The sequence below is a fragment of the Leiobunum rupestre genome, chromosome 9 (assembly GCF_980474605.1).
Source record: "Leiobunum rupestre chromosome 9, qqLeiRupe1.1.hap1, whole genome shotgun sequence".
In the NCBI taxonomy this organism is placed as follows: Eukaryota; Metazoa; Arthropoda; class Arachnida; order Opiliones; family Sclerosomatidae; genus Leiobunum; species Leiobunum rupestre.
Genome location: NC_143392.1, coordinates 13764073 through 14052430, shown reverse-complemented (window position 1 = coordinate 14052430; position 288358 = coordinate 13764073). Strand labels below are relative to the sequence as shown.

General features: G+C 35.5%; 4 protein-coding genes across 6 annotated transcripts; 3 read left to right on the top strand and 1 right to left on the bottom strand.

The window, feature by feature from the left end:
- Positions 1 to 95811: 95811 nt before the first annotated feature.
- Positions 95812 to 231159, bottom strand: LOC149926617 (uncharacterized). The gene is made up of 55 exons (XM_090159542.1): positions 230818 to 231159; positions 229457 to 230159; positions 217896 to 218037; positions 203150 to 203281; positions 199485 to 199605; positions 198044 to 198198; positions 195956 to 196069; positions 192956 to 193090; positions 192824 to 192889; positions 192041 to 192118; positions 190340 to 190494; positions 188714 to 188793; positions 188152 to 188279; positions 181176 to 181379; positions 175193 to 175266; positions 171956 to 172057; positions 169086 to 169262; positions 168877 to 169017; positions 168731 to 168812; positions 167213 to 167745; positions 161074 to 161215; positions 159206 to 159340; positions 157114 to 157234; positions 155970 to 156124; positions 155790 to 155903; positions 152954 to 153154; positions 152802 to 152885; positions 148510 to 148679; positions 147431 to 147507; positions 147060 to 147193; positions 146773 to 146979; positions 144684 to 144757; positions 144452 to 144553; positions 142905 to 143075; positions 140694 to 140834; positions 136042 to 136123; positions 134392 to 134927; positions 132622 to 132763; positions 130303 to 130434; positions 128560 to 128680; positions 123202 to 123356; positions 119804 to 119917; positions 118575 to 118709; positions 118378 to 118443; positions 118212 to 118286; positions 113950 to 114131; positions 107288 to 107361; positions 106999 to 107138; positions 102044 to 102250; positions 100407 to 100486; positions 99691 to 99795; positions 99381 to 99545; positions 97253 to 97387; positions 96953 to 97034; positions 95812 to 96862 (listed from the first exon to the last, which is right to left on the bottom strand). Exons 2-55 carry the CDS (start codon positions 230059 to 230061, stop codon positions 96713 to 96715), a joined length of 8130 nt encoding a protein of 2709 aa, XP_090015668.1. The 5' UTR covers positions 230062 to 230159; positions 230818 to 231159; the 3' UTR covers positions 95812 to 96712.
- Positions 231160 to 245443: 14284 nt separating this feature from the next.
- Positions 245444 to 249866, top strand: LOC149926616 (uncharacterized). The gene is made up of 9 exons (XM_090158954.1): positions 245444 to 245604; positions 246085 to 246683; positions 246798 to 247149; positions 247279 to 247767; positions 247831 to 248419; positions 248477 to 248612; positions 249302 to 249482; positions 249552 to 249649; positions 249724 to 249866. Exons 1-9 carry the CDS (start codon positions 245535 to 245537, stop codon positions 249790 to 249792), a joined length of 2583 nt encoding a protein of 860 aa, XP_090015080.1. The 5' UTR covers positions 245444 to 245534; the 3' UTR covers positions 249793 to 249866.
- Positions 249867 to 267999: 18133 nt separating this feature from the next.
- LOC149926615 (protein VAC14 homolog) lies at positions 268000 to 272638 on the top strand. Its single transcript, XM_090159083.1, has 14 exons — positions 268000 to 268169; positions 268252 to 268402; positions 268465 to 268632; positions 268699 to 268869; positions 268935 to 269044; positions 269108 to 269214; positions 269278 to 269415; positions 269482 to 269741; positions 269811 to 269876; positions 271346 to 271723; positions 271787 to 271905; positions 271963 to 272042; positions 272111 to 272273; positions 272348 to 272638. The coding sequence occupies exons 1-14, from the start codon at positions 268069 to 268071 to the stop codon at positions 272490 to 272492; spliced, it is 2157 nt and encodes a 718-aa protein (XP_090015209.1). The 5' UTR covers positions 268000 to 268068; the 3' UTR covers positions 272493 to 272638.
- Positions 272639 to 272821: 183 nt separating this feature from the next.
- LOC149926614 (F-box/LRR-repeat protein 20) lies at positions 272822 to 278912 on the top strand. 3 transcript variants are annotated; one of them, XM_090158165.1, is made up of 16 exons: positions 272822 to 273034; positions 273099 to 273256; positions 273845 to 273927; positions 274116 to 274180; positions 274448 to 274502; positions 274565 to 274639; positions 274701 to 274795; positions 274859 to 274927; positions 274998 to 275093; positions 275719 to 275920; positions 275982 to 276112; positions 276172 to 276232; positions 276294 to 276338; positions 276490 to 276546; positions 276604 to 276816; positions 276897 to 278912. In XM_090158165.1, the coding sequence occupies exons 3-16, from the start codon at positions 273850 to 273852 to the stop codon at positions 277002 to 277004; spliced, it is 1350 nt and encodes a 449-aa protein (XP_090014291.1). In that variant the 5' UTR covers positions 272822 to 273034; positions 273099 to 273256; positions 273845 to 273849; the 3' UTR covers positions 277005 to 278912. The 3 variants fall into 3 exon arrangements, with proteins under 3 accessions (XP_090014291.1, XP_090014290.1, XP_090014292.1); XM_090158164.1 differs by having other exon boundaries at positions 272822 to 273256; XM_090158166.1 differs by lacking the exon at positions 273845 to 273927 and having other exon boundaries at positions 272823 to 273256; positions 276897 to 278910.
- Positions 278913 to 288358: the final 9446 nt, after the last annotated feature.

Sequence of the window (288358 nt, the reverse complement as noted above, 5' to 3'; positions counted from 1 at the left end):
TTTCGCCTATAGCTACTAAATGGGTATCAATTTTGTTGGTTATCTCATTGAAGCGACAAAACTGACGAAAATTAGATTTATACGCTTGAAAGTTTTTAAAATAATATCGTTATGGGCCTTAAGCGAAACCAGATAAGATATTAAACCAGGCTTATTTAAGTAAATAGCAAATGACGACAGGAATATCTACGAAAAGAGGTTGGCCAAGTTGATCAAATTAGGCCTTTGTGGTGATCCCTTGTACATTACAATTACCTTCGGGCTTCGGTATCGAATGAAAGGACCATATTTGGTCTCTCTTTCTAATTGAACTAATCGAACAATTTTTAACAAGGCAGGTAACCATTTTTAACGAGAAACTAAATTCTTAATCATTTGAAAATAATTAAAATCCGCAAACAGACGATTGAAACTGTTAACCCTCGCGTATTAGTAAGAAATCTACACCAGCAAAATGGCGTTATTGTACGGTTCATTCTTGCTCAAATTATAAATATTACATATTTATTCTTGGTGCATATATCTATACTTGGAACTGCGTTATTGATGACGTAGGGATGCAAACTATGTATAAATATAAACGATCATAGAATTAATTAACGGTTTTTAATGTAGACACTTAAATAATAAATGAAACTGACATTTTTGCGAATCAATATGATATGAACAAAACATGTTTTGTAAGGAATGAGCTGTATTGTAAACAAAAGTTGGAACAGGTATATGGTACAGATCCGACCTTTATGGGCAATGCCCCGTAAAAAGCAATGGCCTCCTAGTGCAAAGTGGTTTTTTCATGACCTCGTATCTTATTTAAAAATATACCATTTTCCACCGAACCAAATTTATTTTATGTTTTCGAGTAAGCTCAATTACTTTCTCATTGAAAATGATTTTCTAGCCCCTTCCGTTGACAAAATAATTTTTTTTAAATCGTTAAAAGTTTTTCATATCTACCGAATAAGGATACAATTAAAGTTTCAAAATTCCAGCTAAACACTTTTTAAGATCAAATCAATTTCAAACACCCTGAATACCTAAGGTAACCTTCATGAAGAGTTTATATTTCCATTTATAGCAATATTGTATTAGCTAATAGGTGCTTAAACAAAACATCTTGAAGGAAATCACCAAGAAGTAATACTTCCGAGAGCCAGGACCCACGAGTTACTGTTGATATATTGGAAACTTATAACCTGTACGGTATGCAACAAGTTTTTCCATTTAACCTGGTTTTTTTTTGACATATTAAGCCTAAGCAAAAACGCTATGTTCTATTTACAGGTGAAAAGTTTCCATTATTTCAACGAGCACTATACAAACAGTAACTTGCTGGTCCTAGCTCTCCGAAATATTACTCCTTGGTGATTTTCTTGAAGATGTTTTATTTAAGCGCCTGTTGGAAAAAGAATGTTTTCAAAAGTGGTAGTCATTTTCTAGCTCACGATCACCAGTGGCGTAGACAAGGGGGGTTTCCGGGTCCAAACGCCACCCTTGGGCCTACCTTCAACTGTACTAAGTTTCCACCCCTTCTCGAACCAGCTCTTAACATTCACATACTTCGAATTTCTAGCTACACTACTGACGATCACACTGAGTAAGTGAAGCTCCCATTAATTCTCACTCGTGAGATTCTAGAAAAAAATAAACCTGACTATGACTAGTGTTGTATAACGCCATCTTCATTTAAAAATATAAGATTTCTATTAAATACAGAATCAATTTTGAAATCTCTTGATTTCTAGGAAAAGTCCCCTTTACCCTTAGACCAGATTTTCTGACAAAACTAATCGCGGTAACGAACCAATTTCTTATTATTACTGTGTCTCCCGTTTGATTCCCTGTGAAACCTTTGAGAAACGCTAGTTTATTTTTTCATTTAACGTGAAAATGACAAGAAACAAGTTGGGAAGCCAAATTATACCTCTCCTCGGAAGAATGATCCCTAGTGGTATTAATTTCTCGACACGACCCCCAAAAATATCTCAGAGTTATTTACGAAAAACGTATTCTCGGTTCAAACCCTGCCCGGTATAAAATTTTAATTTTAATTTAAATAATTGAGACGAAACAATCGAGTTTAATTTATTCAGAATATTATAAATTAAGTAGTTACAACAGCGAGTTAGACTTACTAAAACAATGCACAATTGAATTTAACCCTTTTTACAGTACATGTTTATCAGTTGAATATAATACTAAGCAAATTTTAATGAAAGAAATATCTACAGATGGTAATTGTATTTTTCTCGCTTACGAAATACTTGCCGCATCTTTAACGCTCATTTTATTTCAACACTCGTAGACTTCCAGTTGACGTTGTGACACATACCGCATGGAAAAGACCAATGCCGTCCAATTTCCAATATCATATAATGACTCGCACACCCAGGAAATCATTGACTGCGTTAGAAATCGTAGATATCCAAATATCCACACCAAATATATTTACAAGAAGCAAAACCTTACCATCAACAAAGCACAGAGAGCCACTTGACTAACCGCCAGCTCTTAAAGCAATAAACGTTAAATTATCGTCTTTGAATTAACACAACTATATATAGGTCGTTAATAATACCCGTAAATAAATAACAAAAAACTAACACAGGGTCTACCCTTTAACTCTCTTATCTCGGCTGACTGCGCTAAAACAAGATTTAACCTTTAAAATTTCATTCGTAAAAAAACCAGATTAGGCCTTCATAAATTCATTAATAAAAAAAGACTTTATTACCTATTATGCTTACGATGTGTGTCTTAATTTCAGTGGTGGTTCTGTGGTAGAGCGCTCGACTGCCAAGCCGAATGGTCTGGGTTCGAAACCTGGGTGGCGCATTTGTTTTTAATCAATAGAGAAACGCTAAATTAGAATTTCTTCGATGCAATAATTTCAATTTCAGTTCTATTTCAATTAAACCAAAATTTCGTACTCTATTAAATACGCTTCCGATAAAGCTGAAGGTCTAATTTTCAATAAGTCGTAACAAGTGTTGGTGGTTCTGTGGTAGAACGTCCGCCTGTCAAGCAGGAGGTCTCGGGTTCAAATCCCGCCCTATGCGATCGCAATTTGATACTAAGACAAATACCGTGTACAACTGGTGGAAACCCTGCCATTGGACGTTTAGAGGTAGCATTGCACTCGGTTCGTCCCAAAGTCATTAAGAAGAAGTTGGAGAGAAAACACAACAGACTCAACATGCACAACCATCAGAACACAAACACAACAAATTCAACACTCACAACCTACGCGTAAACATTACAAAAACGTAATCCACCAAACCGTCACGACGGTGAGCGAAAAAACACCATCCAAACCAAACCGCAAATGCATCCGTTAACGCTCACCGTCACACGGTGGTTTTGCCAACCCTTCGAGAAACTGCGTACGCAGTGATTACACCGTTCTACTAACGTTTTTAACAAAAAGACTGAGGTACTGAACTTATCTTTTATACGTGCATTTTCATTATATTTTCGTTTTATTTTTATTATATTTTCATTATATTTTCGTTTTATTTTCGTTTTATTTTTATTATATTTTCGTTATATTTTCGTTTTATTTTCGTTATATTTTCATTATATTTTCATTATATTTTCGTTTTTTATCATATTTTTATTATATTTTCGTTATATTTTCATTATATTATCATCTTATTTTCATTTTATTTTCGTTTAATTTTCATTGTTTTCGTTATATTTTCGTTTTATTTTCATTATATTTGTATCATATTTTTATCATATTTTCGTTATATTTTCGTTTTATTTTCATTATATTTTCGTTATATTTTCGTTTTATTTTCGTTATATTTTCATTATATTTCATTATATTTTCGTTTTATTTTCGTTTTATTTTTATTATATTTCCATTCTATTTTCTTTTTATTTTCGTTATATTTTCATTGTATATATTCATCCTTTAACTGTATCGTTAAAGTGTTGGTTGCACGAAATTTTAGCTATGGCTAATTAATGATTCATTAGAAAGAGCAAAAATTTTATAGCAAGAACAAAAATTTCATCAAAATCGGTTAAGTGGTTTTTTGAATTATTATAAAATGAAGTCGAAATGGTGGAAATCGAGTTTTTCGGCGAATTTCCAGACTTCTAAAATTCTTCTCGGCACCCATGACGTCAGAAAATGCGAAGCGTATCATTGGCTAATTGTCTGTAATACATTTCTTTACACCTGGGATTAAAAGCAGGTTCATTTAACACCCAGGAAAAAGTCCTACGCAGTAGTAATTGAAATAGGCATACACAAGCCTACGTAGTAGGAAACCGAAGGCTCCTCGTAAATTTTTATGTTAAACGTCGGGTCGCGCGCGCGTAAAAAAATATTTTTTATTTCGATAATAAGCCTAATATTATGATTAAAAACCTCTGGTTTGAAAACTTCTACAAGTAAACAGAATCATTCCCAAGGGCGTAGTTAAGGGGGTGGGTAAATTGAGCTGTATATTTTACATATTCTTCACGAGAATAAACCTAACTTACTGTACAATCAACACTAATCTTAACTGTATATTTAACATATTCTTCAATATAATAAACATAACTACCCGTAAAATCCACAATACTACAGACTGTATATTTCCCATACTCTTCAATACAATAAACATAACTTACGGTCAAATATACTGGGGGCTGATCTGTAGTTTACACGTTTTTAACTCGAAACTTTTCTAGAGTTTATGTAAAATGTACAGAGTTACCTACTGTAATTTTTTTATATTTTCCTGTGAAAATAATATCATCTACCGTAAACTTTTTACTGTAATATTTACATATTTTTCGACGTACATAGATTTCACGAAAGGCCAGGTACAATCTTCGTAAAGACATGGACACTCTTGGGGCCTTGATTTTCCTGTAAAATCGACCGAATATTTTTCTCTCGGTGTATAGGGACTCAGCGTAGACAACTGTACTATAATTATAGTACATTTCTATAATATTACCGGACGCAGTGGCGTACCCAATGCAACGCAGCGGCGCCCATCTATTTTATAGGGCCCCGCAAGATTAGCCGTCCACCACGATGGGTGAACTGTCACTGGCGTAAATATAGACGGGGCCCATTTTGCATTGGGGCCCAATTTTACTAGTTATGCCACTGACCTGACGATTTTCTCCGTACTATAATTTCAATGGCGTACTATATAGTACGCTTTTTGCGATAAATTCACAATATTTCCGATATTTGTGCGATATTTAAAGAAATTTTAGAAAGTACCTCTCTGTTAACTTAAAGGCGAACTACATAGTTATTCGGTTTACTCTGTCTTTCACTGGAAGCTGGCTCGCTGCAAGACACATATGTAATGCAAGCAGCCGACTACCAGTGTGAAACAGAGTAAACCGAATAAATATGTAGTCGGCCTTTAAGAACGCTGTTTCCAGTCTGTTATATTACTCCTAGTAGGCTAAGAATGTAAATATTATACTCCTTGGAGTGTTTGGTGTTTACCTTCTTAAACCCGCAAATACGGCGGACTAATCAAGCGTGTTGTAGGAACGAAATAGGCCGTGGAACTTGGAAGTGGGTGACACAATAAATATGTGAGTACCGGCAACTATGATCAAGAGCTACCATGGTATAGCGAGTAATCAAAGTTGGCCGTACTTATGTACTATAATTTTCTAGAAAATTCGATAATTTTTGGCCTTCGATACTATAATTTCAGTTTTGGGACCTGGCAACGCTGCCAGAGAGTGACTGAGAGTCTTTTTTCCTAGTATTTTGCACTTTGGGCTGGGTGCTATAAGAGCGGGTTTCCAAAACCAAAGGGTTTTATAGTTCGCAAATTATGACCCTTGTGATCAAGCCAGCAGAGCGCTTACTCTCCAAACATTTTTCAGGTGAAATAATTTTACATATCGATGCGAATATTTTCTGAGTCGTATTCGTTCCCAATTAGTTCAGCTCCCTACACTATTTCCGTTAACCTTAAGAACTTTTTATCGAGAGGAAAAACCCGTTTCAATATTCAGTGATTGGGCCCCGCTCCACTTGCCTTTTTGTTTGTAAACTTTCGTACTGCCTTTTCTCAGATCTCCAGCCACTCCTTTTCAATAAAAAGCGCTATGGAACACGTTATTAGAATATTATGCTAATTATAATATTGTAAATATACAACCAAGAACGTATATATGTATCAGAACGTTGAACAAAAGGCAATCGGTTTTAGTATAACTACGCCCTAAAATCAGCGTGCAGCGCGCGCTTGAACTGCTTGATTCGGGTTTAACCATAGATATAAGAAATGTATATAAAGGTCTAGATAAATTTCGGGGTGTCTAAGCCTAACATAAAATACGGAATTGACACCTAGCAGATACCGAGGAAGGCACGTGACCAAGAGCGCGAGGTCTCTTAGCATTTGAGTACTAAGTGCTTGACCTTTCCGCAGGCCGTATTCTTTAGACACCATCTGTTGGTGACTTTTAGTATAATTTTTAAGCAGGAGACAATGGCTCTCGCGACGATAGCACGAGCTTTCTTACCGATAGATAGCGCCTTATAAGGATAGCCTGCAGAAATTACGCGTTTCTGCTAGCTGTCACCTCCGTATTCACTCCCTTTGAAATATTTTATCTATACCTTTATATAATTTTCCTATATCTATGGTTTTAACCTTTAGCGCGCGTCGCACGCGGTTTTTTGGACGGAGTTATTCTGTAACCGATTGAATCATGGCACCAGGCGCCAATTTCATCGTTCAACGTCTTTATATACGTTCTTGATACAACCAATATTTAATCATGTGAATTAGCATCTTTTCGAATTGCTTCGAATATTATAATCCATTTTCTTTCTTTCATCACACGATTTTTAAATTGCTTGTGTTTTGTGTCGTACTAAACTACATACTTTTTACCTCTTCTACAATACAATCTTCTTGCATAGGTTCTTCTACAATTTAAAAATTATCCCTTTCCAATCCTTTACCTAAGCCTTGGCAGATTTCGTTCAGTATCAAAATAAAAATTAGGTTAAAAACAAGGCCTATTTTAAATAGAACAAAAAATAAAAACAACCATAAGCTCCAAGGAAATTAGAAAGAATGACAAGTTGACAAGTGCAGCTCAACAATAGCCGAGAGCAAAACAGTTATCAATTGATAATTACCAGCCAATGAGATCATTTCGACTCCTCCGTCAAAGAAAAAAAGAAGAAACCATCAAACTTGCTAGCTTCTTAAAGTTTCGAAAGGGCTTCGGCCTTTTCCGTTACTACTTCGGAAAGCCGTGGGCGATTTCCCTTCGGAGATGGTACGGATACGAAACGGAGACGTTACGAATACGAAAGGGGCAGTGGGCGCCTTGCTTCCCACATAATCAAGCGACTGCACTTGGTTTATAGTCATGGCAATGGCTAATACTATTGGGAATGGCCGACTGCGAAGTTGGAATGTTATGTCAGCATCCCCAGGAGCCAAGTCAATCCTATAGGGATGACACTTGCCGCCGCCAAAGATTTCCGCATCAATGATTTGATAATCAGGCGAGTGCCATTACATAAACAACGATTCTTGTTTACGATTTTTAGAAGTGTAAAAGTAGCCCCAACTTTCAGTTTCAATGTATTAAGGTTTTATTGAATTGAGAAACTCTATACTGGGCAATCCTCAGTACTCCCACTTTCATTCGCAACGACAAAGTCATTTCTTTTTATACGTAACGGTTTCGCCTATTGAGCGTTTTAAATTGAAGGACTTAATGTTAAACCTGTTTTTACCCGTACCGAAAACGGATGAACCCTGACCTATAGAGTAATTTCACCTGGTAGCTTTGGCTATGGCCGCCATTTTGTGCGGATTTTTTTCTATGCGAAAAAGCGTGGATGACGTTGTGTCACGTGAGACTGACATCACCAGTAGCGCCGCCAGCCGTAGGCATAAGTAGGCACGTGCCTACGTTGAAAATATTTGTGCCTACTTCGGGAGCCTCCAATTTGGGAAAAAGCAAATATAATTTAACAATTTTGGTTTTCTGAAATTCTGATATTTTTCATCGTTTCTCTTAAAAAGTTTGTATTCCAGAATTGTGGGCTTAAAATTACAAAAAAAATCGCGGGTTTTTCGGAAACATTTGGCTTTCAGTAGACACTGGTTTCAACTTTAGATTGTAGCAGAGAGATGTTGGGGAAAAAAGACTGCACTTAAGGTGTAGAATTATTTGGCGAAACCATTTGTCGTTGCCCCTTTTGAGTACGGTTGTTGAAATTTTTCGACCGAGGCTTGTGGGAATTCCTAATAATTCCTTGACCTTTCTCACTGCTTTAGTCCCATTCGACCGAAGGCGGTTTTTGAGTTGTCCCATTCGACCGAACGCTTTTATGTGTCCCATTCGACCGAACGCTGCTATATAAATTGGCTTTTGGAATGAGCATGAATTATATTTTTATCTTCACCTAGTCAAGAAAAGTAACTGAACCAAAACTGAAATAGTAAACTTAACCAACTCTAACCTAACCTAACCGAACCTAACCTAAACATGGATCTTCGATAGTACATACCTTATAAATAAAATACCAAATCACCCCGCCAATTGGGCTACATTTTAAAATTCTTTCGGTCGAATGGGATTCGGTCGAATGGGATTTCGGTCGAATGGGAATAAACGTTCTCACTGCCTTGTCTAGAGCAAATTATCCTCTTTCCTGGGAACTGTTAGTGACCACCAAAATTTCCACCACGCTTGTGACGTTTGGCACCTGTTAAGAGGGAAAATGTGTCACGCTTGTGACGTTTGGTACCTGTTAAGAAGGAAAATGTGTCACGCTTGTGACGTTTGGCATCTGTTAAGAGGGAAAATGTGTCACGCTTGTGACGTTTGGCACCTGTTAAGAGGGAAAATGTGTCACGCTGGTGACGTTTGGCACCTGTTAAGAGGGAAAATGTGTCACGCTTGTGACGTTTGGCACCTGTTAAGAGGGAAAATGTGTCACGCTTGTGACGTTTGGCACCTGTTAAGAGGGAAAATGTGTCACGCTTGTGACGTTTGGCACCTGTTAAAAGGGGAAATGTGGGACAGTGGGAAGGGGGGAAAATAAACCAGCCATGGGCATGGAGAGCAAAGGTGAATTTCTCAGAATTCCGACGAACGGCCAATAACTGTTCGGGGAGAAGGGTACGGGTTGTACTTATACATACTGGTTTTGGATAGCAACATGGAGCGAAAGTGACTTCCTTGAATCCTCGGACCTCTATCGTAGTTTTTCTCTCAAGTCTTCATTTCTATTTTTTCACGAGGATGAAACAGTTCTCTATTTCAAGTCTCTCAGTCAGTAGTTAGTTTAATTTTTCAAACAGCCTTTTTCATGGCTATTAGTATTTATTATTTTCAGCCTTTTAAAGACTATTAGTATTTACTATTTATAAAAAGCCTTTTTCAAGACTATTAGTATTTACTCTTTATAAAAAGCCTTTTTCAAGACTATTAGTATTTACTCTTAATAAAAAGCCTTTTTCAAGACTATTAGTATTTACTCTTTATAAAAAGCTTTTTTCAAGACTATTAGTATTTACTCTTTATAAAAAGCCTTTTTCAAGACTATTAGTATTTAGTCTTTATAAAAAGCCTTTTTCAAGACCATTAGTATTTATGATTTTCAGCCTTTTAAAGGCTATTAGTATTAACTCTTTTAAAACGTCCTTTTCAAGGCTATTAGTAGATACTTTTCAAATGGCCTTATTAAAGGCTATTAGTAGATAATTTTCAAATGGCCTTATTAAAGGCTATTAGTAGATAATTTTCAAATGGCCTTATTAAAGGCTATTAGTAGATAATTTTCAAATGGCCTTATTAAAGGCTATTAGTAGATACTTTTCAAATGGCCTTATTAAAGGCTATTAGTATTTACTCTTTTTTAAAAGTCATTTTCAAGGCTAGTAGTAGATACTATTTTAAACAGCCTTTTTAAAGGCTATTAGTATTTACTCTTTTTTAAAAGGCTTTTTAAGGCTATTAGTATTTACTCTTTTCAAAAAGCCCTTTTTAAGGCTATTAGTAGGTACTTTTTTAAACAGCCTTTTTCAGGGCAATCCATTTTTAAACAGCCTTTTTCCGGGCTATAAGCTATTAGCTGATTTTAAAAATTAGTTTGGCTTTTTATCGAAAACGGGTATTTGAAGTGATTCAAATGAACACCAGAAAGTCTATATCGGGGGCTCAAAACGGAAGAGAGAAGATAGCTTAGTTCGTAATGGAACTTTTTCTGCAATCGTCGGTCAAAAAAAAGAACGTTTTTTTCCGATGAGAACTAGTACAGTCGTTCTAGCGAAAAAAGGGGGTGTACCCGGAACTCTTTGCAACAGAAATTATTTTTGAATTTTTAGGTAGATAAAGTATAGTTAGTAAACACATAAATTATTTACGTGCGTAACTTTATGCAAATTTTTTTTACGCGCGAAAAACGATTCGCTGTTTTCCCTCTTTTTAGGCATATCTGGGATTGCGGTTTTTCAACTATTGCGGTGAATCTACTTGCCGTATTGACGAAATATTTTGAACTGACATAGAATACAGTATGTCGGACATGCGTGACATGAAACACGCGTAAGAATATAACGATGACGTCATAGATTCAAGATGGCGGACCACAAAAGTACCAATTTCATGTTTTTTTCCGCTAAATTTCATGTTTACTGTTACACGGCGATACGTATATAAAACTAAATATTTTTTAACGAAAAAAAATTGAAACTACAATGATTATTAGTTTGGAACCTTTTTTATTTTTATTTAAATTTTTTACAGACCAATTAAAAAGTCTTCACTTTCTACCGCGTCACTTTTGGTACTGTTAGAACCATCAACACCAGAACAGTTTTTACAAATTGTTGAACATTCCACTCCGAATTTTCTACAAGAACATCTTAATCCACATGGTTCTTCAACAGAAACCTTGCACGAGCACCTTATCATATTTAATAATTTTTCAGGAGCTGGCCCAATATCTGTGGCAATAGGTAGCAGTTCTTCGTTGTTTTTTGTCCAACCCCACAAAACGGGGTCAAGCGCTCCTTCATTCAGCGTTTTCCACGTGACACATTGCCATTGCACACGTAATAAATGAAAAATGGCGGCGTTTTCTGTGGGCGGCAACCGAGCCATGTCCAACTCGTTTTTCGCAGTTGCAATTTTCTTCATGTAAATTTCGTAACGTAAGGTATTCAAACTTTGTGTTTCGTGATTACCACCGTAAATCAAAATTAAAGCTTTCAGACCGAGGTTTTTCAATATTTCCAAGTCGCTGCTTTCGTATCCGAACGTGGATATAAAAGCGTCTAACAGGTCGGAGTTAGCAAGTAGTTTAAAAACCGCGGATTTACTTCTTCCGTATAAAGCGCTAGTTGAATCGCACCCGGTCAAAACATGGGCAAATAAAAGTAATTTGCACGATTTATCCCCTACTTCTTTTTTCATGCATTTAATATCACGAACGTTATCATGATTTATAAACGATTGTAAAAATATGTTTTCCATGGTGTGGTAAAGAAGGATAACCAAAATATCTGTGTCATCGGCCACCACAGTGACACTCATTGTTTCAGCCATTTCTAAGGCCTTTTTTACAATAACCGTGTAAGCGTCAGAAGGAGCGTGTATGACCGTATGGCCACTGTTTTTCAGATGGTTACCAAGATAGTGTAGAAATCTTTCTTTGTTGATTTTGTTGGACAAAAAGGGTGCTTTACTAATTTGTAACTGAGAATTATCGTTAAAAATAACAGTAACAGAGGACTGTTTCGATCTTCTGTTATGTTCCATATCTTTTGTATTGGACTGACTATACCCATCGAAAACTACTGTGACATTGCCGAAATACTTTTTTACGTAACTATCGTAGAGTTTAAATATCTCTTCGAAACGACAGCATTTGGGCCATGGTACTTTATGAAGTAGAGCACCGCCATCCAGAATGTAATTAGTACATTCATTTGTCTCCGAATTTTGAGTTCCAGCAATATTATCCAATGTCTTTGCCAAAGTAGACTTGTCGGCTTTGCGCATAAATTGACTTGATGGGTCAAATAATGAAGTAGGCAAAGTACTTAATTCGAACTTAAAGCTCTCCTTACATTCATTAACATTAGTGTCAACGGACAAACACACTATCATGCGTTGCGTCATTAGACGGGGGTCAACATGGTGAGTTACCCCACCTACGACAATTCCTTTTTTAAGAACTTTCATTGTGATAGCTTGGTTGGACTAAGATAGCACGACATCTTTAAACGATTTCCCTGTTAGACCATCTTGAATTTTCTTGCCTATTAATTCGGACTCTTCAACGTTGACTTTATTTTGACTGTCGGTAATTCCAGTTATTACGTTGCAAAGTCCATTTATCGAGGGTTCGAAAGGGTTGTGACATAAAAAAAAATTCAAAACTTTGAAAAAGTCTTTAAAGTCTCTCGATATTCTAGAATCTGACAAATCAACATGCTGCTCAGATCCACCGCGTGAAACACCAGTAAGATTGCTTAAAGCAAAATAAAGTTCGCTACAGGCAGGGTGGCTCATAATCCAAGTCGCTCGTTGACTTTCAGTCATTCCGCCACCATGTGTCAATCCCGACTTACTTTTCGAATTTTTCATCAAAGTTTGTTCTATGAACATATCAGTCCAAATACCGGCCCACATTTTATTTTGTCTTCTTAGTGTAAAGTGTCCTTCTTCAAAAATTCTGTATAAGTCAGGTTGCACTGTTTTAAGTTGTCTCATTTGCTGTAGGTATAATCTAGCACACTTAGCGTAGTTATTATGACCGGAACTTTCGAAAAACGGTAACATGAGTTCGACCGCATCGAGGTGCATTTTAAAGTTGGCAGTTCGTTCCGCCCAAATAAACTGTTTCGCAATGTCTATCATGCGCAAATACATGAGCCATAATTTCGCCGTCCTGCTTTGAACGTTTAAAACAGTTTCCTTTTCTTCAATTAACTTTGTAAGCTCGATTAGTTCATCGGATCTCTGAGCTTCTTCAGTTGTAATTTCATTATCAAATAGTAAATCGAAAACGTTTTGTAGTTTGAGTATGATCGGTGGTAGTTCTTCAGTTACATTGTCGTGCGTTTCTGCTGTATTCAAGTCTTCTTTAAGCTGGTAATCCAAGGCATTTGCAATGACAATGACTTTCAATGCCGTAGATACTAGAAGATGACCTCGGATTGCGCGGGAAAATGCCTTTCCGGTTAGCATTGGGAGCGTAGATGACCTCTAACATGTCTTCAATGCCCGACCCACTCATTAACCCGCCAACGCTTCCAAGGTACGACATTAGAGTGTGGAACCCACCTAAACAAATTACTAAATTTGAAAACTCTTCCGGTTTCGCGTTGACAACTTCAATCGCTTTTATCCATAAACACTGATCAAACGTTACAACTGGTACTTTAATTCGGAGTCTGTACGCTTCGCCAACAATAAATTTCAAAGTGCTGTAAACACAACTAAGGGACGTTGGGTTTAGATCTATCATTGGTAGGAATGTTGTTGTACAGATTCCAGCGTGGTCGCCTGTAACTGCTTTCTCCATGTACCCAGACCAACCAGCGGATGGTTTTTTAAACATCTTTGACGTTATCCAAAGCAGATCAATGGGGTTCTTTTGAAGATTTTTAAATTCAATTCCCTCGTAACGAATATTTTTAAGCGCCGATCCTACAGCATTGTACGCTAGAATTGGTATTCTCGCTTTAGATGAAATGTTAACTGACGATAAACGGTTTGAAATTCTTTGGATCTTTTTTTTTTCTTAGTAGGGGTGGGTTGTTGGATTCTAGCCCGGAAGTGCATAAGATTATCCCCATACCATGAAATGTGTCATGACCATCAATCGTGACAATATTGTGGTCAACATTATCCGCAACCCACTGAGAAAATCGACCTTCTGGTAGAGAGAAGTTCAAATTCTGATCGACCACTGCGGATTGAAGATATTTTTGAACTTCAACATAAGAAACGCTAAAACCCATATTATACAATTCGTCAACGAGAATGCGAGATCCAAATTCACGGTTAATTTTAACTCCGATACTTAAGGGTATAGGACAAATGCATGACCTTGGTCTGGCTGCTTGAACTATGGCTTGTCCTAAAGAAATCAACTTTACTTCCGAATTGTGAAACGGAATTAGAACTCGTAAGAAGCTTAATAATGTTTCAGGTATATACTCGGCGTTCTTTAAGGTGGAACTTATTTCGCAAGCTGAAGGGTAATAATCTTGTACCTTTCTTAGCATTTGTATATCCGTTTTTATTCATTTAGCAGCTGTCTCAATAATACGACGTTTCTCCCCTTCAGTATCTTCTACTCGTTTTTGTTTGTGATATTCTCGTATTATGCTCGAAACATTTTTCCCAATAGTAATCATATTAGGTAAACCTTTTTTTGTGGAAATAACGATATTTTCTCCAAAGTGGCGCTGTAGTTTCGTCTGAAGATACTTTGGAACATATGGCTCCGCATCATCGGGCATGAAAGATCGCCACTTTTCCCTAACCTCATTGAGAGGTATTGGTTCCTGGTTTTCCTCTTCAAGCCATTTACAGACTCTTAAAAATGGCGAATTCGAGTCTTCACCGTCGTCATCTCGCAGGCAATCTTGTGTTGCATGTCGTTGATGTTTTTTGGGTATTTCGCGCCCAGTTCGAAAGTTTGTACTGCACGTTTGGTGGTAAAGAGCGTCTGCAGCTGGTAGATCAATAGCTGAAGTTATTCGATCCTTAACATTTTTTGCCCAATCATCGGTTCTCGTTTTGCATGTTTTAAGAACATTTTCTTGATATTTTAAAGTTCGCACGTAAAATATTTCGCCCTTTCCACGCTTTTCATTTTCGCTAATGAAATTTCCGCAGAATAAACAACAGTCTTTGAAACTAAACAAGGGTATTTCAGATCTTAAAGTTCCGCTGCTAGATGGTTCCAAAGACAGTTGAGCTTCCTTGGTACGATTTTTTTTCACGTATTTAGAGCGACAGGAAATATGCACTTTTTTTCTTTCAGCTTGTTGACCAAGCACCTCATATAGTTTGTCTCCTCGGTCATGACTAGCCTTTAAGATTGTTTTTAAGCCTTTGTCTGTCAAATTTACCCAGGTGTTTGCTGAATCTAAAACGTTTGAACAAAGGCAACAGCTGTCCATCTCCAGCAGTACTAATGTAGCAGAAGGTAATTACAATATACGACCATTTGTTAGGTTATCTTAATAATGCTCGTTGTCGCAGCATGGTTTCTTGAAACAAACTAAAACTAGAACTACCTACAGAGATGATTTATTTAGTTTGCTGGTGCCATCTAGAGAGACTCGTATTTTAAAGTTTATAATATCAAAATATTTAAAAATATATAATTAACAGCCTAAATAGTAATAGTTTCGACTGTAAAAAATTAGAATAACAATTTTGTAATTTATCTTGAAAGTTAAAAACCCGATAGATGGGGTGTTATTCAATTTGGAATAACACCGCGGTTTTTTAAAAACGGTTTATGCTGTTCTATAAAAAATATATTTAATTTATATTTATGTATATTCTATAAATTTTATATACGTATCGCCTTGTAACAATAAACATGAAATTTAACTGAAAAAAACATGAAATTGGTACTTTTGTGGTCCGCCATCTTGAATCTATGACGTCATTGTTATATTTTTACGCGTGTTTCATGTCCCGCATGTCCAACATACTGTATACTATGTCAGTTCAAAATATTTCGTCAATACGGCAAGTAGATTCACCGCAATAGTTGAAAAACCGTAATCCCAGATATGACTAAAAAGAGGGAAAACAGCGAATCATTTTTCGCGCGTAAAAAAATTGCATAAAGTTACGCACGTAAATAATTTATGTGATAACTAACTATACTATATCTACCTAAAAATCCAAAAATAATTTATGTTGCAAAGAGTTCCGGGTCAAACCCTAGAACGACTGTACTAAACCTTGAAAGTTCAAAATAGCGTTGAAGTTATACCAAACGACAGTATGGCTACGGAAATCGATCCAACTGCTGGCGAGATTTTGGAAATACCAATTAATATCGAGTCTAATGTTACAGATTTATTTGAAAACCCCAAAAGCAACTCTGACATTGAAGAAGCCGAAAACCTCAACGAATTGTCTAATTTAACTATTATACCATTCAACATTTTAGATGTTAGTTTGGATACAGATTGTTTGCCCGTTCAACCTACGCTCACATCCTTTCCCAAAACTTTGATTGGTGGTAAAAATCGAGGCTTTAATTCCTTGTGGTACGCCAAGTACCCAATGCTTGAGTACTCTCTAGCGAAAGATAAAGTTTATTGTTTTTGTTGCCGGCATTTTATCAGCGGCAGAAATACAGCTTTTATTGATGGATATATGGATTGGAAAAATATGACAAAAAAATTCGAAGAACATTTTACTTCGACAAAATCGCTGCACCAACAATCCTACAAAAAGCACCTAAACTATTTCGAATCGAAATCCCGAGGCACAATAGCGTCTCAGGTTAATGACCACCAAAAACTGGACGTTATTCGAAATAGAGAGGTGCTAGCTACTCACGTGGAAATTGTTTTATTATGCGCCCAACAAGATCTCGCGCTTCGGGGACATAGGCCAACGACCAAAATGAAAATAGAGGGAATTTCGTTGAAATTTTAGAACTACTGAAAAGGAAATGTCCTGATTTATAGATCAAGTGCGAGAATATGCCAAATAATGCCCAATATATGCATAGTACTATTCAAAACGAACTGATTAATATTAGTGCTAGTATTGCTAGGAAAACCCATTGTCGGCCGCCACTGATTGCTGCTCTAATATATTGGCAGTGAGGGAATTGCTTGGCCTAGTTCAAGCAATCTACAATTTCCAAACCAATTCGGTTATTAGAAACGAATGTTTTGAGGAATCCCAGAAAGAGCTGGGCTATGACGCCGTCCTTAAAATGCCTCAAAGTTGCGAGACAAGATGGTGGAGCAATAATAATAATAATAATAATAATAATAATCAGTTTGGCTAATACCCAAGGCACCACCTTAGGCCTAAGTCATCAAGCGACTTTGAAGCCATTAATTCAGGTGGCCGGGTTACAATGCGTAGGAGGGTGGTGGCCAGCCCTTCAAGCCACGAGAGTCAACAGCTCCCTGCACTAACTTCTACCGTTAACCTCAACAAGTTTTTATGGAAGGGGAAACCGAAGAGCTCGAGGGAAAACCCCTTAAACCAGCGGGGAGAGAACTTGCAAACTCAACGCGGAAGGAGTTGTTCCGAGTTTTCACCCAGTGCCACAAGCTGGGTTCGAACCCGGCTCCTCTTGCTGCGAGGCGAAAGTGCTAATCACTCCGCCGCCACACCCCGCAAAAAGAAGGGAATTCATTATTTTAGAAATAGGTTCAATTATGTTGTTCTAGCATTAGAAAATTTGGTTGAGAAAGGTACAACTGAGGTAGCAGCTGAATGTCGAGGATATATTTCTCAATTACAGAATTTTAACAACTTAATTTTGATTGTTGAGTTAGATGAAGTTTTAGGTGTTACAAATTCACTGTCGGAATACTTATAAAGTTCGAAAGTTGTTTATATGAAAGTCGTTGCCATTAGCTCACCAATTGTAACTTCCTTGGAGGAAATGAGGAACTCTGAACGATTCGACTCAATAAAATCGCCACCAAAAGGCTAAGACCTAGTGTGATTCACATGCATGACGGTAGAGGTTGGCAGTCGATTAATTTTTATCCATGAATAAAATAAGCTCAGCTATATTTAAATAATATTTATTTAAATAACCAATAGTTGAATAAAATGTTTAAATAATCGAAAGTGAATAAGCCTATTATTTAAATAAAACAAACAATTATTTAAATAAATACCACTTTTATTCAAATAAATGCTTGGTTGCGTAAAAAACATAATTAAATAAGTTAAAATGATATTCTTTTGACCAACGTTTTTTAAATAAATCGGAAAATTTGTGGATAATGAATAAACAATTCCGAACACTACATGACGGGAAGTAGAGAAACGGAAGCAAATACCCGAAATAATCAGTTGAGATCCACCTATTACCTATTAATAGATAAATTTCTATCGGAAATGGAGACGCGACTACTCGAAAACAGTGGGTTATTGAAGAATGAAATTGCTTCTGATCCCGAGTCAGAAAACTTTCTTAAGAAAACGACGTCCTAGCCCATTGCCAAACATACAGCCGTTTTATCTTTGATTCCTTAAAGGGTCAAATTTGGTTAAATCAAAAAATGTAAACAGCGTAACAGAGTGCACTCTTAGAAAAAAGGATCCAATGTTGGTCCAAAATTGTACGAAACAGTCCGACTTTGGATCATACGAGTAAATGAAATCCAAGTTTGCCTTCTTAAAGCCAAATATGGACTTTTAGAAAAATGAATCCAATGTTTGTCCAAAATTGTACGAAACAGTCCGACTTTGGATCATACGAGTAAATGAAATCCAAGTTTGCCTTCTTAAAGCCAAATATGGACTTTTAGAAAAATGAATCCAATGTTTGTCCAAAATTGTACGAAATATTCCAACTTTGGATCATAGGAGTAAATGAGCTCCCTGTTTGCCCTCTTAAAGCCAAATGTGGATCCTTTAAAAAAAACGTGTAAATTTCAAACATTATAAATTTTATTTCAAAAACCAGATCGTTTTTGAACGGCGGCAGGGTCAGCAACGATAAAGGGGAAAAAACAGATGCATTAAAAAACGCTGTTGTTTTTTTTACGATGGTCACCGCATACTCTATCTCTCTGATCTTATTCGAGAGATAGCGCGTTCAACCAGCACTTTATTGGAAACGAGCGTCCGCGTGGCTAGAGATCGGTTTTTGAATAAGAAATTATCCAATTAATTTTTATTTATAACCGCAAATTATTCAAAAATATACGAAAAAACCGAATATTTTTGCATGTTAAATCGTTGTTTATTCGTATAAAATGTTCATAAAAAACAATTAACCCAACTTTTATGGTTAATCGAAATTTTGCCGGTTAATTTATTCGTTCCGCCGACCTCTACGCGTGGCTTTGTTCGAAATTTGGTTTCGGAACTTGGAAAAATCACTACGACCTATATCTTTAAGGTAAGTGTTTTTATACTTAAACTTAAGAATTCTGGGTTACAGCACAGTATAAATTTTAAGCTGAAAACTATGTTTCTGACAAAAAAATTGAAAATGCTTCCATTTTGTAACAATATTCATCAAAGACAGGTCCAAGAAACCTGTTTAGTTTATGATGGACATAGCGAGAAAGTTTGTTCGTGGCTGCTCAAGTTTCCCCCTTTTTCGTGAAGGTTGTGAAGGGGGGAATTCCATTGGTCATTGTACAGGTAGTCTGCACGCGGAGGCCATCGCGTCGAGAACATACCACCCCCTAATTGAGAGCGTGGCGCGCAGCTAGTTGCGCGCATACTGTCATATCTGACTGAAACCTAAATGCTCCTAGAACTACGTAAACGGAAATCGTCAATGCGTGTCGTACACACCGGGAATGAGCAGTTATATCATTGCGATATTAGTACTAGAACTTATATTCTTCGAAGGCTGCAACTAAGTATAGATTGGCTAAAGAACCATAATCTCATATATGAAACATTTATTTTTCCGAATTAATTTATATATTTTTATTATTTTTATTTAGAGTCCAAAAACTGTCACTCCAAATCTGTTTAGGAAATGAAGACTTCACCACATGTAAAGGCGGCGTCGAAATTGAAAAAGAAAAATTTTAAGTTTCTATAATCGAGCGGCTCTATTTGCAGGTGTTCACGCTTTCCAAAAAGACTCGTCGCGGAACATTATAATATTTTCAAAAAACTAGGTTTAAAATTAGTGTAGATAATTACTTTTGTAAATCAAATGTCTAAATAAAAAAATTTATATTTTGTAAAATTATTGCAGTTTTATTTCAACAATTTATATATTTAAAACACTAAAATTTTTGGAATTCCGAAGATTTTTTTTATTCGAATCCTACAATGCCAAAGGGCGACTCTTGCCCGTCCATAAGGGGAGTTTTGCCCGTCCAAAAGGGGAGTCTTGCCCGTCCAAAAGGGGAGTCTTGCCCGTCCAAAAGGGGAGTCTTGCCCGTCCAAAAGGGGAGTCTTGCCCGTCCAAAAGGGGAGTGTTGCCCGTCCAAAAGGGGAGTCTTGCCCGTCCAAAAGGGGAGTCTTGCCCGTCCATAAGGGGAGTCTTGCCCGTCCAAAAGGGGACTCTTGCCACTCCAATGGGGGATTAAATAGAGCTCAAATCTGAACCTTTTTTTGTCCAAATCTGAACCAATACCTCCCAAAATGCAAGACAACTCGTCTAATTTTGGTTAAATTTAAAGCCATAAAGGGATTGATAACTCTTTAAATTTGGATAGCTAGATCCACATTCGCAAATTTGGACCGAAATATGTGCTCTCACAGAGTCAGTCATTTGGATCCTGTTTCATCCAAAATTGGACAACATTTTTTAAGAGTGTGCCTTAATTATTTGATGAGGATGGACAATGGATTTCCGGACCTAGCCAGGTACTATAAAGTAGTTTTGTGCATTCCCGTGGCCAATACCATTTCAGAAAGGAGTTTCGGTTCCCTCAAAAGAATTGAAACTCGTCTACGCTCAACAATGAGATTATTATTAGCTGATTATTATTAATCGTGATATATCCAATTATTTGAAAGCTAACCCAATGTTAGTGGTTGATAAAGTTGGAGAACGGTCAAATCGAAGAGTTTCCTTCTCGTTTAGATTTCAAACTTCTATTACAGTTCTCTGGATGTTTAGATAATTTTCTTTATTTATTTAGAAAGTGTAGAATTTTTGCGTTTTCCAGGGTCTACAAAACTGGGAGAGCGGTTTGTTTTGCTCGCTATTAGACTGATTGGGAATTATTAATTATCGGTCGCAATCTATTTCTATAACTAAATTAAACTGGATTCGTCAATTTAACAAAAAAACAACATTTTATTTATTTACTACTATTTGGCTGTTTTCGTCAGCCACTACACTTTCGTTACCAATTTCGCTGGTTTCTAATCTTGTTCTGTAGAATATTTCGAGGGTCTACTCAGTGGGGACTCCCCGGATAGTTCCCCAACTCTTTTCTTAGTATTCGGGGCTTACAAAAGGCCTCGACCTTGGGGGGAATTCCTAGAAAATGACCAGAGAAATACTCGCCTATGCAGGTTTCGAATTTCCTCTCTGAAGGATATCTTCCAGAAACGTCCCAAGGCCGTTACAATTTTATTTTCAAATCAGGGGTTTTTACGTTGGTTTCGTTTACAAAGTATTTTTTTTACACACTCAATACAATACAAAAAAAAGGAATGAAAATCGATTATACATTAAATATACAATATACAGTTATACAATTATACAAATTTGCAATTTTCTACAGAAAGTATAATTATTTTAAACGGTCGGTCATACATAAGAATTCGCGAACTCTTAAAAAAATCATGTAATTTAATTTAAAAATATATAGCGGGGGGTCTCAAAATGAAATAGTGCCTATACTGACGACCACGTGTATTATTTTTGAAAACAGTCTGTCACTAAGATTTTTCCCCTAAAATGACATAGGTCCGCGATCGCGCGTTTTTCCCAATACGGTGCAATAATAGTTGGGTGTTAGCGCTATTTTTTAACACATAGTCATGTCCTGGATTTATCATTATTTGGCCCATGCGTTAATTAATTTTAAGTGGCTAGCGGTAGTGGGTGGAAACTCAGGAAACCACTTCTCCGTTCAGTTTACAAGTTTTCCCCCTCCGAGTTCTTCAGTTTACCCTTTCCTTGAGGTGAGTGTAAGGAGCTGTTAGATCGAGTAACTTGAATAGATGTCCACTACACACTTCGCTTTGTAGTCTATTTTTTCCAATTGCTCTGTCAAATTCAATATCAACCAATTCCCATTATAGTCGGAAAGTGTATTCGATTTTGAATATTTGATTTCGGAAAGAAATAAAATATTAATTTCATATGTATATAATATTATAGGAAATATTTTATACTAATCTCGGAATATAAGTGTATTTTTTCACTAAGATTCCCTCTGAGCAATGCTGAGTTGCTAAGGAAATGGGTTTCAGCAGTGAATCGCGAAAATTGTACCCCATCTTCATATGAATTTGTATGTAGTCAACATTTTGCGGAAGGAATTTTACATTCAAAGTGGAGGGCACTATTTGAAAGCAAATGTTGTACCTACACTAGTAAAAATTACACTATCAATTCGGAAATAATAAACAAACAGAAATATTTATAATTTCTTTATTATAACAAGAATTTTAAAGACCTCTCAAACATTTCTATTCCTAAACATTACCAAAGCATATTTCAAATTTATTTATTTTAGAAATAGTTATTTAGTTTGCTTATTAAACAGATACTATTTCAGAAAAAGTACGGAACCATTCAAGTTGACTTAACTAACACTGATGATAAGTTAAAACATGGTGAATCCCAGATTGCGGAATCTCGAGTATATATAATTTTTTCCACAGTGAAATGATTAAATTGTCATGATTTGTGGAATTTCAGACTTACAATTATTCCGCAAAGTCAACGGATGACTTAAAGGGTAACACGGTAGATTCCTAAGTCTTAAAACCGCCAACACTCAAGAAAAAAAATCAATATGATTATACGGTACTACAAAATTTTTATTCATATTTAAAATTCAAAACATTTTCCGCGATCTTCAAGACCATATGTTTGACTTTGAGTTGAGGATGGGCAATACTTTAATTAGAAAATTAGAAAACTAATTATGTTATATGCCAAAGTTCACCTGAATAAAATTTCCAGAGACAAAAACCTGGAAATGAAAGGGAAAGCAATTAAACATAAGCTTTCTAATTAAATTACGCGAAAAGAATATATATATATATATATATATATATATATATATATATATATATATATATATATATATATATATATATATATATATATATATATATATATATATATATTCTTTTATATATATATAATGTTATAATATTATAGCGTTTTCAAACTTAATTTCCATAAATCGAAATGATACTTTCAGCGTTACAAATAATAAATATTTGAACGAAAATATTTAATCGATTTTACTTACGGTGGTAAAGTAGGGTATACGAAAACAGTTGATGGAGAAATATTTTCGAGGCAAATAGAAATTCCTTTGAGGAGGGATTTATTAAGAAGGAACTGCTCTTCTTTCCCCCAGTGCTGAGATAGTAAAAGGATTAGGAAATCCATAACTCGACGGAAATTGAATAGCCGTTGTGATTTTTTCCCCGACCAATCATACTCGGAAAGTGTAGGCGCTTGTTAGATCTCAAATTCAGTAAATATTAAATTCTGGAGTTGAAAGAAGTTCTAGTTTTCATTTTGAAAGTGTATCAATTTCCGCTACGGAGATTTCATTACCGGAAGTACAGTTCACGAAGTCGCAACCGGGTGGCGCCCCTTTTCTTTGTCCGTCTAGTTTACGGTTATCATATTGCCAAGAAGGTATTTATTTGTCCTTAAACGATTTATAGAGATATTTCAGTGGGGGAAAAAAGGGTATAAAATTTATCGGCTGCTTATATATGGCCAGCTTCTATCTTATAAAGGTTGGCAGTACTTGACATATAAAAAAATCTGTTTACGGTCGCCATTTTGTGCTTGTTATCTCGCTCGTGTTTATGTATTAACTTAGTCGTTTTAGCAGGTTTTAGTAGTTAATTTTTGTTAAGGGGGAAGACTACAGTGGCCATTTTCTACTTTTGCGCTATTTCAAGCTGAACTCTTTTAATTTTGTATTTTAACTTATAAAATTAATATTTAAGCGTAGACCAGCCTCTTGTTTAATGACTAAAATAATTTTGACAATTTAAAATTTAAAAGTAATTAAGTTATTACTTTTTAATTCAGACCCCCAGAGCTAAACAAGTTGGGCAAGCGGACAAACTACCCTTTAGTTAGGAGTCCCTTATATCTCCTTAACTTTTAATTTTAGAATTATCAAAATTATTTTAAGCACTAGAGCCTAATAAGGAAAATATAATTCAATTGTGTAATTGTTAAAACAGAAACGTTCAGCTTGAACGAAAAAGAGGCTTTTACTGTATTCTTCCCCCTTAAAATCCAAATAGGGCAAAACAGTTATCATCTTACTTTGAAAATTTAATTCATGATAACTACAAACATACCTGAGCAAAAATTTCCCGAACATATTTTTACTTTGTTAATATCATCAAAGGAGCTAAACCTTAGCTTTATTAACCAGAGCCTTAGCTTCTCGGAAGAAAATTCTGTCGTTTTTCCGTCTTGGAGTTTTATAACGGATGGTATTTCAAAAATACCTAAAACGTCACGATTTTTAGCACCTTATCTTTCGCCCTCGCAATTTATAACATAACACCTTAAATGTTTACTCATTTTTAATAGTAAAATGTTGAGAGCACCCGCACAATATGGCGGCACCAAAAGAAATTTTATTAATTCCCTAGATCGCAGCAGTATAGAGATTTTTACCCCCTTAAATATTTTCAACCCCTTCCCCAATATCACGTTTCAAAAATTTGCGTTGAAATCAACTCAGCCATACTTTACAAAGCAACAATCTCAATTAAATAATAAATGTTTTTGATTATTTATCTGAGTATTTCTGTGGAATTTTGATTTATGGCTAATAATAAAGAAAATTCCGCAGAAATACTCAGAAATATAATCAAAAAATCTTATTATTTAATTGCGACTGTTGCTTTGTTAAGTACCTACGTCTCGCATAATAATTTTAATATTTGTCCCTTGATAGCAGTACTATTTAAAAGAATAAACACCGGTTTTTTTTTTCAGTTCGCAGAACTGGTTTTTGTATAATATTTGTCCCTTTAGCCACGTTCACACATACCTTCCACAACGTTGCGAGTGCTCCCGCAACGTTTGTATCCCGTCGTGTGAACAGTTACCGTTGCGCGTCCCAGCGTTTCATATCGCTTCGGCTGAACAGCGTCGTTGACCATTTTGGCAGCGATTCGTGACGTTATCGACTCGGTTTTTGCGAACCATGAACCTTTCTTTTACAAAAATCGTCAATCGTTAATTTTTTTGCGTCTAATAAAATTTTTATGCCTTTTTTAGAAGAAAATGTCTCGCAATCTTTTTGTCTATTTGTTTAAAAAATCCAACAAATTTCTTCTGGGTGCATTCATTTTTAATTAGAAAGTTTTGAATCGTCACTCAAATACGTGAGCAGACGAACTCCTAATTATATGGCTATACTATGCGTGTCCAATTTTCTTCAAAACTCACTGGAAATCGAACGTGTGAACAAAAAGATTTCCAAACGCTAAGAACCGCAGCGAGATCGAAACGAGGCAAAACGTTTCCGAGGGTATACGTGTGAACGTGGCTTTTTTAAAACTGGGGTTACGATACGTTTCCGAGTCATTCGATCGATATAATGTTATAAATAACATTTGAATGAAATCTATCGAAATAAGTTTTTTTTACGTGATGTGATATTTGGGTGTCTTGCGAAAACACATTTTGGTATATAATAGTCAGAGTCAGTTTAATAGACTTTCATTTTCCGTTTCCCGAAAATCCGAACTTTGGCAACCCGCATTGCCAAGTGTAAGTGTGCTGCAGCACAGGTCCTCGCCACTTCTAGGCGTCCACTCTCCTTCGAAAGGTAACTGATTTTCTGAGTTATTGCACTATCAAGGTTCGCTTTGGTCCCATTCGACCGAAATCCCATTCGTTCGAAAACGATTTTACATTGAGTCCCAATCGATCGAAAATACCCCAATTGTGCGGTTAACAGCCCAATTTTGCACGTTTATATTATTTTTTATAGTACATCAAATTTCGTTTTTATGAGACGTTTTTTAAATAGGTTTACTTCTTACTTGCAAATATATATTTGTAATTCAACGAAAGCTACGGATTTGCAATTAAAAACTATCACGAAGAACAAAAAAATCCGAAAAAATCGAATGAAGAAGTCGCGTTAGCCTTACTCGACGCAATTGATACAAACTTAACCATTCACATTAAAAAATGAAATTGTTCGAATTATTGTATTCTTGATATAAATAAAAAGTTCAAAGCATAAATATATTTATAAAAGCGCGCCACCCTAGGGAAGTGAGAGACTAACCTAACCTAACCTAACCTAACCTAACCTAACCTAACCTAACCTAACCTTACCGTTAGTACACCTGTAGCAATTTTGTTTAGGTATAACGTTTTTTGCGTACCCTGCTATATCTCGGGGCAGAAGTAAAAAACAAAACAAAAGGTCCCAATGAACCGAATCCGCCTTTTGGGCTATATTTCGGAAACATATTGAATTCGGTCGAATGGGATTTCGATATACCCAAGGTTTAGTTAGCGCATGGCTCCCCCGAGTCCCCCCCCCCCCCTACCTAACTTCGGTAAGTTCGGTTAGGTATCCCTCAAGGGGGGCGCATTCAATATACGCGTTTTGGACGATTTTCCGAAACGGCTCAGAGAGAGAGATAGTGACCTCATACGTGGGCGACTCACATTTATGGGGTAGCCTATTTTTTTATAAGAGTGTCTGTCAAAAGCCAAATAATCAGGTAGAGGCTCAAGCACATTATTATTAGGAACAACTGTTATACTATTTATTTATTGTAAATTATAACTACGTTTTTATTTTTAACCTAATATATAATATGAAATGTATTATAGTTATCCTTAGCATTTATATTATTATTTAATATAAATCTGTAATAGCATATGTAACATAATCACACGTAACAATTATATATATACTATGTACTATTTATGTATATTATTTACTTTTTATTATATATTATATACTATTTATTTTTATTTTTAATTTTTCCTATACCGTCCTAAATAATTTTAAAATATGTAATGGTTTTTATTAGATAGTTTATGGTATGGTTACATATGAAGCTTGAGTTCAATATATTTTGGTTTAATATCCTTTTAATCAAGAGTACATTTTAATATAAAAACATAATGGTTGTGCTCATCACAATAATCATAATATTAAATCTTTAGCAATTTTAAGAGTACGTTTCAATCAAAGAAGATGTTAAAAACACTTAACAAAACATGTCCTATAGGATTAAAAATGTACTAATTTCCAATTACAATCATTTACACAATTACAGTTCTTAATTAAAAATACATGTGATAGAGTTGAGAACATTTGATTCAGTTATCAGTCATTTTTATTAATACTTGACTTTAAGGTACATTTTTTTCATAAGTATTATTCCAGTAAACCTTCTTTTTCCCCATATGCTGCTTTATTTGGCAAAAAAATTTGTGTAAAACGGCTTTCATAATACAGCTTCTCATATTTAGTCGTATCACATCTTTTATTGATTTGGAACTAGAGATTCTTTCGAGTGATAGCCGTGTCATTAAAATTTTGTTTTTGAACTTATTTAGTGGTTTTCTTACTTTTTGCCGCGCATCAGAACTTTGTTTTTCCAGAGATGCTTTTGTAAAAACATTCATTTTTTTCCATCTTTCACTATCTCCATCACCCGTTGAATTCATAAGGTTGAGTGAAAAATAAAATTCAATAGTTGAAACACTCAGGTTGGATAAAAGCTAGACGAGTTATTTTGACTGAATGAAAAACTAGTCAATATTTCAACTGTTTAAATTGGAAGAAAAACTAGCGGCAGAAGTTTTACTATTTAACTTCATATGTAACATTGTTGGTTTCAGAAATTCTAGGAACTTTGATAAGATTCACCGAGATTCACAATATCAGGAACATCTTAAGTTACAGTAATATAGCTATAATTTAAAATTCCCGAAAATCTGATAGGATTTGATTGAAGATTTCTTAGTTTCGTGGCATTGTTTGTATTTATAAGATAATCCGTTATTGTTTTAAATTGCCCGCGTGACATCCTGTTGTCTGAATTATTTTCTAATAACGTTTCACAACCTAACAGATTCAGAATAGGAACTTATGTTTTTTTGCAAATAATTGCGGGTTTTTAGTGTTGAGTAGTTCTGATTTTAGATTATTTTCGTATTCATCAGCTGTGAAATGAGCTGAACAGTTTCTTGCGGTTTTCACATTTCTAATTAAAGCTGAAGTTCTTGTAAGCCAAAGAGATTTTCAATTTTTATCCTTGCGAAAACAGTAATATGAGACTTCATTTTTGGATTTCCCAACACCATTTTTACACCCCAACCAGGGCCGGCGGATCGTGTTAATCTCGGGTGGGTAGTCAGAAGAAGGAGGGGGCGGATTTATTGGGTTATCCTACATAAAAAGATAGGCCTATGTAATACTAATTAAGAGAAATTGATAGAGGTAAAAACTACAAAAATTTAGTTTTATTCAAATTTATTATTACATAGTATTAATTGCGCAATGCAAAAACTGTACTGCGCTTTGCATTTTCGGAAATGAACTGATTCAACAATTTTTCCAAATATTTTGACGCGCGATTTCATGTAGCTATTAAAATTCATATGGCTACGTGTAACGATGTTTGAAGGATCTGAGTATTAATATTTAAACTCAATTATATAGAAAGGTAGAGACAACGTTATAAAACGTAGTACTGACAACTGTGGGTACTTTTACTACCTCAATTTGTGGTAGAAGACTTCGTTCCTTAAAATTAGGCACCGATTATTTAAATTACAATTATTTAAAAAATAAATGGAGACTTTATGGCTTTGGTGTCAAATAAGCAGTTTAGGGGGAATCAGTTATTAATTTTTTTAACACTTACATTAGAGCCCACTACTAACCAAATAATCAACTCAATATCATATATGTAATATACATTTAGTATCGTTTACCTTCTAAAATGTATAGTGTATGCATATGCACTTATAATTCCTACTTCACAACGGGAGGTAGCTAATAACTATTTGATATAAATGTTTGATACAAAGAGACTAATGACGACAAACATTAACGTTTAAATACACTTATGAAAATTATGCTTTTGTCATTTTATGTATTTTTAAATTTTGATTTTGATGATTTACTTTAATCTATTTCAATCGGGGCAGTGCCGCGTGCATAGTTTTCAACAGCACCGATATTTAAAGCATGAGATAAAGATAGTGTTGTATTTAACTTCCGCATCACTTCCCGATAGAAGTCAGTCTTTACCGTATTTTCAGAAATAGAAAGGGGATGGACGCGAAGGAAATGAAAAGACTTGTCAAAGGTCTATGCTTAAGTTGTGATTTGCCCTTTTGGGAAGACTGCATTTTACTATTCACGCTTGTCTCATTAGAATTAAAAACTAATATTTAATAACCTATTTTACAAATTTACTTCTGCAGTTTTTATACTGAATGAATTAACTTAATCAAGGAGGGGATAGGAAAAATACGTAGTCCCTGGAAAATTGTTTCTGTGACAATGGCCGTGGCTCTATCCCCATAGTACCGACTTTGATGACATCAATTCCGGGTGGGTAAAATACCCACCCGGAATTTCCCGGGTGGGTACTTCTACCCACCATACCCACATTATCCGCCGGCCCTGACCCCAACACATTCCTGGCATGTTGTAGTTATATCACAGAAACCCTAAAAGAAATACAAATATTATATTAAATGAAATGAAATGAAATAAAATAAAATAAATATATTAATTAACGTTATAAATAAATCTACTTTGCGAATTTAAGAAAAGTGATAGGAAAAATTATCAACACTATTAGGTAACAGCTGAGCTGATATAAACATTTTCATGCCGGGTAAAAGCTTAAGAGAAGCACTAAAATATCATGTAAACCTTACAACATACTATACTAAAATATAAACCGTAAAAAATAGCCAAAAATATAAATAAATGGCCAGATGTACTTACTATTGACGAATGTAGAAGAAAAGCGAAATGTTGTTCAACTTCAAAAACAACCCCAAGAAATCTCAGGATACGAGCTGCTAATTTCGAGCGTCGGAAAAAACCGCGACTCCCGTTTATCGCCCACGTATGACGTCTCTCTACCCCCCGACTACAAAAACCGGCTTTCGACGATTTTAGCGAAGCGGGAATGCTCCGACCTAATGGTGTATTTTTCTCGACGAACCTTGAGGCCTACCTAACCTTACGCGCGCGAGCCGCGACACGTTTCAAAAGTCAAATGAAAGTGACGAAACCGGCAGGCTGACAACAAACTTCGAAAATTCTAGGAGCTAGTTATTACTTTTGACCAATCAGAAAAAGCCTGGCTTAAATTACTTTATCCGAAATAGTCAATTACGTTAATTCAGTATACTATCCTCCCAGTAGGCCAGCGCTCTCTTCAAGAGCGACACGGTCAACTGTGAGTCTGCGATCACGCGCTGTTGGCAGCCAATCATGACAGAGGCCACCCAAGGGATATTCGGAATCCCCAGATGTAAACAAAGTCTTACAGGCCTTTAATGACAATCAGTAGACTAGCACACGTCGTGCTGTAACACGTTTATTCGGATTCAATAATTTTTCTGCTTCGTGTGCTCTTCACAGCACCCTTATCATCGGCAAAAGGTGCAAGATCTTACAGCGACCGATTTCCCATTGGGTGTGGATTTTTGCACGATGGTTTGCAGAACGTTCCGTCCAAGATTCCGTTTTTCCAACCACTGCGCTTTTCAGTGACGAAGACACATTTTACAGGGAGGGTGTTTTTAACATTCATAAGTCACAACCAGCTCGAATGGGCTCATGTAAATCATTATGCGACGTTTACAAGTGGTTATCAGGAAAGATTTTCTGTTAACTTCTGGGCTGGAATAATGGATAAGTTTTGATTGGCCGCCAAAAGTCAATGGGACGACGTACAGTGCTTTTCTGCGTGATGACTTACCTGACCTTCTTGATGATGCCCCGTTAGCAATTTTACGATAAATGTGGTTATATACACCAAAAGGTACGATAACGTACCTAAATGAAGCAAATAGGGTGCGTGTTATTTTAAAATACAATATTTTCGAACAGTTGCGTGTTAAAATCCGCAAGTGTTGCTACGGTTGCGCAGTGGACCATCCGTCACAGACTCTAGAAGACTGGGAAATAAATGTTGCTATGAACTATGACACTGCGATAAGAAATCTTGATTACATTGAGATTTATAAAACTTTTATTTTAAAACGTTTTTTAAATGATGAATTATGTAAAATGCATGGTCGCCAGAATAGTCTGTAACGCGAAACAACTTTTGTAAATAAAAACTAGTTGATTTTGGAAAAATGTGTCATTCTTTAAAATGGATTTCAGGTTGCAACATCCTTTTAACGGCGTGATCGATGGTGCGACTTAGTCTGGGAAATCGTTTTTCGTGGCTAGTCTTATAAAATATAAAGATACGTGTATTTCGCCCCCATTAGAGAGAATTATATGGTGTTATACGGAATATCATCCCGAACTGTTTAATTTGGTATTAGATGATACACCCACAGTTGAATTTCACGAAGGATTATTAGACGTGAAAATTTTAGACCCAAATGTCAAGAATTGTGTTATTCTTGATGATTCATTTGTGAAATATCAAATAACAAGGATGTAACGAATTTGTTTATAAGAGGTTCTCATCATAAAAACACGTCAGATTTTGTACTTATGCAAAATTTGTATTATCCTGGGAAGGAAATTAGAACATGAAATTTAAACGCGCTATCTGATCATTTTCAAGACACCACGTGACAAATCGTCGATTTTTCATGTGGCTAAAAAGATTTCCCCGACTAACAGTAAGTAAGTCATCGACGCCTTTCATCAAGCAATTGCTAGAGACTTTGGGTATTTATGGGTTGATTTGAAACCAACTACGTCAGATGATCACAGACTGCGAACCGGAGTTATACCAGGAGAAGAAGCTGCTTTTTTTATCCCAAAATGAAGAGAATTCATAATCATAAGGAGTTTTTAAAATATCTGTCTAAGTGTAATTCGTGTCAAAGAAATGCCGCCATCAAATATGCTAATAACGTCGCGATTAAAGCTATTGTGGAATGTTGTATAAATGTTCTGCGTGGCAATGTAAAACGGTCAGATGATCATAAGAAGCGATTGAAGCGACATTGTCAAATTTTGCGGAAGATATCTAAACCCAATACCATCGCAAAACGGAAAAAGATTATAATACCAAAAGGAGGATTTTTACCGTTACTCTTAGCACCACTTCTTTCAATTTTAAGCAGTGCAGCAGGCGCGGCTATAAGTAGAGCTATGAAAATGGCTAGAAAGATGATCCTAGTACCCGAAGACGTTTATCGACGACTCAATTCGCAACCGAAACTTGACGAAATCTTGGATACGAAAATTGTTTTAAATAATCAGAATCTTAATCAGTGACAAAAAGTGGAGTTGTGCAACCATTTCTTACTAAAGCCCAGTTCGCACTATACAATTAAATGGGACACTTAATTGTATCTCACTAAGTGTAAGCAAGAAAATTGTATAGTGTGAACAGAATAATTGTAATAATAACTCCCACTTTTTCTGTTCACAATATACAATTTTCTTGCTTAAAATTAGTTGGATACCATTAAGTGGTCCAATTAAATGTAATGTGTGAACTGGGCTTAAGAAGGCAAAAATCGTTGAAGAACCGAAAAGAAAGAAAGATTGTTAGTCCGAAATAACTATAGCGATACCAGATTCTCATCTTAAACCCGTCATTGCTTTGTGCGAGTGGATTAAAAGAAACAGTAAAATTGAGTAATCTACCAGTGGTGAACTTATTTATAAAGGACGCCCTATAGTTAGATCTAATATCATGGACATTTTACATAAATCAGTTAGGATACAAAACCAAACCAAAACACGAAATTGTTGGATTAGATAAATTTTATGAATTGCTGACAAAGGGAAATGTACCAAAATCATTTCTAAAAAATAAATTCCCCTCTGAATCCCCTATTGATAATGTTCCTATTATTTCTAACGATTGACCAGAGAAGGTGTACGATAATTTAGATTATTTTCCCCCAAGTCCCGAATCTATGTATGGCAATGGATTATTGAGTTGGATAAATTTGAAATAAAGAATATTCACACATTACACCTCATCATGGAAGGAAGCGACGACCCTACTCCCTCCGGGTTGCTAACCTCTTTATCGTTATCATATTTAAAATCACCCAAAGTTATTACGGCGTTTTTGATATTATTTATTATTATCGTTTTTGAACTATTTGATTTCGCGTACTGGTATCACGAACGTAAAATGAACTGTACGAGGAATGGATAAGCTATAAGAAATATACTTCAATGTAAGGGACGCCGGTAGTTACGGAGGCATTCGCGGTCTTTATCGGGCTGCCCGGACGAAGGCTATTAAAGAGACCATAAACGACGTGAGATAATTTTTAAAACGACAAACACGTACACGTTACACAAACCAGTGAGACGCAATTTCCCAAGAAACAAGACGATAGCGTATGGGATAGACGAACAATGGCAACTTGATCTGGCAGACATGCAAGATATTAAAAACCACAATAGCGGATACCGATATATCTTATGTTGCATTGATGTATTTAGCAAATACGCATTCGCTGTGGCTACTATGGATAAGAAAGGATCAACTATGGTAAAGTCATTCAAATCTATTTTAGAATCTGGTCGACAGCCGAAGATTGTACAGACTGATCATGGTAATGAGTTTCTATGCAAAGAAGTTCAAAGTGAATTAAAACGTAGAGGAATCAAGTTTTTCGCAATGCACTCCGAAGTAAAATCCAGTATTATTGAACGATTCAATCGAACATTGAAATCTCGAATGTATCGGTATTTTACGGAAAAAGATACGCACCAATATATCGACGTTTTACCAGATTTTATTGGAAGCATAGAACAACAACTACCACAAATCTATTGAACGTAAGCCCGTTGAAGTGACGAATGAAAATTCTAAACAAGTGTGGCAGAACTTATACGGGAAAGTTAATTTTTCACCCACAGTCTCGTTTCCTTTTGAAATAGGTGAGGATCTGAAGACTGAGCCCATTTCGGGTGTGTTCTACAAAGAGGAAATACAGAAAATCTGGAAAGACCTCAACAACTGTTTATTTAAAATTGGTCGTCCTATCTGCTAGCCAGTTCTTCGCTGTACAATTGAACATTTTAATTCGACTGCTTTAGCGTTCGAGTCATGTCTAAATAACCTTACAGTATAGAATTTACATTTACTAACTCGTGTCGCTATGCGGTTACAAGCTTTTACAGTATTTCCTTTTTTGAAAAGTTTATTCCGAGTCACATTTGATATAAATATTTATTGATTAATTAATTATTTAACAATAGTAATATTAATAGTGATTATCATTTTCATTTGTGGTCACGTAATTGGAATGGTTCACGATGAAATTATGACTTCAAATTCGGTTGGCTGATTTAAATCAATTTTGAAATCAAATGATTTTTTTTAAATAAAATTATTGATTGAAATAACCCTAATTGTATTTCATTAGAGCTAAAAATGAAAAAAAATGGCTGAAATACAATCACACTTAACCAAATCTGAGAAAACTAAAATATTCAATTTAAACTTATTTTAATTAAAATTTAATTTAATTTTCAATGAAACAACCGATAGAAGCGAAGGAAAGTTCTGTTCCCAAGTGCTGCTGCATTTCATTTGGATTAGAACTACAACTTCTACAAGCGATTTCTATGGAAATAACCCGGGCTTATCTGACCATTGTTAGTATTTTGAGAGAAAGAGGTGAGGCTGTATCCATGCGGGGTAAAGTATTCGATGGTCCCTAGGTCGTTTTTAAACGGAGAAAACCGTGGTGTACAGCTACAGACAATCCAGCAGCAGTATTCATTCTTTGATTTTCTTCGTAAAACGTTTGAAAATCAGTCTTTGTAATTTAAATCATTTGTAGCTCGTACCTCTATACTGTATTTATTGAAAAGTTGTACAACTGGGATTCGATATCAAAAGGTCGACAAGCCTAAAAGAACGACAGCTCAAAAGGTCCACTGTTGACCTCTTGATTACGATTTTTCAGATTGTACATCAAATTAACGTTACCTTGAGATTGAAGGCTAAGTAGTGCGAAGATCGATTTGCTTTGGGCAGTGGGAACAGGTAAGTTACCAAGATCGACTGTCGAACTTTTCAATAGCCCAAAAGGTCAACATAGATTCGTTTATGTGGGTATGGAAAAGGAAAGTAAAATCAGATAGGCTAATACCCAAGGCACCACTTAGGCCTAAGTCATAAAGCGCCTTCAAAGCCATTAATTCAATGCCATTACAATGCGTAGGTGGGTGGTGGCAAACCCTTCACGCCACGCGAGCCAACATGAGATTTTTCGGCGAGGGAAGGGGTAGGACGAAAACCTACTGTCGCAAACGAAATGTTTCTTCGACTTTATCACAGATGGCGTCTATGAACTGGTGCGTAGAATAATTTTTATTTATGTTTATTTGGAAATATTTACTTAAAATTACTAAAGTATTTCAAATAGAAAATTGCATCAAACCCAAAAGAAACTAAGCCTAAACGTGTTGCGTAGCAACGGAAAGTCGAATAGGGGGGGGGGAGGGGAGTGGTGGAGAATTGACGGCTTTTAAAATTCATTTTGCGCGTGAAAATACCTCTACATGTTATGGTCAAAAAAAGCACGCAAAGAAGGCTGTGTGCCCAAGACATGTACCTGTAGTGCCGCGCGCTAAAACGTCATTTCAAAATCCGTCAATAGTCGCAAGTAGTTTTCCCGCACGGTACTGACGAGTCCCAAATAGGATGAAACCGGCCTGCCGTTGGAATTTCTGGCCATTTAATTTACTCTAGTTTTTCACTCGAAGATCTATTTGGTCCGAGTTTCACGTCCTTTTGTTTGCTCGAAGACCTATCGGTACGAGCTATTAGTAAGTTTTTAAATTTCTTCAAATTTGTTTAAGGTTTAGCTTTTTTATCCCTTCCTGATTTATCCATACTGGATTTTTAAATTTAAAAAAAGCCGGATTTTGGCCAACCAGATTAAAAAGTCTTTATTAATATTTGCTTAGTTGATTTTGTCCGATCTAAACGCCTATATTAAAAAGTTGGAAAAATTTTACCTACCCGGCAAAATTGGAATTTATATGGAGATTAATTTCCTGTCTTGCGGAGTTTCGTGTTTTCAGTTTAAAATCGTCCGCGTTTTAGACGACGTGTAACGAAATAACAGTTTCTTATTGGCCTTTCATATAAATTCCAATTTTGCTGGGTGGGTCAGCATTTATACCCACCTTTTAATATAGGTGTATCGAGGAATTCCTACTACCGTTGTCGACCTTTTCGGATACCCAAAAGATTAACAGTCACCTTTTCGGATAGTGACAATACTAAAAACATTCTTACCGGCTATTACTGTCAAAGGTTACAAGACCCTACTACTTTAAGGCGTATGAATTTCAGGTGATATTTAATTTAGGAAAATATGTCGTTGTTTAAATATTTTGAAAAAAATCCAAAATCCAAGAATTTCTCTCCCATAGACTTTGTATGACAAATCCACAATAAAAAATACTGGATTTTTAAAAATTCCAAAATCCCGTACACAGAACAGGCAAATGGCTGACCCCTCGTTTTGGAACATAACTGTCGTCCTTTAAAAATACAACTTGTCAATAAATAGCGCGTATAGAGCACCAGCTATAAAGGATTTCAAATACAAGAACAGATTTTACGGAGAAAATCAAAGAGGGAGTTCTGCTTTTCGGTTCTCCTTTATTCACTGTGTAACAGCTGTCACTGGGTTGTACAGCTTGAGGAAACCCTTTCGAAATTGTGCAGAAAGACTTGTAATTATACGGTTTGGTCCCGTTTCGGCGCTTTTCATTTCACCGTCTCATCAATCCGCCGCCAAAAATTTGTTCGATTCGCCGCCTTTCCATTTTGTCGAATTCCATTTCACCGCCTGTAATATTAATAAGTTTTTAAAAGAGTAAAAAATGAATAACGCATTTTTTTCGGGTGGGTTTGAAATTCCGGACGATACATAATTATAATTCAATAAAATATAATTTAAAAAATAAACTATTTTTATTATTGTTATATAAGAACTGATGAGTTGTTTGCGACATCGCAGTTTAAGAAATGAGTTCCGATCCGAGGTAGGAGAACTACCAACAATATGGAAGGGTGGCACCATGCACTTAATAATAAAGTCGGTCGCACACATCCTAACGGGACCACTTGACGGCGAAATGAAAAGCGGCGAAACGGGACCAGACCCATTATACTGACTATTGTAACCTCGATAGTGAAGGTAGAAATTTTTAGTCAGATGTGACTAGTGACACCAGTTGGTAAATGTAAAATCAAAACTGTAGTTATTTAGACGTAACTCTAACGCTAAGGAAGTCGTATTGCAATGGTCAATTGTCCGGCCTGGAAGGACGTCCTTCCAGCAGAAACTGAGTCGGTCGCGGGGCAGGCGGGCCATTCGATCCAGCTCGACCTTCTCCAAAAACATTCACAGCATTTGAAAACCCTCATATTAAATGATATTATTATAAAACATTGCTAGTGTAAAATTAAAAAATAAATAAAACACTTCATGTAATTAAAAGCTTAAACTAAATACAAAAATGTTAAATATAAATTTAAAGCTATATAAGATTGTATAAAGTTAAATGAAAATGCGTGTAATTATTCAAATACGGTAAAGCTCTTTCAGTGCATAAAATAAAACGGTAAAACCGCCGTTGAAATTGTAAAGAGAGAACGCTGGCGACGAGCCGACGGCGAAAGGGATTATCTTAATTCCAAAGGCCGTGCCCCTGGTCACATTCCTTGACCCGAGGGGTCCCAAGCCGGACAGTCCGTCGCCAACTTTATCTCTCTATACCCATATATGGAGCGAAACTGGGCACGGAGGAGGCTGATTGGTCAAGTCTTCAAGACTATTTCACCATCTTTTGAAATTTGTATCGTCAATCCTGTCGAAGAAACTTTGAATGGGGTTTCTCGGCAGTTACTCCTTGGTTTCCAAACGAAACACAAGTCAAGAAAAGAACTCGACAAAATAAAATAAATTTGTGGAGCAACGATAGTTTTCTTCAATTTTAAAATGAGTTAATACTAGCATTTTTCAGTCGGTGTTAGTACGGAAAAATTAAGGACTCTCCCCAATAAAAACGCGAACCCAAAAATAAAAATAAAATAAAGAAGTAGGGTAGGTTTCCTCATGGTACCGATGAGCCGAGGGTCAGGGAGATACTCCCTAAAATGCATAGGTGGTATAGTTGGCATAGTTCCGGCATAGGTCAATTTCCTAACGTAAACATTGCTACTATAGCAAGTAAACCAAGGAGCGGAATCACTATTTATAGGGCATTGTTGTTTGTATCAGGCATAGCTCTTTTTGCAGATCGGCATTGCTCTGACATCTCTTTTCGTATTATATATCTTTATATATGTATTCTCTGACATAGCTCCCTAAAATCGACGGACGCGACATCGGCCCACGAGAAACGTGGCGGTTGGGATTCGCCGGACTTAGCACGCGATTCCGAGGTGGGATCGAAGTCTTCGCCGAATAATGTCGACTGACGGCGACGCGCACTCCCTTCGCTCGAGCTATAGGCCATCTATAACTCAACCTAGAGGACAGCACCAAGCCATACGCACCAGGTAAAGTCGGGCGTGGAATCTATTCTATCCCTACGAATCTCGACAAAAAGAGCTATGCCTGATTCAAAACAACAATGCCTTATAAATAGTGATTCCGCTCTTTGGTTTACTTGCTATAGTAGCAACGTTTACGGTCGGAAATCGACCTATGCCGGAACTATTCCAACTATGCCACCTATGCATTTTAGGGCGCAGGGGACATTTTCTGGCTGAAAGGCAGAAGAAAATAGTGAAAATTAAAATCAACTCTAAAATTACGAAATTGTAGCGGTAATCAATAGCGTAAAAATGCAATCAAAATGAACATCGTTTTCGAAAATCTCAATCTTTTTTGTCGTCTTCTGGAGAACCGAATGTTTCCCGTATGCAACACTGTTAAAAATTACTGTAGCTTCCTGTTAAATTCCTGTTAAATTTTAACAGGTAAATTCCAGTACCAACTTTTACCGTTAGAGTTACTAGATAGTTGCTGTACACAACAGCTATAATCCTGTTCGTCAATTAACCGTTATTTTAACAGTAAAGTTTCGGTAATACCGTGTAACCGACGGCTTGAGCCCGCCATCTTGTGGAGGTTACCGTTTTCACTAGTTTCTTTCAAAGAGTAACGGCTTTGCCGTCGTGCGATTGTAGAAAATCGTAAATTATCATCAAATACAAAATAGTGAGTAGAATTTTAAATTTCATTATTTTAAAGTAATAATTAAGTTAAAAATGGGGCCATTTTAGTTAAGTAGATATTTGTATTGTATATTTGGTCCAGAATGTACTTATTTATTCGTGATTTGGTATAAACAAATCGCCTAGGCTTAACTCAATAACGCGTCAATTTTTAAATTATCCAGTTAAAACTTAAACGCGATAATTTTAAACTTTTGCACCTAATAGTAATTAAAGTATCGCCACTTGGTATCACTTCAAAACAACCTTCCCCAAGTCTGAATAGCCGTCTGTGGTAAAAATAGAGTGTAAAATATTTTTGGGTTCAATAATTATGATCATAATTTGTTTATATTATAGTTATCAATTTGATTAGCAGGAAATTAGCAGGTAAAAAGAAACACCTAGCCAACTTAATATTGTAACAGATACAAATATTTCACCCAGAATTTCAATTATTGAAACTAAAAATATTTAGCATATCTATTTTATTATTACCCTAGTCAGACTTAGGGAAGGTTCTTTTAAGTTGTGATTCAAATGTATTTGTAAAAAAAATGCTTGAGCTTTTAAATATATGATACAGGGTGGGTCACATTTAATGTGATGATTCTCAGTGAAAAATTTGCATAAGTTCAAGTTATTGTATTGCAGGAAACTTTATTGTTTTCAGGGTGAAATTTAAGGGAAGTTGCCTTTAAATATAGTTGAAAATTATCTTTTGAAGTCTGTGTTCACTCATTGAAAATGTTATGAAGTTAAAAAATTTCATTTGGCAAGCTTTTATTAAATTGTATTTTGAAATTTTGGTATTCACCCTGTACTGTATCATATATTTAATAGGTCAAGCATTTTTTTTTCCAAATTCAATTTAATCACATCTTAAAACTAGCTTCCCTAAGTCTGACTAGCTTTGTTGGATAATAATAAAATACCTAAATATTTTTTGGGTTTAATAGTTGTGATTATGAGTGAAAAATTTGCATATATTACAGAATTAGGCTGGTTAATTTTTTTCACCTGCTACCATACTCAATGGGTGAACATAGAATAACAAACGTAATTTTCCACTATATTTAAAGCCAAATTCCCTTACATTTCACTATGAAAACACTGAAGCGCCTTTCAATGCGATAACTTAATTACACGAATTTTTTTCCCAGAATTACAATTATTGAATATAAAAAATATATAACCACCTTAGAATTACCCAAACACAGCTTATCAGACTTGGGCAAGGTTAATTATTGTTTTTAAGTGATGGTGTTCAATTTAAAAAAATTACTTCAGCTTTTAAATAAGATTTTGTTTGGATCCACCCTTTATCATTTACATAAAACCAGAAATATTTTTTTTTTAATTATAATTGAACCATCACTTTAAAAACCGTTGAGAATGGTAGCAGGTGAAAAAAAAATAATTAGCCAACCTAATACTGTAATATATGCAAATTTTTCACTAAGAATCACAATTATTAAACCCAAAAAATATTTAGCAATTTTATTATTACTCTACAAAGCAAGTCAGACTAAGGGAAGCTTGTATAAGATTTGGTTAAAATGAATTTGGAAAAAAAAATGCTTCAGCTTTTAAATGATACAGGGTGGATACCAAAATTTATAAATAAAATTTAATAAAAGCTTGCTAAATGAAATTTTTTCACTTACTAACATATTCAATGTTTAAACACAGACTTCAAAAGATAACTTTCAACTATATTGAAAGGCAACTTTCCTTAATTTTCACCCTGAAAACACTGAAGTTTCCTTCAATCCAATAACTTTACCATATGCAAATATTTCACTCGAATCATCACATTAACTGAACCAATAAATATTTATCTCTGTTATTATTACTCTACACAGCTATTGCGATAACTTTAATATATTCTATTTGTTTTGCCCAGAATCACAATTATTGAATCCAAAAATATTTAACCACCGGGGAAGAGGCAAAGGACTAAAGCCGAAAAGCAGCGGGGTTTCCACGAACTTGCAGAATGCGTACCGTTCACAAAGCAGTCAGGTCACTCGACCTTCTCCAAAAACATTCATTTCGGTAAGCGTAAATGCAAGGCGAAGCATCGAGGGTAAGAAAATTTCAAGGGTGACAAGCGGAAGAAAAACCAGACCTTTAAGCTCTCAACGCCGAATCGATCGTCGAAATGGCTAAGGCTAGGCTGAGGTAGGTTAACGTCTTCCTGGAATTTTCAAAAGGGTCACACACATTTAAGAAAAAGGTTCCACATTTTGTTGAAATGTACATATATTAAAAGTACCGTACGTTTGTTATGTAATTTCGCGTAACTTTAAATCAAAAGCTAATCTTAGTATGAAAGAAAAATAAGAATAAAAAGTTCGCCAAGAAGGCGATAATATATTTCATTGCCAATTTAAATGTGTTTTTTGAATAGTCGAATAGAGTAATGGCAGTGTGACGTCACGGCACGTCGCCCACGCTTTTTCCTATATATAAAAAATCGCGACCAAAATGGCGACCATGGTCAAAGCTACGGAGTGCCATTACTCTATACAAAAAACTTTGGTATGTCTATCAGAACGTCGGATTTCAACGAAAGATCGATCATACAAGTTGTTTGATGAATATCAAAGCGCTATGCAACATTATTTTATATTTGTAGATGTGTACATTAAAATTAGGTTCAGTTGAATATTTATGAACCAGCTTTTTCGAAGGTGGATTCCAAATGACAATATGACTCTTAGTTTGGAATGACGGTTTTACTGGTACAAGTAACGTAATAACTTTAAACATTAGCAAAAGTTATAACCGAACTGATTTCAGAGTTCGTTATTCTCTGGTCATTTGAAAAACGGAATGAACCTTAACTGAAACAAATTCATTCGTGAAAATACGGATACACTGTTATGATTGCGCCGATAGCAAAATTGTTTTTTTCGCAAAGCTCTTGGCAAATTTTAAATAACGTTATCTTTAATGTGTAACAATTTTCTCATCTTTTTGGGGTTCTTAACGTAAAGGTGACATGTAAACAATCAAGAGGGGTGTAATTCTTTTAACTATGTCACACTCAATATGCATTTGGTTTATTTTGGCTACGGCTAGTTTTGAGCCAGGTGAGGAGGTTTTATGATAGGTTTCTACGTAACGGTTGAACTTCATACTCCTTATAGCGTTCTTGGGTTTCTCTCTGGATAATATGATGCTAGAACAACTTTAATATCGCAAATGACTTTTGGCGAGTTGAGTTTGATACATCACCGACACCATCTTTATTTGAAGATTTTTGGGATCACACAGCGACACGATGTGTAAAAAGCATCTTGAGGACTATTTATTTCCGCACATTGCATCTTTTCATATAACTTTGGGGGAAAATCACGAACTAGGTTTTCTTCTGGGCTCTTGTCTTGGGGTTTCTTTTGATCTAAACCTAATGATTCTCGAGATAATTTTAGTATGACCTTGAAAACATGGTTCTAGGTCATACAATTTTCCAAATTTTAAAATATCCTACCATGATGCGATTGTCTAGCAAATTTCGATAATGTAGCACGACTTGTTTTGGAGTTATTAGCGCTGTCTAGCAATTTTCCCTTTAACGACCTTTGTGATTTTGGTAAAATTTTTCTCGACTTACTATTGGTCGAATTCGATCATGTTCACGCTATGTGGGCATAAAACGTGACGGGGAACACTTTTCTAATTGAAACCAACTTTCTAACACTTACGGTTCTCGAGATAGTTTTTGGATGACCTTGAAGACAGTTCAAGGTCATCGAGGTTATCATTCTTCTTGGGCCCCCTGCACGAGCTACGTAACATAAAAATGTTAAATTCCTAGAGAAAACGGTTTCTGAGATATTCACCCTGGATCGTTTTTTAGTGGACACCCTGTATAGGAAGGTTATAGATGGAGTAAAGTTTTAACGAGGGGGTAAGGGGGTCGTCTTTCATCTCTTGACCGGGTATCCAAACTCGCTGTGGTTGAGTTTGGTGGTGCAATTGGCCTTCAGTTAAATGAAATTAAATTGACAAAGACCTTCGTGTTGAAAGCTCAGTGTGTAAAGTATTGGGTTCTATACACCCCAATAAATTTAATTAGATCCACGCGAGTCTCTCTTAATTTTCAAATACAAATTTTAGTTAGTTATTTATTCCATGGATATTTTTAAAAAAAATTCTCAATTTATAGTGAAATTTAAAGTAATCAGGCAATCCAATATTAAAAAATTAAAAACATATTTTCCAGAGTATCGCTGACTGGGGTAACTAGGCTTATTAATAGAAACAGACGCATAAAATCAATAGCCTAAATGTTTAATTTAAACATTCATATTATTTCTCTTTTCTCACATTGTTAAATTTACGACTCTGGGTATCTTCCTAGAGTCATTTCAAAATTCTCAGAATTATATCTCCAAAGCCCTTCCCTGCCTAGACGCTGGCCGCCTAGCTGACAAGTTAATGGGGTACCCCTTTTTAGATCCCCTCTCTATAGAAAGTCGTTCTGGGACCTCTGGCCACGGTTCCCCTTTCGCTTTCTTCTTGCCGTCCCGCGGCACCGTCTTTATTGGGCTTAGCGACTCTCCCTCTCTTACCTATTGTTATTTTCTTTAAAGTAAGGACCATTTCCATCAATTCCTGTTCACACGGAGAGGCTAGGGTAACCTAGGAGGGTCAAATCATCGACAAATAACTACAGGACTGGCAATACAAGCTTATAAAACTTCGCTTCCAAACGGTCGCGGCAAAAATTCGCGCGACGTGCAGCGCCACCCCGTGCGGTTCATTGTAGTTAAAAAACCGTACAAAATGGCAGCCTCCGTAGAGGGCGAGATTAGACTTTTAAAAGGTAAATATTAAGTGAAATTTTACATATTCATTGGTAATTAATGATTAATTAAGTAATATTATGATATTTTGTTTTGTTACAGATATTATTGAAAATAGATTTCAATCAATTCTTTGTGAATCTATTGAGAAACTGGAAGATACATTAAATACTCCACGTAATGAAGAATCAAAGAGTCTGCTTAAATTTTTAATTTCAACCGGCTATGCATTAGAGTACTTGGAACTAAAAGATACTGTAAAAGAAGTGATATTGACTGTGATAATTGCGGGAAAAAATAAATTTTCGCTTAAAACAGGCTTAATCTTACCAAACCACTCTCTTAAAAAAAACCCAAGACATTATAAGAATAATTAGTAAGAAATCCAGAGTAAGTTTCAATGTAATGTTTTTAATTCAAAAATAAATATTAATAACAAAGTATAATATTGTTTCAGATTTCACTGAATTTGTGCGATGGTACAATCAACGTTGTAGCGGCTGCTTTTCTTAGAAGGTTGCTGATAGTAATTAATTACTACCTTGTTTCTGAAAGAAACAAAGTTGTTGTAGCAGCTGAAAATTCAACGGGGTATAAAGAAAATCTATCCGAAGAAGGCATACATTATGTGGGTGGATTCGTACTACAGTCTGAAGAAAAAGATGACAAAAATACGAAGCTACGCAACAAGCGATGTGCAACAATTAATGAACAACATGACCACTAGTTTTGAAAAAGAAAGTCGCGATTACGCTGATTTGAGCTGCTCATTGAACCGCGGAGGATTGTTTAACCTAAACGAGCAGGCATTTCAAATGTTTAAAATAATAGCAAAAATATCATCAAAACACTACGATTCAACGAGTTCTGAGCTGGTGTTAAATAGGAAAATTAAGGCAGAAGAAGAGATAAGAAAAGATAAAACAGTGCAGGAAAGCTGGGAAATAATGTGCAATAATCTTCCTAACAATTTCAAGGTCAAAGGACTAAACATTGTTATTGCAACATATTTAAATACCCACGGCAAAGCATTCACCAACTTTTGAACAGAGAAATACCAACGCGATAGCTTTAAAAGTATTAAGTCAGTTCCTAGCCTACGAAGAGTTTTAAGCTCTTGCGAAAGCAATAACATGAAGTACTAGTCGGAGTCTATTCTGTGATGGAAATAAAAATGTTTTACCTCTGAAGATGTGTTTCCTCCCTCTGCGTTTGGGACAATTCCTTTTAATAAACGTAATTTTCCAACATTTTGCTCATATTGGCTAACAGTTGGATTGGTGTTAGATCCGCAAAGGCTCCTGTGTTTGCCAAACTCCTGTTCTAAAGGATCTTGGTTTAATTTTCTTGTGGAAACATATTTCGCTCCTTTCGATAACATGTATCGAATAACTTTTATTACCGACAAAGCTATAAAGAGAGTGAATTTCAATAAGTTGAGTTTAATGACCTATTACTAATACTATAGTTTTACGCACTGGTTATTTTTAGCCCTTCTGATGTTTCGGTGCTTAACAACATGCTTTTTTTCTGGGCATTGGTAAATTCTTCGGCACTTGCAACTTCATTTTCCCATTCTTGAAAATAGCCCAGAAAGTTTGTATTTTTTAGGGTATTCTTGGACCAATTTGGCATTGGGTTATATATCTTACCGTTAAACGGATATCATCGGGAGACTGGAATGGTTCCAAATTTGGATTTATTTTACAACTTGATTTTGAGAAACTCGACGCATTCATTATGTCAAAATATTGGTTCATCAAGGAACAAAACTTTGCGGTTTCCCTGCCCTCTTCTCCAACCTCCTTTCTAACTCCTACGGCAACTTTCGCAGACAATACCTGAACCGCATATTTAACCCTCATTTTAGCTCGTGATTTTAAATTGATGTGAGACAGTTTCAATTTTGGATACAATCTTGGAATTCGTTGCGCGTCTTTGTAGTACACGGTCTTGATATGGTCCCAAAGAATATGTTGTTTATTTTTCATTAGAAGTCTCGTAGGTATTTCTTCTTTGGGTTTCTTTGATGACTTTTTTGTTATTTTATTACTTTTCCTTTTAACTTTCGGTTTTTTATTCAAAGAACTGCTTTCCACGTTATTTCTACTAGTTTTCAAAAGATGCGGATTGTCAAATAAGATAAACAATGGTCTTGGGTTTTCTTCTGCAGCGAAGTAATTTAGGGAATAATGAGATAAACTACCATCATCGAGAGAAATCATGTTGTTTTTAAAAAAAGACCGGTTTGTATTAGCACCATCTCCAATAATTGTCAGGACTCGGCAATCTATGGCTTCTAGTCTCTCGATAGCTTCCCATAGTAGCGCGTTCAAATCTTCTGCATGGAGACAACTACACGGAAAAAAGGCCAGTGAAAACTGCAATTTGGTAGTGATGCCTTTGACCATTATTTGAAGAACATTAGTCGCTAGATCGAGTTTGTTTTTCTTCTCACTATTTTCATTACTTAAGCGCCTAATTTCGTTTAAATTTTCTCCCATGTCTACGAAACCAACAAGATCTCCAGACGAGCGCTTGTAAACCAACTCTTCTTTAATTTTCATTTCGTCGATCAAGATGGAGACGTACTTAGTGTGCTCTTCTTCAAAGCAATTTAATTCTTCCATTTGTTTTTTTAACAACGAAAACGATTCTGCTTGGAAGCCTGGCTTGGTTGTTAAAGGCAAAGAATAGTTGTATAAAGTTTTCCGGCATGGTAGGTTAAGCGCGTTAGTTTTCCTTAAGCATTCGTATGCGCTCGGGGATTTACTATGAAGTAGTAAACACCACTTTATAATGCTCGGGTGCTATCTACGTGCACGATTACTCGATGCTTTTAGAGTTGATAACTGCTGCTTTAAAAAGGTCTTTGAGAAGTCTTTTACAGTATCCATGTTTGTCTGTACAATGTCTTTCAAAATATCGCTGTCTTGCTTTGATATAAAATGTCCCTCTTCGCGAATCAACTTAGTATATTTCTGTCTAACAAGTTTAATTTGCTTAGAGAAATACTTCGCTCTTCTTTTCCCATTCTTTACGCTAGTAATCAACTGTTTTTTAGACATAAAACTGAGTCTCTTCTTTTATGTTAGCGATTTATTCCTAGAGGCCAATTTTCGCAAAATATTGCGATGCTGCTTGCAATTTTTACAACGTTTAACTCTTCCATCTCTTTTAAACAACAGTAAACAGTTTTTGGAGTGAAAGGAGTTCAAAAGGTTACAATAAACACCACTTCCGTACGAGTCAAGATTAGGAAAATCATTCTTCGCATTTCCCTGACAAACAACACTTTTCAAAGTTTTCCAGGTTCTTCACAACGTCTGTGATGTCATCTATCTTTCTTTTAACATTTTCCATGATGAAATGTGAAGATGATAGTTCTTTCCTCAAAACAGTAACACGTGTAGTTTGGTCTTTGAAAATGTAAAATGACCATTCCAGTATCTCGTCTTTAGCCATTGAATACTTGGCGTAGTCCTCTCCGTAGAAAGTAGTCCAATTTTTGGGACAACCAAGCTTCTGACTAAGCATGTCAATTGAAAAAAAAAGGCTTATCTTCGAATGAAGTTGTCCCATTTTCATTTAGAAGGGCAAAAGCTGCTAAGTAAGAATTTTGTTTCGTCCGTTTAATTCTATTTACATCTTCTTCATAGGAAATACTTCTTTTTCCAGACACAGAAATATTGGGAGTACTCGTTAACTGAACAGTAAATCAAAAATGTCAGTAACAAGGTTACGCGGTTGGGTAAAAACTTTCAAAAGATTACCTGGCAACTTGCATAAACTGATATGTCATCAATGGAAACATCTGGTGTCGAAAGGTTATTTCCGGAATTGCTTTCCGAGTTAAAATCATTTTTGTTATTCACATTTGATTGTGGATTATGCAGCTCTTTCGTAAGGTCTCTGCAATCACTTGAATGAACTATCTAGAAGGAAGCAATTAATTTAGATGTAAAAATGTAAAAAAATAATAACATACAGTACTTACTTTTTCATTCGAGCTGTCATTTGAACTCAGATTAAGCTTCATGCAGTCATTCGAAATTGTTGTCTAGAAGTGAAAGCCAAAATAAAAATATAATGTAAGTGCACATTTTAAAATCGGATTTTCATACTTTCCTTTTCATTAAGTTGCTTCGGATTTGGATTTAATTTTGACGGCCCATTCTCGACAAAATGTGTTGAGCAAATGTAGCGGGGAGTTTTTAAATAAGAAATTTTTTCTGATGAAGCCAAGTCCCACCCACTAGTTTTTAACCATTGCTCAAATTTAATTGGTTGTTTTTGAGGGTTTGGATAACGATATAATTTAATTTCCAAAGAATTATTACCGTTGAGTTTTCTACTGTTGTTTTTACAATCACTGTAATAGCACCTTTTCGGTCCCATGATCAAAAAACCGTTGATAAAAACTATAAACCCACGAACGTCGCGATAATATCCGCCATTTTATTTTACCCAGATTTTGAATTCCAGTGAATGACGCGTGGTGGCGTTTCAATCGAACAGCGCGACAGTTAAAAGATAGATCTCCTATGGGGACTTAGCATAGGGGGGGGGAGGTACCAAGAATTTTCTTCGGTGCGAACAATTGCCGGATTACGGGAAGTCCAGTTCCGAGAACATATGCACGTGCGAATGCTTTATGGTACCTTCTTTGAGTAAATCTGATTTAATCATGATTAAAGATTAGATCGTGATTAAAATGATTGAAATGTTTAGAATACATTAATCGTGATTATTTTGATTATATCTTGATCTTGATAGAATGATTAAATCGTGATTATTTTGATTAGATCTTGATCTTGATGGAATGATTAAATCGTGATTATTTTGATTAGATCTTGATCTTGATGGAAGGATTAAATCGTGATTATTTTGATTAGATCTTGATCTTAATTGAATGATTAAATCGTGATTATCTTGATTAATCAGTTTACTTTGATTATATAACGCATCCAAACCAGTAGTGGCCTTCCCGTTGTAATTATAATGAAATGGTAATAACTAATACATTATTATCTTTCAATAGTGAATCTATTGACATAAGCAATGATATTGATCAAGAAGAAATCAATGTGGACGAAGAAAAAGAACGTGCGAACGGTTTCCGGAGTGACAAAATTCTGAGAAAACGGAGAGAAAAATTCCTCGTCCGAACGGTCGCCACTATTCACCTGGAGGGTGAGCTAACCCCCCTAGGTTACCCTAGCTTCTCCGTGTGAACAGGGTCTTCGTTGAGGTTTGCCTATCTAGTTGCCAATACTTTCTTTTTGTGTGTTTTATTATATTTGCGAGAATTCGTGGGAATTCCGCTATTCATTTAACAGGGTGATTGACCTAATTGGGATCGCCCTGCCAATACTTTGGCGTTCATATATGGTGAACCTTTTATAATTTATGGTGGCCGCCACCCTGGCGCCACTTTTGACGTTAATACGGACAAGTGATGCGTGGGTCAAACCTTTGATGACGCCGGACATCGTGGCTGATCCCACGGTCAGGGATTGGTAGACACTCTTTCCCGGGCTTTTCACAGAGGTCATGATTGGCCCGAATTACGGACGATTTCCAAGACCACGTTGCGATCTGGTTTAAAAACTCGGACTTAGACATTTTTCAAGATATAGAACTCTGTCAACCGGAGCAGAAGACCACCAGATACAAGGGTCGGAAAGTCGCCAAACTAAAATTGGGACATATATAGTCCCAGTACGGGTCGCGCAGACCGCTCTTAATAAAACGCGTGAACCTGAGTTCGTGCGCGAAATTTCGCTGGCAAATCGCGTCGCATACCCCTAGACATTAACTTTACTTCAAATCCCCTAGACAATTTTATTTGTCTCGCTCAGCCCTAGTATGAAAGCGACGCGGGAGCCCGGGCTATTGTCTTAGTTTGACCAATGTAGTGAGGATATAGTTTTAATTAGGATTAGCCAACCTCTTAGTCTCTCCTCATGGTAATGGAAACGTTCATGCTAAATATATTTTCGCCACCCATGGTAGAATTATCCTCCCCCGCTCAAAGGTTGAAGGGGAATTTATGCATCCTTCCTTCATTGCAGCATGTCCCCGCTTTTCACTGTCCCCCCTCTACCATATTCTCATTGCAATTACAAAGACGAAATAATTCGCCTAAAATGGAGTCCAGCTGTACTTTTTTCTAAACAGCGAAGTGCGTCGACGTCGACTCTGCTTCACTCAGAAATGAAACAAAAGCCAACTGAGGGCATACAAGAGTTTCGCTATTATAGATGCAGCTGTTTAGAGTCAGAAAAGAACATCCTTTACGTTCCAAATCTAACGGTTTTGTTCATTTTGGAACAATAATTTTCTATTTGGAAGCCTCTAATTACAACGCCCCTTTGAGACCGAGCTGAGGTATTTTTAAATAAATATCGTGAGCCTGAGGCGAGACCGATAAGTTTTCACGTTAAAACCGAGCCCGAGCTGAGGTATTGTGGAACGAATTTTGTAACTAGTGAGCCCGAGCTTGAGCCCCTGTTAAAATACAAATTACTTCTAGCTTGAGCTTGAACCCATTTCATGATTCACATTACTCGGAGCTCGAGCCCAAGCCCGTATTAAAATTTAACGTACTAAGAGCTCAATCTTGAGCTCGACAAAATACTTGAGCCCGAGCTCGAGACTGATTTTGGTAGTTTTCATATCTGAGGTGAGTTCGAGATCTACTCACGATTACGATTGAGCCCGAGCCCGAGAGTACTATTTTCGTATCTGAGAATGAGCTTTATCTCCTTCCAATTCGCGATATTGTTTAGCCCTAAGCCCACGATCAAAATTTATTTTGGCAAAAAAGCGTTAGAAGCTAGCGCGGCCTAGTGCCGTCTGGATTCCTGGGCTGCCTGAATGCGTTCGACTGTATCCAGGTGTGCCAGTGATGCCGGAATGGAGCTCGAAAACACTAATTGGGCTATTTGATAAATTAATTGTGTGTCGAAAAATCGGGTTGAGCAACTTGAGCAACTCTAGAGTACAGAGCTGTCATGTTGAGCAGAGCTACAATATAGTGATTCCGAGCTTGAACTCGTCTGAGTATTTTGAAACCTCGAGCTTGAGCCTTTCGTAGTTTTCAAACATAGTGAGACCAAATGAAAATATGACGCTTAGTTTGGAATTACGGTTTTATTGGTGCCAACTGGACATTTGATTTCTAGAGGAACTCGTCATTGTGTGTGTAACACAATTGGTCGAAGGGCTAGCCACTTCCTAAAACTCTGTACATAGATTACAGTACAGCCTTGGGCAATGTTAAATCTGTAATCAGTTAAGTAATCACTTTAGAACAGCCAAAGCTACAGGCTACCTCGCCATAGGTAGGATAAAAATATTAACTGATATTGAAGTATAAAACCTAATTATGAAAATGGTGTTCTTATGAGCAACACTAGCGGAAACCTTTTATTAAAACTTTCTTTACACTACGCAAAAAACGAAGCAACTGCCACCGTTGACGCTTAAAATTGTATTATACTCGTTAGGCCTAAGGTAGATATTTTGCGTCAACGCTCTCAACCACAGCCTTTTTGTTATAGTGAAAATCAGCCCTTAAGATTCAAAACTAGTAGGAAACGTCAACAGACTTCAAGATGAGGGAAAGTCGGTGTAATCCGAGTATGTTCTATCACCATGGCAGGGCTTTATGTGACAAATACGTTTATGACAGTTGACACGAATGGAACATTGATACGCGATAAAATTCGAAAAGAGACATTCAAACGAGGGCTTCGTCACTTCAAAGAATCTTGTACAGGCCGTGATTCCCCTGTTCCGAATCACACGAATCTGGCCGGGAATCTGAAATTTTTCCGGAATCAAAGAATCATCTTCGGATCTGGAATCATAACCGAATCATGGAATCACTTCGGGTATCAAACTCTAGTAATGAAAGCTTTTTCGGTTAATCATGGAGGATATTAACCAATCGCGCCACGGAATCTTGGCTTCTTCGTCTAATTTTTCTTTTGTTTGCTTCAAATCCATAACGAGGTCGGTTTGGGGATGGGGCGCGAGGGGCTAACCACTCTTAGAAAATCTGTACACCGGATTACGCTTAGATTAGCACTGCCAAAGGCAGGGACTTCAAAGGTACGGCTCTGACACCGATTACGCGGAGTGATCAGCCCCTCGATGGGGCGTTAGCCTTCCCAGGCCGGTGGGGATGGTGGGGGCGCGTATGTCTTCCGAGAGAGTTGAAGTTTGACCCCACGTTTTATATTAGGTAGTATCATTTTAAAGGGACGTGCAACCTAATTTGCAGAAAAATAGTAAGAGTTGGGTGTAGTGGTTGTATTCCCACTACACCGAACTTTTACCATTTTTCCGCAAATTAGGTTGCACATCCCTTTAAAATAATGCTGGTGCATGGAGGGATACAAAACATCAGACTGATAAATTCAAAGGCTGCAACGTAGGTTGCGGATTTCTTGAAATGCAAAATATTTCATTTCATGTACCCTTTAAATATAAACAAAGAAATAACCTTAATCAGGATCAACTAAGAGTATTTTGTATTTTATACGAGTAAATCGAGACTTTTAACGCACAAAAACAACGAATTTAATCAAACTCAACAATTCAAATTTTAAGAATTACAACGGATACAGGTTTTAGCGCGAATTGCGACTCTCTTCTCTTACAAAATTTGGTCCCCTTCCCTCTCCAACGTCCCTTTCGGTAATTGGGCCGGGAAGGGCCATAAAATCGCGTGACTCGCAAAAGGGGACTTCTAAGAAAAAACTCTCACCACGGGTGGTCAGAGGTCGTAAATTAAGGGTTCGGCACACAACAAGATATAATGTTATAATATAAAGTTCATAGTTTAGTTTTAATTCTTCTTAAGTTTAGAAAATGTTAGAGTTCATAATTAAATATTAAATTTGAAATTAAGTTTAAAATTAAATGCTTCTTTAAGTTGAAAGTCGTAACAGAGTATGAGGGATCAATTAGGAAAAACGGAATTTATGTAAAATTGTGATTTTTTGGAATGTTAGCAGAATCTTGAAATAAAGGAGAATCAACGGTTTTTTGAAGGAATCCACGGAATCGAAGGTGAAATCAGAAAAATAAATTTGGATTACGAAAGAATCAGAATGGAATCAAGAAATCAAGGCGGAATCACGGAATCAAATGGAATAAATGATTTTTGTCTCCCATACGACCAAAATCTACAATTTTGGCGGATTTCAAATAAATGTTTCCACACCCCGCCAACTTTGTGCAATTTTCAAATGGGAATTCGGTCGTATGGGAAAACTCATACATGCTAATTCCCATTCGGTCGAATCCTACACAAGCCAAAACAAGTAGGGACAATTCTAACCCAACCCAACCTAATTTAACCTAACCTAACATCACCTAACCTAACTTAATTTAACCTAACCTAACCTCAAACTACACATAATCCTAATCTAATCCAACTCTAATTATACATAATTATAATCTTATCTAACCTAACCCTAATTATACATAATTCTAATCTAATATAACCTAACCCTAATTATACATAACTATAAACTAACCCAACCCTAATTATACATAATTCTAATCTAATCCAACTCTAATTATACATAATTCTAATCTAATCTAACCTAACGCTAATTATACATAATTCTAATCTAATCTAACCCAACCCTAATTATACATAATTCTAATCTAATCCAACCCTAATTATACATAATTCTAATATAACCCTAATTATACATAATTCTAATATAACCCAACCCTAACTCATATGGATAAATTAGGACCCCGCTACATAAGGCCAACCTAGTCTATATTGTCTATAATTTAAACTCACGCCCAATATTTATTTGTTATGTACACTATTATTATTATTATTATTATCCGGTTGAAGGGGACCCCGCCAACTTGGTGTTATTTTTATAAATATATTCGGTCGAATGGGAATTCGCTTGTATGGGATAACACCCTTTATTTATACGATACATTTCGAGTAATATTAAGTCCGTAATAAGTTTTAAAGTAAATAGAAAATATGGATACTTATATCCATTTGGAAAGGGCTTAAGGAAAGTTTAAATTTAAAGCTGAAAATGTATTTTAATAAAAATATCTGCAAGTTGAAAAGTCCTTAGAAGAGCTCTGAAGTAAAGTATAAAATAAAGATTTTAAATACCAAAAATGGTTTACTTCAAGTCTCAATTATGGAATCGTAGTTCTGAAACATTAAACTTTTATGTATAAGATTAAAATATGTTTTGAACATAGTTTATAAATAAAGCTTAGGTCTTACGAAAATAGTTTTATTTTACGATGGAACTAGGATAATTAATAATTAAGTCTTAGAGTAGACTGCAATAAACAGATACGTTCGTAACATCAAAGTATAACAATTGTAAGACTAAACCCAACCTCACGCTAGAGATGAGTCTTGAATTCGGTTTAAGAATGGAACGAGGATAATTAAGGATTAAGTGTTAGATTAGACTGTAATAAAAAAAATCGAAACATCAAAATATTACTCATTTTTAAGACTAATCCAAACCTAACGGGTGTTAATTTTCTCAAAATAAATATATATTTCAAATCAAAGTTGACTTAGCCCTACTCCAAATGTATCTAAACTCTGTTAACTCCAATAACTTGAAATTTAGAAGTCTAATTAATATCTGAAATGCGTCATTATTTCTACGTTGCTTTTGAAATAAGTTTGAAACAAAATTTTTGAAAAATCAAGGAAACATATCAAGTTCGATCGTCATAAATTTCAAAAACATTTAGTGTTCTGTGGGTCACATGAGGAATGTATTTAATTATACCTAGGGAAGTAAACGTCAGTTGTGAAGCCTGGAAATTGTCGGCTTATGTTTAAAACATGTACGAGAGTCGAACTGTATAATAATCTTTATTATTAATAATATATATATAATTACCAAAGTTTACAAGGCATGGCAGTTAAGTAAAGTTCTCTAGAAGAGAGAATATAAAAGATTCGACTGGTTAGGTCGCACCCCGGAACCAAAGAGGATGAGTCCAGTGTCCCGACGTCCCTTATATAGTGAGCCCCTCGGATGACGCTACCGGTCTCCAACCTAATTGGCTGGAGAAGAAAGCCCGCCAAGAAATCTTTGCGGACTCACTGTGGTGCAATAGTAAGCATCTCCGGTAACTTTACCCGCAGTCAGTATTAGATAATAATAATAATAATAATAATAATAATAAGCTAAGCTAAATATCCGAGGCACCACTAGCGACTTGTAAAGTCAATTACCAGTGGCAAGGTTAGAATGCGTAGGAGTGTGATGGTAAGCCCTTCGTGCCACGCGAGCCAACAGCTCCCGACACTTACTATTACCGTTTACCTCAGAAAGTATTTATGGAAAGGAGAAACCGAAGATTACAATGTACAGCTCACATATAGAGCATGCTAGTTTTATTAGTTTTACTGATATCAGCAGCTCTCTGACAATACCTGTAATCCCTGCACTATATTAATAAACCTTAAAGGTCCCAAAAGGTGTACTGTAGGAATCTCTCACTGAAATTTTTATTTCTGGTGTTCGAAAGCTAATTTATGTGAAAACAAATCTCGTATTATCCTTTTAGAATGAGGTTCGAATAATATAGAATAAATCAAATCTCCTATTTTTAAACTAAATTGAGACTAATATAACTCTAATTTGTTCTACTGCGAGGTAGACTAAACAAATCTCGTATTATCAAAAGTAAATATTGAGATAAAGTCTAATAGCGCCTTCAGATTTTACCTTCCACCATGCTTAACATCCTTTTTAAAGAGCTATCGATCACGTGTTTTTTTCCACCAATAGAAAAGCACTTTATTCAACATATTTTCCCGCGAAAAGTAGTGCATTCCGGGGAATTTTGGGATACATTGTTTCAGTCCTCGCTTTCGACGTCTCGAATCGTCCGCTTCTGTTACAGAAACGTTAGCCTAGTATTTTACTTCGCGCTCGGTTTTGTTTGGACCTCGTTTAAAGATTTTAATTAAGTGATTAGTTTAATACAGTGAATAAAAATACCACGTAAGCAACCTTTGCCGCCGATTGCAGTTTTAAAGGAACCGAAAGTTCAATCTACACAGAGTAATTTTTATTTGAGGGATGAATTTGAAATGAGAGCAAACAAACCGAAATTTTAGGTGTTATGTTTCCATCCTCTGTTGTAGTTTAAGCATAGTTTATCTAGTATTTGCTGAAGACTTCCATCCATCAACAACGACTCGCAAATAGCTTTATAGGTTACATCCAGTTCGAAAAAATCATCTTCATAATTCTTCAACAATGCTTCAATACTTAACCCTTGGCTAGTCATTTTTTATGAAACCAATTAATATGTTCCTTTCTGGCTATAGAATTGAATGTCAACTAATTAAAAAGCACGAAAAAAGTCTAATTTTAAAATTCTTACCTTTTTAAGTTTTAAATCCGTTTAAATATTCGTTTTCTTGTAATATACTCCACATGACATAAATTTGTGGCTAGAGCGATATCACGTCATATTAGGCTTACTAAAAACACTGATTTAAGTTACATGTGTATCTATTTTAAAAAGCCGTATTATTGTTTTTAAAATTTCGTATTTTAGGTTCAATCATATATCTACTTTATACACTTTATTTTGGAAAATAAATTATCAAATTATCGCGAGCGAAAGTTTAATATCCGCGTATTTTAAAGCGAACTATTTTTACCGCGGCGGAGTACATCGATACACTTAATGTTCCTGAAAAGTGGCGAGTTGGAAGGCATCACCAAAGCCAAGAATTTTTTACCCCTCAAATAAGATGTCGCAGGTCGAGGCGATAGTATTAGACTTTATCTCAATATTTACTTTTGGTACTATCATAGACAAGAACAAATATATTCTACTTAAACGTAGGCTAAAAGAAGAATCTATAATGCAGCTTCAAATAAGTCTTAAACAAAGACTCACCCAAGTCTCTTGATTACAAGTTATTTAAAACTTTTGGGTTGATAAATCACTTGTTTCATTAATCTGCAATTTTGAGTCCTAAATCAGGCGTTTTAATTAGATCTGGTATAAAGATGAATATGTGATTGAGACAGTTTAAAAAAACACTTTTTTTGGCTTATTTTGTTTGGGCGTGTTTAAAAGTTGTCTTTGGCCAGTTAGATCTATCTTGCACCGTTTATGGTCAAGAAATAAAAAATTGACCAAATGGTGGCCATTTTTAGATATTTTCCATTTAACTAAAATAAGTAAACTTTTTTGCCCTAAAACCGTTGCAGTAGTAGAAAGATTCCTAACCTTCAATCACGACTACCGTCATTTACTATTCTTACACGACATACAGTAGTAGCGCTAAAGCTATTTGATTGGATACTATTACAAACATATACAAGGCCAAATTATTTATGTTTGTTGTGGAAGATTACGTAAACGCGGAAGTAATTGAACCAAAGTTATCGGATAACGATATAGCTATAATATATACGGAATTTTCCCGCGCGTCTCCCTGTTGCCCGCATTCACCCTTTCCCCCTTCCAGTGATATCTTGGAAATATCTTGGAATTTACGTTGACTACAAACTGAACTGGAATATCGGTGTTGGTCCATTTGATCGAAAAATATGTGATCGACAGTCGATCATTATACGTTGCAATTTATCGAAATTCCATTTGATCGAATCCCATTTGTCCTTTGTTTCATAAGATCGAACCTTCAAATGATCGAATACTATTTGATCGAATTCAAAAGTATTTATAGTACCAGTTGGTATGTTTTTATTTTACCGAATGTCAATATGAAGTGCAGGAGGAATAATGATGGAATAATTCATTGCTTTAACTGTATTAAGCCACAAAGATGAAGAGATTTTTACTTTATACACTAAATGATGGAATTTTTTATGACATCGACGATAACGGCCCGTTGTTTTTTATATATATAAATAGGGTCAGGTTAGGTTAGGTTAGGTTGATGTACGCGTGCCGTAGGCGCGTATGCACCGTTGCCTTTTAGATTTACTCCCAAAAACTAGTAGTTTTACCCTACAGTAGCTTTCGATCAAATTTCGTTCGATCAAATGCCATTCGATCAAATGCAATTCGATCAAATGGGACCCGAGAAGGAAAGTGAGGGTGTGGCGTCAAACCCGGGTTCGGGTTTGGGTTCGGGATCGAAATCCGGGATTTAAGGGATGAAATGGGGGTAAAATCATCAAAAAGTCAATGTATTTATGATATTTCTCGCGACGATTTGTTTTCTCATATATCAACATATTATGTCCAGGCCAACTTGTTCATTTATCTACGCTTATCTCGAAAGATACTTGAACGTATATCTTATCAAGTTTTATCGTACGGAATAAGTTGAAATGATGTAAAAATTGATAACCTAGGCGACGCGTGCGCAGATTACCCTGGGGGACGCGGTTAATTTGAATTGAAGTGTTTTGACGTCATGGAATATTCGTTGTTAAAGTAGAATGGAAATATTTTTAAACTTCATTTTAATATCATTGTAGTACGCTTGACACTTGAACCAATCTCACGAGTATTTCTTAAAACGAATATCTCGATCGCGTTTTATCGTACGAAATAAGTGGAAATTATGTAAGTTGTATGATTGATAACCTAGGCAGGAAGATAGCACGCGCGTGCGCGGTTTACCTGGGAGGCGCGGATTGCCCGGGCGCGCGGTTAATTTGAATTTAAAACATGGATTCTCTCTCCGAAATAATTCATGTACCCAAAATTGGACCGCAAGTTTTTTTTCTTTTTAGGGGAATCTCTATGGGAGTTTAACATTACAATAAAGCTAATAGGTCCAGTTTGGGGTACTTTTGGTCCGAAATGGGGTACATAGGGCCGAAAATGGTGACTTTGGTCGTTTTAAGGGTACTTTTGGTCTATTTTGGTCCATTTTTGGGTACATCAGAAAAGCAGTTGGAAAAACGAAGAGCCTTATTTTTCCACCCATCTCCAAACTCCAAAAATTGCTTTAATTTATTTATCGCTTCCGTAGGTATAAAATAAGATAAAAACCACTTACCTATATTTTAATTACGGTAAATTAAAAATACTTAATTAGTGTACTAAGTTACGTTTAAAAGAACCTTTTGTAACAATTCCAATATGTAAATATAGGTAAAAGGATTGAAAAAATACTTAAAGTGGTTTTACTGATAAACTCTAAAGGAATTTAACTTTAAAGGGTATCTTAGATTATTGTTTTTAATTTTATTCAAGTTGAAAACGTATTAAGAGTCCTTCAATAAAAGGATTTTATTTACGAACTTAATTCATATTTTCTTCAAACTTTCAATTCGCTTTTATTACTATTTAAATACGGTAAAATATAATTCTTATACACAAATATAGTCAGAAAGATACTATAAAACACTAAAATTAAAATTAAATTAAATTTGTGTGGATAAGATTTGTAAATATCATTTTGAAACTAATAACTTTCACGCTTTAAGTCAAGCCAATAAAAACAATTACCTATATTTTAAATACGGTAAAATATAAATACATTTCCGATATGTAAATAGGTAGAATAACACTATGAAAAGTTCCTTTTTCTTCTTTTAATACGACAACACACAACTCTGATACGCAAATATATAAAGAAAATATTAAAAAAATTTACTCTACGTTCGATACGTTAAAATACATTTCCGATACACAAATAGAGATAAAGAAATACTATAAAATGTAAAAAGGTAGAAAAATACTACACATTAACCATTATGAATTTAAGCTTACAACATCCTTCACGTATAGAGCATAACATATATGTTCAGAGTTAACTTGTTTCCTCGTTATCTTTATCGCATGTGTTTTAAATAGCGTATGGAATAAGTTAAGAATGTACTGAAATGGTGTATGTTTAAACCTCGTAGAATAAAGAGTAAAACATATGTTCAGAGTCGGCTTGATTACTAAAGCGAATAACACAGAGACGTTTCCGGTGTAGTCACGTAGGAAGAAAAATACTACAACACTCTCTATACTCTACATTCAACACGTTAAAATATACTTCCGAAATGCCAATATAGGTAGTAAAATACTACAAAATCTCTATACTTTACCTTCAATACGTTAAATTACATTCCAATATGTAAATATAGGAGGAAAAATACTACAAAAGCCTCTTTTCTTGGCGTTCAATATGTTAAAATAGATTTCTGAAATGCAAATGTAGGTAGTAAATACTACAAAATCTCTATACTCTACCTTCAATACGTTAAATTACATTCCAATATGTAAATATAGGTAGTAAATACTACAAAAGCCTCTTTTCTTGGCGTTCAATATGTTAAAATAGATTTCTGAAATGCAAATATAGGTAGTAAATACTACAAAAGCCTCTTTTCTTGGCGTTCAATATGTTAAAATAGATTTCTGAAATGCAAATATAGGTAGTAATTACTACAAAAGCCTCTTACTCTACGTTCAATACGTTAAATTAATGATATGCCTCCGATCGAATCGTTAATTTTTTCCTATTTCAATATACGCGTTTAAATTAGAATTGCTTCTAGTGTTCGGCAGTCGATTAATGTTTATCCACAAATTTTCCGATTTATTTAAAAAACGTTGGTAAAAAGAATATCATTTTAAGTTATTTAATTGTGTTTTTTACCCAACCAAGCATTTATTTGAATAAAAGTGGTATTTATTTAAATAACCAATAGTTAAATAAAAATTGTTAAATGTTTAAATAATCGAAAGTGAACAAGCCTATTTTTTAAATAAAACAAACAGACTTTAGAGTTGATAAGATTTGTAAATATCATTTGAAACTAATAATTTTCACGCTTTAGTTAAGTCAAGCAATTACATTTTTAAAAATGAAAGAAGTTAAACAATATAAAAATTTGTAAATATTGTAAATATTTTTAGGTAATAAAGAAATTAAGAAATGTTTTAATTAAAATATCTTTCATTTTCTACTACATTTTTAAAAATGAAAGAAGTTTAACAATATAATTATTCTAATATAATTTCAAAATCAGGTATTATTTAAAGTACAAATGCATAATTTAGTGAAGCAATTCTTATTTAAATTCTTCTATTTAATTAATTTGTGTATCTGAAAAGTATTTATTGAAAAATAAGTGGGTTTTACTATTTATCACGGTTTTTTATATATATATATATAAATATATATATATATATATAAAAATATATATATATATATAAAAATATATATATATATATAAAAATATATATATATATATATATATATATATATATATATATTGGAATTGTTACAAAAGGTTCTTTTAAACGTAACTTAGTACATTAATTTATTTTGGAAGTTCAAAACGTATTAAGAGCCCTTCAGAGTACTATAAAAGGATTTCATTTACAAACTAAATTAATATTTTCTTCAAACTTTCAATTCGTTATAATTTGAATTTAAATGAAAACATCATGGATTATAGGTACGTAATCTACTATTAGACCGAACGGATTAAAAAATACTTAAAGTAAGTGGTTTTACTGATAAACTAAAGGAATTTAACTTTAAAGGGTATCTTAGATTATTGTTTTTAATATTATTCAAGTTCAAAACGTATAAAGAGTCCTTCAAAGTAATTTAAAAGAGTTTTATTTACGAACTAAATCCATATTTTAGAAGTTAGTTTGTATGAAATACTTACTAATACCTGAAAAATGGACTTTAGAGTTGATAAGATTTGTAAATATCATTTGAAACTAATAATTTTCACGCTTTATTTTCTACTACATTTTTAAAAATGAAAGAAGTTTAACAATATAATTATTCTAATATAATTTCAAAATCAGGTATTATTTAAAGTACAAATGCATAATTTAGTGAAGCAATTCTTATTTAAATACTTCTATTTAATTAATTTGTGTATCTGAAAAGTATTTATTGAAAAATAAGTGGGTTTTACTATTTATCACGGTTTTATATATATATATATATATATATATATATATATATATATATATATATATATATATATATATATATATATATATATATATATTAGAATTGTTACAAAAGGTTCTTTTAAACGTAACTTAGTACATTAATTTATTTTGGAAGTTCAAAACGTATTAAGTATTTCGAATACCAAATAATTCGACGTATTTGTTTTTGAAATAACTAAATAGTTTGCATATTTTTCAAAAAAAAAACTAAAAAAGTAATTGAAATTACTATTAATTTTACTTGCAATAGTAAAATACTAAACCAAATGTATAATTTATATTTTATTTTATTTCATAAATTTAAACTATAATACTAAACTTTTTCAAAAAAAAACTTTTACAAACAAAATTTAAAATACACATTTTTAAAATTTAACTACACCAGCTCCAAGTCAGCTAGCGACTTTTTTTTTTAAGTAACTACTAACTACAATTAAAATCAAAGGATCTGCTATATTTTTCATGCTTTGAAAACAATTCATTAAAATCTCGAGTTTTTAAATATATGTAAAACACGAAGGAGCAGATCTTTTATCACAAATTTTCAAAAATTATATTTAATTTAGTTTATAATAATATAGGGAACTCAAAAATTAAAAAACGAAAAATCAAAAAAATTACTTACTTCAACCTTTCTCCCAGTTATTAGTTTCGTTTTAAACTTGGTTTACGTTTTAGTTTTACTTTGCTATTCTAGAAAATTCCAAAATTCCTTTAGAGTTTATCAGTAAAACCACTTACTTTAAGTATTTTTTTTAATTAGTTCGGTCTAATAGTAGATTACGCACCTATAATCCATGATGTTTTCATTTAAATTCAAATTATAACGAATTGAAAGTTTGAAGAAAATATTAATTTAGTTTGTAAATGAAATCCTTTTATAGTACTCTGAAGGGCTCTTAATACGTTTTGAACTTCCAAAATAAATTAATGTACTAAGTTACGTTTAAAAGAACCTTTTGTAACAATTCCAATATATATATATATATATAAAAAACCGTGATAAATAGTAAAACCCACTTATTTTTCAATTAATACATTTCAGATACACAAAGTAATTAAATAAAAGTATTTAAATAAGAATTGCTTCACTAAATTATGCATTTGTACTTTAAATAATACCTGATTTTGAAATTATATTAGAATAATTATATTGTTAAACTTCTTTCATTTTTGAAAATGTAGTAGAAAATGAAACATATTTTAATTAAAACATTTCTTAATTTCTTTATTACCTAAAAATATTTACAATATTTAAAAAATTTTATATTGTTTAACTTCTTTCATTTTTAAAAATGTAATTGCTTGACTTAAATAAAGCGTGAAAATTATTAGTTTCAAATGATATTTACAAATCTTATCAACTCTAAAGTCCATTTTTCAGGTATTAGTAAGTATTTCTTACAAACTAACTTCTAAAATATGGATTTAGTTCGTAAATAAAATTCTTTTAAATTACTTTGAAGGACTCTTTATACGTTTTGAACTTGAATAATATTAAAAACAATAATCTAAGATACCCTTTAAAGTTAAATTCCTTTAGTTTATCAGTAAAACGACTTACTTTAAGTATTTTTTAATCCGTTCGGTCTAATAGTAGATTACGTACCTATAATCCATGATGTTTTCATTTAAATTCAAATTATAACGAATTGAAAGTTTGAAGAAAATATTAATTTAGTTTGTAAATGAAATCCTTTTATAGTACTCTGAAGGGCTCTTAATACGTTTTGAACTTCCAAAATAAATTAATGTACTAAGTTACGTTTAAAAGAACCTTTTGTAACAATTCCAATATATATATATATATATATAAATATATATATATATTTATATATATATATATATATATATATATATATATATATATATATATATATATATAAAAACGTGATAAATAGTAAAACCCACTTATTTTTCAATAAATACTTTTCAGATACACAAATTAATTAAATAAAAGTATTTAAATAAGAATTGCTTCACTAAATTATGCATTTGTACTTTAAATAATACCTGATTTTGAAATTATATTAGAATAATTATATTGTTAAACTTCTTTCATTTTTAAAAATGTAGTAGAAAATGAAAGATATTTTAATTAAAACATTTCTTAATTTCTTTATTACCTAAAGATATTTACAATATTTACAAATTTTTATATTGTTTAACTTCTTTCATTTTTAAAAATGTAATTGCTTGACTTAACTAAAGCGTGAAAATTATTAGTTTCAAATGATATTTACAAATCTTATCAACTCTAAAGTCTGTTTGTTTTATTTAAAAAATAGGCTTGTTCACTTTCAATTATTTAAACATTTAACAATTTTTATTTAACTATTGGTTATTTAAATAAATACCACTTTTATTCAAATAAATGCTTGGTTGGGTAAAAAACACAATTAAATAAGTTAAAATGATATTCTTTTTACCAACGTTTTTTAAATAATTTGGAAAATTTGTGGATAAAATTAATCGACTGCCGAACACTAGAAGCAATTCTAATTTAAACGCGTATATTTAAATAGGAAAAAATTAACGATTCGATCGGAGGCATATCATTAATTTAACGTATTGAACGTAGAGTAAGAGGCTTTTGTAGTAATTACTACCTATATTTGCATTTCAGAAATCTATTTTAACATATTGAACGCCAAGAAAAGAGGCTTTTGTAGTATTTACTACCTATATTTACATATTGGAATGTAATTTAACGTATTGAAGGTAGAGTATAGAGATTTTGTAGTATTTACTACCTACATTTGCATTTCAGAAATCTATTTTAACATATTGAACGCCAAGAAAAGAGGCTTTTGTAGTATTTTTCCTCCTATATTTACATATTGGAATGTAATTTAAGGTATTGAAGGTAAAGTATAGAGATTTTGTAGTATTTTACTACCTATATTGGCATTTCGGAAGTATATTTTAACGTGTTGAATGTAGAGTATAGAGAGTGTTGTAGTATTTTTCTTCCTACGTGACTACACCGGAAACGTCTCTGTGTTATTCGCTTTAGTAATCAAGCCGACTCTGAACATATGTTTTACTCTTTATTCTACGAGGTTTAAACATACACCATTTCAGTACATTCTTAACTTATTCCATACGCTATTTAAAACACATGCGATAAAGATAACGAGGAAACAAGTTAACTCTGAACATATATGTTATGCTCTATACGTGAAGGATGTTGTAAGCTTAAATTCATAATGGTTAATGTGTAGTATTTTTCTACCTTTTTACATTTTATAGTATTTCTTTATCTATATTTGTGTATCGGAAATGTATTTTAACGTATCGAACGTAGAGTAAATTTTTTTTATATTTTCTTTATATATTTGCGTATCAGAGTTGTGTGTTGTCGTATTAAAAGAAGAAAAAGGAACTTTTCATAGTGTTATTCTACCTATTTACATATCGGAAATGTATTTTACCGTATTTAAAATATAGGTAATTGTTTTTATTGGCTTGACTTTAATAAAGCGTGAAAGTTATTAGTTTCAAAATGATATTTACAAATCTTATCCACACAAATTTAATTTAATTTTAATTTTAGTGTTTTATAGTATCTTTCTGACTATATTTGTGTATAAGAATTATATTTTACCGTATTTAAATAGTAATAAAAGCGAATTGAAAGTTTGAAGAAAATATGAATTAAGTTCGTAAATAAAATCCTTTTATAGTACTTTGAAGGACTCTTAATACGTTTTCAACTTGAATAAAATTAAAAACAATAATCTAAGATACCCTTTAAAGTTAAATTCCTTTAGAGTTTATCATTAAAACCACTTTAAGTATTTTTTCAATCCTTTTACCTATATTTACATATTGGAATTGTTACAAAGGGTTCTTTTAAACGTAACTTAGTACACTAATTAAGTATTTTTAATTTACCGTAATTAAAATATAGGTAAGTGGTTTTTATCTTATTTTATACCTACGGAAGCGATAAATAAATTAAAGCAATTTTTGGAGTTTGGAGATGGGTGGAAAAATAAGGCTCTTCGTTTTTCCAACTGCTTTTCTGATGTACCCAAAAATGGACCAAAATAGACCAAAAGTACCCTTAAAACGACCAAAGTCACCATTTTCGGCCCTATGTACCCCATTTCGGACCAAAAGTACCCCAAACTGGACCTATTAGCTTTATTGTAATGTTAAACTCCCATAGAGATTCCCCTAAAAAGAAAAAAAACTTGCGGTCCAATTTTGGGTACATGAATTATTTCGGAGAGGGAATCCATGTTTTAAATTCAAATTAACCGCGCGCCCGGCAATCCGCGCCTCCCAGGTAATCCACGCACGCGCGCGCTATCTTCCTGCCTAGGTTATCAATCATACAACTTACATAATTTCCACTTATTTCGTACGATAAAACGCGATCGAGATATTCGTTTTAAGAAATACTCGTGAGATTGGTTCAAGTGCCAAGCGTACTACAATGATATTAAAATGAAGTTTAAAAATATTTCCATTCTACTTTAACAACGAATATTCCATGACGTCAAAACACTTCAATTCAAATTAACCGCGTCCCCCGGGGTAATCTGCGCACGCGTCGCCTAGGTTATCAATTTTTACATCATTTCAACTTATTCCGTACGATAAAACTTGATAAGATATACGTTCAAGTATCTTTCGAGATAAGCGTAGATAAATGAACAAGTTGGCCTGGACATAATATGTTGATATATGAGAAAACAAATCGTCGCGAGAAATATCATAAATACATTGACTTTTTGACGATTTTACCCCCATTTCATCCCTTAAATCCCGGATTTCGATCCCGAACCCAAACCCGAACCCGGGTTTGACGCCACACCCTCACTTTCCTTCTACTGACCCGTTCGATCATTTGGGAATCGATCAAATAGACTCAAACCGGAATATCCATATAAATTATTTAATAGGGACATTGAGATGTTGTCTGTTTAAATGGTTGTTTCTAAGACGTATCCTGAGTAATACGATGTTGAAAACGGTATATTATGCACTGGTTCAGTCGCTATTGTCTTATGGTATTTTAGGATGGGGAAACGCCACAAATACAGTTTTAAATCCACTAAAGCTATTACAATTATACACGAAGTTTCAAGTATTAAACGTACAACAAATATATATAGTAAATGTGTTAACAAATATCTATAAATATAAGTCAATACCAAACTTAATTTATAAACACGTGCATGACACAAGATCCTTAGATGCTTTTACATTTAAAATACCTAAATTTAATAAATCTAAAAGTCAAAAGCACGCGATGTACTATGGCCCATTAATATTTAACCAACTGAGTCTCGATTTGCGAAATGAGGTAATATTATGTATCTTTTAGTTACGTCTAAAGTAATTTGACTCATCGCCACATCGCGCATCATACGGTACCAACAATTTCTAAAACCTAACAGCATATGTAACATAATTACTCATAAGTATGCCACTGTACCTTATTCCATTCAAAAATCTTCACTAACGGTTTGTTTCACCACGAACCAGTAAAAAGGTGGACTAAGTTAGATTTTAACCTTTTAATTCATCCTAGTAATTTTGGAAGTCACACTATTGGCTACTAACATATTTATTTCAGCCAATGGAAAACCTCTAAATTGAGAAGGAATTTTTCGGGTTGGAATTTAAGTCAGCCCAAACCAGCCTTTTTAAAACCCATACCGAGCCTAGAAGAGTTAGGCCTAGGTTCAAAATAATCTGCAAAGACTCCAACCTTGTAGATGCGCCAGAAAAGCTCAACCTGATTTTCAACTATTTTTTCCAATAAACTTGCTTCTTATATTTGACAAAGCAAATTTATTTTAGAACGTAAGTCTCCGAGAATTTCATTAATTTGCAAATTAATTACATTAACAGAACTTTACACTATATTATAGTTCATTTTAGCTCCTAAGCCTTGGTTGTTCAAACTGGTTTTTTACTAAAATAATGGCCGTCGGTTTATCAGACGTAGAGCTAATTATACGACGGCATTATTGGCATTTGAGATTCGATGACGTCAAATAATACTTAGGGTACGGATGACGCAATATCTGTGAAACAAACCGTTAGTGAAGAAATAGAGCTAGTGGCATACTTATGATAAATTATGTTACATATGCTAACAGCGAGTTACTGTCAGTAAAAATCTTATTTTCAGTAGGACTATGTTATACTTTTGAAATTAAAAGCTTTGGTTTGATTATTGTGTAGTTGAATTTAGACCGTTGGGGATCGCAATTAAAGGTCTTAAGAAATAATTTAGCCCATGGTCCCAAAAGGTCTTAAGATTGTGCCCACCACATACAAGCTTTGCTTTTGTAGAAGGGCAAGTGTACGGAAATATGAAGTATGTCTGTTTATTTATGAAACCGTGAAATATTCCCTGCCGAGACAGATAGCTTCTCTCGCAATTGCAGGGCGCGGGGAAGCGCACGTGCAGGGGCCGTAACACCGGAGGATGAATGGGGTGTGACGACTGCGCTCTTAATCTGGACCCTTCCAGACCGCGTTAGGGAAAATGCCACTACAAAGTTTTAAATCTGAGTCATAACTTCGGGTTAAAGTTATATATTTTTAAATAAAAAAATGTCTAATTTAAAATACATTTATTTATATTTAAATAGGATCCTGCTTTTCCGAACATATATTACAAATCCTTGGATAACTTAGTTATTTGTAAGCATAGAGAAAATGAAAATGGAGTTATTAAGAAGAATTCTTAAAACACATTCTCACAAATTTTCAACTTTCTAAGTTAGCAAAATTTTAAATAAACCCAATTTTGGCAAAGGTGGTTTTGCTGGCTAACTCCGAACAAAATAAGGTAATAATACTGCAATATATCACAAGGATGAACTGGCGCACCTGTGGTATGAAAATAACATTTGGAATGTCTTATTTCATAAGAATTTAACAAAAGACTAAAAACTTTTAAACAAATTCAACTCCTTGGTCGCTAAACAAGAGCAAATTAGAAGGGATCTACAACTGACACCAGAAAAACTAACTTTACTAAATAACAGAAAAGTAGTTCATAAATCAAAACGAAAATCTCAGACTGACAATTAAGCGTCCTGAACTTAGGTTTTAATTTTTCAATTATTCCAAAAACTTTAGTTAAAAAAAACTTAATCATGGAAATAGAAGGTCACATCAAAAATGTCGTGGACAGTGATAAAAGTAGAAAAAAGCAAAATTGTAAAGATTTACTAAACAGTAAAAAACCTATAGTACGAAATTTAACAAGGGAACAAAAATTACTTAAAAGAGATAAAATCTAATGAAAATATAATTATAACGCTTGCAGGCGTGCGGATAAAGGAGGCTGTACGGTAATTTTAGAAAAAGCCGATTACGAAATCGGGCTTAATAAAATTGTGTCGGATAATGATACTTATGCCCTACTTAAAAAGACCCCACAAACATATTTCATAACCAAGTAAAAGATATCCTAAAAGAGCGCGTAAACTTAACACTAGATGAAATTAAAAATCTTATCCCAGTGCATTTCTCGGCCCCTAGGATGTACATCCTACCAAAAATACACAAACCGACACTTCTGTCCAATTCGTCTGCCCAACCGACAACAAAACACCTGGTCAAAAAACTTATCTTTTCTGACAAAAAACACTAACATACGATTAAAAACTCTACCGAATTAATAACGGAACTTAAAGATTTCTTGGGATCTTTTGATATTGTATTCCTTTTCACCAAATTTCCAGTCCAGAGCGCTTTAATTGTCTTACAAGATAGACCCATAGTGAGTAACTTAAACCCGATTGAAATAGACGAAATGATCAAACTAGTAAAATTGTGTGTACAAAATCCATTCTTTAAAATTAATGATAAGTTTTACACCCAAAAAGAAGGGTTGGCAATGGGTCTTCTCTACCCCCCCCCCCCCCCCCTCCTGTGTGATTTATTTATATATAAACAAATTAGAAAACCTAGAACTTAAAAATTTCCCTTTTATTCTAAATTTCTGGAAAAGGTATGTCGATGACATCCTAGCTCTTCAGAAACATGGAAGCGAAACGAGGGGTCGGACATTTGCCTGTTTTGTGTACGGGATTTCGGATTTTTAAAAAATGCAGGATTTTTTATTGTGGATTTGTCATACAAAGTCTATGGGAGCAAAATTCTTGGATTTTGGATTTTTTTCCAAATTTTGTACGGGATTTGGCCAAATGTCCGACCCCTCGAAGCGAAAACTTCTTAATATTTTTAAATTACCTCAATAACTTAGATATCTCTACACAGTTTACACACGAAGTTGAGTTAAATAACAAAATCTCTACTTCGGTTTTTAGAAAGCCTTTTTCCGTCTCTACCTCCGCATGCTAAATCTAACCAGCCCTATTGCCAGAAAGTAACCGCGTTTCATTCTTCCATATTCCGTGCCCACAAAGTAAGCTCAGATAAAAATTCGTTAAAAAACGAAATGAACCTAATTAAAGCCATTGCGAAAGACAAAGTATCACTTCAAAAGTAAGAAGTAGACACCTAATTAACAGTAATACAAATATCCCATTCGTGAAAGAGAAGAGCCCATTTGCAATAATCCCATGTGTCAAAAATGCATCTGAGAAACCTCCTAAGTAATTATAAAATCAAACAAGTATTCAAACCTGTAAACAAACTTAACAACGAATTAGGACCAAAAAAAAAGATAAAATACCCATTACAGATAAATTTGTCGTATGTAAAATATCATGTACATGAAAGGGTGTATATGTCAGTCCAACAAAACTGAATTTTAAATGCGCTTTAACGAACCATGGACAGTAAATTAAGAGGACAGGTTTTCGATAGCCTTCCACAGTGCATTTTATTTTTCCCCGCGTATCAATCAGCTCGAGAGACTCCGAGGGAGTCTTGCAAGGTCGTTGGTACCACGTGATCTTAAAATTTCAAAATGGCAATCTAATGCGGTTGATATTGTTACGTCATTTTTTGCGCTTTATATTTTAGTATATTTAATTTTGGTTTTTTAATTCAATAAAAACTATCAACTGATATTTAGTATATCATATTTAATCTATAAAAACGTGAAAAAATACCTTTTCTCGTAAAAATGTACTTCGTGTTTATCTTTTTTCTTTTTTCGAACAGTATCGTCCACTCTTAGCGATACTTGTTTTTTTTTCAAATAACCTTGGATGACTCCCTTAGTGTGATTGGTTTACGGAAGCTAAAAACCAGGCTTTTTACCGATCCTCTAAAATCTACTACCCATGAACGAACACAAAAATGATGTAAAAAACAATAAATATTACTCTTCACGTTTAGCAGAGCACGCATAAAGTAATAATAATCACAAAATTCCATTTGAAAAAAGGAAAATTATTTGTCAGACCGATAACAATGTAAAATTAAAACTAAGAGAATATTTGGAAATTGTAGACCTTAAAAAAACCAATGTAATTTTTAACCATGACGATGGCCCGAGTTCTTAACTGGCCAATATTTGGATTACGTAATCAAACGTGAGTTCAAAGTTTGTAAACGCGCCCTCACGTTCAGTACGCACTATATGATGTTACCGAATGACAACGAAACTAGCTAGTTGTGTCAATATTTTAAAATAAATGTTTCATTCACTATGCAAAAGTGGTTTTTAGAAAATTATTTATAGTATTTTAATACATAGGGTAATAATAATAATAATAATCAGCTAGTCTAATACCCAAGCAAAGACTTTGTAACGCTTCGCTTACTAGACAGGCGTGTTCTATGGCTCAACTTGCATACCGATTGTGGCTCCATCTCGACGCTGGCCCAAAATTTCCCCTAGCTTGAGCTGTGTTACTAGTGGCGCCTCTAGCCGCGGGTCCAAATATTACCCCAGCTTTTACAGTGCTACAGAGGTGTTAACAGGTTTTTCCTAGGAACATGCCTGTCTATTAAGCGAAGCGTTATATAGTCTTGGTACCCAAGGCACCGCCTTAGACCTAAGTCATCAAGCGACTTCTTAAAGACATTAATTCAGGTGGCCGGGTTACAATGCGTAAGGTATCTCCGAAATCCCACTCTCTAACTCCAAACACCTAAGAATGAGTATACCAGTTATGCCTAAGTAGGTATATAAATATCAGTTTTGGATATTTGTAGAGGTCGGGGACGGTTAATCATGTTTAAATTTATTTTTTTCGGGAAAAAAATGTAAACAAAGAAATTTACCGGTTAATATTTCGGAAAATGATTAAAAAACCTGTATTATTCGTAAAATTTAAGCTTTTTATCGAAAAAAACGCCGTTTTTCCGATTAATTTTACAAATTTATCAAAAAATTAATCGGATAATACAGAAATATAAATTACTTGATCAAAACATTTTACGAATAATTTTGAGAGCTTTATCTATTGAATAAAAGTTAACCATCCCCGACCTCTAGATATTTGTACCTATGACCTATGTCTAGGCATAGTTCCTACTTTTCGAATAGTCGAAGCTTTAAAAGGTTCTTTTATAGGTTAAAATATTAACAAACCTGAGCTGTAGGGGTCCATTGTCATTCTGTATTTTCCCGCTGAATCATTCATCCGAAGCAAAAACTGGCCGCCAGGCCTAAAGTATTTTTTGCCCACTTCTAGGAAATTCTTCTCTTAGCAAAGAATTTCATTTCAGAACGCCCAAGCTGAGACGTTTGAGGTTGTCAGTATATAAAGTTTGGAAATTGCCAGTGGCTATTAAATCCAAGCTTAACATTCGCATTTGAAGTCAATTTTATGTAAAGGAAATGCCTAATGGCGTCATACCTAAAGTATCTTTCCTCTAAAATCTAGAGAAGTGTGTGATTATAATATATAAAACGTAAGTTTTTGACAGGAAAAATTTACATAATCCCTTAAAAAATCATGCATGCTATTTAGCGTAGCATAAAATAGTGTTATTGATTCAAAATGCAATATCTTAGCAAAGGAAAATCAGTTTTTGAATGAAAAATCTACAGAATGGCATAGAAAATTTTATTTTAAAATACTAAATTATATAGTATAACACAGCATAGAAATTAGGGATTGTGGTAGCAAAACATAGATAACGGTAAATTACAGGCAGATAAACTCACCTTCAATTTTTGCCAAAAACCAAATTTTAGCTTTAAACATAATTATTTTCAAAAGTAATAAAGGTATCCGAATAAAAATTATATCAAATCAAACATTGAATTGTTTTGAGAAAAATGCCATTTTTCAAAACCCGATCAGTTTGATAATTTTATAAATTTGTAAGTTGAAATGGTGTCATGTGGGGTAAAACCTTAATTAATTATAGTTATAATGATCCTGATGTCCGAGATGAACGAATCTTTCAGCAATATATAGAGGGCACATCTTTCCATCATATTTGTAAGGCCGGCATTTCTAACTTTAATAAATAAGGAAATACATTGATTTAACGATGGCATAGAAACGGCGTTTTAGGGGTAGAGGTGAAGAAATAACGTACTAAAAACTAAGAATAAACCTAACGTTTCTTATCTCGTTGGGAGAGCTAATTTTATCATAAGCAAAACGACTGAAAAATTTGCTTAAGGTTGTATACTAAAATTTCGTTAACTTTCAAAACTAAAACTAAATGAAGAACTATTTTTCATTAAGTTTTCCAAAATATTTATTTATTGAGCTAAGTTTCGGCCGACGCTCTCTTAGAGAGTTGTATGTCTAGTCTAATATCCTGATAAAATACGCGAAAAAGTAAGTAAGTCCATAATTAAAAGGGATAATATAGCTAAATCCTAAACAAATTTGAAGAAATTTAAAAACTTACTAATAACTCGTACCGATAGGTCTTCGAACAACGCGAAACTCGGATCAAATAGATCTTCGAGTAATAAACTAAATTAAAAATAAATAAAATAGTTATTAGTAAGTTTTTAAATTTCTTCAAATTTGTTTAGGATTTAGCTATATTATCCCTTTTTATTATGGACTTACCTACTTTTTCGCGTATTTTATCATCCTTCTCACAGTCCATAGGTGGTTTCTTCTAACTTAGTCTAATATCCTGTCTATCCTGTTTCCCGCGTTCCACCTTACTAATATCGCTCTGTTTCTGCAGATGTCTAATCCTCTTTCTTGGTATGTCGAAATATCCTTTTAAAGGATTAGGGTATTTACAAATCGGTTAAAACGGTCAATTTAGTTAACTTCTGGGAAAACCCACAACGACTGTATTTTCGACGTGATTTTAGGTCTTCTTATTTACAGAAGTAAATAAAATTGAATTAAATTTTTCCCTATATCTTGAAATATATTTCAGCAAGAGGAGCCTTAAATATCATTTTCGATAGTAAAGCGTAACAAACGGCAATTTTGATCGTCAAATGATATCGAACAGTATATCAAATTCCCTCTTTAAACGTATATTTATTATGTTTATGTTATTGATCTCTTCCTTGTTTTCTACTATAGAGGTTAAGCAGAGCACTCTAGAAGTTTGAACAACAACGTCGGGCATCAAGTGTACTTTAAAGACTCTTTAGTTTTAGTTTGCCCTTTTGTACTTAGGAGTTAGGAGTCGAATATTTAGCAACTTCAAGACATGCCAGTGGCGGATACATGTGTCAGATTTGTAGGCTGGTGTACCACAAAGAGAGTGCACACCACCGGAGGTCCAGTGTGTCAGAATTTATAGCCCGGTGTACCTAGCAACAGGGGCCATACCACCGAAGGTCTTTCATCGTAGTGCCCTACGCCAGCGTCCCCAAGTCCGGACAGGTGACAAATTGAGCATGGGTAGTAGTACCCTACTAGGCTACTACTGATGGTCGCACCTTTGACGCAAGCCACTCAACCCAGCAGAAGGTGCAGCAACGGGTGGACCAATCCCCATTTCGCACACAGCAGTGGGAGTAACAGTGGATGCTATAGCAACTCCAGCCGACACCCTACTTACGTAGGTAACGAGTCATAACGTTTGGAGAGAGCTCCTAAAGGGGAACGACGGGCACACAGCGGTCCACATAACCCGGCCCAGTTGGCCCCAGTTATCCCGGTGGGCTCCAAAAGGCCGGAAACAGGACCACCGTGCCCTCATACGGAGGCCCGCCGAGGCGGCCAGTTTGCACGGACCCTCTCCATTAGCCTGAGCCGATGCTCAGTTTCCAGCCCAAACCTGACCGAAGTCGGAGGTGGATATAGGATCATTTGATCAGAGCTAACTTCTCCCAGTGCGCCACCGTCCTTATGGTTTACAAAAGCCAGACCCCGACTCCCCGGTAAAGCTACCAGAAAAATATAGCAGATCATTTGATTTTAATTGTAGTTAGTAGTTACTTAAAAATAAAAGTCGCTAGCTGACTTGGACCTGGGGTAGTTAAACTTTAAAAATGTGTATTTTAAATTTTGTTTGTAAAAGTTTTCTTTGAAAAAGTTTAGTAGTATAGTTTAAATTTATTAAATAAAATAAAATATAAATTATACATTTGGTTTAGTATTTTACTATTGCAAGTAAAATGAACAGTGATTTAAATTACTTTTTTTTTTGACAAATGTGCAAACTACTTGGTTATTTCAAAACCAAATACGTTGAATTATTTGGTATTCGAAATACTATTTGGTATTTGATCAGTTAACTGGCTTAAAATTTTGGTCTCTATAGCCAATTTGGCCAAGCTAAGTTTGGAGTTCCGACTCGCTACGTACGGCATCTCGCGGCTTTTTAAGAGGACACCAGGTATCGACACTTGTTCGGCAATGTATCCAAAGACATATCACCCGCAACGTCGGACTCAAGCAAGGTTGCCCTTTATCACCGCTATTATTTACCTGTATCTGGAACCCCTAGATCATCGTTTAATTTCAACGAGTAAACGATTTCACAGGGTTGCCACACGTCAGTGAAATCAGGGAATTTAGAAATGGGCACAAAACGTCAGGGAATTTTAAGAATTTGTTAGAAGTCAGGGAAAACCACGGAATTCAATTTTTTTTGACACTTTTTGAAGTTAATTTTACTCTATTTATCTGGAAAATCCTATGATTTGTTTTGCTAATTTTTTAACGTTGCAATAATACTTTTCTACTGAACTGTTGGTTGATTACCATAATAAAATTTTGATAAAAGTAAAATATAAAGCTAAAAATTTACTAATTTTGGTTTTAAAAAGTCAGGGAAAATCTCTTAAAATTATCAGAGAAAACAAGGAATTGGAATCTGAAATTATTGTGGCAACCCTGTTTCACCTACACCACCTACAGCCAAATCGATTTTCGGGTACCTATAGTTTTCTTCGCCGATGACCTAGCGGGGATTGCTGAAAATAGGGACGAACTCCAAGGAATTCTCACGATTTACCATTCAAGTATGTACAGTTGAAGTGGTCACGCAGACGCCTCGGAGTTACGTTCTGTTCAGATAAGGAATACTTGGCAAGCTAGGAGCGCCTTATGTCCGCGAAAGCTAGTCGCCTCCAGGGAGCCATAAAACTTAAGGCTTGCCACTCTTACAACAAATATTCGCTGATTAGAACCTTGTGGAAATCAGTGGCGGTGCCAAGCTTGACTAGGGCTCGGCGATCGGAGTGATTAATTATTTAATACCACATTTTAGTTCAGATATATTTACCAATTTTATCCATGAAAGTTTAATCGGCAAAGAAAATTTCCTTTTTTATTTGCCACTATTGTTGTGTTGTAATTAAACAATTTGGAGAACTTTTACTGTTTAATTATCGGGGAAAACGAACCTCATTCCTGACAAACCACAGTCAAATAATTCGATCGTCTTTAGTCTGATTTTTTATGTAAAATATTAATTTCAATTATTATTCTTTTTAAACAGATTTTATCAGACATAATCGGCTTAGCTATCTTTCATATAATTTTAAATCAGATAATTATCCGTTGGCGAGCTTGTCAAGTAAACACGGGTGAAACAAACGTTTTATCCGTAATTATCCATTCGTTCGGACGAAGTGTAACGGTTCACCTTCACCCCAACGACAAATCCTGAATTTCTGCCAAGAAATCATCCCATTGAGATTGACGCACCAGCAGTTTCTCGCCTTTTTCCAGTTCTTCTGTTGTCAAGGGACCACGTAGTCTTAACTCAGTCTTTATGGAGTACCCTTTAAATCGCACAACCCAGGAGTCTATTCTTTTAGCTTTGGAGAATGAACTGTAGCGGTTCAGGTCAACAACAATACACTGCTCTGGAGTTACTGAAACGCAGTAAAATATTGTAAAACTGTATACTGTTTAACTATCGGAAGAAACAAGCTCGTGGAGCAATGATCACGAAAGCCGAAGACTTTTCGAATAGAGTGTACTGTATTTGCCATAACTTCGAGTGTATTATGGTTACATGCGATATCACTTTTGACGGATCATGATTTTTTCCTAATTTTTTATGTTTACAGTATAGCCTCTCTGAGACTAGTGTGGGAAACAAGTTCATCCAAACCATGGTGGTTTCCTTTAACTCTGAACCGTTAATGGGCCGGATTAAGCATTTAACAGTCCGTCCATGGGCAATATCTACATTAGCCCCCACCCCGCCGCTCGGTACGCTATTGCATAGGAGCACCTATAAATTCAGAGAGGGGGGCTTATATCAGCCCCTGTTTGGCTGGCGACCGGTGGTAATTTCCCTCTGTCCCCCGCTGACAGTTGATATTTGTTGTTTATAAAGTTTAGTTGTCTAAGTGAAAAAACAAGTTTGCCCGGGACGTCCAAATGTTTGAACTGCTCAATGGAGTCAAAAAATAAGTTAAATTATTGAAATATAAAAAGCTAGTTTTAATAACCGCACAGCCATCTATCGACTTTAAATATTACTAATAGGATGTTACATTTCACAACAAAAGGGAACCTATGCTTACGTCATAGGTCATAGAGGTTGCGTGAAGTCAAAGTACCATCCTGCCATCATGGTCTGCTTTTTCGCTTAACATTATTAAAACTCACTAATTTCTTATGACATTTCAAAACCATATTTTTATGTAATAATAGGTTCAAATAGATTATAATAGAGATAAAAAAATGCATTGTATATTTTACGATTATTATTTCCGAATCAAATTGTAACGAAATTACTTTTATAGCCAATTATCTGTTCAATAAACATAACGGTAAACATAAAGATAAAAAACAACATTATATGTTTAACGATAATTTTTTAAATCAAATTATAGTTAAATTATTTATAAAAAAATTATCTGTTCTCTAAACATAACGGTAAATATTGTGTTAAAAAATCGCATACTATCTGTAACGATTATTTTTATCAATAAAATTTTTATGAAATTATTTATTAAAACAATTATGGGCCGCGTTCAGTGACGCTCAACGGAGGGGTAATTGTGAATTAAGCGTTGCGATCGTGACGCCACGTCTGTTGAACGCTTTTTTACGATTGTTGCAAATTTTATAAAATATCGTCTGTCGTGTCGTCTGCAACTAGCCTTCCCGCGTGCTGTGACGTCACGATTGCGTTTATCAACAAAATAACCGGCTCTTCCCGCCACTTATTTCGTTGACTCTCCGTTTGCAAACGTGACGTCAATCGCGGAAGTGAAAAAAGTCGTACAGTAGCGAATGCGCATTCAACGGTCCAACCGTTTGCTGTTACTGAACGCGGCCATATTTTCCCTAAACGAAACGGTTAAAATTAAGATAAGAAATCGGTGACGAGCGGAATTCGGTTGGTAGATGACTTGGGCCTAAGGTGGTACCTTAGGTATTAGCTGATTATTATTTTTGATTATTACTTATAGAGTGCTTGCTTAATCTCTCTATATGTAGCATATTCTCCGTCGTATATCTTATTCTGTAGTATGTTTTGTTTCTGTTGTAAACACAGGATAAGTGTGCACCACTTTCTCAACTTGTTAATAAGCATATTACCAAAAGTAGCGTAAGACCCAAAAGTGTGTCAGCTGTACCTTCAGGCCTATTAAAATTTCTAGTGACACCTAGTCGCACTATAGACTACATAACGTACTAGTTGGAATAGTACTAGCAACGCTATATTTAGTCTATAGTCTGGCGCGATTTTCTCGCCCGTAGACATACGTTCTAAAACGCTTCACTCGGCGCCGCTGAAGTACCTCGAGTTTGATGACGTATTTTCCGAACCCCCTCGTTTCCCCTTTTTACTTTGCGACAAACTCTCATTAACTACTATACCGTTCTGACACACTTTTAGGTCTTATGCTACTTTTGATATTAATTTTAGAACGAAAGATGCTGTAACAATGGCTGCGTTCAACAACTCTAAAAAAGCTCAGCTCTGAACTCAATGGTCAGCGGTTTTTTGCTGAACGGGTTTTTTGACTTCCGGTTTTGACGTCACGTTGATCCTCGGAGACTCAGCGGAAAAATCGGCTGAGCGAGATGGTTTTTCCGTTGCTCATCGGTGTCGTGACGTCATTCGACAAAGTTAAAGGAGGGGTAGCAGACGATATTTTGTTCGTTAAGTCAGCGAACTAGAAATCGTACAACAGCTTTTAAATTTTTGCGACGTTGATAGTTGTTGAACGCAGCCATGGTATAGCAAACGCGATTTTATAGTGAATATGTTACGCTTGGAAATGCTACGCGAGCGCAAGATACAATTGTTTTTCTTTCTCTTAAATTAAAGTGGGTGAAAGGTGGACTAGCTTCTTGGGCAGCTGGTCAAAGAGCCACGGGGCAACAACCCAGATTTGATTTGGCGGCGGTCGATACCTCGTACTAAGAATACGCGTAGTGAATCAGTCTGTGCGCCATAAGACTACGTATTCCATCCCATACGTCCTCCGTACACCTATCCCAAGTAACAAAATACCGGATATATAACTTATTTTTAAAACGTGTAACTACAAGTTCTGAAAACGGCGATCATGTCACTTCTTTCAACGTGTTTGAACACGTTGAAATTTAGGGAATATCACGTGTTATACACATAACTCTTCCATTATTACTGCCAATTTTGGCTGTGTTCAACAACCTTCTGATTCATTCCCGATTATGTATCAGAAAAACCATAACAGTTGCTAAACAATTTCTGCTTCTTGCGACGTTATGGTAGATATCGGAAAACTATCTAATTAACCAATTATACTTAACAGGTTTTTCTGATATGTATCATAAAGGTCACGCGCAGACCGAACGGTAATGCAATCAAAAGTATCGGATTATCTTACGATTTACAGTTGTTGAACGCAGCTCTCATGGCATTGATATTATATTGGCAATTATCATTTATCGCTTGTTAGTTAAGACAAATCTCGGGTATTTGCTATTGTTATACGGAAATATAACCGTTTTTATTATATGTAAAATAGTATTATATCATGTTTGTAAAGCTTTGTTTCTGTATAATATCGATATATATTCCGCGTTAAAGAAAAAAAATATATCTAACATGTACTATATCAAATTCCCGTTTAAAACGCTTAAAATTATGAAAGGCTGATCCAGAATATAACGTTCAGTAAACTATATTAACATATTATTTTCTTATACTCTAGATTATCCTCTGGGTGATACTATAAATCCACCCTCATTAATCGATGTTTATATTCAATATGTACAATTCAAAATTGAGAAACTTGTTTGAAAATAAATATTATTGTGTTATTTATAATTAGCTAGGGTACCCGGTAATTTCCGAGAAAATATGAATATTTTTATTATAAGGTGTAGTAGTTCTTATGAAAATTTTATCAACTTTTACGATGATTATTTAACTATTTGGATTTTTTGGGATATTTAAATGGCTATGAATTAATGGGGGCAGTAATAAAAACTAAAACGGCAGTAAAAAATGGAAATAAATAAATGAAATAAGCAGTGGGTAAACTAGATTTAAAAAAAAATAAATTGGCAGTTTATTCCAAAGCACTTAAAAAATTAATTTGGAAACTATCAGTAATACTTTTAAGCATTTTTTTAAAATTTTCTATTTATCACATTTTATCAATTTAGTAGTTAATAAGAATGTGTACTGTGTCACAGCTAGAATATGTTTCCGAGTCAGACGATTCTGACGAGAAAGGTTTAAAAAAAGCATTGATTGTCGAACAAAGACTTTTTATTTTTAACAGACCGTTTAATTTTTTTAAATTACGTATTAATTTTTTTAACTGCTTTGCGTCCAACTGCCAAATTTCTTTTTTTCCCCTGGTGTTTAGGCTACTGCTGTTGTCATTTATTAATTTACTACTCATTTAATTTTTTAACTAATTTAACTATTTAATTAAATATAAGCGTATTTAATTTACAATTTAACATTTCTTGCACAAGAAAATACCTAAACGCTGCCATAACTGTCTCCACCCATGGCACCGTACCCAATATAAGCAACTGGTTAATGACAATTTTAACCAATTATACGTTGATTACATAATAATTTCCCTTTCATTATAGGCCTAGGGTCTATAGAAGAATGTTTTTAAAAAAAATTCAATAATTTAAGCTTTATTTCGTGTGTATGACTAAAGAATTAAGAAACTCGGTCTTTTGGCTAAGACCAAAGTGCATTATCTTGTATATAGCGGATATACGGAATTATTAAATTAATTCAATGAATGAAAGTGGTTTTTCCGACCGTGACCATCGTGGTACCATGAGATAGTATACCAAATGTGGTCGACCTAAGTTGAAAACTGTAGATTCCTATAGCGGACAAACATATATATATATATATATATATATATATATATATGCAAATACTCATCTTTATATTAGAAGATTCATCTATGAACCATCCATTTTTCTATTTTGTTTTAATTATTCGGTTAATTCAATAAAAAGAAAATGAAATCCCTTCAGAAGACAATTCTGAACTTCTTTTCTTTCCCGTTTATTTTTGTTTAATTAAAGAAGAATGCACTGCGGTGATAAATTAATATTTTCTTGAACAAAGTGCCTTTTCGAGTGTATTTTGTATGACAAATTGGTATTTATTTTATCTGTATCTTACTATGTATGTTTAAGGTATGTATATATGTATATATATATATATATATATATATATCTTTTAATTAGTGAGGAATTCTTTTGAATTTTAATGGAAATTGTACGATGGAGCCAACCTGTTCCAAAAGGGCAAAATAAAAACCTTTAAACCTTTATTGCTCCTGCCTGTTTGTAACTGAGAATTCTAGACTTTCCTAAGTCAAAATATTTCCATCCACAATTCCGCGGTCGTTTCGAACTTCTGTTTCTGGGTGCTGGTAGCTTAGAAGCGGTAGTTCTGGGAAATTGTCCAGGAGGTGCCATTTCTCCGCTCGGCCGCGGCATATTTCCATCTAATTAGGGTTTTCACGAATTCTATTTTACCTCCCTTTAGCCAAAGATAATTTAAACTCGTACCCTAGATTCGAATACTGAGAGCTTTCCCATTGACGGTTTTGTTACAAAGCGTTTACCCTTTTACGGCACGTGACCTCAGAAAAATTGGGCTCCATCGGTTGCGGTACGGCCAACTTTGATCTTTCGCGCTACAGCGGCCATCTCATTCGTTGACGTTTTTGTGTTAACCTATGAGCAAAAGATGTGTATGACGTGAGCGCCCCTAGCGGATTATTATTTTTAGAATAGTTTTTACATTGATGTCAATATAACAACCGAGCGTGGCGCTGAACTCCTTCACGTTATAGTACAGTTTATAGGGGGAAAATCCTTGCTCGCGGAATTTCGACGAATTAGTTGGCCGCTGTAGCGCGAACAGCGCGTAATCAAAGTTGGCCGTAGTTGCGGTAAGCCGCAAACCATGGAGCGAATTTTTTCTGAGTTCCAACGGGAATTGGGTAAATGCTATCGTAAACGCGCGAGAGAGTGATTTCGAATCTGAGGTACGAGTTTAAATTATCTTTGCTTTAGCCCACCTTCGTATTTTAGTTTGACTGTAAAATCATGATAATTTTCATGGTGTACGATATCGTACCATTATTTAGATAATTCTGCCTCAACGTACGATAATGTACGATATTTTTTAGGTTTTTATAAACCTACGAACGATTTAAATTTTATATAACTTCTACTTTAAAAAGAATGATTTGCATTTCATGCCGAACGTGCTACGTAGTCCTGAGTGTGAGTTTATTACTCCTAGCTATTACTGCATTTTTTATACATTTTAAAACAAATTAAGTTAAGATAATAATGATAATAGGCATTTTGTTTATTTCCCTGAAATAAAACTCCTTTAGTGCTTTCAAGAAAATAATCTAAATTCAAGTTATTTATGTATGATTTCAAATTTAGCGCCAAAAATAAATGTGCGATAAATTTCCAGGAAAATCTATAATATTTTGGCCTAGATACGATAATCTCCAATTTTCGATCTGTCAACGCTGCCTAGTGGGAAAAATCACAATTCGGGGTGCCTGTTTCTAAGTGGACAAATCAACGATGGATAGTTTAAAGCCATCAATTAATGATGAATCATTAATTAATGATGAAGCATTAATGAAGTCAAAGGATTTCAGGAGGTTTGGAACGCCACATTGCAAAATTTACAAAAACAACAGAAATAAGGAGGTTACGTGGATTCGTATATCCAAAAGATTGGGATACCAAGGTAAGCTTAGCCATTGCTTAAAATATTTTTTTACAGCTCAATCATAAGGTGGTTTCTTTTCGCTTGTTCCGGGATTTCGGAGTAGGGTAAGAAGAGTAAGGCTATGACGTCATTTTACTCCGATTCCGTGGTGGCGAATAGTTGAGTCGGAGTAAAAACGTTTTTCCAAAATCCGATTTACTCTCTTTACACCTCCTTTTCAGAAGGAGTAAAAAGAGTAGCTCTAATATTCCGGAACAATCAAATAGTTTATGGGGTGGATTAATTCTCTTCCCCGGAACAGGCGAATAAAACGTTTTAGGGTAAAAAGAGTACACTTTTTGTCCGAGAACAGGCGAAAAGAAATCACCTATTGCAGAAAGTTATATTGGTTATATTTGTTTCAGTTGATGAATTAAAAGCTCGCTGGAAAGTAATTTTATAATGACGATCTTATTTTGTACTGTAAACTAATATCATTTGTTTTGGCATTTATAGATCATTAAGTAATATGTCAACTATAGGTCAATCATCATCTACAAAGAAATTGGAAGGTGAAAATATTTCATAATCCTTCCTAAATACCTGTATATTCGTCAAAAACACGTGTGGCATAGGGAATACCGGACATTTGAGAGACAAGCTGAAAATCGGCCCATAGGTAGTTTTTAACGTAAAAAAATATATATTCTAAAAGTCCCGAAGTCTAGGACGCTTGCGTCGTCGCCATTTTCCAAGATGGCCGCCGTATACAATAAACTTTAAAAAAAATTATATCTCTGTAACGGAAACCGATAAAATAAAAATTCAAACGGCCAATATATTCCTATAAGGAGCTCTGTCAAGAAAAAAATGACACGCGCGCCTATCGCCGGCAATTTTCCAAGATGGCCGCCGTTTACTAAACTAAAAAAAAAATTATATATCTGTAACGGAAATCGATAAAGTAAAAATTCAAATGGAAAATATATTCTTATAAAGAACTCTATCAAGAAAAAATAACGCCCGCGCCTATATCCGCCATTTTCCAAGATGGCCGCTGATTCATATGCCTTTAAAAAGTATCTCTTCAACGGGGGCATCCACCGTCGCATTGTAGGAATTTAACATTTTAACAACTGTACTGATGACTTCTATAGTAAGTTGCAGGCTAAGAAAGACAAAATATATAGTACAATCGGCACAAGGATACCTCAGATCATTTCCGGTCATTCCACCGCGCGAAATTTGAATTTGGCCATTTTACGGTCAAATTCGAATTTTGCTCTTTTCGTCGTCTTTTAGCGCCATCTAAAAAACAAAATTGGAATCGTTATTTTTAAATTTCATAATTGTGGTGGCGAGCAAATTTAAAAGATAAGGCATTCCTATCATTCTTAAATTTAAAATAGTATGTATAATTATTTAATTTTGTAAATTTATTTCTACGTCTTACCAGTTAAATTGGCAGTTTCTTTAAAGAAGTTACCACGCTTTCTTGGGGCTAACGTTGTCTTAGTGAGCTATACACGTTTAAAATTATGTTTTTCTCTTTACTTGTTAACAATAAACCTTTATCGTGCTTTCTTTAGCAAAATAATTCGACTGTATTCAGTAATTAAACTCATGACAACAAGAAATTAAAAATTGATTCCAATTTCGGTTCCTAGATGGCGCGAAAAGACGATGAAAATCACGAAATTTGAAATTGACCGTAAAGTGGTCAAATTCAAATTTCGCGCGGTCGACTGGCCAGAAATGGTCTGAGGTATCCTTGCGCCGATTGTACTATATATTTTGTCTTTCTTAGCCTGCAACTGACTATATCTATTACTCGTTAGATCTTATCTGTTTAAGTCCAGAATAGGTACGTTCCAAAACGATATCGGCTTATAAAAATCGAAGCGAACCATGCAAACTGGGGTTTCAATATCACGAACAAGTGACACTGATGAGAAAGTTTATTCGAGCTGAAAGAACAGGTGATTGGGAGCTTCACCTTCATTCCGTTCGTCAAATGCTCCCTTTGTTTCATGCTAAATCTGCCCAAATATACTTCCAGCAGATGGAAAATCTGGTACAACTTTTGCCAGCTCCAGAGTTCCAAAACCTCGTCAAAGACGGTTTCTTCGCTATTCGACACTCGGATCGATTTTGGAGTGGTAATTGGACAGATATGACCATAGAACAGGTTTTAATGAGGCAGATGAAAGTCAGAGGCGGTCTTATTCAAGGAAGAGGCTTAAAAGAAAGTACACTGACAACATGGATACAGGCTATGGCAGCTTGTATTGAAATATCTGAAGCAGTGGAGCAGTTATAAGTGTTGTGTCAAATAAGACTTCTGAACAGCACGTGGAACTTCGGGACAGTAGACAGTCACGGGATAAAGATGACACTAATAAGCTTGTGGCTTGGCTTAAAGATCACAATCCCTTCAAACGACAGTCCAAATATTTAGTATCTCTATAGCCACGTTCACACTAGACACTTTGGAAACGTTTCAAAACGGTTTCGAAGGTGGAATTGTAAAATTTTGGTGTCAAATGTATTTATTGTATGCCTATTAATACAGTTGACATCGAAAATGTTTAATTTTATCTTTCGAAACCGTTTTAAAACGTTTCCAAAGTGTCTAGTGTGAACGCGTCTTATTTAGTGGCATGGTAGCTGACGAATCTGTAAACCGTCAGCGAGCTAAAGAAATCGGAATGCTTTCAATGACATCCGCGTGAACTTTGCGGACCTGAAATTAAAGCGCAGTAACAAAGTAAAAACGCTAGCTTCGATGGTGAATGGAATTCAAATCAGAGACGAGATTGTCGACGTAAATTCGCAGTTGCTGTTTAATAGAATTACGTGTGTGATTGACTCCAGTGAAAACATGAAAAATTATCTGACCTACGAGTTTGCTCCTCGCTCACCATCTCTTTTTGACGATGTTTTTATGAGGAAAGGAACCAAAGCCTCTCTCGAAAAGCATTTGCTTACTATCGCCAATGACGATTCCGATGTCGATGATAATATGGGAACTCTTTATATTGTTGATGGTGGCTATCTCATGCATAAAGTAGTTTGGCCGAAGCCAGCTACGTATGTACAAGGATCTTCTGGAGTTATATCAGTCGTAATTGATTTCTCACTACGGTACCCAAGTAGTGGTAGTATTTGATGGGTATAACACCAGTAATTCTATCAAAGTTATGGAACAGATGAGACGAGCTTCGAAAAATTCTTCAGTTAACTTAGAAGTAAAATAAAACACATATGTCTCCACTACATAAGCAGCTAAATAATTTCTAAATAATTCGCGCAACAAAAGTCAATTTATTGACCTTTTACGTAAAAAACTATCTCAATCTGGAATTAAGACCTACCAAGCAGAAGAGGACGTCGACAGGCTTATTGTCACAACTGCAATTACAGAAGCCGAAAAATAATAAGATACCGACGTGCTCGTAATACTAGTTTCTCTTGCTAATTTGAATTTGAATTTGTTCTTTTTGAAGCCGGGGATTAAGAAATCTCCCGCTACTCTAGTCAAACTTTCTTTCCTTCGGAGCCAATTAGGGGAACTTAAAGACCATCTTCTTTTTACGCATGCTGTAACTGGTTGCAACACTACGTCAGCCTTGTATGGAAAGGGCAAGAAATCGGCTTTAAAGGGGAACGGCCAAGCTTTTCCAAATATGCCCTTATTTCCGTATCAAAAGATTAACAAGACGTTCAATATACTAACACGTACCTTTTTTTGTCTTGAAAAAATAGCTTTTGGCCCAAAAAGTTGAAACGAAAAATAACGCCAGGTGTTTGGGTTTGAATTTTCGCCGCCATCTTAGGGGCTGCCGCCAGCGCCCCTAACCGCTGCCTACGTTAATCAAGGCCCGTGCGCTGCCCCATTTTTTATTTTTTAATTGGAAATATAATGCGCCACATTCTCTCACCACGAGCGCTGTTCTCTAGACCTGTGTGACGTCACCCAGTGTTTGAAATCGTAGTTTCCCGCCGTTTTGAGTTGGTGGTCACTAGTCCCACCGCTGCCTACGCAGTCGGACTGCGGCAGTCGTTGCTAATCTTATAGATATTTAGTATTATTAAAATAGGTAATGTAATATTTACTAATTTATTTTATTTATTGATCTACTCTTATTATATATTCATCTTTTACAGCTAAAAAGCTATTACAATAGCATTATGATAAGCAATTAGGCAAGACTACACGATGGTGGTATGCATTGTACCAGGCTGTAATGCAAGTGAAAAGAGGAGAAAGAGCAGAAACCAATTGGAAAATCAGAAGAACTGTATTAGTTTTCACATTATACCAAAAAACAAGGAGCTGCAAAGAAAATGGATTTGCAGTATATTTAATAAACGTGAGAATGATGACATCAGTGAGAATATTAATCAAATTGCTGCCAATGAATCAAAAGTATGTTCCCAGCATTTTAAAAAAGATGATTTTAGTGCATCTTGCACAATGAAACGTCTCCTACCTCATGCAGTACCGACTGTTATAAGTGACTGTGATATTTCAAATTTATGTGATATAAGCTCCAAGCAAGTCTTGATAAATGAAGTCTGTGATACTTTTACTTCCCAGACCTTTTCCCAAAATGAATATCAATCTATTCCCTTTTCAACACATCGAATAACTCTCTCACCTATAACGAATCTAATTGGCGAACGCAAAGGAATTCGTACTCTTGAAGAAAAAAGACCAGCACTCGTTCAATATGAACCCTACAGTAGTCCTTTTAAAAAATTTCAAAATTACCAAACTTCTACAGCTAAAACTGGGTTATTTTTAAATAGTGATAGCAACAGATTAGATCAGACAAGAGAGAGATTGAAAAGATCTCTTAATCGTCTTGAGACACCAAAAATTTTAGAAATAAGCCCAACACATCCAAGAAAGAGACGTTTTACCTTAAACCAACAAAATAACGTTGAGATATCAATTAACGAAGCAATAAATGAAAATAGAAGTTTGGGAAGGTTTCCTAAAAAACGCCTTTTTGGAAATGAAGAAGAATTAATTGAAATTTCAAGTATTGATATTCCTTATATAATTAAACATGTACCTGATGACTTTATGCAAACCAATAAAAATTTTCCTAATCTGGATGACCTCTCACAAACCAAAGAAAATGTTCCTAATGATGATGACCTGGTGCAAACCGAAGAAAATGTTCCTAATGATGATGACCTGGTACAAACCAAAGAAAATGTTCCTAATGATGATGACCTGGTACAAACCAAAGAAAATGTTCCTAATGATGATGACCTGGTACAAACCGAAGAAAATGTCAATACAAATACATCCAAGGAAGTGAACACTTCAAAGGATGCCACAACGCAAGCTTCATTATGTGTTCGGAAGAGACCTTTTAAATATTCAACAAGAAAACTTAGCCGGAATGTATACAAATTGAAAAAGAAAATTGAAAAAATGCGTAAACAAATTACCACCCTTAGCATAACCTCCAAAAGATTAAAAGAAGAAAACAACAAGAAAGAAGTAATTCAAATTAAGCGAATTATGGAAGATGCCAATAACTGTGATGATGTGAAAGCTAAGTTTATTGCTGAGCAGGTATTGGCTTATGGGAAAAAAACTATACCATATCAAGAATCGACTCTGAGGATTTGCTGTTTAATTTTTAAGAAATCTCCAGCTGCATGCAGCTACATAAGAGACTTAGAAATTTTACATTTGCCCCATAGGACTACGCTAAAAATATTCATTGGACATTCGACCGGCGAAGATGGCATCACACTGTTGGTAAAGGAACGACTCGCAAGCGAGTATCAGAAAATGACAAATAAAAATGAAGTGCTTGGATCTCTTATGTTTGATGAAATGAAAATTAAACCAAAATTAATTTACGATCGCAACTTAGATAAATTTTACGGCGAACCTAGCTCTTGCATCCCTAAGAAAAACACCAATGGTGCTAATGAAGAGAAATTAGCATCGCACTTGCTCTGTTTCATATTCCAAGGACTTAGTACAAATTTGAAACTCACAGTTGCCTATTTCTTTACCGCAAACCTAGATGGCGAACAGTTACACCAACTGATTCTAAAGGTTATAAAAGCCGTTGAAGATGCTGGATTCAGAGTAATCAGGCTAGTTTCGGATAATGCGAAGACTAACACGAAGACTAACACATTAGCTTTTAAAAAATTAGGAAATGGAACATTATCTCATGAAATTACTCATCCACTGTACGCAGATAGGAAACTTTTTATAACCTTTGACCAGAGTCACCTCATAAAAAACATTCGCTCTCAATTTCTATCAAGATACATGATTTTCATGGGTATTCTAATTACTTCAGATTACCTTAATCAGCTCTACTATAAACAAAAAGGGATGATTGTTAAAGCTGTTAGGTGTTTAACACGAAAGGTCTTATTTCCTACGTCATTTGAAAAGATGAATGTTCTCAGAGCTATACAAGTGTTCCCGCAGCCAGTCACTGCCGCTTTGAAAACCATGCTTCAGTTGAACCAAATTAAGGTAGAAGATAGAGAGTCTACAAGTTACCATTTATTTCATGGAAACCATAAGAAAATGGTTTGAAATACACGATGTGTGCAATTTAACTCATGGTTTTCGTACCAGAAACCAAAATAAGCTCCCTTTTGAAAGTATTAATGATGAAAGATTAGATTGGCTTCAAAATGAATTCCTCCCGTTTATTGAGGTCATCCAAAGTAATGCAACTTTAAAGGAGGAAAGATTTACAGATGAAACATATGAAGCTATGATAATAACCACAAATTCGACCGTATCGTTAACCAAGTATTTATTAGAAAATGGATTTCTTTTTGTTTTAACAAGGAAGCTTTCTAGTGATGCAATCGAAGAAAGTTTTAGCAGCCTTAGAAGGAGTGGAGGTTTCAATGACCAAATGGATACACGATTCTGCTCTTTGGGGCTAGAACACGCTCTTAAAATAGGCATTTTAAAAGCTTCCACATATTCTAATGCAAACCGTGGGCAGAATAGTACTGAAATTTCACAAACCTTATGGAAGAGTGTTCGGAAGAGTCTAGAAGCTTCTAAAGAAGACAAACAAGTATTAATTCTGACACAGTTGGAGGAAACAAAAGCCCTTCTTACACCATATCATTGGAAACTTTTGTATTCTATGGAAAAAATATCTCAAAATGGTAGTACTGCATCAAATATCCAATGAAAGGTTTCCACTAAAATTGTAATTCTTTTCAATTCCAGATACTTACTATGCAACTATTAGACACTGCACAATTGCTCTAATTGGTGGTTATCTAGTAAAGGTCGCAGAGGAACATTCCGAATGCTACGACTGTTTGGAAAAACTTATTCAGCCAGTTTCAAACGCACCTTTGCTGAAGTTGATAAAAGAACAGGACAATGGAGGTCTTAAGTATCCAAGCAAGCTTTTAATTTCATTACTGATAGTCGTAACAGACTTTGCTGAATTTTCAATTAATATTTTCCCTAAAAACCTCGTACTTTCAACTTACTGTCAAATTGTTTTACCACATTTTTCTCAACCACTTAAATGCCACTGTTCTGGGCATTTAGAGCTTGCTAAATTATTATTAGATAAATATATAAGACCGCTAATGTACAACCACGCTCGTGATGCTTCAGATGTATATGAAACTAAGAAAAAAATTTATTATAAACCTTTATCCAGGAAGGTTTTGAAGGTGTAAATAAAATTTTTGTTTATCAAAATAAACAATTTTTTAAACTCTTTTAATACCAAATTCGTATTGGTTTATTTGGTCTTCTGTCATAATTTTCTTCTTATAATTATTAATAAAATCAAGAACTAACTTATTCATAAATTAGTTCTGTATAAAATAAATGAATACATGACCCCTTTTACCGCCTTATCAAATGCAAATGAAAGGAAGATCCCTTATGTTGGGTTGCGAAAAGGGACATCTAACGGTATAGTAAAGAGAAAAACAAGAAGTCGCGTTCCCTAACCGTCGCCCCTCTACGCGAAAGCGCGCACGGGCCTTGATTAACGTAGGCAGCGCCCTAACCCCGTATGAGCGATTCGCGAACTATCCTAACTTTTAAAATCGCGCAATTTAGGCTTAGGTCTCTTATAACTGGAACGCGCCGCGCGTGAAAAACAATTTTTTTGCGTCTTCTGTTTTTCTGTCTCACCGACTGCTCACCAGGTGTCGCGGCGGACGGGCGCTTTTCGATTTCCCGAAATTTCTTTATTTTATTAAAATTTAACCACTCAATATTTTTTTATGCGGTTTTCCCCATAAATTTTAGTTTTTAATGGGCTATAGCGCTATCTAACTGGTTAAAGCTTGACCGTTCCCCTTTAAAAGTACTTGAAGCCAACAAAGAATTGCGAAATTTAGGGTCGGTTTTTAATTATCCTTATCAGTCGCACGACGATATAGCCACAGCTGGAGAAAAGTTTCTAGTTTCATTGTACGGTGGTCAAAAGACAGATACCCTAGACTTCTGTATAGAAATTACTCCTATAATCGGTCTGTGTCACGTTTGTCTCTAAAATCGGCATTTGAACTGGCAAAATTACCCCAACAAGTGCAGCGGCAAGGCAGCATTCCTATAGGGGTTATCTCCAAGTACAAAAATGGAAAGGTGTTGACTTAAACGCGGAAGAATGGGGATGGAAACGGAATTCAAACGGTGATTTAAGCCCAGTAGTAACTACACTCCCGCCAGCACCAGATAACCTTTTAGAGCTTGTTAGCTGCGCTTGCAAAGTTCCATGCAAAAGGAAATGCGAGTGCAAAAAAGCTGGACTCGTATGCACTGCCATGTCGAGGAAACAGCTGTGATAATGCGGGCTCAATTTCCTTAAATGCCGAAGATGAAAAGAATGAGTTCGAACCCTTAATTTAATTCTGTTAAATGTTCAAAAAAGTGTTCAATCAAATTTTTAACCTATACGTTTTGTAGACATGTCTTAAATAAAAAATGGCTTTATTATGAATTAAGAAAAATTTGGTTATCAATTTATTTATTAGTCGGCGGCCATCTTGGAAAATGGTGACGATAGGTGCGCGTTATTTTTTTCTTAATACAGTTCCTCATAAGAATATATTTGTCGTAAGTTCTTTTATTTTATCGATTTCCGTTGCAAAGGTATGATTTTTTGAAAATTTGTAGTAAACGGCTGCCATCTTAGAAAATGGCGGCGATAGGTGACAGCTTTATTTTTTCTTGATAGAGTTCTTTATTAAGTTTTAGGAATAATAAAAGACGTCGTTACATTTGCATATATATATTTTAAAAGGTTTTTTTATTTATAAAATCTTTTTTACAATATTTACATAGTCTGACCGATTTCGGAGACAAAATCTTCCACGTTAGTTACAACTGGTTATATACAGCCCGATGTGTGATAATTTTGCAAGAATGTATTTATTTATACTCAGGTAGAATGAATATGTCGAGACTATCGACGGACACGTTGAGGCCCTAACCCCGTCACGCTAAGGGGGGGGGGGAGCAGCGTTAATCGCGTCGAAAAAGGTAATTTTTAAGAACCAATGAGATTGCAGTATTATTTGATTTTATTAAAGTGGAGGAGCATACCGGGGGCCCCAACGGGTGGAATTGGAGAAACGCTAAAAATAATCTCGACATATTCATTCTCCCGGAGTATAAATAAATACATTCTTGGTGCCTGTACTATTATTAAAAGTCTGTATTTATGTGTCGTGGTGGAGTGGCTAACACTTTCGCCTAGCAGCAAGAGGAGCCGGATTCGATCCCAGCTCGTGGCACTGACGAGGAGTGTACCCGAGGTGTAAATCACCGATTTTGATGAAACTCGGGGGGTATGTAGACCTTGGGGTAACATGAATTTTTACCAAGGGAAATGTTACGCTGGGCTTCCGTTTTGCTATGGCAACCGAAAATGTTTTTGACAACTTAAAATGAAAAAATCTACATTTAAAAAAGCATGGGATTTTCACGGTTTCAAAATGTTTGAAAACCCAAAGTTAAAATTAAAATTAAAATTTCAACTAAAATGCTAAATTTTAACAATTTTGGGTGAAATCCATCAAGTAGCCCCCCTGTGAAACCGAGAAAATCCCATGCTTTTTTAAATGTAGATTTTTTCATTTTATGTTGTCAAAAACATTTTCGGTTGCCATAGCAAAACGGAAGCCCAGCGTAACATTTCCCTTGGTAAAAATTCATGTTACCCCAAGGTCTACATACCCCCCGAGTTTCATCAAAATCGGTGATTTACACCTCGGGTACACTCCTCGTGAGTGAAAACTCGGAACCATTCTTTCTGCGTTGAGTTTGCAAACTCTCCCCACTGGTTTAAGGGGTTTCCCCCGAGTTCTTCGGTTTCTACTTCCCTAAAAACTTGTTGAGGTTAACGGTAATAGTTAGTGTAGGGAGCTGTTGGCTCGCGTAGCTTGCGGGTCTTGCCACCACCCTCCTACGCATTGTAACCCGGCCACCTGAATTAATGGCTTTAAAAGTCGCTTGATGACTTAGGCCTAAGGTGGTGCCGTGGGTATTAGCCTAGTTGGCTAGTTGATAAAATTAAAATATTTCGCGTTTCTGCTACGATAGGGGGAGACACCACTTTCTCAGATGACAGTTATCTGAACTAAACAAATAATTTTGAAGGATCAGATATCAGGTTATCTGTATTTATGTTAAAAATGCAAATCAGATAGTTTGAACTCCAAACTAATCTGAATTCATTGTAAACCGATCAACAGATTGGGAATAGAATGCCTTATAGTTATCGATTTGACATATTCCGTCGATTAAATTCCTTTATCTGGCAACAAATCTTTGACATGGTATGCTATATTTTCTTGAAATTAAACTTATCAAATTTGATTTGAAATAAGACAATAACACTTAAAAAAAAACTTTTATTTTTAGAAAAAATATAAAACAGGCATATTATAAATTTTACATCGTAGTATTTTTGGCACCGTGATAAAAATAGCCAATTTCAGGATGAATTAATCCGAAACAATAATAATTTTAACGAAAATCATAAATATAATAACTACATCTATTTACACGCGCTTGAAAAAGATATCAACAACTAGACAATCTCATAAATGTGTAAAAAATATAACTATTAATTACACTCTTATTTAATAATTCTTGACTACGTACAATGATAAACTAGTTTTTTTTTAAATATAAATTTTCAGTCATATTTACAAAATGATCATATATTTTGCTTTGGCCTAAATGATGCAAATATGTGTTTATACTTAAGCGTAAACTCAGGAACACAGTCAATTGTGGAAACCACAAAAGTTTTAAGAAACGTATTAAATTACATTTTAATGTCCATGAAATTAATTGTAATTATTAAAATTAAATAATTAATTATAATAATTATACTAATTAATTATTGTAACTATTAATTAAATATTCATAATTAATTATACTAATTAATTATTGTAACTATTAATTAAATAATCATAATTAATTATACTAATTAATTATTGTAACTATTAATTAAATAATAATTGATTGTACTAATTAATTATTGTAACTATTAATTAAATAATAATTAATTATTATAATTGTAATTATTATTAATTATTAATTAATTAATTATTTATAAAGAATTATTGTAATTATTAATTAATTAATTAATTAATTAATTATAAATAATTATTGTAATTATTATTAATTATTAATTAAATAATTAATTATAATTATGAATTAATGTAATTATTAATTAATTGATGCGTGTCTCATTGGGTCATAATTATAATAATAATTATTATTAAAATTCGTTGATGCGTATTAATTACTTAATTATTATTAATAATAATTATTATTATAATTGAAATTAATATTATTTATAATTTTATAGTTAATTAATGGTAATACTCCAATAAAGATTGATTGTAAAACGAAAATTCCTTAAAACCTACCAAGGACCTCCACCAAATTAATATCTCTGGAATAAACGCGGTTGGTTTTCAAAAGTGAATTCCTTCGATTTGCTATAAATTTTAAACAATGCTTGAAAGCGAAATTGCCAGGACTACTTGGGGAACCCTTACTCGTAAAATCATTATAACCAGACAGAAATACAGTTTCCAGGTAATTAAAATCATATATTCTCAAAATCCCCAAACTCAAAATTTGTGGAAGTATCTTATTAAAGCTTTTATTGACGGATTTTGAAATTACGTTTTAGCGCGCGACACTACAGCTACATGTCTTGGGCAAACAGCCTTCTTTGCGTGCTTTTATGACCATAACATGTAGAGGTATTTTCACGCGCAAAATGAATTTTAAAAGCCGTCAATTCACTTTGAAGCGTTAAGCCTTTGAGTTACTACCGACGTGTTAGTGGCGAATAAAAGCAACGTATCCATGAGTAATAAATTTTCATTTACCCTGGATTCTAACACACTTAAGACCTATTCACACGATGCAACAATTGTTGGCCAACAAGAGCCCCTAAACCGAATCGCTACTTGTCGTAAAAACGTCCACAATGTCTTAGGCAGACAAAAGCTATTGTTGTCCACGTTTTGAAGAATGACCGGTTTTACGGCCAAATCGTAGCTACAGATATTTAACACTAATAACTTTCGAACACAATTTATTATAAAAATATGATTCTTGATCACTTTTATTAAATTAAGTTGATATAATTTGTAGTTCTGAAGCTTATGTAGTAAGCAATGGCGAATCAATAATAGAGACTTGGCACTCCGCAGCTTTGGCCATGGCCGCCATTGTGGTAACATTTTTCTCCCCACAATAAAAACTATTGCAAAAAAAAACTTTGACGTAGTACTGCCAAGTCCCTATTGTGTTATAAGGCCCTTTAGGTAAATGTGATTTTTATGTTGCGTAATTTTGGGGGCTAATCAAAAACTGCGCTCACCAACAAAGTTGTCTAAAAATGTTGGTTCGTGCGAACAGACCTTTAAAAGGCCATCGTCAACTTTAATTACGACACCGGTAGACTGTCTAAGTTTTAGTCAGCTTCGGATAAGAATTGTTTCTCGAGATTGTTTTCTTTACGTGGGACCAATTTCAAAGAAATTGTCGGCTTTCATCGCTCCCCCTCGAAAGCAAAGAAGAATGTTAACTTCACCTTCTTTCTTGGACAAAAGGAATGTCTTGGAACAAGCGCGGTACATTATATAAGGTCGTTTGAAGTGGGTTTTTTTATACACAGCGCGCACTTGGAAACTTAGGAGTGGAAATTATTCTTGAGCCATTCTCGGACGATGGGTAAGTAGGAGGTAACCCATTTGATGTTACCCTGAACGACTTCCAAGGCCTCTTCTCTGGCGGACTTGCCGGCGCCCGCGTCGGGGTACTTTCCGAAGAAAACGTTCATCTGGGGAGAGTTATTAAGTTAAATCGAAATTAATTCCGCCGTCCTCTTAACTCTTAGCTCCCTGTAAAAGAATTCTAAACGGTTCTTTACCTCGTTAAGTCGTTCTTGCGTTTTGAAATGATTGCAAATGGATAAGACTGAAGAACCCAGAGATCGGTCGTTGATTGTGTATCTGCGATTTCACGAATTTAACGAAGGAATCAGTTGTAGTTTAAGAAAAGATGACGAGTGTACTTAAAGGCCGACTACATAGATCTTCGGTTTACTCTGTTTTTCATTGGAAGTAGGGTTACTGCAATACACGTGTGCCATGCAGTCAGCCTACTTCCAGTGAAAGACAGAGTAAACCGAAGATTTATGTAGTCGGCCTTTAAAATGAAGATGACGTACTTATTGACTAAATAATCCCATTCGTCGCGGACGAAATCCCAGGAGATTTGCAATCCTTTCGGGTTATTGGCGATGTTGTTGACCACCGTTAGGAAATCTTGGCTTCTAACGTGTTCTTTGGCTAATTCTATGTAACTGAAGGAAACCAAGGTCATATCAATTATTTTCAATCAACAAAGAATATGTGAACAGCGCGTAACACCAATACGCGTATAAGAAGGGAGAAGACCCTTTTACAGGAGTACCGCCATTGTGTGTACATTTTTAATAATCTACTTGTTACTAGATGGCGCCATCTGTTTACAATCAGAAATATCAAAAATGATAAAACCCGTGAAAGTCTAATTTAAATTGTGGTTATTTAAAAGCTGAAATTTTGTACAACTATATTTTCTAAAATATTTTATATAAACTTTCAGCTTGAAATAGCACTTAAATTATATAATAAATATAATAATTTTTTCCAAATTTTGCGCCAAAATATCCAAGCTGGCGTAATCTAGTGTAGAAATACAAAATTAAAATTTTATACTCGATGGCGGTTTCTAAAGGTTTGTTCCCTGTATGTAATATGTGAATTGGGGCACCGTGTAAAATAGAAAAATTGGGCCCCAAGAGAGCCGTTGCTACTGGAGATAACTATCCTTTTTCCTAAGCTGCACCGGCCCCGGTAATTTGTAACGGCTTCCCCGCTCTCTTGTCGGGCCTGTGTTCACGCGGTGATTCCCTGGAAGAAAAACCACGCCCCTACGCCTTTCTGCAGGTAATTGAGCCTAAATTTTATTTTGATAAAACGTTCCTCATAAGGAAAACGTTTCCATTAAATTAAGCATTCTTAGTCCTCTTAAAAAGATTACATTAGTGCAACTATAACTCTACAATTATGAAAAGAGACTTAAAACGGTTTTAAAATTCACAATTTATTTATTTAAAAATCCAACGTTTCGGAGGAACTCTTCCTCCTTCTTCAGGGATTTTTAAATAAATAAATTGTGAATTTTAAAACCGTTTTAAGTCTCTTTTAATTTAGTTTTTCACAATGTGCTTCTCTTCACTTCTACAATTATGTATAAAAACTGTCAAATTGGGTTCTTAGAAATCAAGTGACACGACTTTAGGTAATACCATAAGTAAATAATTATGTTCCCTAAGAGTGACCAGCGCCTCTAACGGTAAAACATCCCAACTTTAAAAGCAAATGATCATAATAGGTGTTTTTTCCGCCTGTTCTGGGTTTTTTGAGCAGGTTAAAAAGTGTAGCCCTATGACGTCATTTTACTCCAATTCTATCTTGACGAAAAAAACGAGTTGGAGTAAGAAGGGAGTAGTTACAGGTTAAAGGTTATTTATTTGCCGTAGCAACCGTAGTTTTGTTTTAAGATGGCGACCAGTGGTGAGGTCATCAATTATATGACTCATTTTTCTAATTTATTTAATAATAATAATCAGCTAGGCTAATACCCAAGGCCCCACCTAAGGCCTAAGTCAACAAGTGACTTTTAAAGTCATTAAATAGCATTTATCTTAACTTAACTTTTCGTTATTAAAAGCTTGCCACGTGTGAAGATGTTGTTCAAAACCAGTCATGTTTCCGTGAATCAAAATTTAAGCAGAAGAATTTTCTATATAAGCTAGATTACTCCCTCTACACCTCCTTTCGAAGAGGAGTAAAAAGTGTAACCTTAGAGCTTTGGAACCAGCGAACAAAATTCGGGACAGGGTAAATCTTACCCCGAGGACACGCGAATAAAACGTTTTAGGGTAAAAAGTTTACACTTTTTGTCCTCGGACAGGCGAAAAAAAAAACCACCTACTGCCGATTCTCGATTAGACTCCCTTCACGCGCTCAAACACAAGGCAAAGAGCGCTTATAAGGCCAAGTCTTTGTTTGAAGTCCATCAATAATTTTATAAATGGTTCTCGGTAAAAATGAAACAAGTCGGAAGATATTGAACTGACACACTTACGTGAAACATAATTATAAAGGCAAGCGATAGATCTGGCGGCCTGTTCTAACACCCCATTACCGTTAGCAATAACTCGCCAAACCCAATTGTATTTATCGCGTTTCCGGGTTCCGATATCTAAGCTCGTACGTTCCCGTAAAAAAATCCAGTTAGCCACTTACTTTTTGAGCTGATCTTTGTTTTGAGTGTAGGCGAGACCGTAAATAAGATCTCTTTGAGCTTGCGAAGAAGTTTCGGTCAAGTAGAGTTTCCACAAAGGGTCCCAGAGTGAGTCGTTGTGGGAGAGACCGTATCGGAACACCAAGGATCTGAGGGCTGACGGGAGCCTTTCGAAGAGGACCAAGAAGAGGAAAAACCTCGTTAACTTAGTGGCCGAGTTCGTTGTCGCGTACTTTCCCCTTCCCGCTCTTTACTTATTGGCCTAAACTGGTACGCCAAAAGCCAAAATTGATTGATGGTGAAATTACTTACGGCGTGCTGTCGCGGATAAATTCCTCCAGTTTCTGAGACGCCTCCTTCAGGCACTTCTCGTTGCCCGATTTGCAAGCTAGATCGACCACGCCACTTCGAAGTCGCCTAAGATCATTAATCGATTAATTCAAATGGTGTTTAGTTTTTCGATTTTAGAATTCAATAGGATTTTGTTTTTAATAATAATCAGTTAGGCTAATACCCAAGGCACCACCTTAGGCCTAAGTCATCAAGCGACTTTTGAAGCCATTAATTCAGGTGGCCGAGTTACAAGGAGGGTGGTGGCCAGCCACGCGAGCCAACAGCTCCCTACACTCACTATATATGTTCTTAATTTTCGCCAAATTTATTTATCGGAAAATTCGTCAATAATGAATAATCAATTCCGAGTACTAATTTTAATATTCCTGACTATTGAATTTAGTCGCTTTATCCAATTTAATTCGTTTTCATTAATATCGTAAGCTAATAATTTTAATAAGTTAGACTCTCCCATAGAACTAATGTATTCAGCGATTTCTTCCACGACCAATTCACGGTTCGGTATATAGTAATTCGAGTATAACTTAGGTCTACGTTACAATGCGTAGGAGGGTGGTGGCAAGCCCATCATGCCACGCGAGCCAACAGCTCCCTACACTAACTATTACCGTTAACCTCAACAAAATTTTATTTCGGTTCATTAACACCTCCTTTAATTGAGGAATTACAATTACCTTTTAAGATATACTTGACCATAGGCGTCGTCCCACCCGAGTTCGTCGTAGATATCCTCAGTCAAATCGTGCAAATATTTCTGAAAATAATGATTCGATTCAATACAATATCTCAGATCAATTAACGGTATTCCAAACGATCGAAAGAGGATCCCTTTGATCGAAAGAGGATCCCTTTGATCGAAAGGGAAGTTCATTTGATCGAAACGTTTTTTAAGCGTGATCATTTGAGCGACCAACGTGACAGAAACCGTAAGTTAAGTTAGAAGAAACCGCCTATGGACTAGGCAAAGGATGATAAAATACGCGAAAAAGTAGATTAGTCCATAATTAAAAGGGATAATATAGCTAAACCCTATAAACAAATTTGAAGGAATTAAAAAAACTTACTAATAACTCGTACCGATAGGCCTTCGAGCAAACAAAAAGACGCGAATCTCGGATCAAATTGATCTTCAAGTGATAAACTACATAAAAACTAAATAAAATAGCCAGAAATTCCAACGGTAGACCGTTATCGTTCTATTTGGAACTCATCAGTACCGTGCGGGAAATCTGGCTGGCGATTTGCAACGCGTCTTGAATTTCTAATGTTAAAGGCCCAAACACACATACGGTTCGCAAGCGATTTCGCCTGCGAATTTTTGCGCACGCGCCCATGCGCCATGACTTCCATTCTATTTAAGTCACGCGACGCGACGCGATTTGCCAGCGAAATTTCGCGCGCGAAGGCTATGTGTGCATCCACCTTTAAGGCTTAGTTTCTCTTTTAGATATAACAGTCGCCAGCCAGATTTCCCGCACGGTACTGATGAGTCCCAAATAGGACGAAACCGGTCTACCGTTGGAATTTCTGGCTATTTTATTAAATTTTTATGTAGTTTATTACTCGAAGATCTATTTGATCCGAGATTCGCGTCTCTTTGTTTGCTCGAAGACCTATTAGTACGAGTTATTAGTAATTTTTTTAATTTCTTCAAATTTGTTAAGAGTTTAGCTATGTTATCCCTTTTAATTATGGGCTAATCTACTGTCGCGTATTTTATCAACAGAAACCGTAGTTTTAATTACTGCACTGTTTGACAAAACTTCAAACGTTGCGGGCTATGTTAGATTATAGAGAATTATATAAGTTCTTTGAACAACCAAAGAGTTAAGATAAGTGTTTTGGTTTAAAAATTTTAAACACAACATATTGTATTGATTTGTCGATCTTTAGAACTTGGTTTTCTTTTTCTTTTTTTCATTTTGATCATATAGGAACCGCTTTTAAATCTCGATCAAGTGCACTTTCATCAAAAGGACCCAAATCAAATTTATCTTCCATTAAATATAAAGCTTAAAGCTTAAAGAAATTTTAATCTAATGAGGAGGTTTAAGAATTGAATTTACATTATTCCCAATATCCAACATTTTATTTTACAAAAAAAAAACAAAAGTTTTGAAACAATGGAGAAGAGTGTCAAAGGTGAAAATGATCGGCGACCTTTGTTCCGAAGATAGTCGGGGCGGAAACAGAACGTAAAGTAGGTCTATGGACAAAGGATTTCAGTTTCCCATTCATTGGTTCGATCGTACGTCATTAGGAAAAGTTGAAAACGCGGCAACTTAGAACGAAGCGAAAAGTGTAATCTCACCGTCATTTGATCGTGAGTTTCGGGGTCAGAGTCGATTAAATTGCTGACGAAAGTCAGTTCTCCTTTGGCGGTGGTCCACGGTATGAAGTCGTTCTCCTTTTTCAGATATTTCGACAACTCGAGGGCGACGGAGTAGTTCAGGTGGCCGGCGCGAGACAACAAGAAGGCGTCCGATAAAAGGTTCGACCGATCGTTTCCCGATACCATCTGCGTCAAAAACGAATTAAACAACCCAATTAAAACAACATTTCTATGGAAAAAAGAACACCACGCAAATAACGTATTTAATTATACTTTTAAGGAGACCTCACTAGGTTTTTCTCCACGATTTTTATTCAAACTCGGTGGTTAAGTAGACCTTCATGTACCTTGAAAGCTCCTAAAGTGAAAAGTTTCAATAGCCATTCGTTTTCCCATAACAACAAAAAACGTTTTTTCATAACTCAAGTTCAAACTTTCTTTACGTAAAATGGCATGGGGAAAATCACGATTTTCAAAAAATTAAAAAACTAAAATTTAGGCGAAATAATTGGGCAAAATTGATAAAATTGGGTAATAGGCCTTTCTATAAAGTAACATTGGCCTTCTTGTTTTGATGTTGCTGCTGCGTCACGGGTGACGTATCGATGAAGTTTTACTAAGAAAAACCCTGGACATAAGAGTAAATTTGACGAGACACCCTGTTTTTAAGCATAAACTGAACTGAACTTCTACGTATTTCGTGACGAATGAGCTACATAAAAACAAGTTCAGCAAGCGTAGCTTATTTTATGGAAAGGCCTATTGGTTTTACCGATTTTTATCGATTTTACCGAATTTTATCGTTTTTGGCAAACCGTGATTTTCCCATACTATTTTACGTAGAGGCTCAAACTTGAGTTGTGAAAAAACGTTTTTTGTTGTTATGGGAAAACGAATGGCCATTGAAGCTTTTCCCTTTAAGAGCTATCAAGGTACATGAAGGTCTACTTAACCCCAGAGTTTGAAAAAAATCGGGGAGAAACACTTCGGGATGTCTCCTTGTCAGAGAGAATGACCATTTCAATTTTCATTATGAAGGCTTCGTAATTAACCTTGATCAAGAATGTATTTACTTCTACCAAAAATTAATATAAACCTCGTGCCCTAGATTCGGAATAACGGCCTCACGCGTAGCCTATAGCGTTTACCCACTTCCCGCCGGAACTCCGAACAAATTAGCTCCGTAGTTACCATGGTAACCAACTGTAGATAAGACCAACTTTGATGACGCGCTGCCATGAATCTATCAGATTCTTCGAAAAAAACGACTTTACTGGAGAGCGTGGTGCCATCTATTTATGGAAAAGGAAGCTAATATTTAAAATAGCCAAATGATACCGTCGTCAGTTAGCCATTGTAGAGAACTATATTTAATTTTCAATTTTCAATTTTATTTATAAACAAAGGGTATTTTACATAGAGGTAAGGGACTAAATTGAGACGATTTGTGCCCTTAGACCTCTTATACTCTATTAAGTGGACTTTAACCTAAACTATATATGCCATATAAAATATATGGTTTAAATTACTTTAATTTATGCTATTGATCAATTTACAAACGAGCCAATCAACGCGAGGGGTACCTATAAGTACCCGCCTTTTGGGTTAAAATGTAGCTTAACTATCTTGTTTTTATTTCGATGCTAGTGACATCTGTTGAAAAAAGAGCTACTTCACGTCGAGCCGACACTTGCTTTAAATATAAACCCAATTTTTCCGTGAATAAATCGAACATTCATCTAGTGTTTAAAGTATTTTGGAAGAGTTTTAATTATTTAGGTAATGAGACTTAATGTTACAAATTAAAAGTTTTAAATATTACCTGAATAACACGAAATTCTATCAGTTTTTAAATATGAATATTTTTAAATTTTAAACATTCTACAAAATAAATACAGTTATTTTAAAACTTTTTAATATGTTATTTTACGCGCAAGTAGCCACAGGTTTAGTCCAAATACACCTTATTTAGCTCCAGGGATTGAATAAATACTTACCTACTTATTGCAGTACCATTTTAATCAATGTTTTATATAAAAACAATAAACAAAAATTCATAAAAAGAAACTTGAAATAAAATATGTATTAGAATGTTTCGGTAATTTAGAATTTCTACGTTTCAAACTATTAGGTTCCGCATAAAAAAAAAACACAAAATAAATATTTTTTTTGGGAATGTTTCAATAATTTAAAATTTCCAGCTCTTATTGCCATCTGGTAAGACTTTGGTAATTTAAAAATCAACCTTTAATGGCATGAAATGATCTTTTCCTTGTCAAACATTGTCTATTGTATTAAAATGTTGAAAACTATTTTAACGACTAGATGGGTGTGTAGAATACACACGAGCGTAAATAAAAAACTTAAGAGAGTTACTGGAACTAAAATCCTTCTCCATTAAGGAACAAAATAGAGATAAGACCTTTCTTTACTTCCGCGAAAATTCTTTCATCCCTTATTTGTGATTTTTAAGCCTTGTCGAGTCTTTAGAACTGTACGTTCTTACTTTTTCTGTCCACTATTTGCTCTAAAAACTTAAACAAGTGGAAGAAAGCAATTTTATTTTATTTCTTTATTTCATCGGGAAGATAATTTTATAGTGCAATCATATAAAAGTAGAGACACAGTTTTATATTTTATGATGTGAAATAATTTATCATTATTCATCTTAATAATAATTAATCGAAAATTCATTGCAAAAATATTTCAATATTGGACTAAGACTCCTGTAAAAGTGTTCAATCCGCAGCACTCCGGTGTTCAGGGAGAAGTTTGTTTATAGGGGAAGAGGATGTGAAGGAACCAGATTAATGGAAAGACGAAGCTTGTGGGTTTAATTGTGCGGCGGATGAAGATTTTCATATTGATTTTTAGCGAAAATTCGTTGAAACTAAAAGCATGGTTATTCAACTTTAGCAGGTTAGATTAAGTCAGACTCACTTTCACAAAATTTATCATTATTTCGCAGGAGGGCCATCTAGGTTATTTACATTGAGTAAAGATTTACATTTTAAGTTATAAAAGTAAATAAATTGTATTAAATTATTTTAATAAATAAATCGACCTCACCATTTTTTTCTCATTTTTTCACGAGCTTCTATTTATTTGCAATAGAGGGAGTGGTTAATAATTTCACATAAAATCCCCTTCCTTTCACTCAGGCTGGGCAAAGAAAGTCTGACATTTTGTAGGATTACTGGTATAGCGTCGTATTCGAACCTCTTAAAGTTAAATAAAACTGCCAAGAGAAAACTCAAAGAACTAAGCTATTTTATAACGCAGAAATTTCAATTAAAGTGACCAAAATGAGGTACGATGGATGGTGTGGATTCAGTCTATTATTTCTGGCGTATGACGCGGTGGGAGGGATCTTAAGATTTGGAATTTCGCTGAATTATCAAAATATCAAGAGAATATCCGAAGTTTTCGTTCCTTTTTAAAAGTATTCGACTTTAGCAATATAAATCCTCTTATTTTAAGACTTTGGGAGTTATTTTCCGCTTTACATCTATTTTACAATCAAAAGAAACTAAAATATTTTTAAAAAAGATCAAAGAGATGATTTCACTGAAAGTTTAAAATTAAAAAGGCGAGTCTTTACAGGACGAAAATCCTAATTTGGTTTCTTTTAAAGCAAGTGTCGGCTCCTATTTTAAGGTTAGTATCATTGGCGAACGAGAAATGTCACTAACGTAGAGTTGAGTCGAAATTGAAACAAGTTGAGCAAGCAAATTATTCCCTCAAAAGTAGGTGCCTCGACGTACCCCTTCCTTTGATTGGCTTTGCGTAATCACGTGCGCAGTCAACTTAGCTTGGATTGGCGTAATCGTTGACTTTCAAATAAATTACAATACGTTTTTGAAAGTTGATAATAGATGGAAGCACCTTCCCGGCGATCTAAGCAATCATAGCCATCTTCGTTGCATAAACCCAATCAAAACTACAGAGGGCAACGATAGAGTCGACACTTGCTTTAAGTACAAGAAAAATATCGAGGATAAATCTAAAATTGGGTCTTCCTATTTCCGGGTTTTAGGCGCGGTTTTGGGACTACAGGATTCTGATTCCCATCCTCGCAGCCTTTGTTAAAAGATCTTCTACACAAGCTCGCGCCACTCTTAACTTTAATACTCTGTCTTATTCTTATAAACAAGCCCTACTTATTTTTATGTTTAGAGTGAAAACTCTACGAACCATTGACTATATACTGGAGTGGTTTTCATGTCCCTCTATTTTGAATACTACCAGGGGTGCTGATAATAATTTTTACGTTGAAACCTTTCAAACATCTCTTAGAGATAAAAGCACTAAATTTAACGGCATTAAGCTATGGAATAGTATCAATTATAAATATAAAACTCTTGATAGTATAAATAAGTTCAAGGCAGCCATCTCTGATATATTGACTTAAATTACTTTTTTGTGACTAATTATTAAATTCTTATAAGTGTATTTTAATTTAAAATTTGTGGACCCTTTTGTAAACAAATCTTGTGATTTAAAAGGATATCCAATAAAAAGAATTTTATTATTATTATTATTTTTGTAGCTTAAATTCGTCCGCTTTCCCATTCAAGTTTGCTATATGGTATGTCTTTGAATGCCCCTTAAATGCAGACGAACTTTCTCCGCAAAAGCTGCGAGGATGGTACCAGGGGTTAATGCTATGCTGAAATATTCTTAGTAACTTCAATACATTCTTGCTAATACTCGCTAGAAATGACTATAAAAACTTACAACTAAATCAACTAGTCTTTTCAACGCTAAGGCCATTAAAATAAAAAATATACTAAGATTGATCGTTAACAGAGCACGCTTTTGTATATTTTGATTTTCGGCACTTTCAAATATATTTCTAGCCCAACCGTAAAAGTCAATTTTGAAATAAAAGAATCAAAGTTTGCTTAGATAGTCCTAAGAAGGGAATAACTTACGGTTGAATTGTCGAGTAATGCCTTGGCCCAGTTGTCCCAGACGGATTCTTCGTAGTTGACCAGATAGTATCCGGATTGTCCCGAATTCAGTTTAATACCGGTGAGCGAAGAAGCGCTTAGCTGGTCCAAATCAAGTTCGCCTTCGTCGGAAAAAGAAACATTAGAGAGACGTAAAAAGTGAAAAATCTTTTTCGAAGGAAATGAGGCCGAATCGAAATTGATTTTTCCGAATCAGAGAAAAGACAGTCTAGGGAGTCGGAAAGAGTTACTAGTGAAAAAGAACCCTTACCTTCTTTATCATCCAACATATACTCAAACTCTTTTCCTTTGTAACCAATTTGAATTGGAACCTTCCACGTATAACTGCGAAGGGGAAAAAAATATTTTAAGTTTGTAAAATAAATTGTCCGTACTAATATAAAAGTGATGAAGTTAAATTTTCATTCATTTTTCAGTGGGTAGATTTTTTCTAGCGACTTTTATAAATTTCGTACGGGCCTAATTAGACGTTTCTCATTACGTTTCGTCAGAAGTAAATTAACCGAAGTTATCAGACTGCTATACTCCCCGTGTTGGAGGCGTTTTCCTTATGAAGTTAAATTTTAAACTCGAATTGCAAAATTTGCGCGCTTCTAAGCCGAAAAAAAAATTGTTTTTATGAAACCATTTTTTATACATAGAAATAGCTTTACCCACAATTCCGAAAGACGGGAATGGAAATTAGCTTTTATTGGACACGATTTTCTCATCATTTTCATCAGGAAAACGCCCTCCGATTCTGAGCGATATTTCATAATTTACTTCTGGTTTAGTCGGAGCAATTTAAATTATTTGAATGGCGGGTACGTGTCGGTGAATTAAAAGAATATTTTACAGCCTTTTAAAGAAGGCTTTGAAGATTTTTATACGGTTAAACGCGTTCCAAGATAGTAATCTTTTAAATCGTGAATGAAAAGCTACATCAAAGAAGAGAAAAACCCAAACAAAAGCGTGCTCGAACGATAAAGGCTCGTCTAATTTCTAATAAAACGTGTCGCAAAAACCCGCTCGTACTTAAGAAAGCAAAGCCGATAGTTTTCTTAATACCCGGAACAAAGTGGACTTAAGCCTAGCTCAAAACTGAAGTCAAGAGTACTTATTTCTCCTAAGGGATAATGACTATTTTTAGCGTTCCTCCCAATCCCCATCACGCTCGAAGAGTAAACTCCGTCCCCATAAACCAAATCTAATCAGAACAGAATCTGATTGGTTCCCTAAAACTGACGCGAGGGGTCGGACATTCCCAAAAAAAGCGTACGGGATTTCGAAATCTGTGATTTCGCGATTTCGTTAAATATTTCGCGATTTCGTCAAAGATTTCGCGATTTCGTCAGAGATTTCGCGATTTCGTCAAAGATTTCGCGATTTCGTCAGAGATTTCGCGATTTCGTCAAATATTTCGGGATTTCATCAAAGATTTCGCGGTTTCGTCGGAGATTTCGCGATTTCGTCGGAGATTTCGCGATTTCATCAGATTTCGCGATTTCGTCAAAGATTTCGCGATTTCGTCTGAGATTTCGCGATTTCGTCTGAGATTTCGCGATTTCGTCAAAGATTTCGCGATTTCGTCAGAGATTTCGCGATTTCGTCAAAGATTTCGCGATTTCGTCAGAGATTTCGCGATTTCGTCAAATATTTCGGGATTTCGTCAAATATTTCGGGATTTCATCAAAGATTTCGCGGTTTCGTCGGAGATTTCGCGATTTCATCAGATTTCGCGATTTCGTCAAAGATTTCGCGATTTCGTCTGAGATTTCGCGATTTCGTCAAAGATTTCGCGATTTCGTCTGAGATTTCGCGATTTCGTCAAAGATTTCGCGATTTCGTCTGAGATTTCGCGATTTCGTCTGAGATTTCGCGATTTCGTCAAAGATTTCGCGATTTCGTCAGAGATTTCGCGATTTCGTCAAAGATTTCGGGATTTCATCAAAGATTTCGCGATTTCGTCGGAGATTTCGCGATTTCGTCGAAGATTTCGCGATTTCATCAGATTTCGCGATTTCGTCAAAGATTTCGCGATTTCGTCGAAGATTTCGCGATTTCGTCTGAGATTTCGCGATTTCGTCTGAGATTTCGCGATTTCGTCAAAGATTTCGGGATTTCATCAAAGATTTCGCGATTTCGTCGGAGATTTCGCGGTTTCGTCGGAGATTTCGCGATTTCGTCGAAGATTTCGGGATTTCATCAAAGATTTCGCGATTTCGTCGGAGATTTCGCGATTTCGTCAGAGATTTCGCGATTTCGTCAAATATTTCGGGATTTCATCAAAGATTTCGCGATTTCGTCGGAGATTTCGCGGTTTCGTCGGAGATTTCGCGATTTCGTCGAAGATTTCGGGATTTCATCAAAGATTTCGCGATTTCGTCGGAGATTTCGCGATTTCGTCAGAGATTTCGCGATTTCGTCAAATATTTCGGGATTTCATCAAAGATTTCGCGGTTTCGTCGGAGATTTCGCGATTTCGTCGGAGATTTCGCGATTTCATCAGATTTCGCGATTTCGTCAAAGATTTCGCGATTTCGTCTGAGATTTCGCGATTTCGTCTGAGATTTCGCGATTTCGTCAAAGATTTCGGGATTTCATCAAAGATTTCGCGATTTCGTCGGAGATTTCGCGATTTCGTCAGAGATTTCGCGATTTCGTCAAATATTTCGGGATTTCATCAAAGATTTCGCGGTTTCGTCGGAGATTTCGCGATTTCGTCGGAGATTTCGCGATTTCATCAGATTTCGCGATTTCGTCAAAGATTTCGCGATTTCGTCTGAGATTTCGCGATTTCGTCTGAGATTTCGCGATTTCGTCAAAGATTTCGCGATTTCGTCTGAGATTTCGCGATTTCGTCTGAGATTTCGCGATTTCGTCAAAGATTTCGCGATTTCGTCAAATATTTCGGGATTTCATCAAAGATTTCGCGGTTTCGTCGGAGATTTCGCGATTTCATCAGATTTCGCGATTTCGTCAAAGATTTCGCGATTTCGTCTGAGATTTCGCGATTTCGTCTGAGATTTCGCGATTTCGTCAAAGATTTCGCGATTTCGTCTGAGATTTCGCGATTTCGTCTGAGATTTCGCGATTTCGTCAAAGATTTCGCGATTTCGTCTGAGATTTCGCGATTTCGTCTGAGATTTCGCGATTTCGTCAAAGATTTCGCGATTTCGTCTGAGATTTCGCGATTTCGTCTGAGATTTCGCGATTTCGTCAAAGATTTCGCGATTTCGTCAGAGATTTCGCGATTTCGTCAAAGATTTCGGGATTTCATCAAAGATTTCGCGATTTCGTCGGAGATTTCGCGATTTCGTCGAAGATTTCGCGATTTCATCAGATTTCGCGATTTCGTCAAAGATTTCGCGATTTCGTCGAAGATTTCGCGATTTCGTCTGAGATTTCGCGATTTCGTCTGAGATTTCGCGATTTCGTCAAAGATTTCGGGATTTCATCAAAGATTTCGCGATTTCGTCGGAGATTTCGCGGTTTCGTCGGAGATTTCGCGATTTCGTCGAAGATTTCGGGATTTCATCAAAGATTTCGCGATTTCGTCGGAGATTTCGCGATTTCGTCAGAGATTTCGCGATTTCGTCAAATATTTCGGGATTTCATCAAAGATTTCGCGATTTCGTCGGAGATTTCGCGGTTTCGTCGGAGATTTCGCGATTTCGTCGAAGATTTCGGGATTTCATCAAAGATTTCGCGATTTCGTCGGAGATTTCGCGATTTCGTCAGAGATTTCGCGATTTCGTCAAATATTTCGGGATTTCATCAAAGATTTCGCGGTTTCGTCGGAGATTTCGCGATTTCGTCGGAGATTTCGCGATTTCATCAGATTTCGCGATTTCGTCAAAGATTTCGCGATTTCGTCTGAGATTTCGCGATTTCGTCTGAGATTTCGCGATTTCGTCAAAGATTTCGGGATTTCATCAAAGATTTCGCGATTTCGTCGGAGATTTCGCGATTTCGTCAGAGATTTCGCGATTTCGTCAAATATTTCGGGATTTCATCAAAGATTTCGCGGTTTCGTCGGAGATTTCGCGATTTCGTCGGAGATTTCGCGATTTCATCAGATTTCGCGATTTCGTCAAAGATTTCGCGATTTCGTCTGAGATTTCGCGATTTCGTCTGAGATTTCGCGATTTCGTCAAAGATTTCGCGATTTCGTCTGAGATTTCGCGATTTCGTCTGAGATTTCGCGATTTCGTCAAAGATTTCGCGATTTCGTCTGAGATTTCGCGATTTCGTCTGAGATTTCGCGATTTCGTCAAAGATTTCGCGATTTCGTCAGAGATTTCGCGATTTCGTCAGAGATTTCGCGATTTCGTCAAAGATTTCGGGATTTCATCAAAGATTTCGCGATTTCGTCGGAGATTTCGCGATTTCGTCGAAGATTTCGCGATTTCATCAGATTTCGCGATTTCGTCAAAGATTTCGCGATTTCGTCGAAGATTTCGCGATTTCGTCTGAGATTTCGCGATTTCGTCTGAGATTTCGCGATTTCGTCAAAGATTTCGGGATTTCATCAAAGATTTCGCGATTTCGTCGGAGATTTCGCGGTTTCGTCGGAGATTTCGCGATTTCGTCGAAGATTTCGGGATTTCATCAAAGATTTCGCGATTTCGTCGGAGATTTCGCGATTTCGTCAGAGATTTCGCGATTTCGTCAAATATTTCGGGATTTCATCAAAGATTTCGCGATTTCGTCGGAGATTTCGCGGTTTCGTCGGAGATTTCGCGATTTCGTCGAAGATTTCGGGATTTCATCAAAGATTTCGCGATTTCGTCGGAGATTTCGCGATTTCGTCAGAGATTTCGCGATTTCGTCAAATATTTCGGGATTTCATCAAAGATTTCGCGGTTTCGTCGGAGATTTCGCGATTTCGTCGGAGATTTCGCGATTTCATCAGATTTCGCGATTTCGTCAAAGATTTCGCGATTTCGTCTGAGATTTCGCGATTTCGTCTGAGATTTCGCGATTTCGTCAAAGATTTCGGGATTTCATCAAAGATTTCGCGATTTCGTCGGAGATTTCGCGATTTCGTCAGAGATTTCGCGATTTCGTCAAATATTTCGGGATTTCATCAAAGATTTCGCGGTTTCGTCGGAGATTTCGCGATTTCGTCGGAGATTTCGCGATTTCATCAGATTTCGCGATTTCGTCAAAGATTTCGCGATTTCGTCTGAGATTTCGCGATTTCGTCTGAGATTTCGCGATTTCGTCAAAGATTTCGCGATTTCGTCAGAGATTTCGCGATTTCGTCAAAGATTTCGCGATTTCGTCAGAGATTTCGCGATTTCGTCAAATATTTCGGGATTTCATCAAAGATTTCGCGGTTTCGTCGGAGATTTCGCGATTTCATCAGATTTCGCGATTTCGTCAAAGATTTCGCGATTTCGTCTGAGATTTCGCGATTTCGTCTGAGATTTCGCGATTTCGTCAAAGATTTCGCGATTTCGTCTGAGATTTCGCGATTTCGTCTGAGATTTCGCGATTTCGTCAAAGATTTCGCGATTTCGTCTGAGATTTCGCGATTTCGTCAAAGATTTCGCGATTTCGTCTGAGATTTCGCGATTTCGTCTGAGATTTCGCGATTTCGTCAAAGATTTCGCGATTTCGTCAGAGATTTCGCGATTTCGTCAAAGATTTCGGGATTTCATCAAAGATTTCGCGATTTCGTCGGAGATTTCGCGATTTCGTCGAAGATTTCGCGATTTCATCAGATTTCGCGATTTCGTCAAAGATTTCGCGATTTCGTCGAAGATTTCGCGATTTCGTCAAAGATTTCGCGATTTCGTCGAAGATTTCGCGATTTCGTCAAAGATTTCGCGATTTCGTCGAAGATTTCGCGATTTCGTCTGAGATTTCGCGATTTCGTCTGAGATTTCGCGATTTCGTCAAAGATTTCGGGATTTCATCAAAGATTTCGCGATTTCGTCGGAGATTTCGCGGTTTCGTCGGAGATTTCGCGATTTCGTCGAAGATTTCGCGATTTCGTCGGAGATTTCGCGCTTTCGTCGGAGATTTCGCGGTTTCGTCGGAGATTTCGCGATTTCGTCGAAGATTTCGCGATTTCGTCGGAGATTTCGCGATTTCGTCGGAGATTTCGCGATTTCGTCAGCGATTTCGCGATTTCGTCGGAGATTTCTTGCGAAGTGTACGGGATTTTGTACAAATGTCCGACCCCTCGAACTGACGTCTCCCTAGTGTTGATGGAAAATTCGACCATGATGCCCCAGATCGTTTCAAACATAGTAATTCTCCCTAATTATATATAAATGCATTCTTGCTAGGCCCGTATATGGGGAGTGCGCCAGGGGATGCTTAGGGCCCCCAAATGATTACTTGAGCATCCCCAATAAAAATCGATTGCTCAACTACAAATACCAAAAGAAATTATCTCAAATATTTTAGAGGTGTTTATTGCCGATTTTGTTCAAAGTCGGGCGTAATGTAGACCTATATGAGATATGAAATTTCCCAAAAGGAGACGTTGCACTACCCATTCGATTTGCCATGGCCACCGAAAATGTTTTTGACCACTAAAACAAAAAATCTCCATTTAAAATAGCATGGGATTTTCTCGGTTTCACGAATTTATTTTTAAATTTGAAAATCACGAAATGGGAAATTTGGACCACATTTAGGTAAATTTCATCAAGTTTGAGTAAATTGGAACATTTTTCGGGGTAAATTTGTAACACTTTTTGGGTAAAATAAGGAAAAAATCCTATTTTTGTTTTAAGTGAGCCAAAACATTTTCGGTGGCCATGGCAAATCGAATGGGTAGTACAACGTCTCCTTTTGCGAAATTTCATATAGGTCTACATTACGCCTGACTTTGAACAAAATCGTCAATAAACACTTCGGGTACTCTCCTTGTTAGTGAAAGGTTTCCTTTCGAGAAGGAGTTATCAGGCTTCTTACTTGTAAGGGGAAGTGTTGGTTTCTGAAGAGGAGCTGTCGGGGTTCAGCAAGAAGCGCTCTTGGCTGACTTTGGCCTTTTTGAGGTCAGTGTCGAACTTAACGCTGAGATACGGGTATCCCATCTGTTTCGTCCACGTGTCCATGACCTCTTTGACCGTTTTATTCTGAGGCGGATCCCACGACTGCGAAGAAAACAGAACAATCTATTCCACTTTAGTTTTAGAGAGATCGCGAAACTAAAACTCAGTGACCTCGATCGAAAAACGTCGATTAATCATCAACCCCGCTCAAAACTATTTCACTGCTTTTTTTCGTATTCTAAATATATTGTAGGTATTCTAAATATATTGATAGGTATTCTAAATATATTGATAGGTATTCTAAATATATTGATAGGTATTCTCAATATATTTATAGGTATTTTAAATAAATTGATAGGTATTTCAAATAGATTAATAAGTATTTTAAATATATGTATAGGTATTTTAATTATATTTATAGGTATTTTAATTATATTTATAGGTATTTTAATTATATTTATAGGTATTTTAAATATATTGATAGGTATTTTAATTATTATTATTATTATATATTGATAGGTATTTTAAATATATTGATAGGTATTTTAATTATTATTATTATTATATATTGATAGGTATTTTAAATATATTGATAGGTATTTTAAATATATTGATAGGTATTTTAAATATATTGATAGGTATTTTAAATATATTGATAGGTATTTTAAATATATTGATAGGTATTTTAAATATATTGATAGGTATTTTAAATATATTGATAGGTATTTTAAATATATTGATAGGTATTTTAAATATATTGATAGGTATTTTAAATATATTGATAGGTATTTTAAATATATTGATAGGTATTTTAAATATATTGATAGGTATTTTAAATATATTGATAGGTATTTTAAATATATTGATAGGTATTTTAAATATATTGATAGGTATTTTAAATATATTGATAGGTATTTTAAATATATTGATAGGTATTTTAAATATATTGATAGGTATTTTAAATATATTGATAGGTATTTTAAATATATTGATAGGTGTTTTAAATATATTGATAGGTATTTTAAATATATTGATAGGTATTTTAAATATATTGATAGGTATTTTAAATATATTGATAGGTATTTTAAATATATTGATAGGTATTTTAAATATATTTATAGGTATTTTAATTAAATTTATAGGTATTTTAAATAGATTTATAGGTATTTTAAATATATTTATAGGTTTTTTATAAATATTTATAGGTATTTTAAATATATTTATAGGCATTTTAAATATATGTATAGGTATTTTAATTATATTGATAGGTATTTTAAATATATGTATAGAAATTTTAAATATATTGATAGGTATTTTAAATATATTGATAGGTATTTTAAATATATTGATAGGTATTTTAAATATATTGATAGGTATTTTAAATATATTGATAGGTATTTTAAATATATTGATAGGTATTTTAAATATATTGATAGGTGTTTTAAATATATTGATAGGTATTTTAAATATATTGATAGGTATTTTAAATATATTGATAGGTATTTTAAATATATTGATAGGTATTTTAAATATATTTATAGGTATTTTAAATATATTTATAGGTATTTTAATTAAATTTATAGGTATTTTAAATAGATTTATAGGTATTTTAAATATATTTATAGGTTTTTTATAAATATTTATAGGTATTTTAAATATATTTATAGGCATTTTAAATATATGTATAGGTATTTTAATTATATTGATAGGTATTTTAAATATATGTATAGAAATTTTAAATATATTGATAGGTATTTTAAATATATTGATAGGTATTTTAAATATATTGATAGGTATTTTAAATATATTGATAGGTATTTTAAATATATTGATAGGTATTTTAAATATATTGATAGGTATTTTAAATATATTTATAGGTATTTAATTATATTTATAGGTATGTGAATTATATTTATATGTATTTTAATTAAATTTATAGGTATTTTAAATAGATTTATAGGTATTTTAAATATATTTATAGGTTTTTTATAAATATTTATAGGTATTTTAAATATATTTATAGGCATTTTAAATATATGTATAGGTATTTTAATTATATTGATAGGTATTTTAAATATATGTATAGAAATTTTAAATATATTGATAGGTATTTTAAATATATGTATAGAAATTTTAAATATATGTATAGAAATTTTAAATATATGTATAGGTATTTTAAATATATTTATAGGTATTTTAAATATATTTATAGGTATTTTAAATATATTTATAGGTATTTTAAATATATTTATAGGTATTTTAAATATATTTATAGGTATTTTAAATATATTTATAGGTATTTTAATTATATTTATAGGTATTTTAAATATATTTATAGGTATTTTAAATATATTTATACGTATTTTAAATAACTTTATAGGCATTTTATATATTTTTATAGGCACAATTCGACTTTCAAGTACATGTTTATTAAACAAAAATAAACTTTCAAAAACTTTTAAATGTGGTTGTTTAGAAATAGTATTATGACGTTAGGTAATGCCATAAGTTTATAATTATGTTCCTTAAGTGTTTCAGCTATTCGATACCAAAGAATTCTTTGTTCGATACTATGGGTAGAATTGAGGTTATACTCAAAAAGATAAGAAAATTATTCAAACGAATAATGATACAAGGATATTGCTATGACGTTGAAGCAAAAAGCACGTATTAGGCCCTGATGCCTAAAGGCTGGTTCACACGGGCAGTGTTATCCTCATTTTCTCGTTTTACCGCCTTTTCCCTGTGTTCTGGCGCACGGGAAAACGACTGTACACACGGACAAAATTTGCGGGTTTTCACCGCCACCAGCGCTGCCAGTGAACGAAAAAACGGATAAAACTATGTTACAATACCTTTTTGAAGCACTTTGAGCTCGACCAATCAGCGAGCGTTACGCTATCACGTGATATAAGGAGCGAATTTGAAAGTTGTACGCTTACGAATTTTAGCGTCTATCACGTGATGGCATAACACTCGCTGATTGGTCGAGCCCAACGCGCCTCAAAAATAGGTCCTCAGTTTTTTCGTTTACCAGCAGCGCTCGCGGCGATAAAACCCGACAAATTATATCCGTGTGTACAGTCTATTTCGTGTGTGGCAGAACAACTGGAAAAGACGGTAAATAGCGAAAACCAGGAAAACACTGCCCGTGTGAACCCGTCTTAAGACGGAAGTCAAGATAAAATGCGTAGAAATGTAGAAATGGCTCTTAGTAAAGATTTAAAGGGGAACGGCCAAGCTTTTCCAAATATCGCCTTATTTGCGTATCAAAAGATCAACAAGACGTTCAATATACTAACACGTACCTGGTTTTGTCTTGAAAAAATAGTTTTTGGCCTAAAAATTTGAAACGCAAAATAACGCCAAGTATTTGGGTTTGAATTTTCGCCGCCATCTTAAGGTGTATCGCCAGCGCCAGCAGCACCTTAGTGAGCGATTTGCGAACTATCCTAACTTTTAAAATCACGCAATTTAGGCTTAGGTCTCGTATAACTGGAACGCGCCGCGCGTGCAAAACATATTTTTCACGTTTCAGCAGCGCGCGCTTTTACGTTGTTTTTCTGTCTCACCGATTTCTCACCAGGTGTCGCGGCGGACGCGCGCTTTACAATTACCCGAAATTTCTTTATTTTATTAAAAAACTATATTAATAATCAGCTAGGCTAATACCCAAGGCCCCACCTTAGGCCTAAGTCACCTAGCGACTTTTAAATTAACCACTTAATATTTTTTACGCGGTTTTCGCCATAAATTTTAGATTTTAACGGGCTATAGGGCTATCTTTTTTTTTTTGAGATACACACACATCGGTGTCCACCCGAGGCCTTAGACACCAGCACACACACAATAACTGATTAATCAGGGCGAGATATGTGTAACGGCCACGCCAACGGGGGGATACGCGGGGACAGGGGTGGGGACACCCTTGGCGGAAGTATTCCGACCACCCGTTAGGGGATTGGTGGTCATCCTCACACGGCCATCCACAAACTCTGCCTCCCGGACGCCTGGGATTACAGGAGTGAGCCACTACTCCCGGCCTATAGGGCTATCTAACTGGTTAAAGCTTGACCGTTCCCCTTTAACACGCGGAAGATGCGGTATTGATAAGATTAAAGTAAATATTGTTAACCTTACGCTAACGAGAGACATAGGAAAATAATGAAATTTGCAACTTACATCCGCTTCCTCTTGTAAGGCCTTCCACAGGTCATCGGTTACGGCGTTTCCGTACTTGTACTTATTCAAATATCGCTGTTATTCGACAAACAAAACGTAAATTAGTGATAGAATTATGGGCATCCGGGAGAACGGGAAGAGACGGGGTTGAAACGATATAACTCACGGAAATTCCCGCCTGGAACACGGGGGGCGTTAAATACGTTTCCAATTTCCGAAGCACCGACGAACCCTGCCGGAATAGACGCGAAGGGAATTATAATTAGCGGCAATTTGGCAATTATTATCGCCCTGGTAGGCGTTGGCCAACAGCGACGTGCGGCCGTTAGAATTGGATAAACGCTTAAACGGGTAAATATTTACCTTGCTGTACGAAATAGCGTCGAAGATGGCCGAAATTTCGTCCGGATGATTGACCGCTTGCACGATCGGGTGCGAGCTGAGGGTCGCGTCCGGTTCCAGGACATCGGCTGTTTCGCCCAGCAGGAATAGCCCAATCTGCGCGAATTGTAATTGAGCGTGTAAATATTAATTCAAACTTAATAAGTCCTCTAAAAGCTTAAATCTTTGGGGACTTAGTCGCGGGGATTCAATATTTTATATGTCACCAACGTTGCCAGGTCCCAAAACTGAAATTATAGTATCAAAGCCCAAAAATAATAGAATTTTCTGGAAAATTCAATAATAATAATCAGCTAGGCTAATACCCAAGGCACCACCTTAGGCCTAATTCATCCAGCGACTTTTAAAGCCATTAATTCAGGTGGTCGGGTTACAATGCGTAGGAGGGTGGTGGCAAGCCCTTCAAGCCACGTGAGCCAACAGCTCCCTACACTAACCATTACCGTTAACCTCAATAAGTTTTTATGGAAGGGGAAACCGAAGATCTCTGAGAAAAACCCATAAAACCAGGGAGAAGAGAACTTGCAAACTCTACGAGGAAGGAGTTGTTCCGAGTTTTCACCCACTGCCACAAGCTGGGATCGAACCCGGCTGCTCTTGCTGCGAGGCGAAAGTGCTAACCACTCCGACACCCCACTTATACTACACAAGTATGGCCAACTTTGATTACTCGCTATACCATGGTAGCACTTGATTATAGTTGGACGGTACTCGCGTATTTATTGTGTCACCCACTTCCACGGCCTATTTCATTCCTACAACACGCTGGATTAGTTGCCTGTATTTAATTGCGTGTCTAAGAAGGTATAAACCAAACACTCCAAGGAGTATAATATTTACATTCTTAGCCTAATAGGAATATTATAACAGACTGGAAACAGCTTTCTTAAGTTAATAGAGAAGTAATTTCTAAAATATCTTTAATTATCGCACTAATATCGGAAATATTGTAAATTTATCGCAGAAAGCGTACTATATACAGGGTCTTTCAAAAGTTAACCCGTATCAAGTGATTTGATTATATCTGAGAGCAAATGCGGATAATTTGATATCTGATACATCGCAAATATTTTCTCCGTTCAAATATCGTGATCTGAGCAACGGGGACTTTAAAAAGTAGCTTTGCACATCCTGGCTCTTTGAGGATTGCTGAATAGATGATATTGAAGCGCCCGTGAAAAGAGACTTACCGCGTTCATATCCTTCCTGATGGCGTCGACGCATTTGTAGGACATGAAAGTGGCAAAACCTTCGTTGAGCCACAAGTCATCCCACCACTTCATCGTCACCAAGTTGCCGAACCACTAAAAAAATAAACGGATATTATCCATTGTAATTTGTTTACGATTTGAGGAGCATTAACCGGGGAATTAAATTATTACTACGAGTCTACTACGTAAACACCCGGAATGCGATCTAATTAAGTTTTCGACGACCTCAGGGATTCCGTTTGTTTAAGCCTTGGCTGAATCTCAACTATTTCGTGAAGAAGGTATTCAATTTTATAAGATTCTTGGTGGGAGATTAATATTTATATTCTATACTATAATGGTGGTATGTTCCCATTTATCCCAATTTTACCTTCTCCCAAAGTTATCAGTTCTCCCCAAAACATGGTGTCCCATTTGTCTCAATTCCATTTCTCCGAACCGGAGTTCATTTAACCCAAAAATATGTATTCCCATTTTTCCCAACGATCAAGTTTCCCAAACAAATTGATTCCCATTTCTCCCAACGATCAATATTCCCAAAAATATGGATTCCCCTTTCTCCCAATCATTATTTTCCAAATATATGGTAATTGCGCGGTTTTAGATCTCATCGGTACGAGTCGATATGTCGAAAAAAATACAGCGTAACATTTTGACGGCATTATATTTTTTGACGACATTGTCTAATAAAATAGGAAGGGGCCCATATGCGAATTGACTTGGCGTTAGGTTAGGTTAGGTTAGGTTAGGTTAGGTTTACCATATTCATATGGGCAAAATTTGATGTACTTGCATATTAAATAAAACTTAGATTCATGTTTATACCAAGTGTAATTTTGGGACAAATGGGATTTGGGATAACTATTTTGGGACAAATGGGATTTGGGATAACTATTTTGGGACAAATGGGATTGGGACGAATAGGATTGGGGGAAATGGGATTGGGAGAAATTGGAATTGGGAGAACTATTTTGGGCGAAATGGGGTAAACCATAATGGTAACTCTATATAAATTATAATTGTAGACTTTTGTCATACAAACTACACAATGAAGTATACAATTTCCAAGCGAAAATTGATCGTCCCCAAAGTTAGGAGAGTAGTCGCGACCGAAAACTGTCGGCCAATGAAACCTAGATAGGTAGCGGCTAAAGCAGACGCTATTAGTTTTTCCTCATCGTGTTTCGTAAATTTGACTTCATAAATAATGATACTTGCATTTTGATTTAATTTTTGCATCGTTTGCTTTTATTTTGATAAGTTTATTTAAGAAAAAACGTTCTTATGACTTTTAATTTGTCTGTAGCAGATGCTAGATCGTAGGCGTTACCACGGAGAAGCTAGCGCCGTTACGCCATCTAGACTCGTTGTGGTCGCGAATACTTAGGTTTCACGACAAACAACTGTTACTATTGCGTCTCTTAAAGGGAATTCTTTCAAATTACTTTGTAACTATTTAATTTAACGAAACCAAAAATATTTTTAATAACCTTTTCGTTAAAGGCCGTAGCGCAAAACACATGTACTCGCAATAGGCGCTTAATTAAAACATCTTCAAGGAAATCGCCATAAAGGAATACATCTGAGATCAAGGACCTACAAGCTACTGTTTGTTGAAATAATGAAAACTTTTCACCTGTAAACAGAACGTCGTGTTTTCGCTAAGGTTTGAAAAGTGAAAAAGGTACCTAGTTAAAAGCACTATATAAACAGTAACTTTCAGCTCCTGGTTCTCTAAAATATTACTTTTTGTCGATTTCCTTGAAGATGTTTCATTGAAGCATCTATTTAAATATTTTAACCTTTACACGAGTTATTGGTTGCTGAGGGGGGCAAGACACACTATCTAAAAGTGTTGGAAATGGTTGTTACAATTTAGGCAACTTCTAGCTAACTAGCAATTTAATAACTCCCCTGTAATTAATCCGTTGAGAGGTAGCGACACTTAACAACGCTCCCAATCTAAAAGCCTCCTTCGGTAGTTGTAGCTCGCAACATTAAGGCTGAACCATTTCAACCGGTAAGTGGACGATGTAGCCGCTTCGTCGCTAAGTGTCTCTACTATCGGCTTCATTTCAAACACGGCACTGAGACTAAATAGTTGACCGTAAAAAATATACTGGAGGAATTGACAAGGCTTGAAATGATATGTCGAGATTCTGAAGCTATGGACTTCCGGGTAATATATATTTCAACCGTCGACGCTTAAGCCGTAACATAACGGAAGCTAATATAACTTAAGTCTTCGGTGCTTCCTCGTAGCGTCGTGAGGCCCTCTTCCAAACAGCCACTTTGAAATTATTCCACGTCACAGATCACGAAGTGAAACCCCACTCGATTCAATTTAGGAAATAATTTACGGGACCATAGGGGCTATCTTAATGTCGGGACAGACATAAACTGGTTACTGTGGCAATCCGCGAATCCAACCGTGTTGTTATTTATCTTCTACATCTGTGTATTCTATGAGACGACTAACCCAAAACAAAGGATGTAAGATCGAATTTCAGTAGACTTTCCGTGAAATTTTATCATTTTATAAAATATTTTTTTATATTCTACAGGGTGTTCCAGAAGTCAGTGGAATAAATTTGAGGTGTTATAGGGGTTGAGTAAAGATGTTTGACTATCTTTGTCGCGATCCTCCGCGACGAATAGGAAAAGCGCTAGAGAGCGTTAAAGTTTGGCCTAAAAACGCCTAAATGTAAACTTTCAACGAACATAAGAACCCAGATAGAAAACCGGTTTTAAAGGGGTAGTAGGAAATTTTACGGTTTAAGGTTTTCTAAAAACTATACCATAAATATTTCTAAAGTTTTTTAACGGACGGGTAAGCGCGCACAGCCGCTCACCTATTTATGTTTCTTATAATGGTGGAAATATCAGTGTATCGTCACGCCATCTAATAAACTCCAGTGGAATTAATATAAGTTTTAGCTCGGAAAATTATGGTATACTTAAAGGGAATATTAACTAAATAAAAGAATCGTCTGTTTTTAACGTAACTAGCGCCAATCACCAATAGCTTTTGTTAAACCTGGTGACAGAAATTGTTCGAATTTTACTAAATTTTGAAATACCCCTAGCAAAATAGCAAAATGTGATTGGTCGGATATGCTTCTGAATTTTGACCCTTGAAATTTATATTATTTAATGACCATGGAAAAATGACAAAAAATTTCTTAGAATTGCATCGTAACTGGGTTAAGAACCCTATCAGCCCCAAAAGGTCCCACCCCTTGATTGAACTTAAGATTAAGGTATATAGAAGTTTAAATTCAGCAGGTGATTTAGGAGGATAAATAACGGTCGTATACTAATGGAAGAAGAGTTATAGGCTTATGGTAATAGCGAAAGAAATTGCGAGTAGTACTTACCATATGGGCGATCTCGTGAGCCACGATCATAACGATGCTGAATTCGTTGGCGGGGGACGTAGTGTTCTCGTTGAATAATAGATACGCCTCCCTGTAAGTGATGAGTCCCCAGTTCTCCATCGCGCCGGCTCGGAAATCGGGAATGGCTATCATATCTGGTCGGGGAAAAAACAATTCATTTATTGATGACACTTTCTCACGTCAAATTGACGCTACACTTAATAAGAAGTACCGTGATAAGGCCTCAATTAAAAATAGATGGCGCCACTAAAACTAAATTTCGCTTTTAATTACGGTCACGGCATGCCTCTAAAAAAGTGCTCCGTTCAGCCATGAAATGGCCATTAATCACTGGATGATGAAAGGTACTTCACAAATTATGTAATGTGGGTCAGGGAGTTGACGGGGGTATTTGAATAAGTAACATAATAATGCTAAGTATAACAATTATCAAATATTAACATCGAATTCCGTATGTCAATAAGCAAAAATTATCATCGAACTCAGTATGTCAATAAGCAAAAATTATCATCGAACTCAGTATGACAATTCGACAAAAATATCATCGAACTCAGTATGACAATTAGAAAAAATTATCATCTAATTCAGTATGACAATTAGCAAAAATTACCATCGAGCTCAGTATGACAATTAGCAAAAATTATCATCAAACTCATTCTGACAATTAGACAAAAATATCATCGAGCTCAGTATGAGAATTAGCAAAAATTACCATCCAGCTTAGTATGACAATAAGGAAAAATTATCATTGTACTAATTATGACAATTAGTAAAAACGGTCATCGCGAGCCCAAGTCGAAGCTAGGCTGTAAATTTGCATTAAAACTGTAGGAAGTATTAAACTTATTGTTATTATTGTTACTTATGGTGTTACAAAGTGTTTAAAGGGCAGGGAAACACTTCTTTCCTAACAAATCATATTACAATAACGGAAAATAAAATTAACATTATTTTCTGGAACAGAGATCATATTGGGTATTGTTGTAGCATGAACCCTCACCTAACCTAACCTACTCTAACCTAACCCAAAAAAAACTAAACTACTCTAACCTAATAAACTCCAACATAACCCAAAATAACCTAATCAACTCCAACATAAACCAAAATAACCTAATCTGCTCCAACCTAACCTACTCCAACATACCCCAAAATAACCTAATCTACACCAACCTAACCTACTCCATCATAACCTAAAATAACCTAATCTACTCCAACATAACGCTAAATAACCTAATCTACTCCAACATAACCCAAAATAACCTAATCTACTCCAACATAACCCAAAATAACCTAATCTACTCCAACATATCCCAAATTAACCTAATCTACTCCAACCTAACCTACTCCAACTTAACCCAAAATAACCTAACCTAACTTAACTCAACGAACTCCAACTTAACCTAACCTAACTGGACCTACTCCAACCTAACGTAACAACTTCAACCTCACCCCTAAATAGCCAAACTCTTAATCTACGCCAACCAAACCTAACCTAACCTTACCTTACCTACTCCAACCTAACCCAAAATAATCTAACCTAAACTACTCCAACCTAACTCAAAATAGCCTTATCTAACCCAAACTAACCTAAGCTAAATGTGGACACATACTACACGTATACCGAAAAATTGTCTGCTCGAGCCAACCTCAACGAGATTTTACGACAAGGAGAAACTGAAGAACTCGAGGGAAAACCCCTTTAGCCAACGGGGAGATAACTCGCAAACACCACGCGGATGGAGTTGCGCCGAGTGAAGCGAAAGTGAGTAACCACACTACTTGGATCATAAATAGACCTTTTAATATTAATTTACGCATTTTATTGTTAATTGCACTATTAAAATTATGGAGGAATCAGACGAATTACGTAATTAGGAGGTTCTCTTAAATTGTTTCGTTTGGCTACTGAGTCGTCGAATTTGTCTAGCGTTACATAATATACTAGCAACGCCTTAACCCAGCTACGTAATATTTTGTGGAATAAATGGCGATAGGACCTCATGGGATAAAATATTTTTTTTTACATCTGATCAAATATTTAAAATTAATTGTCGAACCCGGGAAAAAAGATGCACGTAAGGTAGTCAGGTGTTACAACAAAAGTTAATAAGTCGATAAAGTTTTTGGAATTTGAAACGCGCGTGCTAATAAAGGAATCTGCTCCATTGCGCCGAATCCCATTCGACCGAACCCAATCCCATTCGACCGAAAAAGCGGCACTTTGGCGGATTTAGGATTCGGTTTTATCCGTTTCAGCATCTGTCAGAACAGCACGCAGTGTTACCTAACCTCCCCTAATCTAACAGACTTAAAAATATATTAAAACGCTTCCATAACAAATCAAAAGGAGTAGAAAGAAAAACTATTTTTTTTTGCGGTCGCTCAATTGTGAATATGGCGTCGGTCGATTAGAAAAATACAAAACCCGCCTTTGGGCTAATTTTATCAAAAACATTGGCGGAATTCGGTCGAATGGGACTCGGCGCAATGGGAAGATACCCTAATAAAGTATTAAAAGCTTAAGCTCGTGACGCGGAGAAAAACATTTTATGCTTTAATTTTTTTATTTTATAGAAACACCTATTGAATCTTATTTAATTTTTTTAATCATTTAAGAAAGTTATGTTTGAGCGTGAATATTTCATGTTTGAATTTCTTGACTTTTTACATAAAATCTGGTGAAAATTATGAATATATTTAACGCACGTTGATATATGAATTTTTTACAAGATCATACGTTCCAATAGACGTACGTGTTAAAACTTTGACCTCAAATATCTCCGAGCACGCTAGCTATGGCCAAAATTACATTCACATCGGATAAGATTTATTATACCTACGATGGTAACTACCTATCGAACATTTCGAAATTTGGGTAGGTTATAAGGAAATTTCATTTCAATTTCTAAAATATTTAATATATTATATATCATACAATAATTATTTATAATAATAATAATATCCTTTAAGTACGCCTACTTTGGTTCTGGCAATGGCGGATTAATTACCATCCAGGGCTTTAGGCTTTTAGTTTTAGTACGCCCACCCTGACCTTGCTCTAACCTAGGTCCACCCCTTCCTAAACTTGCCTAAATATAAATATATACAGGGTAATTGAATAACGAATTCCAAAAACTAGTGTAATTAATAATAAACTGACAAAATTCAACGATTACCAGTACACTATAGAGGTTTTTATTAAAAACAATTTAAAAACCACGTTACATGTTTCGGCTTATGGCGTATACGCCGCCGTTGTCAAACGCTTTAAGCAGTGGTGTAGTCGGGCCAGGGCGGGGAAGGACGTCGCCCCGGTGCTTTTTAAAAGGCAGGGCCCCGCCCCGCCTTGGTTTTTCCATTTTGCTAGGGCGCGCCCTGCCTCTTTGTTTCCACTTGCCAGGGCGCGCCTTGCTTCTAATTCGTAAATAATTTTTCTCGAATAAAGGGTGTGTGAATTTATGATAAATTTTGCCCGCAGAAAAATACCATAACAATTTCAAATCGTTACCTAAAAATCGAAGTTGGACATACATTTATAGCAGCCGGTACAGCCAACTTCAGTTACGCGCGAAATCGAAGTTGGTCGTACCCAGGTAGCGCCCCGGTTCTTTTTATTTTAGGACTACACCACTGGCTTTAAGTCTAATAAAAACCTCTATAGTGTACTGGTAATCGTTGAATTTTGTCAGTTTATTATATACAGGGTGTTTTGAATTGCTCTGACTGGGCATTTGTTTCAGAAACTGCAAGAGATAGAGTGGCGAAATTTTCAGGGTATTATTTCTAGTGTGGGATCGCTTTAAATCCTAAATTTCAGAAAAATCGGAAATAATTTCGGGTTTTTGTAAAAAATATTTTTCACCGGTAGTTTCAAAACATGCTTCATCGTGCCCAAACATGTATCGCGTATCATAGAACCTCACTTGTAAAATTCTTATGCTTATTCGAATAAAATGTTCAATTAAATCTTTCTGACATTTCTTTCATTTACGTTCAGCTTGTTTTTTTTTTCATCAGCTCATATCTTCGTGAAAAGGTGTTCTTTTCCAATGAAACCAATTTCTTTGAACATTTTCGACAGCACTCTACAACTTTCTCATTAAAACGCTTTTCTAGCACCTATCGGCAAAAAATAGTTTTTATAAAAACCCGAAATTATTTCTGATTTTTCTGAAATTTAGGATTTAAAGCGATCCCACACTAGAAATAATACCCTGAAAATTTCGCCACTCTATCTCTCGCAGTTTCTGAAACAAATGCCCAGTCAGAGCAATTCAAAACACCCTGTATATATATATATTTAGGCAAGTTTACGGTCTCTAAGCTTAAGCCTACTCCAAATCCGCTGCTGCTGCTTCCTGGAAGTCGACTTCCTACAGAAAACCGTTCAAAAAACATGTCGTGGTATAAGGCGGGACCAGCTTAACAACAAACAAACCGTATTGAGTAATTTAAAAATTTGATGGTACCAGGTTAGCGTTTTTTCTTTATACATAAGAAATCCATTTTCGTAATCGGCTTAAAGATTTGAAAAAAATCGCGGCAGAATTAGCTTTGAGTTTCGCACCAGCCTCCTAACGTATCGATTTAACGAAGCTAGCCGAGTTGACGACTACAGCCCGGGTTGCAAACTTCAACTTGGCTCTATGAATAGATACTTCGAGGCTCCCCAGATAAGAAACTTACTTCCGCTGAGATACGCGTGCGGTACCACGAACACCTCTTTGGTTGCTCGTCTCTTCAGCAATAATTGAGGCCGACACACGGCGCCGCGGCCAAATGATCAAAAGCGGCCGATACGAAAAAGAATGCCTTTTGAAACCTGTACGCTCCGTTTAGAGATTGAATCGTCTCGATCGATACTGGTACGCGTACGGCAAAGCGACTGGGAGCCGAAATGAGCTTTACGGGAGGAGTTATATCAGTAATGGGCGCGCTCCTCTCATTTAGAGCTGATTTTGGTCATTTTGAGCGAAATTGAGCGGTAAAATATATTTTTAAAAGAGTGCGAAACGGAAATGAGAGGAGCGAAAATTTGGCAACTCAAAAAAGTGCGAAACGATAGGAGCAAAACATTTACCGCTCAAACAAAGAGCGAAAAGATAGGAGATAAATATTTACCACTCATAAAAGAGCGAAAACATAGGAGCGAAATTTTTAACATAAAAAAACCACAAAGAGGATCGAAAATTTATCAGCTCAAAAAAAATGAAAAGGGAGGAGCGAAAATTTATCAGCTCAAAAAAAAACGAAAAGGGAGGAGCGAAAATTTATCAGCTGAGTGGTTCTTTAATAAGAGTGGTCATCAATGAGTGATATAAGGTTCAGTGCGCTTACCTAACTTCGGTAGAGGATAAGGGATGTGAAAATAGTCCTCGAAGTACTCCAGCACTTGTTTTCCGGCGTCCAAGGCGAAAAGCGTTTCGTCGACGCGATCAGGCGGCGCGTAAACGTTAATCTGCGAAGACATTTCATCCCAGTTGTTAATGCAGGATTTAAAAGTAACGGTAGTTTCAAGAAGCTAAATTGGCAATGCTACCAAAGCTATTTCTCGGGTAGCGTTAAATCTTTATAAAGGCTGTCAACGCCAACATTACCTTATTTAAGGCCTGGAACACGCATCCGTAGAAATGAAATGATTTTAACTTTTTAGACAACATTTTTTATTTTATTTTCTATGAATATTATCTCGTCTGGATTCTAACTTAGAGATGGCGCTACGATAAAATTTCAAATAGCAGAAAATATTTACGTTTCGAAGTGAGTGTCAAAACGTAGCTTTTAAGCCACGGTCACACTAGTGCTTAAAACCCAGTTTAGGTCGGTTTGAATACCAGTTTTGACCGCCGACGATAATTCTTAGTTCACACGCGCGAAATCGCTTCACCCCGGTTCGCTTATAGCCAAGGCTTAAGGTCTTTTCAAATTATGACCAGAATTTTGAAAATACTAAAATGTATCTCAAAACAATTAGTTAATCGTGTTTACTATACATACAGTAATATTATTTGACATTATTTAAAATTTTATTCCCATTATTTTTGAAAATACGAGCAATTTTACTTCCCCGCCTTGTCGTTTTGAAAGCGATTTTAAGCGAACCGACTTGGACGAGTTGCTTCCCGAACCAACACGAAGCTATTTCTCACGCTGGTTTTGAAAACTAGTTATCTTAAACGAACCGATTTTAGGGTAATTGTGAACCGACAGAAACGTAAAATAATTATATTTTTCTATTCCACTAGCGCGCGTCATAATATATTTTTCTTTATACGCGTAAAAACCTTTGTAGGTACCAAAGTTGTGAAACGCGCTGTTACAAAGGTTTTTACGCGCGTAATAAAATTAACATTAATAAGGGCGCTAGTGGAAACTAACCATTAAGCATGGTTTCCAATAGCTCACGTAACGGCGCGCCGCTCAACTTTGGCACGTACAAAGGTTTTTGCGCGCCTAATATATAAACCATTATTACGTGCGCTGGTGGAAACCTAGCATGAGGCTTGATATTTTATTTTCATCGACTCTTGCCGTCGTGGCATCTAGGAGCAACAAACACAAGGAGAACGCAGCTAGCCTTTAAACACGCTAACGCAGTGTTGTGTACAAATTTCATTGGACGAGCCTCTACGCTGAACGATTTACGAAAAGGGGGAAGGCAATTTAAAAATTTTCCCCTTCCGACGGAAGCAGGTGCTAAAGCGTCTAACCAATGAAAACTGTACGCAAGAAAATGAACGACTTTTGACGGGTTGCGTTCTCCTTATGTGGGGTGCTGCGTTTGTTGCTCCTAGGAGGCATCATGCCTAAGTAAAAAACAGCATTCGATTAGACATCGTTAAAACATTTCTTATAAAAAGGGTAAAGTAACTGTGACGTCACAGGATGTCACGCGAGCTTTTTCCTATAGATAAACAATTTACGCCCAAAATGACGGTCATGACCAAAGCTATGAAGTGCTACTATATTAGGAGAATCATCTTAATGATTAAAGATAATGTTAATTAAAACACCGCGGTATGAATATTTAAATTCCAGCCTAATTCTAGCCATGATTAGGGATTCCGATCGTAACTTTACCTCGGTGCCATTCTGAGTGAAGGTGGTTGTTGCTTTGAAGTCGGACACTATGACGGCCACTAAGTAGGTGACCATTTTGACCGACGGATTGAAGGTAGTTGACACAGTGTTTTCATCAACATCCGTGGTAAACTGCAAAGTATAGTATAAGAAAATCAAAATTATAGAATAAGATAATCAAAATTATAGAATAAGATAATCAAAATTATAGTAGGAAAATCAAAATTATAGAATAAGAAAAAATATAGAATAAGGAAATGAAAAATATAGAATAAGGAAATGAAAAATTTAGAATAAGGAAATGAAAAATATAGAACAAGGAAATGAAAAATATAGAATATGGAAATGGATAATATAAAATAAAGAAATCAAAAACATAGAATAATTAAATAAAAAATATAAAATAAGGAAATCAAAAACATAGAATAAGGAAATAAAAAATATAAAATAAGGAAATGAAAAGTATAGAATAAGGAAATGAAAAGTATAGAACACGGAAATGAAAAGTATAGAATAAGGAAATGAAAAATATAGAATATGGAAATGGATAATATAGAACAAGGAAATGAAAAAAAAGAATAAGGAAATGGATAGTATAAAATAAAGAAACCAAAAAGATAGAATAAGTAAATAAAAAATATAGAATAAGGAAATGAAAAGTATAGAATAAGGAAATGAAAATATATAATACGGAAATGAAAAATATAGAATAAGGAAATGAAAAATATAGAATATGGAAATGGATAATATAAAATAAAGAAATCAAAAACATAGAATAAGGAAATAAAATATATAGAATAAGGAAATGAAAAATATAGAATAAGGAAATGAAAAATTTAGAATAAGGAAATGAAAAATATAGAACAAGGAAATGAAAAATATAGAATATGGAAATGGATAATATAAAATAAAGAAATCAAAAACAGAATAATTAAATAAAAAATATAAAATAAGGAAATCAAAAACATAGAATAAGGAAATAAAAAATATAAAATAAGGAAATGAAAAATATAGAATAAGGAAATGAAAAGTATAGAATAAGGAAATGAAAAGTATAGAATAAGGAAATGAAAAGTATAGAATAAGGAAATGAAAAGTATAGAATATGGAAATGGATAATATAAAATAAAGAAATGAAAAATATAGAACAAGGAAATGAAAAAAAAGAATAAGGAAATGGATAGTATAAAATAAAGAAACCAAAAAGATATAATACGGAAATGAAAAATATAGAATAAGGAAATGAAAAATATAGAATATGGAAATGGATAATATAAAATAAAGAAATGAAAAATATAGAACAAGGAAATGAAAAAAAAAGAATAAGGAAATGGATAGTATAAAATAAAGAAACCAAAAAGATATAATACGGAAATGAAAAATATAGAATAAGGAAATGAAAAATATAGAATATGGAAATGGATAATATAAAATAAAGAAATCAAAAATATAGAATAAGGAAATGAAAAGTATAGAATAAGGAAACGAAAAGTATAGAATAAGGAAATGAAAAATATATAATACGGAAATGAAAAATATAGAATATGGAAATGGATAATATAAAATAAAGAAATCAAAAACATAGAATAAGGAAATAAAAAATATAGAACAAAGAAAAATACAGAATAAAGAACTGAAAAATATAGAATAAGGAAATGGAAAATATAGAACAAAGAAAAATACAGAATAAAGAACTGAAAAATATAGAATAAGGAAATGGAAAATATAAAATAATGAAATGCAAAATATAAAATAATGAAATCAAAAACATAGGATAAGGAAATCAAAAATGTATAAAAAGAAATTGAATAATGTGGAGTAGGTAATTAAATATTTAGAATAGGAATAGCAAAACGGCGATGAAGCCCGCGGTAGAGTCTGTTTCTCGAATAGCTCTCGGTAAACATTTTGCACTTTAAGAATATTTATAGAACAATGTTATAGACTTATACGGAGAAGGCAATTAAAACCTAAATATTTGAGTTTGAATCTAGGCGTTTACCGAAATTAATTTTATTAAAATCGAAGGGGAAAATCCCAAAGGAAAATTCAAAGATCCGCGAAAGTTTCCTCTCATCTCTACTCTAACGTCAAACAAGATTCCCCTAGGAGGCGCTTGCCCTTATAATTTATACTAGATTTCAAGAATATTCCAGTGACTAGGGAGCGTTAACAGACAATCGCGGAATTAAAAGTTTAAAATGCATTAAGAGCGAATACACGGAATCATTTCGCTATACAGGAAAGCACCACAGGGGAATCGGACGTTGACTCCAGAAAACGCGTTCAATTATCCAGATAAGAGAAGAGCGAGCTTACGTTGACGTTCATATTGGAGAGGGGCGTCAACTCCTTCTTGTGGACGAGAGTGATGACGAAGACTGACTTGATGCTGGGTTCGTCGAAGCAGGGGAACGCTTGCCGGGCGTATGTCGATTGGAACTGAGAAGTGGCCATGTGCCTGTGTTCCAAAACAAATCGAATATTAAACTCGTGGTTACGACTAGAAGCCATTCGCCAACAGACAAAATGGTTCGAGACTAACCTTAAAATGGTTCGAGACTAACCTTAAAATGGTTCGAGACTAACCTTAAAATGGTTCGAGACTAACCTTAAAATGGTTCGAGACTAACCTTAAAATGGTTCGAGACTAACCTTAAAATGGTTCGAGACTAACCTTAAAATGGTTCGAGACTAACCTTAAAATGGTTCGAGACTAACCTTAAAATGGTTCGAGACTAACCTTAAAATGGTTCGAGACTAACCTTAAAATGGTTCGAGACTAACCTTAAAATGGTTCGAGACTAACCTTAAACTGGTTCGAGACTAACCTTAAACTGGTTCGAGACTAACCTTAAACTGGTTCGAGACTAACCTTAAACTGGTTCGAGACTAACCTTAAAATGGTTCGAGACTAACCTTAAAATGGTTCGACACTAACCTTAAACCGGTTCGAAACTAATCTTAAACCATTTCGAGACTAATCTTAAACCGGTTCGAGACTAACCTTAAACCGGTTCGAGACTAATCTTAAACCGGTTCGAGACTAATCTTAAACTGGTTTAATACTATAGTTTCAATCTAAAATACCCGACTATAGTTTCAAACTTGTTGAAGACTATAGTTTCAAACTTGTTGAAGACTATAGTTTCAAACTTGTTGAAGACTATAGTTTCAAATTGGTTGAAGACTATAGTTTCAAATTGGTTGAAGACTATAGTTTCAAATTGGTTGAAGACTATAGTTTCAAATTGGTTGAAGACTATAGTTTCAAATTGGTTGAAGACTATAGTTTCAAATTGGTTGAAGACTATAGTTTCAAATTGGTTGAAGACTATAGTTTCAAATTGGTTGAAGACTATGGTTTCAAACTGTTTCAAGACTATGGTTTCAAACTGTTTCAAGACTATGATTTCAAACTGTTTCAAGACTATAATTTGAAACTGTTTCAAGACTATGGTTTCAAACTGTTTCAAGACTATGGTTTAAAACTGTTTCAAGACTATGGTTTCAAACTGTTTCAAGACTTTGGTTTCAAACTGTTTCAAGACTATAATTTGAAACTGTTTCAAGACTATGGTTTCAAACTGTTTCAAGACTATGGTTTCAAACTGTTTCAATACTATGGTTTCAAACTGTTTCAAGACTTTAATTTGAAACTGTTTCAAGATTTTAATTTGAAACTGTTTCAAGACTTTAATTTGAAACTGTTTCAAGACTTTAATTTGAAACTGTTTCAAGACTTTAATTTGAAACTGTTTCAAGACTTTAATTTGAAACTGTTTCAAGACTATAATTTGAAACTGTTTCAAGACTTTAATTTGAAACTGTTTCAAGACTTTAATTTGAAACTGTTTCAAGACTATGGTTTCAAACTGTTTCAAGACTATGGTTTGAAACTGGAGCGCGACTAGTTTTAATTTCATCGCTTTGTCCTACAGCCTCCAAAGCTCTTAAAATCACCCTTGATTATAGCAAAGGACCTTCAGAGCTTCTAGTTTACAGAGTCGAATCCAGAATGAAATTATTTATTCTTAGGGACCGAAACATATTGAACTTATGCGGAAATATGAAAATAGGTGAACTTACTTAGTTTCCCCCGTGTGTTTATCGACGTAGCTACTGCGGTAAAAGCCGTAGAGTTTGTTCAACAAGGATCCGGAAAATTCGTAACTCAGGAGGTAGTTCCCTGGCTCAACTTCTTCGGACAACTCGACCACCCAGAAATCATTTTGCGGATGTTCGAAGGAACTGGTGACTTCTAATTCGGTCTCTGTACCACTTTCTTCAATCTTCTTCACCGTTGATTTGGTGACTTTCAGTTGGTGAATGTGAACCAAGAAATATTTGGTACGTTCCTTCGAATTCACCGTGATCTTGACCGCACCCGTGAAATCACCCTTTTCAATGTCCGGGTGCAACTTGACCTCGTATACATTCGGAGTGACATCCTCCGTTAGACGGACGTTGTACCAGGGCCGTTTGGGTTGCTCTTTGAGGTAGGCGTGGATCTCGTCTTCATACTTTTCCAACCATTTGATGTTGTTTTCCACATTAGCTAGCGCTTCTTGACGAGCTCTCTCGCCGGTTCCCGCTTCTGGGTATTTTACGAAAAACTCTTTCATCTATGAATTTAATAAATAATAACACAGACAAATTTTTTAGTATTAATATGACAAACCCCAAAATGAACTTTTGAAAAAATCATAAAAATTATTTTTCATAGGATACATATAGGTCAAACGCCTGTAAAAGTGTTCGTAACGTCGCGAATGAATTAAAATAGTGTTGTTAATTTTCCGGAAAAATAAAATGCGGAAAATTTTCCGTAAATCGGAAAAATAAGAAATATAAATATAAAAAGTAATTTAACTTTTTATCGATATATAAAATGTCTAAAATCAGTAAACATACTACAAAACATTAATAATGTTACATTGTTAATCAGATTAAACTAGTCTAGAGGTTTAGTTTTACTTTTAGATTGGAAAAAATGAGGCAAAAATGCCGCTCTATTTAAATTTGCAAACAATATCATGAAATGAAAACTTTTTTTATGGTTTTCGGAAAAATACGAAACATTTTCCGGAAAATTTTCCGATTTACAACCCTAAATTAATGTCTTGGCTCCTTTCCCAAATTAGCTCCCTTTAGGGATGAGCTATGCTCACCGGATCTATTACAATTTTGCATTTCGAAGAAAAAAAAAATATATATAGTATACACAAATTTAAAAAACACAAAAGCGGAAACACTACAATTAAAAAGAAAAATTAGAATTAAATTGATTATTCATTTTAGTATTATTATAATTATTATTATTTTTTAACTTTGGAATATTGTTCGAGGAAAGGGCGGCTGTACAGAATTTCCTTTGTTTGAGTTTATCAGCGCGTAACTTAACAGTTTCGTCAAAGGTGGAAAGAAATATACCGCAATTTGGATAAAGTGTCAGGTTACGGTAGGGTCATAATTAAAATTAATTTGCAAAAATCCCCGGGCTATGAATTGCGATAGCTTTTGGATTCGCAAAGGCTTTAACCCGTAGAAAAACTACGGACTTTAAAAATTTGAATATTTATAAAATTTCGAAATTAATTCCTTAATCGCGTCGCGACTAAAGCAGACGTTAATGGCCCTTTAATAAGTTCCAACTAAATGTAAATATTGAAAAAGTCTAGAAATGGACATTAACACAAAATATGAAAAACGCAAAAGAGTATTAAAAATATGAATCACCTCTAGAAGACGTTGAGTGGTGGTGAAATGGTTACAAATGGATTTCACGGCGTTGCCCAGGTAACGGTCGCTAATTGTGAACCTATAAATATTTTAACATAAATATAATCACAATTTGTAAAAAAAAACTTTTTAAAAGTAATTGAAAATCATTTTTATTTTAATTAAAATCTTTAAAAAAGCAGAAAAATCGCTTAACGAGGGATAAATATTTGGGATTTTTAATGGATTCACAGCGCAGTACTGTCCAATTCCTTCCACTCCGCAACTGCGGTAATTAAGGTCATTTGGCCGCTAAATTGAATTTTTCTTTCAAAACGGTTCTTTACAAATCCTCTAGTCACCACCGTTACAATTTATTCCCTTTCGCCGATAAAGTTTATTTGAAGCGAATGAAGCCTTTTTGCAAAAGCCTCATTTTGCAAAAAATCAAAACGACGAAATGAGCAAATATTCCGCTGCAATAAACGCCGATTTAAAATAATGGCCTTCGATGAAATCCTCGTCCCAGTCCGAAATAGGTTTGTTTTGTTTTCTCTTTCTACTTTCAAAGCTAATAAATTTTATTTTCCAAGTTCTGGTAGCCAGGGAGGAGCCATGTGCAGGGCACCACAGGAAGCCCTCCAATTTTTATATGAAAAATAGGAAATTTTGTCATTTTATAGGAAATTTTAGGATACATTTTAGGTAAATATAGGAAAGTGAAGCATCTCCAAAAACCAATATTTGAGAAAAACGAGTTTTTCCTTTTATATTAATAGTAATCACAATACTAATCTAATAATATAACCTAACAAAAGTAGGTTAAAATTACATAGAAAAATTAGTAATGAGTGACAATAATAACTAAATTATTGTGGCTACTTGCGCATTAAATAACAAAAGTGTAAAAATCCCTGAAAAAGGAGGAACAGTTCCTCCGAAACGTTGGATTTTCTAAATAAATAAATTGTGAATTTTAAAACCATTTTAAGTCTCTTTTCATTAAAAATAACAGTTTAAAAATATAAAACCACGGATTTATATTGTTAAACTAAAAAAATTAGTCCTGTTATAATTTCAGCTTCTCTAACTACAGGGTGTTTCAAAAGGTTATGCAAAAAATTTAAGGAGTTGTAGGGGGTGAGTTGAGAAATATGTCAGTTTTTCCCCATTTTCCTACGATGAGTTTAAAGAGCGCCAGAGAGCTTCGAAGTGTGGCCTACTAGCCCCTGGAAGTAGGCTGCAACAAGCGCAAAACCAAGCAGCGGGGAAACGCGAACATTAAGGTTTGGGTTCGTGTGATAGGTAAAAAAGGACTTTGTAAACAAATCGAGGTAACCAGCGATAAAAAGTAAACTTAAACAGTATTTAAAGTCCTTATAAATATAATATTAATATTAAACTAATATAAAAACCCGTAAAGATTATTATTTAATTTTTTTCTTCAAAAGTTACGTATCCAGCCTTAATTGATTTTTGCTCTCAGCTAGCGAACTTCCCTTCGACCTTTGGATGGGCTAAGCTCCGTTTACCCTCCCCCCACCTTCGATCAGAGTTTACTCAACCCTCAGCCTTAGGGCGCTTCCGGTCCGTCTTTTTTAATCCTAGTGACCTTTTCAACTCTATCTACCTTGAGCGCAATCACATTTACCCAATATACTCTTTTTGCAGCTTTTACTGGGAATAAAGTTGGAGATGCGATACAGGTACGTCCAAAGCTTCAAATAACAAAACTAAATTAAGCTTCTGCAGACTCATATGAATATCCCCAGGGAATAAATTCGGATTTTATTTTTTACATTATCCCTTTCTCCCCGGATAAATCGGATAATTATCCGACTTTGTCGCTTTCCCCTATAGTTTGTTTCTAATGTTATTAATATGAATTACCTAGTTTTATATTATCCACCACTGTCACCATTTGTAGTTTTCCGTTGCCACGCAACGAGATTTTCAATTTTTCATTGTTAGACCTAGCTTCTTATTTCGGTTTGGAAGTCACACGGCAAAATCCCTGCACAGTACTGATGAGCCCCAATTAGGTCGAAACCGATCTATTTTTGAAGATTCTAGCTAATTTCTTTAATTTTTATTTAGTTTTTGACTTAGTTGCGCATCTTTATTTTATTCGGTTTGAGTCTATTTGATCGATTCCCAAATGATCGAACGGGTCCCATTTGATCGATTTGCATTTGATCGAATTGCATTTGATCGAATGGCTTTTGATCGAATGGCATTTGATCGAATGGCATTTGATCGAACGAAATTTGATCGAAAGCTACTGTAAGGTAAAACTACTAGTTTTTGGGAGTAAATCGAAAAGGCAGCGGTGTATACGCGCCTACGGCGCGCGTACATTAACCTAACCTAACCTAACCTAACCTGACCCTATTTATATATATCAAAAACAACGGGCCGTTATCGTCGATGTCATAAAAAATTCCATCATATAGTGTATAAAGTAAAAATCTCTTCATCTTTGTGGCTTAATACAGTTAAAGCAATGAATTATTCCATCATTATTCCTTCTGCACTTAAGCAATGAATTATTCCATCATTATTCCTTCTGCACTTAAGCAATGAATTATTCCATCATTATTCCTTCTGCACTTAAGCAATGAATTATTCCATCATTATTCCTTCTGCACTTAAGCAATAAATTATTCCATCATTATTCCGTCTGCACTTCATATTGACATTCGGTAAAATAAAAACATACCAACTGGTACTATAAATACTTTTGAATTCGATCAAATAGTATTCGATCATTTGAAGGTTCGATCTTATGAGACAAATGACCAATGGGATTCGATCAAATGGAATTTCGATCAATTGCAACGTATAATGATCGACTGTCGATCACATATTTTTCGATCAAATGGACCAACACCGATCCGAATTCAGCCTTTCTCTTTCTCCTTCTGCCCAAGGTCAGCAGTTCACAAAGACTTCCTTTACTCGAGCTAATAGTTACACAGTTTTATTTGTGGCAGCCTTAGCGCACCGAAACCATGAGGTAAACAAAGTCTTTCGTTCCCTCGGGCCTCGGACTCCACTCTCTCTCGAGAAAACCGGTGTTTGTGTATCACATGACCGACACGACGTCATAACCGCTTCTCTATTGGCCAAAACTGCCACGTGTTTTACAGCCGAAGGTCGAAATATCAAACTGAAGTAGATACGGGTTGACCGCCGATTTCCCTCTCGTCTTGAGAAGTTTTCTCTCCCCTTTCGACTTTCGCGGGTTTGTGAACCGCCGATTTCTAACTTCGTCTTCTACCTGTCGCTTTCAACTTAAACTATTTACCATTTTTAACGTCTTTGTGAACGCGGCTTAACATTCGATAGTTGTCCGGGACATTGACAAAAAGTTAAGAATTCTCCAAAACGCGTCTTCTCAACTTTACCGTCGACTACTAGCACCACCTTTTGAACAACTGTTGCAAACGCAGAATTACGTCACTTTGGCTACCACTTACTTCATAGACTTTAAAAGTTTTTTTTAGATGGACGAATATCGACCGTAAAAACAAGCCGGAAATTGTGCCAAATTCCGATACGGAATAGCTGTCCCTAAATATCTTCTATTTGTCTATGATCTGGAACGGAAGATTCTAGTTTTTTTTTACAATAATCTTTGTATTGCAAGATGGCGCTACTGCCACTAACCAATTCCAGCATTCATTTTTGAAGGGTGGTATATATCCTTCTCCCGAGCGCTTTCTCAGATGCTTGCCTGTTTTAAACATAATGCGCCACTATGTTTTTATAAATTACGAAAAATTGTTAATCAAAGTCCTAACAGCTGCTGTTCACTTTGGCAAAAACGCCGCGAGGGTAATTGTCGACGCAAAAACTTCCAGTTAGGCCTAATACAATATTTTTGCGTAGAAGCTCGCTGTCATGGCGTTTTTTTCATAGTGATAACCAGCCTTTAGCTCAAAACCAAAAAAAATATTTCAAGGAAATGAAGAATTAAGATATATGCTAAAATTGTATTCGTTTATTATTTGCTATTTTACCGTCTAAAACTTAATCAAAGTTGAATTTCCATCTATAGAAGAGCTGCGGGATAACGTTTTTGTTGGAAAATTTATTAATTTATATGTTTAGGAAGACTTGGAAGAGAGGAAAAACCAAAGAATGTGTGTAGCATTCCATTAAACCTAACACGGCTATCCATTCAAACCGTATAAATTCTTACAAGCCACATAATAATGTGTTTGTTTAGACTATAGTATTTTCTAAAGCCGTTGGAGCACTCACCTAGATAAACATGGCATACTTAATTACTTATACAAATTTAACCCATAGCAAAAACGAGCTGCCTAAATTTTGTTCAGGTGGGCATGCATACTTTCACCAATTCAATCCCAGGTTAGGTTAAAATGTCGCTTAAATTTCCTTGTAGTAATTTAATCTTTAACCCCTCACTAGTGGATTCGACCATGGATTCAAAACCAACCCCAAGGTCGAATTACATTTTTCCCACCTGCCCACCTGGCCAGTCCACCTTTGACTCACGGGACGTTTTGAAAACTACGGTTCCCACATTGACAAACTTTTAAATTACCAATAACAACGCAATAGGGGTACTCCTGAAATAATGACCCACATTCTCAAAACTTCCGTTTGGCTCTAATTTTGATGGGATTTGGTATTTAACTCACCTTTCCACTAATTTGTCCCAGTTATCTCTGACGTATTTCCAGACAATGGGCAATCCGACCGGATTGGCGGCGACGTAACTGAGGAGAGTGAAGTAGTCTTGGCTTCTCACCAAATTGGTGTCCTCGCCGTATATTAGAAGCCTGAAAAAATCCATTCACAACAACTTTAAATTTTTAATACGAAAAACCAGAATTTGTATACGTGAAATGAGTGTACTTAAATATAGAATCTGTTCCATTACGCCGAAAAAATCTATTTTTTTGAGGTCGCTCAATTGCGAATATTGCGTCGGTCGATTAGAAATATACAAAACCCGCCTTTGGGCTAATTTCATCAAAAACATTGGCGGAATTCGGTCTAATGGGAATTCGTTTGAATGGGATTCGGCGCAATGGGAAGATACCTAAATATATTAAGAGTTCATAAAAAAGTGTAACGAATTAAGAAGAACAGGTCGCAAATTTTAAAAATATTTGTTGACAATAAAGGCTCGTTATAACTTCGAGACGGCAACCGTCGACGCAAAAAAAATGTTACTAGGCCAAATTGAGATTATTTCCATAGCCTAGCTCTTGCCGAAGACCCCAACAATTTAATTGATTACCGGACACGTCAAAAGTCATTGGAGGGAGTGGTCAATATTATCCTTTGGAGCCATAGAAATACCAGAGATTGTATTCCCTTTAAGCCCCATTTTTTTTCTTGTTCGATACCTAAGTAAGGTATTTATAATATGTCCATTTCCTGATGACACTATCATCGGGACATAGGCGGATTCTACACCAAGTACTAGGGTGAATCTAATAGCATTGCACCGTTTCTCAAAAGAAGGACAAGGATAAATAAATGAGAATTGAATAAAGCTGTTAAACCTTGGGATATTGTTCCTCCGAATATTTAGGGTAACTACTGTAATTGTAATCTCCAACCTTTTAGTCTCCTCCAAAACTTTAAATTAATGAATTAAAGATATAAAGTGACAATAATAATAATCAGCTAGGCTAAGACTCTAGGCACCACCGACTTTTATTGTCTTTAAAACAGGTGGCCGGGTTACAATGCGCAGGAGGGTGGCGGTAAGCCCTTCATGCTACGCGACGGAGAATCTGAAGAACTGTGTGGAACTTGCGAACTCAACGCACAAGGAAGCAAAAATTGAGCCCAGACCAGAAAAGTGAACTATTGACATCTGTGGCTTAAAAAATTAACTCCAGACTAAGGTGGGCTTTCCCCCCGAATATGTCTTCTTGAGTTGACACCTCCAACTTGTCAAACGCTCCTACGCCCCTGTCCTTCAAGAAGACTACTGGCGCTTTCCTCGTTATACTCGATGATTATTAAAGCAGATCAAGATTGTATGCAGGTAGACGGAGAATAGCGTGGGTTTTACACAAGGGATTGGTGTGTATTAGTTTCACGTACAGTGTAGCCGATGCCGCCAATGTCGCCGTGTCGTACATAACTCTTTACCAGTTAGGGCTATAAATTTTAACGACCCTACATTTATTAATTAATTAATTAATTAAATAATTTATTAATCTCAACCCTACATTTATCGGCTTCGGTATCCCAATATATTTTATTTAAATCTAAGCCCAAGAAATTAATAATTTTTCCATTTAAAAGCTTTTTTAAGATTTTACACTTTATCTACATACTTTTTTTGAAATTAAGACCGACTTGGTTGAATATTATATTTTTAGTTAGTACTGATCATTTCTGAACTACGTTTTCGGTCGAATTATGAAATTTTGATTTTAAGTGAGATTTCTGGACAATTCGCGGGAGGTCATTGTAATATTTTAATAGCCTACCATTTGATACTGGCGCCATCTAACTCCAATAAATGTGGCTAAAAAATCGGTTTTGCCTAAAATTTAAATTAAATTAACGTTTTCGTGTTTCGTACCTTATTTCCAAAACCAGGTAACTCTAAAACTTTGGTTAGACTAAAAATTAATATAAATGAACGTTTTCGCATTTCGTACCTTATTTCCAAAACCCGGTAATTCGAAAAATTCATTTTCGATAAAATTAATCTTGGATTTATTAATTTTATGTACAAGATGGTTGCAAAATTTAAATTTAATATTTAAAATATAGTTATAACATTGGAGGGATTGTGTGTACTTAAATGTCCGCGACATCTTGTTCTTCCGGGAATGACTACATATTATCTTTAAGGCGAATGCATTATCAAGAAGACTTACTGGCTGAGAAGGGCGGGTTCTTTGGTGTTGGCCAGACCAAAGAGGAAGTTCCTCTGCTCCTGGCTGTTCGTCTCTTCCGTGAAACGGCTCCAAGTGTAGTTCCACATCTCTCCGTCGCCGATTTCTCGCATACCGTATTCGAATACGAGCATTTTCAAATCCGGAGATATCCTGATCGAAAGAAAATCATGCGCGTTGCCATGGTGATTTAAAGTTAGAAAAATGTACAAACAATTCACTAATGGTTCTTGCACTAGCTACGAGATCATTCTAGCAACACTGTTATGGATTTACCTAATCAACAATATATGAAGAACCTATTTGGGTTACCGAGAACGTGCGAGCACGGACTTTACTATAAGGGGACGGTTTTGGGCTGTAGCTTCCCCAATGCTTTTCGCCCGGTTCTATGATGGTCTGTTTGTCGGGAGGGTCGCAAAAAAGGGGAAAAACACTTCTTTGGATTTTCAAGGTCAGTTCGATGAAAAATTAAATGGTAACCAGTTAGTTCACGTTATGGAGAAAACGAATATATTAATTTTGTTAGTTATTTAAAAAATTTATGTTTTGTTAATTTAGACGAGGTAAATCAAGTGTTATTTTACTCGCTTTTAGAATTAATTAGTAGATCAAATATGGTTAAAAAACAGTATGTATTCTTTATGCTGTAATAAGGACAATTCAATTAAGCCTACGTCAAATTCTAGTAGTGAAATTCGGTATTTTCCATATGACGGAACGACCTTGAATAAACTATTTTGAGGTACTGCTAACTTTTTTCCACCCCACTGAGTTGGCCGCAAACGGAATGTGGTCTGACTATACAGAAATAGATTGATAAACCGTCCCCTTATAGTAAAGTCCGTGGTGCGAGTCTACTTTCCGGGCTCGCCAGCATGATCTACTACCTAAGATCGTCTCTCAACTTACGTAGCACCATCTAGTGGCGGTCGTAAGAAACGTTTTGTTCATTTTTCGAGAAAAGCTATAGAATAGATTAATTTAGTTCAAGCTTCTATTAAGACAGCTGAATTTAACGATTTAATTAATTTAATTAATCATAAATTATCATTAGTGTATCAAGAAAAACACTTAAAATAATTCCTTGAAACTGAGCTTTACGGTTTCAATTTGATTGGTAGTTTTGCTCCTGTAACCGAGTTGACTCGTACGTTCTCAGTATCCTCAATACGTTTTTATTTCTATTTTTTTATTTTACTATTAAAGCCGAGTTAGCGTAAATGTAATTTTGATGCTCCTTAATTACATCCCAACAAATGTAACCTAATCAATTTTAGGAAGAGTGGGAAGTACAAGCGGTAAATTTGTAGCTACAGGAGCTGTATACCTACATTCTTTAATTTTGTTAATTTACAAAGAGAGTGAATTAACATAAAAGGAAAAAATACGTTGATAGCGAAATTTCAAATAGAAAATTCAATTGCACGAATGAAATATTTGTAAGTTATATATTTCTACGTCTAATTCAATAAAAGGTATGAAAGATGACTTGGGGAATAATTCGATTTCAAAGAATAATGACTTACGGTTTTCCATCTTTCCATTTTCTGAGTTGTTCGCCAGCTTGCTCCAAGCATTTGCGATTACCACTTTCGCAAGCTACATCCACGATAGTCTCACGCAAGCGCCTGTGGGGGAAAAACACTAAGCGAAATAAGAGATTCTACCCGGTGACCAATAAATCTTTTCTCCACTCCATTTAATATCTTGTTTCGAGACTTTACTAATAGTAATTAAAATTAGATAATTTTAACGAACCTCTTCAAATGATCTCCATTCGCTTCCCATCCAAGTGTTTCCATTAGTTTGTAGGTCAGACTGTCAAGGTAACCCTATACGGAAGTAACTATTGTTAAGAAAGGTCCTAAAATTAGATTTATTTATGTTACGCTACGAGCGATTTCAATAAGGCTTTTTATGTCATCACGGAAGTGACTCGAATTCTGGTAGTTCGTATGAAATTGGTGTGTCAAAAGTAATTTTACTTCGTCGATTTTGGGAAACCTTAAACACGCCATCCTTTGCCTATTCTGGGAAATAGAAATCCTCTACCTATTCTGGGAAATGTAAAGACACGGAAGATCCTATTTAGTTGCCTCACCCCTCTTAAGTATATCAGGGAAAGACGCTATAATTTTCGATGTTGATGTTTGCTGTGGTGTTGGTAAATACACTGCAGCGCTAGCTCCGAATGTGTCGCATCGGATAAAAATTAAATTAACGCGTCGTTCGATTGGTATTAGTTTATTCTATTTAACCATGCTAATGCCTAAATTTGATAGCCATCAATGGCGTAGACCAGGGGGGTTACCGGTTCCAGACCCCTCTTGGGCCTACCTTTGACTGTCCTAAATTTCCACCTTCTTAACATTCACATACTTTGACCCCCCCTTGACGAATTTCTGGCTACGCCACTGATAGCCATATCAATTTATGTCATGTTGGCCCCATAAAAATTAGCTTTTGATTTTACTGAAACGATCGCAATATTAATTTGGGCAATGGGAGCCATAAAAAAGCTTTTGGTCAAGTATTGTAAGTCATATGTGAATCGAAAAGGAACTCGATAGGACAACAATGGCCAATCGAATTTTAGTGATGGAGTGCACGTTAGGTTGTCCCATCCAGTGGGAGAAGGTTGGAGATGAGCCTATTATTATGGCTTGCGCCATCTTGTTCAATTGGATTTTTTTAATACAAATGATTCTTCAAAAGGTCCTCGAAAACCTTTTGTACTTTCTTAAGGTATTTCAGAGTTCTTATACACCAGGCCTTTGATGTTTCAAAATTTGATCTCCGAGTCAGGAAACACAGCCAAAATTATTATTCCTTATTAGAAAAATTACAGGACACAAAATTTGGTTTCATAGGATGATATGAAGGGCTTGCTACCACAATCCCACGCCTTGGCTGTATAAGTCACTACTTGACTTAGGCCTATGGGGGTGCCTTGGGTATTAGCTTAGCTGGTTATTATTATTATTAGTTTATCAAATATCTTTATCCTGGTAGTTTGTGCATTAATGTTATTAGCACCTAGTTACGGCAAAAATTCCATTATCTCGTTAATCATAATAAACTGCAAATTTTAATGTTGCACTTATTACGGTAGGATAATGTTACCAAAATCATAGAAATCATGGGACCTCTCGGTGTATTGCTTTAAACTAGTGTTGTAAGTCGGAAAATTTTCCGGAAAATTACCGAGGCCTTTTTTCCGGAAATTTTCCGTATTTTTCCGAAAAATATTAAAAACGTTTTCATTCCATGATTTGTCTAATATATTGTTTGCAAATTTAAATAAAGCGGCATTTTCACCTCATTTTTTCTAATCTAAAAGTAAAACTAAACCTATAGACTAGTTTAAACTGGTTGAAATGTAACACTATTAATGTTTTGTAGTATGTTTACTGATATTAGTCATTTTAAATCGATAAAAAGTTTAAAACATTAAAAACCCTTGAAAAGTAATTTATGTTTAAATTTTTTATTTTTCCGATTTGCGGAAAATTTTCCGCAATTCGGAAATTTTTCCGCATTTTATTTTTCCGGAAAATTAACAACCCTACTTTAAACGCATCGGTAGGCGTAAATAAGCTCTTATCAATCGGCCGTTATATTTCTAGTAAAATTTTAAAAGTCGACAGTTTGGTTGGTTTTGTAATCGAAGGGGAATGGGTGGCTATCAAAGTTGCCTTTTCGGAAATAAATGGTCGCCGGTCGTCGGCGGAACGACCCTCGGTTGAAAGAAAGTAGCGCGCTTACAACGACCCGTCCGTCCGTAATGGCGAAGCCAATGACACTTTAAAAGGAATGAGCAATTAAAATAAACGTAGAACGGTTTTACCTTGAGTTCCTCGTCCAGCTTCTTGTTATGCTGTAGGATCCTCATTAGATAAGCCAAAGAGTTATGAGCCGTTTGCCACGGCACAAAGTGCTTCTCTTCGGTCAGGTACTTGGTCAGGCCTAGGGCCTCTTTGTAGGCCATTTGGCCCGCTCGGGCCAGAAGGAAAGCGTCGCTAATCAAATTAGCTCGATCCGAAGGCGAAAGTTCCTGGGAACCAAATTGGTGTTGACATTTTAGAGCAGGCGGGCCTATTAAAGACAGCCATAAAAAAGATTTTGGAAACTAACCCCGTGAGACTTTTCCAAGAGCGATTGCATTTCGGGCCAGTTGTCGGCGTAGTCAACGAGGTAGTAGCCCATCAAGTCGGCGTTGAATTTGGTCCATCGCGCGGTTTTATCCACCGAAATAATCAGTTCTTCATCTACCGTTTGCAAAGAATACGTTATTAGAATTAATGACTTAGATAGTTTTAATCCCCCTCCTATTTGAGAGAGAACTAATCCCTAACCAACGCACTAACAATTGTAAGCGCATTAAAGAATATTTTGAAACTCAACTACAAAGCTGAAATAATTTAAAACTTCGAATGTAAGTTTATTAGCTAAAACTTAACTGGCAGATACGGGTATACTTTCGAAATCTGATTAAAGGTACCTACGTTTGTAATTCATCCATTCAATTTGAGAATCATTACTGCCGGAGATTTTGTACGAAACTGGGATGGTCCATTTGTAGCTAATGAGATGAATTAATAAGAATTAAATTTTTATTTCCAATTTGAAAGTAAAATCGTTACACCAAGGGTCCTCAAGTGGTGTAAATGCGCCCCTACACTTTCAATTTAAAATCATGTTCTTAGTCAAGTCTAAAGTTCGTTTCGTCTCATCCGGTATCCCACGTTACCACAAAATTTAGCTTTTCCATTTTAATTAATAATATAGACTTCTCTGAGTCAATAAAATAAAAATTAAATAAATCTCTGCCAAGATCGTTAACTAAGTAACAACCATGCAATTATCTTGGTCATAGAGAATTACCGAAAGGTTATAAATATTTTTAAACGCTTGGTTTTTTCTAAATTCTCTATTAGATTATCTTTTAAAGAAAAAATTTCAAGTAGCATTCTTTAATTTTTGTTAAAAATATTTTATCAATTTTAATTTATTTTAATTGTTTAATAATTTGGTCTCTAAATGGATTTGTTTTCTAAAACGATCGTAAGTTAACACGAAAATGTATATTCCATGTTTTGTGAGACAAAGTTACTTACCCTATGATTAAAAAAATAAATAGGGACTTGGCAGTGCTACGTCACAGTTTTTTTTCAATAGTTTTTATCGTGGGGAGAAAAATATGACCACAATGGCGGCCATGGCCAAAGCTACGGGGAGTGCCAAGTCTCTATTATCAAGGTTTTTGTATAACCAAGTATAAATAATATAAGTTTATATGCCCTATTGTACTGTAAAATGTGTGCAAGCACGTGGTTCATCAGGAAATTAAAAAAAAATAACTGAATTGAATTATTATATTCAATTTAAGCTACGTACGATATAACTTGGTGGCGTTGTACACCAGTTAATTTCCCTATCAGGGTTAAGATATTAACATAAAACAATTCGTCAAAAGCGCATATACGGCTAATGGCTCGTAAAATATAAGAGAAGATGAATGTAGCGAGCTTATTTGGATAATGGAACTCTAACGGCTGGAAGCAGAAATAGAGAGCTCGCTTACCCGAATGGGGAAGTCGTTTCTTTTTTAGGGTCGTTTTCGATTAAGAATCTTCGTTGTTGCAATTTAAACTGGGTAGTTGGTCCGGAACCAGCGTCAATTTTGGTCACTTTGAGAACGGGGTAGCCCATCTGTCTCGTCCACGTGTCCATGATTTCGCTGATATTTAAATTCTATAACAAAAACAAATTATAATTTAAAACATAATTTGCGTCCAACCTTTCTTTTTGTAGTTAATGGACCGTGGCATGGACGGTCATAAATTGAGGGAAATGACGAAATGACAAAATCGATATTTTTGTTTGCTTTCTTATAATAAAATGATTTTTGTCACGGCAAGTTTTGAAAAAGTTTGTAAACATTGCGTCGTTTTGAAGAAATATTAAGGTGCCCCAACAGCCTTTATATTTTATTTTGGGTTGCTTCCCGACAATCGACTTATTGAAATATTCGTACGTTACTGACAAGGAGACTACCCGAGGTGTTACACACCGATTTTGTTCAAACTCGGGGGATTGGTAGACCTTCATGTAACTTGAAAAATCCTAAACGGATTTTATTCAATGGGCAACGAAAAATTTTTTTGACAACATAAAATAACATGGGATTTTGACCGATTTCCCTGTGAAAGTTATGTTTTATCTTTTAAGAAAACTTCTGGGACTAGTTAGAGAAAAATTCGATTTTACTCTTAATTTAGGTAATTAATTAAATTAATTATTAAATTAAATTAAAAATCTCTTTAATCGTTTCACGAAAAAAATGTTCACAAATATTCCCCGCAGAGGGCGTTACTGTTTCAATATGAGTATCGACTTTCAATCAGACCTAGATAAGTACGTCTCACTTCTGTAAACGACTAGTACGTTTTCAGTAACCTAAGTATGTTCTTGATGGAAATACGAATTAAGTCTTATCGAAAGTAACATAATAACAATAAGTACGACACTTCCTATTGCTTTAATGCTAATTTTCTAACCGAACCCTTTTTCGGCACTGATACTCTATTCAAGCTGTGACTTGGACTCGCGACTTACCGTTTTGGATGACTACTTTTTGATAAAAATCTAAGCCTAATATCGGAGAGCACGTTCTGGAGTCGCGAGGGGCTTTGGCTTTGTTTTGAAGCCCGCGTGCGAATCACGCGTGATAAAAAACATGAGCTCGTGGCGGAGAGAAAAACGTTTTTAATTGTATCATTCCGCCTATCTATCAGAAACCAAATATTTCGGCTTAGCGGAAGTCTCGCATATTTTAGACACTAGAGGGCTCTGTGCTGAGAAAACATCTTGATTACGCAATAACTATGAAAATCAGTTTTGTTGTAAATCTCGTTAATTGTCATACTTATTGTTATTATGTTACTTATGGTCTTATGCAATCGTGAAATTAAGAAATCCCCAAAAGCGTAGTAAGTTTGTCACATTTGTCCTTAATAAATTACCCAAAAAACGAGAAAAATTATAATGGGCAAGAATGACCTTTACAGGAGTCAACTCCGTTTCCATTTTAGCCCTGGCGATAGTTAATCTTTGTTAAAAATAAAATTAGACAGGTCCTGATGCCATTTCGAGTCGGAAGGAACGTCGGCAGTGGCTTAGCTACTCTGGGAAATTATTTATCATTTTTGACGAAAATAAAAAAACCCCTACGGATTAAAAAATTTACATTTTGGACACACTGGATTGGATAAACTAGACACGCATACATTATAAGCCTAAAAGATAAAAAAAAATGATGTCACACACAACCGAATCAAATAATTAGTCTCTATTAAGTGGAGGGGAGGGAAAACGTCTGTTTTAGGAAACTAATGAGATAGAAGAGCCGGGTTCGATCCCAGCTTGTGGCACCTAGGAGCACCCCACACAAGGAGAACGCAGCTAGCCTTTAAACACGCTAACGCAGTATTGTGTACGAATTTCATTGGACGAGCCTTTACGCTTAATGCTTTACGGGCGGGGGGGGGGAGATAATTTCCGAATTTTCCCCCTTTACGACGGCAGCAGACACTAAAGCGTTTAACCAATGAAAAATGTACGCAAGAAAATGCACCACGTTTGATGGGTTGCGTTCTCTTTGTGTGGGGTGCTGTGTTTGTTGCTCCTAGGTGGCACTGTGTGAAAATACGGAAAATTATTATGTATTATAATGACATTACAACTTTTCAAAAATTTAAGTTTCAATTTTAAATTTTAAGTTTAAATTTTAAATTTTAAGTTTCAATTTTAGAATTTTAAGTTTCAATTTTAGAATTTTAAGTTTCAATTTTAAAATTTTAAGTTTCAATTTTAAAATTTTAAGTTTCAATTTTAAAATTTTAAGTTTCAATTTTAAAATTTTAAGTTTCAATTTTTTCTAGGGGTGTGCAAAATATTTGGCGAGACCAAATAATTCGATCGAATGCCAAATGGAATAGCCCTTGGAAAAGTTCGCCAATATTCGTTTTTCCTGATAAAATAGTCGAATATTCGAAAAGGAAGGAGAAAAGTATTTGGCATTTTCTAATAGTTTGCAAACTGGTTGAATAACCGATGGTATTTTTCTAATTGAGTTTCAAGGCCATCTAAGGAGAGCATTAGGCCACAGCGGCAAAGACCATATAAAGAGCTACCTTGCGCGTCCATACTCTGTGTATTAAAACTTGTTAGCGAAAGGCAGAAGCTGTTTAATTGTTTATTCTATAGCGCCTATTGGCTAGCTTATTGGCGTGCACGGTTTTCTGTTTTGGAATTTTCTAGAATAAAAAGTAAAACTAAAACCAAGTCTAAAACCCAACCGGAAGAAAGGTTTAAGTAATTTTGCGGTTAAAAAAGTGAATTTTGTGTAACGTTTTCAAACTTATTTGAATGGTAAGTCAAGAATGTATTAAATTAATGAATAAAATTTTTACAAAAGATACTAAAATGTACTATATTATTGTAGGTTTCGGTTAAGAAGCCCATATTTTTAGCCCAAGGCCCAAATTAAATTATTTTCTTATTTTGCTATTTGCAAGTAAAACGTCCCCTGTGAGTTTATTTATAATACCATAAGTGGCATAATTACCCTAAGTGTCCCACAGAAAATCTTCAATTTGAGCTTGTTCTAAGCAGACCAAAGAAACGTAGGACTCTCGAATTCCGTTCAAGTACACTATATGATATTTTTAATGCTCGCGCCGCAGACGCCGCTTCGCAAACGCATTACGTAAATTGCGTCACTGGAAAAAATGACGCCATTTACGTTACTTTCGTTAAACAAGGTATCATTTAAAAATTAATCTTATTGACACACTTATGATAATACGTTTAATGATACGTAATATTTCTTTAAATGAGTTTACTCATGAGTCTGATTCATAAGTATAATGAATAGTTTAAAACGTGTTTTAAACATAGTTTTTTATTGTTTATTATGTGTTTTTTATTGTTTGATTTAAAAACAGTTAAAAACAATGAATCTTGTTTAAAACAATAAAAACATTGTTTTTGTTCTTTTTGAAAAAAACAAGAATTTTGTTAACCCTGTTTGATATTCTAAATTCTGTTTAGTATTTGATCAGTTAACTAGCTTGAATTTTTTACCTAAAAATATTCGACCAAATTATTTGACGTTTTAAATATTCGATTTGGTATTTGACGTGCCTCGAAAAAAATACTTGATATTCGATTCGATTCTCAAAAAATGGTATTTGCACACCTGGAATTTTTTATAGTAACAACTTTGTTTTCTATAAATCCTAACTTGTTCCAACCAGTGGCGTAGACATGGAGGCACAGGCAAGGTATGATCGTACTTACAAATCTTTTTTTATTTATTTTTAAAGGCTAATTCAAAAGACTCGAAATAGCAAACTGGACGTCAAAGGAACCAATTGACTTGATATTAAGTTTAAGCCTTTTAAGATAAGACGAAACAGTATAAGACTAAATAGTATCTTTGACCCGAAGTTAAGATCGAGTGTCGGCTCAACATCAAGTAGCTCTATTTTCAACAGATCAAAACAAGATAGTTAAGCTACATAGGTACCCCTCGCGTTGGCAATTTTAAACAATCTTTTTACATGGGATATATAATTTAGGTTAAAGTACACTAAATATAATATAAATTGTCTAACTATAATATTCTACAATGGCTTTCTGACGACGCGACCTTATCATTTGGCTATTTTGAATTTTAGCTTCCTTAGCCATAAATAGATGGCACCACGTTCTATACTAAAGTCGCTTTTTTTTCTCTAATAAGAGGGGCCTTTTATAATAAAGGTGGCAATGATAGAGCCGACAGTTGCTTTAAGGCCGAGAATAACTTACTTTAGTGTCACTTTGAGCCGCCGCTAGTTGTTCCCACAAATCTGCAGTTACGGCGTTTTCATATTGAAACTTTTCCAGATAAGCCTATAAAGAAACCCAAGAATTTCATCAGAAAAAATTCTGCCGTCACAAAAAGAAATATTGGTATTTACCGAGACGCCTTTCTGAAAAACATCTTCTCCCAAAAAGAATTCCAACATTCTCAAGACGGAGGCTCCCTTGCTATAGGAGATGGCGTCGAAAAGAGCCGAGATTTCGTCCGGGTGGTTGACTTTTTGGACGATGGGGTGGGACGTGGAGGAGGCATCTGGCAGCAAAACTCTTTGCATATCCTCCACGAAAAACTGGTCGTTCTAGAGACGCCGAAAGTCAAAAAGAAAAATTGCAAATGTACAACGTGTCCCTAACCATTTTCCATCATTTCAACTCTATTAATTCTGCCCGAGAACTGGAACAGGCCACGCGTACCGTATTTTGATAAATTTCCCAGGTTCGCGGGGATATTTTGGAGTTTACCTTCAACCTTCGCTGGAAAATTATGTCGTTTTCTCCCTCGAATAAATTGGAGTCAACTTAAAAGCTATTAATCAGCGAAGTAAACAAAGATGTACGTAAATTCTTAAAAGACAAACTAGGCCTTATTAATTTAGAAGGAGATTTATTTCGATACATTTCTCGTTGTCAATTTGTTTTTGGAGATTAATGGAGATTAGCTACGAATGTCTTTTATTTTATTAAAATGTCTGCTAATATAATTGACAATTTTTAAAATTCAATTAGCGCGTTGAAATCATTGTTGTCTTATTTAAATTGTAATATAAAACAAATTATTTTTTAAATCGTTGAGTACTAATTATGAACATTTTCAAAATAGTTATTGTCATATTTATAGAACTGTACGGAACGAATTAAATTATGAGTACTAATTAAATATTATTAAGAGTATACGCTCAAATTTCCAATGCAAGCAAACATTACACCTAACTTAGGTGGATAGTGAATATTGTCGAAATTTAAATGTAATTAAAACCAAGGCCTAATTGTTATTTGGTTTTGTCTGTCGGTTAGAAGTACTTTAATGTGGAAATATTTACTCCGCCTATGCTTTTATTTTAGACTAATTAAAGTTAATGAGGTAGATTTTAACCCCACTTTTGGTGAAGATGGCGCTACACAACAATTTTTTTATTTTTAAAAATATCGCGCTACGAACGATCGATGGCTCGTGTTAATTGGAACGTGCCACGAAGCATGCGTCACGCGCCGTTATTAAACAGAACCGGGAAAGCTTCCAAGTGTTGTGTGGCACCATCTTCACCTAAAGCGGGGTAAAAATATTCCTCATTCACTTTAATTCGTCTAAAATAAAATATAAACACTTTATTTTACTTTTGCGGGTCATTAATGGACAAAAAGTGCCGTACTAATGTTACACTTCAAAAATCTGGAACACAATTTCTAGTGTAAGTGTTTATACGCTACACCGTGGACCAAGAATCTAAGGGAACTCACTGCTCCCGATATTTTGAGTTGGGAGAGTACGTGCGAGAAAATTAGGTTAGACCTAATTCATAAAAAAAATTAAGTTTAGAAGTTAAATGGATTCCAGTGAATTTGATAAAAAAAACCTCAGTCATACGCGGCTTACTGGTTATTTTTACTTAACAAAATGGTTAATTACCAATAGTTAAACTTTTAAAGAACCAATTTCAAAAATAAAAGGTCTAAAACCAGAAGAAAATAGGGGGAAGTACGCTTCTAGTCAGCTTTAGCAAGGCGTCACTTTTCACGAATTTTCGCGCCATAACGGTTTGCCGGGAAATCGCGGATGAATACATCGTTTAAAAAAACAATTTTTCTTAAATCGAACAATTGTAACATATTTTCCTTTTCATTTTCTGCTAAATGAGCTAAGGTGTCTTTGCTTTCGACGTTTATCGCCGTGTTGAAATAAAACCAAAGTGGAACTACTTTTTCAGTTTGGTTTATTTTGCGTTAAAAGGCGTTTTCGTGGGTCACACGACGACTTCTACGGCTCAAAGCTACAAATACGTACTTCACCTATTTTCTTCTGCTAAAACTTATTAAGCCTCATCATTTAACCGACAACAACGGCGCCATTTTGTCAAAATTGAACGTAAACGCTCCTGCTTCTCTACGAAACTAAGCCGGAAATCGACTTCAGCGACTCCAAGTTTGTACACATTGAGCTAAAATAACCGTGATTTTCCTATTAGCAGTATAAATTAACGCGCGCTTTTTAAAACCTGAACATTGAGTCCCCTTAAATTCTTGGTCCATGGCTACACCTTTCCAGCTAGGAGCAACAAACACACCCTACATAACACAAGGAAAACGCAACGCGTTTTTAGGCGTGCAATTTCAAGTCGACATTTATCATTTTCTTATCTCCAGCGCTCGGTTTATGTCGTTTATTCGTGACCGAAACGAGTCTAGATGGCGTAACGGCGCTAGCTTCTCTGAGGTGGCGCCTATGATCTAGCGTCTGCTACAGGCAAATTAAGAAGGTCGAAGAAATATGAGCAAACGATGCCAAAATTATATTAAAATGCAGATATCTATATTTATAAAGTCAAATTTACGAAGAACGAGGAGGAAAAACTAATAGCGTCTACTTTAGCCGCTACCTATCTAGCTTTCAATGGCGAACCAAAGGGGGCGCACTGATAGTTTTCTGTCGTGAATAGCGAAATCTTGTTGAGCGAGATTTTTGAAGTTGTGATGCAGGTAGGAAACGTATCTTATAATAACTGTATCTGCGCATCCGCCTATAACCATTTGTTACCCTTGTACCGGAAGTTCCGTTGCTCTCAGTCCTTCCCGACATTTCCGTTCCCCGGTAAAAGCGCACGCGCAAACGAAGTTTTATCTGTAAAATCCCCCTGCATCAATGGCCCTTTAATGTCAGCCATAGGATTTTTCATACTTCCCAAGAAAAGAGTTGATTAAAGACTTTGGTGAACTCACCACATCCCAACTCGGTTCGACGTAGTCCATGCTCTTGTACTCCATGTAGCTGGCGAAACCCTCGTTCAGCCACAGATCGTCCCACCATTTCATGGTCACTAAGTTTCCGAACCACTGATGGCAGAATTAAGAGCAATATTATTACTTAGCAATTTTCCAGTATTCAGTTTTAGGGCCTACCATGTGGGCGATTTCGTGTCCGATGACCGCCGCCACGCGGAACTGATTGTAAGGCGAATTCTTTTCCTTGTCGTAAATCAGCAGGGTTTCCCGGTAAGTGATGATACCCCAGTTTTCCATGGCACCAGATTGAAAGTCCGGGATGGCAATCATGTCTTTGCAGGGTAAAAAGAACCGTCAAATATTGTTTAAAACAGAAAATATATTTAATTTTTTTTAATTTTATTTGTTTATTTTTAATTTCATTTGTTTCTTCGTTTGTTTATTTTTAATTTCGTTTGTTTATTTTTAATTTCATTTGTTTATTTTTAATTATTTTTTAATTTATTTTTAATTTCATTTGTTTATTCATTTTTAATTATTTTTAATTTATTTTTAATTTCTTTTATTTATTCATTTTTATTCATTTTTATTTATTCATTTTTATTCATTTTTATTTATTCATTTTTATTCATTTTTATTTATTCATTTTTATTCACTTTCATTCATTTTTAATTATTTTTTAAATTGTTTTCATTTATTTTTATTTACTTTTAATTTACTTTTAATTTACTTTTATTTATTTTTTATTTATTTATTTATATTTATTTTTTATTTATTTTTATTTATTTATTTATTTTTTATTTATTTTAATTTATTTTTTATTTATTTATTTTTATTTATTTTTACTTATTTATTTATTTTTTATTTATTTTAATTTATTTTTTATTTATTTATTTTTATTTATTTTTATTTATTTTTACTTATTTATTTATTTATTTATTTTTTATTTATTTTAATTTATTTTTTATTTATTTATTTTTTATTTATTTTTATTTATTTCAGGATTATATTGTAGCAAGATGGTTTGTATTTCTCCTGTCGGGAGTCTCCGGAGAAATCCTAACTCGTAACGATTCGCCGCCATCTTGGTCGAATGTTTCTTCAGCGCGAGAGGGGGGAGCGAAAACTTGTCACCGGCATACGTTTCAATCACGGCGGAAGACATCAGTTTTAGAGAACCAGTAAGATAACGGGACGATTTAAATTGTTTAAAGAGGAAAAGAGCTTACTTTTCGAGCGTGAAGGGAATTAGGAACCACGCTAAAACGTTTCTCCCGACAGTAGAAATGACAAATTCTTGAGTTAAGTAAAAATATCGTACCTAATTTTGGAAGAGGGTATTTTACTCCGAAATATTTCTCGAAGTACTCCAATGTTTTGATTCCAACGTCAAGCGCGTACGCCAGTTTTTCGACTTCATCTGGCTTGGAATGAACTTTTACCTATAAACCGCAAAAGATGCAAAGGGTTCATTTAAAAACAAAATGGAAAATAATTGAAACGAATATGAATTTATGCACCCTAATAATATAATTGAAATATTTTTAAGTGTATTTTGACCTGACGCTAACACTAGATTTTTCAAAAAAGGGTTAATTTTTAGCGATAAATCAACTTAATAATAATAATAATAATATTCAGCTATGCACCCAAGGCACCACCTTTGGCCCAAGTCATCTAGCGACTTTGAATTTTATTAATTGAGGTGGCCGGCCCGGTTATACTGCGTAGGAGGGTGGTGGAAGAATGGGACTAAACGCGGCTCCTCTATAGAGAGGCTAGCTACTCTTCCACCCCACGTTCCACCCAATCAATCATTTTGTATAGAAATGCAGCTCCCAAATATTTTGATTTTTACAAAATATATTAGTTTGTATAATTTTTGTTTTTAATCGTATTAAGCTTCTTCTTCATTAGGTTACGATCAGAGTGTAGTATATTTTCGGCTAAGTTTATAGGTTAGTATCTTTCACATCAAAATAATAGATGACGTCTTATGAAAGAATATGGACGAAATTTAATAACAAGCTACTTCATCGTTTTGCTAAGATCAAGGTGTAGTATTTTTTCGGTTAAGTTAAAGTGTAGTATATTTTCGGATAAGATTAAAGGGTTTACCCCCATTTCGCCCAAAATAGTTCTCCCAATTCCAATTTCTCCCAATCCCATTTCTCCCAATCCTATTCTTCCCAATCCCATTTGTCCCAAAATAGTTATCCCAAATCCCATTTGTCCCAATCCCATTTCTCCCAATCCTATTCTTCCCAATCCCATTTGTCCCAAAATAGTTATCCCAAATCCCATTTGTCCCAAAATTACACTTGGTATAAACATGAATCTAAGTTTTATTTTATTATGCAAGTACATCAAATTTTGCCCATATGAATATGGTAAACCTAACCTAACCTAACGCCAAGTCAATTCACATATGGGCCCCTTCCTACTTTATTAGACAATGTCGTAAAAAAATATAATGTCGTCAAAATGTTACGCTGTATTTTTTTCGACATATCGACTCGTACCGATGAGATCTAAAACCGCGCAATTACCATATATTTGGAAAATAATGATTGGGAGAAAGGGGAATCCATATTTTTGGGAATATTGATCGTTGGGAAAAATGGGAATACATATTTTTGGGTTAAATGAACTCCGGTTCGGAGAAATGGAATTAGGACAAATGGGACACCATGTTTTTGGGAGAACTGATAACTTTGGGAGAAGGTCAAATTGGGATAAATGGGAACATACCGATTAAAGTGTGGTATATATTCGGCTATGATTAAAGTGCAGTATATTTTCGGCTATGATTAAAGTGTAGTATATTTTCGGCTAAGATTAAAGTGTAGTATCTTTCCGACTAGGATTAAAGTGTAGTATCTTTCCGACTAAGATTAAAGTGTAGTATCTTTCCGACTAAGATTAAAGTGTAGTATCTTTTAACATTAATATAATTGATGAAGTCTTATAAAATAATGTTATTGAAATTTAATGACAAGTTGTTTAATCGTTTGGCTAAGATCAAAGCATAGTATATTTTCGTATCAGCTGTGAAACATATCTCTTCATAGCCACCATTAAAATGTTATCAATCAATACGATACACACTCACACTGCTCAATAATTATATCGTAAATTCCACTTTATCCTATAGTTAACTAGTCATTTCAAAGGGTAGTTTTAAAAAATAAAACTAAAGTCACATCCCACATATTCTTTGTTAAACTTAATATATTCTTGGTGGAATATAACAGTGGGTTCACTTATACACGCATATATAGTCGTACCTAAAGCCTAATAAATTGGCGGTAGATTAAACTAATATCCAATAAAGTGTAACAAAATGTGCATATTTTGGTAGGTGGCGTGTTCGGAGTCAATATTTTAGACTAATATAATTTCCGGTCACGTACCGTTATATTTCTTTCCGTTTTACCCTCCAAAGATTTAAAGTCTGATATGGTCACGCAGACCAAATAAGTCACCATTTTCACCGAACGGTCGAAGGTAGTCTTGACGAGACCATCGGTCATTTCTTCGGGTGTTCCCTGTAACGACAATTTCAAATAAAAAGATTTATTCATCAAATATATATATTATCCAGAATGAATTTCTTTATATAGACAAATAATAGATAATACAGAGCAAATGTCAACAAAGTCGAGGTACGTGTCTTTGGAAAGACAGTCGAAATAAGAATCCTTTTTTTTTTCTATACATAGTTTGCATCCCTACGTCATCAATGACGCAGTTCCAAGTATAGATATAAGAACCAAGAATAAATATTTAATTTGAGCAAGAATGAACGGTTCTTTGCCGTCATTTTGAAGGTGTAGATTTCTTAGTAAAACGGGAGGGTTAACAGTTTCAATCGTCTGTTTGCGGATTTTAATTATTTTCAAATGATTAAGGAATTATTTTCACGTTAAAAATGGTTATCTGCCTGGTTAAAAATTGTTCGAGAAGTTCAATTACCAAGGGAGAGCGAAAATTGTTTATTTTATTCGATAGTGAAGGTAATTGTAAAAAGGATGACCGCAAAGGCCTAACTTTGATAAGCTTTGTTAACTTCTTTTCGTAGATATTTCTGTCGTAATTTGATATTTTATTTAAATAACCCGGCCTTAGAATCTTATCTGGCTTTGTTTAGGGCCCATTTAAAATTTTAAAGCATAAATCTAATACGTTTTGTAGCTTTGACGAGATTACCAACGAAATGGCTACCTATTTAGTAGCTACGCGCGAAATGGTTTGAATTTTTGATCGCCCTCCCAGCTTCCTTGGAGACCATAGGCCCCTCCCTTCGGTGCAAACTATGTATATGACCAAGAATGTATTTATTTATACTCAGGGAGAATGAATATGTCGAGATTATTTTTAGCGTTTCTCCAATTCCACCCGTTGGGGCCCCCGGTATGCTCCTCCGCTTTAAAAAATCAAATAATACTGCAATCTCATTGGTTCTTAAAAATTACGTTTTTCGACGCGATTAACGCTGTAGCGAGGACGCAAAAAATAAGACCTCCTCCTTTCCCCCCCTCCCCCTTAGCGTGACGGGGTTAGGGCCTCCACGTGTCCGTCGATATTCTCGACATATTCATTCTCCCTGAGTAGAAATAAATACATTCTTGATATGACTGACTCATTTATTAATTTTTTATGATGCTTTAATCTTCTTTTCAGTTTATTTCCATTATTAGATTATCATTCGAATTATTCCAGATACAAAACCAAAACCTATTTTTCCCCAAAATCGGGTTTTTAGGCTTGTTTGACTTTTACCCTCAGATATAGTGCGAAGGTATCGGACACTTGCAGTTTTGGCTACGAGATTTGGTATTTTTTACAAAATCCTGGATTTTCTTTGAAAATCTTCCATATAAAATCTATGGGAAGGAATCTCTTGGATTTGTAATTTGTGCATTATTAGCCATATTTTCTACCCCTCAGAAAGCGCACTTTTCAAAGGAGGAGATAAGCTTGGTAATTTCCTGAGCGGGAAATATTCCGACTTACAACTCTATATTGAAGCATTTAAATCGTAATTAATTGTGTATATAGAAATTTATTTATAAATTTGAAACTACTTTTCGATCATTCGAACGGTTGAAACTTTACCAAATCATTATTATTGTTGAAGATATAATAATAATAATAATAATCAGCTAGGCACCACCTTAGGCCTAAGTCATCGAGCGACTTTTATATGAGCAGTTGTACGGAATTGCTACGTGAATAACGTATATTCAAATTTTGAAATAAAATTGGAACGACTACTTACAACGGCTGGCATATTGGACAGAGCGGTGAAGCCTTTGGGATGAATTAAAGTGACGTTGAATGTCGATTTAAACTTGGGTTCGTCGAAGCACGGGAAAGCCTTGCGAGCGTGTGTAGATTGAAATTGCGACGTCACCAAATACCTGAAAGAAATTAACATTCATTATGAATAGTCTAATGTTTTTAGCGAGCTAGTGACGATACCAAAAAGGTATAGGCTTCGAATTAGAGAAAAGTACGGGATTTTAGGAAAATACGCGAAGAATTGCAGTCAAATCAACAAAGCCGAAACTACTCAAATCACAGTTTCTGATGAAATTTGGTACACAAGTGTAGTTTTGCGTAAAACGAGCCCCTTTAAAGCGAAAGTGTCTAAAAAAATTAGGGAAGTTAAGGGGGAAGAATACAGTAAAATCCTCTTTTTCGTTCCAGCTTAATGTTTCTGTTTTAAAAATTACATCATTGAATTATATTTTTCTTATTAGGCTGAACCTTCCTCTAGTGCTTAAAATAATTTTGATAATTCTAATACTAATAGTTAACGAGCGTTTAAGGTCCTAACTAAAGGGTAGTTTGGGCGCTTGTCCAACTGGTTTAGCTCCGGGGGTCCGAATTAAAACGTAATAACTTAATTACTTTTAAATTTAAAATTGTCAAAATGATTTTAGTCACTAAACAAGAGGCTGTTCTAAACTTAAATAATTTTTTAAGTTAAAATACAAAATTAAAAGAGTTCAGCTTGAAATAGCGCGAAAGTAGACAATGGCCACTGTAGACTTCCCCCTTAAGGGGTTAACAAAAAATTGTCTATTGCCCCCTGTAACAAAAATGTCTGTAACATTGGTCACAGAGGTCCAAAATTAATTTAAAAATAGGGTATTTTGACTATTAGCGAAACAGTTTATGAAATTCCAAATTTCAAAGAAAAATCGAAAAAAAAATAAACAGGGTAGCAAATTTGTTCAATACCTTCAAAATGAGTCAAAGAACACAAGTCTACCACGTTTAGAACCAATGTTATAGACATTTTTGTTATAGGAAGCAACATACTTAGAGGAAACAACCAATTTATTGTTTACCCCCTTAACTTCCCCAAATTTTAATTTTAGACATTTTCGCTTTACAAGGGCTCGTTTTACTCAAACCTGAACCTGTGTACCAAATTTAATCAAAATCTTTGTGTTTAATAGTTTGGTCCGTGTTGATTTGACCTGGAATGCCTTTAAATTATTTAAACCAAAGTAAGCCTTCGCGGAATTCTGGGAACCAGTTCCACGGTAATTAGCGTGATTACACAATTTGTTTATCAATACAGGATCTTCCACCGGCATTCTAGAAACGAGTAAACACGCTATATAATTAGCAACGAAAGCGCAATCTATTCACTTTCAACATATGTAACATAATTACTCATAAGTGTGCCAGAAAGAACTTTATCTGAATGAGACCTTGTTGCAAGGATATGACGTAATTTACATCACTTCCCAGTCGATGACGGTTTTATCGTCATCAAAACTAGTTCTGGCGGGGAGGGAAGGAAGTTAAAACCAGTTTTAGCGACGTTAGTTCGTATTTTCTTTGGTGGCTATGAAACAAGGTCTGATTTAAATTTTTAATACAGAGATGTTAAACAGAGGCACACTTATGAGTAATTATGTTACATACGCTTTCAAGTAACAAGTTGATAACAGACTTTCTCTTTCAAAAGAGTACACTTCTATAGCTCATAAAATGAAGTTTTTGGAATATTTGAAAAAAAGGTTCATAAATTAAAGAGTAAATATTTTATAAGCTGTCTAATAAATAATTACTTTACTTATGAACCGAACATTTTCCCAAAGTAATATTTTTAGGAACTTTTTATAAGCTTTTTAAATTTATTTATCGCTGATGAATTAACCTACGATAATAGGTTTTGGATATCATGGATTAGTTCTTCCGAAAAGAATTTTGTAAATTAAGTTTGTAACCCACGAAGATATTCGTTTCTAGCGAATAATATAAGCAGTATATACCTATAGAATGGTACATCGTTCGTAAGAAAAATATTATAATACTTGTTAGTTTTGGGGTTTCAGTTGATATAAATCTATTTTGTATTACCAAGAATGTATTTATTTATACTCAGGGAGAATTAATATGTCGAGACTATCGACGGACACGTTGAGGCCTTAACCCCGTCACGCTAAGGGGGGGGGGGGGAAAGGAGGCGGTCTTATTTTTTGCGTCCTCGCAGCAGCGTTAATCACGTCGAAAAACGATATTTTTAAAGGGGAACGGTCAAGATTTAACCAGTTATATAGCCCTAGAGCCCATTAAAACTAAAATTTATAGCGAAAACCGCATCAAAAAATATTGAGTGGTTAATTTTTAATAAAATAAAGAAATTTCGGGAAATTGAAAAACGCGCGTCCGCCGCGACACCTGGTGAGAAGTCGGAGAGACAGAAAAACAACGTAAAAGCGCGTGCTGCTGAAGCTAGGAGGATGGAAATACTGGAGGGGAAATATCGGATTCATAAGCCTGGCAAAGTGGGGAATTTGGACATAAGATACTAGAGACACCTAGCGGACACCGCAGTCAAAATTTCGTCCGCGTGTTCTTTGGGACTTGGTTAGAAATGCGTGCAGGTCTTAAAATCGTGTTAAAGATTTATTTATTTTGTCTTCAAATTAAATAAACATCCCCGAAATTAGTTTCGTAGAATCGAGGTAGAATATTCGTGTTTCAACTTTTACAAAAAATCCTTGTGAATAGAATGAAAAGTAGGCAAAATTTATAGAGACAAAACATTCCGCCTATTTTTACGATGGCGCTACGCTCGTATGTCCGAAATTGTATAACTCTCGCGTTGCCGAAGCTAAAACAGCGAGTCCGTGATGGGGGAATACAAATTTCTGTTCCAGGTACGCAGTATTATATTCCTAGGCTGAAGACGCAAAAAATTGGGGTAAAATGGAACAATAGCCCCGCCACCCCCTGCCCCCCTTTCTCGACCCCCCTTAAAGTACTTTGGCTATTTTGAAGAATAGGTCCCTCTCCTATATATTTGTTTTGATTGTGCTATAATATTGTATTTTTCGCAAGGAATCTATTGCCGTTAAAATTATTTGTCGGAAATAAATACTTAAGGAGATATAGTTAATTCAAAATTATATATAATTGGCCTATTCTGCTATTTTGGGTAAAGTGTAGAATAGCTGCCTCCATCCTATTTGTTTTATATATATTTTTTTGGATGGAGGGCAAGATGGGGATTATTTTAATGTTATTTTTTTGGCGGAAATGAATATTTACAAAGATATGAATTTTTAAACATTGGCTTTATTCAGTGAATTTTCCCTAGGACGATTCTTTAAATTCCTAGATTTTAATGCGTTTTGGATAACGTGGGGCTGATGACGAAAAAGAAAAATGTGGTAATGCAAAACATTCCTAACTTATTTTTTTATTTTAGGTATTTTCGCTGTATTTCATCGCATTTAAGGGGTTTTGGCGGGGAAAATAGGTTAGGTTAGGTTATTTATATTATTAAGTTAGTTGGATTTATATCGGGTTGACGATACTTGAGGCGTCAGGCTTGGTGCTGTCCTCTAGGTTGCGTTATAGATGGCCCATAGCTTTTTTTAGTATGGGGTTGGGGAGGCGCTGCGCGCCCCCAGCGCTCGAGCGAAGCGAGTGCGCGGCGCCGTTAGGCGCCAATACTTCGAATAAATTCGACGTTGTTTAAGTCAACATCACACAGAAGACATATAATATGACATAATATGGTTTAAAAAAGCCTAAACAGCGTTGAAATGCGGGGAAAATTTCCAACCCTTAAAAGTTAGTACTGTTTTGCATCAGTTATCCAAAAAGTATTAAAATCCAGGAATTTAAAGAATCGTCCTCGTCATCAGTCCTACCTCATCCAACACGTAGACAAATCTCGAAATATGTCGTATTTTCCGTTGTAAAAATTGCTGGCAAGTAACAATTTTACATTGATCATATCTTTTTAAATAATAAATTGCGGTTAAAACTTTTTGCAATACTGTAATCCTTGACAAATAACAAACCAAAAAAAAACACAAAAAAGTGTCTATTCACTCTATTGTTAAGAAATCCCCACTTGAATACTCAGTGCAATGCTCAAAAACATAGGGAACAAACGCTTAACTTTGAATTTCCATAACTCCACGAATAATTGTTTCCGACAAATAAATTTTGCACCATTGAATCCCTAGCATCTTAACCTTTTTTTTTAAAATAAAATAAAAAAATTTGGGCTCAGGGACCTATTATTAAAAAATCCCAGTACTTTTTAAGGAGATTCCAATTGTGCGAAAATTATTCCCTGCAAAACATTATTTAAAAAATTAATTAAAAAATGCCCAAAGACTATACCTTGGCGGCTGACGGCGCCGCGCACTCGTGTTGGATGAGGTAGGACTGATGACGTGGACGATTCTTTAAATTGCTAGATTTTAATACTTTTGTATAACGTAGGACTGAAGACGAAAAAGAAGAAGGCTGAAATGCAAAACAGTACTAACTTTTAAGGGTTGGGTATTTTCCCCGTATTTCAAGGCATTTAAGGCTTTTTTTAATCATACTATGTCATATTATGTCTTATGTGTCATGATGACTTATACAACGTCGAATGTATTCTAAGTAATGGCGCCTGACGGCGCCGGGCACTCACTTCGCTCGAGTGCTGGGGGCGCGCGGCGCCTCCCCAACCCCATACTAAAAAAAGCTATGGGCCATCTATAACGCAACCTAGAGGACAGCACCAAGCCTGACGCATCAAGTATCGTCAACCCGATATTAATACAACTAACCTAATAATATAAATAACCTAACCTATTTTTCCCACCAAAACCCCTAAAATTCGTTGAAATACCGCGAAAATACCGAAAATATTAAGTTAGTAATGTTTTGCATGTCCACATTTTTCTTTTTCGTCATCAGCCCAACGTTATCCAAAACGCATTAAAATCTAGGAATTTAAAGAATCGTTGAATACGGTTTGGGAAATGTTTCTTTCCTACCTATATAGTAGCCCGCCGTCATTTTAATCCTTTAACAAAAGCTTTGTTTCGGGCACCGTCATTTTAATCCTTAGACCCCACGTCTACTACAGCAGCATATTTCGAAAATATTGTGGTCCTACTGGCGCTATCAGCATATTTCGCGAATATTGCAGTCCTACTGGCTCCATTACCACCCCCAATAAATAAAGAAAGGCTGAATTCGACCGGGAAAAACGGCGCGACGGCGAGCTCTCTTCGCCGCGGAGTGAATTCTACGCCCCGAACCGTTCGGTTCGTACATCTTTAAATTAGAATATCTTTAAAATTAATTATTTGTGGCTTATAATTTTTGCACCATTAGATTCCCCTTAATAAGTACGTTGGTATGGTGTAACTAAATAGTGGAAACTAGGTGGCGGGGCTATTGTTCAAAATAGCCAAAATTGGTTTTGCACGCGCGGCGCGTTCCAATTATAAGAGACTTAAGCCTAAATTACGCGATTTTAAAAGTTAGGATAGTTCGCAAATCGCTCATACGGGGTTAGGGGCGCTGGCGGCAGCCCCTAAGATGGCGGCGAAAATTCAAACCCAAACACCTGGCGTTATTTTTCGTTTCAACTTTTTGGGCCAAAAGCTATTTAAAGTAGCGTTAGTGTTAGTATATTGAACGTCTTGTTAATCTTTTGATACGAAAATAAGGCCATATTTGGAAAAGCTTGGCCGTTCCCCTTTAAGAACCAATGAGATTGCAGTATTATTTGATTTTATTAAAGCGGAGGAGCATACCGGGGGCCCCAACGGGTGGAATTGGAGAAACGCTAACAATAATCTCGAAATATTCATTCTCCCTGAGTATAAATAAATACATTCTTGGTATTACGTCAATCTGCATATTTAAGAGGTTTACGAACTATGAAGTTTTTGTAAAGAATATTTCGGAATAATAGTGTATTAATTCAACCGTTAATATTTATCTTGGTATTGCAAGATGTGAAATGCGGTATTTGTATATTGTGACTTAACGATTTATGAAACGAGGAAAGATTGAAACAGGATTTCAACGCAAACACAATTAATGTTTTAAGTAGCGCTCTATCCTACTAATAAGAGGGCTCTAAGACTTACCGCGTGGCGCCCGCGTTGTTGACGTAGGAGCTCTTGTAGAGACCCACGAGACTAAGGTTCAGGAACCCTTCGAATTCGTAGTACAGCTCGACGTTGGTGTTCTCGTAAATGGGCCGACTGGTTTCGACGACCCAGAATTCGTTGATTTTGTGGTCGAACGCGGCCGCCACCGTCAGCGACTCCTCGCCGAGATGGGCGATCCGGACGTCGCTCTTGGTGATCTTCAGATTGGGGTCGGCGTGCACGATCAAATGGTTCGTCTGGTTCAGGACATCCACGCTGATTCTGACGCTGCCCTTGAAGCGATCACCGCCGTCCAGTTCGGGTTCCAAGGTCAAGTCGTAATGGAGAGGCACCACGTTGTCGCTGAGCCGGAAGTCGCTCCAAGGCAGATCGTTATCCCTCAACCAATCGAAGACGTTCTCTCTGTGTTCGCCCAACCACCGGATGTTGTTCTGAATGTTCTCTATGGCCTGGTATCTGGCCCGTTGTCCCGCGCCGGCGTTCGGGTATTTCGAGAAGAAATCATTCACCTTGAAAATGGGAGAGCCACATTATCGAACCTCTTTAGCTGGACGATTTTTGAAAATACTTTATAAAACCAAGATCCAATGAAACACGAGGCTAAGCTAATTACCAGGCGCGGCCAAGGGTGCCATGCTCCCCCCAACGCTGATGTGATGGCAAACGCCCCAAAATGATTATCTGGAGCCGCGCCTGCTAATTACACGTTCCAGACTTCCAATAAACGGATTAAAGTGTTGGTTGTCACAAAATTTTAGCTTTGGATAATTAATGATTTATTAAAAAGAGCAAACACTTTATAGCAAGTACAGAAAATGTCATCAAAATCGGTTAAGCGCTCTTTGAATTATTATAAATGGAAGTCAAAAGGTGGAAATCGAGTTTTTCGGAGAATTTCCAGACTTCTAAAACTATTTTAGGCAAAATGCGAAGCGTATCATTGGCTAATTGTCTGTAATACATTTCTTAACAACTGGGATTAAAAACAGGTTTATTTAACATCCAGGTAGTAATTGGAATAGTCATACACAAGGCTACGTAGTAGAAAAATGATATGAAACCGAAGCAAGCCTTGTAAAAGTTTTATTATTTTATTCTTCATAAAAACGTCGTATCGCACGCGTCGCGTAAAGAAAAATATTTTTGATTTCGATAATAAGCTTAATAATATGATTAAAAATCTCGAGTTTGAAAACTTATACGCGTAAACAGAATCTCTCCAATTCAGTTCCTTCTACTTTGGGAATAAAACTACCGCTTCGATTTTCTCGCGCGACGGAGGATAAAATTTCGCGCAAAATGTGTGGATTTTATGGAGCGAAAAAGGTCAGTTTCAGACCCAAAATTAGTACACTTAGGCTTGGAAATTTGTTTCGACAGTGACATTTTTGGAAAGAAAACTTCCAGGGCTTCAAAACAGGCCCTCATTCGTTCGATTTTATTATTATCGACCTTTCGCGCAACCAACACTTTAAGCCTATTAACGAAACTTACTTCTTTAAGTTGAGCTTCGGTGGTGAAATAATCGCAAATGGTTTTAACCGTTCGACCCAAGTAACGGTCATTGATGGTGAACCTACGGGAACGTTCAAAGTATCGTCAGCGTCACTGTTTACTAATCACTAGGGTTAAAGACGTACCTGTCTACCAAATACTGCCACTCGTTCGTGACAAAGCTCCAGACGATGGGTCGACCCATCGGGTTCCCGGCGATGTAGTTGAGAACGGTAAAGAAATCCTGCGATCGTATTTTGTTGGTGTCTTTGGCGTATTCGATAAGCCTAATCGGGAAGAGCGTTAATAATAAAGGATAGTTAGGAATCGGTTGTTGGGACATTTTGGAGCTCACTTTTTAATGTGTTCTGGGTTTTGCGAGTGGGACAGTCCGTAGAGAAGTTTGACTTTCTCCTGAGCCGACTCTTCCTCCAGGTATCGATCCCAGACGAAATTCCACAGTTTGTCGCTGCTGTCCGTCTCTATGGCGTATTTGTAAACGATACTTCTCAGAGCCAACGGAATGTCCACTCTGTAGGAGAAAGTATTTTCATCGTACCGAGAATGTATTCGGGTGAACCGAGTTTATGTTCCAGGAAGAAATACCACCTTCCTTCGTGTAATCTAGGAGCAACAAACACAAGGAGAACGCAACTAGCCTTTAAACACGCTAACGCGGTGTTGTGTACAAATTTCATTGGGCGAGCCTTTACGCTGAACGTTTTACGGGCGGGGGGGGAGACAATTTCCGAATTTTCCCCTTCCGACGGCAGCAGGCGCTGAAGCGGCTAACCAATGAAAAATGTACGCGAGAAAATGAATGACTTTTGGCGGGTCGCGTTCTCCTAGGTGCTGTGTTTGTTGCTCCTAGGTGTAATCTATCCCTTTTCTAAATATTGCTCATCCTCTCGTTCATTATTTGTGATAAAATTTATTCTAAAAAAAAGTATTAATAATTAACTAGCTTCATTGGGATACGCAAATAGTTGTGTAAAACCTAATAAAATGAACACAACTTATACAGAATTAAAAAAGCTTGCCAATATTAATTTAATAAAATAATAATAATAATCAGCTAGGCTAATACCCAAGGCTCCACCTAAGTCTTCAAGCGACTTTTAAAGCAATTTATTCAGATGGCCGAGTTACAATGCGTAGGAGGGTGGTGGCAAGCCCTTCACGCCACTAACTATTACCTCATCAAGTTTAATCGAATATATATTTTCGAGTAAAGCTCAAAGAAATGTGCCGGTTTGTAAATGTTTTGGCGTAAGTTATTTAGTTTTTAATTAAATTCGGAGCTTATGTTTATAAATTATAAATGATGTTTTTAATGATGGAGACTTATTAATATTGAGTGATCATTTAAATACCAAAATTTGTACTTCAAAGGCACAAAACAACATAAAACTGTAAATGTTTGTGAGAAAGCTAAAGCTATGTAGCGTCTACCGAAGCCATTTCCAATTAGGTTACCGTTGCATCAATAATTTATTTCAACTTTGGGAGAATGACAATGATTTTTAGATGAATTTCGCTTTTATATTCCATTATTTTTTTAATTCATTTAAACAGTATTTCTATATTTTGTGTAAAATAGATAATTTTACTCGACATTAAAACTATGGTGTTTGACACCGAATAATTCGATCAAATACCAAATGTTTTTATTTGATTCGTCAAATCGAATAGTGCTAACAAATTGTCGAAAATTCGTTTTACCTGATCAAATTGTCGAACATTCGTTTAATCTGATCAAATTGTCAAACATTCGTTTTACCTGATCAAATTGTCAAATATTCGTTTTAACTGATCAAATTGTCGAACATTCGTGCAAATTGTCGCGTGTTCGTTTTACCTGATCAAATTGTCGAAAATTCGTTTAAGCTGATCAATTTGTCGAACATTCGTTTAAGCTGATCAAATTGTCAAACATTCGTGCAAATTGTCGCGTGTTCGTTTTACCTGGTCAAATTGTCGAAAATTCGTTTAAGCTGATCAATTTGTCGAACATTCGCTTAAGCTGATCAAATTGTCAAACATTCGTTTTACCTGATCAAATTGTCAAATATTCGTTTTAACTGATCAAATTGTCGAATATTCGTTTAAGCTGATCAAATTGTCGCGTGTTCGTTTTACCTGATCAAATTGTCGAACATTCGTTTTACCTGATCAAATAGTCGAATATTCGTTTTACCTGATCAAATAGTCGAATATTCGTTTTACCTGATCAAATTGTCAAATATTCGTTTTAACTGATCAAATTGTCGAACATTCATTTAAGCTGATCAAATTGTCGAACATTCGTTTAAGCTGATCAAATTGTCGAACATTCGTTTAACCTGATCAAATTGTCGAACATTCGTTTAAGCTGATCAATTTGTCGAACATTCGCTTAAGCTGATCAAATTGTCGAACATTCGTTTTGCCTGATCAAATTGTTGAACATTCATTTAAGCTGATCAAATTGTCGAACATTCGTTTAACTTGATCAAATTGTCGAACATTCGTTTAAGCTGATCAAATTGTCGAACATTCGTTTTACCTGATCAAATTGTCGAAAATTCGTTTAAGCTGATCAAATTGTCGAACATTCGTTTTACCTGATCAAATTGTCGAATATTCGTTTTACCTGATCAAATGGCCAAATATTCGTTTAACCGGATCAAATTGTCGAACATTCGTTTAACCTGATCAAATTGACGAATATTCGGAAATGAGGGTAGAAGATATTTCGTATTTTTAAATAGTTTCCAAGTTAGTTAATTAACGGTGGCTATAACTGTATCGTTGAAATTGACGGCTATCAAGAGTGAACGCCATTCAGGTTTGAGTCGATGCCTTCCTTTATGAATATTTGATAGACATCACAACGTAATGTTTATATAAGCTACAAGAGTGGCGTGTTCTAGATTTTCTAGAAAAGCAAAGCGCGAAATAATAGTAGTACGTGGTCTCAGAAAATATCAGTAACGTAAAAAGCTCTAAAGAGAAACTACATTTATTCATTCTTGGTTTCCATTTGATTTCCCCTTTAGAAGTGTTTTTTGTTGCCTAGACCGTTAAAAATCAATCCAAAACCATCTTTAAGGCGAGCATCGGGGACTTGTTGTAAACTAAAGACGTTTTACGAGTGGAATGGGGCTCGGTAGTCGTTGCTTTTCGTTCGGATGGATAACGAAAACGGGCAAAGAAAGCTCCGTAAATAAAAGAAAAGTAACTTACAGTTTCTTCTCTTTGAGACTCTCGAGCTTCGAGACGGCCTGTTTCCGGCAGTCCTCGTTTCCGCTGTAGCAGGCCAGGCCGATGATGGTCGTTTGCAAAAGACTGGTGGGTACCGGAAAAGATAACAAGTCAATGGTATCCTCTAGTGAAGTTCGTCAAAGACTTACGTGAACAAATAAACTCCACAATACACGTATAAACTTATTGTTGTGATAGCAGATATTTAATTTTATATATATTGCCTTGAAACAATATTCCATCTTATATATATTCCGAATCAATATTATATTTCACTCCGAATTTAAGTTCCTTTAAACCACTATACAGGGTGTTTCAAAAGGTTATGCAAATATTTTAAGGAGTTGTAGGGGGTGAGTTGAGAAGTATGCCTGTTTTTCCCCATTTTCCTACGATGAGTTAAAATAGCGCCAGAGAGCTTCAAAATGGCCTACTAGCCCCTGTAAGTAGTCTGCAACAAGGGCAAAACCAAGCAGCAGGGACTTTAAATACTGTTTAAGTTTACCTTTTTACGCTGCTTACCTCGATTTGTTTGTCCTTTTTTACCTATAACACGAACCCAAATCTTAATGTTCGCGTTCCCCAACCTTTTCTTTTTCTAAACCACTCATTATTTAACTTCATCCGCACAAACCGAGCGAGTTTATAAATTTCAATAAAGCTACATTGGTCTAACTAAAATTAGGACGCAAAAATTCCTTCTCAATTTAGATGTTTTCCATTGGCTTAAATAAATATGTTAGTAGCCAATAGTGTGACTCCCAAAATTACTATGATGAATAAAAAGGTTAAAATCTAACGTAGTCCACCTTTTTACTGGTTCGTGGTGAAACAAACCGTTAGTGAAGATTTTTGAATGGAATAAAGTTACAGTGGCATACTTATGAGTAATTATGTTACATGCCCGACATGTCATTAGGTGTTGTTGTTCCCACAGCATTGCGTACATTAAAGTAGCTGTCAGTTTCAGGTTAGGAAAGGCCAAATATCTAGAACATTTGGCGGAAAGATATTAGCGGTAAATCGTCGATGGGCATTTTGAATTTCACCGATTTTCTATTGAATTTCTAAAGGTTCCTGCGCGTGTTATATTCATCCATCAAATCGCACGTTTATGTACGTCAACGTGGTAATCTCGGCATTACCTGTTCTAAACATACCCCGGACTCGCCAATCGGAATTTTTAGGTATGCCTCACTTGTTACAACTGTTTTGAAATCTTATCTATGTTAATTAATTAATTATTACCTCGAAATATAACGCGTATTTTTCAAAATTATATGACGCGTGAAGTTCAACCGTAAGGTCAAAATCAAAATTCCCGCCGCCAAATAACCGGAAATTAGTGCTAGTATCTTTACGCCAAATATAGAACTATATTCATACCGCTTTTTTCCTAATTTTCATTAATTTGGGTGTGTTTATTTTCGGTTTTTAATATTTTAGTTTTCCTCCTTTTCATTTTGTATTTGTAAAGATATTTCCTGAAAAATGTCGTCGGGAGATTTTATAATTAAATTCATAGGCGAATTTCGGTCATTTTCGACGGTATTTATTCACTCGTTTTAATAACCTTCGTGTCCCCTTTTTGATGATTTTTTACGATAATATTTATCTAGTTTTAATTCATATCGTGGGCGTTTTTAAGGATTTTCAACAATTCGTATCTCGTTTAATTAATTTCTTGCTTGGTTTTTCGTCTTAGAGAATCATTGTGTTTTGTGTGCATTTTCAATGTAAATGGTGCGTCAATAGATATTCTACAGACTCGATGTAATGTATCGGCTGCGCTTACATGTTAAACCATGAATCGCCATGTGTTGGTGCTAGTTGGCCCTTTGACCGTTAACTCGGTTGCCACTGTTTTTTCAGGTCGAATTCTCGCCCTCTTCTAAGTTTTCTTTGACTATTTTTAGAGATTTTAAAATTTAAATCATGTTAACCCATATTTTAATACACGTTTTCCATTTGCAACCAAAAGTAAATTTCCTAACTTTTAAACCCATGTCCAAACTCCCTGATACTTCACTGACTTTTAAACCCATTTCCAAATTCCCCGACTCTTCCCTGACTTTTAAACCCATTTTGAAATTCCCTGACTTATCGACGCATTTTGAAATTCCCTGACTTTTTTATATTTTCGAGTTTTTCTAGGTATTTTTGTAGCCTTGGCTAACACGGCAAAATTGAACAAGAGTATAAGATTGCAATAAAACAAAAAAGGCGTATGTCTGTGTTCGTTCTTTTTTAATGTATTTTAATTATCTTACAACCCTATTAACAACTTATAATATCCAACTAAAATTGTTACTTACGGTTTCTAACCGTGAGGTTTTTGCTTAATGCGATGGAGTTTTATGACTGACCTTCTAACCCTCGGGTACCTAAAATATGGTATCCGCAACTACGGGTACTTAAAATATGGACGTGAAGACCTTCTTGTCTTCCCCTTTTTTCTAAACCATCCAAACCAAGTTTAATCCTGTTTAAAAGCCCGTCAAAGAGTGCTTTATCCAAACAATAGTCTCTCTAATCGTAGCTGGCTCGTGGGCTGTTGCCATGGTAACCTGGCCATGATTATTTCGCAGGATCATGAAGTATTTTTCATCATGATCTGTGACGTGAAAATGATGTAATGACGGTCATTTCAAGGTGAGGCATAGGTACGAGTCAGCGCTCAAATTAATACTAAACTAACCACTAATAATCAGCTAGGCTAATACCTAAGGAATCACGTAAGCCCAAGTCAGCTAGCGACGTTTAATGACATTAATTCAGGTAATTTCGCAGCGACGTCAAATAATATCGCTTTTTGTTCTCTCTCAAAAAATGGCGGTCTTCATAGAACCTGGTTTGGTTGTAGAAGCTCATAATTGCATGAACTGTTGCTAAGCCACGTGATCGAATCTTTAACAATGTCTTAAGCCTTATCCCAATTCTAAAGGGGTATTGTAATTGGGTTAGCATTAGCTAGGGGATTCTACGGTAAATTTATTCCTAACAGCGGGTATCTTTGATTAGTAAGACTATACGTATTATTAACGCGATCAATTGTCATTCAAATCACGTATCGAAGTTCGTACTTGGGAAACTCTCGACGCATAATTGAATTCACCAACTTTGTAGTTGGGATCATATCCTGAGTGTAATTGGTATCAGGGCGTTATAAAATACATAGAATACACACGATATATTTGATAAAAAGAGAGGCGTTATTACCTGTCCGTATGTTTGATGTGCTGTTTCCAACCTAAGGTTCTGTAAAGTGGTTGTGTTAATTCGCGTAAAAAGGTCTGAAAATAGAGAAGAAAAAAAGTGTCATTCGTGTTCGGAATACGTTAAACGGAATTGAGCGGAGATGGGCAACGCTCAGCTCACTACAGAGGTTTTTGCTGTTTTGAGAGAAAATCAGCGGGGAATTATCGTTTCCGACATGAGAGTGAAAAAGATAGGATCTTCAATTTAAAAATCTCGAAAGAGCGCAAAAAGTGAGAAGCAAAATGTTTTTCTCAAATGAGCCTGAAAAGTGAGGAGCAAAATGTTTTTCTCAAATGACCCTGAAAAGTGAGGAGCAAAATGTTTTTCTCAAATGAGCCTGAAAAGTGAGGAGCAAAATGTTTTTCTCAAATGAGCCTGAAAAGTGAGGAGCAAAATGTTTTTCTCAAATGAGCCTGAAAAGTGAGGAGCAAAATGTTTTTCTCAAATGAGCCTGAAAAGTGAGGAGCAAAATGTTTTTCTCAAATGAGCCTGAAAAGTGAGGAGCAAAATGTTTTTCTCAAATGACCCTGAAAAGTGAGGAGCAAAATGTTTTTCTCAAATGACCCTGAAAAGTGAGGAGCAAAATGTTTTTCTCAAATGAGCCTGAAAAGTGAGGAGCAAAATGTTTTTCTCAAATGACCCTGAAAAGTGAGGAGCAAAATGTTTTTCTCAAATGAGCCTGAAAAGTGAGGAGCAAAATGTTTTTCTCAAATGAGCCTGAAAAGTGAGGAGCAAAATGTTTTTCTCAAATGAGCCTGAAAAGTGAGGAGCAAAATGTTTTTCTCAAATGACCCTGAAAAGTGAGGAGCAAAATGTTTTTCTCAAATGAGCCTGAAAAGTGAGGAGCAAAATGTTTTTCTCAAATGAGCCTGAAAAGTGAGGAGCAAAATGTTTTTCTCAAATGACCCTGAAAAGTGAGGAGCAAAATGTTTTTCTCAAATGAGCCTGAAAAGTGAGGAGCAAAATGTTTTTCTCAAATGACCCTGAAAAGTGAGGAGCAAAATGTTTTTCTCAAATGAGCCTGAAAAGTGAGGAGCAAAATGTTTTTCTCAAATGAGCCTGAAAAGTGAGGAGCAAAATGTTTTTCTCAAATGAGCCTGAAAAGTGAGGAGCAAAATGTTTTTCTCAAATGAGCCTGAAAAGTGAGGAGCAAAATGTTTTTCTCAAATGAGCCTGAAAAGTGAGGAGCAAAATGTTTTTCTCAAATGACCCTGAAAAGTGAGGAGCAAAATGTTTTTCTCAAATGACCCTGAAAAGTGAGGAGCAAAATGTTTTTCTCAAATGAGCCTGAAAAGTGAGGAGCAAATGAGGGTGAAAAGAGAAGAGCGCCATTTTGTCGAATTAGCCTTAAAAGAGAAGTGTGCCTCTTTTATTGTCTAAATTAGAGTAAAAGAGAGAATGTGAGCCCCTTTTTTATTTCTCAAATGAGTGCGAAAACGTGAGGAGCCTTAACTTCGTTTCTTAAATGAGCGTGGCCCGTGGAAAGAGAGGATGCGAGGCCCTTTTTTATTTCTCAAATGAGTACGAAAACGTGAGGAGCCTTAACTTCGTTTCTTAAATGAGCGTGGGAAAAAGAGGATGCGTGCCCCTTTTTTGTGTCTCAAATGGGTGCGAGAGAAGTGAGGAGCCCTAGCTTTGTTTCTCAAAAGAGCGTAAAAAGTGATGAGCACTAGCTTTGTTTCTCAAATGAGCGTGAAAAAGTGAGGAGCACTAGCTTTGTTTCTCAAATGAGCGGGAAAAAGTGAGGAGCACTAGCTTTGTTTCTCAAAAGAGCGTAAAAAGTGATGAGCACTAGCTTTTTTTCTCAAATGAGCGTGAAAAAGTGAGGAGCACTAGCTTTGTTTCTCAAATGAGCCTGAAAAGTGAGGAGCAAAATGTTTTTCTCAAATGAGCCTGAAAAGTGAGGAGCAAAATGTTTTTCTCAAATGACCCTGAAAAGTGAGGAGCAAAATGTTTTTCTCAAATGACCCTGAAAAGTGAGGAGCAAAATGTTTTTCTCAAATGACCCTGAAAAGTGAGGAGCAAAATGTTTTTCTCAAATGAGCCTGAAAAGTGAGGAGCAAAATGTTTTTCTCAAATGAGCCTGAAAAGTGAGGAGCAAAATGTTTTTCTCAAATGACCCTGAAAAGTGAGGAGCAAAATGTTTTTCTCAAATGACCCTGAAAAGTGAGGAGCAAAATGTTTTTCTCAAATGAGCCTGAAAAGTGAGGAGCAAAATGTTTTTCTCAAATGAGCCTGAAAAGTGAGGAGCAAAATGTTTTTCTCAAATGACCCTGAAAAGTGAGGAGCAAAATGTTTTTCTCAAATGAGCCTGAAAAGTGAGGAGCAAAATGTTTTTCTCAAATGACCCTGAAAAGTGAGGAGCAAAATGTTTTTCTCAAATGAGCCTGAAAAGTGAGGAGCAAAATGTTTTTCTCAAATGAGCCTGAAAAGTGAGGAGCAAAATGTTTTTCTCAAATGACCCTGAAAAGTGAGGAGCAAAATGTTTTTCTCAAATGAGCCTGAAAAGTGAGGAGCAAAATGTTTTTCTCAAATGAGCCTGAAAAGTGAGGAGCAAAATGTTTTTCTCAAATGAGCCTGAAAAGTGAGGAGCAAAATGTTTTTCTCAAATGAGCCTGAAAAGTGAGGAGCAAAATGTTTTTCTCAAATGAGCCTGAAAAGTGAGGAGCAAAATGTTTTTCTCAAATGACCCTGAAAAGTGAGGAGCAAAATGTTTTTCTCAAATGACCCTGAAAAGTGAGGAGCAAAATGTTTTTCTCAAATGAGCCTGAAAAGTGAGGAGCAAAATGTTTTTCTCAAATGACCCTGAAAAGTGAGGAGCAAAATGTTTTTCTCAAATGAGCCTGAAAAGTGAGGAGCAAAATGTTTTTCTCAAATGAGCCTGAAAAGTGAGGAGCAAAATGTTTTTCTCAAATGAGCCTGAAAAGTGAGGAGCAAAATGTTTTTCTCAAATGACCCTGAAAAGTGAGGAGCAAAATGTTTTTCTCAAATGAGCCTGAAAAGTGAGGAGCAAAATGTTTTTCTCAAATGAGCCTGAAAAGTGAGGAGCAAAATGTTTTTCTCAAATGACCCTGAAAAGTGAGGAGCAAAATGTTTTTCTCAAATGAGCCTGAAAAGTGAGGAGCAAAATGTTTTTCTCAAATGACCCTGAAAAGTGAGGAGCAAAATGTTTTTCTCAAATGAGCCTGAAAAGTGAGGAGCAAAATGTTTTTCTCAAATGAGCCTGAAAAGTGAGGAGCAAAATGTTTTTCTCAAATGAGCCTGAAAAGTGAGGAGCAAAATGTTTTTCTCAAATGAGCCTGAAAAGTGAGGAGCAAAATGTTTTTCTCAAATGAGCCTGAAAAGTGAGGAGCAAAATGTTTTTCTCAAATGACCCTGAAAAGTGAGGAGCAAAATGTTTTTCTCAAATGACCCTGAAAAGTGAGGAGCAAAATGTTTTTCTCAAATGAGCCTGAAAAGTGAGGAGCAAATGAGGGTGAAAAGAGAAGAGCGCCATTTTGTCGAATTAGCCTTAAAAGAGAAGTGTGCCTCTTTTATTGTCTAAATTAGAGTAAAAGAGAGAATGTGAGCCCCTTTTTTATTTCTCAAATGAGTGCGAAAACGTGAGGAGCCTTAACTTCGTTTCTTAAATGAGCGTGGCCCGTGGAAAGAGAGGATGCGAGGCCCTTTTTTATTTCTCAAATGAGTACGAAAACGTGAGGAGCCTTAACTTCGTTTCTTAAATGAGCGTGGGAAAAAGAGGATGCGTGCCCCTTTTTTGTGTCTCAAATGGGTGCGAGAGAAGTGAGGAGCCCTAGCTTTGTTTCTCAAAAGAGCGTAAAAAGTGATGAGCACTAGCTTTGTTTCTCAAATGAGCGTGAAAAAGTGAGGAGCACTAGCTTTGTTTCTCAAATGAGCGGGAAAAAGTGAGGAGCACTAGCTTTGTTTCTCAAAAGAGCGTAAAAAGTGATGAGCACTAGCTTTTTTTCTCAAATGAGCGTGAAAAAGTGAGGAGCACTAGCTTTGTTTCTCAAATGAGCCTGAAAAGTGAGGAGCAAAATGTTTTTCTCAAATGAGCCTGAAAAGTGAGGAGCAAAATGTTTTTCTCAAATGACCCTGAAAAGTGAGGAGCAAAATGTTTTTCTCAAATGACCCTGAAAAGTGAGGAGCAAAATGTTTTTCTCAAATGACCCTGAAAAGTGAGGAGCAAAATGTTTTTCTCAAATGAGCCTGAAAAGTGAGGAGCAAAATGTTTTTCTCAAATGAGCCTGAAAAGTGAGGAGCAAAATGTTTTTCTCAAATGACCCTGAAAAGTGAGGAGCAAAATGTTTTTCTCAAATGACCCTGAAAAGTGAGGAGCAAAATGTTTTTCTCAAATGAGCCTGAAAAGTGAGGAGCAAAATGTTTTTCTCAAATGAGCCTGAAAAGTGAGGAGCAAAATGTTTTTCTCAAATGACCCTGAAAAGTGAGGAGCAAAATGTTTTTCTCAAATGAGCCTGAAAAGTGAGGAGCAAAATGTTTTTCTCAAATGACCCTGAAAAGTGAGGAGCAAAATGTTTTTCTCAAATGAGCCTGAAAAGTGAGGAGCAAAATGTTTTTCTCAAATGACCCTGAAAAGTGAGGAGCAAAATGTTTTTCTCAAATGACCCTGAAAAGTGAGGAGCAAAATGTTTTTCTCAAATGAGCCTGAAAAGTGAGGAGCAAAATGTTTTTCTCAAATGACCCTGAAAAGTGAGGAGCAAAATGTTTTTCTCAAATGAGCCTGAAAAGTGAGGAGCAAAATGTTTTTCTCAAATGAGCCTGAAAAGTGAGGAGCAAAATGTTTTTCTCAAATGACCCTGAAAAGTGAGGAGCAAAATGTTTTTCTCAAATGAGCCTGAAAAGTGAGGAGCAAAATGTTTTTCTCAAATGACCCTGAAAAGTGAGGAGCAAAATGTTTTTCTCAAATGAGCCTGAAAAGTGAGGAGCAAAATGTTTTTCTCAAATGAGCCTGAAAAGTGAGGAGCAAATGAGGGTGAAAAGAGAAGAGCGCCATTTTGTCGAATTAGCCTTAAAAGAGAAGTGTGCCTCTTTTATTGTCTAAATTAGAGTAAAAGAGAGAATGTGAGCCCCTTTTTTATTTCTCAAATGAGTGCGAAAACGTGAGGAGCCTTAACTTCGTTTCTTAAATGAGCGTGGCCCGTGGAAAGAGAGGATGCGAGGCCCTTTTTTATTTCTCAAATGAGTACGAAAACGTGAGGAGCCTTAACTTCGTTTCTTAAATGAGCGTGGGAAAAAGAGGATGCGTGCCCCTTTTTTGTGTCTCAAATGGGTGCGAGAGAAGTGAGGAGCCCTAGCTTTGTTTCTCAAAAGAGCGTAAAAAGTGATGAGCACTAGCTTTGTTTCTCAAATGAGCGTGAAAAAGTGAGGAGCACTAGCTTTGTTTCTCAAATGAGCGGGAAAAAGTGAGGAGCACTAGCTTTGTTTCTCAAAAGAGCGTAAAAAGTGATGAGCACTAGCTTTTTTTCTCAAATGAGCGTGAAAAAGTGAGGAGCACTAGCTTTGTTTCTCAAATGAGCGTGAAAAAGTGATGAGCACTAGCTTTGTTTCTCAAAAGAGCGTAAAAAGTGATGAGCACTAGCTTTGTTTCTCAAATGAGCGTGAAAAAGTGAGGAACACTAGCTTTGTTTCTCAAATGAGCGTGAAAAAGTGATGAGCACTAGCTTTGTTTCTCAAATGAGCGTGAAAAAGTGAGGAGCCTTAAGTTTGTTTCTTAAATGAGCGCGTAAAAGTGAGGAGCATTAACTTTCTTTCTTATATGAGCGCGTAAACTGAGGAGCATTAACTTTCTTTATTAAATGAACGCGATAGAGGTGCAGTTTTAGTAATAAAGTGGCGGGTGAGCTGGCGTTGCTTGAACTAAAATGCCCATCATAAGAAAAGGCAAGGAAAGAGGTTGGTAAAAATGAGTCGCGCAGATATATACCTTGAACATCTTGTACTCGTCGGATCCCTGAAAGAGGAAGCCCATTTGAACGAAGCCGGAGTAGGCCGTTTCCCAGGGCGTCAAGTGCCTTTCGTTCATCAGATAAGTGGTCATCTTCAGGGGGATTTGGTATGGGATCTGTTCGGCCTGGGCCAACTGGAAGGCGTCGAATAACAGCCCTGATCGATCGGAAGGACTCAATTTCTACGGGAGAAATGAGATGGAAATTCCATCATTTCCTATAGAACCACCGCAATCGGGTAATATTAAGCTCTAAATAAAGGAGCGATTACCTACTAGGTTTTAATTGTTCATTCGAGCCAATAACGCTTTACAAAACCACTAGACTCGTTAGTGACGAAATTATTCAAATTACTGCGCTTGGACGTGGTTCGACCGCGTATTAAATTGTTTCTTAATTTATACGCTAACTCTGTTTAGACGATTATACTGCTCTACTTAAGCCCGAAAGTTCCAGAGAGTCGTCGCCAACACCCGCGCCACGTCTTAGTGGAGCAAACAAATATATCCACTGTATGCAATTAATTTTAAGCCGCTTAATTGTCTCAGCGTCTTAATTGGGAGTTCTGCGAATACTAAGTTTCGTAAAATGTTATTTATTGTTACAGCAGCAGCTAGAGAATACGAGGAACCAAACCTTAACAATCAGAAATCGCTGCTTCGTGATTCTCGAACACCGTAGATTATTTCTTGCTTAATAATAATCGAGGAAAACTCTATGCGTGTGTCAAAATAGTAAATATTTTTCAGGCTTGGCAAGAGCCAGCCAGACTGTTTTAAACCACCCTGGTTTAAGCCGGTTTTAACCACCAAAAAAATCCATGGTTAAAACCACTTTTTTTTATAAAAAAAAATGAGAAATTAATTAGAAACATTGACAAAACTTAACCTTCACTTTTTGTCGCGAGTAATGAGAGCTAACATATAAGCAATTAGGGTATCTTAAAATTAATTTTGCGCGTGAAAATACGCTGCCATGTTAGGGTATAAAAGCGGGTAAATAAGTCTGCTATACCTCACAATGTAAAGGTACTGTCACGCGCAAAAACGTAATTTTTAAATCGGGAAATTTGAGCAATGAGGGCTTGATATAAGGAATTTGATCATTTTTTATTAATGGTTTTAACCGGTTTAAACCACCGGTTACAGCCAGTTTTAACCATACTGGATTTTTCAATTTTAAAAAAAGCCGGTTTTTTGCCAACCCTGATATTTTTCTACCATAAGTAATGTATCTTACATAAAAAAAGGTATGACAATAGACCGTTCTAAAAAATCAGCAACGATTGCTTTCCTGCTTTGAAGAATGAGGTGTTTGGTCTGATTTTCGGCCTGAGATAAAATTATTTATCTGGGAAACATGTGCTCCGTTTTGAAAAAAAACTGGCTTCAAATACTTCCAAAAATATAGACAGAAATAGCGAGTATTGCTAGTCCCACAAACTTGGTCGCATATAGTTTATGTGAAATGTTTGGCCAGTTTTACTCGGATTTTTTAGAACGGGCTATTAGAAAAAAAATACTAATAATGTACTATTGAGCCCGGTTGCAAGTCAGAGCTAAACGAGAATATCAGTGTAAGAAAAAGGCTCATTAAATAAAAGTGTTATACTTATTAATAATAAACAGCTTATCAAGGCACCACCTAAAGACCCATTTTCATGCTCGCTGGTAGTGGATAAAAATCGTCAAAATTCGCTTCCGCCACTCGCAAGCGTGAAAATAAAGCTAAAATATCTGTTTGAAACAGAACGACGCGGAAAATGAAAAAGCGTGTAGCTGAAGCGGATTTTGACGATTTTTACCCGCTACCAGCGACCATGAAAATGGGGCTTTAGGCCCCAGTCATCTAGCGACTTTTAATGCCTAGGGGTGTGCAAATTATTTGGTCAGACCAAATAATTCGATCGAATACCAAATCGAATATTCGATTCGTCGAATCGAATAGCGCTTGGAAAAGTTCGAGAATAATCGAATTTTTTGATCAAATAGTCGAATATTCGAAAAGATAGGGAAAAAGTATTTGGTATTTTCAAATAGTTTGCAAACTGGTCGAATAACCGCGGGTCTTTTTCTAATTTGTTGAAGTTCAAGGCCATCCCAGGAAAGCGTAGTGAAATTTCCGAACTAGTCCTTATTTCTGGCACCTCTCTTTAGGCCGCAGCGCCAAGGACCATATAAATAGTAGCTTGCACGTCCGTTATCCATACCGTTTGTATTAAAACTTCTTAGCGAAAGGCAGAAGCTGCGTATTCTAGCGCCTATTGGCTAGATTACACGCCTGTTCTCTTTTGCTATGGAATTTTCTAGAATAGCAAAGTAAAACTAAAATTGAGTCTAAAACGTAAACCAAGTCTAAAACAAAACTAAAAACCGGGAGGAAAGTTGAAGTTAGTAACTTAATGGATTTTTCTGTTTAGAATTTTTGAGTTAACTAAATTAATAATTATTGAGTTAAAATTAAATAAATGCAATTTTTTAATTTAGCCTAGTTAATTATTATTATTTTGCCATGAAACCCAATTAAAATATGTATAATAATTGATAAGTTGATATGCAGTATATTTTTGTAGGTTACGATTAACTCATTTTTATCAAATCGAAAAAATTGTTCGAAGGAAGGTTGAAAATAAAGACATTTTGTACAACAATTAAAATTAATTTGAATGGTAAGTTAGAGTTTACCATAGTGGCGTAATATAATATTCTGGGCCCGCCTGCAGCCTGAGACAATGGACCCCTTCAGTGTTTTTTATTAAGAGCCTTAGAGAAGGCTAAGTAAATAGTAAAATTAAAAATTTAAAAGACCATCTTTTAGGACGGGCCCGTCATTATACCACTAATTTACCAAGTTTGCCCAGGGAACTTTGTTCTAGGCTATACTGTATTTGGTTTAATATTTTACTATTTTCAAGTAAAACGAACATTGATTTCAATTACTTTTTGGACAAATATGCAAACTATTTGGCTATTTGAAAACCAAATACGTCGAATAATTTGATATTCGAAATACTCTTTGGTATTTGATCAGTTAACTGGTCTACATTTTTGCCCTAAAAATATTCGCCCAAATTATTTGACTTTATAAATATTCGATTTGGTATTTGCCGTGCTTTGAAAAAAATATTTGATATTCGATTCGATCCCCAAAAAATGGTATTTGCACACCTCTACAAATAAACCTTGTCCGATACCTTGTCGACCTCGTAATGGGCAACAAATTGTAATTTACAACCAGTTTCCCATTGGCTGAATGTAGCCACATGGGCAGACGTCCCGCTTGAAACTTTCGCTTGTGCGTGAAAATCAAAGACTATATATACGCTTCGCTACTAGACAGGCGTGTTCTATGGCTCAACTTGCATACCGATTGTGGCTCCATCTCGACGCTGGTCAAAATTTTCCCCTAGCTTGAGCTGTGTTACTAGTGGCGCCTCTAGTCGCGGGTCCAAATATTACCCCAGCTTTTACAGTGCTACAGAGGTGTTAACAGGTTTTTCCTATGAACACGCCTGTCTAGAAAGCGAAGCGTATATATAGTCTTTGGTGAAAATATATAGTAGGATTTGATCGACGCTAGAAGCGAGTCCCGATTTAGTTTCTCAAGCGCACGCAACTAGCACCAAATACAAGCGTGGATTAAAACGGAAAAGCTAGTAGCGCTAGCGTGAATTTTGAACTATTTCTACCTTACGCCAAATTTTTACACGCTATAAGCTTCCATGAAAACTCGGCTTTAGTCACAAAACGTAAACATAGATGATGATCTCTTACGGAAATGAGTGCCACGACAAATCTAAAGTAAAAGACCTTTAGCTTCGTGTTACGGGAGTTTCGGAAATTCTCCGTTAACTTCGCCAAAGCGGCGCTGCTGTCGCAAAAGTCATTTACTTGTCAGGATTTTTCCAAGTGATATATCCAGGTAGGCACTACTAATTCTACTATTGTTAATCCAAGGTGAAAGAGACAGCTGTGGTTCTGCCACGTGCCTATAGGTAGTGAGGTTTTAATTAAAATGGTTTACCACACAAAGTGCTGCTATAAAAATTGCAATAGCAACACTAGATATACTAGTCAAGAAATTCAATTTATACCATATAAAATTATAACTTACTTTTATTTCAATATTAAATTTATTACCGACTTTACCGAACTTTGGTAAGCCTTGGCCAAAAAACGTAAACGAACAGAGAAAGCTCTCTCTTGACTATGTCGTAGTTGCGCACAACGATGCGCGTTATTGTACAAGATTCAGTCGGTAACCATGGTAGCCATATGACGCGAAGAGCCACTTCGTGAAAAGGGGAAATACATTGAAATTCGCCTTCACCTTCTCCCCCCTTCCTTCTTTCTCTATGGTACAGTAAAGGCCTAAGCGCAGAAACTCAAATAAATGGCAGCTAGGTGCAACAAACACAAGGAGAACGCAGTTAACTTTAAAAACGCTAACGCAGTGTTGTGTACAAATTTAATTGGACGAACATTTACGCTGCACATTTTACGGAAAGGGGGAAGACGATTTTCGAATTTTCCCCTTCCGACGGCAGCAGGCGCTAAAGCGACTAACCAATGAAAACTGTAAGCGAGAAAATGCACGACTTTTGACGGGTTGCGTTCTCCTTGTGTGGGGTGCTGTGTTTGTTGCTCGTAGATGGCAGCAAGGGTACAGCTAAGTAATAGAACCCCCCAAAATTTCCAAGAAAGCAACTTTTTGTTATTTTTTTCTAAATACATTCTTATTTTAGATTTGTTTTAATATAACTCTTAAAATATACCAAATTTTTGTAAAAAGTCTTACCACAAATGCAATAAAAAGTTTAATTAATTTAAATCAAAGGCATTTTCTCTTTCATAAAAGCTGAATTTCAGAGCTCCCCCAGATTTCAGAATTAATAATAATAATCAGCTAATGTCATACCCATAGATAAAATAACTTCGTATATAGATAGGAAACTTCAATGGGGCAAACTGACTCTCACGAGATTGCCCTGACATCTAGTGACTGCGCCAGTTGGCTGTGTTCTCAAGAGCGTAGAACGTATTGGGGAATTTGAGGTCGGAGTTTTGGGAATAAAGTCTTTGCAAGGTAAATGTCTTCAAATATACCAGAAATAGCGTTTAAAACAAACTTGAAATCTTTACTGAATGCTACTTCTTTAGTGATATTTTTTTAAATTTGCTCTCAGTTCAAGAAAAAGTACTTTTAATTCATATAGCTCGCTTAAGCCTTTGCGATTGGGATTGCGTTACACCAAGGTTCTAGTACGTACTTCGAGTAGCGCGAACTTCACCAAATATTATTCGGGTGCCGCCACCAGATGTCGGCCAAGTTTCCTATCTATATACGAAGTTTTTTTATCTATGATCACACCCAAGACACCACCTAGGCAACAGCAAGGTTTCAACTTTCAAGACCCACAAAAAAAATATGGCTTGCAAAGTTCCAACTGGCAAATTTGTGTTCCTAGAATTTAAGAAACAGAATGGTGATGACACATATTAAATTAATATACACTGCGTTTTGTCTCAATGAAAACACCGTATTCGGTTAAGATCAGAATCAGAAGCAAAATAAATTTTATAGACGTGTCGTTGCCTTGTTGAAATGTATGCCCCTTGACTGGAGCCGCGCAAACGAAGTCTTGTAACCTCTTTTACTCCGAATCGAAAGTTCTAACTTCTCCGCCATCCCACCTTAACCCCCTACCTTTCGTTCCACTACTGACGAAAACTCAAATATAAGATAGCATAAATTGTTTTGGTCTTAGCTAAATTGTTTTAAAGTGTTCCAGGAAATTCATCAAAGCACTGCCAACTTCTATAACACGCTTCCGCAATAGGGGTTGGCCGTGGTCAAAACATAGGGGCTGCGTCACTCAGTGGCGTAGACCAGGGGGGTTCCAGGTCCAGACCCCCCTCCTTGGGCCTATCTTTGACTGTACTAAATTTCCACCCGCTTATTGACCCCCTTCTTAACATTCACATACTTCGACCCCCCCTTGACGAATATCTGACTACGCCATAAGCCTAGGTTAATTTTTTTACAATTTTCTAGTCAAAGACTTAACATCACTATCACAATAATAATCATCGTAAGGTTAAGTTTAACAAAATAATCTTTTTTTATTTAAAAAATATAAATATTTAAAAACATAACTTACCATAAAATTTTAAGTATGACTTTCTTTAAACTTTTAAAGATTTATTTAATGGAGCTGGAAGTTGCTGTTCAACGGTAAACTTTCAAGCAATTTTATAACCACGTGACTATTTTTAAAGGTTTCTTCCGTTTGATGGCGCTCAAATGTTTCCCGACAGAAATTTTACCCAATATTAGGGCTGTGCGAGTACTTGAACATCATCAATTACTCGGTCATTTTTGAGGTCGAAAACTCGAACTCGACCTCGAATAAGTAATTGGAGAATACTCGTCGATTACAGAGTACCATAAAATTGAATATTTGGGTACCCGATTACTCGAATAAGCTGCTCTCAAAACTCGTCGAGTATTTGTTTTTCTATCCTCGTTGCTTCAAAGTTTACAACTTTTTGGGGGCAATAAACGGTACCTACAAAGTTGTGGAAACTGTGGTTCATTTAAATTAAAGGAATATTTTTCAGCATTGAAATTTACTTTATACTCCTTTTAAATTTAATTGAATAAAACCAGCTCATAATCAAGTACTCGATAACCCGACTCGTTAGAAATATTACTCGAGGGTTTTTTTTAGTAACTGGACTCGAATAAGAGAAAGTTTAACTTAATCAAGTACTCGATTACTCGACTCGACTTCAATATTACTCGACTTCAATATTTCTCGACTCGAATACTCGAGGGAAAATAATTGGTACTCGATACCCGACTCGATTGCCTAAAATCACTACTCGCACAGCCCTACTCAATATACCTTGCAATCTATGCTATCGCTTAATGAGATAAAGTAAAAATACGAACCTCGTGAGACTCGAGGAAAATCTTGGAGAACTTGCTCCATTCATCCTTGCCGTAGTTGACGATGTAGTACCCTGTTTGGTCTTCGTTGAACTTCACCCATTCCCAGTCACCATCGATGGTAATCGTTTCTACAATAATAATAATAGTAAAAATATCATAAAAAAAGAATAATTGGATTTTTCATCAATAAACTCTAAGACACGAGCCTTTTCTTCAAATGAAAGGTTATTAATCAAAATGAAATTACGGAAAACGGTTGATATTTTTAAGACGACATCAACGGGAAATGGACCCGCCAAATGTTTTCTTCACGGGTCATAAAATACGAAAGCTCCATAAAAACGATCGGGAGAAAACTTTTACCGAAAGATTGTCTCAAAATAAGGGTTTTTCTTTCGCTTTTGTCCGCGAGAGGGCAGTGAGAAATTGAACGGATGACAAATGATACTAAGGCGACAGACATTCGCTCTCTGCAGGGGTTGAAAGCGAATGTCCCCCACCGGGATAAAAACTCACAAATTTCGTCTATTGCTTAAAGAAAAACGTTGCAATCGCTTCTTACCTGTAGTTGAGGAGTTTAACAAAAAGCGGCCTTTCGTTCCTTCGGAAGTAACGTACGACAAAGGAATCTTCCATTGGTAACTGGCAAAAGAAAACAGAAATCGAAACCAATTCAGTGTGTGCCACATTAAGCGCGGTCACCGGTGTCAGCTGGGTTGAGCGTACCTCCCATAGGAAGAGGTTTGTACCGCGAGCGTGAAGAAAGTTTCGCTTAAAGGGGAACGGCCAAGCTTTTCCAAAAATGGCCTTATTTCCGTATCAAAAGATTAACAAGACGTTCAATATACTAACACGTACCTTTTTTTGTCTTGAAAAAATAGCTTTTGGCCCAAAAAGTTGAAACGAAAAATAACGCCGGGTGTTTGGGTTTGAATTTTCGCCGCCATCTTAGGGGCTGCCGCCAGCGCCCCTAACCCCGTATGAGCGATTCGCGAACTATCCTAACTTTAAAAATCGCGCAATTTAGGCTTAGGTCTCTTGTAACGGGAACGCGCCGGGCGTGCAAAACAAATTTTTTGCGTCTTCAGCAGCGCGCGCTTTTACGTTGTTTTTCTGTCTCACCGACTTCTCACCAGGTGTCGCGGCGGACGCGCGCTTTTCGATTTCCCGAAATTTCTTTATTTTATTAAAAATTAACCACTCAATATTTTTTGATGCGGTTTTCGCCATAAATTTTAGTTTTTAATGGGCTATAGGGCCATCTAACTGGTTAAAGCTTGATCGTTCCCCTTTAATTTATCTTTTCAATATGCTGTTACGGATATTTTCTGTAGGGAAGAGTTGCGGAGAAAACGTAAGGAGTCGTGGTTGTAAAACAATTCTTACTCGTCACAGTAACAATTAAAGGGGCTTTAAGCTTCGTATTTGTAAATGAATCTGGCAGCCTTGTTAGAGAACTATCCCGTAAATTGATTTTAATGTCCTATAAACCTCGTAAAAATAGACGAAACTAATAGTGTATTTCTTTTAATTGGCAGAATGTTACGTTGATAAATACCTTCGAAAATAAAGCAAATGTTTATAATAATTAATTTTAAGTATCAAATTCAGTGATTTGTCGTTATTTCGCCGAAGTAAAAATTACTTCTCTCCGTGGTCTTAACACAGCGCCAAATTCGTAGGTGTCAACGAGGTTAATAGGCCCTTTAAATGGGTTCTTTTTCGCGCGTGAGGGAAAAATAATGACGTCAAACAGAAAGCTCAACACGACTCCTTCAGTTTCCTCCACGCTAGAATCTATAATTCCAAATCCAGGCAACTCGACTTACGCGAATTGGTATTTTTTCCCCTTTATTCGAAAGAAAATTTCCAACGTCGTTTATACTAAAAATATTGGAAATTTTGCCAATATCGGTTCAAAGTTACGACTTTTTACCATTTCAAAAAACTACTGCTTAATACTATTCTTTTTTTTTAAATTACAATAATTTTTACTAAAATTAAATTTTTTGTAGATACTTCATTTTGTAACTCTACGTCCCTTTGTGTACTTAACCAAGCCGCAAAGCTCTGTGTCCCAGAAGTTTTCTAATTAAAATATTTCAATATTTGCTTAAGAATAAAGTTCTAAGCAATCCAATTATGTGGACCTTGATAATTGAAAATGTTGGAAAAGATTTGTACGTACTCGTATGGGGACGCGTCGGAACTGTTGGCCATTTGGGGATTTAGGAGAAATCGGGTCTGGTCGATTTGGAATGTCCGTGTGTTCCCCACACGTTTCGCCGTCACGCAAGGAAGACCCATTTGTCTCGTCCAAGTGTCCATGACGCCAGCGATGTCCTATGAAAAATAATAATTGTGTGTTATGTATATTGTAAAAATTAGTGTTGTAAGACGGAAAATATTCCGCAGAAAAGTTTCCGTATTTTTCCGAAAACAATAAAAAAAAGTTTTCATTCCATGATTAGTCTAATATATTGTTTGCAAATTTAAATAAAGCGGCATTTTCGCCTCATTTTTTCGAATCTGAAAGTAAAACTAAACCTCTAGACTAGTTTAAACTGATTAACAATGTAACACTATTAATGTTTTGTAGTATGTTTACTGATATTAGACATTTTATATCGATAAAATGTTTAAAACATTAAAAACCTTTAAAAAGTAATTTATGTTTCAATTTTTTATTTTTCCTATGTGCGGAAACTTGACCACAATTCGGAAAATTTCCAAAGACCGATTTACGTAAAGAAGAACATGATGATAAACGCTTAAATAAAACCTGTTAAGTGACTTGCCTAGAAGTAGTAATACAGAGAGCCAGGACAAACTTGTAAAAGCTTAATATTTTAAAGCGCGCGCTGCTTAATATTTCAATATAGAAGGGCTCGTTCAATTTCGCACGCGCCTCCTGACAGAAAAAAATACGCGCGCGCTATCAACTTTAGCCTCATAAAATAAAACTATTTTATTCAGTGAATCGCGCAGTGGAGGAAAGAAAAAGAGAGCGGCATTTACTTTTTTTTGAAAAACTGAAATGCCGCCATCTACTGAGCGAAATTATAATAATGGTCAACTTTCATTAATACCACATTTAACAAATATCTAACTAATTCTAAATATAATTTCGGAAAATACCGTAACGATAATGTTAAATTTAAAATTAGTTATTTTTGTAATATAAATTATTAATATAAACTAAAAACAACCAAATAATAAGAATTAAATGTACTAAATATCTGTTTCCCAGTCATCAATTAAATGATAGATATACTGGACAATGAACAGGCTTTTCTTCAAACTGCCAAAAGTAAAGATGTAACATTCGAATCATCGAATACTCAAATTCTACGAATTTTGGGAAAAAAACTAGATTTGAAAACTGAAATCCTAACCTAAGAAACTGTTTATAAATTAGAGACTAGCGCCGCCGATATTTTCTCTGGCGCCGAACCACCGCCGCCGCTACGTGATTTTCGCGAAAAGAGGCCGCCATCGACCCAAATCAAATCGGCGCTATACTCTTGTTTACATAGATTCATATTTTCTTAGTGAATACAAAATAATATTTTAAGAATTGTATTCTTAAGTTTTTTTGCATTAAAAACACATTTCAAATTTTGTTTCAATTAAAATATTTTAATTTAAAATAGATTTTTTAAATATATTCCTTCTTATTATCAAAAGCTTCGAGAATTTTTTATAAAACAGAGAAATTGAGAAAACGTATTTGAAAATTTTGTCGAAGTTCTGGTAACTTCTGGCAGGGAAGTTTGGAGAAGGCACGAGGATAAAATATTTTGAAAGAAATTTTATGAAAAGGAGAGTTAAACCTAGGAGCAACAATGTGTTGCTCCTAGGTTAAACTATGTAAAATACTCTAACTTACCACTTTGGATATGTTGGACATTTCATCCCAGAGTTGAACCGTTTTGGCATTCATGTACATGTACTTTTTCAAGAACGACTAAAAAAAACAGAAGAGTTATATCAACGATATAATGCAAGGGGCTTTAAGCGAAAATCGAATAAATAAATATCGAGTTTGTTAATATGTTTACTTAAAGGGGAATTGTCACCAAAACCAAAATTTACGAGGTTTTTTAACAGAATGATAGAAAATATATCAATGATTATGTCCCTGAAATTTTACAGTTATTGGAACAGTATTTAAAAAGTTACGCTACTTTTTCCGCAAACCTACATCAAACGGATCCAAAAATTTCAGAAATCACGGTTGAACCTACGAGCAGCGCCAAAAGAATGAAGCGGCAAAAAATTGAGAAAGTGCGGCGTGTAAGGCATTTTAAAAACACGATAAACTACAATCTACGAGTATAACTCGGTTGAAAAGCCAAGGAGAATGTCGTAGCAGACGACAGTTCCGACCGAAAAACGATAAATCCGGGGATAATATTATTTGGTTCACGAGATGGCGCTGCAGGTAGGTTCAACCAATCGGTTCTGAGATTCTCGAGTCGAGGGGATAAAACTCGAAATTCGGTTGCTAATAATAAATCAAATACTGGAAATATTAACATGAAATTTTATGTATAACCATTATTGGACGTCCTCTATCCATTTAAATGGTTTTAAACCAATTTTAGGGTGGTGACAATTCCCCTTTAATCGTAATACGGTCAAGTGCCGCGTTGCAAAAATATTGACTTACAGAAATGCCTTGTTGAAACTCTTCTTGACCAACGAAATTTTCCAGCATTCTGAGTACGGCCGCTCCCTAAAAGGGTTGGACACCATTATTTTAATTAATTCGTCTTTAGTATTTTAAAAGACGAAAACTAACTTTATTATAAGAGATGGCGTCGAATATTTCCGTGATTTCGTCCGTGTTATTGACCTCTTGTATGATGGGATGCGACCTGGTCGTAGCGTCCAAACGAATGACCGACTGCATATCTTCCGTCAAGATTTGATCCATCTAAAGGGTATTTCAAAACCATTGAATTTCGCTTCCTAACTCATAAAAATTCAAGTTTCTTCAAGTCAAATAATAGTGTTTATTTTAACCATCTTCCAGTATTTAAGTTAAGAGGAAACACCAATGGACTGCAATGCAAAGAGTGATAAAATACGAGAATAAGTAGAATAGTCCGTAATGAAAAAGGATAAAAAAGCTAAACCCTAAACAATTTTGAAGAAATATAAAATCTTACAAATAACTCGTACCCATAGGTCTTCGAGCAAACATAAAGACGCGAAACTCGGACCAAATAGATCTTTGAGTGAAAAACTAAATTAAATAAAATGAAATAGCCAGAAATTCCAACGGGAATTGGAATTTCTGATCTCTTATTTCGTCAGCCCCTCTTCTCAGCTGGTATACCTGTGACACCTTAAAATTGTTTGACAAAGCAACTCCGTATTCGCGACCGAAAACTATCGCTACGCCCCCTATGGTTCACCATTGAAACCTAGATAGCAAACTTTATTAGTTTTTCCTCGTCTTTATTCGTATATGTCACTTTATAAATAATGATACTTGCATTTTAATGTAATTTTTGCATCGTTTGCTTTTATTTTGATATTTATTTAGGAAAAAAACGTTCTTATGACTTTTCAATTTGTCTGTAGCAGACGCTAGATCATAGGCGCAACCTCGGAGAAGCTAGCGCCGTTACGCCATCTAGACTCGTTTCGGTCGAGAATAGTTGCTTCAAACTCAAATTTATTAAATAAAAACCAAACAAAAAAGCATTCCGTGTATTTATATCAAATTCCACAAATTTGTCATGGAGAACCTCAAATCGAATGACCCCCGCAATGCTGACGTTATTTCAAAACTGAAGGATTTATAAAAAATATGTGAAGATGAAATAAAAATTCGAAGGATAAAAAAAAAGTGCCGATATTAGACTGGTTAAGCTACCCTTTTGAAAACGTGTCGGGGGAACTTGTAAATAATATGCAATAAAGCTACGTCTACAGGGTGTTTTGAATTGCAAGAGATAGAGTTGCGAGATTTTCAGGGTATTATTCCTAATGTGGGATCGATTTCAATCCTAAATTTCAGAAAAATCGGAAATAATTTCGGGATTTTATAAAAAAAATTTTTTCACCGGTAGGTGCTAGAAAAAACGTTTCAATGAGAAAGTTGTAGAGTGCTGTCGAAAATATTCAAAGAAATTGGTTTCATTGGAAAAGAACACTTTTTCACGAAGATATGAGCTGATGGAAAAAAAACTGTCCATAGGGGCCAATAGCCTTCGCATTTTTATACGTAAATGAAAGAAATGTCTGAAATATTTAATTGAACATTTTATTCGAATAAACATAGGAATTTTACAAGTGAGTTTCTATGATACCTCCGTTTGCCGCGATACATGTTTGGGCACGATGAAGCATGTTTTGAAACGAGCGGTGAAAAAAAAATGTTTTACAAAAACCCGAAATTATTTCCGATTTTTCTGAAATTTAGGATTTAAAGCGATCCCACACTAAAAATAATACACTGAAAATTTCGCAACTCTTATGTCTTACAGTTTCTGAAAAAAATATCCAGTCAGAGCAATTCAAAACACCCTGTATACTCCTACAAGTTTTCCCCTATACGTTTTCTATCGCTGGCTTAACCTGAGGGTTATCCGAAACCTCGCTGTGGAATTCCAATGAACCTTTATGGCTGAGTTGTTATTGACTTGATAAAAAAAATATCTGAGCGGCAGCAAAGTTTGCTTATAGGGAACGGATTTTCGTAAGATGTTTTTAAAATTTTAAAACGCGAACTTCAGCAAAATTTGTATTTGATAATATCATAAGTAACGTAATATTCGTAAGTATGAAGTTTCCTATTCTTCCTATGCTAACTTTTTATTGACACTGTTTCGTCAATGAAGTTATAAATAATTACGTCGCGCCTTTTCGTAAGCTGTTTTTAACATTTTTAACCGATTTTTTCATTGATAAATTCATAAGTAATAATAATAATAACTTTAAGTATAACACTTTCTACAATTCCTATTCTTCTGATGCTAACGTTTTTAATTAGTCTGTGTCGTCAAATGAATATAATAATCATTAGTTGGCGCCTTCTCATAAGCTGTTTTAAAAAGTGTAGTATCTTAAGTAACATAAAAATCATAATTATAACATTTCCTACACTTTTTATGCTTTGTTAGTAAAACTATTTCACTAGTGACGATATCAATCATCACAAGTTCCAGAACTGAGAACTTTGTCTAACAAATCACAGCCGATAAATTAATTATTGAATCGTTATGTAAAATGTGTCATATTTATGTAGATTATATTACTTATGATAATATGTAACTCAGTGTCATACTTATATTAATTATATTACTTAAGATAATATTAACCTCAATATCATACTTATTATTATGATATTACTTATGATAATATCTAACTGAGTGCCATACTTATATTTATTATATTACTTATGATAATATCTAACTGAGTTTCATACTTATATTAATTATAACACTTAAGATAATATTAACCTCAATATCATATTTATATTAATTATATTACTTTTGATAATATTTAACTCAGTGTCATACTTATATTAATTATATTACTTAAGATAATATTAACCTCAATGTCATACTTATTATTATTATATTACTTTAGATAATATTAACCGCAATGTCATACTTATATTTATTATATTACTTAAGATAATATTAACCGCAATGTCATACTTATGATTATTATATTACTTTTGATCATATCTAACTCAGTGTCATACTTATGATTCTTATATTACTTATGATAATATCTAACTCAGCATCATCCAGGTTATAAATATGGTATTTTGGTACGGACTTACCATCATCCAGTCAGGGTAAACATGATCGACTCCCTTGTATTCAATGTAGCTGGCGAAGCCTTCGTTCAGCCACAAATCGTCCCACCATTCCATCGTCACCAAATTTCCAAACCACTATTTGCCAAATGAAAATGGATAGAAAAAGAATCAACAAGTGCGTCACCGGTGGCAATATCCCAAACCCACAACTAGCGATATTGCAGAGGTCATAACAAGTACGTCACCGCTGGCAATATCTTAAACCACAACTAGCGATATTGCAGAGGTCATAACAAATGCGTCACCGGTGGCAAAATCTAAAACCTTTCCTTGTAAGCAATTCGTCTATTATAAAGTGTTTGAAGGTAAGCTAATTTGGCAACGCCTTCTAATGCGCGTGGTGGTGAAATGGTTACCTAGGTCACGGTCGCTGATTGTATTAATTTGTAATATAAATAAAAACCTTATTCCCAAAATAATGATTTTCAATTAAAAAGATTTTTCTTTCGACTGAAGATGGCCCTACACAGCATTAGGGGTCTTTGCCACTTTTGTTTCATAACATCACGGACTCTAACATCGAGCGTGCGTTGCGCGCCGTTAAAAACGAGAGGTCCGACTTTTGTAAATTTTGAGCACGGTTTTTTGAATTTCAAAATGATTTCAGATATTTGAACCTGATTTTGAGACTTTAGAGCATGATTTTAGCGTTGATTTGAAAATTTTAAACTGATTTTCGCTTATATATCGGCATTTTAAAATTGATTTAAAGGTTTCTAAAATAATATTTATCTAGAGTGTAAGGGAGTTTTACGAATGTTGGACCCCTCGGTTATTTAACAGAAGTGGAAAGGCCCCCTAGTGCTGAGTAGCACCCTCTTCAGAATAGCCGGAGTAAATATCTTCCTAATTGAAAATCATTATTTTTATTTAAAATTTTTAATTGGAAAAACAGCCCTTAAGGATGGAGAAAAGTTTCGAGTTTGAACTCTTTCAGCGCCCAATACTCTCCAGCTGGTCCTAGTGCTTCTAATGCCGCGTTCACACTAGACACTTAGGAAAGGTTTTAAAACGGTTTCGAAATATCAAATTTTAAAATTTTGGTGTCGAATGTATTTATCGTATGGCTATTAATACAGTTGACTCCGAAATGGTTGAATTTTATCTTTCGAAACCGTTTCAAAACGTTTCCAAAGTGTGTAGTGTGAACGCGTCTTAATTCTATTTGGATAGGCATGTTCGGGAATACCATATATCTCAAATAATTATCGATTTGAACTGCTATATGGAGGTCTCAATGTGGGAGGAGTTAAAATGATAAAAAGGTGGTCATGATCAAATTCTAGTTGATCAAAGGGCGTTTTACTAATTTTCCTTCGCGAAAAGTGGAAACAATTAAATGACTAAACTGAGAGTCGGGGACTTCTCGGAATCCATTAAACGAAGACTTCCTTTAAGGGGGAAGACTACAGTGGCCGTTGTCTACTTTCGCGCTATTTCAAGCTGAACTCTTTTAATTTTGTATTTTAACTTATAAAATTAATATTGAAGTGTAGAACAGCCTCTTGTTTAGTGCTTAAAATAATTTTGCCAATTTTAAATTTAAAAGTAATTAAGTTATTACGTTTTAATTCGGACTCCCGGAGCTAAACAAGTTGGGCAAGCGCCCAAACTACTTTTTAGTTAGGACCTTATATCTCGTTAACTATTAATATAATAATTATCAAAATTATTTTAAGCACTAGAGTAAGGTTCAGCCTAATAACAAAAATATAATTCAATTACGTTATTGTTAAAACAGAAACGTTCAGCTTGAACGAAAAAGAGGCTTTTACCGTATTCTTCCCCCTTAAGAGGAGCCAAATAACAAATCCCCTGGACTGGAGAGTCGGAAGGCGACTTAATCCGGAGAAAAAGCCATCATCTCCGCTATTCCAATCGAGTGAAAGAGAGCGCTAAACAAAATAGGCGGCCATTAACGCGTCAGTTCCCCGCCGCGCAGTCTTCATTGCCGAACTAATTCATCTCTTTGTGGGCTCGCCTTAAGGCTTAAGGAGTAACAAAAAGCAAACGGCGGATGGTCGAAGTGTCCGAGGACTGTATACTGACCATATGCGCCAATTCGTGGGAGATGACGGCGGCCACTCTCTGTTTGTTCTGCGGGCTGGATTCCTTCTCGTCGTACAGCAAATTGCTTTCCCGGTAAGTGATCAGTCCCCAGTGCTCCATCGCTCCAGAAGAGAAATCCGGGATGGCGATCATGTCTTCGCGGACAAGGACATAAAATGGAAATTGCCGTTAGTTCATTACAGTACCCATTGTTTTGCTGAGCGAAAATATATTCAATACTGCCTTAGGATATTTATAAATTCCGTTAGTACGCCTATTCGTGACCCGCTCCAAATATAGGTAAAATTTACTAACGCTGCGTTACCAAACCTAGCCCAACTCTAGACATCACCTATCTAAATTAAATGGTAGATATACAAAATTTTCTCATTTCAAATTAGTCTACACCAAACTAATAATCTCAAATAGCAAAAACTTACTAACCGAACCTAACGCAACTCATCTTTATCTAATTAAATGGTAGATTTACAAACTATCATTTCAAATTAGTCTACACTAAACTGATGGTCTACACGATCAAATATTAGTAAAAACTTACTAACTTTGCTTAACCAAACCTAACGCAACCCATTTTTATTTAAATTAAATGGTAGATATACAAAATTTATCATTGTAAATTAGTCTACACCAAGCTTGATAGCCTACACGAGCACATTTTAGCAAAAACTTACTAACTCTGCTTAACCAAACCTAACGCAACGCATGTTTATCTAATTAAATGGTAGATATACAAATTTCCTCATTTAAAATTAGTCTGCACTTACCGGAGACGACCCGAGGTGTTACACACCGATTTCGTTCAAACTCGGGGGATTGGTAGACCTTCATGTAACTTGAAAAATCCTAAAGGGAATTTATTCAATGGGTAACGGTTTTGCCATGGCAACGAAAAATGTTTTTGACAACATAAAATTGAAATTTTTCCTGTTTAAGCCATTTGGTTCAAATTGATCAAAATGTGATCAATTTTGATTTTTTTCGTCAATTTTTAAAAAAATGTTTTATAATTTTGGTATTTTAAAACTTTTCAATTTTTTAAAATCTTTCACAGGGGGAGGGACCCTTGGAATCGGTCCAAATCCCATGTTATTTTCAATAGGAAAATTTCAATTTTATGTTGTCAAAACATTTTTCGTTGCCATAGTAAAACCGTTGCCCTTTGAATAAAATCACTTTAGGATTTTTCAAGTTACACGAAGGTCTACCAATCCCCCGAGTTTGAACAAAATCGGTGTGTAACACCTCGGGTCGTCTCCTTGTTAGTTTGATAGCCTACACGAACAAATATTAGCAAAACCTACTAACGCTGCATTAACAAACCTAAAGCAACACAAATTTACATAAATTAAATATTTTTGTAATTTCAAATAAATTTACACTAAATGAGAAGGAAATAATAGTCGAGTATAATCAGCTTCACCTGATTTGGGCAAAGGATATTTGATTCCGAAATATTTCTCGTAGTAATCCAATATTTTGATGCCGGTGTCGAGCGCGAATTTGGTCTTCTCCACTTGATGAGGAGTGGCGTACACTCGAAACTGGAAGCGACACAAATCAACGTTACATTTGACTCGAATTATCATTGGAGAATGAACCGAGGGGCAGGTCACTTCCTTGATTACGACGCACCCATCAAAAGATTAAATCCGATTTCATTGTGATTATTTTGATTAAATTCAAGTTAATCACGATTAAGTTGATTGAATCACGTTTAATCATGATTAGAATGTTTAAATCTGTTTAAAATGATTAGAATGTTTAAATCTGTTTAAAATGATTAAATCTGTTTAAAATGATTAAATCTGTTTAAAATGATTAAATCTGTTTAAAATGATTAAATCTGTTTAAAATGGTTAAATCTGTTTAAAATGATTAAATCTGTTTAAAATGATTAAATCTGTTTAAAATGATTAAATCTGTTTAAAATGATTAAATCTGTTTAAAATGATTAAATCTGTTTAAAATGATTAAATCTGTTTAAAATGATTAAATCTGTTTAAAATGATTAAATCTGTTTAAAATGATTAAATCTGTTTAAAATGATTAAATCTGTTTAAAATGATTAAATCTGTTTAAAATGATTAAATCTGTTTAAAATGATTAAATCTGTTTAAAATGATTAAATCTGTTTAAAATGATTAAATCTGTTTAAAATGATTAAATCTGTTTAAAATGATTAAATCTGTTTAAAATGATTAAATCTGTTTAAAATGATTAAATCTGTTTAAAATGATTAAATCTGTTTAAAATGATTAAATCTGTTTAAAATGATTAAATCTGTTTAAAATGATTAAATCTGTTTAAAATGATTAAATCTGTTTAAAATGATTAAATCTGTTTAAAATGATTAAATCTGTTTAAAATGATTAAATCTGTTTAAAATGATTAAATCTGTTTAAAATGATTAAATCTGTTTAAAATGATTAAATCTGTTTAAAATGATTAAATCTGTTTAAAATGATTAAATCTGTTTAAAATGATTAAATCTGTTTAAAATGATTAAATCTGTTTAAAATGATTAAATCTGTTTAAAATGATTAAATCTGTTTAAAATGATTAAATCTGTTTAAAATGATTAAATCTGTTTAAAATGATTAAATCTGTTTAAAATGATTAAATCTGTTTAAAATGATTAAATCTGTTTAAAATGATTAAATCTGTTTAAAATGATTAAATCTGTTTAAAATGATTAAATCTGTTTAAAATGGTTAAATCTGTTTAAAATGATTAAATCTGTTTAAAATGATTAAATCTGTTTAAAATGATTAAATCTGTTTAAAATGATTAAATCTGTTTAAAATGATTAAATCTGTTTAAAATGATTAAATCTGTTTAAAATGATTAAATCTGTTTAAAATGATTAAATCTGTTTAAAATGATTAAATCTGTTTAAAATGATTAAATCTGTTTAAAATGATTAAATCTGTTTAAAATGATTAAATCTGTTTAAAATGATTAAATCTGTTTAAAATGATTAAATCTGTTTAAAATGATTAAATCTGTTTAAAATGATTAAATCTGTTTAAAATGATTAAATCTGTTTAAAATGATTAAATCTGTTTAAAATGATTAAATCTGTTTAAAATGATTAAATCTGTTTAAAATGATTAAATCTGTTTAAAATGATTAAATCTGTTTAAAATGATTAAATCTGTTTAAAATGATTAAATCTGTTTAAAATGATTAAATCTGTTTAAAATGATTAAATCTGTTTAAAATGATTAAATCTGTTTAAAATGATTAAATCTGTTTAAAATGATTAAATCTGTTTAAAATGATTAAATCTGTTTAAAATGATTAAATCTGTTTAAAATGATTAAATCTGTTTAAAATGATTAAATCTGTTTAAAATGATTAAATCTGTTTAAAATGATTAAATCTGTTTAAAATGATTAAATCTGTTTAAAATGATTAAATCTGTTTAAAATGATTAAATCTGTTTAAAATGATTAAATCTGTTTAAAATGATTAAATCTGTTTAAAATGATTAAATCTGTTTAAAATGATTAAATCTGTTTAAAATGATTAAATCTGTTTAAAATGATTAAATCTGTTTAAAATGATTAAATCTGTTTAAAATGATTAAATCTGTTTAAAATGATTAAATCTGTTTAAAATGATTAAATCTGTTTAAAATGATTAAATCTGTTTAAAATGATTAAATCTGTTTAAAATGATTAAATCTGTTTAAAATGATTAAATCTGTTTAAAATGATTAAATCTGTTTAAAATGATTAAATCTGTTTAAAATGATTAAATCTGTTTAAAATGATTAAATCTGTTTAAAATGATTAAATCTGTTTAAAATGATTAAATCTGTTTAAAATGATTAAATCTGTTTAAAATGATTAAATCTGTTTAAAATGATTAAATCTGTTTAAAATGATTAAATCTGTTTAAAATGATTAAATCTGTTTAAAATGATTAAATCTGTTTAAAATGATTAAATCTGTTTAAAATGATTAAATCTGTTTAAAATGATTAAATCTGTTTAAAATGATTAAATCTGTTTAAAATGATTAAATCTGTTTAAAATGATTAAATCTGTTTAAAATGATTAAATCTGTTTAAAATGATTAAATCTGTTTAAAATGATTAAATCTGTTTAAAATGATTAAATCTGTTTAAAATGATTAAATCTGTTTAAAATGATTAAATCTGTTTAAAATGATTAAATCTGTTTAAAATGATTAAATATGTTTAAAATGATTAAATCTGTTTAAAATGATTAAATCTGTTTAAAATGATTAAATCTGTTTAAAATGATTAAATCTGTTTAAAATGATTAAATCTGTTTAAAATGATTAAATCTGTTTAAAATGATTAAATCTGTTTAAAATGATTAAATCTGTTTAAAATGATTAAATCTGTTTAAAATGATTAAATCTGTTTAAAATGATTAAATCTGTTTAAAATGATTAAATCTGTTTAAAATGATTAAATCTGTTTAAAATGATTAAATCTGTTTAAAATGATTAAATCTGTTTAAAATGATTTAATCTGATTCTGATTAAAATGATTTAATCTGATTCTGATTAAAATGATTAAATCTGTTTAAAATGATTAAATCTGTTTAAAATGATTAAATCTGATTAAAATGATTAAATATGTTTAAAATGATTAAATCCTGATAAAAAAATTATATCGTGATTAGTATGATTAAATCGTACTTTAGTTTTGATTTTAATGATAAATTCTCTATTCGACCGATTACATTGATTAAATCGTGATTAAAATGATTAAATCGTGATTAAAATGATTAAATCGTGATTAAAATGATTAAATCGTGATTAAAATGATTAAATCGTGATTATAATGATTAAATCGTGATTAAAATGATTAAATCGTGATTAAAAGGATTAAATCCTTATTAAAATGATTAAATCCTTATTAAAATGATTAAATCGTTATTAAAATGATTAAATCGTTATTAAAATGATTAGATCATGATTGGAATGATTAAATCTCGTTTAAATCGTGATTAGATTTTTTAATCTTGATTACCCTGATTTAATCATTTTACTACGATTAAAACGCACCCAAAATGGAAGTGACCTGCCCCTCGGAATGAACCAAACCCACCTCGATATTATTTTCGGTGAAACCGTACTTGTAGGCGAAATCACTGACGACGAAACAGGTCAAGTAGGTGACCATAGGAACTGACTCGTGGAATTTGGTCTTCTTGAGGCCGCTACCCGCGTCGGTGACATTCTGACAACGAAAAGAAAGAGTAAAGCAAATTCAAATTTCAAGCGCAACTAGATTTTTATTTATCAACGTTTATTGGGAATGACACGCGGTAGCCGTCGTTGTCATTGTGGTTTAGTTGCGAGACACCTCCGACAGATGGGGTTAGTCTCGAGGCTGGAACGGCCAGTTTTCATTTTTATACTCTTAACTACTTAGATATTATTTCCTTGGTCGCATTTGAATAGGAACCGCGCGGTATACATAAAACATGAGAAAGTGAGCTGCCAAGAACTTTAAAAGGAAAATGGTGTTAAGGAAAAGGAAGAAAGAAATACGAAATATTTTTATATTTTACCCGACGCGTGACACTTAACCTAAAATTAAGATGGACGAGTTATTATTATTGTTGTTGGATTTTAACGGTAGAAAATCGCTGTTTTGATATTAGACCTTAAAACTGCCCATTAGGAAATTGCCTTTTTATTCCGTAATGGCAGGACAGAGCGCCAAAACCTTAAATAGTGTTTTATTTTATAAAACGTCCAATACTATTCAAAGTTATTTTTGTTGTAATTTTTATCGTTTTTTGGGAATAAAAAGATAGGTTAGGTTAGATAAAATTTCGGGTATAATTAATTCATGGGTAGATAAAAATTATTCAATTTCTGCAATCTTAGGCAAGTAATGAAATGATAATAATAATAATAATAATCAGCTAGGCTAATACCCAAGGCACCACCTTATGCCTAAGTCATCAAGCGACATTTAAAGCCATTAATTCAGGTGGCCGGGTTACATTGCGTAGGGGGGTGGTGGCAAGACCCGCAAGCTACGCGAGCCAACAGCTCCCTACACTAACTATTACCGTTAATCTCTTCGACGGACAAGCAAAGTTAGCAAACTAGAGTAGGTTTTATCAAATTTCAAATAAACCAATGAAATATTCACGTAAGCTATGCATAGATAAAATTGTTTAATTTCTGTAATCTTTTAGGTTGTATTTTAGTGTAGGGAGCTGTTGGCTCGATCTCGTGGCATGCAGGGCTTGCCACCACCCTCCTACGCATTGTAACCCGGCCACCTGAATTAAGGGCTTCAAAAGTCGCATGATGACTTAGGCCTAAGGTGGTGCCTTGGGTATTAGCCTAGCTGATTATTTATTTATTTAGATGGTCTAGCAAAAAAGTGTACTTTTTATTAAATTTCATATATACGAAATAAATATTCACGTAAGCTACGCATAAAAAATTATTGGAATTTTGAAATCTTAGTCTAACGGTTAAGCATTTTTAAGTAAAAAATCGTAATGTAATACCATAATTTCGTTTATTACTTTAGATAACTAAACGTTTATGGTTCAATCCTGATCCACCAAAAGTTGTAGGGATGCCAAGGAATTTTTAGACCTGTTAGACACGTGCCTGGAGTGTCTAATGGCAAATTCATGCCAGGACTATAAAAACCGCAATAGTCTACTAGACTTGGGGCGTCTGAAGGCGTATTCTTCAAGCGTAAAACCGTAGAAAATGCTTTTTAGAAAACCTGATTAACTTTCTGAGCGTATTTGATGTCCTTCTCCATTAACCGAAGCTGACTAGACAATTTTATTAGCGTGCTATAGAGCACTAAAAGGTTATTAATCTCATTTTATCTCGATGGAATTAAAATAGCATTTTTATTTATTGGTAAGGGTCCACGATATTTACACGAAACTACTATAATTGGGATATTCAAGTACAAATTCACCCTTTAGGAATTCGTTACAATCTTCCAACCAATCATTAATCTATTTATGAATCTAATTTAAAGACGTCCATTTAAATGATTCCTTAATAAATAAAATATGCCACCTACGGAGACTATGAGTAACAAAAGTAATTAGTTACTTCTAATTATAAAGACGTTCTTTTGTTGGACAGAAGACTTATTTCAACAAAGGTTGAATTACGCGACGAAATCTGGGTTAAATTTACTTAATTTATGAAAGCAGAGAGGGAATACTTTTTGATTGGCACGGGGAAGTTAACGGTGAACTTAACGATACACTTTCTCTGTGATGAATGGAGGAAGCTAGTAGTGATGTAAATATAGAGAGCTGGCGGAACTCTTACGAAGAAGTTAGCATTTCCGGAAAGTGACAACGATTAGATTTATTTGCAACAAATATAAACGATTAGATTTATTGGCAACAAATATAAACGATTAGATTTATTTAACAAATATAAACGATTAGATTTATTTAACAAATATAAACGATTAGATTTATTGGCAACAAATATAAACGATTAGATTTATTTAACAAATATAAACGATTAGATTTATTTGCAACAAATATAAACGATTAGATTTATTGGCAACAAATATAAACGATTAGATTTATTTAACAAATATAAACGATTAGATTTATTGGCAACAAATATAAACGATTAGATTTATTTGCAACAAATATAAACGATTAGATTTATTGGCAACAAATATAAACGATCAGATTTATTTGCAACAAATATAAACGATTAGATTTATTTGCAACAAATATAAACGATTAGATTTATTTGCAACAAATATAAACGATTAGATTTATTTGCAACAAATATAAACGATTAGATTTATTTGCAACAAATATAAACGATTAGATTTATTGGCAACAAATATAAAATTGCGACTGTAACTTCAAAATTATTGATAATTTCGATATGTGACGTAATATTTGAGCGAACATTTAATAAAGTTTTAACCACCCTTTTTACCACCTTACGTCATTTGTGAACCACCCATTTCTCTTCCTTTTGGTCTGTAGCGTCGTGTGACGCCACGTTGCTATGAGCAGACAACAGCGAAAACAGTCCTTCACTTTAATATTTGCGAGTGAACCTAGTAATATGTCTCTCGCCATATTGTTGGCCAAGAACGGTTCTTCAACGACGGTTTCGAAAGAACGACTCAAATGCGCGCGGCCTCTTGAAACTCAAATTACGTGGCGTCTTATTATTCTTGTTTGGAAAGCGAGCCTGATGGCTCGATGCCAACGTTTCGCCTCCTATTTTGACAAATTGAAAGACGATCCTAAGCCTTAGCGAGTTGGAACATCCATCACGCATCCACAAAACACTCTGTAAAGTGTCTCGAATCGACAGAAGCTCGCTTCCGAACGAGATTACAGATTTATTGGTCTTTTTCTCAGTGGCTCCGAATTAGTTCTCATCCGCTAAAAGCCCGCTCTCTTTCTCTCTACCTCTCTTTCTTAGCATTAAGTTCCTCCGAAAGATTTCGAAGGAAGGAACCTATTACTCGGGCGTTGTTTTAGTTTATCTTCGACATTAACGTATCGATTTTTATTTAATTTCTATAGCAACAGATCAACAGTGGCGGCAAAACCAAATAAATGGGCCCCCGACCCGGGACCCCCCTTTTCTCAACGAAATGCTTCAATAAAATAAAGTAGTGATGTACATGACGAACAAAAAAGTTCTAACAACAGTAAAACGAGTCCAAATATAACAGAACTGGTTTTATTTACTAGGAGATACCTAAAAAATTTCTAAATACATTATCGAAAATTGTTTCATTGTTATTTATAAATAATTTTATCTCTTGGGACAATTTTGAGACACTTACTAGATCAATTTGGGGCCCCTTATAGGATGATTTTGGGGCCCCTCAAAATTTTAAGGTAGGCAGTGGCCTACCTGGCCTACCCCCTAGCGCCGCCACTGCAGATCAACGTCCGTAATCGAACGTACTTCGAAATTTTCATATAAAGCATTCTAAAGCAAAATCGTTCTACCGTTCAAAATTCTGGATAATTTCTATAATTTATCATTCGTTTTCGAATCAAAGGCCTATTTGGTTCGAGATTCCGGTGTCTATTTTAATCCATTTTAATTTATGTCCGACTTTTTATTAGGTCTCAATTCATCTAGGGTTTAGCATTTTTTACCCCCTGGTATGATGTTTTTTTTAACCTTTTAGATTTTTCTGTCATTTTTCGATTCCAGTTTATCGGTGTTTCGGGTTTGTTCTGGAAAGTCTTTAAATTAACCAAGTGAGGATTATTAAATCTTTTTGTTGTTTTAGTGTATCTAGAGATCGGGGATGGTTAACTTTTATTCAATAGATAAAGCTCTCAAAATTATTCGTAAAACGTTTTGATCAAGTAATTTATATTTCTGTATTATCCGATTAATGTTTTGATAAATTTTTAAAATTTATCGGAAAAACGACGTTTTTTTCGATAAAAAGCTCAAATTTTACGAATAATACATGTTTTTTAATCATTTTCCGAAATATTGACCGGTAAATTTCTTTTTTTAAATTTTTTCCCGAAAAAAACAATTTAAACATGGATAATGATTAACCGTCCCCGACCTCTAAGTGTATCTTGTAATGACGGGATAACTAACGCTGGATTTCTCCAAAAAAGGTTCACATTTTAGCAATACATCCATTATTGTCTGTTAAGTGTTATGTGTCATTATGTAAGTTACTTTGAGAAAAAACTTCAATAAAATCCATACGCGTGTTTAGGCAGCACTAAAATATTTCCTTTCGACATGATAGATGACATAGTATAAAACCATTTTTTTTAAGCCAAATAATAAGCTTCTTAATCATAAAACTGTCTTTTCACATCATTAATAATGTATGACTTCTTCGTTGTTTGGCTAAGATCAAAGCTTTGATATTCAAGTTTAGCGTTCGAATGGAGCCCGTAAGAAAGACTCGGGCCGCGTTCAGTGACGCTCAATGGAGGGGAAATTGTGAATTAAGCGTTGCGATCGTGACGCCACGTCTGTTGAACGCTTTTTACGATTGTTGTAAATTTTATAAAATATCGTCTGTCGTGTCGTCTGCAACTAGCCTTCCCGCGTGCTGTGACGTCACGATTGCGTTTATCAACAAAATAACCGGCTCTTCCCGCCACTTATTTCGTTGACTCTCCGTTTGCAAACGTGACGTCAATCGCGGAAGTGAAAAAAGTCGTACAGTAGCGAATGCGCAATCAACGGTCCAACCGTTTGCTGTTACTGAACGCGGCCTCGTTTTCCACAAATTTACTCTCTTTTATCATTGTTGCATAGAAGTGCCATCTAGGTTATTTACATCCGAGTAAATAAAGCCTTAATTTTAAATTAATATTCATTAATATTTATTTTCTAAATTATTTAAGTTGTTCTCTTATTATTTCACCAGCTTCTATTTATCCTCAATAGAAGGAGCTGTTAAAACTTCACATAAAATACGATACGTCTTACTTTCTACCAGGTCGGGGGGGGGGGGAGAAAGTCTGACTATTTGTTTGACACGAGTTCCTATTCGTCGTATTCTAACCTCCTAAAGTTGAATAACCCTGATCACGTCAGCTGTTAACCATATCCCGCCATTAAAACTGAATTGATCTATTCAGTGATTTAAGTCTCACGTGACACGACGTCATCGACGTTTTTTCGCTTAGGGAAAAAACCCGCAAAAACGAACTTAAATTGCTCTATAGCGTACATACTAGTTCAGCCGTATAATTGTAGCGCAGACTTAACTGACTCCAAGATTAAAAAGAATTGTGCTTTTTTTGACCGAGTGGATTCCAATACGAACAGAACGGCGTGAAACTTAACAGGAGAATCTCCTTGAAAACACACTATCTTTCCGGTTTATCGTAAAATGAAATGGATGTGTTTCGATTCTCTGGAAAAAAAAGGTTCATTTTACGATAAAAAAGTGTCAAATGTTTTGACAACCGAGGTGACAGATATACTATCTCTGTCGGATTTCAACTTTATATTTTATCGACGAATCGATCTATGGTCAAGAGGGTATCGAAGACGAATCTGGGTTAAGTGAAGACTTCAACCTGTGAAAGTTTCTAATGGGAACTTCGTAATGTTTGTAGCGCCGCTCGGTGTTTATCCGTTTTGTTTGTTTTTGCGAAGTCTGAAGACACTTTTAGTTTTGAATGGAACGCGGAAGGTCCATGACCCACGCTGCCTCTACCAGAAACCGGTTTTGAAAGTAGAAAAGCTCGCATCCTATCATCCCATTTCCCGGTGACTAGCGGCCCATTACATTTTCAATATCGTACCAGGAAACGAGTAGGAGCCAAAGCGATATTTTTAAATAATCCTTTAAAATTCAAATTTAAGTAAAACCTAATGCAAATTAATTTAAATTAAATTATCGCTGATAAAAGGCCCTCCGGCCTGTCACAATAGTTTATTATTATTATTATTATTAGTCCCCTACTTATAATTTCTTTATTATATCTTCATTATTAAAGAATACGTTTCAATTTTATTTAACGAATATTAGAAAATTTATAGAATCACACACACATAAGCCGCGTTCACAATAGACACTTTGGAACCGTTTAAAACGGTTTCGAAAGATCAAATTGTAAAATTTTCCTGTCGAATGTATTTATCGTATGGCTATTAAAGGGGAACGGTCAAGCTTTAACCAGTTAGATAGTCTTATAGCCCGTTAAGAACTAAAATTTATGGCGAAAACCGCAATAAAAATATTAAGTGGTTAATTTTTAATAAAATAAAGAAATTTCGGGAAATTGTAAAGCGCGCGTCCGCCGCGACACCTGGAGAGAATTCGGTGAGACAGAAAAACAACGTAAAAGCGCGCGCTGCTGAAGACGCAAAAAAATTGTTTCGCACGCGCGGTGCGTTCCAGTTATAAGAGACCTAAGCCTAAATTGCGCGATTTTAAAAGTTATAGGATAGTTCACAAACGCTCACTAAGGTGCTGCTGGCGCTAGCGATACACATTAAGATGGCGGCGAAAATTCAAACCCAAATACTTGGCGTTATTTTGCGTTTCAACTTTTTAGGCCAAAAACTATTTTTTCAAGACAAAAAGGTACGTGTTAGTATATTGAACGTCTTGTTGATCTTTTGATAATAAGGCGATATTTGGAAAAGCTTGGCCATTCCCCTTTAATACAGTTGACACCGAAAATCTTCAATTTTATCTTTCGAAATCATTTAAAAACGGTTCCAAAGTGTCTAGTGTGAACGCGGCTATATGGAGAGTATATTGAAAAATAATTAAAATAAGAATGCGGTAGATTGTTTCTCCGAAAATGCTGAAGATGGCGCTGCACAACACTAGGGGCCCTTTGCTAACAGCGCGCGACTGTGGCACATTCCAATTAACACGTTACACCGAGCGTGCATCGCGCGCCGTTATTAAACAGAAGAGGGAAAGCCTCCCTAATGACTTAGCGCCATCTTCACTAAAGTCGGAATAAAAATATTTTTCTCATTACAAAATTTAAACGCAAACCATAAAAATGTAATTATACAATTAAAAGTGTTTATGTTATACGATATATACTTGTAACGTAATTTTTAATTGAATAATTAAACGTTTTATGATTATATATATATATATAGAGAGAGAGATAGAGTAATTTTTCCAAATAATTTAAATGAACGCTGAAACCTTTACTGAATCCGTAAACGCGTAGTTTTACGCGTCTGATAACGAGAAAATTGTCGATTTTAATTGTTCTCAAACAAAGTTTTCTCATCTGTTATCGGTTAAATACATAATACGGCGTCAACAATAAGAGCTGACGATATAAAGCCGGGAAATTTTATTATTGGTTTTAGAACGCAAAGTCCGGGAATAACTCGCCCGTAAAAGACGGCGAAAACAAAAGATTGAGAAAGAGCGATGGGAAAAAAGGTCAAAAGCCATTCCTTGACACGTTGACCCTTTTCTGTTGGATTTCAGGGTCGCCACCAAGGCGTGAAATGGTTCCATACCCGTCTGTTACAGACACTTAACTTCCCAAACTGAGCAAAATACTACCCGTGACAGTGGTTCGGGGGCTCGGGTCAGATAAACAATAGCAGAACTATTTTAATTTGGTCATTGAAGGAATTTAAATCTGCCATTTTGAGACAGGATGCTAGAGAAATTTCATTGCGAAATAAGTACCGAGTTATTTTATTTTTTTAATCCTTCACGCCTGGTGAATCTGAAGTAATTTGTAAACATCGCTGTCCTCTAATCAGATATACAACCGCCTTATTTTCTAAGTCTTCATCATTGGCAAAGAAACTAAATTGCTAAAACTAATAATGAAATATCGAAATTATTCGACGCTATTTGAATCCGTTGAATATTTGAAGGAAAAATCAACGATGTCCTGATCACTCCCAGGGTACGATGAGTGCCCTACGATTAGGTGTAATTCGCTGGTTACGCAAAGTGCGCGAAATAATGCTAAAATTACTCTGAGATTACGCGAAATACGAAGACATTCACCCCGATAACGCCAAGATTACGTGAAATACGTTAAGAGTACGCGAAATACGTTGAAATTAGGTGGAGTACGCTAAGAGTACGCGGAATAAGTTGAGATTACGTGGAGTACGTTAAGAGTACGCGGAATAAGTTGAGATTACGTGGAGTACGTTAAGAGTACGCGGAATAAGTTGAGATTACGTGGAGTACGTTAAGAGTACGCGGAATAAGTTGAGATTACGTGGAGTACGTTAAGAGTACGCGGAATACGTTGAAATTAGGCGGAGTACTCTAAGAGTACGCGGAAAACGTTGAGATTAAGCGGAGTACGCGGAAAACGTTGAGATTAAGCGGAGTACGCGGAAAACGTTGAGATTAAGCGGAGTACGCGGAAAACGTTGAGATTAAGTGGAGTACGCTGAGAGTACGCGGAAAACGTTGATATTAAGTGGAGTACGCTAAGAGTACGCGGAATACGTTGAGATTAGGCGGAGTGCGCTGAGAGTACGCGGAAAACGTTGATATTACGCGAAGAACGTGGAACCTACGTACTCATTATGGAAAGCGGAAACACCATTAGCCCCTCTAGGAACACTTCTAACATTTTATTTAAGTTAACGATTTTCAGATGATGTTGATAGCAACCGGCGTTGCCAAAAACGGCGATGCTAATGGCGTGGATACGTTCAAACGACCATACGAACTCTAACCAAGTTTTGTTTGGGTTCCATCAATTGAAATTACAACGGTAAAAGAAATTCTTTCCTTCGACCGAAAACTTTTTATATCCCGTACATCAGAACCAATTTCACCCTCCCGGATACACTAAATATAGACCGAATGAAGCGATTGCCTCTGTCGCAATCGGTTTCGCCCCAAGGCTCGAGTAGACGCTAGCATAAACTCTATTTATGTCTTATTCAACTTGTTAAAAAGTTCCGCGCGCGTTTTGATATTTTAGCGTAAACGGGCTCGAGCGATTTCGCGCGTGCTCCAATAAATAAAAAAAAGCGCGAGCCTTAAGCTAAAATATTAAAGAGCGCGTGGAACATTTTAACAAGTTGAACAAGACACGAATAATTTATGTTAATACCTGTTCTCTCTTCATTCTTTCCAATATTCTCTCATTGTGTAAGGCTTTATATTTGGGGTATTTTTAGTGAATTATTTTCCAAGTGTACAATGGAGTCGGGATAGTATCTATCAAAAAATCCAGCACTGAGCTTAATAAATTAATTTTGAAGTGGACGGGTTTCTTATAGCCGATGGAATTCAGAGCCCAAGGTAAACCCTTCGTTCTATAATTGAAATTTCTAATTTGCATAAGAAAGTCAAAGGAAGCTAAATAATTTTGAGAAATTTTAAATATTTCAAAGGCTTTGTTTACTTATTTCAGTTTGATGAAAAATCGGAAAACGTATTTAAATTTGGAAGCAGTAGCTCTGTGTAGTGAAACGTCGAGATTCGTATTATTAATATTAATTGTAAAAAACTAATTTACTTTCATAATTCAACTACTGTGTGAATATTTGTTACACGCATGGCGGTGTATACATTCCAAGTTGCTTACGCGAAATATCTGAGATCAAAATTAAAAATTTTACATTTCTAGTTATATTAACTACAACATTTCGGCCTTTTTGAAGGATTGAGTTTTAGTAATTGGGGAATAAATTTCCACCCTTAATCCCTAATAGTGGTATAGAATATAGCACTGTAGCGTCCAAGTACGTCACAAATGCTCTTTCCTATACATAAAATATTTGCGCTCAAAATAGCTACGAAGTGCTACTACTCTATAAGCTGATAGTTTCTACTTAGAAAATATCGTTATTATTTAGAAAATAATATTTTCCCATTTCATTTAGAAAAAGTTCGATTTGGTTTTTGTTTAAATTAAATGGGATATTCCGTTTTTCTTAATTTTTTCGGAATGTTACTTAATTCTGAGCCTGTGGGGGGGGGGGCAATTTTATAGGCTGCGCAGAGAGAATCTCATGAACTGCTGGATTTTCATTTACTAAATAGCCAAATAAAATCCATGAAATTCTCGCTTTGGGCGCTACCTGATGTAAGTAAACTGAAAATGGTAATTTTCAACAAGCCTCGTTAGTCGTTTTTTAATAAACCACTCCAGCAGTTGAAGATCGGATGAAAATTTTGAAATTCAGTCCTCTTATATAATATACGTGACAAGGAGTTCGACGGCGACCGAGTTTACTCAATCTTAGTTTTGAGGAGCACTTGAGCGCGGTAGGGCGGGCATATAGACTTTCTTTGTGCGCCATTACATATTAGTCGCTGTTACGACCTCTCAAAACCCGCGATGACAACGTGTTTATAAACTAACTAGAGACCCAATTTAAATTCGCCAAACATAGTCAATGCACCCTCTGATTTCGGGTCAAACCTCCACTATCCAAGGCGATTCTATCCACTTTTCCTTTTCTAAACCTCGCTGGGTGCTTTTATTCGGGAATTCAGTGAGGAAGCACTTGAAACTCATTAAGCAATTTTGCAAGAGATTTAATGTGTTTGTTTTTCGTATTTTTAAAAAAGTTTACTTAAAGCGCAATTTCATGCAAATGCCACGTAACTTAAAAAATATTGAAATATAATTATAATATAGCCATGTCAATATTATGTTTTCGGATCACTCAAAATTGCATAATTAATTGCAATAGAAACATTGAAATATTAGGATGCTTGTTCCGCGTGGTTGTGCCTACAGTTGTATGTATTTTTGTATTTGTATTAAAATTATCTGATTAAAAATTTATGAGGTTCGAAAATTTATAAGGTTCGAAAATTTACAAGGTTCAAATATTTATAAGGTTCGAAAATTTATAAGACTCGAAAATTTATAAGGTTCAAATATTTATTAGGTTCGAAAATTTAAAAGGCTCGAAAATTTACAAGGTTCAAATATTTATAAGGTTCGAAAATTTAAAGGCTCGAAAATTTATAAGGTTCAAATATTTATTAGGTTCGAAAATTTAAAAGGCTCGAAAATTTATAAGGTTCAAATATTTATTAGGTTCGAAAATTTAAAAGGCTCGAAAATTTACAAGGTTCAAATATTTATAAGGTTTGAAAATTTAAAAGGCTCGAAAATTTATTATGTTCAAATATTTATAAGGTTCAAATATTTTAAATTAAGCTTAATTGGACTGGAAAACCTTAATTTAAACTTAATCGGACCTGATTTTATTTTTAAATTAAACTTAATCGGACTCGAAAGGTTTTTAAATTAAGCTTAATCTGACTGGAAAAAGATTCAATTAAACTTATTCTGACTGGAAAAAGTTTCAATTAAACTTATTCTGACTGGAAAAAGATTCAATTAAACTTATTCTGACTGGAAAAAGTTTCAATTAAACTTATTCTGACTGGAAAAAGTTTCAATTAAACTTATTCTGACTGGAAAAAGATTCAATTAAACTTATTCTGACTGGAAAAAGTTTCAATTAAACTTATTCTGACTGGAAAAAGATTCAATTAAACTTATTCTGACTGGAAAAAGTTTCAATTAAACTTATTCTGACTGGAAAAAGTTTCAATTAAACTTAATCTGACTGGAAAAAGTTTCAATTAAACTTATTCTGACTGGAAAAAGATTCAATTAAACTTATTCTGACTGGAAAAAGTTTCAATTAAACTTATTCTGACTGGAAAAAGTTTCAATTAAACTTATTCTGACTGGAAAAAGTTTCAATTAAACTTATTCTGACTGGAAAAAGATTCAATTAAACTTATTCTGACTGGAAAAAGTTTCAATTAAACTTATTCTGACTGGAAAAAGTTTCAATTAAACTTATTCTGACTGGAAAAAGTTTCAATTAAACTTATTCTGACTGGAAAAAGTTTCAATTAAACTTATTCTGACTGGAAAAAGTTTCAATTATACTTATTCTGACTGGAAAAAGTTTCAATTAAACTTATTCTGACTGGAAAAAGTTTCAATTAAACTTAATCTGACTGGAAAAAGTTTACATTAAACTTAATCTGACTGGAAAAAGATTCAATTAAACTTAATCTGACTCATTTGTTTTTTAAATTAAGCTAACGTAAGGTTTTTCAATTAAACTTAATCAGATTCGAAAATTCGTAAAATAATTGAACTCAAAAGTGTTTCTGAATTTGCTAAAAAAATTACAGGAGAGAGTTACAGAGAAGCACGATGGTTATTGCAAAACAATGCAAACTAATCCAAGTTTACTGCTGAACTATAACGAGTCATAATAAACGCGGTTCCGTATTCTTAAAGATAAGGTAATAGCCCTGAAAAGTGTATTCTGTATATCTTATCTAAGCGGTTTCGCTGCTAATATAAAAGGCTTAACACCAATGTCAAGAGGCTATAAAAAAACTCCTGATTATCGAAATTTATTATTTGAAAAGTGATAATTTATTGGCTGCCCAGTCATCGCCGAAACATAAAAATTGCATTTTTATCCGAATACTTTGTTATATCAATATCATTGACTATGTTACCTTGGAAAGTTGAATATTCTGCAATAACTGGAATTATCAGCCACTCTGGGATAATAGGAAGAGGAACTGTGGCAGAAAAATAACTCTTGAAATAAGAGCGTATTTGGCAACCCTTAAGAACTTGTCGAGTATTATTATCCTAATCTAATGGATCATAAATTTAAAGGTGTTCTAAAAATGACATTATATACTTTGTTTTAATACAAGTAATATAACAAATAGTATTATAGTTAGTCGCATCTATTTTAAATTTATAATATTATTATGAATTTTTACTGATGATATTAAGTATCTATATAATAATTAAGTGTTATTAATGATAGGATTATTATTGATGTTAAAATAATATTGTTATTATTTGAATCTGTGTTTTATAGGAATATTAATTAAAACCACGGAAATTCAATTTTAAATTTGTAATTATTATTAATAATAATTTTTAGGTACCTATATGCAGTTGTTTTAACTACCCCTACTACGCACAACTAAATACTTTTTTTTTCAAATTTAGGTAATTTGTTTTCAAGCGTTTTCTTTAAAGGGGCTAAGAAACAAAATCGGAAAATCGTCTGCTATCACGCGCTACGACTTATTTTTAACGTAACAAGCGCCAATCATCCATAGCTTTAAGACCTCATGGCGGAAATGTGAATTTATTGAGCTTCTCATATCAACGTTTGATAGTAAATAATATGAATTATAGTGCTCATTTAAATATTCACAATAATAGTTTAAAAAATGCAATAACCAGAAATAAATGTACCCTTTTTTAAAATAATGAAATGAAAAATTGTATAAATATGGACAGACAAATAGTAATATCATGGACCAAGAATCTAAGGGGACTCACTGCTCCCGATATTTGGACACGGTAGGTGTGGCCTAAATCGGAAGGCTTACTGAGGTACACCAGCCGCTTTGAAGCGCCTCAAGAATTCGGTTCAACTATCACTTCGACAGACTTAGTCGGGGCTTAGGCGACAGTACGTGCGATAAAGTTATGTTAGGCTTAATTCATTAAATTTTTTAAGTTAAGAAATTAAATGAATTCCAGTAAATTTGATAAAAAAAAACCTCAGCCATACGCGACTTACTGGTTATTTTTACTTAACACAATGCTTAATTACCATTAATTAAACTTTTAAAAAACCAATTTCAAAAATAAAAGGTCTAAAACTAACTAAGCCTAATCATTTAACCTTAAACAACGGAGCCATTTGGTTAAAATTTACGGTGAACGCTCCAGATTCTCTACGAAGCTACGCCAGAAAACGACTTCAACGACGCCAGGTTTGTCCACATTGAACTAAAATTAGCCGTGATTTTCCTATAGGGACTTGGCAGGGCTACGTCACAGTTTTTTTTCAATAGTTTTTATCGTGCGGAGAAAATTATGACCACAATGGCGGCCATGGCCAAAGCTACGGAGTGCCAAGTCTCTATTCCCGGTATTATCGAGCGCTTTTTAAAACCTGAACAGTGAGTCCCCTTAGATTCTTGGTCCCCAGTAAAATAAATTCCCCAGTGGCGAGATAAAAAACGCCCCCTACACGAAACATTTCCTATTTGCGACACAAAATAAAAGCAAAAGTTCCAAAAAATCGTAGTCCCGAAAGAGTACGTAATTCAAAAATGAAAACATTTCTGTCAACTTTTTCTTTTCGGTAGTTCGAAGGACGCTGTATGAAAAGTAAAGTTAAAGGTAAAAGCCTCGCCAAGAAATGGTACTGTTCTTATAACGAAGTATTTCTTTAGCAGAGCGTGAAGTGGGCCATATATTTGCCGTTTCACCGCGCCACGAAATAGGGTTATTACGTCACTTTCTCGACTTCTTACCGTTATTACCGAAGCGAGGGTAATGGGGGGCAATTGCAAATGCTCTTACCTCAACGTCCATATTGGAGAGAGCGTTGTACTTGGCGTCGTGAATTAGCGTCACCGTGAATTTCGACTTGAAATTGGGCTCGTCGAAACAAGGGTACGCTCGCCTGGCGTACGTCGGCTGGAATTTTGATGTGGCCAAACTCCTGCCAAACGGAAAATAATGATTTTATGTTAAATATTTAAATTTAAATTATCGCGTTAAACATTTTAAGAGGTGTAGTCTAATATATTCTGTAAAAAGTGGGCCCTCTTTTAAAGTTTTATAAATTTTAGAGAAGGTGAATGGTCGGGGACTTATAAATGGATTTGTAGGCCCCCAAAGTTAGGCTCATAACGTATTGAATTAAATTATTATTTTTTACTTATGTTTTCTTATTCTAGCCCCACCCCTTTATAGATTTCTGGGTACGCTGTTGGCTTTTTATATTGTTTTCCAATTGTGTACGCAAAGATATTCAAATTTCCTCGAAATTTTGGTATGTCTTATTGCATTTTCATCGAATTTTTCCTTTCTGAGAAAGTGTTGCTGTACTTGAAGAAAATGTTGCCCGCATTTCGTCAAATATGTTGCAGCTTGAATTCCGAAAAGGTCAATATTTAATAAAACAAATATTAATCAGCGAGGCTAATACCCAAGGCACCACCTTAGGCCTAAGTCATCCAGCGACATTTAAAGCCATTAATTCAGGTGGCCGGGTTACAATGCGTAGGAGGGTGGTGGCAAGCCCTGCAAGCTACGCGAGCCAACAGCTCTCTACACTAACTATTACCGTTAACCCCAACAAGTTGTTATGGAAGGGGAAACCGAAGAGCTCGGGGGAAAACCCCTTAAACCAGTGGGGAGAGAACTTGCAAACTCAACGCGGAAGGAGTTGTTCCGAGTTTAAAACTGGCTTACTATTTTGGCAGAAGTAAATGAACCGAAGTTATCAGACCGTTATATCTCTCATACTAAGCGCATTTTCCATATGAGATCTCCCTTTAATCGACGTTTTCAAATTTCGCGCCTTCATAGCTCCACTATCGCCATCTATCGACTAGTTAGGTGATGACGTGTATATCGAAAGTGGATACCCACAATTCCCTAGTACAATTTTTGGCGGGAACTAAAGGGGCTGGAACTCCGATGGAAAATGCCTTTTAAAATTTTGGCCCTCTCCTATAACTTCGGTTCATTTACTTCTGATTTTGGCAATGAAGATAATTTTATCCGTTTGCTGTGGATACTTTGAACTATTTTTCCAATGGTGACAATTTTGGTTCTTTTGTCGTGGACTATTTTGTCATTAGCAACCATTTTGTCACAAATTCATCCCATTACAGAGAATAATTTTGTCTATGTACTGGGAACTATTTTGTCTTTTTCATTAAATGTTTCCATTTTATCGGGACAATGTTATCACTTTAAGTGACAATATTTCCACTGGTGAAAATGTTTAAACTATTTAAACAAAGGACCACATCGCTATCTGAAAAATCTTATAGCTTAAATTGCGTACTTCTTTCATTGCACCTCATTGTAACCATTGCTTTAAATGTATTTCTTTGTCACTGATGCTGGCCCAATAAGCGTCCACCCTTGTATATATTCCAGTTCAATAAATTCTATTCTATAGAGATATTTAACGTCGTCTGCTTTCCCTAGCTTTGGCAGTGTCACGGCCAACTTTGATTTCGCGCTGCCGCGCTATAGCGGCCATAACAATCGCCGTGTTTTTGCAAAATAAGATTTTTCCCGCCAGGGAGAAGTAGCGCTAGAACTCCTCACATAATTTATCTTTTTATTGCCGCCTTCCAGTGCAATCAGCTGTTATTCTTCAAAGAAAAAGTCGTTTTTTTCCCAGGTTTTATATTTTTATTTTATTAACGAAAGAGTAAATTAATATTTTAGTTATATTTAAATTATAATTTAGCTTTGAAATATTTTTAATACTCTATTTATATTCTACGACAATAAAAATAAAAAATGTGTATCTCCGGCTCTGCTCCGGCAGATGTGGTCAACCCCTTATCACGGTAATGCGTAATTATGAATAGTATTTTTTATAAAACCAATAATTAAAATATTTTAAATTAAGTAATTATTTACCTACATCTTTAAAATAATGTTGTTGATAATTATTCTTGATATTAAATAGATATATTTTTAGTATAGTTGTAAAGTGAATCTTTGAATAACAAAGTAAATGTTACTGAAGTTTGTATTCTTTTCTAGATATTGGCTTATATACAAGCTCTTTTACTTTTTCATGCTTAGCAGAAATTGTGCGCGTTATGTTATCCATAACCGGAGGGACTATTTTCTGACAGACTATTCCTGCAATTAATTTGGCAGGTTCTGGATCACAACTATAAAATAGTGGACAGAGTTCGTGCTTTGGCAAAATGCATTTCTCAAGTTCATCGTAAACACCTTGAGACCCGCAAATGTTGCACAAAGGTGACTATTCTTGATACAATTAATATGAATGGACGACTTGGATATTTAAGATTTCCTTTATCTTGGTTTTTAATCAAATCCAATAGTGGAGAGCTGTGACATGGCTGGGAAATGTTTACAACGCAGCAGCCACAAAATTCCTTCTTTTGTAATTCCCTCAAAACATACACAGCTAAGTATGCTTCACAGGCTAATTTTAAGGTAGAACATTGAGTTTCAGGAGTGATCAAAAGGGCTTCTAAAATATTTTTATAGTCTTCAGGAATTTGATTGTCGGACAATTTAGAAGGTCTTGTATCACACCAAGGAGATGGCTTTTGTAACTCCCGTTTCACCATTAATTTTTCAGTGTCATCTTTGATGGGAGCTTGAGGAAACCATTTTTCCTAGAAAATTGGTAACCTTTAATTAACCTGTAATTTTAGGTTTTGACGCCAAATTTTTGATTGCAAGTTATTTATGGTGACTTTTATTGAGTTTTTATATTTCTACAATTTCTTTTTCGATTTCATCTTCAGCCACCTCAGAAATATTTTTTCCAGGAGAACTTGCACTAGCACTTTCAACATGACTGATAAATATTTTTTTAAATAAAGATACAAACCAGAAATATAATCGTCGTCCTTGAAATGTAGACTACATCTTTACCATTTTCACTCATTTGAAAATCTTTTCATTTAATGATTTTTAACCATAATAACCGAAGATTTTCATTGCTTGGGAACTCGTGAAAAGACAAATCTGTCATATTTTTTGTATTTGAGGTACAAGACGGTATGGTTTCATATTTATATACGTTTTATTATTAATAACAATAAATCAAAAATTACCGAGACGTTTCTAAGCCCGATTTTCAAAAATGGCGCCTTGTATCAATTACGCGTCTCTTTATATGAAATTATCCCCTCTTTGACTAAAAAACACATTTCCTTTAATTAGTTTAGTTTATCTGGCAATTTTACCCGAACATAATTCTAAAACATGTTATTTTCATTTCATTTATGCCAACGTGTTTTTTCCGAAAAAATTTATGTTATTACGAGATAAAACGTTTTTTCTGGATTTAATTCGAGTCCCCCGCCTTTGCCTGTAATAAAATTTACATATTTTGTGAGGAGACGTAGCGCCCTAGCGGGACAATTTTCTTTCGCTTATTTACATGGGATTTGAAAATTTTGTTATGGCCGCTATAGCGCGGCAGCGCGAAATCAAAGTTGGCCGTGGCAGTGTAATGGTCGCCATTTTGAGCGGGTTTCTCAATACGAAAAAGCATTGGTGACGTAGACCCCTATACAAGTGGTAGAGCTCTATTCTCTATTTCTGTCAAATTCCCTGGTCCGCATATCGGACCTTAGCAACACAATGCTAGTATTTTTCCATCCCTAGGGTTCGGGATATTCACTGTTTGCACAGTACGTCCTTGTATCTACGTCAACAATAGAGTGTTGTCGTCTGAAACCCTGTGACGTCACCATTGTAATTTGCCTATTGATAAAAAACGGTAACTGTCATGGCGGCCACTATTAACACTACAGCTACCATTCAATCGGCTTGAGTCCTAGCCTCGAAGGCACCCGATGGGCACGCGAAATCGGATAATTGTTTCTTGAATTTCAGTCGAAATCACTCGGGTTTTCAATTTCTTACGTGACGCTTGTACAGAAGGAGTCCACTAAACCAACAGAAAATTCAAATGGTTTCCAATTTAAGCGGCAAAAGTAAAGGTATACGATTGGCCTACACAGTACGAACGTGGTTTGCCTGAGGCATATTCTGACCGAAAATAAGAAGCTCAAATATTTCATTTTCAAGTTGCCCGAAATTGATTATCGATTTTGGATGAAAAGTTTCCCAATTCCTCACACAAACGTTTAAGCTATGTTGGTTTGCGCTATGGAATTTTGCGGAACCGAAATATTTCAGGTACGTTTTATATTTCCAATTTCCAATATTACATTAAACAAAAATTAATTAAAGTTTTCTGTATATTTTTCTTAAATTTTATATCAAATTTAAAGGAAATAATTGTTAATATTATTAATTATTAATATTATTCATTGTTATTCAATATAATTATTTATTGATTAATATTATTCATTGTTATTTAATATAATTATTTATTGATTAATGTTATTCATTGTTATATAATATAATTATTTATTGATTAATATTTTTCATTGTTATTTAATATAATTATTTATTGATTAATGTTATTCATTGTTATTTAATATAATTATTTATTGATTAATGTTATTCATTGTTATATAATATAATTATTTATTGATTAATGTTATTCATTGTTATTTAATATAATTATTTATTGATGAATATTATTCATTATTATTTAATATATTTATTTATTGGTTAAGATTATTCATTTTTATTTATTATAATTATTATTTATTATAATAATATATATATATATATATATATATATTTATTTATTTATTTATTAATAATATTACTAAAATTATCGAATAAAAATAAAACTAATAAATTAATAATATCCGAGCTCAAAAATTTCAAGAAACCCGTACGACCTTTCACATGAGTTTCTAGATTTTTTTTGCCATCAGCGTAAATAAATACACCTTTTTGGCCTTCTTATATAGTTTTGCCAACCAAAAAAAATAGAAATCTGCATTATTTATAACTTTTAAATTTAGAAAAATAAATGACATGCTGCACGTGAATTTGTTGCATATTGGTATTTTTTCTGTTCCCAATTCCAAACCAAGTATATGGGTATTTAGGTTTAAACAAACCATTTTGAAAAACACAAGCCAGAGGCGTAGGAAACGGGGGAGGCATGGGGGCAATGCCCCTCCTAAATATTTACCATTTTGGTCTGACAAAAACTACAATTCCTTAATTGTTTTTAAGAAACATTCGTTTTGTATCATAATATACTTGAAACTTACTGAAATCGTTCCTATTTTTGTGTTAAATATCAACGTAAATCTATCTTTTAAATTTCGAAATACAAAAGATACAAATTTGAATTCGTTATATGCCTTTTTTTTAAAAAAAAGATTACTGATCGCCAGTGGACTTCCCCCCCCCCCCCCCCCCAGACTTTGCTCTCAACTTTTCAAACGCTCCTAGGAGAAACAAACACAAGGAGAACGCAGCTAGCCTTTAAACCCGCTAACGCAGTGTTGTGTACAAATGTCATTGGACGAGCCTTTACGCCGAACGTTTTACGGGCGGGGGGAAGACAATTTCCGAATATTCCCCTTTCGACGGCTGCAGGTGCTAAAGCGTCTAACCAATGAAAAATGCACGACTTTTAACGGGTTGCGTTCTCCTTGTGTGGCGTGCTGTGTTTGTTGCTCCAAGGACAGTAGATACAGGGTCGTCTTCATATTCACGGGGAGTTAGATGTAAACAAACCGCGGCCATTGTTAAGACGTGGTTCACCCTGGACAGTATTATTGTAGTTAGTTTTTACCATTTTGATGTTCAATTAAAAATAAAACTACGAGCGTAAATAAAAAAATGCCCATTTGTTTTGAACACTTAAGCCTCGTCAAGAATAGCTAAAATTAGGTGACCGCCAATTTTTTTTTGTTTACAACTAACTCTCCTTGCGTTTAGGTCGTTTTAGGTGATATATTCCAACAGACGCCGCCAATACACTTCCCTGTTGCTCCTAGCTGACACAACCTATAATATGCTAGTAAAAATTGCCACTAAAGAAAATCGGAATATACGAGAGAAACCGCTTACATATAACTTTTCCACAATCACCCTTTTCTGGGTATTTTAGAGGAAAATTATTTGCCTAAAATCGGCGTCAATAAATCATTTAAAACGGTGGAAAGATACAAAGCGTAAAAAGATTTATTTGAAAAACCCGAAAACATTGAATATTTTGAAAAGATGGGGTGGTGAGTATAGATTATTCTCTCCGTGGCACATCCGAGCGGACAAAAGATAACTACCCCGTCGATTTAATATAGATGGCAAGGTCAAAGGTATAAATCGTGCCAGCGAGTAGACAGACTCGCTTGTCACTGGGCCGAAAACTATAGAGATGCTACCTGGAAACACCTTTTCAATTTAAGAGTTTTAAGAACGAGGTCAACTCACGCGGTGAGTGTATAATTTTCTCGGCTTATTAAGCGTCTCGCCTCTACGAAGTACTTGGAAGGTCGAACTCGAGCCTTACCAATTCGGAGATTGGATAGCTACCGAAGACACACCTTGGCGAAGAGCTAAATTTCTGTGCCAAGGCGATGTTTCGCGAAACCGTCCAAAGGGATTCGAATTGCGTCTAAATTTTAATATTTAAGATCGTAATTTGAGAAGCCTGCCGAATAGATGTAGTCTTTCGCTCTTTAAACGTAGGAATTATAATTGAATAACATTTTTGCTCTGAAAATTGAGGAAGCAGTTTCAAATGATTATAAATACTAAAATGTCGATATAACTCAAAGCAAAATTTAATAAAAGTTCTGCTACTACATGGAGGTTAATAAAATAAAATTTATTATTGGTAGCTTTCGGACCGCGGTCCTTCGCCAGCCGTTGTTTCAAATGAGTTTTACGAGAAAGCAAACCCAAATAGATTGTAAATTATATTAGATAGCGTAGCCAGGATTTTGTTTCGGGGGAGGGGCACATCATTGAAAAAAAAGTAAAAAAATGAAAATATTTGTACGTATGACCATACGTTTCGGGGGGGATGTGCCCCCTGTGCCCCCCTTTGGCTACGCCACTGCGGAGGTACGTATACGGAAAACAGTCTGCGCTCGATAAAGCTACTTCTACACGTTCTAATAAACGTTTACTATCTCATTATTTCACCACAGCTAATAGCCGTAATTTTATAAAGTCTATATATTATTTATCAATTCATATTACGTAACCAGGTACGTATTTGTCTATACTTATTGAAAAGGACTAACAAGGAGACTACCCGAGGTGTAACACATCAATTTTGATGGTAGACCTTCATGTAACTTGAAAAACCCTGAAGGGAAATGTCTCCCTAGGCAACCGTTTTGCCATGGCAACCAAAAATGTTTTTGACAACACAAAATTGAAATTTTCCCATTGAAAATAACATGGGAATCTGATAAATCTTTTGAAAATGCTAAAAATAGAAAATATAAATATAAAAATAATGAACAAGTTCGAATTTGATTAAAATTTTTACAGGGGGTACCCTTAAAATTGGTCGGATTCCCATGTTATATTCAGTAGGAAAATTTCCATTTCGTGTTGTTAAAAACATTTTTGGTTGCCATGGCAAAACGGTTGCCTATGGAGACATTTCCCTTCAGGGTTTTTCAAGTTACATGAAGGTCTACCAAACCCCCGAGTTTGATCAAAATCGGTGTGTTACACCTCGGGTAGTCTCCTTTAAAGTTGAGACTATCCTGGGAGACTATGGGTGCATGGGCGGGTTTGTCACGTTTTTGATTTTTTTAATAAAAATCAAATCACTCGACTTTTTTTTATTTAAATCGGATTTGTTTGATTTTATAGAATTTATAAATTTTATACAATTAATGTTTCTTTTCCTGTATAATTAACGGATATTTTACTTTTATCAGTTAGCTAATCTTGAATGAAATCCACCTAGTCATTCTCGTTCTCCATGAGTATAAATAAATCTATTCTTGACGTAACTCTTAACTATAACAAACAATAAAACATTTGATAGAAGTAGCGAACGCGATGGCCCGTTGGAAGTGCCGGAAATATCAATCAGATTTATGCGATGTTAATTGTTTTTTTATTAGGACGCATTTTCAGAACTTAAAATTTTAATACACCGGACGTTGTATACATTCTTGATTGAAGAAATTGACTTTTAATTTTACGGTGAAAATACTCTAATATTTAAAGGGAAACGGCCAAGCTTTTCGAAATATGGCCTTATTTCCGTATCAAAAGATTAACAAGACGTTCAATATACTAACACGTACTTTTTTTTTGTCTTGAAAAAATAGCTTTTGGCCCAAAAAGTTGAAACGAAAAATAACGCCAGGTGTTTGGGTTTGAATTTTCGCCGCCATCTTAGGGGCTGCCACCAGCGCCCCTAACCCCGTATGAGCGATTTGTGAACTATCCTAACTTTTAAAATCACGCAATTTAGGCTTAGGTCTTTTAAAACTGGAACGCGTCGCGCGTGCAAAACATATTTTTTCGTCTTCAGCAGCGCTCGCTTTTACGTTGTTTTTCTGTCTCACTGACTTCTCACCGGGTGTCGCGGCGGATGCGCGCTTTTCGATTTCCCGAAATTTCTTTATTTTATTAAAAATTAACCACTCAATATTTTTTGATGCGGTTTTCGCCATAAATTTTAGTTTTTAATGGGCTATAGGGCTATCTATCTGGTTAAAGCTTGACCGTTCCTCTTTAAACTGGTTTGTACTTAATTTGGGGTACCTTATTGATAAGAGTACGAGTTTAAAGAATAGTATAGCCGTGTTCCGAGCAACTTTCATATAATTCAGTAATATTTTATATGAAATTTTTCAGAAAATATTTATATCCAAAATGTAGTACCAGTAAAGTGAAAAATTTGATTAAATAAAATAAATAATTAAATTTCATTATTATTATTCAATCCAAGTATAGTGCTAAATTGAATTAAATAAAGTAAATCATTAAATTTCCAAATGTCATCAATATTATTATACAATCCAAGTATAGTGAAAATTTAGTTAAATAAAGTGAATAATTAAATCTCATTATTATCATACAATCTAAGTATCTCTTGTGATCTCGAGAATTTTCTACATAAACAGTATAAATTTCTCCTACATTAATTAAAATTTAATTATATAACGTATCTCAACCGATAGCCTATATAGCAGTCACTGTTGTTTCCAGCGAAAGTTTGAAATAATTGCAACTCCTCGAGGAAAAATTGGTGGTGCATAAAAATAGCTCGAGGCTGATATACCAAGTAGTCGCGGTTGTGGAAATAAACATCTCACGGGTGTGCAATGTGACCGCAATCTTTGTCAGTCTACGCACCTTTTTTCAATTTTACTTTCAAAACTATATTACAACAAACGGAACGACTTGTTCTTTTTTTATTTTAATGCGGTATGTTTTCCTTTCAAACTGGGACATTTTTTTTACGTTCGAAGACAAAAAAAAAGAATAAAAAAACAAGTTTTATTTCATCCCGTTACCTGAGCGCCGGAGTCAAGTAAGTCGAGATACCTGACTTTTGAAAGTAATTCGAAACCTGAATCCTCAAGTATTTTTACATTAGACTGACTCATTACTGAAATACTAATATTGTTTTAACCTTCTTTTTAATATATTTTAATTATTTGATTATTATTACATATGTTATAGATATAAAACTAAAAACTTGTTTTCTCAAAATGAGGTTTTTAGGCTTGCGTGTCTTTTGCTTTTATTCGGTTCGCGCAAGTTCTCGAAAAAAAAGGGGGGAAGGGGCGGTAAATAGTTATCTGTCAGTCTGTCTGTCTGTTGGGTTGGTGGTAATTGGTATATTTGAAACCTAACACGAAACGGGTATTGATATCGAATGTTAATTATTAATATTATAAAAATGTTTTCTCGCCTCATTAAATGTAAGGAGTAAAATATCTGTAAGCCATATTGGGTAGCTTTCGAATTTAGGTTAGAATGCAACGAGTTTATATTGTTCAGCTAGGTTGTAAGAAAAACTGTTTGTCCTAGATACAAAGCCACCGATTTTTTATTCCGATTTTTACAACTCAGATTTAGGGTGTAAAGCCTAATCATACTATTGAATAAGAAGAATTACGTTTCATTTTTATTATAATCCGGGTTGTCTCAGTAGTGAACACGTCGTAAATTCAAGGGCGTTACAATGAATATTATCTTACGCATGGGTGGATCACAATGACTTTGGAAAGGTTAATTGTGGTTTTAAAATTTCTTCGGTAAAGGTAGGTCAGTTATAAACACGTTTCGACCAAAAGGTCGTGACCTATATCTATACTGAACTTACAAGGAGACGATCCGAGGTGTAACGCACCGATTTAGTTCAAACTCGGGGGTTTGGTAAACTTTCGTATAACTTGAAAAACCCTAATGGGAATTTATTCAATGGGCAACCGTTTTGCCATGGCAACCAAAAATGTTTTTGACAACGCAAAATGGAAATTTTCCCATTGAATATAACATGGGAATCTGACCAATTTTAAGGGTACCCCCTGTAAAAATTTTAATTAATTTCGAACTTTTTCATTATTTTTTATTTATATTTTCTATTTTAAACATTTTCAAAAGTTGAAATTTAAAATTGGTCAGATTCCCATGTTATTTTCAATGGGAAAATTTCGATTTTGTGTTGTCAAAAACATTTTTGGTTGCCATGGCAAAACGGTTGCCCATTGAATAAATTCGAATTAGGGTTTTTCAAGTTATACGAAATCGGTGCGTTACACCTCGTGTCGTCATCTTGCTAGTTATATCAAAAATGTCCTTAATGGTATGGTAGGAATGTCAATGTTTATGGTGCTATTTCTAAGAAATATGATCTACAATTCCAAGGGGAAATCATCCAATCATCAGAATTTTTATTTTGAAACTTTTCTATAGTAGTGTTTATAGCAACTAGTTTTACCAGAACTGTTTACTTCGCTTAACTTCAAATTCAGCGTCGAATGCGAGAAATACGGATAAAGAAACGTTGAGGTGTTTTTGTACTATCTCGTTTTCCCAACTGAGTGAAAACTCTAATCAAAGCTTTTTCCATAAAAAGGCAGATAAAATTATCTTCGTTCGATTGCGAATCAAAACAAAAAACGAAAATATTTGGAATATTTGATCAAATTTCGATTCTAACTCATTAAACCCTTGACGCGCGAGGAAAAACCTAAAGAGGAAATTGCTTAGGTGGTTCAAAGGGAAATTTGCGATGGTACTTTAAAACGGGGAAAGCTGTAAAGCTCATTAAATTGACCCTTCAACCCTGACTCTATTCTTTTAATTCTCACACGGCTAAAGTGAACCGGATTGGATGCCCTTGGTGGAAAGGATAACTACTTTTATACGCCCGTATGTGGAAATGTTACAGCCGTGGGTTTAGAATGAAGCTAATTTACATCGTTTCGTCTACTTTTTCCGTTCTTATCAGTTTGAAAAAAAAATTAACATACTTGGTCTCGTTTTTTTCACTGTCGTAGTAGGTGCTCTTGTAGAAACCGACGATGCTGCCGTCCAAAGAACCGTGGAACTCGTAATCCAACAAGTATCGTCCATTGGGCGCTTCTTCGGACATTTCGAGTACGTAATACTCATTTTCGTCCCAAGGAAATCGGTTTTTGACGGCCAGTTCGGCACCGGTCGCGGACGAAGTCACTTTGGCCGAGTCAATGGTCAATTTGTTCTTGTACGCGTGGACGATAAAGTAGGAAGTCGGAGAAGACACCTCGACGTCGATTCTAACTGACCCTTGAAACCTATTCGACTCGAGATTGGGTTGTAAGGTCAAATCGTAATGCAGAGGTTGTATGGTCACCGGAAGACGGTAGTTTTCGAAGGGTAATTTGGGACCATCCGTGGTGTTGGGGAAAATACTGGTTGTTGGGCGACTACTTCCTCCGCTGGGGGTAGTCTGCGTGATCTCACTGGCAGTTGTCGGGTCGTTTTTCTCGCGGAATTCTTTCTGGTTCTTGAGTAACGCGACCAGTAGTCCGACACACACGATCAGAAGCGCCACGACCACGACGCCGAAGACAACCGTCGACTTCTTCAGCACCATCTTGCCGCTTTTTACCTCAACCGTCTTATTTAGTAAAGGTTGCCGTTCGTTCTCTACTACCTCATCTTGTCTTTCACTCGGATTAGAAGATGGGCTGCCTGAAAAACCATATCAAAATATATAAATAAATATATACCAGTAAGTAAAATGTGATATGTCTGATGAAGACACTAAGGTAGTTCTACAAAATATATAAATAAATAAGTGACTGTGGTATGTCTGAAAAAGACATTAAGGCAGTTCCAATTCCATGCCAGTAACATATCCTACTGTTATTTTCCGTACCCAATTCACCTATTAGCGGATTAACTCTGATTGATCCACTGAAGCAAGTACATTTTTCTCTAGCAACCAACATTAATAACAGTATGTCAATGCTGAAATAAATCTGTATTTTTGCTTCAGTACGTTATACCATCGCCATTTAACGCGTATAGAAAGCAATTAAAATCCAATTCCAAAATTAATCGATGGACTTTGGAAAACTCTAGCGCTTAGAACTACCGGCGTTGCGAAACAAAGAGTCACTAAATTAACGATGGCAAAGCGATCAATTTCAATTTTAAGTAACCACGTTTTTGGACAGTCCTTGTAAAATAAAAAAATTATAAAACTTCCCTTCCAAAACCAGAAAAACCACTGATAGCTATAGATCAAACAACACTGAAATACTAACGGACGAGGACACCGGCATAAGATAGACAATAAATCAAAACCGAACGTAAAATTATGAACGTATAAAAATACGTAAATTACCTGCAAGTTAAACCAAAACGCCGCTAAATAGTGTCCTAAAATAATGACTGACTTGTAAATATAATAAAGAAACTCGTATCTTTGGTTAAAATTGATAGTAACTAAAAATATCGCGTTGTAAAGTAAAATAATTTGTATTTGAATATTTCTAGGAACAAGCGACGCTCGCGTCCGCCACGTTCAGCATTTCACTCGCTTCTAAAACTGGTCCTGCCACAAATGGTGCCTTTCACGCAACGGGACGGGGTGCAGCCTGAGACCGGCGTGTTCGGTGGGTCGAATCGACTCTATATATTATTATTATACGACGAGATAGATAGAGACTTCGGAAGCCGGAGCAAATTTTAGTCGAGAAACTAAATCCTTGGTCGTAGCAGAAGACTGAGCTTAAATTGGAATCCATGCCCCATTATATTGTCGCCTTATTTGGCCGACTATTATCTCGTTACTTATCTCTCTCTGAAATATTTTATCGCATGGCCAGTAAATGACGTGTATACACCGATGTCGAGAGGCCTATAGAAGTTTGAAGCCCATCTCCAAATCGTCAGGAGTCACGGTTATATTGTAATAATCCTTGAGAAAAATAATGATTCGCTGGATTAGATAAATAGGATTGAGATAATACTAATAATAATTGACTTCTAACTAGAATGATTCGACGATATTTGCCAATTTTTCAAGTTTATTTCTAAGAAACGCCTTGGGGAAACACGTGAAACCTTTTGAATATTTATCAGTATTTTTATTCTAACTTTCGAGTAGACGCTGATCTCTTCAATTACTTAGAAATATCATCGAAGACTTCCTCGTGATTGCGTATAATCCTATCAATTATCGAAACCACTTTTTTGATTTTATAATATGATAAGTATGGTAACATTAACGTTGTTTATTTATTTTAGTATTAATAACATCGTATAATATAAAACTATGAATCTATTCGCTTACGTATCATAGCATAAGTAACATAAGTAACATAAGTAACATAAGTAACATAAGTACGGCACTTACAAGGAGACATCCCGAAGTGTAACCCACCGATTTTGTTCAAACTCGGGGGATTGGTAGACCTTCGTGTATCATGAAAAATCCTTAAGGGAATTTATTCAATGGGCAACCATTTTGCCATGGCAACGAAAAATGTTTTTGACAACAACAAATGGAAATTTTCCCATTGAAAATAACATGGGATTCTGACCGATTCCTAGGACCCCACCCTGTGAAAAATTTGAAAAAATTTCAAAATTTCTAAAATGCCAAAAATAGAAAAAATAGATAAAAATTGACCAAAAAACATCAAAATTGATCAACTTTTTATCAATTTGAGGTCAAAATCCCATGTTATTTTCAATCCCCCGAGTTTGAACAAAATCGGTGGGTTACACTTCGGGATGTCTCCTTGTTAGTCATGTCTCCTGCCTTTAATGATAGTCTGTTTCTCCAATGACCTGACAAATCAATTGGTTATTGAATTTACAAATATATTAGTTAGTTATTTTCAAATTTGAGACTTGAACGCGTTTTCGCTCTTATTTATAGCCATCAAACTAATTTGGCAAAAATTTCGCCAGCAAAGAGAAACTAAAGTGTGAGTTTCTGGTTACGCGACTTTCGATTACGCATAACAATGTTTTAATACTTAATAATCTACTAAATTATTAACTGTTAAATTGCCCGTCCAGATTTTCTATGTAATTGAATATCGAATATTATATAGGCGAAATGTAAATTTCGCCTATATAATATTCGATATTCAATTACATATAATATATAATAACATAATTCTATAATATTATTATAAGTTTGTCACTTTCGCGAATATTTTATTGGAAGCTAGTGACGTCATCACAAGAGGAAAATCTCTCAAAGAGATAGTGACAGAAATATTTGTCCATATTTAATTTTTACATAAAATATATGAATATGCGTTGATAATAATTGTGGAAATAATGATTTTAATTAAATATTACGCATTCACTATTATATTTCAGTTCATAAATGGATGGGTAGGCTTTCTCTGACGCCACAAATGGGTTTTGAAATATTTTTTAGCCGGCTTGACTTCTCGTGAAAGTATGACGTAGAGACTGGGTAGAGTTTCAAGGAAGCCAAACATAACCCAAAATTTTGAATAGGCGAAACTATAAAGTCCAGGGGGGCTGAAAAGATGGTAGTCACGTGACTTTGGGGAGGACTGCAGCGCCATCTATCCTAAGAAATAAGAACTATTATTTATTTTATTTTGTTCATGGCGGTTTAAATTTTGATCGATTCATAAAAATTATCTAACTATTATTATTCATTGAAAAATTTTGTAATAGAAAGGTGTAAGTTAATTAGCTGTTTACAGTATCTGGAAGGAATAGTTTTTATTTACCATCGCACAGCCAACTATGAGCACGAGTTACCGAATCGAAGTTGGCTGTGAAATGGTAGTCACGTGATTTTGTTTTCCCATTTTAACAAGTTGGTTAAGACCAAATTTCCTTTATAGTATCGCCTATTGAATTTTCATACTTAAATAATTTTTTAAAGTACTATAACATATATTTTCGGAATCAGGACCAAAAACTCTATCCTATGAAGAACACTAAATTAAAAAATTAAATTGTTTCCCTAGCTGACACCAAGAATGTATTTATTTATACTCAGGGAGAATGAATATGTCGAGACTATCGACGGACACGTTGAGCCCCTAACCCCGTCGCGCTAACGGGGGGGGGGGGAAAGGAGGCGGTCTTATTTTTTGCGTCCTCGCTACAGCGTTAATCGCGTCGAAAAACGTAATTTTTAAGAACCAATGAGATTGCAATATTATTTGATTTTATTAAAGCGGAGGAGCATACCGGGGGCCCAACGGGTGGAATTGCAGAAACGCTAAAAATAATCTCCCTGAGTATAAATAAATACATTCTTGCTGACACTATCTCTTTAACAAGCGGATGCAAAACGGCGACGAAGCCCGTAATTCAGTCTAGTGTCTTGTGAATAGCTCTTGGTAAAACTTTTGCATGTGAAGAATAGGAAGTGTCAAACTTATGTAACAATAGTATACACTTATGATAATAATAATAAGCTAAAATGTAACCTTGGACCCGCCTAGATAGGAAGTTGCATTATCGAATTGTATAGAAAAACACAGTTTCAAAATGAAAATCCTTACTATAAAAACGGAAATGTTTTGTTGGGAGAAATCCAAATAAAATATTTTGAAACGGTAGAATGTCATTCATTTTGTCATCCATTGTCATCTCACCGGAAGATATTCCTTTCGGTAAAAATAATAACGATTGTAGGCTAGATCGTATTTAAAGATTTACAAAGCATTAATTAATATTATCTTAGTGATGATGGCTTTTGCAAGTTCCCGGTGCCTTTTCCAAATATGTAATGTTTCATTTTTATGCCGTGTAGTATAGACACTCCAAAAGAATATTTATACACTTATGAGTAAATTGGGGTGGCGGAGTGGTTAGCACTTTGGCCTCGCAGCAAGAAGAGGCGGGTTCGGTCCCAACTTGTGGCACTGGGTGAAAACTCGGAACAACTCCTTCTCGTTGAGTTGCAAGTTCTCTCCCCACTGGCTTAAGGGGTTATCCCCCGAGCTCTTCGGTTTCCTCTTCCATAAAAACTTGTTGAGGTTATCGGTAATAGTGAGTGTAGGGAGCTGTTGGCTCGCGTGGCATGAAGGGCTTGCCACCACCCTCCTGCGCCATGTAACCCGGCCCCCTGAATTAATGGCTTTAAAAGTCGCTTGATGACTTAGGCCTAAGGTTGTGCCTTGGGTATTAGCCTATAGCTGATTAATATTTGTTTTATTAAATATTGACCTTTTCGGAATTCAATCTGCAACATATTTGACGAAATGCGGGCAACATTTTCTCCAAGTACAGCAACACTTTCTCAGAAAGGCAAAATTCGATGAAAACGCAATAAGACATACCAACATTTCGAGGAAATTTGAATATCTTTGCGTACACAATTGGAAAACAATATGAAAAGCAAACATTGCACCGATTTTAATCATAAACGTTTGGGGGCCCCTAGTTCTCGGGGTCGGCGAGGGCGTTTCAATTTCAAATCTTGGCTTAAAGCTCTAGCGTGACCGTGGCTTTAAACTAAAGTTAGATTTTTACAAAAAGGGTTAATATTGTAGTTGGATATTTACAAAAAAGGTGGTAATTTTAGTAATTTTTTTAAAAAAAGGTGGAAACTTTAGTAAGATTCTACAAAAACGTTGAAATTTTAGTAAGATGTTTACAAAAACATTGAAATTATAGTAAGATTTTTACAAAAACATTGAAATTATAGTAACATTTGTACAAAAAGGGTTAATATTGTAGTTGGATATTTACAAAAAAGGTGGTAATTTTAGTAATGTTTTTACAAAAAGGTGGAAACTTTAGTAAGATTCTACAAAAACGTTGAAATTTTAGTAAGATTTTTACAAAAACATTGAAATTATAGTAAGATTTTTACAAAAACATTGAAATTATAGTAACATTTGTACAAAAAGGGTTAATATTGTAGTAGGATATTTACAAAAAAGGTGGAAATTTTAGTACATTTTTTACAAAAAGGTGGAAACTTTAGTAAGATTCTACAAAAAGGTGGAAATTCTAGTAAGATTTTTAAAAAAGGTGGAAATTTTAGTAAAGTTTTTACAAAAAGGACTGAAATTTTAGTAAGATTTTTACGAAAAGGTTGAAATTTTAGTAAGATTTTTACGAAAAGGTTGAAATTTTAGTTAGATTTTTACGAAAAGGTTGAAATTTTAGTAAGACTTTTACAAAAAGATTGAAATTTTAGTAAGACTTTTACAAAAAGGTTGAAATTTTAGTAAGACTTTTACAAAAACCTTGAAATTATAGTAAGATTTGTACAAAAAGGGTTAATATTGTAGTAGGATATTTACAAAAAGGTGGAAACTTTAGTAAGATGTCTACAAAAAGGTGGAAATTTTAGTAAGATTTCTACAAAAAGGTAGAAATTTTAGTAAGATTTTTACAAAAAGGTTGAAATTTTAGTTAGATTTAAAAAAGGTGGAAATTTTAGGAATACGTCAATTGATATAGCGTAATTTTTGGTGTAATTCTGTAATACACGTTTTAAATAACTTAAAAATGTATGTGTACCTCTAAAATGTATGGTTTTGTACAAAAGAGATTAAATATTTATTAAATTTAATAATAAACTTTACTGTTTGTCTAAGATCAAAGTGTAGTATCTTATCGCATCGGCTATTAAACGTATCTCAAAATTAGACCGATTTACGCAATAAATACTCACTCGGTCCAATTATTGTATCTGTAGTTTTAAACAAATTCTAGTTTATACATTTGTTTTAATGCGCAGCTTATATTTAAGATACGTTGGGGTAATCTTTGGTATAACTGTCATTTCTTGGAGGCACAATCTTCAACGCTATAAATAATGAGAGCCTGGATTAACGGGAGATATATGAGGGGGATTATCAAAGAAAACTTGCAGTCGACGATCTAGCCCGACCTCGATCAATTCATAGGCAAACACCGCTCTAGGAAAGGGATTCGCGAAAGCCAAATGGCTCCCTGGAGTCCAATTACTACTCAACGTTTCAATTATTTTTGGTACAGAAACGCCTCAACCGTTTTCAGCAGTTTTTTAGTAAAGGGTACTTTGAAAGGGCTTTATTTAGCATTTACCGGTTTTTTCTTTTTTTATTTCGAACAGACTTTTATTTCGAGCCAAAATGAACAAACCATGACTTGCAGAATACTTTTTTTTTTGAGATACACAAATCGGTGTCGACCTGAGGCCTTAGACACCAGCACACAATAACTGATTAATCAGGGCGAGATATGTGTAACGGCCCCGCCAACGGGGGGATACGTGGGGACAGGGGTGGGGACAACCGTGGCGGAAGTATTCCGACCACCCGTTGGGGAATTGGTGGTCTTCCTCACACGACCATCCACAAACTCTGCCTCCCAGTCTCCCAGACGCTTGGGATTACAGGAGTACGCTACTACTCCCGGGGTGCAGAATAAGTTAATAGATCGATTTAAACATTTTGCGTATAAGAAAACGAACATTGAGATAAGAGCCCTTTTAGGTTCTATTTAATCGGTTTATTTTTACTAGATGGCACCAGGTTAAACCTTTTGGCAGAAGGGGTATAAATTTATTTAAAATTAATTTCTAACACTATTTTATGTAAAAACCAAATATATTAAAGTTTGACTAGAGAAAAATTCGGTATAAATCTAGATTTTTCGTGGTTTTATCTAATTTAAATTGTTTCAATCTGCTGGCGGCATCTGGTAGGACTTGCATGTATTTAAAATTTGCCACAAATGTCGTTACCCTTGTAAAAGTAACTTATCTCCCATGGTCTATTAGTTTTACCATAAGTGGATAAGGAACATAAGTATGGCAGAGAACGAATTTGGTTAATGATAGTCTGTCGTGGAGCGATTTCGAAATAGGAAGTTTAAGAACAGGAAACTCGTCCCTTTCTACTCGTTCCGTTGGCAAAATAGTTGGTTAGTTTGATGGCGAGAAATACGAGCGTACACGCGTTTAGGTTGGAAATTTGAAAAAACTAACTTGTGAAATGGAGCCAATGTTTATAATAGTTATTTTTCAATCTTCCGATTCAATAATTCATCATTATTTTCCAAAAGTAAGCGTTATTTACACTTTTGAAAGCATTTCCAATTTTCAATAGGCCTTGGCTGGTCCGTCAAAAGGCTGCCGGCGATTTTCCGGACATCCTCCAAATACTAGGAGCAGTTCCCGGACATCCTCCAAATACTAGGAGCAGTTCCCGGACATCCTCCAAATACTAGGAGCAGTTCCCGGACATCCTCCAAATACTAGGAGCAGTTCCCGGACATCCTCCAAATACTAGGAGCAGTTCCCGGAGAGTTGTCAGTCCGTCGGTACGTATACGTCGTTAATGGTTTACGTTGTCATTGGCGAAACAGACTATCACTAAAATAGGGAAGTGTCATACTTATGTTTATTATCCACTTATGGTTTTACGAGTGTAAATACAAATATCAAAGCAATTTACTGAAACTGGCCTAGTGTGGTAACGGCATTGCTAGTCATTTTACTGAAAAATAATTAAAAAAATAAATACTTTATCAACAAAGAATTTATTTCTACTATGTTGGGTCGATTTGGCCTCCGCTGGAAATATACTCTACTAAATAAAGGGATCTACAGGGTGTCCACTAAAAAACGATCCAGGGCGAATATCTCAGAAACAGTTTTCTCTATAGTGAGTTGCAGGCTAAGAAAGACAAAATATATAGTACAATCGGCGCAAGGATGCCTCAGATCGTTTCCGGTCATTCCACCGCGCGAAATTTGAATTTGGCCATTTTACGGTCAAATTCGAATTTTGCTCTTTTTGTCGTCTTTTAGCGCCACCTAGAGACCGAAATTGGAATCTTTATTTTTTAATTTCATAATTGTGGTGGAGAGCAAATTTAAAAGATAAGGCATTCCTATAATTCTTAAATTTAAAATAGTATGTATAATTATTTATTTTTTGTAAATTTATTTCTACGTCTTACCAGTTAAATAGGTAGTTTCTTTTAAAATAGTTACCACGCTTTCTTGGGGGTAACATTGTCTTAATGAGCTATAGACGTTTAAAATTATATTTTTCTCTTTATTTGTTAACAATAAACCTTTATCATGCTTTTTATAGTAACCTCTTGGGCTATTTAAAATATTTGGAGCTTCAATTATCGAACTTTCTTTAGCTGCATTAAATAATTAAACTCATGACAACATGAAATTAAAAAATAGATTCCCATTTCGGTTCCTAGATGGCGCGAAAAGACGATGAAAATCACGAAATTTGAAATTGACCGTAAAGTGGTCAAATTTAAATTACGCGCGGTCAACTGGCCGGAAATGGTCTGAGGTATCCTTGCGCCGACTGTACTATATATTTTGTCTTTCTTAGCCTGCAACTGACTATAGGAATTATTTTTTTATGTTACGTAGCTCGTGCAGGGGGCCAAAGAAGAATGATAACCTCGATGACCTTGAATCATGTCTTCAAGGTCATACTAAAATTATCTCGAGAACCATTACGTTTAGAGCACAAATTCCAATTAGAATTTATAATTTCAGAACTTATTTCTAGTTATTAATACATAAAATGTGACGAAGAACAACTTTCTAATTGGAATCTTTGCTCTAAACGTAATGGTTCTCGAGATAATTGTAGTATGACCTTGAAGACATGGTTTAAGGTCATAAAATTTTTCTAATATTAAAATCTCCTACCATGATGCGATTGTCTAGCAAATTTCGATAATGTAGCACAACTTGTTTTGGAGTTACTAGCGCTGTCTTTCAATTTTCCCTTTTACGACCTTTATGATTTTGGTAAATTTTTTCTCAACTTACTATTGTTACTATTGATCAAATCCGATCATGTTCACGCTACGTGACGGGGAACACTTTTCTAATTGGTACAAACTTTCTAATACTTACGGTTCTCGAGATAGTCTTTTGATGACCTTGAAGACAAGGTTCAAGGTCATTGAGGTTATCATTCTTCTTTGGGCCCCTGCACGAGCTACGTAACATAAAAATTTTAAATTCCTAGAGAAAACGGTTTCAGAGATATTCGCCCTGGATCGTTTTTTAGTGGACCCCCTGTATGTTAAATACTATTAGATTAGAATTTGGTGAAATTTATTGTCTGCCACTAATACGATGTAAGAGTGTAAAAAAAATTAGTATTTTCATAAAAATATTTTTCTACTTAAAAACTGAATTTAAAGTAAATACCTCAACCACCGTAATCCGTGATAACATCCGCTACTACAATAAAAAGATCATGGCAACCCTGTTTTAAAAGATTTTATAACGACTAACGATTGGACAGAAAACGGCTAATTTTTCTAGCTAAACAAACACTGTGATTTTTCCGCGTGAGCTTGAATGCAAAGCCCGTAGGCAAAGCGGAGGCGCGAATTTCAAAAGGTTCGTTAATTTTATACGTGCGCGTCAATTTACAGTGCGAAAATTGCTTTTTAAGCCAAGTGGGAACTAGGCTTAATACTATTGCTCAGATAATGAAGTTTATTTGTCTCCGATAACATTCCGAGTATAACCAGAAGAAAATAGGGGGAAGTACGCTTCTAGTCAGCTTTGGAAAGGCGTCACTTTTCACGAATTTTCGCGCCAAAACGGTTTGGCGGGAAATCGCGGATGAATACATCGTTTAAAAAATCAATTTTTCTTAAATAGAACAATTGTAACATAATGTCCTTCTCATTCTCTGCTAATTGAGCTAAGGCGTATTTGCTTTCGTCGTTTATAGCCGAGTTGAATCAAAACAAAAGTGGAACTACTTTTTCAGTTTGGTTTATTACGCGTAAAAAGGCATTTTCGTGGGTCACACGACGACTTCTATGGCTCAAAGCTACAGATACGTACTTCCCCTATTTTCTTCTGGTATAACACATTCATGACCTTATACACAAAGTTATATAATATTTTAAAACAAAGAAACCCATGTATACGAGTGTCATAAAGCAGCTGAGGATCAAAATAATTTTACGTTTTGAAAGTGTCACTTTTGAAATAGGCCGTCGACGAAAATATCCGTTACGTTAACAATATAAACTTCGATGAAAACAGAAAATACACGTCGAAAAAATTTAATAAAAACGCCAGGCGTATCCGGCTTTTTATCCGGACAAAATGCTCTCGCCACATTTCGCAAACCTTTCGTTCAATTTGTGGCTCAAAGTTTTCCTGCTTTCTACTTTTTATTGAAGACTTAGAAATGGGCATCGCTCCTTTCACGATGATATTCTTTTTGTGGAAATTGAAGAGACGTTACTTTACTACGAAGTATTTTAACGCCTTTTATAACAAGACAGGCAAGCCACTATGACGCTATTACACCACGAATAATTATTGTCACTAGAAGCAAGAACCGATTTACGTCAGAAAGAACCTGCGACTGTAGCTTATAGCTTCGGTGATACCTTGGACGAATAATTACTGGACTCGAATCTTAAGCAAAATCCACTGTTCCACAATTTGCATCGCCCGTCAGCGCTCCGAGACGAAATATTTCTATCCAAATACAAAACACGTGCGTAAAAATATCAGATGACCTGCTCTTCTGTTTTAATAGGCTTTAGATTATTCAGTAATAATTGTATTGGAATAAAAATGAAAGGATAATGATTTAATTAATTTAAATAGGAAGTTATCTTTAATGTTTTTGCATATATAGTTTGTGTGAAAGTTTAAATAGATTATAAATTTAAAAATGCTTTGTCAAAATGGAAATAAAGGTGTAAGCTTTGACGACAGTAACGAGCTAAGAACGCTAGGCCTAAAGTCGTCCGCTAATTTTGGGCACTTGTTTATTATTTGGATAGAAATCTTTAGAATACTCGACACAACGGCGCTGCAGAAAACGCACCAAGCACGCCATTTGGTTTCGGGTCCAATAATTATTCGTCCAAGGTGATACACTAGACGCCCCGCCCTATTTCAGAGTCCATCTTGATCTTAGGTCTAGAGCGCCATCTCTTGAATGGAAAATTACATTTTTCTTAAAGATTATTATTTTAATTATTAAAATTAAATTATTTTGATAAATTCGTTATATTTTATATTTGTATATCGTGTATAAATTAAATTTATTTTAATTTTATTTGTTTATTTATATTTATTGATAAATTATTTCGTAGTTTTTCATTTATGACGTATTTCATTAATTATTAATTAATATTATGAAAATAATTCAATTAATAAGAAAATTATCGTTACAGCATTTTCCAAAAGTATATTTAGAAGTAGCTATTTGGTATTTGTGAAAGTTTCCATTATTAATACTTTCGATTCCGCTCAATAGATAACGCCATAATCAGCTAGGCTAAAACTGTGCTTTGCGTAAGAAAACATAATGAGGGGTGAAATTCACAATGTAAAAAGTTTCTAACACTATTACAGAGGGTAAATGATAAATGATTAATTAATTAGTATATATTCTTATGAAGTATAATTTTAACATTTTAAATGTTTACGCGAAGTAATACCGGTGGTACATTTTGACCCGTGATGCTGTGTATACATCCGCAGTTTTGGCGGGAAATTCGCGTCCAATGAAATCTACATCGAGCCGGCGAAGGTATTTTTCATAGGGATAAAAATAAATAAATTGATTATTTCTTATCCAAACGCTGAGCTCTAACTAAGAATGTGTACGGGATTTTAACGATGGATTTCAAGATAATAATAATACACAGGCTCGTAGCCAGAAAAAAAATGTCGTTTAGGGGGCAGTAGTTTTTTGTGAGGGGCACATTTTTTTAGAAAATTAACATAAGTGGCGTCGTTTAATGTTTTTGGTGTTCAACAAAAAAACTTGCTTTCTGAAGCAGACCATTCTACAACTTGTATTTTATTAACAAATAGTTAACTATAAATAACGATCTAAACCTTAGACAAAGACAAGTGGTTCAAAAGGAAATTTTTAAAAAACTAATAAAGATGAAGGGGCAGAGAATATTCTTTGTGGGGGAATGGATTAAATTGAGGGGGCAAATAAAAATTTCATTTGAGGGGGCAACATTTATTTTTGAGGGGACATTGCCCCCGAATTCCCCCCCCCCCCCCCCCAGTGGCTACGGGCCTGTGTGCTGTGTGTACTTGGAATGCTTATCGCGGCCAATTTTCGTCTCGATGTGGCTGACGGTTTTTTTGACGTCACTATGTTAACTTACCAAACAATAACATGAGAGGGGAGCGCGCATAGAGGGGATTTTTCCTCTCGTAGGCGGGGCCAAAGCCGTCAGAGTGATCTTACCATACGCGATACGGCAGGAAAAGCATTCCAAGTAAGAGTATGGATTCCTGCCGCTAGACTAATACCGAAGGCACCACCTTGGGGCCTAAGTCATCAAGCGAATTTTAAAGCCATTAATTCAGGTGGCCGGTTGTTGGATTTCGGATTTCTTAACTTTTGTCCCAGATTTCGCGATTTCTCGCAGGATTTCCAGATTTCACGTCACATTCCAAGATTTTTCGACGAATTTCGGGATTTATCGTCAGATTTCGAGATTTCTTGCCAGATTTCGAGATTTCGCAATGGATTTCTTGATTTTTGTTGAATTTCGAGATTTTAAAACAATATCTGGATTTTGAAGAGATCCAGGCTCGATTTCGTATTTATTGTCGGATTTCTGGGAAGTGTACTGGATTTCTTTGAATGTCCGACCCCTTGTGGCTACTTCTCTAGTAAGATATATATTATAAACTTCTGTGGTCACGGAAAAGTATTAAGAAAACGCCAATGAAAAAGAATGTTATTTGACATTTCGGTTTATGTTTCAAATTCTACAGCAGCACCATTTCAAAGTTAGAGTTCAAACGTGATAATATTAGTAGAGAATAATAAAACACTTGGAAAAAGTTCAAAACATTTATATAAATATTTCTACGTTTACATTAGATTTCTTTCTTCGTGTACCCTTTGTTCACGGAAAAATAAATAAAACCTATACCTTAATATTGTCCAAACCGTTTCTATTTTTCTGTCTTCGTGTATCCTGCTATACTAAACAATAACTAATATCGGTTAAATTATTTATTCAAACAATAAGGGAAATTTTTAAGAGTTACTACTTACTAACATTTTAAGTATAAGGTGGTTAAGCTATTTCCACCAATGGGAAAGCGGTCCTCAGGGCAGCGTTGCCAGACGCCCTATAATTATAGGGAAAATTTGAACAGTATACTATATAGGGCATTTTTTTCGATTTTTCGATATTGATGACCTATAAATCCTATAATTTAAAAATTTCTTAGTCAGGTTCGGGAATTCGATATAATATCAGACTGAAAAATACAAAATTTATGATAAAAATGAATAAATGTGTTTTTATTATTTTTAATATTTCAGTTTTTTTCATTTAAAATTTCATAAAAATTGAAATTAAAGCCAAATACAATGTGTCCTATAATTTGGACTGGAAATCTATAATTTTTAGTCCTTGGGTTTATATTTTGATTTTGGCTATCTGGCAACGCTGCCTCAGGGTTGGATAATATTATTTTTTCACGACTTAAGAGTCTTTGACTAGTTCAAAATATTTTCATTGATAATATCATCAAATGACGCATTAATTTGAGATAGACATTCTGAATCAGAACTTTTATGAGGTGCAGTGGACTCTGGATTCTTGATTTTCTACAAGCACGTTGTGATGTTTTTAAATAAAATGGGATTGATAAATAACGAATTTATTATACGCCATATTCGCCATTATTTATGAGTATTTAGGTAAATGTTTCACAAGTCAATTTTACTAGTGAGCCCCCAGATTTCGATTAATTGTAGTAGACAGAGCATTTACTTTAGTAGTCAAATGTCGTGACTAGTGCCTTATGTCCAACTGTGCCCCCAACTGAAATCTGCACTCCGCCACCACAGACCACGAATTTGACGTTTGAAAAAACGCAGTATTAAGTCTCTGCTTCATTTCACAGGAATTTGGAGCTGGGGGGAATAGGTTTGAAAGTAGAGAGATTTCATTATTGATTAAGCCTGTACCCCCCACCCCTAACCCTCTACCTCGCTTTTGAGTCTATTACAATTTCTATGATGTTTGAAAGGGATGTGCAACTTCGGTTAACAAAGGAGGGATGTTGAGAGTTTTGTTATAGTAAACAACCAAACGTTTCAGTACTTTCCAGCCGAATTGAACAAGATGTAACGGACATTTAAGTACAAAAAATCCCCTCCCCGATATATTAAATATATTTTTAATATTTAATTTAAATTCTAACAAATTTCCAATCATCTTGTACGTAAACATAATAATCCCAAGAGGAATTTTATCGAAAATGAGTTTTTTGAGTTACTTGGTTTTTGAAATACACGTTAGTTTAAATTAATTTTTAGACAAACTGAATTTTTTGAGAAAATTTTAAGTTAATTGATACAGGCGCCATTTAACTCGTTTGCGTTTCGATACCTTATTTCCAAAACCCGGTAACTCGAAAAATTTATTTTCTATAAAATTCCTCTTATAAAGTTATCGTACAAGATGATTTAAAATTTGTTCAAATTTAAATTTAATATTTAAAATATACTTAATACATCGGGGGGATTGTGTGTACTTAAATGTCCGTGACATCTGGTTAGTGTCACTTTTTATAGGCCCCTTCAAGTACAATAGTACCACGATGTAATAGTTAAATTCTGGATAAGCAAAAGGTTTTATCAGTTTACACTCTTATCTCCCGCTTTTCAGGAGGAGTAAAAAGTGTAGCCCCAATACTGTGACCTTGAAGAGTAGTTCACGTTGTAGAATAATTCCCTCTACCAGAACAAGCGAATAATTTAGTAAAAGTGTTCCAGAACAAACTAATATTACATATCTTTGACCTTTAAAAATAAATTTCCTTTCTGACTTTCTCCCCCCGTTAACCTTTAACCTAATACAATTCTACTGGGTATTTTTTTGTTGGTTTTGTAATTTGTTTGAAGCCTAAAAAATAAAACAAATGCGTGAAATTTAAAATAATTGGTATTTTAGCGTACGGGGCTATATCCAAAATTTGAACTTTAACCCTATGGCACGACAACAACTAATTTAATTGTGAACTAATTCTTTCATAGATACGCAGAGTCGCGTGGTTATCTCGAACGAGTGAATGTTCATTGTTAATTATTCATGAAAATGGGATTATTTAGCGACAGCGATGAATCCCAGGATGGCCAAACAGTGTATAAGCGAAACAAAGGTACTGTTGTATAGGCAAGTGTGCAGTGGCGGCGGAAGGCACGATAGTACCATGGGATTTCCTTAACTTTACTCTAACTAATGTTAAACCGCGTCGGTGAATTGTATAAATAGTTAATTATCGCTTAGTTAATGTTGTATAATCCTTGTTTCTTTCTACGTGTATCCTTGGTTAACTAAAAATAATTAAAATACATTTGTTAATATTGTCCAAACAGTTATTCTATGTCTGACCACACAATAACTGAACTCAATTAAACTTCTCTGTTTTAACATTTATTTTTATCGCGGTTTTTATTTATTTTCTATAATTGGAAGGTATTTGTAAAATGTTTTATTAAATTTGGGGGGATACAAATACGTGCATTGTACCCCTGTACCCAAAATACCTTCATTGTACCCGTATACCCCATATTCCGCCGCCATTGCAAGGGTTATATTTAAGTATTTCTCAAAACAATAGCTATGTTTTATCGAAAAGGTAGGCCTAGCCGCGGTGAAAAAGCTCTTTCTCCGGGATTTGAAGGAAAGGAACGACCTGAAAAAGATAAGAAAGTATCTCAGGATGAGGCTGACTGCGTAGCGACACCTGGGAGCCGTCGTGACACGGAGGAAAGAGATTCTTTGATATTGAAAATATCGGAGGAGGAAGTAGAAGATTTCAGAGCCAAACTCGATGGAGCAGAGGCGGACGAAGAGGGCACGCGTCAAGTCAAACCTCGTGAAATGGAACTGTCTAAAGTTGACGATGAACCAAATGAAGACAGACTTTCTAAGAAGGACGTCAAAGACAAGGTAGTGAAATCGGATAAAGAAAGTCAAGGCGTCAAATCTCTGGTGGATTATCAGTCTGATAGCGATCAGTCCGATGAGGAAGAAAACACTGACCCCAAATATGAAATAGCGCAATCGAGTAATTTCGAGGGAGGCCAATCTAGTAAGCCACCCCAGTCGGATAAAGCTAGGGAAACTGGATCTAATGACCAAAGATATGAAAGTCTACAGCCTGATAGAGATGAAAAGGCCGAATCGGGTGACCAAAGCCAATCTAGGAAACTAGCCCAATCTGATAAAGAGGAAGTCGAATCTGATGATGAAGACCAATCTAGAAATCCAGCTCAGTCTGATAATGAAGAGGAAGTCGAATCGGGTGACGAAGGCGAATCTAAGAAGCCACAGTCTGATAAAGAAGAGGAAGTTGAATCTGGTGACGAAGGAAAATCTAGGAATCCATCTCAGTCTGATAAAGAAGAGGAAGTCGAATCTGGTGACGAAGGCCAATCTCGAAAGTCACCTCAGTCTGATAAAGAAGAGGAAGTTGAATCTGATGACGATGGCCAATCTAGGAAACCACCTCAGTCTGATAAAGAAGAAGAAGAGGAAGAGGAAGTTGAATCGGGTGAGGAAGGAAAATCTAGGAATCCATCTCAGTCTGATAAAGAAGAGGAAGTCGAATCTGGTGACGAAGGCCAATCTCGAAAGTCACCTCAGTCTGATAAAGAAGAGGAAGTTGAATCTGATGACGATGGCCAATCTAGGAAACCACCTCATTCTGATAAAGAAGAAGAAGAGGAAGAGGAAGTTGAATCGGGTGACGAAGGCGAATCTAGGAAGCCACAGTCTGATAAAGAAGAGGAAGTTGAATCTGATGACGATGACCAATCTAGGAATCCACCTCAGTCTGATAAAGACGATGGAGCCGAATCTCACCAGTCCGACGAGGAGGTCGAATCCAACGCGCATCAACCCAAATCTGATAAAGAATCTCTTGTCGTCAAAGAAAATTCAAAGCAGGAAATGGAAACTCTCTCGGGGGAACCACTACGTGAAACAAGAGCAGCGGGTAGCGAGAAGTCCGCGCACTCGCCTACACCCAGCTCCTCGGATGAAGACGATGTTGAGGTACAATCAGCCCAGGAAGCTCAGTCAGAAGGTGGGGCTCAGTCAAATTCTGATGATCAATCGGACGCGGACCTGAAGTATGGCAGGGAAGGCGTAAACAACGAACCCCAATCAGATGGCGAAGCTCAGTCTGCGTCGGGTAGCGATAGGTCCCCCACCCCTCCCATACCCAGCTGCTCGGATGAGGATGATGATAAGGAACAGCACCCAAGCTCCGACGAAGAAGTTTCAAAACCGGAAGTCTCAGATCCATCCGTCCGAAGTAATATCACCTCTATATTTGCAAATAGTCTGTATAAAATCACCAGTCTGTTTAATTTTTCAGAGGAAACAACGACCGCCGATTTATTCGGAGAGCTAAGTTCGGACGACGAAGCGCCGCCAGAGAACCGATCTGACAAAGAACTTAATGCGGAAATAAAGAATGACATACAAGTTAAGCCCGATGACAAAGAGACCTCGGAATCCGATCAAGAGCAACAAGAAACTGAGGCTCCTCCGGCGATCAGAATCGACGCGAATGTACCCCGTTTCAACAGCAATCTGGGCGCAGAGATCGGCTTCGTAAAGTTACCAAACTTTCTCAGCGTCGAGCCGAGACCTTTCGACCCGCAATTGTACGAAGACGAGATTGACGAGGACGAAGTGCTGGACGAGGAAGGAAGAACCAGGTTAAAGTTGAAGGTGGAAAACACCATCCGCTGGAGGATGACCTACGACGAAGCCAAGAACATGAAGAAAGAGAGCAACGCTAGATTTATCAAGTGGTCTGACGGAAGCTTGTCTTTGCAATTGGGTTCCGAGATGTTCGACGTCGATAAGAACTCGATGGCCAATGATTTCAACCATTTGTTCATCCGCCAAGGAACTGGTGTCCAGGGGCAAGCGGTATTTAAGACTAGACTAACATTCAGGTCTGTTTCTAAAAGGAAAATTATTTCCAAATTTCATTTTGCGTAATTTCCCTTTAGACCTCATTCGACGGACAGCCTTACCCATCGCAAAATGGCCTTGTCGCTCGCAGACAAGAGCACCCGAACCCAGAAAATCTGCATTTTGCCCTCCGTTGGTAGAAATCCAGAAACCAATAAGCGAGCGTTGTATAAGGTAAAAAATTGTAAATTATTATCCCTTCTTATTAGTTAAAAACCTGACCGTAAGTCTATAATTAAGTTCGTTAAGTATGTCAGTTATTCGAAATGATTACTGAGAGCTTGGTGGGACGCTCGCTGTTCAGAGAAGGCCCAGAAAGTCCATCTGGCCCGTCTCAAGGCCCAGAGGTCAAAACTGCTGTTGGACCAGGTAGCCTACAAGAGGCAGTTGGCGGCCTGTAAAAGGCTAGCTAATCAGCTTTGTTAATACTCTTAACACCACCCTAGACCCAAGTCATCTAGCGACTTTTAATGCCTTAAACAGGTGGCCGGGTTACAATGCGTAGGAGGGGGGTGGCAAGCCCTTCATGCCACGCAAGAAACATACGGGACTTAAAAAACAACACCTAAACACGGCTAACAGCACGCGTATCTATGACGACAAGGCAAAAGTATGATGACTTGGTTCGAAGTCCACCAAAGATGTGTAATCATTTTAGAAATGGGTCTCAGTAAATATTTAAAGGTCCGCAGGATCGTTTAAAAATTACGGGCCAAATTTCAGGTAGCTCCTCCCCTTTCCGTCACGTGACTCAGACATGCCATTTCGCTTCAGATAACCACGTGAATCTGAAGACCCACCCTCAAAATTCAAATGATCCCGTTGACCTTTAATTATAAACTCACGCCTTGAATTAATGACAGCACGAGGAGAAGAAGCTGAAAGCTTTGATAAAACGCCAGAACACAATGGTGAAATTCAAAGATCCAACGGTGCGGCGAGGATTACGGCCGTCTTATCTGGAACCCGATAGGGACGACTACGATTCCGATGACGACGACGCCATTTCGTTAGCTGCCATCAAAAATAAATACAAGAAAAGGGGTACTTTTTCAAAGCACGTACACTATTAATTTAAATTTAACTTATACTTTGGATCTTTTTCTGTAACAGACCGACCATCGATTTATTCCTCCGGGGAGGAATCGGAAAAAGAGAAAAGATTGGAACGGGCCAAACGCGATAGGCTTGAAGACGACGACAGCGATATGGTGATTATTTGGATAATTATATAAAGATATCTTTCTCAATGTTCCGATATAAATTGACGTATCTCCCTAATTAGGATTATTTCGATAAGAAGGATACTAAGAAGAAAAAGGCTATCATCGAAGATAGTGACGAAGACGACTAGTTTCGGGATTCAATGGAAATATTGATTTTCCGGTACCAATTTATATAGTAGATTATATAATAAAACATATTGAACATAAATTCGATAATTTTCTTTAGTTTTGGTTGAGCTTTTCGCGAGCGAAAACTATCGCTACGCCCCCTTTGGTTCGCCCATGAAACCTAGATAGGACACGGCTAAAGCACACGCTCATTAGTTTCTCATCTTTATTCGTAAATTTGAAATGCCAGTATCATTATTTATAATATTTGCATCGTTTGCTTATATTTTGATAAGTTCATTTAAGAAAACAAGTTGGCAAGCCAAAATATACCTCTCCTCGGAAGAATTGTCCCTAGTGGTATTAATTTCTCGAGATAACCCTTAAAGATATATCTCCGCAATTTAGAGTTATTTGTTAAAAATATTAACCCATTTCTATCCCGCCCGGTATAAAATTTTAATTATAATTAAAATAATTGAGACGAAACGACCAATTTTAATTTATTCAGAATATCATAAGTTAAGTAGTTACAACAGTAAGTTAGACGTACTATAACAATGCACAATTGAATTAAACCCTTTTACAGAACAAGTTTATCAGTTAAATATAATACGAAGCAAATTTTAATGAAATATCTACAGAGGCTTTTTGGAATTACTCGCTTACGGCATACTTGCCGCATCTTTAACGCTCATTTTATTTCAACACTCGCCCTTGATGAAGATACCGTAGAATAGCTATATTTGGCATCTGGTAGTGAACGACTCGTTCACTTCCTGTTGACGTTGTGACGCATACCACATGAAAAAGACCAATGCCGTCCAATTTCCAATATCATATAATGACTCGCACACCCAAGAAATCATTGACTGCGTTAGAAATCGTAGATATCCAAATATCCACACCAAATGTATTTACCTTACCATCAACAAAGCACAGAGAGCCACTTGACTAACCGCCAGCTTTTAAAGCAATTAACGTTAAATTATCTCCTTTGAATTAACAGAACTATATATAGGTCGTTAAGAAAGTGGACCACCCACAGGGTCTACCCTTTAACCCTCTAATCTCGGCTGACTGCGCTAAAACAAGATTTAACCTTTAAAAAATACCAGATTAGGCCTTCATAAATTCATTAATAAAAAAAGACTTTATTACCTATTATGCTTACGATGCCTGTCTTAATTTCAGTGACTCTAAGCAGCTATCGGTGGTTCTGTGGTAGAGCGCTCGACTGCCAAGCCGAATGGTCTGGGTTCGAAACCTGGGTGGCGCATTTGTTTTTAATCAATAGAGAAACGCTAAATTAGAATTTCTTCGATGCAATAATTTCAATTTCAATTCTATTTCAATTAAACCAAAATTTCGTACTCTATTAAATACGCTTCCGATAAAGCTGAAGGTCTAATTTTCAATAAGGCGTAACAAGTGTCGGTGGTTCTGTGGTAGAACGTCCGCCTGTCAATCAGGAGGTCTCGGGTTCAAATCCCGCCCGATGCGATCGCAAATTGATACTAAGACGAATACCGTGTACAACTGGTGGAAACCCTGCCATTGGACGTTGAGAGGTAGCATTACACTCAGCACTCGGTCCGTCCCAAAGTCATTAAGAAGAAGTTGGAGAGAAAACGCCCATATAAACACAACAGACTCAACATGCACAACCATCAGAACACAAACACAACAAATTCAACACTCACAACCTACGCATAAACATTACAAAAACGTAAAACACCAAACCGTCACGACGGTGAGCGAAAAAACACCATCCAAACCAAACCGCAAATGCTTCCGTTAACGCTCACCGTCACCCGGTGGTTTTGCCAACCCTTTGAAAAACTGCGTACGCAGTGATTACACTTTGCACCGAAAATGCGAACGCGTTCGCAGTCCTGACAGACAGACACACCCACAGACCCACACACAGACCCACCCACAGACCCACCCACAGACCCACACACAGACCCACCCACAGACCCACCCACAGACCCACACACAGACCCACACACAGACCCACCCACAGACCCACCCACAGACCCACACACAGACAGACACGGTCGTTGTATAACCCCTCCTAGGGGACTTTGTCCCCTCGGAGAGGTAAAAAACTTTCTTATGACTTTTTAATTGTAAACCAATTATCGATCATTTGCTAAAGAAATTAGCCCATTTTTTTGGCTTTAGTAGAAAATTTTAAATAAATCCAAATTGAATGTAATTTCTTACTATTCGCGAGCGAAAACTATCGCTACGCCCCCTAGATAGGTAGCTGCTGAATCAGACGCTATTAGTTTTTCGTCATGGTGTTTCGTAAGTTTGACTTTATAAATATTGATATTTGATTTTAATATGATTTTTGCATCGTTTGCTCATATTTTGATAATTTTATTTAAGAAAAAACGTTCTTATGACTTTTTAGTTTGTCCGTAGTAGGTGCAGGAACCAGGGGGGGGGGGGCAATGTCCCTCCCTAGAATTTTGCTGGGAGGGGCAACTAATGTTTTTGCTCATTTTAAACGCATATAAAGCTTATAGAACCAGAACTGTGTTTAAATTTCAGTCTTTTCCCACCAATTTACTCAACTTCTTTAGATTATTACGATAACGACATCTAGTGCGAGATAATGTATCTAGACAGGAACCGTCTAGAACAGGGGCGTAGGAACCAGGGGGGGCAGGGGGGCAATGCCCCTCCCTAGAATTTTGCTGGGAGGGGCAACTAATGTTATTGCCCCCTCCAACTGCTCAAATGCTCATTTTAAACGCATATAAAGCTTATAGAACCACAACTGTGTTTAATTTTCAGTCTTTTCCCACCAATTTACATAGTAGTAAAAAGTACACATGTACTTGGAGAAGCTACACTCGATTAAAAATTCAAAACCATTCTTTAGACCCATTTTCGTTTCTCTTTGCCCCCTCCCAACTTCTAGAACGCTCCTACGCCCCTGAGTAGACGCTACATCATAAGCGCAACCTCGAAGAAGCTAGCGCCGTTACGCCACCTAGACTCGTAAAGCCAGCGCCAGAAAATGTCCAGAAAACGTGTAGAGGGAACTTGTAGAAGGTGCAGGCAGTACACACAAACGTACGTCTACAATCCTACAAGTTCCCTCTACACGTTTTCGGACTGTGGCTTAACCTGTCTATTGTTTCTTGGTTGGTTTAAATCATTCAACACATAAAACCAATAATGTATTTATACTTCGTGGAGAATTAACTAACATCGTAAGTTGAAACGATCGGCGGGTGTCTTGGTCGAATTTTCCTACGGCACGAAAGGGGGAATGAAAAACTTAGGGAGATATGAAACACTATGGTAAAATCGCGTACAGTGTCTATCCCCTGGCCCCTTGTTTTTCCATTTGCTATGCCAGCGCCTCAGTGGCAGCTAGGAGCAAGAAATACAGCACCGCACACAAAGAGAAAGCAGCCCGTTAAAAGTAGTGGATTTTCTTGAGCACAATTTTCATTGCTTGGAGGCTTTAGCGTCTGCTGCCGTCGGAAGGGGGAAAAACGGAAATTGTCTCCCCCCCCCCGCCTGTAAAACGTTCAGCGTTAAGGCTCGTCCAATGAAATTTATACACAACACGGCGCTAGCGTGTTTAAAGGCTAATTGCGTTATACTTGTGTTTGTTGCTCCTAATTGGCAGGGAGTAAAAACATTTATTTCCCAAAAATTAACACGTGTTTCTGGTTAGAGATGGCGCCATGATGCGGGTGTATGGCCGACCGAAAAACTGTCATATCTCCGTCCCTTAGCGTAGCTATATAGCATGGAACCTGATGGAACCAATTAACTTGAGGACCTTTCGATCTGCCGAAAAAAGAAAAATAACCGTTCCCCTCGCCACCTCTCGGAAAAATTGGCTGAACGGAAATTGTCGAATTTGTTGGGACAAACAAATCCACGTGCGAATTCGCGGCGTCGTGCGGTGTGTTTTTAAGAGAAATGTTATAAGGCTTAGGAAACTAGACCATTAATATTAAGGATATTGTATCAATAACTTAACAATTTGATAAAGTTATTAGTCAAAAAAATTTACCAAAGTAATTAAACTAAATAATGATTAGACGTAATCTCATGAAAATCAGTTAATTCTATTAAAAACCTTTAAATTATGAGCTTGAATCGATGAGTGATATTCAAATAAAACGACCGTTTAAACATAGCCTACGATAGTAGATAGGACGCATCATAAATATTGTCAAAACCCGTAGCGCAATAGAAATACGACAGGTGGCGCTGTAATCTATTTCCGTTTGTACCAAAAATTAATTGGTTCCATGTATATAGGATCTTTAACCAATGGGATACCGGACTAATTCGATTTATTTTAAGGCGAAGGAGCTTACACTTTAAGCATGAGAGGAATTGTAAGCAATGGTAAAAATCGTCTCAACATAGAATTCATAAAACATTTTTCAATGTCCTTAATTAACTTTAACAGTTCAAAAATATTTAACTGAGAACTTGAGAAGGAATATAATCTCCAACGTGATTTTTGCTGAAGAATAAAAAAATTAACTGATTACATCCGCAACAAACCACTAAGCAGCGCCGAAAATGTCAAAAGCCACGCGGACAATATTGAAACCCTGTGGAGGAGACAGAAGTGCTACAAGCTAGGAGGATGGAAATACTGGAGGGGAAATATGGGCTTCATAGGCCTGGCACTGTGGGGAATTCGGACATAAGATACTAGAGACACCTAGCGGACACCATAGTCAAAATTTCGTCCGCGTGTTCGTTGGGACTTGGTTAGAAATGCGTGCCGGTTTTAAAATCGTGTTAAAGATTTATTTATTTTGTCTTCAAATTAAATAAACATCTCCGAAATTAGTTTCGTAGAATCCAGGTAGAATATTCGTGTTTCAACTTGTGAATAGAATGAAAAGTAGGCAAAATTTATAGAGACAAAAAATTCCGCCTATTTTTACGATGGCGCTACGCTCGTATGTCCGAAATTGTATAGCTCTCGCGTTGTCGAAGCTAAAACAGCGAGTCCGTGATGGAAGAATACAAATTTATGTTCCAGGTACGTAGTATTATATCCCTAGCTACAATAAGTTATATTCCCTTTCTCCCATGAACGTTACTCTCACTAAAATATTTTATAACCTTCCATACTTATGTAAAAATTTCAGACATATGTTCAAAATGTGTGCTCTTTCGTCCCAATTACGAACAAGGCTTGAACGATATCGCCATCTGTCGACTAAAACTATAACAATATTGATTTTATGGCCATACTTAGGACGCTATCGCAATCTATAGATACTTTACCCATATCTTAAATTATCTGTCAGAATCTGAAGTCAAGGGTTTATTAATTGCCTCAAAATTAATTACGCTTTTTAAAAGTAGAATATTTTCTAGATATATCTAGAAACTATATATGGAGCTCAGATACTCAAAATTATGTTTGAAGCATCAGTCGCGCACTTGGAAGAGGGGTTTCATCTTGGATTAATTAACGTATAGGGATATTCCAGTCTAGTAGAAGTTCCCCTTTTTTGTGATGTGGACGAAAAATGATTTCGGACATTCTGTAGTCCTTCGGTAGCATGGACTAATTAACACAGGGACACCCCGTTCCCGAATATTTGCTTCGGGCGATTGTTAAATGTGCGCTCTGGAGGTATAGTAATAGGTGATTATGAAAAATATCGGTGGTCATGTGATTTGGTTAAGTACTACCAAGTTGAAAGTATCAAAATTGGCCTTTTTGTAAATTCGTCTGGCTAGTTGGGCAAGGGTTAGCGAGATTTCTATTATTTCATTGTTCAATCGAAAGGATTTTTCGTTTTGAGAAATGTTTGCAAAGTCGTTAAATTAAGGTAATTGATTTATTAAATGAAATATTTTTAAATTCTATCTAAATTGATTTTAATTCATTTTCAGGAATAATGGAAACATGTATGTAAATAACCTTGTGTCTTCTATTAAAATTGGGCTTGTTTGTTTATCAATACTTGGTCTAGAACTATAAGAAATAAAAAAAATATATAATAAATATGTTAACTTTATGTATTTTTAATAATTTTAGAAAAATACTAACTTTTCAAACAATCAATCCATGGTTGGTGCTTTTTACTAAACGCGGACGACCGCGAGCCTCGGTAGGTGCAGAAGAATTAAGGCAGCCGATGCCCGATGCTTTGTCAAAAAATAACCAACTCCCGTGAGCCTATGCGCGCAATTCTTTTTCATAATCACCTATTACTAATTGAAAGACTGATTTTTGTCATGGTGAAATAATAGAGTATAGAAATAATTAAAATTACGGAAAACTCATGACTAAGGTCAAACGACATGAGAAAAAGGGGGGGGGGGATGAACATAAAGCTAGTCCATGTGGCTACCATGTTGTGGCGCGTAAAGTTTCGTTTTCCGGATTTAAATTAGCTAGAATTGTCCTTCTTAATTTGAAGTAAATAGAAAATGAATTTTTCTTCATTAACATATACGATGTTCATTTCTACATTTAAAAAAACGAAAAAAGAATTGGATGTCGATTTTGTTTCTGCAGGGTTCGTACACTATCTGGAAAACCTGGAAAAGTCAGGGAATTTTAAAATGTTTCCAAAAGGTCAGGGAAAAGTCAGGGAATTTTAAAATGTTTCGAAAAAGTCAGGGAAAATTTAGGGAATTTTAAAATTATTCCAAAATGTCAGAGAAAAGTCAAAGCATTTGAAAATGGTCCCAAGAAGTAAGGGAACTTTAAAATGACCCCAAATTAAATTAACTATTAAATTTTTGAAAGCAAATATTTTTCAAGATTTTTATCTCAAACCATTCATATATTCCACAAAAATGGTTAGGGAAAATTTGGCAATTTGGTCAGGGAAAACCTAGATAATGTCAGGGAATTTAATTTAAGTGTTTACCAAGGCTTAATAAGCAGCCTTTTTAGCGCTATCAATTTCAGAATTTCTCTATGGTATCTATTTTATTTTGTAGATGATGATGGTGATGATTTAGGGTTAAGGGAATGGTATAAAAAACTCCACTAATATGCTGTTTACTGCTGAATCTTGAATCACTTTTACACGATTTACATACACAGAGTTTTTTCATATTCCCAATAAAAATATAATCTAATGCTAAAAAACCATCATAAAACGTATTGTCGCGGCAAAAAAAGACCGTTGTAAAAATTGAGATAAAACCTTCTGCTATTTTTTTGAAAATTCAGAAGTGATATTGAAAACTACTAGATGGCGGTAGCCGTTTCCTTTTTTTTTACCCGAGTAAAATTCTGTAAGGGGGAGGGGGGATAAAAAGAGGAAGAGCATTTAACAAGGGTCTTTCGGAGCTCCCTGTAGCAGGGGCCTGTAGGAATAACATGGGAACGGGGTGTCCCTGTGTGAATTAGTCCATGACGGGAGGGAGGCTAGATAGAAACGAATGAGATAAAAGCAGATAAAACAAACGGAACTGAGTTTATAGAGGAACACAGAAAGGATGAGCAAAAGCATGAGCCAGTGGAGAGCCACTGGGATGCAATGGGAGACCAGAAAGGCAGTGTAGCTAAAGGCCACGGTGAGCATGGGCTAAATAAGAAAGATAATGAAGGTTGGTGTATATGGCTAGAAACCTTCACACCATGCCCGCAAGGTAAATAATACTAGGGAGTAAAACAAGGGAGCGGGAACTAAAATAAACATAAAGTTACAAAAAAGAGGAGTTATGGTGAGGTCCGTATGGTTTTGTGCAAAATGGCACTAACGGCCGTAACGACATCTTGGAATCCGGAGCGAACCACACGGAGGGCGCCTAGAAGTGTAGCCGTGAAGCCCGAGTTGAAAGTGCACGTGGAAGGTAAGCCCGCTCCGAACGACTTGCGGGCCAATTGAAAATAACGTGTGAAGAGTCGTCCCCCGCTCCACACCAAGAACAGGAATCCGTCGGACTCAAGCGAAATCTATGAAGAACCACCTCAGTAAGGGTAGACGTCCACACCTGAGTGTCTTCCCTCTGTGTTTATTTGAGACGCATAATGGCTTGAGTGCTACGAACAGGCTTCGCTTCAGGAAGAGGACCCTGCTACCTGTTGGCCAACGAGAGTAGACCGAGGCTGGAAATCTACCATAGGAGGCTAACTTGTAAACCCCCGGGAGCCTGTCGGCTATTTCGTTGCCCGGAGTTCTAATGTGAGTGGGACAACACAGAAGCGTTATAGGCCAGTGGTAACAGTCACAGACGCCATGGATAATGGTGACCACCGGGTCCGTAGAGCTTGAGTGGAGTTGGGAGAGAGCGCTTTTGGAGTCTGAACCAATTACGAAAGCTCCCTGGAGGTTAGCCGACGCGTTTGATAGAGCTATTTGGATGTTGAAAAGTTCAATCCTTTTTATGAGATGTCCCGAGTCCAGAAAACTCGTCACTCCGACATTGATGGCAGGAATCGTGAAAGCTGCGCCAGCCACCCCCGAGTCCTAAGTTAAGGAAACCGTAAGGGTAGATCACCGTCGAGTCCTTTGTGAGGGGTTCTAGAGTCGCAGAACATCCGAGCTATTATTCTCCTTAACGGTAGTGAGCCAGCGCGAGAGAATCTTCTTAGTAGGCGGTTCCCAGGGCGGGGTATCTTTCGATGGTAGGTGGCTCAGGGAGGTATTGAAGAGCTCACTGGAAAACAATGCTTCAAAATCTCCAGCTAAGCCAAAACATCCTGCAAGAGTGAGGTGTAGTAAGGTGGAGTGTCAGCCCCCAGCCGCGCCGCACTGGGCGAGGTTGAGGAGATCCAACAAATCTCGTCTGAAACGCAATGGAGGAATCGTGGCTTCCACCTCCATGAGACAAATGGCCATGGAAATGGGCACCCCCAGGATGACTCAAAGAGCCACATTTTGGACATTGTCGAGCTTGGCAAGCGTAGTAGAGGTGAGCGACACGTAGAAAGAGCTTAAATAATCCATCCTGGAGTGGATTGGTTGTGTAGAGCAGCCTAAGTAATACATGCGCCCAGTGTGTTGCAGAAACCGCCCTCAAAAGATTGAGACGCTTCAGAGATGCAGAGATCGGTAGTGGGCCGTCCAAGAGAGGCTATCGCCTAGAATGGCTCCTAGATATTTGTATGACTTCACCCTAGACAGGACAGTGCAGCCTTGTTTGAGACTGTCAGCGTCCGGGATCAGTTTAACCTTGGAAATAACCATGTATTGGCACTTTAACGGCTGGAAGTTCAGATCCCATCGTACGCCATAGCTAGAAATGTTGACCAGGATGACCTGCATAGTCGGAAAGATTCACATCAGGTCCCAGCCACAAATCCAGGTGGTGATATCATCTGTGTGTTCCCCTTGGTAGACCACCCTAAGACACAAAAGGGGACGCTTAAGAGGATAGGGCTGACCGAGCTGCCCTGAGGGACTCCTCTCCAAACTGTAAAAGATGTGGAAAGCGCGCTGTTTACCCTGACTTGGGACGTGCGAGGCGTCATCAACCTTTCAACCCATCAGGAACCTTTCGACCCATCTGAAGATATTTCCTTCCAAACCGTCATGTTGGAGCTTGTAGACGAGCGCTTGGTGGTGGACACTCCCGAAAGCGTCTTTAAGATCCAAGAAGACCGCCAAACAGCGTTGGTTAGTCGCTATCGCACATTGGGCCACAGTAGCCAGTCTGAGAGCGTTGTCGGTCGCCCGTCAAACCTTCCGGAAACCCGACTGCTCTCGTGGCAGAATTATTATTATCTAGGAACCAGACTAAACGGCTTAAAACCAGTTTCTTATAGATTTTTCCCAGGTTCGGAAGGAGAGAAATGTCTCGGTAAGAATTAGAAGACGTGGGAGACTAAATGCCTGCCTCCCACAGACCGTTGTAGAGCCACAATAATGCCGTGCGAAATGAATTTCCGATAAGAAGGTTAGAATTGTCCACTCTCGGTGCCGTATTGCGTAACCCGGATATGACTTTAGAGAAGGGAGCGTTAATAGCGGCTCAGGTACATACACCGGGTCGGGTTTTGAACAATCTAGCTTGGTTCCAGGCCTGACGCAGACTCGCAGAGGCGAGTGTGCATGCAGCTTATTGCAATAGGCCCTCCAGCTAGCCCGCTTCGTGTCGTGAATGGCTTGCCCCCACCCTCCTACGCATTGTAACCTGTTTAAAGGCATTATAAGTCGCTATATGACTTGGGCCTAAGGTGGTGACGTAGGTATTAGCCTAGCTGATTAGCTTAGGCCACCTTCTCCCTCTTGTAGGCTACCTAGGCCAACAGGAGTCTTGACCTCTTGGCCTTCTCTGAACAGCGTTCGTCCCACCAAGGAGGCTGACGAAGAGCCTAGCCACCGCCACCTTTTTTTGTAGGGATTGTCACCAGGGTGGCGTAGCGAGGACCAGCAAAGAGAAAGGGTTTGAGGTCACCGGATATCACACATGTTGAACACAGAGGGGAGATCACACGACTGGAGTATGGAAGTGATCTAGCAGAGTGAGGAAGAACGGCCATTCAAAGGAGCGCCGCAGACGGAAGCGCCAGACGGCCGGATGAAGAGGAGCTGGCTGTAATGATTGGAGAAACGTACGGTAGTGCATGAGGGCAGAACAATGGATATACAATTAGGCCAGCGGATCGCCGTAAAGGGTGTTCTGCTCCGAATAAATAAAAATACCACGCTTTTTATCGTATACGTTTTTGAAACTATAAAAAGAATATCATTGCACTTTGAACTTGTGTTTTTGAGTATGTAATCTAGATAATTTTAGTTCCTCGATGTTTTTTATTGTACATATAAAAACCCGCGACAAATTTTAAATGTTGGATTTTCTGAGTTGTTCTGTACTCTTCTTTTGACCACGTTATTTTAAATAAACACTTTTTACTTGTTAAGTACCTTTGTCCTCATTCTTCGAAATTAACGGTAATTATCAAAGGGTCCAGTGAGACTGGAGCTTACCAGCAGGAGAGAAAATATAAGGTGATACCATGGAAGTAGTAACACCGTGAACTTCCCGATGACCTTGGATCCCGACATGGGCGGGAACCCAAAGAAGAGAAAAACAGTCATGAGGAAAGTAACGTAAGCGATTAACAAGGGGTTGGAATAGATACAAGTCGGTGATCCTGGAGGGTGGATGCAAGATCAAGGAGAAACGGCATAATAACCTCCGCCACAGTAGCATAATACAGAACACTGGAGATGAATCCGTGGGGACCGAGGACAACGCGCCTAAAGTGGGCGTTGAAGGTGAAGGGTGCAGGCCCAGCGAAGGGTTGTCGGATCGCAAGGTGGGACTCGGTGGGAAGTCCTGTGCGTCGGCAGTGAACAAAGGGGTTTCAGGGGCAGTGCGAACGGTTGAGGCGTAGTTTGGGGCGGCTGAAATACGGATCAGGATCAATGATAATAATAATAATAATTTTATTCATTGGATTGATATACATGTATACTGGTAATGGGGACAAAAAGAAAAGAAAATATTTACACGGTGATAAACAAACTCTAGCGCCAACCACGATACTTATTTAAAAAGGCATTAAATGATGATTTGGCTTTAATATCTGAGGGAAGATTGTTCCAAATGTTAACCACCCTTTGGGTGAAGAAAGTACGTCGAACCGCACTGAAGCACCTTTTCTTAACGATGGTGGGGGCCCGGGTTCATTTGATGGCGATAAACCGTATGGCGGCAATGTCATAGTGGCTATAAATAATTTTAAAGGCCTCCACAGGGTCCGTACGAAGACGCCTATCTTCAAGGGACAGAAGGTTAAGGCACTTGAGGCGATCGAGGTATTGGAGACTATGTAAACCAGCTAAAAGTTCATACCAATAGAAGATACCCAGCTTTCTAGGGAATCGATATCCCTCTGGAGAGAGTGTGCATCAGTAAGCGAGGCGATCTTGTAACCGACCTTATTGTCATCCACAAATACTTTTAAGAGAGATTCTCGAATAACCAGAGGTACGTCATTTATGAATATCACACACAGGGTAGGACTAAGGACAGACCCCTGAGGCACGCCGCTAGCAACCGCAGACCAAGAGGAGCAGACGCCCCCAAGAACTACTCTTTGAAGCCGACCACTCAAGAAGTCTGCAATCCAGTTTACGATAATATGTGGAACTTCTAGAATTTCCAGTTTAAGGATGAGTAAGGAATGGGGGACAGTGTCCAAGGCCTTCCCAAAATCGAGATCAATGAGATCGACAGAGTTTCCACTGTCGAGCCACTGAGTGACCTTCTCCACAGTAGCGAGTAAGTTGGTGAAACCCGACCGCCTTAAAGGAAAACCGTGTTAGTCATTGGAGAAGAAAGTGCCCTTAGAGAGGAATGAATCCAGGGTGTCCTGAACGTTAGTTTCCAGTTCTTTACAAGGGAGGCTAATCCCTCGGTAGGTGTCGTACGCACTGGAGTTGGGTGATTTCCTAACCGCCGCAACATTTGCTTGTTTCCAAATTGTAGGCAGACGACCAGCCTCCAACGAGCTGCGATAACAAAAAAGTACGAGATATATTTGACCATCAATTTTCAGCTGACCAACCAAAATATTAGGTGAGGTTAGAGAGCGATTCAAGGCGGCAGCAAAGACAGAACGACAGTACAAAACACAACCCCCACATTTCGTAATATCAGAGTCGGCGTGGAAGGAATCATACCCCTCAATTAGAAAAAGGACGGAAACCGTGTCATTGTCCAACCACGTTTCAGTGATTGCGAAACAGTCAGTAACGAGTCGCCACGCACGTGAGCGTAGTTCTAGTAATTTAGTGATAGGAAGCGGAGCAGGGCGCTGGCAGAAGGAATAAAAACTGTTGCCACAGGAGTGCCTGTGCAAGGAAGTGGCTCATCAATTGTTCGAAGTGAGGGAGGAGCTTGACTTCAGCAGTGTTGTGATTGGTTTGAAGAAACATGAGACCAGTTTGGGGGTCATGGCTGACGTATCGGCTGGATACGAGGAGGTTGATGGCAGTAGCGTCGCTACGGTTTTTTCACAGGTGGGCTAATTATTTTGTGGCACCTAAGAATTTTGTGGCCCTTACAACTTTAGTGACCCCTTAAAAATTTTCCAGGAAGCGAGAAGAGCAAGGTCGTTTATTGTTGCCGCTCTCATCGCGTTTACTGGACCCCCTATGACCTTGTATCCGACCTGGAGGGGACACGTGCATGCCCGGGGTTTTTCCTTAAATCCCCTTTCTTTTCTTTCTATTGCCCATTCAACTTTCTCTCAATTTTCGCTCACTTCCTCCCGAATCTATCTATTTATGGTCTACTATCTTATTGAGTAAACAAATTGATTTTGAAAGTTTTTTCCAGAAAAACTTTTCTTGGCAATAAAACAAATTTCTAGAGATAAAGAAAATTCATAAATTCAAATATGTGGCCTCTTAATTATAAATATGTGGCCCTTTTAATATAAATATGTGGCCCCTCTCAGAAATGCAGGGGGGCTAAAGCCCACTTCAGCCCACCCTTAGCGCAGCTACTGGTTGATGGTAGTTGTGCAACTGATGTGCGTAGGGAGGTTACTACATTTCAGCAGATCCAAAACACACTCTTGACCAGAGACATCATCAGAATTGGTAAGATCTTTCGGTGCGTTGAGTAGAAGAACATTATTCCGTCGTAGGTTCTCTTGTTGTATGTCCTCTAACGCGTCAACCAAGTGAGCCATATCCCTTTGCTGTTTTAGTATCGGATCAAGTTGCGCCAAAACATCAGTCGCAATAGAGGGGCATGATTATCAAATTTCTCATTAATGATTGTTCGGCTTGCAGAGAAATCAGCTCTAACAGCAGAGAGTTCAGATGTCAACAGCCGTATTTGACATTCTTATCAAATTTCTGTTCCAGTTTTAAAACACTAGCGGGAAAAGTTGAAATTTCAGTCCTAGTCCGTTGAAGAGTAGCATTAATGATATCAATTCTAGTAGTAACCACACCGTCTCGATTTTGCAGGGAATCAGTTTCACCACGGAGAAGTGCAAGTTCAGCAACAAGTGTAGAAGTACTATCATCTACGTCGGTAACAGCGAGCTGGCCGTGTAATGGGGTGTTTTCAAAGAGTTCCCAGCAAGGTTCACATATTGTATCCAATCAACATTGGAATTTATAACGTCCCTCCTTATCCTTATCCATTGTGACAATACTCATGGCACCAAGGCTTAGGGCATATGGCTAGGTATCATGGATAGTGTACAGCTGCTAGGACCTAGATTTCGGCATTCGAGTCGAAATCTCGGCAAAAGCCAGCTGCCCTTTATTTCAACATCAGAATAACCAGTACCTATATTTACATTAACGATCTTACGGCGCTGAAGCGGTTGTAAGTTTGGAGCATCCACCAGCTTGACAAGGATGTCACGAAAGTGAGTCACAGCACGAAGTTTTCCGGTGGCAATAGAGTTGACAGGAGTAATGGAAATCTGGCCATTCGGCAAAAGACAAATACCGGAGCTATCGGCACGATTGAAGTCAGGAAAGTTAATCACGTCCGTAGCCGACAGAGCTATAAGGGAGTGTGGGATTCAGAAGCAATAAAAATCAGGGGAGGGGAGCGCTCGACAAGTCCAACCTTAAAAGGAGGGAAAGCTGGAATGGATTCATCAGGGTCATCGGAAAGCGACCGTTTACCCATGATGACCAACACGAAACCCCCAAAGGATTGGAAATAGAGAAGCCCGCAAGTAGAGGCCTGCGCCGATCTAATATGGGTCGGCGGTGGCGTTTGACCCAAAATATATCGGCGGCGGCGGCTTACGGCGGCGTTTGTATAAATTTTAGAGCTATTTCTTGTAGCAACAGTTTAAAAAACACGCGACCAGAAGGGCAAGGGCAAATACCAACTCGTACTAGTCCTTCCATGGACTAATTAATGTACTTCGCACAGTGACGCCCCGTTCCCGAATATTTGCTTCGGGCGATTGTTAAATGTGTGCTCTGGCGGCAGAGTTTGGAACTAACTAACTAATGATAACCGGGGAAGAAGTAAAAGGGGTGAGGGGAGGGAAAATACAAATGTAGCTCAGCAGCTGGAAAACACGTTGGACTGGCTCAATTTGTAAAACGTTTGTTTTAATGTTTTAATGTGCGAAGTACATTAATTAGTCCATGGTCCTTCCTGTTTTTGGAAATAAGGTTGCGAAACGTGAGCGAGTTAGATGGCGCCTGTATCAATTGGTACAAAATTCAAATATAACAATAGTAGGCGGGCTATGAGATTCCGCTTCGAAAAGGACAACCGACTTGGACGAAAGTTCGACCCTCGATGTGATCTGAGAGACTGAGATCTCATAGAAACACCCCTCGCTGGCGGAAAATCGTGTGCTAATAGTGCTCTATCGGGAAAGATAGACGTAACAAAGTCTACGCATGCGTGAAATGCGGGGTACACTTTTTTCCTACGTAAATTACGCCACTCCTTAATATATCTACTTTCAAATTGGACGCAAGTTCGAAAAATAAACGAAGATGTTCCTCCTTTCTGAATCTAATTCGTTCCCCGTTTTACGCACTTGCGCAGATATAGCTTTGCATTTTATCGCCGCTAGAGTTCCATTAGCGCAGGTTTCCCGGTTTTTGCTAAACTGGAATATCCCTATACTATGATAATCAATTTCTAGGTGCGCCACTGAGTAACATTATATCATAATTATAATTAAGAAAAAACTTTAATTGTACCGTCTAAATAAGGCATCGTCATGGTTCCTCCTTGTAGCTTTAAGTTGCGATCCAATAACAATGAAATTTCTTTATCAAATAGATAAATGTCGTTGTTCTTTCAATTCTGCTCCCAAAGATATCGAAAGTTTCCGTTTGTATCTCGTAGTGCGTTCAAAGCTCAAATGAACTGATACATTATCCCATCTTTGAATTTCACAAGCTTCTTTAAAAAATTTCCGATACTATTTTAAATACTGCAACATTGTTAAATTAGTATTTACAGGAAACTATAGAGGTATACACTTGGAATGTCTAAGGTTCCATTGGGATTTGGGACGGTGATACGAAAGCGCGTCGAGAAAACGGCGGGGCTTAACTACGTCAAGTGTAAGACCAGGTGGTAAGACGTAACACGGCATTTCAAATTCATTGGCTCGAGGTTTGACGCGAAAAGAATGCGTCGTCATGGTAACAAATAGGCGATCTTCCCGCGCAAATAAAGGCTTATAAAACAATGGATTTAAAAACCTGAATTTGTTATCGTACTTAATATTTTGAAGTAATTATAATGTTCTCCGCGAAAGTGTAGTGATACCTAATTTCACGTATTTGTATGGTTATAAAAGAGATAATCAGGTAAGCTAATAATATTATAACCATTAGTCCTAGTCGATATCTACGCCGCAAAATTTTCGTTTTGAAAACGAAAACATTTGAGAGAGTTGGCCGTTTTCGGTCTATCGAAATCTGGTAGCCTTGCCTGCCTTCCGGCCTGTTCTCCATACCGAAAATGGCCAACGATTACGCCGCCGAAAATTATTTACTAAACTGAGCGGCGGCGATTTTGACCGTTATTTTGAATTATCGACTAAGACTATTAGGGTAGCGAGGCGCGAGAGTTGATTTGAGCCTAATCAACAAGTCAATAAACCAACTGACCAAACTAGTACCCGCCCTACGTGACCAATCCGCCGCCTACAGACGACACTTTTTACGCATACCCACTCTTGAGGATTGCCATCGTGAAACCGACTTAGGAGAGGTGTACTGTACTCCATATTATCTGGACGAAGTGTACTCCGAGAATCGGATTTTTTCACGGGACAAACCTCAACAATAACTAGAGGGCACGATCGTAAACTTTTTGCGCCTTGTGTAAATACATATCATATCGAAAACATCATTTCTCTAATAGAACAATATCCAACTGGAATCAAATTCCTCAAACGACTGTGTAGAAAAAATATCCCTAAATCATTTACGTCACCCCTATGAGCGCTTATAAGCAGCCCCTGGCAGCTTTGGTGCCATAGATATAAGAAATGTATATAAAGGTCTAGACATAGCCAACTATTATTGACTTGTTGATTAGGCTCAAATCAACTCTCGCGCCTCGCTACCCTAATAGTCTTAGTCGATAATTCAAAATAACGGTCAAAATCGCCGCCGCTCAGTTTAGTAAATAATTTTCGGCGGCGTAATCGTTGGCCAATTTCGGTATGGAGAACAGGCCGAAAGGCAGGCAAGGCTACCAGATTTCGATAGACCGAAAACGGCCAACTCTCTCAAATGTTTTCGTTTTCAAAACGAAAATTTTGCGGCGTCGATATCGACTAGGACTAATGGTTATAATATTATTAGCTTACCTGATTATCTCTTTTATAACCATACAAATACCTGATTTAGTTGGCTATGGTCTAGATAAATTTCGGGGCGTCTAAGCCTAACATAAAATACGGAATTGACACCTAGTAGACACCGAGGAAGGCACGTAACCAAGAGCGCGAGCTCTCTTAGCATTTTAGTACTAAGTGCTTGACCTTTCCGCAGGCCGTAGTCTTTAGACACCATCTGTTGGTGACTTTTAGTATAGTTTTTAAGCCGGAGACAATGGCTCTCGCGACGATAGCACGAGCTTTCTTACCGATAGATAGCGCGTTATAAGGATAGCCTGCAGAAATTACGCGTTTCTGCTAGCTGTCACCTCCGTATTCACTCCCTTTGAAATATTTTATCTAGACCTTTATATACATTGCCTATAGCTATGTTTGGTGCAGTCATAAGAAGAAGAGTTTTTCTCGTGAGTTTTCCCGCTTTAAGACACGACCGTTTCTGCGAGCTTCATCACGGCCGTAAAAATCTTCCTTAGACATTCCATGTGTATACCTATTTAATATTAAATTTTAATACAACTCAACTGACTAGACTTTATAACTTTTCTAATTTGTTAGCCCTAGCCCGTCCCAACACTTGAGCAAAAAAAACTTCACGTCTGAAAAAGGGCGCCTTATTCCAAGTGAAATCCTTGACTAGGATTGGCTAATACAAAATCACGTGACAAAAACAAACTTTGGAAAATCGAAACTTTCTCATAAAAGTATATAAAACTGTGCATTAATAGCATGGATTCAATTAAAAGTTGTGGTTTTAAGTCAAGTGTTAGTACTGTATATTGTAGATTAATTTTTGGAACAATTTATAAAGTAATCTTTAATTATTCGAGGAAAACGAAAACTTGTATTTATTTACTTTTTTAATTACACTGGTGGCGCCCTCGTGCGGTCACTCCGGTGGTAGATTTAAAAGTTTTTTCTAATGGCTGCTTTTCTTACGGGCGGATATTTGATTTTCGTTTAGATTAGTAATTAATTTGTTGCAATTTTATTTCTAGTCATTACATTGAAAATGTCGGAAAAAGATTTTTCACCCTTGAGTATAAATTGTGTGCGCGCTTTGAATGATAAAATGTACGATAAAAGGAAAGCCGCTGCGCTTGAAGTTGAAAAGTATGTTTTTGCAGAGGCTTAGGCGTCAAAATTTTTGAATTTTGGGATTAATTACCATTATTTATATAATTTTATAACCTAGAATGGTGAAAGACTTCTCTGCTGTCAACAATACTGTTCAAATAAAAAAACTGCTCAAAGTTCTTGGTCAAGATTTCACACTTTCGAGTAATTCTAACAGTCGCAAAGGAGGGTTGATTGGACTGGCAGCTATGGCTATCGCCCTTGGAAAAGTACTAATATTATTAAAATATGAACATTTGTTGAAGAATCATTAATCTTAATCACATTCAAGGATTCGTCTCACTACACAGAAGAACTTGTTCACCCAATACTAGCTTGTTTTATTGATCCTGATAGTCGAGTACGGTATTACGCTTGCGAAGCTTTGTATAATGTTGTCAAAGTGGCTAGAGGATCTGTTTTACCATATTTCAATGAAATTTTTGATGCCTTAAGCAAGGTATAGCTGATAAATATGTCAGCCCAGAAATGTAAAAATAGTATTCATTGGTTTCTTTACACTTAGCTCGCTGCTGATCCAGATCAAAATGTCAAAAATGGGTCTGAGCTCTTAGATCGACTTCTGAAAGATATTGTTACAGAGAGCTCATCATTTGATTTGGTTAACTTCATTCCGTTATTAAGAGAAAGAATCTACGCTACTAATCCTTTTGCTCGACAATTTATAGTTTCTTGGGTAGATATTGCTTTGACCTGAGAAAACTTGGCTTACGCTGATAACATAAAATTATAAATTTTTAGGTCTCAGTTTTAGATTCAGTGCCTGACATAGATATGATTATTTTTCTACCAGAAATTTTGGACGGACTTTTTAGAATACTTGCAGATCATCTAATTGAAATACGAAAAATGTTTGTTTGATAGCTCCCTAATGCTTGTTTTAAATTATATTTAATTCTTTAAATTATTTACAGATGTGAAACTGTTTTGGGAGAATTTTTAAATAGTATAATGAAGAATCCTGACAGAGTTGATTTTGCAGCCATGATTAATATTTTGATAGTTCATTCGCAATCATCTGGTAATTTAAAAATAAATGAAAACCTTTAACAACTTGTTAATAACCATTTAAATATAATTCTAGAGGAATTAGTGCAATTTACAGCCATAACGTGGCTAAAAGAATTTGTTAGTTTAGCTGGCAGAATGCTATTGTCAAATGTATCTGGAATATTAACAGCTGTTCTTCCGAATTTAGCTCACAGCGATGACAGCCGAAGAAGTTTGTGTTATTCTCCTAAAAATCAGTCATTCAAACCCAAATAAATCATTAGCAAAAATCTTTCAGACATTCAAGAAACAGCGAAAGCTGTGAATTTCACGTTAATGCAACTTATAACTGTAGCTGATAATGTAGAAGCCCCAAAAGAGTTGGAAGAATCAATAGAACCACCGTTAGCTCACAAAAACAAGTTAGATAAAGATGATCAGCTACAATTAAGCCCGGTTGTCGAAGTTCTAACGCAACATTTAACTCACGAGTCAATGCAAACAAGAATAGCGGTGTTAAGGTGGTTTTATCAACTTCGCACCAAAGTCCCGAACAAAGTAAAAACTATATCTCAATATGCCACTTTATATAATTAAATTTATATTTTTAACATCCATTTCGAACAGATATTTTGCCATATAGAACTTATATTTCCAATTCTTTTGAAAACGTTGTCAGACCCATCTGATGAGGTAGCTATTGTCATAAATTACTTAACAAGATAGGTGTGACACTTTTTTTATGATCTGATAATTATAAATTATACAATGAGTATAAAATTATAATTTATATAATGAGTATAAAATTATAATTTATATAATGAGTATAAAATTATAAGTTATAAAATGAGTATAAAATTATAAGTTATATAATGAGTATAAAATTATATAATGAGTATAAAATTATATAATGAGTATAAAATTATAAATTATATAACGAGTATAAAATTATAAATTATATAACGAGTATAAAATTATAAATTATATAATGAGTATAAAATTATAAATTATATAATGAGTATATAATTATAAATTATATAATTAATATATAATTATAAATAATATATAATTATAAATTATATAATGAGTATATAAATATAAATTATATAATGAGTATATAAATATAAATTATATAATGAGTATAAAATTATAAATTATATAACGAGTATAAAATTATAAATTATATAACGAGTATAAAATTATAAATTATATAATGAGTATAAAATTATAAATTATATAATGAGTATATAATTATAAATTATATAATTATAAATAATATATAATTATAAATTATATAATGAGTATATAAATATAAATTATATAATGAGTATATAGATATAAATTATATAATGAGTATAAAATTATAAATTATATAACGAGTATAAAATTATAAATTATATAACGAGTATAAAATTATAAATTATATAATGAGTATAAAATTATAAATTATATAATGAGTATATAATTATAAATTATATAATTAATATATAATTATAAATAATATATAATTATAAATTATATAATGAGTATATAAATATAAATTATATAATGAGTATATAAATATAAATTATATAACGAGTATAAAATTATAAATTATATAACGAGTATAAAATTATAAATTATATAATGAGTATAAAATTATAAATTATATAATGAGTATAAAATTATAAATTATATAATGAGTATATAATTATAAATTATATAATTAATATATAATTATAAATTATATAATGAGTATATAAATATAAATTATATAATGAGTATATAAATATAAATTATATAATGAGTATAAAATTATAAATTATATAACGAGTATAAAATTATAAATTATATAACGAGTATAAAATTATAAATTATATAATGAGTATAAAATTATAAATTATATAATGAGTATATAATTATAAATTATATAATTAATATATAATTATAAATAATATATAATTATAAATTATATAATGAGTATATAAATATAAATTATATAATGAGTATATAAATATAAATTATATAATGAGTATATAAATATAAATTATATAATGAGTATATAAATATAAATTATATAATGAGTATAATTATAATTCCTCAATATTATGGTTCCTAATGTTATGTTACTTAGGCTATTATTTATTTAACTTTTTTTAATAATTTTTTTTTCTTCATTCTAGGTAGTTTTACTTGATTTAGAAGTATTAGCTGAGATATCATCGTCCCAAGCCGCGATTAAAACTCCACAGGCTGATAAAGAGTCAAAATTAATTCAGTGCCCTCCATCTATGAACACTTACTTCACAAAATTCATGTGTTCCCTTTTGAAGCTTCTTAGCTGCGACCATCAACTTTTAGAAGACCGCGGTTCTTTCATAATTAGACAACTTTGTGTTCTGTTGAATGCCGAAGACATATATTGCACCTTATCAGAGATTCTTTTACAACAAGAAGATATGAAGTTTGCAAGCCACATGGTTCAGATTTTAAATTCAATCTTACTCACATCAACGGAGCTCTTTGATTTAAGAAATCAGCTTAAAGATTTGAAAACTGAAGTATGCCTTTGGAATTTTTGTAAATTACATTGCAATTATTGTAATTTTTATTAATCTGCGCAGGAGAGCTTTTCCCTTTTTATATGCCTTTACAAATCATGGTGTCACAATCCTGTTGCGACAGTCTCACTATGTTTATTAACTCAAAATTACAAGCACGCCTCCGATCTACTAAGATTATTGTAAGATTTTTACTTAAATTTTTCTGTTTGAAAAATATTAATTTTTTTGTTTTCTAGCGGAGATTTGGAAGTTACGGTAGAATTTCTGACTGAAATAGACAAGCTAGTCCAGTTAATTGAATCTCCAATATTTACATGTATTTTTCTTCAATTTATACTTATTTTTAGTTTTAGGTATTTTTAATATAATGTTGGTTTTATACAGATTTGAGACTTCAACTATTAGATTTTCAACACAATCCGTATTTAGTTAAAAGTCTTTACGGTCTTTTAATGCTTTTGCCCCAAAGCACTGCATTCCATACCTTAAGAAACAGACTGGAATGTGTTCCTAATTTCCAACTTCTAAATCTACAAGAATCTTCTAAGTAAATACCCTCTGTTTTTGAAAAATATTTGTCCACTTACAGAGTTTTTTGCTCTATCTCGATGTGTGTTTTAGATCAGGAAAACAAGAGAAAATTCCACCAAAGAAGTTCAATTTTGCTGAACTTTTAAATCATTTTCAAGAAATTCAACAAAAGCATAAACGGGCGAAAAATCCATCTCGATCCCATGAAAAAAACCCTCAGAAAACGAAAAAATAAGTAAAATAAGAGCTCTTGTTTCCCAGGAAAAAGTGAGTTAGCCCATTCCAAAGAAATTTCTATTTCTTTTTTACAAGAAAAAGGGCTATACAAATTTAATAAGCCATAATATATATTGTAAAATATTAGTAATTTAATTTTATTGTAAAATTATGTCTCAAATGTAATTTTCTTATTTATTTAATTGCATTTTTCAATAAATTAATCTTCAAAAAGCTTATCACTTTCTTGGAATATTCGAAAGTTTCATTTTTCACATGGTTTTCCCGCAATTTCACATGACGTCACGTCTCTGAGAACGACCGCAGCGCCACTGCGTCTGTTTATTAATCAGTTGTGGAAAATATTCCGTAGATACAGTGCAATTTCGAGGGATCTCGTTATCTGTCTTTGTTTAAAAACCTTTGTTTGTCTGAAATGTCGCGTCGATAGTGCTTAGTCTATTTCAAAACTAAGTCTATTTACTGTTGGTAATTAATTAGAGTAGTGTATGAGATAACGACGGAAGATTAAAGTAAACAAGTCGCTTTCAAGGGCTCTGGGTAATCTCAGCCTTGAAGGCTTGATGTTTTTACCATGCAAGTGCATTACACGCTTTAACCCCAGATGGGACGATGCTACGCAAAGGACAATGGACTGTCAATGCTTAGATTCTTTTGACGACAGTCTCCGTAGGCACTGCGTAACCCAGGTATAATCAGCTGTTTTTGGAAAGTCAACACCAAATTAATATAATGAGAATACGGGACAAGAAGATTTTTAACGTAAGTTATCGAGTTTAATTAAAGTGGTGAATTGTTAATTTTCGCGACTCTGTTTAGTAAACGACCCTATCGATTTATACAAATTGATAGGCCTACACAGGCTTAGTAGGAAAGCTTTGTTTATCTCCAGTAACTTTTCTCTCTTGTCCAATGAGAGTTTAAATTCTTGTCATCTGCTCTATCACAAACTGCCCATCAAAACAACATTCTGGGAGCATCCCTGATGTCTTAACACTTCGTACCTTAGATTTAATTGCAATTATAAAAAATTACGTCGCTTGTCACTAAGAAGAAATTTGTTTGTAATGGTAATAACATAATCACTTCAGTTTATTAGTTTATTAGACCTTTGTTTACATAGTTGTCTTGTCAATCTTTGCACAGCTAGATTTATGTGATGTTATGTAATCCTATATATGTAGCTATCTTTCTTTTTAAACATGGTGCAACAAACTGACTGTTTAAAAATTGGTATTTACCAAACTTTTGCAATTTAAATTAGCAAAATATAGAACTTAATTCCATCTCTGCCATGTCAGATTTTGTGGTCCGTGCAATGCCGTAAAATGTTACCGTATTTGTTTTCAGGGTAAATGTGTGGATGCAGGATGCTTTACAAAATCATGAATTCGAATGTTGTTTCGAGAATGGCTATTTCTCTTCCTGTGTCTGTAAGGTTAACTCTTCCATTGTAGAACTAGTTTTTTACGGATTTAAATAAAGCATTTTAAAAAATTATCTAACCTTCCATAAGACAGGCTGTTTATCTCCCATTTCAATTGACTTGTTTAAATTTTTTCCATCCAGTTGTAATTCTATTATGGTATTGTTGATGAATGATATCTTGTTACATACGTAGGTCTCAAAGGCAACAGAAGATGAAGCCCCAATCAATAAGAAACTTCCTAAAGAACTCTTATTAAGGTAGACCTTGTCAGAAATTTATATTATTAATATAATGACTGTCTAGATCTGTTGAAAGTAGTAGCTCGTATAATTTTTTTACCAGGTTATTTAAATTCATGTCAATCTTGGCTTTAAGCCAGAATGTTTTTAGAATATTTGGAACGTGCAATAAAATATCATCTGTCAAATTTAAACTTGAGCTAATGATTTTAATAATTATTTATACAAAGTTAATAGACCCAGAGATGTTAGATAACTTAAAATTATTTGTTTTTAACAATTTAGAATATTTTCTTACCTTGATGTTGTATCCCTTTGCCGTTCTGCTCAAGTTTCCAAGGTTAATATATTGAATAACTCATTGACTTTGAATTTTACAAAGCTATTTTCTGTGTCAATTAGGCATGGAATGTCTTAGCATTGGACGGTAGTAATTGGCAGAGGGTCGATTTGTTTAATTTCCAAACTGACATTGAGGTATTTTACCATATTTTTGATTTCCGGTGAAATTGTAAGCTTGTTTTTTTTTTAATCCAAGGGTCCTGTTGTTGAAAATATATCCCGAAGATGTGCTGGTTTCTTAAAGAAACTCAGTTTGAGAGGGTGCCAAAGTGTAGGCGATGCTGCCTTAAGGTATGATTTGTAAAGTTAAATCATTTTATGATGAAACGTTTAATCGTAATGTTTTATATTTAGCACTTTTGCGCAAAATTGTAATAACATTGAGGAATTAAATCTCAATGGGTGTAAAAAAATCACAGACAAGTGAGCTAAAACTATATCAGATAAAAGTGGGAAACACATGGTTTTATTTCTTTTTTTATTTTGTCTATAGTACTTGCCAAAGTTTAAGTAAATACTGTCCTAAACTTACAAGGCTAGATTTGGGCTCTTGTTCACAAGTTACAGACCTTTCACTAAAAGCTTTAGGGTAAATACATATTTATGGCTTGAGTATTATCCAAAGTTTATAATTATATCTTATGAGAGGAGTAGCCATTTACGCCGAAATGAAATATGTACCTTAACAGGCTGTAGGTAGTTTCCCTCCAATTCCTGTATGTCTATTACATCATAAACTAACATCTATTAAGTTAATTAATTCTATCGATTAAAAATTACACTAGGTAAACCATATTTTCCCCAAATAGAAGCTATAGAAAGTAAGTATTAAAGCCTTTTCACACGAGCCAACTTTTTGATCCAACTAGATGAGTCAACTTGAGTTGAGTAAACTAGTTGGTTCGTGTGAATAAAAGTTCGATGAGTTGATCCACCAAAAAAGTACGCCAGAAAAAAATGGATCACTGATCCATTTTTGCTGACTCAGCATTTTGATTTGAAAAGTTGGCTCGTGTGAAAAGACCTTTAGATATATTTTGTGTTCCACTATTTTTTTTCCAAAACTTGTTTTGTAAAATCAGCAGCGAAGGTACATGTTTTAATTGTATAAAGCAGTATTTAGAGATTGAAACTCCTTTAGTAAGATATACATTATAGGCTTTTGGTATGAACTGAATATTTTACAATGAAATATACTCATTCTGAAATCGTAGGTTGGGATGCCCTTACCTAGAAAGCATAAATACTTCTTGGTGCAATCAAGTTTCAAAATATGGAGTGGAATCTTTAGCTCGAGGATGTATTCGGCTTCGGTCTTTCATTTGTAAAGGTTGTCCATTGGTGAATGACGAAGCTGTTTGTGTATTGACTAAATTCTGTCCAAAGCTTCAAATAGTCAATTTACATGGTTGTGTGGTAAGTCTTTCTTTCATTGACGTATTCTTTTACTGTGTGTTCAATTTTTCAATAATTTCAGAATATAACCGATGAGAGTATGCAGTATATAAGTCAGTCTTGTCCAGCACTACATTATTTGTGCGTTTCAAACTGTTCTCATCTGACAGACTCCTCATTACTTGCTCTAAGTCAAGGATGTCCACGTCTTCGGTAAATATTAAATTTTGATTTTTTTATTTTGTTCGTGTATTAAAGCTTCCACGGTGTAGGACCCTGGAAGTAGCCGGCTGTTCCCAGTTCACCGATAGTGGATTTCAAGCTTTGTCTAAAGTAAGCTGGTGTTATAACTTTTGTTACAAAAATCCTTAACTTACTTTTGTTCTTTATTCAGAGTTGCCATTTGTTGGAGAAAATGGATTTGGAAGAATGCGTTTTGGTGTGTAATATTCGATGCCTAATATTAAACGCTAGAAAATGCGTAGGGAAAACGATTGTACTATAAAATTACATCTATAATGCTACGTTTTCCTGATACGTTTTCTACCCCAATGATTATGACAACTTTTTTAATTTCTATACGTTTATAGATCACTGATAGTACATTGTGCTATTTATCAGCTGGTTGTCCAAGGCTCGAGAAACTCGTAAGCCAGTTTCATGACAAATTTAGTTCTGGGTTAATATTGCTCTTTTATTTTCAGAGCTTATCCCACTGTGAACTGATAACTGATGAAGGTATTCGACACTTGGGTAACAGCCTATGTTCCTCCGAGCATTTAACTGTCTTGGAGTTAGACAATTGCCCCTTAATCACTGATGTATCTTTGGATCATCTTGTGACTTGTCATAGCCTGCAAAGGATTGAACTTTACGATTGTCAACTTATAACGCGGGCTGGAATTAGGAGACTCAGGGTAAATATAGAGTTTCAAGTTTCAACTTACATTTCTAGCCTAATAAAAACTGTTAATGTTTTTCACTCCTGTCAATACAGAATCATCTTCCGGATTTGAAAGTTCACGCCTACTTTGCCCCCGTAACTCCGCCCCCTTCTGTTGGAGGTGGAAGACCACGGTATTGCAGATGCTGCGTTATCTTATGAGACCAACTTAGAGTTAAATCGCGAAGATTGGTGTTTATTATGCGAACATATTCTCTTTTCGCGAACTTAAACTCCTAAGAAAGAGTTTCGGTTTTAGAGATTTGAGAAAGGCAAAGTTATAGTTTTTATTTCTTCGAAGGAAGGGTTTCATAACGTTATCAAGCCCTCTTAAAAAAGTTACAGAATATTATCTATGTTTAATTTTTTAACTACGCTAGTTAAAAATGAATAGTAGTTCCTGTTTTTTTTTCACGCTTATTCTGTACAACTTTTCTTCACCACGTGCAAAAATTCATTATTATCGATCAATCTACTCTGTTATATATAAAAATTATATATCTTAAGAAAAAGCTGTAATATACAGAATGTAATTTATTTGGTTAACAAATCTACGGAGCTTATGTTACAAGTTTTATTTAAACTTATGAAAATAAGTTAAAGAACTAAAAACAACGCTAAATGCAGACAAAATTTTAAAATATTTGTGGGACTTATGGTTATAATTGAATATTATTAACCAATGCAATATTTTAAAGTGGAGTTAACTGCTTCCAATGTGAAATTTCCAATATTTCCTTATTTTAATCTTAATTAGAGTTAACTATATCTTCAAATAAAAGTTATTTACCCATTTTAATAGACTCATTCTTTGAGTCTGAAAAACGTGCTGGTAGCGTTAAAATACTATCATTTAATTTGATTTCCATAAGTAATTCAAGCAGTTCTTAGATTCCACTGGCATGACAACACACTTTTTATTGTAATGGAAAGCATAGACAATCTCTTATTTAAGCAGCTATTTAGTTTTGTCAATTAATTTTAGCTAGTCAGCTGAAATGACTTCCTTTAAACACATTTGTAACGGTGGTTGACATGATACTGCTTTATTTTATCAGCAATGATCTTTAAAAACCTTCCCTATTCTATTTCGGTGAAATGCATTTGCCATAAATTTTACGTAATTTGCCATTGCTTTAAATAATCTTGGTGTTCAATTATTTTCTATGACAAATGGAATTTAATTAGTTAATATCAAGCACCCTAGTAAATATGGCAAATGTACGCTTTTTTATGACAAATGAAAGTCTATGTTACATACGCTTTCTTAATTTACATTTACTTAAATATCTATAGACTATATTTTTGTAGTTTTTCATTGAAAAGATTTTAAAAAAAGTCTTAACAAGCTTCTACGCTGTGCTTCCAATTAATTTAGTAAAATTGGTACTTGTAATGAAAAACTAAACTCTTATTTCCTACCAAGATTTTTAAATGGGGCTGGCCTCGTTTATAGAAACTTGTACAGAAAATTCATCCTTTTATCATAGCCTATTTTGTTTATTGTTAATATCCTCCTTCCAGTATTTATTTAGAACAAAATGTTAAGTTTAAAACCTGTTTAATTTGAAATCTATTGAGATATACCGCACTTTCGAGTAGAAAAAAGTTATTTGAAACATCCTTACAATACAAAGCAAAATTAATGAAAAGAAAAAAGATAGTATATTTTTGCACATTTTCTGATAAAGTGGGAAAAGCTAGGTGGTGTTGAAAATAATAAAGTTAAAGGTTAATGATGTCAGTTTCTTGCGTATTATACAAAATATAAGGAAGTTTTTGATACAGTTGCCTGTAAAATCTATAACCGTGATGTGTGTGAAAATATTTTCAGTTAATTTTGTACATTTTGCTTCTTTCAATACTTTAAAATCAGAAAAAAATCAAAGGGTTGTTTTAATTTAAAAATGTGAACTCTGTGACTCTTACATATACATGTAAATGTACATTTTGTCAAACGGTGATAACAGCTAAGCCTTTTTATATAAATAAAATAGTACTTGTGTTAGCTATTAAGAATAATTGGACTAGCTATTATATAAAGTGTTTTACGTTCATTGACAATAAAATACTGTCAAACAATGCTTTTGTGTTTTCTCAGTTTACTAGTTACAGGCTAAGGTAAGAGGCAAGGTTAGTAAATTTTAGGCTATAAAAGGTTGCCTCGATGCGCTGTGGTTGCTAAGGGCTAAGGTTGGTAACTTCGTTGCTAACGAACATCGTGATGTCACTGAGATGAGATCCTATTGAAAATCAATGGGATCTCATCTGGGTGACGTCAGCAACAGATGAATTGTGTAGGCAATCCAAAAATTCTTTCAAACCGTTTCTCGATCGAGACCCCGTTGGGTAAGAGGAGGAGCAATCGATTTTCACCAAAATTTCTGAAACGCGTATTTCAAAATTTGCGCCACCGATATCATATTGATGGTACCTATGATAGATCATAGATGGCGCTAAACTCAAACCTTTTGAAATTAACCATGGAGGAAGCCTCCATGATTTATCCATGGACACTTTTAAGTTAGAGATACATTGTCCATGATTTATCCCACTATTTGGATCATAGAGATAGAATATAAATAGAGGGAAGATTACCGCGTTAAGGCACCCCTGTTTTTGACCGGGAAAATTCATCCCCCCCCCCCCGCGCATGTATGAAAGCGGAGATGGGCAGAATTTGCAACGCCATCTATCCTTCCTTTGTTTATATCAAATGACAGTTGATTTTCAAAAAGGCATAATGTATTTCATTTCACCGCGCGTCGATGGTGCCACGTAATCTGCCCATCTCATGTCTTCCTACATTGGCGAAAAGGGGGTCGGCACTCGTGGTCAACTTCGCCAGATCACGGACGGTCCATCCGTGGTCCAAGCCGGGGAACCAATACTCCAGGGAGGCTGTCTTACCGGTACACCGGGCTATAAATCTGATGCATGTCCAGGGAGGTTGATAAAGGGGGTAAAATCAAGGAGGACCCAATACGGGACAAGTACGATTTAAAAGACACTTTTGTTCCAGATCAAGTTAAAAATACTCACCTCACAGAGTTCAATTTTGGAAAGATTTCCAGAAAAATATTCAACACGTGAGCGATATAAATCAAAAGTAGCATGGGTCTTATGCTACTTTTGCTAAAATCTTTAACTCGTCAGGTTACGTTTTTACGCTATTGTTCGTATTTGAGTGGCTGCTCCAAAAGAAGCAAGAGCATAATCTAAATTCGGATTCAGGCGCTTAAATAAAAAATTAAATCACCAAGTAGCAAAAGTAATATTTCCAAGAGCCAGGACCTTCAAGCTACTGTTTATATAGGGCTTGTTGAAAAAAGTGTTTCCTTTAAACCATGGTTAAAAGGAAACACTGGTTTCAACATGCAGGTAGCTTTTTGACATATTAAGGCTAAGCAAAACACGACGTTCGGTTTATAGGTGAAATGTTTCCATTATTTCAACAAGCACTATATGAACAGTAAATTGAAGGTCCTGGCTCTTGGGAATACTACTTTTTGGTGATTTCCTTGAAGATGTTTTATTTAGAGCAAAGATAATCTAGACTACGTACCCTAGATTGGAAATGCGGCGAGATTCCTACGGGCTCCCGTCTAACCATGCCATTCCCTAGTTGCGGGGGGCAATGTAATAGCGTGGGGGTAAAAAGTCTGAAAAATTCAGTTCGGTTCAGTTGTAAATCTCGTATCCGCGGTCGGTGCTGGCCAACGGGGTCTCGATCGAGAAACGGTTTGAAAGAATTTTTGGATTGCTAACCTTGGGTGCTGGCTGCTGGCAGTCTAAACAAAAAAAATCGGGACTGGAGGACGAGGCCCAAGGGTTCGACCACGGCCAACTTTGATCACGCGCTGTTCGCGCTACTACGGCCAACACATTCGTCGAAACTCCGCGAGCAAGGATTTTCCCCCTATAAACTGTACTATAATGTGTAGGAGTTCAGCGCCACGCTCGGTGGTTATATTGTCCCCAATGTAAAAACTATACTAAAAATAATAATCCGCTAGGGGCGCTGACGTCATACACATCTTTTGCTCATAGGTTAACACAGAAACGTCAACGAATGAGATGGCCGCTGTAGCGCGAGAGATGCGCGAGAAATCAAAGTTGGCCGTGGTTCGACCAAGTTTGATTTGAAGCGTAAATTTTCTTTATTTTACTGATTGGATTTCAAAAGTATTTGATTTAAGTTACATTAACCAGATATAATATTAAACTAAGGTTTATTTTATTTTACCAAGGTGTAAACTAAATATGGGAAAATCTTGCCAAATCAAGAGTTGTAAGAACTATTACAAATCATCTTTAATCATAAGTTGAGTTAAATTGAAATTGTAGCGAAGTTTATTAATACGTTGGTGAATTCGATTGAAAATATGGACAAGTAATGGAATGCTTCATTTGTCATCATTTTTATTGGATTTGCCTTAATTAAAGATCGGCGTTTGAATAAGAAATTATCCAATTATTTATTTTTATTCATAACTGCAAATTATCCAAAAAATATACGAAACAAGACGTACGACGGTCAGAATACACACAATCCTCCTAATGTGTTAAGTGTGTTTGAGCTATTCACAGCAACCTGCAGCGCCGTTATCACAACCAAAATATATCCACGGTCACACATATATACAAATTTACACTTATTTGTTACTTTTAGTCATACTTTGAAAGCATCGAAGATCAGTGTAACTCTTATTTTTTACTTCTGATAACACTTATTTGTTACTACTAGTCAGCCGTTGAGTGTCACACTTATTTCTTCTGGTTATACGACAAAGACTAGTTCGATTAGTTTCATACTTATTTGTTACTTCTTATCACACTTATTTGTTACTTCTTATCACACTTATTTGTTACTTCTTATCACACTTATTTGTTACTTCTTATCACACTTATTTGTTACTTCTTATCACACTTATTTGTTATTTCGGATCACGCTTATTTTTTACTTCTGATAACACTTATTTGTTACTACTAGTCAGCCGTTGAGTGTCACACTTATTTCTTCTGGTTATACGACAAAGACTAGTTCGATTAGTTTCATACTTATTTGTTACTTCTTATCACACTTATTTGTTACTTCTTATCACACTTATTTGTTACTTCTTATCACACTTATTTGTTACTTCTTATCACACTTATTTGTTACTTCGGATCACACTTATTTGTTACTTCTGATCACACTTATTTGTTACGTTGAGTGTCACACTTATTACTTCTGGTCATACGCCGAAGACTAGGTAGATCAGTGTCATACTTAATTGTTACTTCTGGTCATACGTTGAAAGCGCGGCCCACTCTGAACGGCCTTGAAAAACGCCAGAGGGAAACGGGCGCGGATTTACAATGTTGGAAATTGCGGGGATCCGTATACGCTGCCCAAAAAACCTTACTTAGAATTAAATTTAAGAAACGTTTTTACAATTCTAGGTTATATGTAAGCCACAGCTATTCAAAAATATAACTTTCATGAAAATCGGACTTAAATATGTAGATTTTTAGGCGGAAATATAAAACCACGAAAACTGGGGTCCCGTAAATTACCCTGAAAAGTATACTTAAATTTAATATTTACTGATATGACCGAAGTTGTAGGTTCGCTGAATCCTAACCTATCCAATAATATTTTTTTAACGTTATCGGACTTAATTTTAAACAAAATATCTACCACATAAAGGAAATCACCGAAAATAGTAAATTGGGCAAATTCCCAACTTCTTGGGCTCCGATTTGAAAACTTTATGAAAGGCTATCAATGGTAATATATGTACTTTTGAACGAGATATCATTGACTCTTCTAGTTATAACCGTTGAAGAGGTATGCGTGACACGGCGCCATCGGCGGCATCGGCGGCATCGGCGGCAACGGCTACACTGTACGTGAGACTAATACACACAAATCCTTAGTATTGTGTGTAACAAAAGTTAACCAAACTTTTTATGGTTAATTGAAATTTTGCCGGTTAATTTATTCGTTCCACCGACCTCTAGCCTTAATTTTTTTCTAAGCAAAGCTATTTAAAAATAATAAAAATATAGAAAAACATTTGAAATTAAGCATTTAAAACTTATTTTTACAAAAGGTAAATCAGGAGATTCAATCTCTTCATTGGGCAAATATATTACTTTTGAAGCGTTTTTTTAAGTTTACCCCTGAAATTATATTTAAAACAAACAATTAATGACTATATCGATGATAATTAAAATTGTAATACTAACCAATCGGCTTTTTAGATAGCCTGAGGCCCGAACAAGGTCCAGATACCGAAGCAGACGAACCCGCTGAAACTTTTCAGACTAAACTTCCACCCCCCCCCCTCTCCCACTAGGGAATCGCATGAGACAACGTATTTCGCGTACGTTTCTACCCCCTGTTTAGAGCCTATTACACTACTTCTGTTTTGGTGTCTAAGGCTATTTGATGACGAGTTATTTAAAAAAAAATTGTAGGAGCGCTGCCATTTTTGTTTATGTAAACAAATATTACGCTGTACACCATTAAAATCAACAAACGTAAGAGTAAGAAAGGACGTTTTTATTAATAGCACGAACTTATTTCTTCTTTAGTGTAATCATAAGTTAATGATACCTCTAAGTAGACAAATAAGCACTTTCAAGGTGGAATCTTTGTCCAGAAAATGTGATGTCAAATAAAGAGTAATGGCAGTGCTACGTCACACGACGTCACCCATGCTTTTTCCTATTCATAAAAAATTCGCGCCCACAATGGCCGACATGGCCAAAGCTACAGAGTGCTACTACTCTATTGTCTCTCCGATTCCCGCGAAAATGAAAGATTTGAAAAATATCTCGGACCCAGCGCCGCTGGGCGGTCGAGAATGAAACTATACACTTTTTTTGGGAATTTCGCTGGGCGCGTTCATGTTTACCCCCCTTAACCCCCATTCTCCATATCCTGGGACCAAAGACCCGAGCCTAGACCCCCACTGGTGGATCCTGGTAATCGCCGACTAGCGGGCGGCCAAAAAGAGGGGTCGAAAAGACCGCGAAAAAGAGTGTATATTGGGCTGAGAGAAATAAACCAATAGCAAAAAAAAAAACGTTCTTTGGTCTATGCGGGGGGAACGAATTTTCTAAGGGAATACCGAAATTTATCTCTTTTGGGGAAGTTCAAGCTAGCCTTGCACCAAACGAGATTAAAGAGACGTCAGCTTCGGCAGTTCCAAGTGTATGTTAAAGCTACTTTGATACGCAGTACGGAGAGACATAGGTCGATTTGGACAAGCATATCCGCCATAGGCAGCATAGCCATTTGTCTACTTAGAGGTATCATTAACTTATGGTGTAATATACCTTGTTGGTACGTTATTAAATTGAAAAGTACTTCAAGGGGTAGTGATAAAGCGTGTGAAAATTGTATCAGCAAACAACCGTATAATTTTGACATCGCGCGCAGACTGACTGGCATAAACATTTTTTTTGTGGTCTTATTAACGTTTTATCTTGAGCATAATGACATTATCGTGTTTTATCTTTTATATTAAAATATTTAAACGTCAACGTATTATAATTCTTTGGTCGTAATCTAAATTAAACAAGCGTTACTCGTGGGAAAGGTAAACAGTTCAGCCCGATTGAAATCGAATGCCAGCCTTGTAGGCTACTTATTGTTAAGTATATAGCAAATATATGTATAAAAACTAACTTAGAAAGTCATTATTGGCTGTCAATTTAGTAAAATCGTTTAATGCACAGTAGGTTTCCAAAAATAAAATACATTATTTTACGCACTACTTTAAACTAATGGCTTTTCTTTTGGCGGTTCCGATGGCTCCCGGTGTACTCCGAAAGTTGATGCGTGTCTCATTGGGAAGATTATAATTCTTTGTTATAGCTTTATTTCAAATTTTAACCCAAAATTGTTCCCTAACGCTGCTTTAAAATTATAGTGCTTCTATTCTGAAATAACTCTCGCATGAATAATAAGTGGGAATTTAGAGCAGTGTCGGAGCAGCTATATAAAACGCTATATATATGTAGTTCCGGGATGATTTGAGAGATGGCGCCACTGCGCCAGTGTTTCTGAGCAAACTGCTTACCGCCTCTAGTTTTTCAATATATTGTTTAATTTTAATTAATTTAAACGGAATACTCTTCCGGATATTTTTCAGTATTATAAATACATATTTTCAATTAATTTCTTTAAAATTATAAAATTTAAATTAAATATTAAATTGCAAATTTAACAAAAAACTCGAATCTGTCTAAATCAGAACAGAAGGTGCACCCATTAAATTAACCGAGGAGTGGGGAGGGGGTTATGGATAAACTTACATAAAAACGTAGCGCGCGCACATGTGTCTAGATGAAGTGTAAAAAACTAACTTGATTAAATCGTTCTCGGGGCCATCGTACAAACAGCCCCGCTTAAACTTATTGCCTATTCATAAGGCTCTATTGTTAAAGGCCCGGACCCCGCGGAGATTTGAATGGACCCTTAAAATGCCGGCCCAGATCGCTAGGGGGGGCCCTAGTCACCGATAAATCGCCTCGAGTGCGTAAGTGAGGGGAGGGCGGGGGTGTTAAATAATTCCCTTATATTTTACGATTTATAGGAACCCTTGGCTATTGTCGGTTAGCGGAAAATTGCCTGCAATTGCTAAGGGATTCTCCCTCTCACCATCGTCCCTACGTTCTGGGCGACACCTTAACTCGGCTTCACAACTGTGTCCCCTGCAATATCCCCCCGGGTATGGAATTGCGGAGGACGGTCAGGGTTAACTGGTCAGAACCCGCAAATGAAGGACATACGGGTGCCCACCTCCCTCGCCCTTCATTTCGTATGGAAAAATCTATTAGATTCGTTTTGCGCCTGGGTCGTTCTCTTTCCCCCGTAATTTTATTGGGAGCGTATTTATTAGACTATTTGTCTCCTTTTATTGGGAATAAATTGAATTTGTATTCGACCAGGGAGATAAATAGCTTGATAATATCATCGATAATTTAATTTGTCCCTGCGGCCGATTTGGCTATTTGAAGTTTGTTTGGGGGTTTTAATGTCGAAACGAATGCTACGCTAACAAAAGTTTTACCAATTTTTAATTTATTTTACTTGATTTAAGATGAATTGTTGAAATTACTTAATTATTAATATTCAGTAAGTATCCGAAATTTATTTTGGGTCACCTAATTTAACATTTCTGTTTTAACAGCAGATGACGATATAAACATCTCGTTGATCGTGTTAGCAGACGATTTTTCAATGTATACAGTCACTGGTCATAGTGCGTGGGTTAGTTTTCTCTAGTGTATTTTATTAGTGGGAGTTGGCTTTTTCAGTTTAAGGCAGGGCCTTAGCGAGGTGCTTTAGCGCTCCAGGCAAATTATTTTTCATTTCGCATCGTGGTCACTATATATAGGCTTCGAGCTTAGGAAATATAACGCCATCTGCCTAAATATCCATCAACTAAATATGTGAAGAAATAGCAGACGACCTTTGAATTTCTATGTTTTTCGGCTGAAAGTTTCTGTTGTTGCGCAGAAAGAATTTGGAACGAGCAGACAGCTTTCATATATCAGCAAGGCTTATACCCAAGTCATCGAGCGACTTTTAATGCCTTAAGCAGGTGGCCGCAGGGCCGGATTACCCAATAGGCCTACTAGGCCTGGGCCTAGGGCACCAAGAGGTTTCGATAACATTAAAAGTACAAAAATTTTATCATTTACTTTTTACAAAATATTTTTTTCCCGGAGTACTTTTATTAAATGCGTCCACATTTTTCGATACCATGTAAAGCAATCATTTATTAACTTCACTAAAATATCCGCAAAGTCTACATTGAAATTGTATTTTCCATCCATTTGTCAATTATAAATTGCGGGAACGCCTTGCTCGCCACTGAAAGGGGGGCCCAAAATTAGCTTGGGCATAAGGCCCCGCAAGGTATTAATCCGGCCCTGGGTGACCGGGTTGCAATGCGTAGGAGGGTGGTGGCAAGCCCTTCATGCCAAGCGAGCCAACAAATATATTCAATTTAAAACTCGGTCGGTAGGCGGAGATACTTAAAATTTAAACTACGGTGTACTAATTCTTTCAATGAGCGCTAAAATAGAGGGACACCGCTTCATTTCACAATGATTGTGGAAATAGTGGAGCGCTGTACTAGTGTTTAAAATAGTGTTGTTAATTTACCGCAAAAATAAAATGCAGAAAAATTTCCAGAAAATTTTCCGCAAATCGGAAAAATAAAAAATTGAATCATAAATTATTTTTTTAGGGTTTTTAATGTTTTTAACTTTTTATCGATATAAAATGTCTAATATCAGTAAACATACTACAAAAAAATAATAATGTTACATTGTTAATCAGTATAAACTATAGTCTAGAGATTTAGTTTTTACTTTTAGATTCGAAAAAATGCGGCGAAAATGCCGCTGTATTTAAATTTGCAAACAATATATTATTATTAAATCATGGAATTAAACCTTTTTTTTCGGAAAAATACGGAAATTTTTCCGACTTACAACACTCTAGTTTAAAATGAGCGCGATAATCGTGGTCTTCGTGGAAAAAGAGTTGCACCGCTTTTTGTCCATAAAAGCTTTAAAGTGAGGCGCTTTTTCATGATGAGTGCTCAAAGTATTATAGAATTTGAAATCAAATCGTTTAAGAAATTATAAAATACGAAATTGAAAAATAAAGAATTGGGCGATCCAGGTAACCGCTTGTTTTGCCTTGACGTCGCGATCGCCCTGCATGAAGGAAATCTAACTGCTAAGTGAGCTTCTCTAAAAAGGATAGTTGGATACATTTATGACTAGTCAAATTTCTGATACAAATCGGAAACACAAAAAGGTGTCGAAACAAACAGGACATCAGCCAGGGTTGGCGCGCGTCAGGGAAATCAGTGAAATTAAATATAGGCCTAAAAATTAAGGGAAAGGTCAGGGAATTTTAAGGTTTTTTTAAAAAGTAAGGGAAAGGTCCGGGAATTTTAAGAATATGTAAAAAGTCAAGGAATTTTAAGGGTTTTTTTTAAAAAGTCAGGGAAAGGTCATGGAATTTTAAGAATATGTAAAAAGTCAGGGAAAGGTCATGGAATTTTAAGAATATGTAAAAAGTCAGGGAAAGGTCATGGAATTTTAAGAATATGTAAAAAGTCAGGGAAAGGTCAGGGAATTTTAAGAATTTGTAAAAAGTCAAGGAATTTTAAGGTTTTTTTTTTAAAAAGTCAGGGAAAGGTCAGGGAATTTTAAGAATATGTAAAAAGTCAGGGAAAGGTCATGGAATTTTAAGAATTTGTAAAAAGTCAGGGAAAGGTCAGGGAATTTTAAGAATATGTAAAAAGTCAGGGAAAGGTCATGGAATTTTAAGAATTTGTAAAAAGTCAGGGAAAGGTCATGGAATTTTAAGAATATGTAAAAAGTCAGGGAAAGGTCATGGAATTTTAAGAATATGTAAAAAGTCAGGGAAAGGTCATGGAATTTTAAGAATTTGTAAAAAGTCAGGGAAAGGTCATGGAATTTTAAGAATATGTAAA

Bases quoted from the DNA above. Each gene is read 5' to 3' on its own strand.
- LOC149926617 (XM_090159542.1), bottom strand. From the start codon at position 230,061: ATGGTGCTGAAGAAGTCGACGGTTGTCTTCGGCGTCGTGGTCGTGGCG. The intron at 134,928-136,041 runs GTGATTCATATT...TTAAATTCATAG, and splicing joins CCACTCAACGTCTTCTAGAG to ATGAAAGAGTTTTTCGTAAA. The intron at 114,132-118,211 runs GTAAGTTGCAAA...TTTTCTTCGCAG, and splicing joins CCTTACAAGAGGAAGCGGAT to TCGTGGGATCCGCCTCAGAA.
- LOC149926616 (XM_090158954.1), top strand. From the start codon at position 245,535: ATGAAAATGGGATTATTTAGCGACAGCGATGAATCCCAGGATGGCCAA. The intron at 245,605-246,084 runs GTACTGTTGTAT...TTTATCGAAAAG, and splicing joins AGTGTATAAGCGAAACAAAG to GTAGGCCTAGCCGCGGTGAA. The intron at 249,483-249,551 runs GTACTTTTTCAA...TTTCTGTAACAG, and splicing joins AAATAAATACAAGAAAAGGG to ACCGACCATCGATTTATTCC.
- LOC149926615 (XM_090159083.1), top strand. From the start codon at position 268,069: ATGTCGGAAAAAGATTTTTCACCCTTGAGTATAAATTGTGTGCGCGCT. The intron at 268,403-268,464 runs GTACTAATATTA...ATCACATTCAAG, and splicing joins TGGCTATCGCCCTTGGAAAA to GATTCGTCTCACTACACAGA. The intron at 269,742-269,810 runs GTAAAAACTATA...CATTTCGAACAG, and splicing joins GCACCAAAGTCCCGAACAAA to ATATTTTGCCATATAGAACT.
- LOC149926614 (XM_090158165.1), top strand. From the start codon at position 273,850: ATGTGTGGATGCAGGATGCTTTACAAAATCATGAATTCGAATGTTGTT. The intron at 274,928-274,997 runs GTGAGCTAAAAC...TTTTGTCTATAG, and splicing joins TGTAAAAAAATCACAGACAA to TACTTGCCAAAGTTTAAGTA. The intron at 276,817-276,896 runs GTAAATATAGAG...CTGTCAATACAG, and splicing joins CTGGAATTAGGAGACTCAGG to AATCATCTTCCGGATTTGAA.